This window comes from Fistularia commersonii, chromosome 22 (assembly GCF_037954325.1).
Source record: "Fistularia commersonii isolate RoL2024-O1a breed Wild chromosome 22, RoL_Fcom_v1.0, whole genome shotgun sequence".
In the NCBI taxonomy this organism is placed as follows: domain Eukaryota; kingdom Metazoa; phylum Chordata; class Actinopteri; order Syngnathiformes; family Fistulariidae; genus Fistularia; species Fistularia commersonii.
The window spans coordinates 11,156,582-11,444,939 of record NC_141305.1 but is presented as its reverse complement, the minus strand read 5'-3'; the positions used below and the strand labels follow the sequence as shown (position 1 = coordinate 11,444,939).

General features: G+C 41.8%; 10 protein-coding genes across 16 annotated transcripts; 3 read left to right on the top strand and 7 right to left on the bottom strand.

Annotated features, from left to right (window-relative positions):
- The first annotated feature begins 129,800 nt into the window (after nucleotides 1–129,800).
- znf703 (zinc finger protein 703) lies at nucleotides 129,801–132,707 on the top strand. The gene is made up of 2 exons (XM_086169636.1): nucleotides 129,801–130,391; nucleotides 130,826–132,707. The coding sequence occupies exons 1-2, from the start codon at nucleotides 130,131–130,133 to the stop codon at nucleotides 132,341–132,343; spliced, it is 1,779 nt and encodes a 592-aa protein (XP_086025762.1). The 5' UTR covers nucleotides 129,801–130,130; the 3' UTR covers nucleotides 132,344–132,707.
- Nucleotides 132,708–158,276: 25,569 nt separating this feature from the next.
- Nucleotides 158,277–174,708, top strand: erlin2 (ER lipid raft associated 2). 3 transcript variants are annotated; one of them, XM_086169108.1, is made up of 12 exons: nucleotides 158,277–158,352; nucleotides 159,540–159,647; nucleotides 160,221–160,302; nucleotides 161,094–161,140; nucleotides 162,141–162,202; nucleotides 162,363–162,488; nucleotides 164,327–164,400; nucleotides 166,311–166,369; nucleotides 168,982–169,073; nucleotides 169,165–169,254; nucleotides 171,873–171,952; nucleotides 172,775–174,708. In XM_086169108.1, the coding sequence occupies exons 2-12, from the start codon at nucleotides 159,541–159,543 to the stop codon at nucleotides 172,952–172,954; spliced, it is 999 nt and encodes a 332-aa protein (XP_086025234.1). In that variant the 5' UTR covers nucleotides 158,277–158,352; nucleotide 159,540; the 3' UTR covers nucleotides 172,955–174,708. The 3 variants fall into 3 exon arrangements, with proteins under 3 accessions (XP_086025234.1, XP_086025236.1, XP_086025235.1); XM_086169110.1 differs by lacking the exons at nucleotides 171,873–171,952; nucleotides 172,775–174,708 and adding an exon at nucleotides 169,949–171,852; XM_086169109.1 differs by lacking the exon at nucleotides 158,277–158,352 and having other exon boundaries at nucleotides 159,393–159,647.
- A 5,070-nt stretch (nucleotides 174,709–179,778) lies between these two features.
- On the top strand, nucleotides 179,779–184,315 carry ch25hl3 (cholesterol 25-hydroxylase like 3). Its single transcript, XM_086169111.1, has 2 exons — nucleotides 179,779–180,349; nucleotides 182,109–184,315. Exons 1-2 carry the CDS (start codon nucleotides 179,910–179,912, stop codon nucleotides 182,464–182,466), a joined length of 798 nt encoding a protein of 265 aa, XP_086025237.1. The 5' UTR covers nucleotides 179,779–179,909; the 3' UTR covers nucleotides 182,467–184,315.
- Nucleotides 184,316–186,126: 1,811 nt separating this feature from the next.
- On the bottom strand, nucleotides 186,127–189,982 carry bmp10 (bone morphogenetic protein 10). Its single transcript, XM_086169511.1, has 2 exons — nucleotides 189,321–189,982; nucleotides 186,127–188,965 (listed from the first exon to the last, which is right to left on the bottom strand). The coding sequence occupies exons 1-2, from the start codon at nucleotides 189,721–189,723 to the stop codon at nucleotides 187,902–187,904; spliced, it is 1,467 nt and encodes a 488-aa protein (XP_086025637.1). The 5' UTR covers nucleotides 189,724–189,982; the 3' UTR covers nucleotides 186,127–187,901.
- A 1,799-nt stretch (nucleotides 189,983–191,781) lies between these two features.
- Nucleotides 191,782–204,008, bottom strand: arhgap25 (Rho GTPase activating protein 25). Of its 2 annotated transcripts, none has more exons than XM_086169107.1 (11): nucleotides 203,862–204,008; nucleotides 200,609–200,808; nucleotides 199,295–199,382; nucleotides 198,789–198,902; nucleotides 197,973–198,177; nucleotides 196,964–197,096; nucleotides 196,802–196,875; nucleotides 196,334–196,455; nucleotides 195,266–195,408; nucleotides 194,169–194,638; nucleotides 191,782–193,720 (listed from the first exon to the last, which is right to left on the bottom strand). In XM_086169107.1, exons 1-11 carry the CDS (start codon nucleotides 203,923–203,925, stop codon nucleotides 193,519–193,521), a joined length of 1,815 nt encoding a protein of 604 aa, XP_086025233.1. In that variant the 5' UTR covers nucleotides 203,926–204,008; the 3' UTR covers nucleotides 191,782–193,518. The 2 variants fall into 2 exon arrangements, with proteins under 2 accessions (XP_086025233.1, XP_086025232.1); XM_086169106.1 differs by having other exon boundaries at nucleotides 200,609–200,829; nucleotides 203,862–203,996.
- A 3,265-nt stretch (nucleotides 204,009–207,273) lies between these two features.
- On the bottom strand, nucleotides 207,274–223,644 carry cds2 (CDP-diacylglycerol synthase (phosphatidate cytidylyltransferase) 2). The gene is made up of 13 exons (XM_086169814.1): nucleotides 223,424–223,644; nucleotides 217,565–217,707; nucleotides 216,337–216,433; nucleotides 215,271–215,368; nucleotides 214,336–214,475; nucleotides 213,415–213,473; nucleotides 212,752–212,834; nucleotides 211,494–211,581; nucleotides 209,889–209,957; nucleotides 209,249–209,401; nucleotides 208,771–208,890; nucleotides 208,520–208,623; nucleotides 207,274–207,524 (listed from the first exon to the last, which is right to left on the bottom strand). Exons 1-13 carry the CDS (start codon nucleotides 223,493–223,495, stop codon nucleotides 207,389–207,391), a joined length of 1,362 nt encoding a protein of 453 aa, XP_086025940.1. The 5' UTR covers nucleotides 223,496–223,644; the 3' UTR covers nucleotides 207,274–207,388.
- Nucleotides 223,645–229,288: 5,644 nt separating this feature from the next.
- Nucleotides 229,289–234,859, bottom strand: neff1 (neuronal intermediate filament family member 1). Its single transcript, XM_086169607.1, has 4 exons — nucleotides 233,988–234,859; nucleotides 232,406–232,723; nucleotides 232,072–232,196; nucleotides 229,289–231,117 (listed from the first exon to the last, which is right to left on the bottom strand). Exons 1-4 carry the CDS (start codon nucleotides 234,828–234,830, stop codon nucleotides 230,718–230,720), a joined length of 1,686 nt encoding a protein of 561 aa, XP_086025733.1. The 5' UTR covers nucleotides 234,831–234,859; the 3' UTR covers nucleotides 229,289–230,717.
- Nucleotides 234,860–244,249: 9,390 nt separating this feature from the next.
- Nucleotides 244,250–262,448, bottom strand: mxd1 (MAX dimerization protein 1). Of its 2 annotated transcripts, none has more exons than XM_086169104.1 (6): nucleotides 261,631–262,448; nucleotides 260,883–260,982; nucleotides 252,605–252,634; nucleotides 248,883–248,997; nucleotides 248,523–248,682; nucleotides 244,250–246,259 (listed from the first exon to the last, which is right to left on the bottom strand). In XM_086169104.1, the coding sequence occupies exons 1-6, from the start codon at nucleotides 261,695–261,697 to the stop codon at nucleotides 246,063–246,065; spliced, it is 669 nt and encodes a 222-aa protein (XP_086025230.1). In that variant the 5' UTR covers nucleotides 261,698–262,448; the 3' UTR covers nucleotides 244,250–246,062. The 2 variants fall into 2 exon arrangements, with proteins under 2 accessions (XP_086025230.1, XP_086025231.1); XM_086169105.1 differs by having other exon boundaries at nucleotides 244,250–246,256; nucleotides 261,631–261,833.
- A 757-nt stretch (nucleotides 262,449–263,205) lies between these two features.
- snrnp27 (small nuclear ribonucleoprotein 27 (U4/U6.U5)) lies at nucleotides 263,206–268,795 on the bottom strand. Its single transcript, XM_086169266.1, has 6 exons — nucleotides 268,586–268,795; nucleotides 267,416–267,548; nucleotides 267,073–267,185; nucleotides 266,895–266,974; nucleotides 263,986–264,050; nucleotides 263,206–263,654 (listed from the first exon to the last, which is right to left on the bottom strand). Exons 1-6 carry the CDS (start codon nucleotides 268,620–268,622, stop codon nucleotides 263,600–263,602), a joined length of 483 nt encoding a protein of 160 aa, XP_086025392.1. The 5' UTR covers nucleotides 268,623–268,795; the 3' UTR covers nucleotides 263,206–263,599.
- Nucleotides 268,796–269,071: 276 nt separating this feature from the next.
- add2 (adducin 2 (beta)) lies at nucleotides 269,072–284,632 on the bottom strand. Of its 3 annotated transcripts, none has more exons than XM_086169263.1 (15): nucleotides 284,220–284,632; nucleotides 280,529–280,726; nucleotides 279,791–279,932; nucleotides 278,504–278,655; nucleotides 278,312–278,392; nucleotides 277,166–277,315; nucleotides 276,781–276,924; nucleotides 276,447–276,545; nucleotides 275,895–276,071; nucleotides 275,341–275,589; nucleotides 274,425–274,541; nucleotides 274,269–274,355; nucleotides 274,048–274,174; nucleotides 273,009–273,092; nucleotides 269,072–271,097 (listed from the first exon to the last, which is right to left on the bottom strand). In XM_086169263.1, exons 2-15 carry the CDS (start codon nucleotides 280,676–280,678, stop codon nucleotides 270,835–270,837), a joined length of 2,022 nt encoding a protein of 673 aa, XP_086025389.1. In that variant the 5' UTR covers nucleotides 280,679–280,726; nucleotides 284,220–284,632; the 3' UTR covers nucleotides 269,072–270,834. The 3 variants fall into 3 exon arrangements, with proteins under 3 accessions (XP_086025389.1, XP_086025390.1, XP_086025391.1); XM_086169264.1 differs by having other exon boundaries at nucleotides 274,293–274,355; nucleotides 284,220–284,629; XM_086169265.1 differs by lacking the exon at nucleotides 273,009–273,092 and having other exon boundaries at nucleotides 284,220–284,629.
- Nucleotides 284,633–288,358: the final 3,726 nt, after the last annotated feature.

Sequence of the window (288,358 nt, the reverse complement as noted above, 5' to 3'; positions counted from 1 at the left end):
ACACCTGCGTGTCGCCTCTCACTGGGGGCAACTTCAGAGTAAAAAAAAGAGTGCATCCCCTCTCGATAGGCTTGGTTCCAGACCCCACGCTGTGCGTCAAGATGAGTCTGACTATATCTAGTTGGAATCTCTCAGCCCTGCGCGCCAGCTCGGGCTCCTTCCCTGCCAAAGAGGTTACAGGTCCATGTCCTAGGAGCCAGCTTCTGCAGCTGAGGCCAACGCACGGCTCACACTGCGCACGACCCCTTCGGCCCCTAGATAGTCGAATTTTGTTGAGCAAGACACTGAACCCCTGGCAATGCACCTTAGCTGCCTCACAGTTCATCTATTTCATCCATGATGAATTTGACGGTCGTCAAATTTCGCTCTATGTTTAACTGAATGTGACAGTAAAGTTATTTCTTCTTCTCTTACCTGCTTCCACTCGTAAAGCGTGGGCATCCGCTGCTGACACCGCCATGACCGCCAGCTAGCTTTACAGATCAGCTGGTATTAAGAGTAAGAATAGTGATTCACCGCTTTGAATCATTAAGCAAAAAAATAGTCGTACGGATAAAAGAAAAAAAAACAAATACTGCATAACTCTCTTGCAGTTTATTCTAGAAGGGAGCAAGTTAAGCTCATGGTTTATGTTCATTGCTTGTACAGATGCAATTGGCTTGTGGGAGGAGGGCTTTCTCATCATGCAGTGACAGGATTCACAAGAGTTCTTGGTCTGAAGTATGACACTATACACCCATGAATGGATACTTTATGAGCATTATATTGCTCTAAATATGACATACTGCTCTCTTACTTAAAGACTTTTGGATTGTAATGGCAGACCCCGGCTGTCACACGGAATACCTGAGCTGGAAAGTACTTTTTTTTTTTAATTCACTATCAGATCCTGCTCAATGTCTTTCATATCTGGCACAGCATTGTACGTGTGTGTATGTGTGTGATAGTCTGTCTATCAAGGCAGCGAAGCAGATATTTCAGGTTGTTGGTGATGTTTTGATTCTGTTGTGATCTCTGGCATGCTATGTTTTGGTGTAATGTGCAGTCAAGTGTTGGATCTCATCTGGTCAAGACACAACACAATGCGGTACATACAAACACACATACAAAGACACACAAACAAAGGCGCACACAGGCCACCTGAGGTAAGATGGCATCACAAATCTGCCAAGGACAACTGGGGTGATCGTTCTGGGTGGCAGCACGACAGTGCACGTGTGGTCCCTCACAATGTTACTGTGTTACTCACATTCATACATCCTTTTGCTCATATTTCCCTATTCATTCACTCCCATTTTATCCTCACGATTCTCCATCTCCTTGTCCTCCTCCTCCTCAGTCTGGCGTTAATGTGGTTGTGATGGAGGAGGGCTGTATGAGCAGGCTGACAGGGCTCATCTCTGGCCCATGATGCATGGCTTCCCTGGGCCTCCCTGCAGCCCCATTACACCCTGATTAATTGGCGCTGCTTAAGTCAATAACTCATCCGTTAGAAAACAAAAAGCTCCATCGGAGAGGACGAAAAGCGGGGGGGGAGAAGGAGGCGATGGAGGACGAAAAAGGAGCGAGCGATGGAGTGCGAGAAAGTAGAAGAGAAGCAGGGGTGATGACAGAAAGATAACGGTGGAAAGTAGTGTGGAAATGAAAACCGCAATTGGCAGTAAATGTTTGTTTCGACAGGAATCGATCGTGGATTGTAAAGGAAAAACGGCGCTTTGGAGAGGTGGATCTGAATGGAAGCGAGATCCAGATTATTCCTTAAAACTGGCCTCCGCACCAAAACAGTTTAGATACTTTAAGTTATTTACCTGTGCTTTTCTGTTTGGATGATAACCACCATTTTTCCAGAAGGAGTAATTGTAGTGGCACCAAACAGCAGCATCTGTCATCACGGCTGATCCGCAGTCCAGCTGAAATTTGTCTCAGGTTTCCTCTCAGATCATTAACAAGAAAATGCAGCTGATGGAAGCAGTTTCAGCTGAGATGAAGGTTGTAGCTTCTGTGGACAAATGATCATTTAAGCAATTTACAAGCTCATTACTGATGATGGGAGTTTCAAGTAGCCTCCATTTTAATGCATTGATATGGAATGGAAACTTTTATTTTTTTATTTTTTTCTCAGGAGATTCATTTGAAGTCTTTTTTGCTGAAAAGCTTTCTAACACCAAGAAAGAAGCTGCATCATTGCTCTGAATAATCGCAAGAGGAAATAGATGGATCTAGTTAGTTGAATTTAGTGAAAATCTGTCCAAATTGGCAAGGATTTGATGCAAATAGCAAGAGGATTACAAGAAATTAGCATAAACAACAGAAGCAAATTTAAAGTCTAAACCTCACAAACAGAAGTCAGTTCAAGATGTTGTTTATTGTCAACGAAAAACAAGTGTCCAGACCTAAATCTGTTATGTAACATAGAATGATGTCATAGTCGCTGTGACCTCACGTCTGTCCTGTTTTGATGGACGTGATATCATATGACTGCCTTGAGAGAATTTCCTTAAATCTCGCAAAAGCCCCGCACTCGGACAGAAGGACGACAAAGTTCAAAGGTCACCTTGCAAAACACATTTGAACAGTTCGGATATTTTATCTGATGCGATAAAATCATGATTTAAATGATATGCAAAGGGTCAACTGTCTGCTCGACGGTGACGCCATCATGTCCTAGAAAATCACCTCTCTGGTCACAATGTCCGCTTCAACCGGCGGCAGGAGGCATAAATCTGCAGCGCAGCGTGACTCAAGCACGACCGTTCTTGTGTCGAACGGAAAGTCATCAGTCTCTGCTGCCTAAAATTTCCCCAGCAGAATGAGAAACTAGTGTTCTGGGCTTTGATAGATGTTAAAGTGAAAGTTTTCAATAGAATGAAAGACCGTCATCCATAATGGTGGAAAACATGACCTTGATGACATCGTAAAACCCAAAGGAACCGCCTCAGGGCTCATAAACATTCCAAGTATTTCTGTATTAATGGTTTATTCTGTCCTGCGACCCATTCACATGTCTTCATATCCCTACAACTAGAAATTGTCTCCCTCTTTCCTCTCCAGCAGCAGACCATAGATCACAACCTTGGAAAGCAGATTACAGCTAATCACCACAGACACTTAGATCACTGCTCTGATCAAATAACAGCTCGACTATAATGTCAACACACACATACACAAACACACACAGACACACACACACATATCCTCTGGTGAGCGATGGATCTGAGAGAGCAGACCTCTGTTATCTTTGTTATGGTTTGCAAAACTGACATGTTTGACAGCATTGAATGTAAGTAGCAGTGTTATGACATGTCTGAGCGGCCATGAAAAAGGCCAAATACTGTCGGCCTAAGCCCAGACCACTCTCAACGCCAGCCAGATAAGAGTGAATAAACACAGTGAACTGTACTCCTCCACTGCCGGTGCACTGAAGAGGCTTTTGTTTGCGGCCGTTTTGGGATTTATAGGCTAGTTAAGACTGAGCGTTTCTTTTGTGTGAACCTGTGTGTGTTGCACACGAAAAAAAAAAGAGAAGCAATGACTGTCTGAGAGGTAAAAAGGAAGATTTAAGTTAGTTGATCATCTTTCAAGCTGCTCCCCGTGCACAATCATTACCATCTTTTAATCTTCACTCTACAGCAGATAACAGACTGCCTGGCTCCTTCCTGCTCTGCATTCAGATCTGCCTTATATCGAAAACACACACACACACACACACACACACACACACACACTAACATACACATAGTCAAAGCTGTCGCAGCACATATATGAGCCTCGCCTGGCCTCTGAGGAAACACGGCCCAGCTCCAGTCATAAATAATAATGGGATTGGCTACATGACATGCTGAGTGATGGGGCCCCTCTCAGAACTCATTTACATGGCTTTGTGTAGCAATCATCGGCCCCCTAATGTAGCGCTAAGCAAATGAGGCTTTTGGAATATTGTGCAATTTATCGTGAGTCAACTGGCACCAGGCGTGTGCTCTATAAATCACGTTCGAACACATGCCCTCAATGACAGCTAAATCAACACAGAGTAATTGCTTTGTAATGTGGAGGAAGTGAGCAGGCAGGCCGGACAAAGCCGAATGGTTAGTGGGGGGGCCATGTTGTGTTGCTAACCTTGCCGTGACTCTGGAAATGTAACACACAGATGTTTCAGGGGATTGAAAAACTCTATGGGAGAGTAAAAGGCCCGCCGACAGGTTCGACTCACCCCAACAGGAATAGGTTTCTGGGTGACCAGCAGAGGGAGCAACAGCTGATTGGACACATTGAACACAAACCCGGTCACCAATTCACCTCATCCGCCCCCCCGAATGAGTGCGAGTGCGCATTGTTAGAGTAAACTTTATGTGTCTGACAAGTGGTTGTGTTTTGGGGGGCAAAAAAATGCCAAACCCACAAGTCTGGATTAAAAATATGGTTTGAAAAGTTAGTAAAACACTGTCTGCCATCTGGTCAAGAGGACCATCTGATCGGATAAGAAATATCACGGGCTGACTGGAGAACAATCATTTTAAGTGTAAACTGAGCGAGGGACGGGTTAGAAAATCGCAACGGATAAAACGCAACTGCCCAACGTACAGGGTAAACCTGCATTTAGTGGTTTGTGTATCAGGCTTCAGCCAAAGAGCCTTTTCAACAAATGACAAAAACCAACAATGCTATCCTGTCTTCGAGAACCACAGATTTATGCTTTCATTTTGTGTCCCGATACGGCATTGCAGCTACTTTTGCGTCATTCTGTCCACCAATCCAGAAACTGAAATTTTCCAGACATCCTCCAACATCTGTAAAGGATTTTAAGTCAAAAAATAATAGTCGCCGATGTTCAAGATTATGCAAACTGCATTGCACTATAAAATGATTGATGTAATGGTGAATCATGTACATATTTTGTAGCGTACAAGCTTACGTTCATCACCACCGCATAGCCTGGAGCCTGCAAAATGATCAAATTGAGTCTCGGGGACCGTGAGAAAGACTGTAAAAGAAATGAATGAATGTCACTTCCAGGTCCCCGCAAAGATGGGAATATCTACTTTGAGTGTGTTTGTGCATATAGAGGAGGTTGTTTGAAGCTGTCAGGGGTGAAACAGCACTGTGGCGTATTTGTGACGGTCTGTTAGTGCATTTGTGCATTTTTGTGTGAGTGTGTGAGTGAGCAAACACAATCCTGTCCATCATTGTCCATTACCCTGACAGCAAGTGAGATTAATGATTGCAGGGTCAAACAGAGGCACACAAACCCAGCACATGGGCTTGCACACACACACACACACACTACAGTTCCCTTAAATGCATAGTCATCATAGCTCCTACGCTGAGATTTAACATCACAATGGAATTAATTATACAGATCGGAGTCATCGACCTCTGAGCTTGACTTCGGAGCTTGTTTAACATGATTCTCTTGAATTTTGACGGTCCGTCTTAAAAATTACATGATGTCTTTTCGTCCTTGGGCTCAAACAAACTCAAATTGAATTCGTCAATTCAAACAGAACACTTTATTTCCCCCAAAAGAATATATAGATAATATCACCAACTACTGACCAGCATTCCTTTTATTGGGTTCAGGGGGGATTTTTGTGGGGTGCACCGGATATAGATTTATTCACATAAAACAGGTATGAAGGATAACTGTTTGGTGTTCTGTCTGCAAGGGAGCCCAACATAATTGCCTTCAGACAGACAGTCGGTCAGTCAACAAGGCATGGATGTGCACGTAAAAAAACAATCACAGCAAACGTTGAGATACACAGACACACATGCACGATGAAGGCATTTTTTTCTCACCTCAAGTTTTCGGTTTTGAATCTTCAGTTCACACCAGACACATTAAACTGCAAGTTCTTCTGCAAACAAGGACTCGGTTTTTCCACCGAGGGTAGACCAACTCCTCCGCAGTCACTTGGGTTTGCTAACTTTCCATTGACCGCGATCCGACCTTCTGTCATCCATTGTTTATGCTATTTGCATGTATGTGTTTTTGAGAGTGTCTCTTTTTAGTCACGGCTCAAAAAAACAGGTGAACAATGATATATTGTGGTGTTTTGTTTTGAGCAGAACATAAGTGTGTTTGTATATAGATACCAGTTATTCATGTGAAGGATTCATTGACAAAAAATGAACAGTTCATCTATTAATAAATGTGTATCTACTACAACCAACTATTCTTTTGAACTTTATACAAAATTATGGAAACAGCTGGTGGCTTTTTTTGACCATCGTTGTTCAAAGAAGTCACTTTGAACAAAATGACTTAACATGTCTGTTACTAATGACGCAGGCCGCTCAGCTATCTTAATACCATTTGCATAATGAGCCGGAGCTGATAAGCCACTCATCAGAGCTAATGGAGTGCCTTTCATTAATTAAAACATCTCATTCCTGCTGCTGCCTTCATTACTCCACCAGATGGTTGTCATTACGCTGCTGTTTGTCAGTCAGAGACTTGACGTCAAATCATAAAGACTTAGTTAATATTACTAACAGAGCAGGGGAAGCAGTGCACGGGTGGATTAGTTTTGGGGCATCTTTTTGCCTTCAGTGAAGTTAGATAGACCTGTCAAGGGGTCAGACCCTGCGATTACTCTTTCCTGACACATTCATATGGAGAGAACATGAGCGATTATGATGCGTGATCGAGGCTTCTACAGAGGGCTATTTCCCTCATTAACATTTTTAATTCACCCATGACAATCCAACAAACATACATGTCTTGCTGCTTTACCACTCAAAACAAGGTAGAATGGTGGCCTGTGTATAATGTATCATTTGCCCCATAGAGTTGGATTAGACCCTAATGTCAGAGTGTCAAGGTACCAACGGTGGGTTCCCCTCCAGGATACACCTCATTTTTTCTGCGTCAGTCATCCATTTTGCTGTCATTTCTTAGTCCATTAATTCCCCCCTAACTAGGGAAGATATGCAATAATACAAGCTGAAGTGTATTTCAGTGAAACCTGGGTGCCGGAGCACGAGGCTCCACACACTGCAGCCTGCAGGATCTGAGACGTGACAATCAACGGCTTATTATGTGGTGGCAGCACAACATGTCTTAGCATGATGTGCCAAATCTACAGACGAAATGCCATTGTGTGCTGTTTTTTTTTTTCGTCCAGAAATTGCACGTATGTTAATGAACTCACTGACAGTTGCTTTTTTGAAATGAATTTCACCACTGGGAAATCCTGTTTGTTTTGAAGAGTCAACGGGGCTCGGGACCTGCCGCTTCAGACAAAACATGTTTTTTTTTTTTGAAAACTTATTATTTAATCTTATTAGTTATTAGTTAATCGCCGTGAGAAAAAGTGTTATAACACAAAGTACGACAAACGGCCCCCTTTTGAGGACATCTGAATGCTTTTAGAGGATCTATGATTAAATTCATTTGAAATGAACCGCATTGCAAACTGGATCTTATCGTTGGAGTCGTTTCATCAGTCCGATAAACTGCTGACTCGGGCTGAATGTCTTATTGCAGATGAATGGGAATTTCCACATTGCTAATGAAATTTGCATTAAGGACCACTGGCCGTAGCCTGCTAAAATAGCCGGTCAAATTAAATAACCAAAACCCGATACAACTCAATAACTCTGGGTTAGTCAATAGTTTGATAGCGATGAGTAGGAGGTATCACGGCCTGTTAAATGTAACCATTTTACCATATATGTTTCTAAAATTGAGCATTAATGTCAAAGCGAAGTGTTTATAATGAAATAAACCTTGGCCTTTTGGTTTTTTGTGCTGTTATATATGATTTTGATAAAAATGCTTTCTGTTTACAGTTGGCGGGAGAATTAATTCAACAAACTGAAATGCCTTTTGGCATTTCAATTACAGTCAATCTGACCGACCACATGGGTTTTTATAGCTAACACCACGTCCTACCTATGGCAAAGGAGCTATCCAGAAAATATTAAGCTGGCAAGTTGTTGAAAAGAAGCAGGTATTGTTTTGAATCTACAGCATCATCCACAATTCAAAACTACTACTGTAACTCACAGGTTTGACCTCCCGTTTCGCCCCAGCATGGACTGGAAAAACGACAGAAAAATATGTCGCCGCTTACGAGATTCTCTTGCTGAGACTTTTCCAAAATCATTCAATTCAAGGCTGTGTGACGTGCGTAAGGTTGTGCGTGAGGCAGCGGTTCGGGGCTGGGAAGGCGACTTGCATTAGGACAACATTATCTCCTCAGTGTCACCTGGTATTTTTGCCTCATTCTGTTCAATCTAACTTGTCCATTCCACTTAATTCTCCCTGCCCACGTATTCCTCTCAGCCAGGGCACAGCGGCTTGTCTCTTCCCATCGCCTATCCTCACAAGCGTTCACACACACACACACACACACACACACGCACACGCACACGCACACGTACACGCATACCACTTTCATGCCTTATACCACTGTAACTCTGCTCTGAGGAGGGGCACCAATTAGTCAGTGATGGGCCTCTGGTTGCTCTTGTTCCTTTCTCGTGCCTTTCTCTCTCTCTCTCTCTCTCTCTCTCTCTCGCTCTCGTTCCAAATGCCCGGCACTGCTGTCACAACTAATCGAGCTGCTACCACCTCCCACGGCTGCAGACAGGCCCTGTCACTGCCGCTCGGCAAAGGTCACAGCCTGGCAATTAAAGCAAACCACTGGGGGTGAGGAGGGTGAGGAGGGTGAGTGGGGAATGGGGACAGCAGCAGCAAGCACTGCACTAACCCCTCATCATGATAACCAACAGCATTAGCTCTTGTGTGCTGAGAGTCTGACATGTGCGCGTACACACTCACGCGCACATACGCAAACACGCACGCCCTGGACCTAAGTCAATATCCTCTTGAAGTCGTCGCGCATTCTTCGGGACGTAAGAAGTCGGGTGCGAAAGAGAGACAGACGTACCGCAATAGATGCATTTTTGTCATATACCGGTCGTGCGATGCGAACTTCCTTTTCGACATTAGCATGACCGAACGGGCCTCGTCTCAAACCTCTGTTTAACAGTCCACCCGCCTCTGTCCTTGTGCTACTCACCTCTCTGCCTGCTCTCTTGTGCATCTCCTCCTCTTCCCTTTCGCCCCCCCTCCTCCCCTCCTCAGCGCTCCTTCACTTGCAGCCAGACTAATCTGTGCCATCGGCCCCTCCTCTGCCATCCGTCAGAGTCCTCACATTGTTTTGACGTCTAGTTAATTCTGGCCCCGATGATTTATCAAACTCTTATTACGGCCTGCTGAAAGCCTCATTTATTGTCCTGATGTATGGTAATGATAGCCCTGCGCCACTGCCTGCCCTGAATCTTAACCAACACACTTTTGTCCTCTTGTCTTGTGTCTTCTCTTCTCTCCACATCCTTTTCTTTCTCTCTCTGTCTCTTTCTCTCATGGATGACACTTTCAAGGAAAAAATGATGATAGAATAATGATATAGAAACGCTTTAAGTACCTCAAAATTGATTCCGTGTCTCTTGATGTTGACCACGCAAGTCAAAGACTATTGGCAAAAAGCGTTCCGTGTTTTGCCTCACGTGTCACTCAAACTGGTGATCGATTAAGTTTGAGAGCTTGTGATCGAATCCCTCATCAAGGTGTTCATTCATGAAACCAGTTAGTGGCCCTCTGAGATCGGCTCAGTTGACATTATTTTTAATCTTTCCAAGACGATCGCATTGTTTGCAGAGTGTGCCCCTCTTGTGATTGGTGCCTGATAATTTTTAAATGGAAAAATGTGCAAAATATGGGGGACATTATAGAGAACAATGAGTTGCACTGGATTCTGAGTAATATTATCACACATCAGGCCATTTTATTGAGACACGGGGACACATGCTGTCAGTAGAATCAACAAATGTGAGGAGGACTGACTCTTTTTGTTAGTCGGACATGTTCTGGACCGAAAAAAAGGAAATGGGAAAACAGCGGGTTGGGGAGACATCTGGTAGTTGGTGATGCTTGTCAATCAGCCCACCGTTGCTGATGATTGCAGGTTTCCACTCATTATTTCATCAGCGTTCTTCATTCTGTTAAATGACGGCGTCTTTAAGCCTCTTACGGAACTGAATGCTCGTCACTCTCGAATCTTTATCGAAGAGGAGGGTATGTTGGGGTGGCTGAATCAGAATCAGAATCAAAACCAGCCTAATTCGAGTACGAGCCAAGGGACCCAAACCACACGAAATTCACCGCATTCATACTAAAGTATTCTCTTGATGTGAAATTCACATGTAGCCAACTTTTTTTAAAAGCAAGTGGAGAAATGACTCATCTACCCAGGATGTGATTTTCACCATGATGCCAATCCTTTATTAAAACTCTCTTGGATATATTAGCTTATGCTACAATTCAACTATTTCAAGTTTCTCCAAGTTTGTGGAGGCTCGCCATGAACACACACCTGGACACACCCGGAAACAGAGTGCAGCTACACACAAGTCTTTGTGACAAATAATGTGGAACCCTACTCCTATTCGGTGTCTCGAACAAACGTGTTGTTGTTTTTAACTGGCAGGAAGCAACAGTGCTCTTCCTGTGCCCAGCCTGCTAGAAATGAAAATAAAACCAAGGAATCCAAACAATACTGCATTGTATTCGGAGCAAAAACACATCACAATGCGGTTTGATGTTTGAGACGCTCTAAACATCTGTAACAAATCTGTGTTCACTTTATAAACCTACTTGGTTTCTTGTTGAGCGAACTCTCAGACGAGCAAGGCTCGGTTGTAAATTCATGAATCATGAATTTAAAGGCCAGTGTTTTAGACTGTGCAGTTGTGATCAGATTGATGTGAGGCTGTTTTTTTTCACTGCCACTCCTAAGAGACACAGTGGGATTACTTTTAAACAGTCTGAATGTTTGCAAACTTCCACTGGCACTGGGGGAATCAGTTCAGATAACCTTGGAAAACGTGTGCAAATGCAATTTTCAAATTCAGAGGGATATGACATCAAATCTTCTTTGATAAGCAAACTTCACTTGTGCAAAGTTGTGGGATTTCCAAAATGAGCCCATATGTGTCAAACGATGTGTGAAACAGCATGAGCTCAATTTGCAGAACCTCTGCTTTCTAAGAATCCACCTTAAAAATGCTGCTGTGCAACCCAGAGCGAGGAGTGAGTTGCATAAAAAGGAAAACCTCAGTGCAATGAGTGTAAACAGAGTATTTTTTTTGTATTTTTTTATTTTCCCTCCACAAGCTGAGAGGTGTGTATATGAGAGGTATGTAGGATGCCATCGTCTGCCCAGTCGTTTCCCCTCGATCCACACATAACATTGTGTACATGCTAATGATGTAATTTGTTTTGTGTAACATGCTTCTGTGGTGGCATCATATATTTTTATTCATCCTACTATTCAGCCATTGCAATGTGTTAATTCATGTATTTTGCATTTTGCCCTACATGTATTTTTTCTCTATGTCTCTAGTTCCCTAATTTTGATCCTTCTTGCCTTCTTTCTATCTTTGGCTATTGTTTCCAATTGTGAGCTCTTCAATCAATGCCCGCTTGACTGAGAAGTCGACCATCTCTTGTTCTATCTTATTCCACTAGTCCGTCTTGTTTTGAAATGAGAAGCTTGGATGCCGCGTGGGACAAAGCTGGTATGCAGCCAGACGCTAAATACCGCTGTTGCAGGCCTTCTCCGACTTGATATGGATGCTCAGTGTGAGCTGACACACACACACACACACACACACACACACGCACACACGCGCGCGCATACACATCGGACCCATGGCCATTGAAAAAGTCACTCTGCTACCCAGAGAATAGACATTTTACTCCTGTAGCAGATCATCAAATATCGCCGATCTAAAATTACCCCGGCGGCCTTGACATAAAAACAAAACGCTCCTGCTGAATAATTCAAACTGCAGCAAGATCTTAGGGGCATTAGGCATCGATGGAGTGCAATAAAAGCTGGTGAAAAATCAATGGAACGAGACTATACCTATTGTCCACCAAGTGAGATCCATTCCTAATGTGTCTGCAGTCATTTGAGTTGAAGGCTTGGTATTTGTTATACTCGTGGCTGATGTCTTCCTCTGTGGCTCCTCTGTTATGAGTTTATGTTTTGTGCGGATACAGAAACAGTCAAATTCCAAGTTACAAAAATGGCAACCTGCAGCATTGGCTTCGGTCAGGTAGTTGCGGTTCTGCCTTTTCAAAGCTACTATGGAAATGAAGTCAGTGACAGAAATACCCAGACTAGAGCTGGGTTAAACTGTGATTATGTGGATTTTTAAGAAGGAAACGGCACCTTACACAATGTAAAACATAACGATAATGAGTGAAGGACGAGTGGCATAAAAACAAGTGAAACAACAAGGAAGGCATATCACAAATGGGCATATACGACATCATTAAATAAGTGAAATTATCTTTAAGAATACGTTTTGGAAACAGACATTGATGTAACCATCGTTTGAGGCTATCTAAGTGTTATCAAATCACATTAGCATCATTACTTGCTGACACAAACATAGACATAGCTCAACCATCAGCCCCTTTATTAATGTAGTTTTGTCTGTTTCAAAATTCGTCATTCCATGAACGACCTCAGCTATTTCTTGCTCAATTCTTTTTCAGGTCCAGGTATGTTGGATTACTAACAGATGGTGACAGAGATTTTCTTTATTGGCTGCTGTATTTTAAGCGTATTTTCGCCCTTAGGGGTAAAGGAAGTGAGCAAAGCAGCAGATAAGATTCTGTAAAGTTCTCACTTTGCAGCTTAGTGAAATCTGATGGTGGCGGCACTGTTGCACACTGTTTGCTGTGAGGTGGAAGCACTCATAGCAAGAAGGTTGATTCCATCTGGGGGCTCTTCCCACAATTCCAATGCATATTGTAGGTTTTTTGGAGACCCTAAATTCCCCAAATGCGTGAATGATTGACTGTTATCAACTGGTGACCCAAGATGAACCCTGCCTCTTGTGCTGTGACAACTGGGATAGGCTCTGCCACCCTGAAACCCCGAAAATAAGCTGTAGACAATGAAAGAATAATTTCATTGTTCCCATAACACCAATGTTATTCACACGTTTGACTGTAGAATATACGCGCGTCAGTGCCGGCTATTTGTTTTTAATTTGTCGTGTATTCACCTCAAGTGACAAAAGTGTAAACACGTGACCATTTTTCTTTTTATGGTGGAAAAAGAAAATTCTTCCTAAATATCGCTTTGAGTCATGAGCACCTGCTGCTCAAAATGAACATGACGAAATACATCTGTGTAGCAGTCTGACTTTGTTACTTTATTCAGGCAATGACACCGCCGGGCTGCACAGGCTCCCGCGACGCACTGTATCTGTGAAGATGATATTGTCTGACATATTTGTGTCTCTCTCTGCTGCAATGTTTTGACCACGCTGTTTACACAATGGAAACATTTCCGAGCTCCGATCGACTGCATTTGTCAGATTACTTATCTCGACATCGGCGTTGGAACAAATTATGTCACTGCGATTATTGACAAAATGAGTAAGATCTGTCAAATTATTGCCCTTGCTATTGCCTCCCCTCAGGGGCTCCCATGTCCTCATCCCATTGTGCAGCACCCTGAAGACACCTGGGGCTTTTAAATACTTTATTGGGCTGTAACATTACCTTAATGTCTCGGTGCATCTCATTCAAATATAAGCTAATGAAGAGTGAAGGTGGGCCGGGATCTGCTGCCTGCGCAATGGGAAACACATGTGGCTACAGCAGGTGTGTATCTGGACGTGTGTGTCACTTGTGATCATACTTTTGCAGGTGTGTGTGCGTGTTTATGTGTGTAAGTCAGGGATCCTTGCTGATGTTAATGGCTCTTGACAAAATGGGGAGAGGGACCAACAGGGGAATTGAGATCATATCAGTAGACATGTAGACATGCTAGTGACTCACAATGGACACGTAACATGCAGGGGGACACTGCAGACGCACACACACACACACACACACACACACACACACACACACACACAGCTTCTTTTTTTCTCTCTCCCTCCCTTTTTGCTTTGCTCCAAAGCTCCAGAAGGATGTGTAGTGAGGTCAGGTTTTAGTGCCATTATCTGATGACTGTGCTCTGTGTGTGTGTGTGTGTGTGTGTGTGTGTGTGTGCGTGTGTGTGTGTGTGTGTGTGTGCGCAAGTGCACATATGTGTGTGTGGGTGTCTAGAGTGTGTAGTGGTCAGGCCACCTATCAGCTAAATGTCTGCCAGGACTCTCCATTAGGCCTTGGACTTGAGTGATGGCTGTGGTGCTTTCGAAGTGAAGGCGCCGCACGGATATATATCTCTTACACACACACACACACACACACACACACACACACACACACACACACACACTTGCACACTTGCACACTTGCAGATACACACAAATACACACGCACACACATACACTGGGTGTGCAGATGAATGATACTGGCTATGCTTCACATGTTACATTGCACGTCTGAGGACAGGCACGCACACACACACACACACACACACACACACACAGGCACGCACACACAGTCTCTGATATCTTCACTCACTCTTCACTAGCCCATCTGTACTTAGATGTGACTGCACTTTGCTGGTGACTTCATTAAAGAATATGTATCGTGCCATTAGATGGCTGGGGGTCACCTTTAGTGTCTCAGCCAACAGAACACGAAATTCACCTTCACACATTAAATCCAATCATCTTCCTCTCGTTCTCTTTGTCTATCTCCTCTCCCCCTATCCTCTCCTCCATCCATCAGCCTGTCCCTTAATGCTCCTTGACCTAATTAAGGAAGACACCTGATCTCTCACCTCTCAAATGATGTCACTTGCTGGCCGCTTTATCAACACCCTTCCTTTCTCTCCTTCTTTTTCATCTGCCGCCTGTGCTATTCTATCTTTTCTGCACCCTCTTTCTTACCCGCCGTCCATTCATCTCACACCCTGTAATCCTCTCTCTCACCTTGCCCCCCTCCCCCTCGACTCCACTTCTCATCTCTCCTCTCCTCAGCTCCTTATTGCTCTATCAATCTCCCTGACAGAAGATCAATATCAGCACCGCAGCTGATTTTCTTCCCTTCCTTCTCCGCCCTGATCCTCTCACTTTCCAGCCCATCTCAGCGTCTGCAGCAGGATCTGTAATTTTTAAGTGGGAGATGTGTCTCTGCTTTTGCTGCCTCACTAACTTGCCGCAGCTGAGCACCTCTATCACCATTTTACAGGTTTGAAAGGGTTGGAAATGAGCTCGGAGCTACAAATCATTGTGAACTTCACCTCTGACATAGTTCTACATATAATTCCTTTATAATCACCAGACAATGCATTCGAACTGCTTACATAATGAAATAAATCAAATTATACTTGGTGTTTTGTTGCCACTCCTTTATATCTTACATTCACAGCAAAATGCATTTTTGATGAATTTGAAAACATTCAATAGATAAGTTTAATTCCTTAAACAAATATTTCAACTCAGTTAGGGAAAACAAGTTTGATTGCCCCCCGACTCTGCGCCTGCACGTTGGGGTTCGACCCGTTGGACGAGAAGGTAGCCTGCCTCCGACTTCAGGTGAGGTGATGTGTTCTGACTGTTGTTTGTGGTTACGCACCTGACAACAGCTCAGTTTACCCACCCTTCTTGGTGGTGCTCCGGGTTTAAAGGGTACCGAACCACGTTAGATGGGCTGTTTGGTCCCTATATGATTGGTGTCAGAGCATGCCGGTTGTAAGTCGAACCCCTTTCCAGTGAGAGTCCAAGTCTCACTGGAGGGGCAGCCAGGGCTGCCCTTTGTCACCAATGCCGTTCATAACGTTTATGGACAGAATTTCTAGGCGCAGCCAGGGTGGCGAGGGGATCCAGTTTGGTGGCCACAGCATTGAGTCTTTGCTGATGATGTGGTTCTGTTGGCTACATCGGGCCATGATCTCCAGCTCTCACTAGAACGGTTGGCAGCCGAGTGTGAAGAGGCCGAGATGAGGATCTGAACCTCCGAATCCAAGACCATGATACGGGTGGCGTGCCCACTCCAGGTCCGGGAATGGGTTCTGCCCCAAGTGGAGGAGTTCAGCTATTTTAGGGTCTTGTTCATGAGCGAGGGAAGGATGAAGCGAGAGATCGACAGATGGATTGGTGCGGCGTCGGCAGCGATGTGGACTCTGTACCGGTCTGTCGTGGTGAACAGGGAGCTGAGCCAGAAAGCGAAGCTCTTAATTTACCGGTTGATCTGCATTCCCACCCTCACCTATGGTCACAAGCTGTGGGTAGTGATCAAAAGAACGAGATCGCAGATACAAGCGGCCGAAATGAGTTTCCTCTGCAGGGTGGTCGGACTATCCCTTAGAGATAGGGTGAGAAGTTCTGTCATCTGGGAGGAGCTCGGAGTAGAGCTGCTGCTCCTCTGCATGGAGATGAGTCAGATGAGGTGGCTTGGGCATCTGGTCAGGATGCCTCCTGGACGCGTCCTGGGGGAGGTATTCCAGTATATCCATCTGGGAGGAGACCGCAGGGAAGACCCAGGACATGCTGAAGAGACTATGTCTCCAGGCTGGCCTGGGAACGGCACAGGGTCCCCCCAGAGGAGCTGGACCATGTGGCGGGGGAGAGAAAGGTCTGGCCATCAATTGTCCAACTGCTGCCACCTCAACCCGATTTCAGATAAGCGGGGGAAGATGGATGGATGGATGGATCAAACTGTCTAAGGGGCAGGAACAGGAACACAGCGTTTCAAGAAACATTTCGGAATGCATTTGAATTATGTTTTTAGAGGCCGAGAGACATGCCTGTTTTCGTTAGCCTACAGGGTTAGCTGCAGCTGAACAATAAACATTAGGCCAATAGAGGAAATACAAAGGGGAAGTCATCAACTTTAGTTGCATTAAGAATGAATAATTTATGCACTTTTGTATAAAACACTTTTATAGTGAGGTATTCCTCCCAAGACTGGGTCAAACTGCAAATTGCAAACTGCATACTTTCGAAAAATAATTTTGACAAATTAGCCAAAGTCTTCAAAGGTCAGGGAGGAGTGTTGCTGAGCAAAGGTTTAGTAGCTGGAAATAGGATACCTAGGAGGCAGTGGGTTCGCCCCTTGCTGGCGATTAAAAATTATAATTTGCTTTACTTTTCAACCCTGAAAGGCTCATCTACTTCTTTTTTCAAAGTCTGTAGCTAACACCCAAGGAAAGGCATTCTCCCTTTACTGTTTTATCTACATCCCATCTGATGGAATTATGGCTTTCAATTTTTGAAACAGAACAATGGGGAGAAGAGATCGATATCATCTTCCCCTGGTTTGGCAGATAATCTGTCTAAGAATGCCTGCTGTCAAACAGGCTGACAGCTATTCCACCATAGTTCAAATGTTTCACCCAATTTAGAACTTGTCATCCGCAGGATAGTTATTAGATAGCTTGCTTCTCACATGGTTTGCTTTACTCAAACAAAGACTACATTTAGTGGTCTTTCACACAAAACAGTAAAAAAAAAAAAAAAAAAAAAAAAAATTCCCCTCCTTTGCAGTAAAGATCAGATATGTATCTTGAATGTGTCAGTAGGAAAGAGGCATTTGGAAGCAGATATATTAAGATCCATTTCAAAACTCACTCATGTGGAAATGAGTTTGACGTAAAGCAGACAGGTGCCAATGTGTTTTCCAAAGTGAAAATATGTGTGTGAAAATATGTAGATTTCACATTTTAATGACCTAAATGTGTGCTTTTCCCCTCCAGGGCTGCAGGAGGTCTTCCTTCCCCTCAGTGAAATGTGACCAAGATTTTGATGACCTCCAACTAGGGGCTTCATTTGCTAAAATTGCTGGCTATTTATTTAGCTCCCTGTTAGAATCCAATTGTTGTAGGTTATTTCGCCATGTGTAAATGCGGTTATCAGATGCAAAAATGCGGTCAAACTATGTAATACTGGGAAGTACGATCTGCGATACAATGCAGATTCAAAACACAAGAGGAGCACTGAATGCACCGTGGGTCACTGTGGCCACGGGAATCACGCGATCTTTTTGGGCTCGTCGGTGACCTCGTCGCTTGTGCCGTAGCATCTCGACCCTTCGAGACGAGCGGCGATGCGTGACGGCCATGCCAAGCCAGGAGTCCGTCAGGCCGCGCTGCCAGTCTTTCCAATTACACAGACATTAGCAGTCAGCGAGCGGCAGCTAATTTGACAAGCTGAGATGATGCCCATTCATATCCACCCTGCTTCACTGGCCCAGGGTAAATATTTCCCCAAGCTCAGTATAAATAGAAAGACAATATTTGAACAGCTGAGAGTGGAGACATAGCGAGTGAGTGAGGGAAGTTGGTGGACAGGAACTGAAGGAGAGATCTTAATCCTTCATGAATACAGGCAATACATATTCATAATGTGGCCGGTTCTTAAGGTGAAACTGGAGCCTTGCTGATAGGGACAGGAATTTTATCTGATCCAAGAGTCTTTTTGGACTGCAGGATGATTATTGTTGAAGTTAGATTGTTGTTGTTTGACTGTCAAAAGGTTTGGGATGTTAGCCTTGGTAAATAGTCAAATAAAGCAGAGTTGTAACAGAAAACGGTTCATCTTTGATTGTTATAGAACCGCAAACATCCTGGCGTCTTCAGCGAGCACCGAACACGGTCAACTTCTTTTGATCGTTATACCATGACATTTCCTGGTGTTAGATGAAATCATCCCAACCAGAAAAGGTTTCAGTGTTGTATTTTTCTGCAGCGTGAATTAACGGTTATAAGAAATGATAACCTTTCCATGTGATATGTTGAAGGATCTTATACCAGTGTTCCAAATAAAAGTGCCCCAGGCTCATGATGCCTTCAGTCCCCAGCATTGGGAGAAATTCTCATTTTGTCCAGTTTGCTGACTGATATTTACAGTATGTGACATCTTTGGTGATTCTCTGATGATTTTAAAGTTACTTTGTGCCAGCAGAATTAACTTGTTTTTATTTTGTCACTATTTTTTTTTTTTTGTATCAAAATTGACTATTTCCAATCCAAACTTTCATTTCTTAACTGAAATCTAACGTGTCTTGACTTTTTTGCATGCTATTGTTTAGTCGGTCCATTTCTTGCTGGCTCTGTTAGCTTTGTTTCAAGCCGAGAAAGAAGCTGACCAGTGACGACAATAGTCTTTAAAAATGACACTATGGAGAATGAAAAGTATCTGGTAATGTTGGTAGCTTATGAGTCCTACCAAGCACCTACGTCACAAGGCTGAGAAGTCTTAAACGCTGAAAAGCAGTGGAAAAGTCCAGGTTACAGAATTTCACAGACTGTGAAATTTAGCTTTTTACCAAAAAGGGCCTTTCTGTGAATTCTACAGATGCCACGCTATATATTGTGTCTTTTGATAATAGCTTTAGTATCAAACGTAACTAAACATTATTTACCAAATGTTAATCCAAGAGCGTGCCGAACCTGTTGCACTGCTGACATTAACTAGTTGCATGAAAACATCAAAAAAAGATGTTATTGGAAGTACAAATAATATGATAATATTAATCTTGTTGCTCTGCAATCCTGTATTTTTAGTAGGTTTTTGTGTGGAGTATTATTATAATTGCTTGTATTTTGAGCGAAAAATATGCTAAAACTGTGAACAAAAGCTAACATTAGCATTACATCACCGACTGTTGACACCGGTGGACTTTTCCCTAGCTCATGAAACTTTAAAGAAGTGCACAAGTGTACGCGCGTGTTACCATATTACGAGTGTATATATGGTACCTTTCCCCTTTCTCTGTTGAATCTCATGATCACAGGTGAATATACTAAATTTTTAAAAACACTGGCTGATTACATATTAAAAAGCCATCTGAATGACTGACTATGTTCCCCAAAAGCCTGTATCTCTCTGCACACTCAGCTCATAACATGAAATCTGGTAATAATTAATCAAAACCAACCTGGGCTAGCTTCAACTGAAATATACTGCTCAAAAAACATAAAGGGAACACTTGAACAACACAATGTAACTCCAAGTCAATCACACTTCTGTGAAATCATAGTGTCCACTCAGGAAGCAACACAGATTCATTTTGACTTGTTTTAAGGACATTACATCAAAGTTGGATCAGCCTGGAGTCTGTTTTTACACTTTAATTTTTTGAGTGTGATTCCTAATCAGACCTCCATGGGTTGATACAATTGATTTCCATTGATCATTTTTGTGTGATTTTGTTGTCAGCACATTCAACTGTGTAAAAAGCAAAGTATTTCATAAGAATATTTCATTCATTTAGATCTAGGATGTGTTTTTTAAGTGTTCCCTTTATTTTTTTGAGCAGTGTACTTTGGTTGCCCAAATCATACTCACCGGTAATAGTTGTGCTCCATATGCCCCCAGAATGAGATTACATAATAAACATAAAGGCGTATTTTATTGAAAAAAACATCTACTGCTCAAATGATTTCCAGGAAAGGGGGTTCGTTTGTAGAGTTTTGGCATTTAAGGATCATTATTTTCAGCCCGCTCATCGGGGTGTTTATTAAAACACAGCCACGTGGTGTCAAACTTCAGCGTGAAAAGTGTGGGTTTAAGGAGGTGAATGATCAGCTTCAGTTAATGGATGGCGTCCCACTCCTTTGACTGCCCTCACAATGGGAGCCAAGGCTCAGTATTGTGCCCCGCTGTGCTATTGTCCTGTCATATGGATGGATGAGGCTGGGAGCAGGAAGGGAGGCCGCTGCCAGCTCCATTATGTATTACATTCTGCTTTAGCATTCGCTCCCTCTGTGTTACACTCGGTGCCCTAACACTCCTCTATCGGCCTTTCACTGCCTCACCTGACACATAGATTGAGAGGCGCAGCGGCAGAATTTATTGTTTATCTCCGAGTCCCATTGATCCTGCCAATCACTTCATTTACTGCCTCGTCAATGCGGACGAATACCTCTTTCGCGGTGGGTCTAATTGACCCGCGTATGGCTGAGTTCACCTTTGGCTGAATGCAGACGCACACGCACTTAAATGCACTCGCACAAACGAACCGGAGACGCCATACACTCGCGATGGGCAGCCGTGAATCTCGGGGAAAGACAGGTGTCATCGGGAGCGAGACAGGGGTGAGGGAGAGAGCGACGCGCGGGAGACGAGATGTCAAGAAACTGTCAGGCGGCTGATGATTGCATGAAAACCACCGATCACTCAGTGACCCGCAAACACACACACACACACACACGCCCACACACACACATTCCACTGACCCAAACGCAGATTGCATAGATGGGTAGACTATTACTTAATATGAAAGAGGTGAAAATCCCTGTATTTTTGAGATTTCTGACATTTACTAACCATCGGTGTGACAGGATTAGAGCAAGGGTGATAATCGGACTTCACCGTTCTCGCATTTATAACAGATTTTTCTTCTGGATTATCTTTATGTAGCCATAAAAGTCTTGTTTGCTGGCATTAGGATAATCAGTACTGCTCACTTTGTCATTTAATTTGAATTTAGTACTTCTCTCATTTTAACCAAATCCTATTTCCTTTTCGCATGTATTACATTTTTTTTTCCCCCCGATTATCTGAGTGATCATCGTTCCGTTTCGATTCACAATTTGTGAGGAAATAAGCGCGTGGTGAAAGTTCCAGTCGTCAGCGTCTTCGGGGTTGCCTCTCGTCTGTCGACTTGGATAATCCACGTTGATACGAGGACAAAGAAGATGAACGGTTATTGTTTTCCATTACTTTTCTGACTGGACTGATTCAGATTCAATTGTTTCATCCAGCAACTAAATGTCTGGGAATGTATAACAACAATCTTTTGTGATTTTGCTGCTCCCAGTCATGTCTTAAATCTGAAAAGAAAGCAGATGGAAGTAGAGGGCCCACTCTCCTCGGGAAAAAAAAGAAAGTAGAGTCGAGTGGGTGAGAGAAAAAAAAAAGGAGAAAGGGAGAGAGGAGAGGAAGTGTGTGGGAGTGGAGGATGAAAGGAGTGGGATGGGGATAACAGAGACAATCGGTCGAGGATTGATGGTTTTTGTGAAGAGGCTGATTCACCTGGGAGCATTTTTTCTCCTCTGACATTATGCAAGCCGTGCCATGATGACTCAGCTGAACGTATGTTTGACTGTTTCTTGATAGGCTTATGTGAAGAAAACTACTATAAAACTGTTAAATATGTTCCTCTCGTTTCAAATGTTTGGCCCGTTTCAAACTCATAATTCATTCTCTCAGATTAATCGGAGTGGACGTTGTGTTGCTAACGTTTCAGCAGAAACAAAGAAGTTAGAAATCCAGGTTGTTTTTTTTTTAATAAAAAATACTACTCAGGGAGATGGAAGAGCTTTTTCATTTATAAATCAAACACACAAAACAGCTGGATACACATATTTCACAGACACAACTATTATTACAAATGATGTGCAGCAATAAAAAGCCCAAGATAATTAATGATGCCATTATTTCTTTAACATCAGAGAAGCTGTACTGTAGCCACAACTCCTTTGCAGCCACAAAACACTATAAAGATATATTTGAATGCATTTATTTCCATGACGTTACTATATTATATATTCGCAAGGCAACAACGTAGCATAATCAACATTGAATTACATCAACTTATGTTGTAATAGGCACGGCACAACATTTGCTTTACATGAACAAGCTCTAATAAATCTGCAATGCATACGTGTGCTTGCCAAGATCATTAGTTACACATTACTAGAAATCAAATATAATTTGAAAATACTACGGCATATTAGTGCTGTAATATCCAGTAACTCAGTATCCAAAGGCTAACGTTTTTTTCTACTTATATAAAATGTAGTGGGTGTTATTGTGTTGTCACGTACAGTTCCAGTTAATGTTTACTTTTGGAATCTTAGTTAACACGTTGTAAACATTGTGAAAGTCATTTAACGCTATATTATTTAACATATACTCCTTGGTAAAGTTAAAAACTCCACCGCAGATGAGGACTATACGAATTGAACATGATTAGCAAATGACAGCAACTGGATTGGACGGTAAGAACTCAAATGTCAGATGAGACTTGGGACCTCGCATTTGGCGTTTATCCCATTGGAAGGATGAAAAGTGAAATAAAATTAGAGTCCATCTGCGATCGCGATCACATGTTCTTGATTTGCGGCCTCTTATTTCTCATTACTGGCCTGCCTCCATCTTTCAAGTTCACTAACATTGATATGTAATTGGCATTCGCTGTGTGGCCAGAACATCTACATATAATTGAATAAAATAAAGGGAATATCGGGAAAATGAAGGTAATGGTAAACATCTGTTCGGCTTGCATGACAATCTGCAGAGTATTTTGTGCAAAAGGTCCAAAGTTCTTCAGTAGAGAACTTGGCCAGGCACGTCCAAATAATAAATCCTGGAGAGCAGACCTGAGAGATTATTTTCCTCTTTGTGCCTCTGTCTCTCTCACTTTTCTCATTCTGCACTCTGATTTTGTCTCTTCTGTGCTGCCAATAATCCTCCTCATCTCCTGCCAAGGTAATACCTCCAGGGTTAATAAATCAGAACTAACTCAAAAGTGGGGGCTCGGTTCTGCGTGACCCTGCGTGACCCCCGATTAATATCATTTTGTTCTTATCTGCAGTTCCCGCACCTGCAACACGGCACTGTCGAGCGGCCTCTTGAATGACAGGGTTGATTTCTTATGTCAATAATGAATTATTCCATCAATAAATGGGAAATGTGATTTTATTGAAATTCATGAAATCATTTCCTTGTGGTGCTGACAAGATGTTGCTTCACATATTCAAATGTGTCAGTCTAAAGGCGGCAATAAAAATTCATCAACCTGCCGGTCCACCTAAAGAGAACCGTAAATCTAGCTTTTATTACATCTTTTTATGCCAGTGCTTGAATACAAGCATGCTTCACTTTATTAAAATTCAACTCACAAAACCTGACGGTACATACATATACACCTCTTAAAAAAAAACTTTATCCGGAGTTTTTGTAACTGTTTTTTTGCATTGCATCTAGGATTAATAGGTTTTTCCGCACACAACAATTATGTTCTGATGATAAATCTGATAAATCCGGTGCTCGATGTTCTTGTCACAAGGGTGCATCAAACGGCACAGGAGTTTCATTATTGCGCTCAGATGACAAGCTCAGTTCACAAACAGTAAAAAAAAAACCCTAACAACATTGATTTAATGGGAGTGGGTTTCTTGGCAGTAAAGACTAACACATACTGCGTTTTCTGCCAGAGGAGATAAAAGGCTTGTTACTGGGAACTAAAGGGAAAATTAGGATGTCTCATCTGTCATCGGCATCAAACAATGATCTCTCTGGTCAAGCAGCGAGGGAAAGTCCACATATTCAGGCTATTGCGTCATCGGCAGCAATAGCCTCCATAGCCTCTTGAATTGCAATGTGTTGTTGATTTTCCATTGCTTTGCTGGTAATCACGCTGGGATGATATATACAATGCTGTGCAGTCAGTGGAGGCAGGGGAGGCCGGGCCTCACCTGTCATCATGGAAAGAAAAAATGCAAAATCAAAAATAAATGAAATGGTTATATTTATTCAGTGATTTGTTCTATAAAGCTATTTTCCACTTACCTTCACCATTTTTAGTTATGTTTTTTCAAAATCGCTGAAAAAACAATTCACATTTAACGGTCAAATATGAAGAAGAGACATGCGGGGACATGGCAACCAGCTGAGGCCACTATGGATTGCGCAATGAATTCTGCTAACTGTGCTGCCATGCTATGCACCGAGACCGTATTGCTGTCTCTGTGGATGTCACTTAAAAAAACACTTTTAATGTATGAACTGAATTTCCATAGTTTAGCTGATTTGTCTAATGTTTTTCATCAACAACTGTAACGTTTTTTTCGTAATCATAAAACGACTGTGAAGAGACATTAAGTGAGGCACGCAGTGACGGTGCCTCATGGCAGGGGACACCGCTGATCCCAGGGATCCTTCTTACTACTTGGCTACAGAATAATAGAATTAGCAATAGCAAGCTACAGTAAACAGTTCGCAACTCAAGTGCAGCCATCCAGCTATTTTTTGCTGATCTCATTGAGCTGTATGGCTCACAAACAGTGAAGGATGAATGTAAATTTACTGGTAAATCACCAGTCATGAACCTCACTGCAGAGGAGAGGAGAGAATTGTGCGGAGATGCACCGTATGTCAGGCGCCATCATCCAGCAGGGGGTTTGTTTGATACATTTCTGAGGTTTAGGTATTCCAGATCAGTACATGCTGAAAATAGATTTAATCGTGGTTGTTATTATGACTGCTGATACACATAATCAGAATTAATAATAATTTGTCATTAATCCCTTCAACGCATTTAACCCATCATGGATGAACCGTGAGCAGTAGGCTGCCATCTAGCAGCGCCAAGGGAGCTGTTTAAGGTTCGGTGTCTTGCTCAACAACACATCAACCCACTGGGAGGAGGCGGGAATTGAACCAGGAGCGTTCGGTTCCAAGGATGATCGCTCAACCCTTTGCGGCATGCCGCTCTGAAAGCGCATTTCCCCGTTGGGGAATCTGATTTTTTCTGTGGGAAAAGTAGCATCGGAACAGAATTCCCAACGTTTCACATAATTAACAATTTCACATTTCTTGTTGGCCCGGTTGGTGCGCATCTATGACCTGTGTCCTCTTAAGTGAATTTACATTGACTTCAAAATTGCCCAGGAGTTAAGCCATCATTAAGAAGTCGTAGCAGCACCGCTTTCCACAATCGGACTTGAAACATTCGACAGCTGCAGCTAGAATGTTTGTGACCTCCCGGTTCGGTGGTGTGGCATATTTGCTCGCTTCCATTTAGAAAATCTCCTCTTTGCGAGGATAAAGTCGGACCCTCTTCCCGGCCTCCCTGAAAACTAACTACGGTTGACCAAAGTGGCCTGGATCTCATCCACAAATGCTCCGCTACTTGTCGTCCTGCAGCGCTGCCCCATTTACTCTGTTCAACTCTTGACTTTTAAGTGAACAAATTAACCATAAGTGTTTTCGCCTGGGACGAATGGATTTGGGTAAATAGGTGAGGGGAAGTTTTTATTTTGCTCTAAGCATGTGTATGGGCTTCTCTGTACATCCAGTATCTGTCCATCCATTCTTCCAGAGTGGGACTGGAGTTTTATTTGAAGGACGGAGTGATTATTTTCTTGTAGATTATTCTTGAGGGAAGGTGAATTGTGACGGTGTGGTATCGCTATGCAGAGCTACATTAATCTTCGCTGACTCCCGTAGTATGGAAAATAAAAATTAGGCAAATTTAACTGGTGTTCTTCAGACAATTTAATTTCCAGTAGGGTTTCTACATTTTTAACCAATGTGGTTTGACATCACACTGTGATCTCCAAAATTTTGGTCGACTCTGCTCCAACTTTTTCTCACAAAAAGGAAAAAAGATATATATTATCTTTTTTTTATTTTTGGCATTTTCCCTTCCCTTTGTGATTGTTCCAAGTCACCTGAAAATGATTGGGAGAAAACTGCTGTGCTAAATTCATTCGGAATGGTCACATGTTGAGACGCATTGCTTCCTGTCAGCGTAGACTGAATGCTAAAATTACACTTTGCTCCGAATGTTTCTCCGATTTGCTGTGCAACATCACATCTTCTCGTGGAAAAGCTATCGTTTCACACTTTTTGCCGTGCCAGAGACTGTGCCAGCGTTGCTGAGCAGGATATTGGTACTGATGCTGTGCATGAATCACATCTGGGATGTATTTTTTTTCTCAGACAAATAAAAATGACGAGTGATTTAATAATAATAATAATAATAATACATGGGATTTTTATAGCGCTTTTCATGACACTCAAAGACGCTTCACAAGTGAAAAAAAAAAAAAAAAAAAAAAAAAAAAATTTACATAGACAATGTTGTGACTCAGATTTAGGGATGAAATACAAATCACGTCGAAGTTGACGGAGGCAGCATTAGTTTGGACGGAGTGGATCAACAGCCTGTTATCGGCTATCGCAGCAGGTGAGAAATCAAAGCAGGGATAGGAGGTCGTATCTGAGATTTAAAATAGAAACCATTTAACAACATGGTGCATCTTACCCGTGAGAGAAGCACTTAACCCAAGAGACAATGATCAAATCAACAGCTCTGTGCGAACAAATTGCTCTGCTTCAAATATCCTCCCAGTGGGATTTGACGCCGTGTCGGAGAAAGAAAAAAAACACGTGTGGATCATGTGGAATCGAGGGTTGAGCCACATGTCACACCCGGTCTCGTCAGAGAATAATATGGCTTATCACGAAGTAAAGTTTAACGATTCTAAAACGACTTACTCCGAAATCAGATCTATAATTAAAATGTTATCAAAATTGCAATCAGGTTGTCATTTTGCAGTGAAAGTGCAATCAAATTATATCTATGTTGGACGAGGTTGTAATCTGATTATGTAATCAATATCGCATGTAATCCATTACAGGTCATCCGGGGTCATCTGCACCTGTGGTTTTAGCTGGAAATGCCTCAAAGAGAAGCATCACCGGCTTGATTTTTATCTGATGAAGTGTTTTCATTTGGCCGCAATTTGTATGCTTCCCACGTTTTAGAAAGGACAGCGCTGGAAGTGAAACAGACCTCGGGATCTTCCAGACCGAGACTGATCACAATTCCAGCTCACCTTAGAGCGTGTCATATGTTTTATTTGTCAGTTTCAGCGGGTCTTTCATTCCTGCGCAGCCCACCCTGCGTTGAGGCCTGGCAGCCTGCAAAACCTCCATCATCCTGCCAAGCCCTGGTCCTGACTGAGGGCCCCCGCCGGCCTCTGCAATGGAAAGCAGATGGCTCATCCTCTGACGGCAGCCTGCTGCATTCAGCGGTCCAGGAGAGGAAACTTCTCATTCGCCGTCATCCATCATCGGGCTGGAAGGGCGGTGGTGTGGGTGGGATGGGGAGGCGAGCAATGCCTGACACCCGGCGCCTGGCCTCTTTCAAACGCCCTCGCAAGGCACATTCATAGCACACACACTCACACACACACACACACACACACAGACGGAGCTGTGAATGTATTGTGGCTGGGGTTCGTGTTACTTGCCTTTCATTAGTGTTATTATTCTTTTCTACAGCGGGTCAGTTGTGAAGGATCTTTTCTGGTCAGCCTTCTCTCCTGAGAGAAAGAGATGGTTACTGTTTCTTTCTGTATCGTTGATTGACTGTTACTGTTTCCGGTCCACTTCTGGTTTTGTCCGCGCTGCCCTCTCCACAGAGCATGCCAGGTCCTTTGGAATTAAAAATAAAGAGAAGAAGAGAGAGGAAAGAGAGAGACTGGGAACATGTGAGTAATGTACCTGACAGCTGAGGATCATTAATCATGCCAGACTCATAATGTAGGGGAGTGGAGGAGGAGGTGTTTGACATGCTAACACACACACACACACACATACACACACACACACACACACACACACACATTCCTTGTCACACATTCTGTGACCGGCCTCCCGCGTCTGGGTTCGTCACTTCAATTCAAACATCAAGATGAATTGAATAAAATTAGTGAAATAAAAAGAAAAGAGAGAAGAATAAGCACATGCAGACTCATGCTCACATGGATACTGGAAGCCCCTCATCCTCACGTCAGCTAACTGCTGACACTAATAAGGACTGTTGAGGTTTTGACTCCACGCGGCAGGCCGCCACTGCACAGCAGGGACAGTCATTCACAGCCTGTCAAGCCGTCTGCCGCCAGAGACACCGCCAAAGAACAGCAAAATGTGGAAGCGACAAAGGAGATGACGGCGACATAGTGACTTAAAATCTAAAGCATGCAGACACACACACACACACACACACACACACAAACATGTGCGCGCTCACACATACGTATGCGCACAAATCCTCGATTCCCGCCCTCCTCCATCCAGCTAGCCTGTCCACTTGTTAGTCAAGCGCACAGCTGCTCAGCCCAAACACTTCCCGAGCCCAGGCTCTTAAATCCCATCGGCTCAGATTCGGCAGATGTTTGGACATAAGCAAGAAAAAAAAAGAACAAAGTAATAACATTAGTCGTAGTCATTTTTTTGAATGATTGTTGTTATTTTGCTGACATCAGTTCCTGAGAAGCCACTAATTGCAATGAAATCCCTGAACTGGGTCTATATTTGTAGTGATTGTGTGGTAAGCATGTGTTTTTTACATGTAAGCATGTAAAAAAAGAATGATATGGTAGTGAAGTTGGTGAAATTCTCAGTGAAAACACGACAAAGGATTGAGTGGATCTTAATACAAACGTGTTCTCCCATTTGATTAAGTAGAAATGCATTGTGTGCACACTTCGCTCTTAAAAATGCATCGTATAAAGCAGGGGTCCAAAAACTTTTTCCTGCGAGGGCCAAACAACTTTTCCCTCCTCTGACGGGGGGCCGAGCCAGTTTGTAACAAAAAGTGTGACGATCGCAGAGGTGTCTAAACATTTATTCTTCTCCAGAAAGCCACACATAAACAAAAAATAACCCTTTCTGGGATTTTCATGACTCCTCGGGTCCCCGGGCCAGCTGCACAGTAATCACAGCGGTTATCCGCCGCACCTGGAGGCCACGTCGCACCAGAAGGGAATTCAGCTAATCAAGCCTGAGTATATAAGGCGGACCCAAGCTCTCTTATATCAAATTCACTGTGAAAACCAGAAAGCAAGCAGGCTATGAAACAAAACCGGTACCAACGCCTATCAAGTTAAAAACCCTGCATTCTGAATCTATTTTTCTCTTACCTAATCTTTTTGCAATTATTACGTGTTCTTTGACAGTGTGTCCAGGATTTTTTTTTTTGTTTTTGAGGGAGGGGTTTTAGATGAGGCACAGACTGCAGAAGAGTGGAATAGAATGGTATGTTCTATGCATGTACAAGTCATAAAAAAAAAAAAAAAAATCATAATGCATCTCTGGTATTGTTCAGGGGCCGGGCAAAATGTGGAGCCGGGCCGTATTCGGCCCCCGAGCCGTAGTTTGGGGGACCACTGCTATACTTGTCTACATGTATGGTGATTTTGATCACCACTAGAATAATGAAATGTTATTTATGACTCATCAAAACTGTATTATTCAATTATTTTCAAGTTGTTTGTGAAATATTTGACGCCACTCCTGCTCAAACAGGCACTATCTATGGCACGTGTATCTCCCATGGGAGCAGCAGTCTCGAGACCCTGTGGTGGTGCTCAGTGTGCGATGGATCTGTAAGTTATTTAAAATCAATAAAAAAAAAAAACCTTCATTGATTCCAATAAAAAAATTGTGAAAGTTTTTCAGGCTCAATGTGATTAAAAATCCCAGAGATTACGTGGAAAGTCCTGGAGTGCGTGGAGTCTGGAGTTCCGCCCGGATACCATTCAGGATCACTTCACACATGGTAAATTTTAATGGCAACACTCAATGACTCGTTCGTGTTTTGCGGTTGATGAGTGCAAAATTTATCTTCTCATACATACATAAAATATTTAATTGTCCACACCTGAGCCATTCTGAGGAGATCTTCAGCCGCAGACCTCGTTGTGTGAAACAGCTACTTACAAAAACCATCGTATCGGACAGGATACGATAGAACTTTATTGAGGGAAATTGTGATAAACATGTAGATTTACTCAGCGTGGCATCTGATCGACTGTAGGACTGTGAATGTGCGAAGATGAGAGCGCAACTTGCCCGCCTAAGACTCGACAGCTTTGTCTGTTTTTAGAGGTCTTGCAGATCCTCCTGCACGGAGGGAAAGAATAACCAGATGCTGTCGTGTGGAGTCTGCTTGGACACCACTGCAGCTCTTAACTATTACCATGTCGGCATATTGTCTTTTGAAATACGGTGTTGCCCATGTCAAGTACTCCTTAGTCTTTTTCAGTCATGCACGGATTGCAGTTTGAAGGTTAACGTTCAAATTCACAGCGTTCCTACGAAACCTATTTTTAACACAAGTCCAAAATACCTTGCCAATTAGACATAGAAAAGACGTATCCATGTCTCACCGTTTTTAAAATACTACACTATAGTGGGGGACCAACAGCTACAATATTGTATTTGTATTTCTATTGGATTATGTTTAAATGTGTTTTTAAATTGAAACAGAATCACTTAATTACAATATAACAATGTTTTGAGGAAAAGCTCAGCTTTGAATTTAGATTTCCTGGTTTGGTAGGTGCCGGGACTCATAGTCGACTGCACTTCACACAGACTCTTTTTAACAAAACAAACAGTTCAAAACTGCGTCTGGTTTGCGTGGTGGCGTTTAGCCAAAGATCACAGCTGGGTCTCCCAGACGTTTCCACAGTATAAAACATAAATATACACGAACCTGGCTAAAAAATACTCGCTAATGATCACTTTCATACATTGTCTATTTGCCTTTCAACTGCACTGAGAGAAAAACAAGATCAATCAGCCCAAGTTTTCTGTTTAAACAGCCATTTAGCCTCATTAAAAGATAAAACCCTGTTTATTTTCTCACGACCCAAACGTCATTTATTATCATAATCGCGCTGTTTGTTGTAACTACAAAAAAAACTGTCATCATTCATCAAGCAACCGATGACACGGAAGATCACAGAGATAATTTTGTATGGCTCGCCAATGCGGCCGTGTGTCATGGCGGCACGGCGGAACCGAAAAGGACGGGGGACTGATTTGTAGGCGATCCCGAAGTTAATCCGGCGGGCCACAAATAGGATTGTGCTGTAAACTGCACGCCGGATCGGAGATTTCTGTATACGTGAACACGCACGTTATATGTAGAACTGAATCGACCGTATTGTTTCGCGACCTCCCTCTGCTATCGCTCTGTCACATGCAAGACTCCTCTTTTGCGGAAATATCCTCACTTTTTGTCTGGCGGAGTTGCTAAATTCAGACAGAGGGTGCTCAGTGCGGTCTGGGCCTGAGCTGCAGCTGACTGCAGCGGAGGTCTATAAGAGGAGCGGCGTGAAAACAGAAATAACAGGGAAAGAGTGCCAGGCCGGAGAAGGCACACTCCCCTACTGGGTGGCAGAGATGATTTAACAGTAGACAGACCCGGCGTAGGATTATCTGTCTCCATTATGGTCTGCCTACAAATCATCTACATTTCCCCCTCTTCTCCTCTGCAGCCCACAAGCTCATAAAGCTAGCTTTTCCATGCTGCTTTTGGCCTGGAGAGCAAGAGAGACATCCAGCGGGGTAGTACTTGTGGGTGGTCGAAAGGAGGTGTAGGAACCGATACATCAAGACACACACACACAGAATATTATTCGGTTTCGACGAGGTCAACCGCAAAACTGCCATTTCTCCCAGAATGACACATTTGCGGCCTTTGCATACAGCTGAGTAAATGATGGCGAGGGAGAACATGCATCTGGATGTCTGCACTTCCCATGGGACCTTTCTTCTGCTGCGAGGATCAATCGGGTGCTTATGCTTGTTCCACACATTTCATTCAGCGTCTGTCATAAAACAACGTTTTCTGATGGGAAAATTGCGCCCGATGGTTTGGTTTTGAATGGGGTGAACTCCGTTTAAGTTCGAGAACCCCGGCGTTCAAATCCAACGGCCAAGTTAGTATCCTTAAGAGATAGTCGACGTGCCCCTTGCGCTCCTTTTGTAGGCAGAGTCTTCTGATCTCACTGTTCTTAAGGACCGCTTTCTCTAAATTTCAAGCACGTCTCTCGCCTCAAGGTACATCTGAGCGTCTCAACTGGCATTGAAGAGGATTATTGCCGCGGAGGCCGCCGGATCTCTCGTTTTAGGTGTAGTATTTGGGATTTTAAGGGTTCAATGCGAAGCGACTCGTTCGCCAGCGGTGCTGACAAAGTTTATATCGGTAACGTGCTCGGCCGCTGACGACTCGGGTCGATTTTTGTTTGTTTGTTGATTAGAGAGACACAGTTTATTTAAAATTCAAACATGACTGCTGAGATACAAAGGCATTGACTCAAATTCAGTAGGATGTCTGCGGACGCATTGAGCTGTGGGAGGTGACTCCCGCTTCCAAGACATTTTCTAAGATCACAACCCATGAAAAATATCTCTCATTCTTCTGTTGTCGCTATGGATTATCTGTCACTTCTTCTTTGCAAGTTTTATATTTCCGCTTTTCCGGCTGGCTTGCCAAAAACACTGGCGTAGAAGATGAAAAGAAATAATAGAGGGAGATGTAGCAAATGGAAAAGTGAGAGCAGGTAATAAAGTGACTCTGGACGTGCTTGCCGCAACTGTCTGACCTGAATTCTTAGTTTGATCCTGCTGTCAGGCAACATTTCAATTCCCTCCGGTGAAAAAAAAAAACCCCACATACCTGCCGCTTTTTATGATTTTCATTGCGATCTGCAAATGGAATCGACTCAATGGCCTCCGTTTACCGTCACCTCGAGACCTCGACCCGATGCCGGATTACACCGCTGGAGACAAGTGTGTCCGCTTTTTTTTCTCGCAATAAGCGTCGCTTAATTTAAAATCAAGCTGTTCACTTAAAAACCACATTCAGATTTTTCATTTGCGCGGTTTAATATGTTTTCAAGAATGTGGTTTATGTCTGATTTCTCTCCAGCCCTCCCAAGCATTGCATGGTCACCTACTTGGCAAAATTTTTGAAAAGTAAAACTAAGCTCAGGTTTGGGAAAACAAAACACGGGTATGATTTGCGTCACAAGATCACAATGTCTAGCTGCGTTGCTTTTCTCATTCCTTTTATTCAGGAAAAGGCGGTTTCTGGGGAATAAAGTCCTGAACTCTGTCCACTGCAGCTGAATTCCACATGACCACGGTAGTGCTTCCATTGTAATTGGAATAAGGAGACAGATGCCTGTTTTTAATGTATGGTCTATTTTAATTCACTCTCCATCTCTGCATGACACTGCAGTAATCTGGGCATGTGGAACAAGATAAACTACTAAGAAGTCCGTGAAGCTCAAGCACAGGGTGTGATCATTTAAGAGAGGAATTCGCTGAATCGTAGGATGCGTGAGGCAAATTAAAACACTGCGCATTGTTTATTTTGTCTTCTTGACATTCAATTGAATGTGTATTGGTGAGCTTGGAGATTGTTGTTATTGGGTATTGCAAGTAGTTTCATCCATCTATCCATCTTCTTCCACTTATCCTGCCACTCAGGGTCATTTTCCCAATTTTTTTCCAATTAACCTGCATATTTTTGGACCGTGGGAGGAAACCACGCAGACACGTGGAGAACATGCAAAGGTCCCCTTGTTGAATCAAACCAGGGTCCTCCCTGCTGTGAGGCCGAAGCGCTAACCACTGCGCCACCTGCAACTAGCTTCAATTTTTGTGAGGAAAGAAAAGAAAACAATAAAGGAATGCTATGCATCCTGCCTAAAATATCTCCCGGAAAAGTCTTCTGCCTTGAACTCCACACACTTTGCTTTATCGTCCACTTAACGTATAATAGGGCCATCACTTACAGGATGAACATCATGCTGCACTTATAGTTGCTTTATTAAGGAGTACTCTGAACTAGCCATCGTGAGCTTAAATTTATGGTAGAGATATTTACTGAGTTACCAAGTGAGTGAGACTGAGGCTAATTTTCTTACACACTTGTAATCGCAACCAGCGGAATCACTGGTGTTTGGAAATATGCATTGGATGGCTTTCAGAGCATGGTACTCCTAATCAAAGAAGCCATTTGAAGGGAAATTTACTTCATTTGGAAATAGATAGCTATCTCATACTATAAAGAATGATAAAAACATGAAATATTTTCAAGGGGTTTGAAAAAAGTTCAGCTACTTCAGTAATGTGTTAAAAGCAAAACAAACAACAACAACAACAACTGTGGACTGGCGTCAGCATGCAAAGTCCGGTTATGGGTTCATTTTTGAAGAAAAGATAGGGAGAAGAAGTCAAAATAAGTGGCCCATGTATTTAAAATGCACTCAAATCATTGTTCAGTTCATGCAATCATTGTTCGTTGTTCAATTTTGAAATATCAATTTCAAACAGGCCCTGAAAATGGACGTCTGATCAGAGAACAAGCGTTAGAGTTAGGGTTGTGTTTTCTTTCAGCCAAAGTTTGTAAACCAGGTTTTATGTTTCTATGTTTTTATGTTCTCACATGCCCTCTCTCTCTCTCTCTCTAACATGCATGTTGTGTGGGGTGTTTAGACACCCCAGTACAGTGACTGTGGTTGGGAAAATAAATTAGATTCTGAAAAGGTTTAATTTCATTTTGGTTGCAGTGCATTTTTAATGATGGTAGAACTTGAAGAGCCCAAATATTTTGGTGGTATATCGTATCAAGGGTCGGCACAGCAAGAAAATCCCTGCTTCGACTCTGACAGTTTGCATGTTATCCACTTGTCTGGGTTCTTGTTTAAACATACAGTAGGTTTATTGGAAACCCAAAAATGCTCAGACGTGTGAATGAAAGAGTGAATGGTGGCGTGTCCAGAGAATAACTGGCATGGATAATGAATGAATGAATGAATATTGCATTAGGTTTTTTCAAACCAATATGGTAGTAGCACACTCCTCTGGTATAATGTTGTTATGCCATTACCGTTTTGTTTATGTTGCGTCCTGCTTCACTATGTCACATACTACGGAAGATCAAGCTTCCATCCATCCCTTTTGATAACATCAGAATCAGACATTCCTGAGGTGCACTGGATGTCGATGTGCTGCCCATGATGAGCAGCGGTGTGGTCTGAAAGGTTTCTCGATAAAGTATTCCCACCTCATAATTTAAGAATGGGTACATGAACCGAGTGCCGTCACCCGTCAGGTCCAACTGATGATGCCTACAAGTTCTTTCCGTAATAAAGTGGAAAAAAAAGCATAACAAACCTAATATATGTGTTTCATTAGGTTTAGTGCTGAGGTATGTTATTTATGTGACAATGTGCCGCTTCACACAAACCCAGTTTGTGTGTTGTGCTCCCGGGTGTGTTGAACTCTGCTTTGCTTTAATTGGTCTTGGTGACTGCAGCCACTGTGGAGAATATATTGTTTATGCTCTGAGGACAATTTATTCTGCTGCTCTGCTCCTTCCTAATGAGACTGTGGTCTCAATCACCATTAAAAAAAAAAAAAGAAAAAAGAAATGTGCTGCTGAAATCAAAGTTGCAATGTCAGAAATGTCACCCTCAACACGTCAAACTGGGGCTCTGCAAGGAAGCCTTTACCACCTGTTTTTTTTTTTTTAACCGACAAAATAGTCATTTCTATTGATGTCTCTGTAGTCCATCTTTAGTGCGATATCAGCCTCACATTTTTTATTTTCGTTTGTGTTAGTGTCCTGACTGTCATCGGTTTGATCTGCAGTGTGGAGAATTCATATTTCTTTCTTCGTGTCAAAAGGAACATCTCCCTTCTTAATATGCAGTCACTCTGCCTGGATGCTGGATGATAAATCTTCTACATGCAGATTAGATCCCCTCCTATTTAGCTTTGGTCTCAGAGGCTGCTAACGTAACATCAGAAACATCAATTACAATTAAAAAAGCGTCATAAGCGGTGGCGAAGGTGTTCAACGGTCTACAGTTGGCAGAAAGAGACACAGAAACAATGATTAAGTTTTGTCTTGTTTGGGTCGGGTCGACTAGGACGGAAAAACGTGCGGCCCCCTCAGACACACACACACACACACACACACACACACACACACACACACACACACACACACTTGCTGAAACAGGCATTTTTGTATGGCTGTTGTTCCTGTGAGCAATTACAGCTCCTTATCTAACAGTGAGGATAATAAGGTTACACAGAGAGCAAATTCTATCATGTTGGCATAATGAGATTTGGGCCCGTGTCTCTCATCCTGGGGTCGAGGACAAGGATGGGGACAGGGACACACACCAATAGACACCAACATGCACGGTTTTCTTATCTAGCCCACCCTGCATCTTTCCCTGACATTCAGGGGAAATTGCATTTGGGCTCTGTGTGTGATGCAGTGCATGAATGACTGAGGCTCTCCCCCTCTTTCCCCCTCTTTCCCCCCTCTTCCTCTCTCCTACCATCCCACCATTCCCCCCCCATACCACTATCCCCCCCTTCATGTACTTCAACAACCCCACCACCTCTGCTGACAGCCTGCGTGATTTATGACTCCAATTCCCCTGTGCAGACACATAGAGGCAGGCCACACTCTGAACGATATGTATGTTTTTTAGTTTCCTCTATACTCCCCCCACCCCGAACCGCTAACCCTCCCTCCTCTGCTCAGTCTCTATCTATTTCTCCCTCTCCTTCACTCTCACACGCACATACACATCTCGGGTGTGGTGATTGATTACCCTAGCACGACTGTCTGGTGTATTTTTGATCCTTTTGAAATTTAATCTCTGTGAGTGGTACTGGGAATGTCTAGTCACACACAAGCAGACACACACACACACACACACACAAACTGACATGCAGGAGGTGCAGGAAAGTGAGTAAGTTTTGAAAAGGAAGAAGTGTGGGGGGCTTTTTGGCTCCATATTTCAAGTTGAATAGGCTCACAACTTCATCAAAAGTTTGAGGCTGAAAGGGAACAAAACAAGGGGCAGTTCTTTGCTCCCCGTACAATTACAAGGAAAGTTGTTTTCTGTGGCAGCACACACACACACACACACACACACACACACACACACACACACACACACACACAGACTGCTGACTGACATCCAAATGGCAGCAAGTGAACGCAATCCCAGAACAGACATGCATAACAGAACGTTTGGAGAAACGGTCTTTTCCTCCTCTGCCGTTGCTTCTGTGCTTTTGAGCAAGCCAACCCAACCCCGTGGCCGTGATGTATCGGACTTCATTCTTTCCGAGATTCAGTTTTTCCAAGACACTGGTAAACCACTGGACAATATTTTACCTACGCTATGCAGTTTCAGCAGGATAATTGGCAGCAATTATTGTCTCTATATTGAGCGACAGGGACAATGTTTCACTGCCAATGTGACAAATAACTGATGTGAGCAGCACATATGTAAATGTGCAATATGTCGATGAGTTGAACCATATTTATTCATACTGAAATGATAAACATCTGGTGATGTTACGCCACCCCCTCGTTCTCTTAAGGCTTACATTTCATTCCATAACAGTGAGGAAGATGAAGAAAGGGATGGCGGGACCCTTTCCCTCATAGGTGTTTGAGGCTGACAAATAAATATTTTGAGTCTGGTAAATGGATATGTGCCAAGTGTTATTGTGAGGCAAAAAAAACAAACAAACAAAAAAAAACATAGTATGCATGAATATGTGTGTTTAAAATGTTTTGCTATTGTTCTGATATACAGTTTGTCTGCTAATTCCCACAAATGCTGCTAATTGTTAACCACTTTTCAAGAACTTTTATTGTCACTCCAGCACACCTTACCTTATGCTGTATGAAATTTGTACCCAAGTCCGGTTCAGGCCATAAAAGAAAAATAAATAGAAGAGGAAAAAAAAAGAAAGAAAACCAGGAGCAAAATGTAAACAAATAAGAGTGAAAATTTAGTAAGGCTGAAGTTAGCCCTGTTGGCACTGGCTCTACCTGTGAACCAAAGAGGTAGTTTGTATTATAATTGCACCGATGATAGTGAAATACTGCACCTTGATTTTTTAAAGTGTCTGTAGTGCAGGCCAACAGAGAGAGAGAGTCTGTGTTGTGTGTGTGTGTGTGTGGGTGTGTGAGAGAGAGAGAGAGAGAGAGAGAATGTACATATAAGCGAGTGTAAGGAGCATGGTTCAAGTTCAGCAGTCTTACAGCTCCCAGGAAGAAGCTGTTTCTGAGCCTGATGGTTTTGCTCTGAATGCTCTTCAACCGCTTGCCTGACGGTAGCAGCCTGTTTGTGGATCTGTGGAATCCTTCATGATGCGTAGTGCTTTCCCCCTGCATTGCAATGTGTAGAGGTGGGAGGTGGTGGGAAGGGTGCTCCCCACTGTCCGCCATGCAGCCTTTAACACCTTCTGCAGACCCTTCCTGTCAGCAGAAGTGCTGCTGCCATGCTACACTGTGATGCAGTTGCAGAGGATGCTCTCCACCACACAGTGGTAGAAGCTCCTCAGGACCGGGCTCCCAAGTCCAGCTCTCCGCAGCTTTCTGAGGAAGTGGAGCTGCTGGTGGGCCTTCCTGACCAGCCAGGAAGTGTTGGTACTCCAGGTGAGGTCGTTGGATATGTGCACACCCTGCAGCTGGAGACCATTTCCAAGGTGACACTTTCAATGTGCATGGGAGGGGGAGGGCACGTGTCTCTTCTGAAATCCACCACCATCTCCTTGGTTTTCTTGGCATTGATGCAGAGGTTGTAGTCCCTGCACCACTCTACCAGGTGTTCCACCTCCCCTTTGCATCATTGTTTGCGATGCAGCCCACTACTGACGTGTCCAACGCAAACTTGACAATCCGACAGCTTGGGTGACTTGCTGAGCAGTCATACATCAGCTGAGTGAACAAGAAGGGGCTCAGCGAACAGCCAGGGGGTGAGCCAGTGCTGAGAGAGATGGAGGAGGAAACAGTAATTTGGATCCTGATGGTTTGTGGTCTGCTGGTCAGGAAGTCCAGTACCCAGTTCCCCAGGGTGGGACTCAGTCCTTGGGAGAATAGCCCTCTGCACCAGAGTCGGTGGAATGATGGTGTTGAAGGTGGAGGGGAAGTCCAGGATAGCAGAGGGATGTAGGAATTCCTTCTTTCCAAATGCTTAAGGGCTGTGAGGACCGCTGATGAGACGGTATCCTCAGTGAAACGTTTTTTCCAGTTGGCGAGGTCCACAGTGACGTCGTTGGAGTCCTTGACGTGGGTCACGACCAGCCTCTTGAAGCACTTCAACTATCAGGGTTAGAGCAACTGGTCGGTAGTCATTCGGTCATGTCACCGCGGATCACTTTGGGACCAGGAGATTGGTGGCCGTCTTTAGGCACGTGGGGACAGATGGCAGTGACAGTGAGGTGTTAAGAATGTCCGCCAGCTCCTCAGATAGCTGGTGTGTACAGTCCTTCAGTACCCGCCCTGGAATGTTGTCTAGGCCTGCAGCTTTGCAGGGGTTGATTCCCTGAAGAGTCTTCCCCATGTCTGGATCGTGATGTCAGGATCCTCAAAGCGGGTGTAGAACCTGTTGAGAGCATCTGGCAGCGAGGGGTCCCTCGGGCATTGTGCATTTCTGGTGTTGTAGTCTGTAACGCACTTGATGCCCTTCCACATGCGCTGGGGCGAATTTTCTGGGCGTATGTGACTTTGGCCTTTGCTATACCTGCAGTTTCTTCCTTGTCTCCCCGAGTGCTGATGCCTCCCTTGCCCTGAATGCAGCATCCTTAGCTTTCAGCAGAACTCTCCCCTGAGCATTTAGCCAGGGTTCGGATAACAGGTTAGTGTTCTGGTGGTGGTGGTAGTGACATCATCAGTGCATTCGGAGATGAAGCCGAGGACGGAGGAGGTGCATTTATCCAGGTCCACCTTCAATGTGTAGGATTTGCTATGTTCACACTTGAATTGTGCTTGTGGCTAACACTGACAGACCCCATGTTGGTTGTACTGGACTCTTCATTCGGATCTATCGGCATCTCGCAGTAAAGCTGCAACACCTAAAGCCACAATGTCGGTTAGCCAATTTGCTAACCGATTGCGAGGAGAGTGGTGGAGCAATCCGTGTACCAACAGCTACATGCTAACGCAGCAATCATTTGCGAGTGTCGCATTTGCCATGTTTAGGCTTGTATTGTACTTGCAGCTACGACTGATGGACATCGTGTTGGTCGTATAACGGAATCCTGCGGTAAAGTTGCAACACCTAAAGCCACAACATTTTTCAGGAAATCACACAGCACGCTGGCTTTCACAGCACCTCCGTGACTGCTGCCTTAAATAAAACACGGCCATAAATTATACCAAAATGCCATCCAAAAACTTTAAATAGATAGTTTCCCGACCCAAGAATTACAGCTGTCGGTCGTCAGACAGTAGGATCTCGAGGTGAATCTGGAAAAGGTATTCAACACCCAACAAGGTAGTTACACGAAAATGTTAAACCACATAAAAACACTTGTGACGAAGGGGTTCAGTTGAGACGGGCCAGCGTTGGGCTTTAAATGAAACGTGAACGCATTTCACCAAAGAAACGTATGCAACTTATACCTCCGTAGATGCAACATGGCAGATGTCGGCTCCCTTTGCGGACAGAAAGAGGTCATTTCAAGCCAGTAAAAACACAGCAGTTCCTAGTTTCAGGGTATTAAACAGGAATGAGCACAGTGATGAATATTATTTATTCAGTTTCTGTCTAGGCAGCTCTGTGTTCCTTTAAGTCCAAATTTAAACTTTGATGTGAAGCCAACTTTGGATTTTAATGTCAGCATATGATTCAAACTAGAATGTAACGCTTGTCCAATGTTTAGTCCAACTTGATTCTGATTTTGAATATAAGTCTGGTGCCAGCTGGGTGGGATGATGGGCTAGCACGCTCACAAATGTTCTTCACATAAGAAGCTTTATCTGTCTCCGTCCCATCGGTTTACAGAAACTATTTTAAAACTGCAATCCTAACACCTGGCGGCGACAGTGATTTAGAGATGTACAAAATGATCAGAATGGATTATGAAGATATTACCAGTATGGGTTTTATGTTTGTCTAGTTCCATGTTTTTTATTTAATGCATGCTACCAAAATTGCCAGGATCACATGTATATCAACAACACTTGGAACAGGTGTGAATCTAAGCAGGTGTTTGTACCAATCATTTCACATCATTAGAGTTTCTCAATAACCAGTGCTAATAAAAAAAAAAAATTCTTAGAACCAATTTTCATTCCAGTTATAACCAACAAAAAGCATGCCTTGCCCATATACTATAAAATAAAAATTCTGATCCTTCATCACAAAACTAGGTAAACAATTGAAAGACGTAAACTCTACAAATGTAATTTACTTTATTTTTCATATTGTACAACTTTGCAACTTAGAATTGACTGCTGCGTCTGCCCTTTCTTCACCTGTTGTCAGGCCTGTTCCAGTGAGACCCGGCTCCCCCTTGTGATGAAAAGAGAAATCCATTTCACATTTTACACTTTGAACAGAAACACTAAAGACATTTAGTGGTGTCGATAATTGATTTTAAAATTAAATTAAACTTGAACTTATTTGATAAGGGAGGAAAAAAACACAAATTGAATGGAAAACTGTGGTTTGAAGACTTTTCCTCCAACAATCTCAGTGTTTTCCTGTCAAATTCTGAATGTTCTAATGCTACGGTTTATTTGTTCATATGGTTTGACATTAACAGTTGATACTGATGAGGTTACATGGTGACAAGAATGACAAAAGCAGTCGTAAATATGAGAAACAACCTTTTTACAAGATAGACCACGTGAGGTGCAAGGATGATGCCGAAAATAATCACATTAAGAAACATTAAGGTTTGGGAACTTTGGATTTACTCGTTTTCCTTTGCTTTAATTTGGTCTTCCCTGAAGTCTCCACTTCACTGGACAAAAACAAACAAGGAAAATGAGAAAACAAAACAATGGAGACGAGCAGCGAATCCAGTGAAGATGACTGGGAGCTGAAGAATCGCATATTTTGCTTCAGTCTCTATTTTAATGTCGATGTTGATTCAGCACTTAAGAAATCTGTGGAAAAAAGACAAGCCTTAACAAACATATGAAGACGCACTGGAAATGGATCAAGAATCTGTTTCAATCTGATCACAACCCTGTCATCACACCTAAAAGGAGAGTGGGTGCTGATGAAGCATATTGTCATGACATTCAAAAGCCAGATGTTGGCTTTTTTGTCATACTTTCCCAAATGCCCCGCGCACCGGTGTCACTTTAGTGTGAATGTGCGTTGCCGATCGCATGCTTTCACCGGTGCGCGGGTGTGTTTATTTGTACCCTGGCTAATCGATCAAACCCAAGCTTTTAGACATAATGGGCCTGTATCAGTTTGTCTCTCAGCGGGGGCCCGGATGGAACCACAAAGAGCCAAACATGGATCAGATTCAAAGGGGGCCATTAAACACAAGCCTATCAATTCACTCCTGAGAAACTGCTTTCTCTCGTCCTCCGGGGAAAGATTTGCCGGAGGCCCTGAATCAATAACAGGTAAAGCCATTGATGGTTACGTGAGTCAGTGACAGAATGACTTTTGTTTAGTTGTTCATCACCATGTGTCTACTTTGTGTAGGTTTACCTACACAATGATAAATACAGACATACATAAGTGGAATAATCTGTGTCAATAAAGTTAAACCTACCAAATAGACTCATAGATTGTGACAACGAGCTTCCAAAAGATTGTTACTCGCTTTTCTTGTCCAAAATATTTGAATTCTTAGGCAATAATTAAAGCTGCTCAAACAATTTCTTTCAAAATTTGCATCAATTTAGTATTTCTATGTGCAAGTGCTTTCATCATATATGTCATCACCTGACTCAGCTCTACAATGCATTTGAACATTTTTTGGTCTCTCTTTTGAATACTGGTTAATCGGTCTAGAATTTGCGCCTCGGGCTTGTAGGGGAATGTGTATACATCATGGAGCCATCTGCTATTGTATGATAAACTGAAACCGTCAGCTTCCACTCACGTCCAGTCTGTACTCATTTGATATAACATTGCTGTTTCAGTACAGGTTATCTATACGAAACTGTTACCCTCAAACGATTGGGCATTGATATATGTTGCTTTCTTGTCTGGTCATAACACATGTCATCAGGGTGGTTGTGGTTCAGTTAGTAGAGAAGGCGTCCTTCCTCTTTGGAAGGTTGGCAGGTCAATCTCCTTCTGTCTGAATGCTGAAGTGTCCTTAGGCAGAAAATCAACCTCTAGTCGCTTCCAATGGCCGAGTTTGTGTCTTGCGTTGCAGCTCTACGGCTATCGGTTTATATGTGTATGCGTGTGTGTGTGAATGGCTGAGTGCAATCTATATATCATGAAAGCGCTATATGCTATATGTGACTCCACTCAGCATCATATCCAATTTTTTTCCACTGTTATTTAATCTCAAAAATAATTCTTAGCGTTTTCAGTCACTACATGTCGTGGTTGCTAATGTTAGCAAAAACAACTTGCTATCATCTTTCCACTCCAAGATAAGACAGTGACAGCAAAGCGTATCTTTTAAAGTAGCTTAAAATGCTGAGAGTCAGGCAAAACTGCATTTCAGCATCGTAAGTGTTTGCCGTATTTTGTACAACATGATCTGTTGTAAAAAATGTCGAGGTCGTGTCCTTACTAAGAATGAACCTTTCAAAGCCTTAACACGGTGAGACCTCCTGTAACGCGATGCATTTGGAAGATCCGAACAGGGCGTCGGTTATCACAGGTATTGTCACTTATCCTGAAGACACAATAGCGTTGTGATTACGGAGGACCAAGCTCCGAAAAAAAGCCAAACCACATAGGTGAACCAGGCAGTTTGTGTCTTTGCCCTCATTCGCTCAAATTGTTGAAGTTCCTTCAGTGAAGGGATATTGAAGTCTTTTGTGCCTGCGGTGACCGGGTCAGGCTGAACAAATGACCAGAACCATGTCCAGAGGTCTTATGGCCGCATGGCTAAAAAGACTCGATATGCAAGATTTTACACAGACTTACCTCTAATGATCCTGAATGATCAGTTAACCGCTGTGCACGTCCAGCCAGATCCATGTCCAGCTAGAATTTACAAGCGGAGGGAATGAGATCACTGGCTGCGTATGTGTGAACATGGCTGATCGTCACTTTCAGCGTTACATATCTCCAACCCTTAAATGACCCTGCGGTTTTCAAGATCAGATAGAAAGGGATGTTATTTAGTTGCGGTGTTTAGAAACAGATGATTGCTTTCTTTCCCCGACAATTACAACGACAAAACACACATGAGAATCCCCGTCGTTAAAAAGCGGGCCGGTGGACGGTCACTCATCACTGCGCATGAAGATTCATGACAAAATATTACACATTTCAGAGTTTAGGACTGCCGACCAAATTCAGAGGTGCGTTCCCGTACAATTCAAAACACTGACTTGGTGAACCGCAGTTGAAGTTGCATAGTTGCGTTTAAGTATCTGGGATGAGCAGACAGGCAGATTGAAACAGTGATAATTCAGAGAGAAACACACTGTCACACATAAGATAATCCATAAAGCGCCACAGATATGTGGATTATGTATAATCACAGTGTCACAGTGGGCTGGTTAACCTCAGCGAGGAACAGACATTCTTTCCCATGGTTCACATTGAGAGCACGCTTCCTGGGGGAGCGAGTAAGTATACATGTATTTATATATACGTGCATATGTGTGCGCCTGTGCGGTATGTGACCGCTTCCAAGATGGATGCAGCGAACTGGAAGCACTGCACACTCTCCTTCTGCTCCGCCATCATTGTTTAAAGGGATCACAATTGGGTCGGGCAATTGTGGCAATTGGTTATGCTCTCTTGTTTACCCTATGAGCCATCACATATTACGGTATAAATGTGTGCGTCTGTCTGAAAGCACCAAGCAAATGATAAATGATGTTTCTGATGTACCATTTCATAACTCCTGTCTTCTCTCAAGAGATGTGGTTTGAATTAAATAAAACGATATTCCGATCTAGAAAAACAAAGGCACAACCAAGTTAATAAACAACAACTTAGATTTAATAAGAAATGGGGACAGTGATGAGAATGACGGAAGCAACTGAAGGGAGAAAATGGCATAAGAAATACATGTTCATTGTAAAAAAAATGTTTAGAAAATTAAGAAGGAGACTTAAAGGAGCCAGTTTGCAATCTTAGCGGCAGTAAGTGCTGGTTGTTTAAGTGTGCAGTTAGCGGGTGGGGTTGCTGTCAGTGGGGTTATTAGTGTAGCAAATTTGTGTGGGGAGTTTTGTAACTGATTATCCATCTGTATGTGTATCATCACATTAGTAAATAAATTCCGATCTGAACGGTCACCATACCACACACACACACACACACACACACACACACACACACACACACACACACACACACACACACACACCGTCTCTACTGTGTTAAACAACCACACACTGACAGGGACCAGGCCACCACAGACAAATACATATCTGAAAAAAAGAAAAAAAAATCCCAAGGGAGTCCAGACAACAGGAATCCACATAAAATATTATTTGGAGAAACAGGGCTAGCAATTTATGGTGTTTTGTTTCCTTTGAAAAAGATGGCTGCTGCAAAATATTTCAATTGCAGAGACATTGTTATAGCAGTTGATGGCTTGTATGTACAGTATGTCAATGCACTTTGAGCAAAGCACTTTTATTCTGTCAACTTTTTCTCACCGAAAAAAATAATTCAATCTGATTAGATGCGTACGGAAGGGAATGCACACTTATAAATTTGGCTCCCAATTTAAAAACAAATAATGTCACAGGCTTAGATGAAGCCAAAATACAGTTCCAAAGCACACAACACAAATTGAAAAACTATCCAAAAAATAATGGCCCGTGGCAGGCACTATTCAAATCAGCCATCGTGATGATGTAAACACCCTTGTTTAAAGGTCAGCCCACTTAACACACACACACACACACACACAGACACACACACACACACACACACACATATTCACTCTCTTAAGTCCAATTGTGTCAGGATAATAGGTCAATATATGTCAGGTGAATGGACCCTCTGAGTGATTAGTGTGTGTTCAGTGCAGCTGTTCAGAAAACCCATGCTGATATGTCTTGAAACCAGCCAGCTGTTTCTTCGTTTGAAAACTGACAATTGTGGAGTGACTACTGTTTTAAGAAATCATTCCAATTTTTATGAAGATATGGTTATATTCCAGGCACCAAAGCAGGTGCAAATGGTGTTATAATTTGGTAATAAGTAATAAAATTGTAAATAGTAATAAAATTGACAATTAAAATGCTCTTTTTTTTAATGTTCATCACACTAAAGCACTGAAGTTTTAAAATGCACTTAAAAACATCTCTATACAATAATTTTGTGGAACACAAAATATCACAAAAGGCCAGCTTTGACTTCTAATATTTCTTGTGACGTTAAAAGAAATCACGGAATGGTGCTAATCTCAAATAACATAAACAACCTCACTATTTTCAGTTCGATCGTTGACAAAGTGGTATTGTCACTGAGAATGCATATTTTAGCATTATATAACAAATTTTTACAACAAAAAACTGTTTACTGGCCCACAATAAACAGTATTGTTCATCACCAAACAGGTTGAGGAAAACACCTCAACCAGTTTGGTACCAACAACAACAACAACAACAACAACAACAATCACATCAATAATAATAATCATGCATAATAAATAAATAAATTATATATATATATATATATATATATATACATATATAAACATCCTTGTAACACTGCAATTCAACGGAATTAAATGATACATCGAGTTTCAAATAGCTCCGATAATTCAGTGACACCTATAAGGACAACTGCTGGCATTGCAACTCTTTCTAGACTATGTGTCTGACATGCAGGATGAGCAAATCTCCCTATCATGGAATTGAACAGCCTGAATTCAAGGTGATTTAGATGACGACGGAGAGAAACAAAGTGACTTGTGCGTTTCGTTGGCTTCGACCGATGAGTCAACCCGCCTGCTCGGATTGTACTTCCAAAAGTACAAATGTCTAACTTATAAACACTGACATGCAAGGAAGTCTGGCTTAATGAATGTACTTGTGGAGCTTCTGACCCCTAAAAGGCATCTAACATTTATGAGAGTATATTGAGAGTCTGTGTGAGCATAAATCCAGCCGTAAAAACACAGTAGGTCCACTAACCGGTAGGCCACTGTGCGTGTGTGTAAATTCCTACACTGTCAATCTTTATGAATTCTGACCAAGCCCCCATAGTTTGGGCGCTGGTGTAGACGATGCCACAGAATCTAAATCACAGGCCTCCCCTCTGATCTTGCAGCTCCCCTCCCTTCGCGCCTCCTCTCCTCCTCCACCTCCTCACCCCAAGTCATCCATCTCCAGATATGGGCCAGTCAGTGGCAGCTCCATTGATAGGGTAATCCGGGCCTGATTAATGACCCAATAATCAGAGGGATCCTCAGATCAATCATGGGTGTGATCAATAACTCTCGGGTAAGGCGATCATTAGCCTGTTAGAGTGCATCCTCTGTTAAACCTATGGACCAAAACAAAGGAAGCCAAAGAAAGAAACTAAAGGGCGGAGATGAAGAGGAGGAGGAGAAGGAGGAGGAGGTAGGACATGTTTTGTGCCACGACTCACAGACGGGGAGTTCAGTCTCACACTCACAAGTGTGTGAATGTGCAAAGGCTCAACGGTGACGCGGTGACAGCGTAACTGCATGCCAGGTGGAAATCCATGCGACACTGCAGCTCTGATGCATCAGAGTCTGCTCTGAATAGAGCGCCCCGCTGTGCATAAACATGCACCCGGTGTGTTTTTTGTGCATTTGTGTAATTTGTGTGTGTGTGTGTTTGTGACAGGAGGGTGTGATGGTCTCTGATTTATGGGCTGTGGTTTCCAGTGCCAGATCTCTGTCTGCTCTAGCATGGAGGATGAATGGACCTCTGTCAGCCCAGCCAGGACCCCCACCCTCACTGCCATCCCCCATCCCCACACCCCTGACTCGCTCTCCCTCCCCTTTTTCTCTTACCCTCCCCCCTTCCTTTATAATTTTGCAATTAGTTTAAGACAATCTCAGAGCAACTGCTCTCCTGGGCTGGCAACGCAAGCCATACTGGTGACAAATGTGACATAAATTAGACACCAGAGCAATTAATCCCCTGTTGAATAACACTCAAATTTGTTTATAAATGTATAGTTATTGGCTTGCTTTGTGTCTATATATTGTTTGTCAAAGATATAGTTTCACAAGGCTTATATTTTTATCCGCTTTGTTTTCACACATTGACTAACATCATGAACTGTAAAATGAATTAAAATCTGAAGGCTTAAACTAAATATAGACAAAAATATTGAGCAAACTGGGAGTTTAGACGTTGATACAGATGCCTCCGGACATTTCGCCGATACGGAAACCTTCCCCGTATTTCATTTTACCGATCTTACTGGAAGTCGGACAGATATATGTGTTCTCTGTTTGTTTTTTCACATTCCCTGGTGATTTAAATTGTATCTGGAGAGACAAAAGGTAGATAAAAAGGACTACATGTAGATGTATTTTGCCGCTATGACACATTCATCCCAATGACGTCAATGAATACGTCAATTCCTGGAGGTAGGGCATGATTTTCTAACTAGCCGCGCTGTCCATCATATTTATGGCGGCGCTTGCGTAAAAAAAATACAGCAGTGATTGTAAAAATCGTATCCTCCTTTATGGCGGGAAGGATAACTCATACCGTGTAAGACACGAGTCACGACTTCCTCGTTTACTACAAGGGATTTATACTGTTTTAATCTTCCAGGAAGTTCAAATAAACTTTATAGCCGGCTGATTGATCGACTGGTCCTCATTCTGTCATGGGAATCGAACCAGGAACATCAGGTTCCACTGCTCAGTACCTGAGCTGCACCACCAATACCATCGCCTCCAGCATTGTCTGAGCCACTTCAATGTAATAGCCCTCCTACCTTGGTTCTTTAGGCCTCCGTTCTCCTGTTTTGAACATTGTTAACTTTGGCGGCAGTGATTTATCCACAGCAGCAACACTGAAACCGTTTTCAAATGTTGTTCCACTGCACAGCCGCTGCACAGTACTTTCTTCATGGACGCATGAGTCATCTGGTTTGTTGCTTCCACTAATGTTTGTTGCTGTCTTTGTGTTTTTTTGCTATTTTCTTCATTGTTGTGTCTATTCTCTTCCATGTGACTGTTTGCCTGTACCTTTTCAAAATTTTTGTGAAGAGGCGCTCAAAAGCTAGAAAACAGCAGGTGCGTCATATCGACAAGTGTGGTTGCAGTGTGGTTGTCGGGTGGCACGTTGGGTTTGCACTTTTGCCTCATGACAAGGCGGCCCCTGGTTTGATCCCGGCAAGGGACCTTTCTGCGTAGAGTTTGCATGTTCTCCCTCTTTTTGTGTCCACCCACAGTCCAAAAACATGCAAACGTAGGAAACCTGAAACAACCCAGACGTATGAAAGAGCGAGTGAATGGTTGAAGGTATCTATATGTTGGCTTGTGATGGGGTGGTGACCAGTCCAGAGTGAACCCCAACTCTCGCCCAATGACTGCTAGGATAGGTGTCTGCACCACCACAAGGATAAGCGGTACAGATTAAGAAGAAGACACAGAAATGTTCAGTTACATGGACAACCGCTCTAACGCCGTGAGCCACGCCGCACCTATGCATTGAAAAATGCATATGCATTGAAAAATAGGGGCAGAAGAAGAATGAATGCACTGAAGAGTGTATTCTAAGTGGCTGTAACATACTCCGCTATGGTGCACATGTGATATTGCAAGTTCGATGTTGTGTAAAAAAAAAAAAAAATCCCCTCCAGCCGTAGTGGGCCTGTGAGTCTGCTGACAGTGCTCTGCTAGCTATGCACTGTGATATATATTCATTTCCTCTCCAGACAGAAAATGGCTGCACAGAAATAGAAACAAACCACTGCTCCGTCATTTATCCGCATCAGCCAAAACAAAGACGAGTCACGTCCAGCTGCGGCGGGATGTTTTCAAAGCTTATTAGCAGAACCGAGCCGTGTCGGAGACAACAAAACAAGATTCATGTTACAATCATCTCGCACTTTATTTCACCTGCCAAACAAACTTCCATATGACTTCTTGATTTGAAATGCATCTCATAGATAGAATTTGAGTTCAATTTCTGTCTTTGTAGGAATGTCCTGTTGTTTCAGCTGGAATGTGATTTTGTGAAGAATGGATTATTGTTATGTTATGATTTTAAATTATTTCTATATAACCAAGAGGCCCCTGGTTCAATCCCCCTGTTCTGGCATGCAAAATGTGTGGGATGTGAAGAAACACAGATTTCTTCCCTGCATCATTTCAGGGATCCCGTGCAGTCTGGAAAAACCTGGAAAATGGTAATCCCGTTCAGAGAAAACAGATGGAAAATGATAGGAAAAAAGCTAGATGTCCTGCTAAATCTTGTGTTGCTCTGGAGAAATATTTAAATCATATTCTATTTCCTGCAGAAATGCTCCAGAAAACATCTGAAAATGCTTCTTTATTAATTGATATTTTGCACACAGGAGATCAGTCAGAGGAACATTTTATTTTTCAGTTTAAATATTTCCTCTCAGTATCTTATGTGTTTCATATATTCAGATTAAAGACTGGGGCAGTTGAAAATATAATGGAAACCAGTTCCTCAGAAAGGAACCTATTGGCTCTTTGGGTTTGATGTCTGTCAGCTGCATTAACTTCACTATTGTTGAACTTTCTTTTTCATTTTGTCTTTGGGAAATAGTGGCGAGCAGAGCATTGATAACAGATAACAGAGATATGCGCAGAAATCATTTGTTTGTGTCAAAATATATGATGAGTGTGTGTAACCAGATGGAATTTTGAATGCAAGCTATGCCTGTAGACGGTGTTTGTGTGTATGCGCTCTCTGATGTGCCAGCATGCCATGTGTATTCATTTTCATGTATTCAACGCTTATGAGGGCAAACAGATGGTGTGTTAACATGGTAAAATATGATCAGATGCTACAATATGAAGGCACGCTGCTGTTTACAACGCACACATTGCACCCGGGACAGCAGGCAGCTTTGGAGCAAGCTGACTTTTCTCAGTGCATCTGAGAGGAATTAAAATGCCTCTTTCATTACAGTTGTTAATATTCTGCCGTGGGTTAGTCTGTGTTTGCATTCTGAGATGTCACTCTGAAATTACAAAGGGACAACTTTGGCGAATTTATCCAAAATAGATAAATCTGGAAAATTTCCCAACCTGTAACTTTTATCCATAAAACGGTTCAGCAATCCATTAACACATAAACACTCTTGATGGAGGCTACATTTGAGTTGTAGGGTTTTATGGCTGATAAGTAGTGCTGTTTTTGAGGAATTTATTTTGATGATCTTTGTAAAGTAGTTTTGTTATGCCTATCATTTAAACATCCACATATCGTCAACATGAACTCTGTTATGTTGTTTTATATTTTCCATGTAAAAGACCAATGATGGACAAGAGGGTTGAAAATGTGCACAATCTTCATAACCTCTATACAGTTCAGTTGCATTCTTTGCAATGAAACTATGTTGAACTTTATCCTTCCCATCTAAATAAATTCTATTCTATTAAAGCATAGTGTCTCAACTTCAGGAGTATGTGCTAAAATTGTATTTTAGTACTTTGCATTCAACTTTGCGTTTAATGATACAATGTGCATCTAGCATTGAAAGTGCATCTTAAACCAATGTTATTGTATTTAGGACCATCAGGACCTAAATGGGTGTAGCCCCCCCTAGCTGTGAGGAGTGTTTGGGGGGGCTGCACGATGTGACACTGATTTATACTGTTAGTTCTGGTGCCAACTAGTGTTTCAGCGGTGTAGCTTAGACGGGATACAGGCGGCACCATGCATGATCGCCCATGCCATCTGTTTCGGCTCCTGCAGCCGAGGAGCCACGGATCACCAAACTAAATGCCCACCTATTTGTGAATGGTGGCTTCTTAAATAGCAGGGTTTATGCTGGATACGGTTTTAGTTTAAAAGTTTAAACAATCAAAATGGATATGTTAGTGTATGTTGAGGACATGCCGGGATGTATCGCTGGCTGACCCTAGACTGACATTACACCAACTGGTGTCATTTACTTTTGTTTCCCATAGCAACAACAAAAACATATGTCATTTCAAAGTAAAGAATAGGTTCAGGTGTGAGGAAGTCAAAGGATAGGACAATCAGGAATGAACGATGTTGAACTTTTTTTGGGAAAATGTATTTAAATGCTGTATTTTCTCAATATAATTGGCACGTTTGCAAAAATTTCGTCATATTATTTTTGTAGAACATGTTTATGTTTTGAGATACGATATGTTTTGTGAAATATGTTTGTAGAATGAAGTTTGTGAGAGAATATCCTTTTCTTGACATTGAAAAATCATCATTTCATTTGTTTATCTTTTTAAATGGATAAAATTATATGCACAGTATATGACCGAAAAATAAGATATTAGTAATTTACCAGTCCCATTCTGTGAAGTCAATTTATAACCACCATGTGCCCCCCAAAAAACTGACATATACACACACACACACACACAGACACACACACACACACACACACAGGCTTGTCTGACCCTGTGGCCCAGCTGTCCATGACGGACGATGACAGAGGTGCGACAAAAGAAGTCAGGATAAAGACTGATGAACAACAAACCACAAAGGGAGCATATCTGCCTGGAACACACACACACACACACACACTCTCAGTAACGACAGATGGCTGTGCCTACCTCTGCCTCCTCTGCATCCTCTGCTAGCCTACTAATGTTGCTACCATTATTTATTTCTCTCGGCAGTTGTTTTTTTTTTTTTAATTTAATGAAGAATGTTTTAGTTTTTTCATTATGAAAACTTTATAAATGTTTATGTACAGCCAATGGAAGCTAAAGTCATTTGTTGTTTTCATTACTGTCACATGTCGGGGATGCCATGAGAGGTACTTACGTCGACTGATATACTGTCGCAATCTATCAGTGTACCAGAGGGATGGAAGGATGAGGAGCCAGCAGGATATCCATCTATTTAAATGTCTGACTAAAGCAATTCAAGGGCTGAAAATTTACTGCATTATAACTGGATAGAAAACTAGAATACACAAACTTGTTTTTTGCTATACAACTTTCTTGTTCTCAGCTCTACACAAAATTGTTCCGGCATTGCAATTTTGTGTGAACTCCCCTGATTCAATTTTCTTTTAATTGCTTTTAGTGAGTGGTTTTGAAGAGGTATTGTAAAATTCAAACTATGCAAAATGTAAATATAATTTAAAATGTGAGAAATGCCTGGCGCAGTAGGCAAACCTCTTGTCCAAATGCCTGAATAGTTTGTGGAATTATACAGGCCATCATGTAGATGAGGTAGTTACCTTTACTGCTTGCTGCAGTGAGTTTTCTGGTCACATGAATGGATGATTAGAGAGTAGCGTGTATGTACAAGCTTTGGAGAGCAGTTTTACAATGTAATTAACATTTTTTTCATTAACACAGTTTAACTCATTGACCATTCAGCTCGCAGCCAGTTTTGAATTTGTTGAGGCTGGCCGTCCCATCCACAGATGTTTATTTACGATCATAACTCTCCAGTAACTAAAATCCTGCAATGACACTTATTCAATGTTTGTTTGTTCGTTTTCGATATCATACAGGCCCTCGTCCGGATTACTTGAGAACAAATAAAGAAATAAATACATGTAAGATTCCTTTCATTCCAGAGGCGTTCTGTCATGGAGGATAGCTCCCTTTCCAGGAGCCCATTTTCTCTCATCCCCAGGATGATGACACCCATTTGTCTGAAACGCTAATGAAAACACTGTTATTGTTCCCTTGCACGCCACTGAAAACATTTAGATACTTTTACCTGCAGGTCTTCTTTTGTATTGACAACGGGCTTTCAAAGGAATGCAGAGCGAGACTATGTGTTCTCTGGCTCTTTGTGTTTAATACTTATTGCAAAGACACAGTGGAACGCTGCTGCATTCCTGCATTCAAATGCAAGCTAAAGAATCCTTTTGAAAATCTATTGAGGAAAAATCCTCATGACATGGGCCAGAAGTGTGCTTGCTATACATATTTCACTCTAAAAAAAACAAGTGGGACAGAAATATGTATAAAACTAATCATTGCCTTTCAAAATGAAGTAGGTTTAAAAGTAACACGAATGTTTAAAAGTATTCATATTGCAACTCTGACTCTCTTGGGACCTGCCTCAAGAAGGGTTTATGAGAACAACAAATCACTCTTATGCAGTATTTTAAAAAAATAGGATGTATAAGGAGTAAAAAAACTCAAAAGTGCAGCAGGCTCATATGTTGACTCTGGGTAAATAGACATTAAAAGCATCTCCCTGTCTAAATGGAGATCATCAGCAAATATTTTGTGTCAAATTTTCTAATCTTGGATTATGTTAATATACCTATTAAGGTTTAAAATATGTATCGACCATGTTTTTACGGTTCGTTAGTGTTGTCTTTGTGATCTATTAGTCTGAAATTGACAATATACATCAGCTTTAACTTAACCTCGGTAAGCTTCCTTGTGTTGCTCATGGACTTGTGGACATAGTAACATTGTTTTTCTGCCTTGTTTTGTGCAGCCAGGTCAAGCAGCTTTTTGAATATCATCAATAAATGATTGGCTGTTTCATTCCTTAAATTATAAACTGTAGAAATTGATAATGTTAATGTTAGCTCTCCTGATATTTTGCACCCTTGGTATAAAAACATCTGCATGCAAAAGCAAGACATTTGTTCGCACTTCCAGGGCTGCAAGAGCAAGAATCTTACAGAAACATCAACAATGTTACGAAAGCAGGATTAAACAGTCATAGACAGCTCTTTGTAACTTTTAATGTAATTTAGTTCCTAATTTCATGCAATGGCCTTTTGCATTGTGCATGACATTGCATAGCATGACCACAAAAACTGAGGATAATTTTTACTCTCATAGTTTTGTACACCACAAAAGTTATAAAAAAAAGTGATAAAACCATAAAACACTGAGCAACTGAGTTTGTTTCCTTTCTTTTTTTTATTTTCTTTTTGATAAAAGACTGGATGTGAACTGGTGTTAGCCTCTCGCATTAGCATCATCTTAGGAGTGTCGCTAGAGAATTTACATTTTCAACTGAAAGATTTGCTCTTGGATACAAAATAAGGTAAACATGTTCAAATTGAGTTTCACAGTGACATAATAGATAAACAACAAAAAATAGTTTTAATGAAAACATGCATAGTAATCTATTACATCAACATCATGTCATGGGAGTATTTGCAACTTGAAGTAAAACTTGCCAAGCCATTTTGACAAAACATTGTAGAATTCAATGCAAATATTTGAAAAGTGGAATCGGAAACTGACAAATCCTTCCCTTCAGTTTCAAAAGCATGGCGGGTAATGTATTATAAAGAAAAATAAAGAAAAGTATCTATGACTGCTGAGTCGCTCCTGTAAATCTTGCTCTAACAGCAGGAGCCAAAAGGTATGACCCCCACATCCTGATTCACTGATGAACTCGGCGCCCCCTCACCTCACGTAACCCCATTTCAGCGGTGCACTGTAACTCACGAGGGCTGATGGGGCCAAAGACGAGCCGCACGGAGCTATAAAGCTGTTTGTACAGTCAAGATTCCTTTATGTTTCCTTGATGCCAGAGCGGCAATGGGGTCGGGTGTTTACAGTGATTTAAAACAGGAATACAGCGAAGCTACACAGGCTTGGCTGAGCTGCACAGGCCTCTATTGACGAATTCCACCCCAAAACTAGCCGGGCCTGGATTCTGTCAGCAAACACACTGACAGTGATCACACACACACACACACACACATACAGACACACACCTCTACCACGCAATCTGGAGCGATCTCACCCCATGTAGCATTTTACTGTGTAATCATCAAAGCACCATTAAATCAGAAGTGACTGCCAATAAAGGGAGGAAATTGCGGGCAGGGATTACGATGTTTGCATGATAAGGGGTGTGTGTGTGAGCTTGGGGAGGGCAGGGGGGGGATGTAATCGGGGGAGTGTCAGAAGATTTATGTAGCATTTACTGTGGAGCAAGTCGTAAAGTGTAATTATAGGGGGGTCTACACACTGCAGAGCCATGGCCCAGCAGGCAGACTGGCAGGAAGGCGAGGAGACAAGTGATCAAGGCCTATTCATCCACGCTGTCTGTCCGTTTGTCTCGGGCTCTTTATTTCTCTCGGTGTCTGTCTCTCCGCAGCTTCGCATCCATAAATCAGTCACAAGTCCAAGGTCTCGTGTCAAAACAGCCGGGCGGTGTGACTTCAAGTGCGGCATGGGGACCAATACGACGCGGGTGACGGCTGGCGGGCTGCTGAGAGACAGGGCCCAGGGCAGAGACACACACACACACACACAGAGCTCTGTCCATCTTCTATAAAGTGAAAACAAGTTTCTCAATCGTGACACTAAATAACAATGAATCATTTCAATATTATGAGTCAAAGATAACTTTCCCAAGTGGCTGTCTGCCTCGGATCTTACTGCTGAATGTTTTATGTCCAAATGAAGAATTGGAAATCCAACTTGTGACTTGTGGAATTTGACATTTGATTTGACCTTATGTGAGCTGGAAATGACTTCCTTGGGATCTTTGATATAGTTTGAATAATTTGTTGTGCTTGATGATCAGATGATTGCAGATAAATTAGATGAACAAGATTGTAAACAACAATCAGAGATGAAATTCAGCAGCCAGACAGCTTTGATAATTTGAAAATAAGGGTTATGTTTATCTTGAAATGGTGCACATGCTTGTGATGCCTGCATTTACCGAACAAATACATTTAAAAAACAAATTGAAGGTTTTCAAGACGCCTCTAAAACACGTCAAGTCATATGTGCATATATACAGACATATGATTTGGATATATACATGTGTGTTTATACACACACACACACACACACACACACACACACACACACACACACACACACAGAAATAAATAAATAAATCGGAAGAGATTAGCAGGAATAAAGAAATAAAGATAACAAAGACAATAAAAAAAAGATGATTAAATAGAAACGTGTAAAGGATAAAATCTTGACACCTTATCTAGACACACACTGGCACAAACCCTTTTTACAAGTGTGTATAACACAAATAATCCAGATAAGTTTTCTGCATTGTGTTTTTTTTTGCATTTATCTTTTGATTTAATTGAAATGTTCTCCTTTGATAAGCCACCTAGGAAGTTGTTTTGATGGACAACAGTTGGATAACTTTGGCCACAAAACGGCAGCCTGTTCGAGTATGAAGGTGGTTCACAATTAAGTCTGGTTCCACCATGAATGTTAAAGAACAGAAAACAACAAATTACGTTAGGACATTCTCCTTCACTGGAAGAGGAACATAAATACTCTTTTTACTTTTACTTCTCAACTCTTGGGCTATATTCATACTGATTTGATTTAAGTTCAAATCACCTGAATGATGCTAATTTTGCTTCATATGGAGGGGAAAACCCCAAACAGGGAAAAGTCGTATACATTACTGATGTTGCATCACTTTAGAAAGTCCGGTCTTGCTCAGGAATGTGGTTGTGAAGCAGCGCCTGCAAACAATGATGTGGGCATAAGCATTGGCACACTGTTTGCAATATTATAAGTGTGATCTCTCTGTTACCCCAGAAAAATGAAAAAATGAAAAAAAAAAAACATCACTCTTAACTTAAGGTTGCTAAATCGACACGGAATACAGATTACAGGTTATTGAACAGTTATTTGGGTTGATAGGCACTATGTGCTGAGGGTGTGTCGATATGGAAAGAACTTTGTTTTAATCCAGTGCCATGTTGATCACAAGGGTGAGATATGCCTTTGGGAATTTATTTTCATTTGTTTCATTTAAATGAGGAAACACGGTTAAGATTAATCACCTCTCACGGGAGAAGGTCCTCTCTAAGCTTTCTTTATGTCCACTTTGTGTTTGAATGTTTAGAGTTGGATTTTTTGCGATCAGTGTTAAATATTCTGCTGTCTCTTTCCACCGAGCCAGAAACATGGACTGTGCGAAAATACTTGATAACAGTTGTTGATCTTGGGATGGTGGTTTGGAGGTTTAAGTCATAAATACAGAAAAATGAAAGTGAAGATGCCATTTTTGGAACCCTTAACTCTATCTTAGCTATGGTGAAAAATGATTACTGGAGAAAGCTGCCATTTCAAATGTCATCGCATCCTATTTAAGTTCAAGAGTTGGGGGGCGGAGGGTCTGTGGCTGCAAAGGACACGTGGGTTTGTTTACTTGACATGTTGTGTTGCTTCTCAGGGGAATAAAGGATGAAAGGGAGCGACTGTGTGAGAGCCAAAGTAGGAGAACCGCAATTTGCAATTGGGAAAATCCCTTGAGGTCCAACAGATGTTTACTATTCGTCCTCCAGCCCTTCGCTAAAAGAAAGATCACTTGGACAATAAATCAGATCTTTATAAATAGATGGGACACACAAAATCTTTTGAACTGGGCCTAATTTGCCTGGTGGCTTTCTAAAAGGAGAGACCCCCTGAGTCAGTCATGTGGGTAAAGGGCCGAGGCACCAGATTTCAACAGTCATGGTGTGTGTAACTTTCCCTCCCTTCCTCCCCCTGCCTCTTTCTGAAAGGGGTTTTATGAGGCAGCGTCTCTAACAGATATAAAAGTTGACTAATGAAATAATTTAATCTGTTACATGTTCATTTTTTCTTGATGTGGACATTTAGTCATTAAACAAGAACATAACAGAAGCAGTCTGATTATCATGAACCTTATCACCGATGGATACCGAGGATATAGAATTGTTAAATTAGGTCAATACATGCAGGCATGTGAACGTTTTATTTGTTTGTTTATTTTATAATCATGATTTAATTTTCCAAACATTTGGATAATTTGTATTCCGATGCTTCAAATTTTTTTATAATACTTATCACTGAAAATAGACAGGAAAGTTGGTCCGTTTAAGTAATGAAATAATAAAACAGGAAGAGAAAAACATTTCATGCCACGTGACTCAAATGTGAACTGCAACATTAAATATTGTACAGCTAAACAAAAAAAAAAAAGTATAGATTTATTGCTTGTATTGCCATGGTTTACAAAGAAACATGAAAATCTGAAATCATGATTTTATCTTGTACTGTTCGGTGCTTTCGGTCACTCCATCCAAATAAAGCAGCCTCTGTGGCTTGCAAGAGCTGCTGTGGGTAAAGATTGTTTGCACATCTGATGAACAAAAATGACAAGTGCCAAATAGCCTCCAAAATAAATAATATTCAGATACAATACAACCACATTTTTTTTAAAAACATTCTTCCATAACACCATGCGTTGCACTTCTGTCTGCCTATTGAGAGATCCAAGTGAGGGCCATAGGGTCAGCGAGGGATCAGAGGGGTTATTCTGAGGTCAGCATCAGTTAAAGAAGCTGCCTAACACACCCCTCCATTCCCTCCTCCTTCCCACCTCCTCCCCCTGGCACATGAATCATTCCACTCCTCCCCCTGTCCTCCCCTCTCTGGGCCATCCCAGGCTGCTTTTCTGTGGTTGCTGTCATCAAACAAACACACACACACACACACACAGGCACACACACACTTAGCCCTACTGTTCAGTAATGTCACAGCTGTCAGGGAGCTCAGGGAGAGAGCTTTCAACACAAACATGCAGGTAGTGAGAGAGACAGAATTAACCTCTTGCTTGTCTTGTTATTTGTTGACTAAGCGACAACCCAGGCTCATCTACTCACCCCATCTCAAACTCATTTCCATACCATAACCCCTCCTATGTTATGATCTTAAACTCAATTTCCCCTGTAGCTGGAAGATTTACATTGCGGGGGTTTGTGGGTCACCCAAAATAACAAGTGCATTTAGTGTCACATACAGTTATACATAGAGCAGAACATAAGTGAAATTTGACCACTGCATTTAACCCATCATGGATGAAGTATGAGCAGAGGGCAGCTAGGGAACAGCACCAGGGGAGCGGTTCGGGATTCAGCGTCTTGCTCGACAACACTTCAACAGGCAAGGAGGAGCAGGGAATCAAACCAGGAATGTTTGGCTCGAAGGACGAGCGCTCTAACCCCCAATAAGGTGACATTCCTCAATAGGATTCTTTGTACAGTATTTTGTCTCCTGGCATACACACACACACACACACACACACACACACACACACACACACACACGCTGCTGGCATGTAGACAAAACAGCAATCTATTATCCTGTAAAGGGCCAAAGCTTCTCCAAACACAGCACTCATCTGCTGTCATCACTTTAAACTCTCACACCACAGTTCTCTCAGTATAGATAAATACACTAAACACACACGCACAAACAAATGCATGCACACACACAGACACACACAAACACACAAGAGAAAACGCAGCTGCATTTGGGTGGAAATCCATGTGATGTGAATATCTGAGATATGGTCTGCAAATGTGATATTAAGAATAAAACCGCATTTCTCACCATATCCATGTGTTTAATGTATACAAGCCTTTGAATAAATACATGTGAAATCATAACGCACAGCACAATGTATGAGGTAAGATATGTATTATGTATATAATTTTGAAAAGGAATTCTGTCTGTAAGTCAAGGGGTTATCGTTTTTTATTTCATAAATGCAGACATTAGAATCTATGGCACAAAGGCAATTCACTTTCATTGAATTTAGCGAACAGTTTCTTTCAATCTCTGAATTTCAGGGACATTTTTCTCACTTGTACATGGCGGTCCTAAGGTTGTGTTTCTTTTCAGGCACTTGTGAACAAGCCTGTTCAGTTCCAGTTGCTTCTCAGTTATATGTATAGGAGGTCAGTCGCATCGCTAAATCCTTGAATGCCATAATTTAAAGTATTGACCAAATGAGTGTGAGGGCTCAGATGATAAAATCTCAGCTGTGACAAACTGGCACTTAATAGCCGCATCCAGCGGCTGCAGACAAGCTAAATTGCCCAAATCAGACGTCGCTGTCACCTACGTCCAAGCTCCGCGGGATATACTGCCAGGGTTCCAGGAATCACTTTGATTTGCTGCACATTGGCTTCTGTTGTCTGATGTAGGGAATCTGGAATGGGGCGGATGAATGAAACCCCAGCCTCCCAGAGGCTGCGCTGCTGGACCCGCTGGACAGACAGGAGCTACAGAGCTGTTTGTGTAGGAAGAATGTGAGACGTGGCTGCAGAAAACCAGGGATTTCCAAAGGGTTATGGGCTTTAGTTCGGGGTGAAACAGTCAAATGAGACCAAAGAAAATGTATATCACCGGCTGTTTTTGTACAAATCAAATCATTATGAGATATCACAGTACTCTAGACATTCACTTAGTTATCTGTGACACATGTGACAACTCTTGATATTGCAGCAAATAAAAAGTCTCAGTGAGTAAATGTGATTTGCATAAATGCGTAAGATAAAATAAGTAATAATTTTGCTCCTTTCCTGAGGCAGAAAGTTTGACTCTAGCGCGGCACAAAAGAAGGTGCCAAATCTCTGCTTTCTTTTTCCGAATTAATTGACAAAACGTTTTTTCTCAGTGTTATTCAAAGATTTTGAGGAATCATAGCCTCCGGCAGTCAAGATTCAAAGGATGTGTGGAATTAGCGGTTTGTTCGAAGACCAGAACTGCTCAACCTCCAAACATGAGATTGGAAACATTCAAAAATGCCAGAAGTGCCAGAGACACATGGTGGCAGAATAATAAATGTACAAAATATTCCAATAGTGGTATCTAATAGAGAAGAAGCAGTGTTACCGTGGGACACGTTCTGATAGATTGTCTGTCAGGCGGGTAGTCTGTCTCTCAGAGTGATGCCATGAGACAAAGTCGTGACACCAACATGATGAATCCCTCATTCATTTAATTGCTGTTTTACAGTTCAGTGACAGCAGTCAGCTAAATAAGCGCCAACGTGCGCACACATACGCACCCACACACACACTTGCACACTGCATAAATTACCTTTCTGAAACAAAAAGAGGAATTCTACTTACAGTTTTAAGAAAGAATATAATCTCGTGGCCAGCTTTAGCAGTTCCTGTATGGGTTGAGATTATGTATGGAGGTTGCAGAATACAGGGAGGGACAAATTACGGAGGCCACGGTTCCATAATGGAAATTTACATCCAAAATCCATGGTTTTTTTTTAGGTTACAAAAAAAAAGCAAGTTTTAGGTTACACTCTGAGCACTTTTATGGGATATTGTTACTTTGCCGATAGTTATTATAGCCATGAAATGATGTATTCAAGGTCCATAGTAGGTTTTAGGTGCATTTTCATTTAACTAATTGTATCACATCTTTCAAACTACCCGAAACCTGCGATGCTGGTCGATTTCTTAAGTTTACCAATAGCATGGGTTTTTATTTATATATTTTGGAGCATAGGATAGAACTTTATTATCTCATGGGTTCTCTATGGCTCTGACAGCATAGCAGAGTACACACAGATGAAAGTTGAGCATTCATTATTAATACATAGGACAAGGTGTTACTGTCCCTTGTGATCCAAGGTGAAACATTTAGAAGCCCAGCTCTGGCGGGAGAGAAGATATCTACAACAAACAACAAGCAAGCTACCAGCAGGAGAACACCCTACCAAACAAACCGAGCTGACGACAGTCTGAAGCATATCATTGGGGTTTTCACGTGGGCGCCTTTTCTTGATTGGTGTTTCGATGAGTTAGGCCCAGGACACCTCAAGAAGGCTCGGCAGTAAAATCCAGTGTCCTGGAAACAACCCCCTCGATAATAAATAGCTAACCAACAAGCAAACAATCTTTCTTCGGCGACCTCCCCAGCTACCATGCTTCCTCCTTACCCACAACCATTCACTTGCTCATTCTGCTGCCAGAGACATGTTGCTGACTGCAACTTAGGCTCTGACCCTAAATGCTCAACTCAGTTAGATGAGCAACAACACTCTTTGTCACACACCCGCATCAGCCCACCCGAGCCTTCCAACCTCTGGTGCCATCTCAGCATACCTAGCCTTTTTACGCTCAGAAGCCTCTTCATCCGTGATGGGTTAATTGCAGAGAAAGAATTTCCCCATGGGGATTAATAAAGGATACATCATTATTATTATTACAAAATACACTATCCTCTCTACCCCAGACCACAGCAATATATTCGTCCGTAGCTAGGTGTTGACTATGTATGCTAGGACAACCAGCTGCTCAAATCATTCATCACCTTCCAGGCTCCACCTACACTATGCTACCCTGCATGGTGCCTAAATGGTCTAACCTTTTCTCTCTCGCATACAAATTTAATCTGCCAAGCTTCCCTATTACCAACTACAGAATTAACCTCTACCCGCTTTTCTTTCACTGTTGCAGCCAAACATTTCAATTCCTGGATATGATGTCAAGTGTATCACCCCTTGGAAAGACTAACCCTACACCCTGACAACATACCGTATGTCTCAGTGTGCCCACCCCAGAACACAATAGCCAGGCAGTGTTCTTGCCCAACCATTGATTTAGGTTCTGGGGAGACAGTAGCACATTATATGTAGCCCCTGATTCTATTGGCCTCGATGCTCCAAACTCTCTCCACTTCGTTGTTCTCCTTTCCAGATTCTCCCAATTCACCCGCTGTCCTTGCTGCTCCTGCGACACTCCTCTAGCATGACTTCCTGCCTCCTCTTGCCTATGTATTTCATCAACTATGAACTTCTTCTTTTCTGTAACTGATGTTGCAGAAAATATCTCTCTCCAGCTGCTGCCATGCTGTAGTGGACTCTGCCGTGGTAAAGGAGAGCTGATTATCAGCAAAGTAGGCTTTCATTCAATCAGCCAATGTGCCACAGACCTGAAGCAGTAGCCAGATCTCGGGGTACGTGGCACACGGGGTAGAGCAATTGTGCTTGGAACCGAACATTCCTGGTTTGAATCCCGCTTCCTCCTAGTATGCCAAAGTGTTTTTGAGCAAGACACTGAACCCCTAACTGATCTTCTGGTGCTGTTAGATGGCATACCAACTCCTCATGGTTCATCCATGACGGGTTAAATGAAGAGAACCAATTTTCTGCAAGGGATTAATAAAGTATAATGCATTTAAAAACATTACATGTACCGATAAGTCCCGCTTCTCATGCCTAGGTGACTGGATTTGGTGCCAAATCATGTCGTGTGTTCTAAGCACCCAGAGAAGCCCGGAATTTCAGCCTTTTGCACTTAAAATATCAATTAGCCTATTCTTTTTTAATGAAAAGTATATGCGTGTATGCAATGTAGGAGATGAAGGATGGCATCCTCCACATCTACATCTGCCCGGTATGCAAACTATAGATGGTCCTGGGTCTGAGGAGTTTGAGGAAGAGACACTCCAGTGTCTTTATCAGCAGTGTTGTGGGTGCCACCCATCTGTAATCATTCAGTTCACTGGGTCGGTTCTTTTTTGGAACCATAGTGATACATGTTTTGCATAGAATGGGAACGTTCCCTTCATTTTTCCAACTCAAACTTTATCCAGTTATGCCAAAGTGCAACATCTCACATTAAGGTCTGCAGTTTCAAAAACATATTTTAAGCTAGTTTGAAGTCTTTTGAATTTTTTTTGTCTTAAAGGAATTTTAGGGTATGAGAAAATCTTGTTTGTCACATGTAGAATATGTATGACATTACAGAGCATCCACGATCCATTATTATTGAATATCCCCGCAATGGATGTTGGGATATTCAAAGGCTTTGAGAACTTTGGCTTGTTCTTAAAAACACGCAGACAAGTCCGACACAGTGCTATGTTGGGGAGAAGCCCCATGCTTGTGCCCCCATCTTCTTCTGTGCTGTAATGGCACTTGACTGGGGAATAAGTCCAGCCATTGCATCCAAGTTACGCCCATCTGTGATACCCAAGGGGCCCAGTCAGCTTCTTTTTGTCTTAATGAAGGACCCACATTGGCTGGAGGGGTTGATGATGGCCCCTTGATGGACTCCACACAGGATCATGGAGATAATGATTTGGACAATGGAAGCCATCAAGGACCCATCCAGTACATCCAAGATTCAAAATTCAAGATTCAAAGCATTTATTGTCACATGTGCAGTGTGGAAACGTGTTTCCCTGCACAGTGAAAAAGTCCTACTTTGCTGTCCGCAGTGCATTTGGATATGTACTGATAGAAAGAGTGTAAACATTATTATATATGATTTTAGATAGGAGTATGAACAATGCAATAGAAAAGTTGCTGTGCAATAATATGTTTGAGTGCAGCTTGGTGTGCATTTTATGAAGTGCAGGTACAAGGATGAGTGTAATTTAAGTGGCAGTAGACTTTACATGTGCAAGGGGGAGAATGAGTGTCAGCTGTTTAAGTGTCTGGTGGCAGTCGGGTAGAACGAGTTCTATAATCGTGTTGCTTTACATTTCACACTCCCGTACTTCTGGCTGGGGGGTAGGAGTGTGAACAATCCATGTTGGGGGTGGGTGTGGTCCTTGGCGATGGAGGTAGCTCTTCTGTGGACTCTGCGGTGGTAGATGCTCTGAAGAGAAGGCAGTGGGGTTCTAGTGATCCTCTCTGCAGTCTTTACCACTCGCTGCAGGCGTCCTCAGTCCAGAGCAGTGGTGCTGCCGTACCACACAGTTATGAAACTGGTCAGGATGGTCTCAACATTGCAGCTGTAGAAGTTTCTGAGGATCTTGGGTGACATAAACCTCCTCAACCTCCTCAGGAAGTACAGCTGCTGTTGAGCCCTCCTGACCGTCTGCGTGGTGTTGAGGTCCTCGCTTATGTGGACATCCAGGTATTTGAAGCTGCTCACCCTCTCAACCTCGTGGAGAGGTCTTCTCTCCTTCCTCATGTCTATCATCTCCTTGGTCTTGTCCATGTTGAGGGTGAGGTTGTTGTCCTCACATCACTTCACCATACAGGCACCTCCAACCTGTGGGCCATTCTGTCTCCACTATCACTGCCGTGTCGTCTGCGAACTTCAGGAATGTCGTTGTCCTCATGGGAGGCAACACAGCCGTGGGTGAACAAGGTGTATCTTCTTCAAGACCTCCTGCCTGGCAGCCCCGATGGGGATGAGGACACATCCCTGAGGAGTGCTCGTGTTTGTTATAATGCTGGCTGAGGTCCCGTTACCTATCCTGACAGACTGGGGTCTACCAGTAAGGAGTCCAGATGCCAGTCACAGCGGGTGGGGTGCAGGCCAATGGTGGACATTTTTTGCTTGAGTTTGTGGGGTATGACCCCCACAGTATCCTGATGTAGGAGTCTTTGTTTTCTGTCTGAATGGCTCTGGGCCAAGCTAACCCACATAAAATCTGTACAGTACACCACCCTTTATTTTGTACGTTTACACATTTAATTTATTAAATACCATTGTTCAAAGGCCCTCCGGTGTCACAGCACCCATTTTTGAATCCTTGAACTTGGTGTAATCCTATTTGAATGAAATGGCAAAGGGATAATGGAATAACCTTTTTTTTTATTCAGCACTACTTTACTCTTATTTGCTTTAATCACAAGGTAAATAACAACCTGTTTATATTTCACGATAAACTGGGCCATTATGTTAAAAAGATGAACTTGTCTTGAGGATGATAAAGACCAGAAATTGTTACTGAAATAAACGCAATAACACAAGTGGAGTAATTTTATATTAGAATTCTTTTGCAACTAATACGGTCGCTTTCTCTTCTTTTCCTTTTGGCTTTTTCCTTCAGGGGTCGTCACAGCAAATCAACCTTCTCCATCTAACCCTATTTTCTGTATCCTCCTTTCTCACACCAACTAACGTCATATCTGTTGGGATCTTGGGCCAGGGGTCTATGTGCATTTCCCCTCACCTCTGTTCTTCACCGAGAGCCTGATTTGGATGTCAGCTGAGGGCAGTACACACCTGCGGCTCATCAGGCGGAGGATAAGAGAAGCCCGCTGCCAGCCCTTTGGTGCTAGATTATTGGTTGTTCCTTGTCCTTGTATTCTACGTCTTGCCTTTCCTTGCCAATTCCGGTGACTCCTGATGCCTCTCCTTGCCAGTTCCTGAGATTCCTGTGACGTGACCCCAGAAAGAACCCAGACCCAGCACAGCTCTTCATTCATCCCCCTTGTCAAATGAACCCCTTTAAGACACCTTACCTCCCGAGTGTCCTTGCGTTTGGGTCAGGCTAAGCCTACGAAAATAATGACAATATCCTCTCTCACTACATCCATAAATCTTCTCTTTGGTCTTCTTCGAGACCTTCCCCCTAGCAGCTCCAATTCCAGCATCCGTCTACCAATAAATTCACTATCCCTCCTCTGTACATGACCGAACCATCTCGTTCTGGCTTTTCTGGCCTTCTTTCCAAAACACCCAACATGTGCTGTCCCTCTGATGGACTCATTCCTGGTCTTATCCATCCTCGTCACTCTTAAAGTGAACCTGCTTGACACTGTTTCTTCAACTCTTTTCCACGCATCTGTCAATACATTTCTCTATCCCTAATCACCCAGACCTGCTGTAAATCCTTCCATCTCTATCTCTCTGTTTTGCCAACCTGTATCAAACATTCTCTCCTTCCTTTGTGTCCAACCGAGCATATAAGTCATCGTACGCCCTTTGTTTTGCCTTCGCTACCTCAATCTTTGCCTTACGCTATATGCCTTACGCTATATCTTCCTGTTCTCCTTTTTGTCCAACTTCTTTGTTAACCCCTCTCTCTGTATATACTCCAGCACTTCCTCATTCCACCACAAAGTCTCCTTATCTACTTTCCTTCAAGACAAGATCTTTCCTTCATACAAGATGTAGTCTACCTGGATGCTTATAAGTTACCCTATGTTGTATTTTCTGGAAAAAAAGTATTCACTACAGCCATTTCCATTCTTTTTGTGAAGTCTACCACCATCTGTTCCTGTGTTCCTATCCTGTATACCAAATCTGCCCATCACTTCTTCATCACCTCTATTGCATGCACCAACATGTCCACTGACGCCTGTACAAATTACCACTCTCTGGCGATATTCTGCATCACTTCATATAACTCATTCCAGAACTTCTCCTTCTCCTCTAACTCAAATCCCACCTCCAGGGTATTGCCACTAACAACATTGAGTATCATACCTTCAATTTCCAATTTCAGACTTAAATCTATCTGACAATCGTTTCACCTCCAGAACATTCCTAACATACTCTTCCTTCAGGATAACTCCTATTCCATTTATCTTCGTGTCACTACCATGATAGTACAACTTAAAATCTGCTCTTGAAGTTCTAGCCTTACTACCTTTCCACCTGGTCTCCTGGACACACGGTACATCCGCCCTCCTTCTCTGTATTCTGTCAACCATCTCTCTACTTTTTCCTGTCATCGTCCCAATATTCAAAGCCCCAAAGCCTTTCCTCTTCTCTCTACTTCCAAACACGCCTTCTTCCTCCCCTTGTTCGACCCACAGTAGCCAATTTTCCACCGGTAGCCTGTAGGTTATCGGCACGAATGGCGGTCGTTGTTAAACCGGGCCTTGATCGATCCGGTATGAGATTCTTAGGTTCGATTTGCATATTTGGTTTTGGCACAAGTTTTACGCCGGATGCCCTTCCTGACACACCTCTTTGGGACTGGCTCAGAGAGACTCTCCTCAGGCGGGCTCGGGGAGATACTGGCCTGTGCCTACCTGAGACTGCATTTAACTAATGCAGTTGCCTTCTGATTGCTTTCAATACAGTATCATCTGTTCCTATTGATCAGTTTTCGACAACCGACATCAAGATTGTAGATTTTGTCCTACTTTGTTCAATTCACAGGTTCATCCCATACCACAAGAGATAATCAATACTCATCCAATACATACGACTCATTCTTGCGAATGAGGGAATTAATTGAATGAATCTGATTGTTATAATTTGCAGAGACCCACAGAAGGCAAAAACGTCAAATGGAGACCAAATGCGATTCCGCTTTCCCTAATGTTCCGATGCTCGATAGACACGCACAAATTGTAAAAATTGTCCACAAGGTGCAGTGCAGTCATCACTACCTTCATTCCACATGAGGTGTCTGAGAGGAGGAAATGAGCGGAGCAGTAGGGGGAGGAAGAGGAGAGGAGACGAAGGCAGTATGTCATAGCAGTCATCAGTAACTGTCGCTGTTGCACTGCAGGCTTAATTAACAAGCTTGCTCGTTAGCATTGCTGCCCCCTTTCCCCTTTTCCACTTTTCTCTACTCGCTGGCTGCTCTGAATGGGAATGCCTGATTATTCCACGCTCCAGTCGCAGCCAATTACGGAGTCCAAATGGAACAACATTAATCAAATCTTTAGCAAGGTGGCAAACTCCGAGGTATCAGATTGCAGGGGGACGCAAAACTAATATGTCACTGTCAGCGTTGCTTGAGCAGGCATTTAGAAGCAGGCTTTAGGGAGATGGGTGAAATGGGCTATCGCTTGAGTGTAATACAGAGCCTGATCTGGAAACCATTAGCATGACATGGCGTCAGAAACCCAAAGCCTGTCCTCACCTCTTTCCCATTTCTACCCCCGTGCTTGACTCTCTTCTCTCTCCTCCACTGTTTCTTCTCTTTAGCAGTCAGACAAGTGAAAAGTGATGGGGGCGTGGATGAATAGAAAAAGTGATGGGCGGTAATGAGAGGTGAACAGTAGGAAACAGAAGGGGCGAAAGGGAGGACTGGCCAGTGCTTTTCTTTAAGCCTGACGGGGTGGAGAAAGCAAGAACAAGGGATACATTTTCTTCCCTCTGCGCCGATATGAGTCTTTTTGGACCTGGAGTCCAGAGCTAAACGGTACCATTCAAGCCCAGTGTTAGTCTGGCCTCCCAGACAGTGGCACTGATTTTGGAACTTAAGCGAAGCCCACACAGAGAAACATGACCCAGCAAATTCTATCTTGCCCCCTGAATAGCTTTCCAGAGCTTGGCCTGAACCATCAAGTCACAGTTGGAGCCAGCCAGAGGACATTGCTGCATAATGGCCTCATTAGGACAAATGATTAAAGTCCAACTGAAATGTGCTAAATGCCTATGTCACCGAAGTGGCCTTTAAATGGGCATAAATAAACAAGAGTTATGCTGACGGCTTGGGTGTGCACCCTGGCAGCATAATAAATTACAGGGTAATGATATTAAAAGCACAGAGTCGTTAAGATGCCGAGCGGAGACACCATAAATCCAAATGCAGGCTCCCACTGGCTGTCCCCACGCAGAGTAATTAAAGCAGATTTATGAGGCGCATTACATCAGTGCTAGATAGTTCATATATCGGCCTCCTTTATTGGACAGCCTGACAGGCACCAAAAAATATTGTTTCGAGTTCCACGGCCCTCGCAGCCGAGAGGCCTCTCCCGGTACTCCATCTTTTGTTGTGTCAGTCCTGCATGGTCGTGATGGATGGACCGATCCACTCCTCTTGCTCCCCTCGCTTCTCCGGCTCCCCCTTTCTTCCTCATGTGGAGACTTGTGACAGTACAAAATAGCTTTATTTTTATAGCTTTCACATCTTTTCTCATTTACTCTTCCTTGCAGAAGTAAAACAAAGAGTACAGGTGCTGTTGTGAGAAAATAGATTGATGGTTGGAGAGCTGGAATGAGAAGATCCACAACCTATATAAAACACTTCATGTGAAAAGGTAGTTCATATCCAAATCTGTGGTTAAATGTTGGAAATCTGTTCTTTCATTTAGTCCACAACTGCTGAGAAATACGTATATACTATTCAGGTTTTATTGATTTTCCTCTTTGCCATGACTTCAAAGCATTTGTTTCTCACAATATAATGAGAAATGTTGGGTGGTCAATTCAACATATTGACATGCCATTATGCCATCTGACCATCTTGGCCGGGGTGTATAAACCTCTTGCATTCCCATGAGTTTGATTTACTCCAGGACATTGAACAAGGACATTGCATTCAGTGCAGTGGAAAAGAAGAGTAAATAAAATCCTATGACCCTCCACAACTGCAGACAATGAAAAGTAAACAAAGGATTCCATTGGTAAAATTCATCTTTATGCCATAAAATCCACTGAAGTCATTAGAAAAAGGTCAGCAATTAAAATGGGACTGTATCCGATTGAATATTTGGACTGTCCACCCTGGCCATAAGATATCAGGGAATGCAACCTTCTGCAGCATGCACTCAGGGTGAAATGCCCAATTGCCGTTCCATTACCGTATTTTTTTCCAGGCTATAAGTCGCTCCGGAGTATAAGACGCACCAGCCAAAAAAGCATAATAAAGAAAAAAACATTTGTAAGTCGCACTGGACTATAAGGTATTCTGGGCGGGAAATTTATTTGATAAAATCCAAGACCAAGAACAGATGTTTCACCAAGAAAGGCAAATTACAGTGTACTGTCGTGTCCAACCATGACAATTTGATCAATAGTAATAACAACAGAAGAGAACAGGCGTCTGCTGTGTTAACTATAGCATAAACAACATAGCAAATCAAGTTTCCCAAACTCACTCCAAATCACAAACTCCATTGAATTTTTTATCCTCGATGTCACTTCTGAGCAACTTCTCCAACTCCGGAGGTAAAGTGTTGTGCTGTTTTTGGGACATGGTTGTCCATGTTCTGATAAAGCGGCGGTTGCGTAGCATGAAGCGGTAACACCAAGAAGGTCCTGCCGTAAAGTAATTTATATTCATCGCCTTGGCAACTACCTGGACGTGGAGACTTAGCTGAACCGTTGACAAGCCTCTCCCGGCAGCACGTTGTTCAAGCACCCATTTGTCAATTTGGCCATCTAGCTTTTAGCCTACGATTAGCTTTTTTGTTTTCTTCATTGCAGTTGGAGTATCCTCCGCTTTTTGCCAGTCCCTCACTAGTTTCCCACTCACTCCCGTTCTTTCTGCTGCTCGATTACCGTTTTCAGATGAATATTTCATTACTTGCGGCTTGAAATATGCAGAATATGATTTTCATTTTGGGGAATTTCCTTTTTGTGTTCAGTCTTTCTCAGTTGTCTTTATAAGTTAGTAAACAATAATCAAATGAGTAATCAATCCTCTTGAATTATACTTTTGAATATGGCCTAAAAATACCAACAAATGAGTTTAAACAGTAGAGCGTTATACCTGACAAATTGAATGTCACAGAGAAATGTAAACCCAACAATTTCATATGCAGGTTTTATTCTGTGTCTCGCACAAAGTAATTCAATATGTGAACCTCTTGATGTAACAAAACTTAGAGGAAATCACTACATGTAGATCACACCTTTCCACAAAACATCATTGTTGCACTACTCGCATGTAATGACAAGCTGTTTTTTGACATAAAGATTTTATCTCATAAAGGCCTGCCAAATGTAATGTTAAAATTTCTTGAAGAACCTAATGTTCCTACAAGGGAGATTGGAAGAAAGATAGGTCGTGTAAAATGACAGGCTATAGCTGAAAAAAAAGAAATTGCTTCAAATGCATTGTGTTCGGCAAGGTTATATTAAGAATTAATTTCTGCCTCACAGTCACTCTACTAAATTTCAGTTTCTGCACATTAAAAAAGTTGCTGCCGTTGCTTGACTGTGTGTCCTGAGCACTATTCAAAAGAAAATGGCACAAAAAAAATCCAGCAAAATCAAAAAGACACATCATCATTACAGAATTAGTAATTTGGGATGTTGTTTAGCGTTTTAAAGTGGTTCAGTCTCCATTAAAGGTCCCTATTACTACCTCAACGCCTCACAGCAGTGCCTTAAACCCTGTGGCAGAGTGTTCATATACCTTTTTGTTCCAAATGGTAAACATACTGTTTCACCAGATGTACTCATTCTCATAAAAATAAGCCAGCGCATATTCATTTACATACTTGTACATACCATAATGTTCCAGTAATTATGATCTACTGTATATCTCAAAAAAAAAAAAAACAACACTGCGCTCCTTAACTGCTGATGAACCTTAAACGCCCCCACAGGAAACACTCAGAGGGCCAGACAGCTTAATTGGTTTGGCTGCACGTAATTTTAATAGCTCCTGTAATTAGGTTGCTTATTATAAAGAATCTAGTCATAAATCATGTGAAACAGAGTACTATGTACATTTCCTGTGGTTTAAAAAATGTGTTTCGTGCTGGCAATAGCTACACGTAGGAAACTGGATTGTCCTGTTTTTCGAGACGAAGCTAACCAGAGAGGACAAACCACAGGGAGGATTAAAAAAAGAAAGTAAATAAATTATGTTGATTCTAATGATCTCTGACACTTTTATTACCATTATTAATTAGCGCTTTTCAAACAACAGCTTTAAATCAATAGAAAGGAGTTAAACAAATTCCAGCGGAGCATTAAGATCAATGTGAGAGAGTTTTCTTTATATTAATGTCAGTAAATCCCAGCTATCACCATGGGCTCAACAGGCTGGAAGATCACCGGGATTTCCAAATAGCAGGACATGAACCCGACTCACCATTTTGCTTCCCTTCTCTAAAAGTCATGAAAAAAATGTCTCCCTTTTTCCCTGCCTGTTGCTGGTGGAGCGTTTCTTTTCTTTTGAAAACAACATTCGGAAAATGAGGTCATTGTTCACACCTGTGTTCATGCATAATGTACCGTTAACCTTCTGTGTTTAAGTTAACCCTGAATAAAACCACACTGTCAAAAGTGCAAACATCCACATCCACATAAGCACACACACACACACACACACACACACACACACACACACACACACACATGCACACACCAGCTGTGTGTGCCCTTCTCCCCACAGGTGCCACCGCCAGCGCAACATCACCATCTTCCCACAACCGCCAAAGCCATTTTGGAAACTGTGCAACCCTCATTTCTGTCCTCCTAAATTAACTGCGGTTACAACTCCACAGGGAAAGAAGACGACAGTGTGGGTGTGTGACTGCCTGTGTGTGTTTCAAGCCAGAAGTGAAGAACGCTGGCTTTGTCCTTTAGAATAATGGACTAGGGCAATATTTTATAAAAACATCGCACAGCCCTCATTAATTCTAATATCTGGTGATGATTTCATTTGTCAAAGATTGCAGTGAGCGTGCATGCGCTCCCCTTTGGTCACTTATCACTTCAGTAGGAGCAGGAAGTGGAATGTGCAGAATGCATTCATTCAAGTAGAGAGATTTTTCCTCACATAGGTTTTCTGAAATAGCTTACAAACTAAGGCTTAAAATTCAGGAGAAGTCGCAATATCGATGTAAATAAGCACGGTATGTCACAGATCAAAAGTATTAGTCTTCCTGATGATATTCAAAATTGATATCAAATCAGTAAAACTGCAATCCCTCGAGGGGAGAAGTGAACAGAAGTATTGTTTATACTTTATATAACAGTTGGGAGTTTTTGATACACTGCTCATATATTCAGCTTTTGCCACTTACAAAGCATGTAGAGGTCTGTCAATTCTATCATAGGTTCTCTCCAGCTGTGAGTGAAGGAATCTAAAATAAAAATCCAAAAAATTGCATTGTATGATTTTTAAATAGTTAATTTGCTTTTCATTGGATGACACAGGTATTTTAACATATAACAACCAGGAAGAATGTTGGCTCTCACAGACCTATTAGTTCTTATTTAAGAAGCCCTCCTATTCTCCACTCATTTCCTGTATTAACTGCACCCTTTTGAACTGTTTACCTGTATAAACAACACCTGTCCACACACTCAATCAAACAAATTCCAACTTCTCCACAATGGCCAAGACCAGGAAGCTCTGTTAGGACATTAGGGATAAAGTTGTAGACCTGCACAAGGCTGGGATGGGCTACAGGACAATAGGCAAGCAGCTTGGTGAGAAGGCAACAGCTGTTGGCACAATTATTAGAAAATGGAATACGTTCAAGATGGCGGTCCATCTCCCTCGGTCTGGGGCTTCATGCAAGATCTCATCTCCCGGGGCATCAGTGATGGTGAGGAAGGTGAGGGATCAGCCCAGAACTATGTGGCTGGACCTGGTCAATGACCTGAAGAGAGCTGGGACCACAGTCTCAAAGAAAACCATTAGTAACACACTACGCCGTCATGGATTCAAATCCCGCATCGCACATAAGGTCGTCCTGCTCAAGCCACCACGTGTCCAGGCCCGTCTGAAGTTTGCCAATGACCATCTGGATGATCCAGAGGAGGAATGGAAGAAGGTCATGTGGTCTGATGAGACAAAAGCAGACCTTTTTGGTTGCACTCATCCTTCTTCTTCCTTCAGTTGAGGAAGAAGAAGGATGAGTGCAACCCCAAGAATACCATCTGGGAAGCATGGAGGTGGAAAGATCGTTCTTTGAGGATGCGTTTCTGCAAAAGGGACAGGACGACTGCACCGTACACTGAGGGGAGGATATATGTGGCCATGTGTTGCAAGATCTCAGCCGACAAAGTCCTTCCCTCAGGAAGAGCCTTGAGGATGGGTCGTGGCCGGGTCTTCCAACATGACAATGACCTGAAACACCCAGCCAGGGCAACTAAGGAGTGGCTCCGTAAGAAGCATCTCAAGGTCCTGGAGTGGCCGGACCTGAACCCAATAGAAAACTTTGGAGGGAGCTGAAAGTCCATATTGCCCAGCGACTGCCCTGAAACCTGAAGGATCTGGAGAATCTCTGTATGGAGGAGTGGGACAAAATCCCTGCTGCACTGTGTGCAAAACTGGTCAAGAACTACAGGAAACATCTGATCTCTGTAATTGCCAACAAAGGTTTCTGTACCAAATATGAAGTTCTGTTTTTCTGATGTTTCAAATACTTGTGTCATACAATAAAATGCAAATTAATAACTTAAAATTCATACAGTGTGATTTTCTTGTTCTTGTTCAATGTGATACTTGTTCTCCCCACTGTATTTACATTACCACTCATCTAACACTCAGTGTCATGGAGGTGCTGGCGGTTATTCCAGCTGTCATTGGGGAAGAGGCAGAGTTCAAAACATCAAACCATTTATTCTCTCAATGCAGCGTGCAAACTCCACACAGAATTTCCCCGTTGGAATCGAACCAGGGACTTTCCAGCAGTGAGGCGGAAGTGCCAACCAATGAGCGACTATCTCAAGTATTTTACACCTAATAAAAATAAGAGGCAAACAAATAATCGTAAAACGTTTAAAATTCTCGAATTCTTAAGGTGCATTGCTAATGGGTTGAACCATAAGAACAATAGGGCCGATTGAACTCTGTTGAAATTCGACATATTAATATTCGGAAATCTCCGTCCCTTAGACCTGTACCAATGAAATCGCTTTGAAAAAACTCTCACAGTCCAAAAACACTCAGAAGTGCATGAGAAAGTAAAGGTTTGTTTGTCTCTATACGTGGTCCTGTGATCGACTGCCGTCTGGTCCGGGGTGAACTCCACATTTGAACTCCAGCCCCCCAAAACCCTGAGGCAGGATATGAAACATGACACATCAGAAAACAAGCCAAGTAATGTAAAGGTTGCGAGAGAGGAGTCAGCTGCTTAAAGGCTAACATTTCTCCCCTCACAAACTACTATATGATGAGTTGATGTGTATATAAAGCAAGCCTGTTCCTCTTTGGCGCTGCTACATGGTTTTGTTTTGCTTACAGTAAAGAATCCTGTATATTATATAAGGGCTGTGGTACACTTTTAAGAAAGAGGTGGATGTGGGAGACGTGTGTTTGAAAAGCAGCGTGTCTCTGTATGTCTGAGCAGCCGGAGAATGAGAATAAAAGCAAACAACAGTGTGCAGCCAAGAGTAGCACAACTACTCCATCACCGTGATAGGCCTTGTCATCTCCCTCTCCTTCCCCTCTCCCCGACTCTTGCGCCCGCCGTCCCCCTCCCTTCCACTCCCAGAGGTATGGGCGGGGTGTAAAGTTCAACCCTGCCTAATTCATCACCCGCCCTCCCTCCACAGCCCTGCGCAGTTATTAGCCGAGCACAGTGACACAGCAAGCCTGCCCACACCCTAACCTCATTTATTGTCTTTTTACAGCAAGGAGGCTGCATCAATTAATTATAGGCTAAAGTGCTCCTTGTTCTTGGCATATATAAAGGACCAAGGGTTTGCTTTTGGTGTGGCTGAATAGATTTGGTTGGGGTTAGTAAAGTGGGATGGGAGAGCTATTGCATAATTCTCTTCCTCGCTTTGGACTTTAGAGCCTTTTGTTTTTGAAGATTCTCTTGCATTTGGGGATACTCTGTAAACATGGCCCTTTTTTCTGAAGCAGAAAAATTCAGCGATTAACGGAGGGGAAACTGGGCTTGCGTTATTTCTTGAAGATGTTTTACGTCTCATCCAAGCGGCGTCTTCAGCTCTGGAGGTGCCAGATACTTGACTCGAATAAACAAGCGTTTTCAAAGATATTTAGGAAGAAACCTTGGTCTTGCTTATTCTAGTGAGATCACAAACGCAACCCTATGTTTGTCCAGAGGTCAAACAGTCATTCAACCTTCTGACTCCAGAAGGCAGTGAAGAGTTTGGCTGCATAACGCTGTTGTTCTATTTAACGTTGTTGGTTAAAATCAAAATGTAATTAAAAATTCAAATGCACCTGGTTATCATTTAGCCAATGTTTCAGATTATGGATTAGATAGATGAACAGAAATATAGCGTGTACCGAATGTGTCATTCTAAAACTCGTTTTAGCTTTTGGTGTAAACAAGGTTGGGCGAGCTGTCTGCCGGAGTGATGCACGATTCGTAATAAACACTATGAAACCTGTCGGCGTTTGCCTTGGTCGTGCTTAAAGTTGGAAGACGGAAGAAGAACAAAACCTTTTGATAGTCCTCAGTCGCGATGCCAGATTTCAGACACACACCTGGTAATCGAGTTGACCTTCTTTGTTACAAGACTAGATTAGTTACGTGTATAGGCGACTCACAGGAACCCAACAAAAAGCGAATTTGTCCTCATGTAGATGTTTGGGGAGGCTAGATGGAGAAAATATACATGAAATGCTTAGAAGATCTGCTCAACTGGGGTATTGAGTATGTTACAAAGTTTTTAACCCTAAAAGGTTATAAGACTATATTGTATGGTAACATTGAAAGGCAGGTGACCAACGCACATTCTGTGTGTATCCTAACAGGTGCTTCAGGGCTCAGTGCCCTTGTAAGGGCACAGTCTGCAACAAACCACTCGGTTGTTTACTCTCTCAGTCAACCAGCTGCGCTGCACGTTTATAATACTCTCATAAGTACGCTACAGATGGATATGGGTCCCCTTGCTGCCGCTCCCTGGCTTATGATTAATGAGCAACACTTGGAGCCGCATGTGTTGCTGCCTCACAGCACTGACATGTATTTCTGGAGCCGACATTTTGTATTCTCTGTGAAAAATGAGCTCCTTGGTGTTGTTCATTACACACGTTCACCGCCAGAACTCTCCCATGCATATTCCGTACGCGAAGCCTTATGCAGGGCTAGAACCAAATGCGTGTGTGTTTCTGTGTCACGTTGCGTCTTGCTCAGTTATTGAATCTGCATTTCAGTGAGATGTATGCAGAAGAATGTAATTCGGGATGGTCTCAAAGGGAGACAACTCAATAGGGGAAAACCCGGTTGACACAGTAAGAACTATTTCACCCCTTTTGGAGATCATACTAGATGTTCATGCACTTTCCTGCAGGCACACTGATATGGCCTCACCGTCATTGAAGATTTTGCCATCATTTTGTCCCCAACAGAATGTATTCCGGATATCCGATAACCACGTTAGCTGCGTTCGGCTAGTTATTTTCAAACCCTGGCACAGTAGCACTCGCAAACATTTAACCAGCAAACTTCCCACTGATACACACAAAGCTGCTACTCATATACACCCACAACACGGTCACATAGTGCTGTGCGCTGAACATACTCCGAGCTACTCAGCACTCTCTCAAGGGCATGTTCCAATAAAGCGGCATTGGAAAATAGCCATCTGATAGATTGGACCTGGAGACGGCAGCACAGACGAATCCCCTAATGTGGCATAAATAAAGCTGGCGTGCTGCAATCGCTCTCTACAGACAATATAAATTATATTGTCAGACTGAGTCACTTCCCTACACCCCGTTCAGCTAACAAGAGTAACCTGCCAAAGCTCAGGGAGGGGCGGGGGGGAGCTACCAGTGGGAAGGGATAGGGGAATTAATGAAAGTGGCAGTCTAATGCAAACACATACAAACAGATGCATTCCCAACACAGTGAGCCACACACAGGTAGTGCCGCGCTTTTGATTTATCTCGCTCGTTCCCAACCCCAACCCTTCGCCGCCTTCTCCGGAGACGCTCAGTGAAGGTCGATGTGACAGCTCTGCAGAGGAACAGAGGTGATGCTGCTCAGCCATAGCTGCCGGAGGCATGCGGATTCTCAAGGGGGCTGGCGAACTCAGAGGTCTTTGAATAATGTTAAGCGTGATGTACTGTATTCCATCACTTCAGTGCTTCCCGCCGCTGCTTTGGAATGATTCAGAAACAAAAGGCAAGCCGCGGATTAGAGATTTTGTGTCAGCGTTACCCTCTGTGGGCTGCTCCTTGTCTGCCTCATCTCTTCACACGGTCTTTTACTAAAATTGTCCTTCCTGTCTCGTGTTCACCGTGCCGCTATTTTTCGCCGGCTATCTCGGACCACAGCTGCTTTGTCCCTTTCAAATGTCTGTCCTCACAACAAGGCTTTGTTGCCGCGAAAGAAATCGAGACTTGAAATATTATTCTGGGTATTCTGCCACTCCTTGTAAAATGTAGTGACTCCTCGTGAAATGTAGTAAAGATGCAGTGATATGCTGATGACAAGCCGCTACAGCTTCCAAGAAGTAGCATGTCCTCGATAACAGAGTAATAAACAGGGTTTTTTTTTTGTTTCCCTCTCAAATAGTCGGAGAGAAGTTGAGCCACATTTAAACCCGCAAAACACTTAGTTGACTTCAGACATTTTCCGCCCCAAAATGGGAATCATTTATAAGATGCTTAAATCAAACGGCATATTTTGCACGAGCATTTTCACACAAACACCTAATCCTGCAAGTGCTCCAACCATAGAAACAGCTTTGCCCTTTCTCTGTCAAACATTTCTAAAAAAGTGTTTCCCAAATGCGACAGGCAGAATGGATGGCCTCCATCATGCCTGGCTACAAACACATTCCGCTGGGATGAAGGGGCCGTAAATTATCCTGTGAGTGAGCGGCCCAGGCCACGGCAGAGCCAACAACCCCTCTTGTTTCAAATGGGGTCAGCCCATCCACAGCCTGCACCGCACTGAATCACACACCCCGTACACAAACACGCACGGACACCTGTGTGTATCTAAAGTATGGATGTGAGTTTGTGTAACCATAAAATGGCAGAGGCTCACTGAGTCAAACATCTGGGAAGAAGTCCTTGGGAGATGAAAGAACAAATTGAATTTACACAGACATGCAGAGTAATGAAAGGCAGTGTGGTTTCTCTGGGGATTTCTCAAGATGGGACAAAATGCCTTCTTTTAAAGCTGTGCAACAATAACTGCACAACAGGTTGCACAGAGACGTGTCTAATGTTGCTGGGGTGGAGGGTGTAACTGTAGAAACATCAGCAGAATGTCGGGTCAAATTCAGTTCACATAACACAAGTCTTGATGGCAGCTGGAAAGCCATCAAATGGGCCGGGACATTGGCCCTTGGCATGGTTAAATGCTAAAGTGTGTGCACGTAAATCATTACGTGCAAATATTGAAATGTCAGGCAACACTCTGTTCCCACAAGGTAAAGCTTGTTCTTCATGTGTGACTGTTCCCTCCCTCCCAGTCTCACCCCGCAGCAAAGATAGAAATCTAGCTCCTCCCGTTTGGCAGTCGACGTCCAAACTTTCAAAGCTGAAACCTTCCCACTTTCAACAGCTTCTTATCCTTCTTTCTTATTTGATTTCTTTGAGATTCCCGAGCAGGTTGTTGGTCAATAAACATGGCTACACTAAAAGGCATTTCATAGTTTAGACTAAATCCATACTTAGAAATCCGGCCCATTCTAGTTTGTAAACTATTTGCACATCCACGTGTGCTTCCCGATTCATCACAACATCGTCGCAAACTGCTTTTAAAGAGGAAAGCAAACTAATGGTGTCTGTCTGTGAATCTCAACATCCACTGGTAGTTGAAATACATAGGAATTAGTACATTGCTGTCTTCTCTGAAATGAAATTCTTCAAGTATATAATAATTTTGATCTTTAAATGGGAAAAAAATAGATTCTTCACTTCTAGATAAAAATACAAGGTAGAAATCATGATTGTAAAATCAAGTGGCAGCTTGTTGTAGACCTGGAGGGACAACAGTGCCTGGTACTGCATTATTAAAGAAAAAAGCAATCCTTTTTGTGTTATTTCCCACCACTGAAGGCTTTCTCACACATAAGAGGGTCAAAGTTTGGATCCGTGATGCTCTTATATCCAAGAAGAGCCTTTGTAATGTTCATTTGGACAGAATCCAAACCAATACTTGTCTTGCTTACACCTAACCAAACACTTGGGTTGTGTAAAGCGAACCAGTTGAGTGCTGTACGATAAATAGGAATTAATTTAAAATGTAGATGTGGAGGTAAAATAAGACGTAGAAGTATAGTTTTCTAGTCTGCTGCGAACCAGCTCAGGCAAATCAATCAGAAGGACAATGATTACTAGGCAACTTGAGCTCTGCAGTTACTTTTTGTATTTTGTTAGTTAGACTGAGAATCAGCCGTGACAGCAATTACCTTTGGTATCCATGACGACACACAACCGACTAACCTTACTTTTTCTCCCCATTCCTCCGAACCAAAATTTTATAGCATAAGGCTGCGGTGTTTAAGAAAAAAAATCTTTACCCTTAGAAGCCCTACTTCTTTTGAAGACAAACAATTCATAATCTATAAGCAAGATTGTATAGAGTTTCCCCCTTTTTATTCAGATCGCTTTCTCGATCATTAGGTTCCCCTACTCAAGCCACTGAAATACCAGTTTTCTTCCTTCTGTCATTTATTCCGGAAGAAACAAAACCAAACGTTTCAAAAATGTCTTATCACATAGTCGAATGTACACATAAAGAAACATTTTATTTTGTTTCATTCACACAAATTAAAAACAGAGCCAGAAAAGTGCAACATGTCATCTCTGACATTTAGATTACTTTACTGATATTTGAATGCAACGGTATTCAGGAAGTGGAATCATAAGAAACTTAAGTCATGGTTGTTTAAATGTGCATGTTGATTTATCACAATCATCTCATAATGTGTCATTTCTTCTGCCTTCTATAGCCTTCAATACGATCAGCTGATCGAGTCCATTTTAACAATTTAATCTTTAATTCCAATGACACCCCTGATGGATGGAAAGACGGCCCACCGTTTCCATACTTTTGGACTCTTCATCCTCCCTTTATCACCGCAACGGTGAACTTTTACCTGAACACAGACCCTGACAAAGTGACCCCCCCCCCCACACACACACCCCCGCCCACAATCGCTGCGGCCTTCACCCGGCCGCCTGCAGGCTCCCTGCCTGCGGTAGAACGGACCGCGGTGACAGGTCACATTATACCTGGGTGCTGACAGGGGGAGAGGGGTCAGCCGAGCTGTCAGGGCCGAGAGGAACGAGACGAGGTGACGGGAATGCAAGGAGGAGGCGTGAAGAGGAATGGGGCTCCTTTCATCAAGTCCTGTCTTGAGTGACAGACAGCACAGCTGTGACACTGATGGTACATACCAGCATACGTGGGCTTGAGTCCACACAGACAAGGCTGGAAAGAAAACCACAGGAATTTAGAGAAGGGGAGACCAAGCAGAACTGTTTACCCCTCATTTAAATTGCAGAATAGGCTTCACCACCTTGTAAAAATAACATAAATCTCGATTGATTACATTTCACGGCACGTGGAATCATAAAAGTGTTGATGCATAAATAAAGAGGGTCACGGCAAAAAAACATTATTTGCATGACTTTTACCAAATTGCATTAAATGGGCCTCATCTCGGGAAAATCCCAATCAGGAGATATCCTTAATTGTTACTGTTTTGGAGGAATATGATAAGATTGCTGAGCTATTAATTATAAAGCTGGACATTATAAGAAAAAAAAGGAAAAAAAAAAACAAAACTCAATCTTGTGCCATTTAAGGTGCTGGGCTTAAAAAAAAAAAAAAAAAAGGAAAAAAACAAAACAGAACGCAATCTTATGCCATTTAAGGTGCAGGGCTTAAAAAAAAAAAGGGAAAAAAAACAAAACAAAACTCAGTCTTATGCCATTTAAGCCCTGTGCCTTAGATGACATAGGATTGTGTACACAGTGAATCAAACAAAGCCCGCGTGAGTAATTTTAGAAAGACTCTCAGCATTTCTGCACGAGAAGCATGACTGGAGTTAAGAGTCTAAATGTGAGTGACCGTAGATTACCATTTTTAACACTTCAATATCTTATCCTCCATATTAGGCTCCATTTTCTTTACTCTGCGTGTAAACCCTGCCTAGCTTTTCATATTAATATACATAGAGAGCACAAGTGGAGGCCCAGGGGCTCCTGCTGCCCTCATAACCAACTCCCATAACTTTGTTTGTCAGATCGTTTGATTTACACAATTAGGAATGTTTTAATGTCAGAGTAGGAAATTTGCCAGATCACCTTCTTTATAAATCATTTTGAACTTGCTCACCTATTGTTATTTGGAGAGGAAGCAAAAACAGGGGAGCTTCCTGTCTTTAGGGGAATGGAGTTCGTGTAATCGGGCTGCCAGCCATGTGCTGCTGGTGGTCATCCTCAGATCCTTTTCCTGCCTTTGGGAAAACACAAAGTTCCCAACCAGAGAAGAGGGTCAGGTCAACCCTGTTATTCTAAAGAACCATTTGGGATTTAGTTTGAAGGTGCTGAAATAGGATCCAGACCTTTCTGAAAATATTTTTGAAACTGGTCATGTGAAGCTTGGATCATCCACTGGATGGAAGATGCTAAACTTCTGCCTGACCTCTACCCAACCTCTCACTGCGAACCATTTATTGAAAATGGAGGTGGGCCTCTCTGATCATCATAGCAGATTCAGCACTAGATTTACTGTCTCACGGCATAGAAATTGTCTCCGGGGAGTTTTCACATGATTTTTTTAGGCATTTTTCTCTTCGTGGAACCTTTTAATCATTACGTGAAAGGATGAACACTTTTTAAAAATTTTCCGTCAATTCGGTTCACTGGGACAGTCATTAATTCCAGTGGTGTGTTTGATTCCAGCTGCCCATGCTGGAAAAAAAAAAAGTTTCTTTTCACATTGCTGTGTGCGTGTGTGTGTGCTTGAGCATTTGGATAGAGTGTCCCTCTGCTGGCTGCGGTGTAAAGATTGGCCACCACAGTCATGTCTGTCCTGTCAGCACTAATGTCCCATTTACCCTGCACCCATTCATCAGCCTGTAAATGAAATAGCAGGTTTATTAGGCTGCGGTAAAACAATGCACCCTCCTACCAAGCTGGCACGAAGAAACAGCTGGTTCGTTGCCGAGGGGATTCTGCTCACAATGCGGGTACACTTCTGCGTCTCAACCAGCTAGTGTGCGCAAACCACGAATCGCAAACAAGACTCAGTTCAAGAAGAAGTCGATTTTGAGACTCTTTCATATCGTCCGGGACGATCCCTGATGTCAAGTCATTCCCCGCGAGGGTCATTGGGAGAGAAGTGGGGTTCGCCTGGTCGGCAGGCGATCACGGGGTCGCATATGGACAAAACGCCCTTTCCTTTACTGGTCTGGGCAATTTTGGGTCGCCAGCTGAAGTATTGTATTTTTTTTGGACTGTGGGAGGAAACCGGAGGATCCGGACAAAACTGGCCAAGGCCCCATGTTGGAATTGAACCAGGGACCTTCTCGCTGTGCGGGGGAAGTGATAACGCCTGCGCCATTGATATGTTTTGCAATTATTATTGCAGCCCAGGACATGAATTCACACAAAATATTGTTTTCAGCTATTGTGTGTGCATGAGTTTAGCAGTTGTACCACGAAAAGCTAAGTTACCTTCAAAGGATGAAATGATTTCACATTTAACTACTAATTTACTGTGTGTGTGACAAGAACTGGCATCCTCTATTATACTGATGTAATAACATTGCCACAGAGCTGATATAGAACTCCAGAGCAACATAACCTTACCTGTTTTTATTTACCCAACTCTTGCAACTCATGTATTTTTCTGCGCTTTATCTTTTTGTGCATATGTGCCTTTACACACAAAACCTATAGAATGACCTGAGCTGAGGGATCTCTTGTTTTCTTTTTTTTTTTTTGATAAAGCTCTTTTCAGCATGACACTGCTGTCTGCTTGTTATGGGACACGTGATATCAGAACAGTAAGCTTTGCAAATAAAGTTTTGTTCCTTGTTTGATCTGATGAAGATTTGCATGTGGTGACTGCTGGATGTCAATGGGGCAGAAAATCAAACCATTATTGCTGTTTTTTTTTTTTTTTTTCTTTCTGTTCACCGCCTTGCCCCAAGATAACCGATACCTGCAGTCATGTGTCAGCCAAGAAGGTGCTGATGGTGATTCTCAGTGATTAGTTGGTCTCTGCTGGAGATTCTCTGCGGTTTCTGAGCAGAACGCTCAGTGTCTGTGGGACCCACGTAGGACGGACAATAACAGTAACCGAATGATTTTGACAGCAGGCATCATGGCCGATGCAGGTCCCGCTGCCTTTTTCTCCTTGCAGCGGAGAATATCACCTCCACGGGGCTTAATCTCAGTGACAGCTTTTAATTTCATTCGTGCTCATTACAACCCCCAATACACACACACACACATTTGACATGTTCACAATGATGACAGGTCATTCAACATCCCCCTGCTCACATGATATTTGCAGTCTCATCTTGCTGGTCTCGTTGTGCCATTACTAATGACCACACACACATGTACACACATACTAAAGGGGATTGAAATTGCTGAGCTATTTGGGTCCATCAGTCCAATGTGCAGAGCAGTTTGTTGGCTCGCCAGGCAGGATTATATCAAACAGACAGGCCTCATCTATGGAGGTCTGGCCTCCTTCTTTCTCTCTCTCTCTCTCTCTCTCTTTCCCACAAACATACACACTTTGTCCAGAAGGTAATTACTAGCTGGGGGCTTTCCTTCATGCATAAGCTCACACTCTTGACTCTGCAAATATTGGTCGGGAGTCTGCACGGATTCAATAGCAACCATAAATGAGAAAAATTTTGCAGCCAAAGTGTTGTATTCAATTAAACGCACAGTCATTTTTGCACCCCCTAATGTATGTCCCCAGATAGAAAAAGCAGGAACATGATGTGTATAGTCAGGCAGGCACACACACACGCACACACACATACACAAACAAGAGTTTATAACACAGGCAGCCAAGGATTTTTTATGTAGTCGAGGTGAGGCATAAGTGTCAGTCATAGTAGATCATCCTTTCTTTGTCTATCTGCCTGTCCGCTCCCCTGTCTGTGTTTGCCTTTGTGTGTGTATGTGTGTGTGTGTGTGTGCGTGTGTGTGTGTGTACGGATGTGCGCGCAAACATGCACGCGTGCATGATGCCCTGCTTGGAGTCAGTCCAGGCCATCACTCACACTTTACCCAAGGACAGGGCGTTGGACAGATTTTATTAAAACTCTGTCAGAGTGTGTGTGTGTGTGTGTGTGTGCGTGTGCGTGTGTGTGCGTGTGTGTGTGTGCACACACGCGTGCACCCATCCATCCGCCTTGGGCTCAGAAGAGATATCATCTTTACTTTGACATGTTCTTTCATCTTGCGTGCTTTGACAGACATCATTTTGGTTGCCAGTCATTGTTTTTTTCAGTTCTCTCTGTAAGTCTGACTTAATCCATTTTATTCTGCGCTTCAGCACCTGAATTACTCTTAAATAACATTTCAGTCAGATCATCAACATGAACATTCTGATGCAACTGGGTATGAATTTGTATTTTTAAAACAATCAATCTTGTTTTCAACACGAATAGGAACTGCTTACAAAAATAACATCACATCACTGTCATAGCTTCGTTCCCAATGCTCATATCCTTAATTCAGAATTGGATGATATTTTGGAAATGTTATTTATCAAACACAATTATAAAATTCATAACTGAAAATGGCATTTCTAAAAAATAGTGACACTGAGAAACCGTGATTGATTGATTCATTAATTATCTATACTACCTGTCCTGCTGTCAGGCTTGTGGTTGCAGGAACCCTGAATAGAAAGAGGCTCACATGTTGATTCCACGTACACGTACGCAATACACATATCACACGTTTGGCCATTTTCGTGGCGCCATTGACCCTTCAGCATGTTTTTGAACGTTCGGAGGAACCCAGAGGATGTCCATGCAAACACCTTATGGTATATGGCCCCTGGTGGAATCGAGCCAGAGACCCTCTTGCCGTGAGGTTGAAGCAATAACCACTGCGGCACTGTTCCACCCCACCTGTCAATATTTTTTTTCAATATGAAAATCCATTTCAAATATCCTCCGGTTGCGAATTTGTTTAGAATCAGCCCCCGGTCCAGAATTTCTCACACGCGGACGTCATCGCCTCTTTTCTCTATCCCTAAATTAATCGTGACAGCGAAGAAAAAAAAACACTTGCCGTTCGGTTTGTGTGAATGCCATGTGGCTTGCCTTTGCTTTAAAAATTACTTTCTGGAAAGTTGCTCAGTCACGTGGGTTGTGTAAGGGAGATGTATAATATACTGACGTATCCAGCGTCCCCCGATTGTCACATCACATTGTGATTTCATTAAAATATTGCATTTGTGATACTTTACTGGGCTGTCTACAACCAGACGCGCTTTAAAGTTATTTTTTCTTACCCCGTTGAAGGCAACGTGGCACGTAATAAAACCATATCAAGCTGCCGTAAGAGGTGTCACAGATGTTCTGCCTCCACATACGAATTACTTCTTTTGCTACATGAAGGGTAGAAAAAGGCACGCGCACGGCAGGCGCGGTAATTAAAACACCGAGACAAGGCTTTCCCTGTACAATCGTCCGTCTCCCCGCCACGCCGTTCGCTCCCATCAACAGACCGTAAGTTTTTAATCATGTTGAAATGATTTATTTAAACGTCAGACAATGTGTCACCTCACTTCCTTTCATTTTTCACAATGTTTGTGTTCCTTGCTGGATGATAAATTTATCTTCAGACAACCTCAATATGACTAATTAACTATGAAATATCAGAACCAGATGTCGAGCTGAAGGAAGTTCTTAACAGGCAGCCAAGAGAACCCCCTCCCCTCGCTCTTTCCCTCAAAACACAGCAAGTTCTTCCAACCTGCTCCGGCCCACTGCCATCCTCCTGGTTACACACACACACACACACACACACACACACACCCACACACACCTTCCTTAGAAGTCTGAACCATCCTGTTGAGAACCAACACCTTGCACCAGGTCATAAATCTGGCAGTGTCAAGTTAACCTGCAAATGCCCTGTGTTTACCTCCTCCTCCTTTCCCCCTCTGTGTTACTCAGCAGCTCCGTCTAATTTATTCTGTCCCACACTCCTCTCCTGACTGACTGCTTCTGATGCTCCAAATACTCAAGTGTCACCGAATTATTGAGCAAATGCCCAGAGAAGTGTAAACAAGTTCCTTGCGAAAAAAAAAAAAAAAAGGGAAAGTCCTGATAATGCTTTTTAACTTATCCCCGTCTTTTTTTTTTTTTTTTTTTTTTTTATGTGCAGCTAATCGCACGCAAACACTTTTCCCTGATTTATGTCACTCTTTATTTGCACTTGATGTCAAAAATGTTTGGATCAGAAGACTTAAGTGGGATAGGAACTGCGTTCCTCCATATTGTGGCTTACACACCGATAATGTTTTGAGCTGGTGAAAAACCTTCTGTCCCTGCAGAAATGGCAAAGAAAAAGGAAAAAGGCCCCTCTAGGAACATTGCAGCACTGACACATTGACAGTTTGCCATGAGTGATGTCTGATCTGTACAAATTTCAGGACTAATAAATCTACCTGTCAGAGCTCAGGACTTGAAAGGGCCGCAGCCCTGCGGCACAGCTTTAACACAACTTGTGTTGATGAAATTCTGTAGGCTGGAGAATTATAGCTGTCAGAAAAACGCCCACATCAAACCTGAAGCCTTGGCGCTCCTTCTTTTTTTCCCCTCTGCTCTCTCAACACTCATATATTGCTCATTCACCTCCTCTCTCCTTCATTCCCTCCCTCCCTCCCTGCCGCCACCGCCTCTCCCTTCCAGACGTCTCTCTTTTCCTTCCTCCTGTTCTTTCACACCGCTTGGAAAATGAAACATAGCCGTCCTTTCATGGCCTGACGATCATCATTACATCATTTTGACACCCCGTAAACCCCCACCCGCCCGCCCCCAAACCCCAACCCCCGACCCCTTCTTTCTCACACACACTCTGGCTGCCAGTGCAAAAAGTTTGTTTACGGACAATAAGTCGTCAAGGGTGACGGGGGTGACTCCGGAGCTATCGCGCTCCCGGTGCTCGGCCGGCGTGAGGCCAAGTCAAGGGAGAGGCTTGGGTTTAAAAAATGTGGCGCTGTCACCGGAGTATCAGCGTCACCGGGCAGGGGTGAGGCGAAAAGCGGGAACAGAATTTCAGAAGAAGGGCTGTACGAGTGTGATTTAAATACCAAAAGGCCCGTAAATCTACTGCCCACCACTCCTCTCTTGCCACCTCCTCCCATTTCAACATCGTTCCAGCTCCTCTCACTCCTCTCTCGCTGGATTTATTCCTGTTTATCTTTGAAGCGGACTCCTCATCTCCTTTCAACCTCGGCCGCTGTATCCTGTGGGTGATAAATCATCTGCAAGTGTTTAGATACTTTGCCGCTGCCACTGATTTTCCTGTAAACATTTGGAGAGGGGTGGATCATATTTGCATTCTTCAAAGGGCCGTCGTCAGTGTTAAAAGTTCACCGGAGTCCCGAGGACAAATGGCAGCCGGGGCTTATTGATTTAAATGCCAAAAGGTGTCGGCTTTTCAATAAGGTCGGAACCCTCCCGGTGCCGTGTGATTATTCATCGACCGTTGATGAAGATGTTCTGCTTCGTCGGTGAGAAGATCCCATCGTGGCCGTGAGTCAGCGTAACCCGCCGCTCGCGGAAACGTTTTTTAAAATAGTCACACGGTGATAGATCACATGACCGAAGGTGCGCGTATTCACTCCCTTTGATCGCTCCACACATGAATCGCTCCGCCTCTCAGGGCACCTCTACAAATGGCGCGGTCTCGAACGTCAAACCGCGAACGCGCTTTGATCCGATATTTTTCATCGGTCGGATCGCATCAGATGGCGGCAACGGGAATATCTTTGTTCATTAGCCCCACGCTGACACAGCGGCAGTCATTTACACTACACTCGCAGCCACCGCAGCAGCCTGTCAATCCACCAGCTTGTCAATCACTCCGGATCTCTGTGGGAAGCTGCCAATGACTGACAGCCCGTGTGATCTCTCCCAAGGGCTGGCAGGAAGGCAACAAAAGGCCCGGCTACAGTAATTGGCAAGATAAAGACATCCCGCCAAAGCAGCACTGTCACTCACCGGGTCCGTGAGCAATGAATCAACATGAAACACGCCGCACCAGTCAGCCAAAGAGAAAGTATGCTTGTCGGCTAACTGCTAACCAATCAGAGGGCCACCCCGGGGTCACTTCCCCTGGCAGCTAGCTGAGAAGTGACCTGTTTAAACTAACACATCACAGCTCACTCCCCTGGAGTCACCTCTCTAACCTTCTCACCTTCACTCTCCCCTCCCCTTGTGTGCCCTGACCTCTGACTGACCTGCTGGCCCTTTCCTAAGGTCAGACCCCCCCCACCCCCCGCCCCACCCCCCTCCCGTCACCACCTCTCTGTCTGCTCAATTTTATTCCCATTCTTCACACACCTGGTTCCCATTTCTCACGTTTCACTTTCCATCAGATCTGCAAAAGGGACTCCATTGTTCCGCGGATGTCGAGCCGAGGCGAAGCTCCTAACGCAGGATAAGCGTTCAGCGTGAGAGGATCAGCAGCGGAGGGGCCGCTTCGGGACTCCAGAGCGAGTCCCGAGTCTTTACGCCCATGTCTTGCGAAAGTCCTAAGTCTTGGCGCGACTTCTTCCGAGACGAGTCGGGGCTCGTCCCACGTCGGTCAAGGCTCAGAAACTGTGCCCCGAGTGTATCGTTTACACATAATAATAACGTATCCTTTATCAATCCCCGTGGGGAAATTCATGCCCTGCAATGAGCCCATCGTGGATGAACCATGAGCGGGAGGCACAACGTCCACCGGCGCCAGGGGGGCGGCCAAAAAGCAAAAGGCTGATTTATCCACACCAAGGTGGGGCATCAAAATAACATAATTTTGGGTAACATGCTCCTTACAAGTACTTGATTGGGTTAATTGAGTTTAAAGTTAGTTTTGCCATTTTTGCATAGCGAGACTTCAAGCAACGCCACTAGGATGCCATTGAGATAGAGGGGAATAAATCCAAGTCAACTTTTAGGGTAGGACTAAGAGCTTATTGTGGTGTTTGAGGAGATCTGTGTCCGCTCCGAGGTCAGACAGGGTATCTGTCCTTTCACAGCTTGTGGTTCAGTGAACCTCCTAATGCCCTGCGTCTGACCTTCCTCTCTGTGCTCTCTCAATCACCCCTGTCTCCTCAGACACCTCTTCTCCTCCTTTTCTTCTTCTCCTTTGCTCGCAACAGGAGAGCAAACTGAGCGGGGGGCGTGGGCTTTTCCTTTGCTCTGAAAGCCTCAGTATGCCCTCCTGTGCCGCATGTAAAAGCCCCCCTCTCATACATACACAAATACATACATGGGGATCCCATGTCTGCCTGCCTGGTCCTTCACAGGGCGGCCATTAGTCATCAGGCGGATCAAAGAGCAACCGCAGGAAGTGAAAGGATCCCGACAAGGGGGGAGTCCATCTGGCTGGCAACCCATCGCTTATCCTCCTCTGTCAACCGGGCACACTCTACATCTGACCGCTGCTGCCGCCGCTCCGCGCTGGAGTCCGATGCGCTCTACATTTCTCATCGGGTGTTTTGTCTTTGACGAAGGATAACATGCCCGATTTGACCTCGGTTTGACAGACGTCTTATTATCACGGGGAAAACATTACAATAAATCATGAAATGTTTCTGTAAAAGGGGGGGCGGGGGTTGGAAAAAAAAAAAAAAAGGTTGTTGTTTTATGGGGTTACGTCTTTTGACCCAAAACCAGATACTTGGATCGCGTTCAAAACAAGACCGGTTAAATTCTAAACTACATATATCATCAAGAGAAAAAAAGCCAATGAGAAGTACGGCGTATGATTGGCGATCGCTAGGTTTGTGTTTCTTTTAATGTCACTAGATTCACTTCAGAATCAGGTGGACAGACACGAGGAGCATGTCTTTACACCTCTCAGGCTTGATGTCAATAAAGAGATTGACATTCTGCCCGAGGACATGTTTTAAAGTCGAGGCTGTTGCCTTGGCAGATTGAAAAAGAATCAATAAATCAATATGTCTAAAAGTATGTTTATTTAATGTACGTATGCATCAAGATGCATTTTCCACCGATGGATTTACGCTGACGACAGTGACAGTCAAGGCTGAAATTAGCTTTGGAGACCAAGCAAAGTACAAACCGAAGTTTTCTGTGACGAAATGGGATGCAGGGCCTATTGTTTGGCAAAAGGTTTCCACCGGAGTCACAGTAAATGATGCTCACATAAATAGGAAATCATGTATTTCACTAAAATGAAAATAACCAAAAGAATGAAAACAAAAGTTCCCAAATCGATCATAAATATGTAGGAATTCCTTTATGTGTTCTTTAACTCATCCGTTTAAGTTATGCAAGTAACATAAACCAAAGCGAAAAAACTTCACCGAACCTCATTTTTTGCATTTATCACCTTATAAATATAATATAACATTATGAGGTGAACTATAAATTCCTAAATCCTCGGCAGAACTATTTCACCGGTTTACCCCTGTGACAGATTACAAAGACTTCTTTTCCTGCCCGGTCATCTTAGCCAAGAAAGGAAACAAACAGACATAATCTCTTCAACAGTTATCCGTATTCAAACCGAAATATAAAATATCGGAATGTGCAATGTGGACGGCCGTACTTTCATCCCCGTGAGTCCGAGCTTATTTAGGTGCTCTGCGACTCTAAATAATACTCAACCTGCAGATGCAAATGTGATACGGCTCATTCACGCGACACTGAAAAATTGCCGAATGGTCTAAAATGTCAAACTACTCCCAAAGGCGAGATGAGAATCTGTTGCAATGATCATGTTGCAAGACCTTGTCAATCACTGTGAATATTTCAACAGGTGTTACACCGGGGAAGAGGTCAGAAGCAATGACAGGAGTGTTTGCACATGCCCCACTGGAAATATAACATGCCTGCAGCCGACAGTAGCAAATGACTAAACGCAGAGATCGAACCTTGTCAAAGCCCGAGTTTTGCTTATTGACTCGAATGCTAGCAGTGCTTGCGCGGACGCCGTGGCAACCGAGTCTAATGAATCTCGACATACGCACTGAATCGCCTGAGGTCATGTGATTAACTTTAAAGGGCACGGAGAGTGCAGAATGCGATGTCGCAAATATGAGTGCAAGGCAAAGGCGCAGTGTATTTGTAAATAACCACCTGAAATGTGTTATTATTTTAGGTAAAGTGTTTGATTGTGTTTTCCGAATTTGATATTTTATTTTGGTAAGAGGATTTTATTTTCTTACTTCCGCCGGAAAAACGGTTGTATTGCGATAGCGCTTACTAGAGAAAGCTACGGCATCCTCTATGTGAAGTTTTATTTTTCTGCTTTTGATATGAACCCTTAATAGGGCACAAGCTTTTACGGTGGTTGTCGTTTTTACGTTTTGTTTTTCACTGGTTGCAAATAAAACTTTAAAACTACACCAGCAGTCAAGATCAGTGCCGCCAAAAATTACGGGGATCATTACAGTATTCTTTAGCTATTGTCCTGTATTAAACACCGGGAGGTTTTTCTCACAGAATATTATGTGACTCGATTTGACAGATCTGCTGAAAAACCTCAGGTAATGTTGCTTTGTTTTTTTTTTTTCGCCTCAAATAACGTACAGATACACCCCGTGCGTGTATCTCGGAATGCCAAAATAATTCGATACTTCCATCCATCCATTATCTACCGCTTATCCACAAGTAGGGTCGCGGAGATGCTGGGACCTTTACTGGCTGTCAGCGGGCGACAGCTCGCAAGTACAGCCTTGACCAGTCGCCGGTTGATGGCAGGGCCACATATGGAGACAAACAAACAATTACACTCTCATTCACACACATGGGCAATTTTCCCAATTTTTTCCAAAAGTGCCGATTTTCATTTTGAATGCCACAAAGCGAAACCTTCCATAATGTAGGGATGTACGGATATTTTTCATTGCACAAGCTGATTGGTTGCACATTTATGGTAAAAGGCAAAGTCCGTACATACAAAGTCCGATGTTAGACAGTCTGAAGAAAGTTAAAATCAGTTACAATTACATTACTTTTCTATCTTTAAATGAGAAATAAAGCCAAATACCAGTCTGGTTGTGGCCACATTCGACCCGCTTTGCTTTTTTATCCGGCCCGCCAAGTATTTCCAATCAAAATTGAATTTAGAAACTTATTTTTTCCTTGTGTTTTATTTTTATGGATGATTACATTCAAAATAATGTCACTACATTTATATGATCATTCGTGATTTTGAAGTTGAAATAAAATGCCCCAAAATTCAAATATTTAAATTGCAATTTTCATTTTGTTCAATTCATATGATACCTAGTTAGCCGACGCATAAAAACTAATTATGAAAAGTGGCCCGCCAGCCAAAATAATTGCATATCCCTGTTGTAGATCAATGTGAAAATGTTTTTTGGACTCAGCAGATACCTTCATCCGTCTTTTCTTCCGGGTTTACTTCCGACCGAAGAAAAACCTCAAAAATACCTTTGCAGTCGCCATGTGACTTAAGCTGGTGATGATTCTCCTCAAGACTGATTTGTGGTATTCATGCCGATCAGGAATAGTCAAGCGACTGGTGGTGCCTGCATGAGAATTGATGCCTCTGTCCCTTCATGGTTATACTTTACATCTCCGAGCCCACCTTTACCCACCTGGGCCTGTCAGCAGGGTGACCCTTTCCCTTTGCTCCGTGACTGAACGCCTCTCCTGCCACAAAGGAGGCATCAATTACAGGCCCTGCCGTCCCGGTGTCACGGCTCTGTAATTAATGAGATCTCCCTGTGCTGCGCTATGGGGCCTGGCCTCTACGTGAACTCACCCGGGATTCTGAAACAAACATGCAGATGCCCTAAGTTGCACACACACACACATACACACACACAACAAACGTGTGTTCTGAGAATTAAACCTGTTCTCTTGATTCTGAAATACGCAGATGTGCTGAAAGATAGGATGACTGCATCACACATGCCTTAGACGCCACAGGCAGCACTTTGTGAAATATACACATGCCTCAGTCCATATGACTAACACGCACTTACATGCTCGCACACACACACACATACACACACACACATACAAAGAGCCCCCAAACCCCCACCCTTCCTTGCCTTTCCCTTCATTTGTCAATCAGCCAGACAAACAGAAGCACGAGGTCCCCCAGGTCACGGGGTCATGGGATCCTGCGATTCCCCTGCTACCCCATATCTCAACGCACACACACACACACACACTTTACTCGACAAATCTCGTAAAATCTGTCGACTCCAAAATCCCGTTGCTTATAAATCAAGCATTTTGCAATTTTGTTCCAAAGAAAATTAATAAATACTTGGAAATACTGGCAATTCAAGGCTCATTGTTCCTTCTTTTCTTACACCTATCTTTCTCCTTCTTTTCCTTCTTCTTTCCTTCCCCTCCTCTCAATGAACTACCGTGTCTGGCACTGACACTGAGCATGACCCTGCCCGTATTGTTGCACTGGGGCACAGGCACAAACACAGGGCAGAGACTGTCACCCTAGTGATTAAAGAGCGCATGTTTTCAGTCAGACGCCTCAAAGGGGAGTGATCCCTGAGAAGGAGGGGGCGAGAGGGAGGGAGCGACTCAGAGTCAAGCAGGGATATAAAGAACTTCTGACGTTTGTCATAGATAAAGAATAAAAAGCATATTATAAAGTCAAAAGGCAGCAAAGTGACATTTGAGGCATTTCCTGGCTTTCTCTTCACTCTTTGAATGACACCCTTGTGTCTCCTCCCTCTGAGTGCATGTGTGTGTGTGTGTGTGTGTGTGTGTGTGTGTGTGTGTGTTGGGTTGGCCTCATGTTGTAGCAAGTCCACCAGTTTCTTTAAGTGAGCAATAACGGTGCAGGTGATCCCAAGAATCTAATCTGTTTGCTGGAATCCTATTGGTAGTTTATCTCCTTAATTTGAAGTATCCATGTGTTGCCCCCAAAACATGAGCAATTCTTTTAATCAAGATTTTTCCAAATAGTCTCTAAGATGTGTCAAACTGGGGACGTCGCTTCCTGTTTCAGTGGGTTTGAAGGAAATCACACGCCACCGGCTTTTTCTCTCAAATCAACCGTCAGAAATGTCAATATTCTTCGATACAGGTATTCAATTAGTCATGTTTCTGCCGCGGAGATTAATTTATGTGTATAAAGAGCTGCAATGACCCAAATTCCCCAAACAACCTCCTCCTCCGGCTCGATGTCTTCAAGACGTTTCAGTTATTTCTGTAAAAGTAATGATGATTAATGTTCATGAGCTCCAATTCTAAAATAATCTGCTTCTATCGGTCGCAGTACAAAGGAAACTCAACAAAGTGACAAATGAGGCTCACCGTGAGAGATTTTTTTTTCCAGTGGTGTATTTCTGGAATGACACTGCATAAAACACTTTGGAAGTATAAATGCTGTATTCATGACTTGAGATCCTCACAGAACCAGTGGCCATCCACTTGATTCAAATATATATATTTTTTTTTTGCAATTAAGCAGTTCCTAAGAGATGTCGTTTGAAGTCCTTGGTAGAAGCTAAAACAAAAAACATTGATTTGTATTCCGTGTTCTTTTTGGGGGGAAAAAATTCAGGAACATTTTACATTTCCATTCATGTTTTCTTAAATGCCTCCTTTTAGCTCTTGATAGTAATAGAACCCAGTTTAATTTATCATCATTCTAAATTAGTGAACAGGTTAACTGGTTTTTAAAGTCCAATGAAAACTGCGTTCCTCCACATGATCTGTCTTAAGATGCAAGAGCCTGAGGGTTTCAAAAAAAGTTTTTTTTTTTCAAAAAAAAATATGTTCATCGGTTTTTGTGTCATTTGAGGAGCCACTAACCTAAAAAGACGGTGAATTAGTGAGAGAGGAGTGGAATGCAGCTTTTATTATGACACTTGAAATTGAACATGGCATGTTTAGACTGGGGAAGCTTCTTTTTGGTCTAAATATGGCATTTTGGAGATGTTAATGATGAAAAAAACAGTACATTGGCACTGTCATTAACGTTCCATAAACCCTCCTGTAGACCACCACGTGTGTGCAGGCTGGACCAACAAAATGCAGCTTTGTCCCCGGCAGCTCTGAGGAAAGCATAGCTTGTTGAGTTATGTCTGTGGCTCGGAAAAAGAAAGAGTCATAGATGTGACATTTTGACCATTAGACCTTGCTCCACAAAATATTATTTTTATTAATGTGAACAGGAATCGGTTTCTCCTACAACACTCATGAGGATTAAAACAAATAGGGCCATGAAAGCGCCAGGCAAGGAAAGACATAAATAAATAGCAGAGCTGCCTCTATATTTCATACAACAGTCACCTCCAAGAGCTGTGGGCCTCTGTGTTAGGTGTCCAAGCTAAACACTAAGAAGTTTGCTCAGTCATAAATTAACAGCTTGACAGTCAAAAGTGTTCAAACTAATTTGTCAAATCTCAGCTGCTTTTTTCCACCGTTTAAATTCATTACACCATTTTTTCCCCCCTTTCCACAGTCTTTCCAAAAATGCGTTCCCCAGTACCACAAAGTACTCTGAAAAGAAAGCCTTTGACTCAACATAATGTGAGCTCCAAACAAAATTTCCCTTCACCAAAATAGGCTTGAATTAACTCCCACCCAAGTACAATTTCTCTCCGCCGGTTCCCGACACGGGAATAGGCTCAGAAGAACCTCCAGGCATCCGCTCAAAATTCATGGCTCATCAGCTCAACATCTATTTTTGTTAATTCAGCAGTCACGGTTTGCTAAAGTGGGATAATTACTATTGACAAGTTTTTGCCAAACATGCCAACACACGTAAACACAGACGAAGCCTTTGGCTGAGAGCTTCAAACAAACGAATGTTACGTGGGCCAAACCGAGAGACGGGGGAACAAGAAGTACCACCGTAACTTTTTCTGACTGACAGAGGGTTCAACCGTAAGACATCATTCTTCAAGTAAACAGGCGAGGCATCTCGAACATGTACCGTTGTCAGGTTGTTCCCGGCAGCGACGCGTAAAAAAACTATACGTTGCCGCTCAAGCATGTTGATGAACCTGTATCAGCTGCACAAGGACAGCCGCATCTTAAAAAATGTTGAAATAGTCGGTCGTCAGAGTGTCGTCCTCATTCGTTGAGCTGTCAGTTTGGCTCGGGATATTTAGAGTATTGGTTTTATGGAGTTGGAGTCATTGGTTCAAGGGAATATTCCCTGAGTACAACTGAAAAAAAACTTTGGTATCGCATTGATCAAGATTTTTATTTTGCAGAGTAGTACATTTCATTGGTCAGCAGGCTTTGGGGGCGGAGCCTCTGGAAGTAATTTAATCTGATTGATGGCTCTTGTTTGCAGTCGTTTTTAGATGGAGTCAAAGAAACAAATGCACAACGGAGTGTATTGAACAAAGTTTAAAAAAAAGAGGTTTAATTTTCCAAATGACTGTGAAACTAGCTGAAAATAAGCCAGAAGAGACAACTTGTTTCATCCAAAAAAAAAAAACCAAAGTACACATCAGGCTCCTACCCATTTCAAGCCTGTATTTTTAAAAAACAAAAAACAAAAAAAGGTTGTGATTCCGGTCCGGTCTGGACGTCCTTGAACTGAGATCGACCCATGTTGATGCCTTGGCTTGGATAGCCCCCTGAAAACAGAGTTTAATGTTGTTAAAACGAAGCCCGAGCAGGGACGCTGGTTTGAAAGGGCTTTTGGGAATTTCAGTCAACGGCTTTGCGGGCATCACCGGTGCCATGACGTAAAAAAGATAAAGTACACTTTTAGATTGTATATGTTACTCTTGTGTGTCGCTTGAGTGCAAATTGCATATTTTACAGGTCTCCACACTCCTTTTTCAAACACTCACCACTTATGGCCCTCTCATGGCATATTAGACACATGCCTTCTCCCATCCTCAGAGTCACATACAGATCCATTTTCCTTCCCCAACCCCCTGTGTGTTTGTATGTGTGTGCATGTGTGTGGTCTGTGTAACTGTGAATCTACGTTTTTGCATATGTGTGTGTGTGTGTGTGTGTGCACCAAAAGAGACAGACAGGCACACGAGCATGAAATCCAACAAACCTCCTCTAATTCCCCCTGTAATTTATGGCTCTCAGATACATGTCATGCTTAGGCTAAACAAACGGTCCTTTGTCACTGACAGCAGCCTTTGATCAGGATGAATCGGATTCTCTGTCTTGCTGCTGCAGCAGATCTGCCCCGCACTGTTGCAGAGATTTCTACTTCCACACATGTACAGCCCCAATGGCGCTGAAAGGCTTCTACTCACACCTCAACACACACACACACACACTCACATGTCCTGTCTCAATTTAAAGCACTACTCTCCCCATCAGTTTACTCTGAACTTGTGACCTTGTGTAACACCTCCCGCCCCCCCAAGTTGCTCTGCACCATGACTTTACAGCAGGTCCCACTGGGTGAGTGACAGCCTCGGGGAGTTGTGGAGCTGCAGGAGGAGAGGGAGGAGGGCCAAAAGCTCCGGGGTCAAGCAATAGTGTGTGTTCACGCTACGTTTTTAGAGTCAAACAAACTGATGAAAGTCGGGGAGAAATTGCTTCGAATTGGAGTTAAGATTCATTCGTAGCAGTGCGGTGTGACATTTCTTTCACTTTTATACAGGAAAATATTACTTGCATTAGAAATGGCATCCCGCTGTTCTGCCGACTCACACTGACTGCATCATCGCTCGTATCTGCGGATAGGTGCTAGATGATGTATCTTCATAACAAGCTTGTCAACACACTATTAGATTGTAAAGGCGTATAGAGCCCTCCAAAAGCTATGTAATCCAGTGAAGAAATATTTTTTCAAAGCTTCTTCAACTCCTTTGTGACACTGAGAAACAACACAGAGAAATATCACCTCCATGTACATTAATGCTATAAATTACAGACTACATGAATGGTAACACTTATTTGTTGTTTGTTACAACACATTTATTATTCAGGAGGAGAATGATATGGTTTAGAATGTGTTCATATAGAGGCTGAAACATTTATGAGAACTATGGCGTTTTTATAGTGCGACACTGACAAAAAACCATCTTGTTTCGTCGCAGGGGTGAAACACAGGTCGACTGGGTTTGAAATAAATACATGAATTAGCAACACTTCACCGTTCTCTGACTTGTCATCAATAATAATAATTTATCCTTTATTAATCCCTCGTGGAGAAATTTGTTCTCTGGTTCATCATGGATGAACCATGAGCAGTAGGCATGCCAGGGGGAGCAGTTAGGGGTTCGTCGTGTCGCGCGACAACACTTCGACGAACTAGGGGGAGCCGGGAATTGAACCAAGAATGTTCGGTTTCACCCTTAACAAGGCTGGATAATGAAATCATTCGATCACAAGAGTTAATGTAACTGCTTTTCTAAATGAATGGATGAATCCATGTGTGTGTGTTCAGCACAGAAATTATACAAAATCACATTACAGTGTCTAATTTTCATGCAATTTGGATACTATATTGCTGCGGTGTGGATTATACTGAATATTGAATTTATTTATGGTGGGAAGTAGCACATTACAGACATATTATTATAATTCACACATCATGTAGATTTATAACTTAACATACGCTGCTATAAAAACGGAATTGTTATCCAATGTACTTGGAAATTAACTATATTATTGACAAATAACTTCCATGAAAACAAATCCTTGGCCATGTTAGACATGGTAAGCTTTTGGCAAAAGTTCACATTATGAACAGGGAAATAAAGTCTTGTATGCACAGGTTTAAAAAAAAAAAAAGAAATTGAATCTTACAAAGAGAAATAAAGCTCTTCAAGAGCACGGACACGATATCTGATTTATAAAATGAAACTGGAGAATAATCTGCAGCCACCGAGAGCTATCTACTTGTGACTGGATCACTGTGTAAACACACACACAGACACACACACACACACACACACACACACACATAAGAAACTCATAGTTGCACGCATTCCTAACGGTTGGTGGCCATGATGGAAGCCTCTCACCTCAGGATCCAGAGGAAAAGAGAAGGTTCAGGCTGGTGAGGTGGGATCCTATTTAAATTGTCAGATGAAGAGACATCAGTGTGTATGTGTGTGTGTGTGTGTGTGTGTGTGAGGAGCGGCGGTGTAGAGTGATTAAGCATGTCACCATTGGCCGGTGGGATTGACGGTAACGCCAACTGACCAGGGCACACAAGGGGGAGAAGACTGGGGGCACTTGTGTAACAGAGACACACAGGCAGGTACTGTTCTCCCGCTGAGCTCGAAACAAACCACTGTTGACATCCCTGTCACCAACACTCATTTCTAGCGCTCAACCAGATTAGACTCAACTGGCGGCGGTAGAGACAGAGGCATCAAATTAAGTGAAAGAGGCTGACGGAGAGCATGTTTGGTGCACTGGCTTTCTGCAGGCTGTTTTCTTCCTCTTTACCGAGCATGAAATGTTAGCATTTGGTCTGCATTCCAAAAGAAAGGGATCAAAGATTGAGTTTGGGTTAGATTCGGGGGGCGTTTGAAGAGCGCGCTCTCCAACGCGAGAAGTACGCATTCAAGAAAAAAAAAAAAAAAAAAAAAAGGCTCATCGTTTTCGAGGCTTATACATCGAGAACACGGCTGGTGAGGGGATTCAATCGTTCGGCGTCAACGTTAGCAGATATTTAGGGTGATGACATGGGCAGAATCCGCCGCTGTCTCCGCATGACACACACACTTGCGCGTATCGTGTTCCCCACCTACGTATACACATCGAGACATCTAACCCCTCCAGCGCATGCAAACAAACACACAAGCTCCCGCACCCACCTCCCCATGTACACTCTCACAGGCTTTTTGACTAAGAGAGGTTGTCAGGGAAATGGAGAGGAAATGACACAGGGCATATTTTCACAAATCTCCCCTATTGGCATACCCTGCTCAGGCACAGGGCTTGTCAGCAGCTTGTCTCTTTAGTTTAGCCATCAGACACAGTCAGAATGCCAAGCGCACCGGGACACGCTTGTCCTCGGAAGAAAGAGGGAAAAGTCAATGCGGGGAGACAGAGAGATGTTGAATGTGTTTGGAGAGGTTTTTAGAAAGAGACGTTGAAGAAGAGGTGAAGGAGGGGAAAGACAAAAAAAAAAAAAGAGAAAAGCGGAATGTCAGAACAAGTTAAATAAGTGAAGCAATTATAAAATTTCACAGCCATAGAAAGACTTTATATTTATTTCTACCCCTGCTGTTCTCACTGTTATTCCCCCAAACAAAAATGTCAAATGCCAGGCCATTATCCCTTTTACCAGCACTGTAACATAAACCGCGGGGCTCGGGGTGTCGTGCGTCACCGTGACTTTGGGAAAGTGACTTTGACGGGGCGGCAGCCGGCCAAGCCAGGCGGTCCTCGCGTCTACCTGCCTCGACCGGAGGCACTTCATTGGCCCTGATGGCTGCCTCCCAAACCCCCACTCTGCTGTTGCTACTGCCTCCCTTAATACACACACACACACACACACACACACACACACACTCCCCAGCTGTGCATGCCATCCTATTGCTTCAACACATAGTCTGCTGTTCTGCCATCCACCTCAGGGGTAACGCAACCTCCTGTCACGCAGCCCGAATTATCAGAGGTTCCCAGTAGCAAGTGTTGGGATTCATAATGTAATTGCTTATGTGTCCTTACACACTGTAAAAGCCCTCAAACTCAGATCCTCTCCAGACACCCAAAACATGTTTTTTTAACAGATTTAGCGTGGGCTATTAAAGTTTATCATTTGCCCCGACGGGTGCAATTACGCCATCATTAGTGGTGTTTTTTTTAAAAATAGCTTTCAATTCATATTAAAAAAAGCAGACCTTGCAGGCTTAAGGGCTGTCACAACTCTATCTCGAGGCACAGTGTCTTTAAGATGTATGACAAAGAAAGCACATTGTGTTCTACGTCGTCTTTGTCCCTGTTCTGATGTGACACTGTGTGTGTGTGTGTGTGTGTGCGTGCGTGTGTGTGTGTGTGAGGGGGGTGGTTATGGTCGGGGCATCAGGGCAGTGATGGGATTATAACGCTTTGATAGGCAAGCAGAAAACCAAAGAGCTCTGTGTTCATGGGTGCCATAGACCTCAGAGTTGCCACCTGGTATTTCTGTCATGTAATGAAAATCCCAGCATGAGGAACCACGACGAGCCTCGACTTCACATTTAAAACATAACCTCTCGGACAGAAGTCCAGACGGTAATTTACTACGATGCGCGACAAGCGCACATCCCGCTTTGCTCTCAGATTGCCGCATCCCCGCGATTCAGAAATATTGTTTACAGAGCATAGGCGGACAAAAGTAGCGGGTGACATTCGTGCGGGGCAAAGAGCCGAAAAGAGAACGGAGGTCGGTCCGCCGCTGTCGGGCTTTAAACCTCGTGGGAAAGACCTGAAGCTCCGGGCACCTTTCACCACTGCTCTGCCTGCAACAGGGACACCGCCAGGAGTGCAAACAAGGACACATATGTCCACAGCTGTGTCCCTTGTGTGTATGTGCGTTTGTTTACATCTTTTTTGATGGTCCCTGCTGGGTAACTTAAGATTATCCTGTCCTGAGGGAGCCGTAGCCCTCTGCTCACGGCTATTGCTTGTCACGGCCTCGGATCCGAAACAGCGCATATCTTATACACACACACACACACACGCGCGCGGGCAATCACAGCTGATCCACACATATATTCCACACCCAGAAAAGAGGGGAGGGGAGCGGGGGTGCAGTTAACATGCACTCCCTCGGCAAAGTGAGGTCACCCAGTTCTCTATTTCAAAGGAGACAGGGTCACAGTTGAGCCGGTTGAGGCCCTCTGGAAGCAACCAGTCATGTGTGATTTTCCAGTCCAGTGCACAATGATGAGCAGGTCTGGCCACGGCGAAGTCCCCGGGGTCTCGCCTGCAGAGAGACTGGCGGGCTTGGAGCTTGTCCACCCTCTGCTACAGCCTTGTTGTATCATTGAGAATGAGTACTCATCATTGCTTGCCAACCAGCGCTGCAGTCATCATTCTTCCGTGCTCTCTCGGCCTCTCCGGGGCCCCAGCTCTGGTAAATTATGCTTACCCACACCATTATTAGACTCATTATAGACCCATTTGAGTGGCTTTCAGCCTGTCAAAGGCGCTCAACTATGTCTTTGCCCTGACTTGATTTCCTCTGACAGGCTTTTCTTAAACTAAAAGGCTTGGGAGGGCAGTTGGAGGGATAGGAGATTTCAGAGAAAGAGAGGAAAATACATCTTGAAGGAGTCAAGCAAGATGTTTCAAGGCTAATGTAGAACATTCATTTACTTTTATGATGTGGCACATATTGCAGGTTTTGCTGTGGACGGCTATAAAATCATTTTCGCGTTTCAGTCAAAGGTATGCTGACATAAATGGTCGGAGGGGCAAGAAACCTGGCAGGTGGAGTTCATCTTGCAGGCTGTTGACACATTTTTAAACACAGTTGAGAAATTACCCTCATTTTTGGAAACCTAAGGCCGTTCACTTTTACTGTGCTTGGCAAAGCCGTTCAGCTCGCTCCGATTCCCAATTGCCTGTCGACCGCTGAGTCTGCCATCCATTCATTTTCCGAGTCGTGCTGCTCCTAGGCTGTTCTGCTCGATCCTTCATTCTGTCATTGTGGAGATGATCGGGAATTCCCGGGGCGAAACGGGAACCTTTCGGCTCGGAAGGGTCGACGTGCGTACCAGCTCCGCTCGATCGTAAACCTGGACCGAGACGAGATCTCTCAATCTGTGATGGCTCGTTCGGAAATGTGGCCCTGGGCTTTTGTTCCCGCTCAGCCTTGCCAAATATAATAATTATTTTTCATTTCTCCCGCTCAGTTTTGTAATTTTGTGATTTTTCAATGTCAGTCAGAGCCTTTTGAAGTCGTTTATTGAATTTCCTGCTGGACTCGGCTCTAAACTCCGTTGCGCATTTCACCTTAGCTTAGCTTCCAGTTCTGCGGTTTCCCATTTCTTCCTCTGACAGTCTTTTGCATGACGGTCCACCTCGAAAACCGCTCCAATTCACCTTTCAGCCTACAATCGACTTTTCAAAATAGTTATCCCCCAGTTATTTCAGCCGCTGGCTTTCTCATTATTTTCTCGGATATTTCCTTGGATTTCACCTCTGGACTCTGTCGAGAGTAGCTGCGGGTGATATCATTGTCATGTCACTGCTCATTTACATCACACGGATTGACAGGAGAACCCAGGCCAGCTATGCTTCTGATAATGGCTGATCTAATCCATACCACTGCTTACTTTCTCCCACTCAGCTCCTCTGTTCTTGGCATGGATGTTTTTAAACCCAAAAGCCTCCATCTCTCACCCCCTACATGTGTTTGCAATTCCCCTCCGGGGGGTTATGATTCAACAGCGGCATCATCTCAATTCGTCTCAAAGCATAAAGCATCGCAAGAGAAAGTGGGAGACAAGATGGCCCCCTCTGCCCCCACCCCCTTTTATAGGCAAGAGCCTGAGTGTGTTTGGCGGAGTTGGACGTGAGGCTTGCTCTTTGGGATGTGGGAGTTTAAGAAGAGAGTACCACGCTGGCCTAATCACATTATGGGTGCCATATTATGTGTCAAGCTGTCACTTTCAATTTGAGCCACCACATAGCAGCAGCGGGCCCTGGCTTTTATTCATATTTCTGTTTTGATTGGGGCTTGATAGTGACTAGGCTGCAGCTGGGTGTACACAGCAAGCAGGGGAGATGCCATTCCATCGCATTGAAAAGAGCTGATCATATGTTTACAATTAGCGTTGCTTGAGATGTGGACGTGTGTGTGTGTGTGTGTGTGTGTGTGTGTGTTTCTATGGGGGGGAGGGTATTCCCAATGACCTCTTCACACTGAATCACATGTCTAATCTTATTCTTGTCTCCTATTTGAACTGATGTCATGTGTCTCATCGTCCAATCTGTCACACTGGTTGACGTGGAGACCATGTCGAAAGGGAGGGAGGGGGGGTTTGGGGAAGAAAATTGGGGAAGAAAAGTCTGCTTAGTCGCTCAACTCCATGAGCGGGGTAAATAGAGGAGATACTCACTGACAGGAGGGAATGAGAGGGTTGGAGGGGTTACGGGTTGGGGGGGGAGGGTGTGAGTTTAGTCAAAGCCAATTGTACTCCAATTGAGTGGAATGACTCAGAGGAATTGGTCGTCCGATATTCTGTGTGAAAGCAACTGAAACATTTGAGCAATGGAGTAGAAATTCCCCTCCTCTATCTACTCCGGAGAGACTTTTTTTAAACAATTTTTTTCATTTTACAGCTATTCAGATTCAGGCTCTCTGAGCGATCACTGTCCTCCCTTTCTTTTTCTCCATTTACCTCCCTTTATTTATCTATCTCTTGCTCCATCTTTGTCCAACAGTTTTATCGGCCGGGTGATAAAGTACAGCGGCCTGTCAAAGCTGAGGGCTTCAAGCTGCTCCATCGGGCATGGCATGAGTAGCGGTTGACGGACAAAATGAAAATAAGCAGATGAGGAAGGGTTGAAATGAGGTTGAAGGTGAAGGGGAAAGTTGGATCTCTCGTCCAAATCATCTGTCTGATGCTAAGCGCCTCTCTCGAGCGGCAGGCTGAGTCGCTGCCAGTGAACGGCTTCAAACTTCAGACTCCCTACAACATAGAAACGTCTGCATATTTCCCTTTGGCTGACGTCGCCGTAGACGCCAACGAAGCCCCTTAATGGAATGGTAGCTCAAGGCCAGAGAATGGCAGAAACAAGCCAGCTAAAATGCAAGATCGAAACGGCAGACAATTAAACCAGACATTAACAGAATGTAAAAAATGTTAAAAGGTTAAAAACACTGGTTGCTAATCATTTAAATCAAACCTCGGAATCTCGAGGGGTGATTTAGACAAGGGTTGAAAGCAGAACGTGCAGGGTTACTAGGCTCCCGTTCACTTGCATTTAGATTTAAACCAACAACCTGAGCTGTTATTGCGTGAAACGCAACGTACCGCTGAAATCGGCCGATGGTTGGGAAAGCTACCTACCTGCACCATACATGTAATGCTGTGAAATAACCGAAAAGCTAAAGACTTACATGGATATGTAAATATCAGCGCTCCATCGAAGAGGAATACATCCATCTGTCAAAATTATTCATGCTTATTTCCGGTCTCACATCGACCAAATTACAAAAGGACAAATGGAGGAGCACAGGGACCCGATTACTCCGAACCAGTTAGTAGGCAGCCGTATAAGTGCAGGGAGGCTGTCATGCTCTGAGTGTTTCGTCTGACTAGATTTATAATGCCTCATTTACATTCCATCTTCTCACAGGGCTAATGGTCCATAAAACCAGTGTAGATAATATCCATAGATTACAGTGAAATAACAGGAAGCATAAATCAATCCCCAAAACTGGGGTGATCTGTTGTTCCAATCATGTGCACCATTAGTTTAAGAGAAAGGCCCCTGACACACTTGCGTTCACGCGACTACAATCTTTCTCTATAACTTTTCAGGCACAAAAGATGATTGCTGGTTTCATGTCTGCAACTTAGTGTTTATGTCTGCTATGGAATAAACCCCTGTTTTAGCCCGCAGCGGCGGTCAGCTGACCAGAAGAAACACCAGGTAGAAGTACCGTTTCATTTCTCACAGTTCGGTAACAAACGTGACGCCAGCAACAATTTGCCGTGAACGAGACCTTGAAGGAGTCACTCAAGATACCCCAGACTGAAAAAAAACCTGAATGAAGGTCTTGCAACATTTTAAGATAAGATAAGATAAGATAAGATAAGATAAGATAAGATAAGATAAGATAAGATAAGATAAGATAAGATAAGATAAGAACAACTTTATTAATCCCGAAGGAAATTATTGTGCCAGAGTTACAGAAAATATAACAGTAATAAATAATAAAAGAAAAGGCAGAATTAGAAATAAAATAAACTACAAACTATAAAGTGTCTCAGTGAAACTATAAAGTGTCTTAGTAACAAGTGAGGTAAGGAGTGCACAATTGTATGATAAAGGAAAAATTGTCGTGTACTGTTATGAAATGAAATATTGCACAGTTCTGAATATTGCACAGTGAAATGAAATATTGCACAGTTTTTGTTTTTTTAGCAGATTGTAGCAGATTGTAGTCGCGTGAACGCAAGTGTGTCAGGGGCCTTTCTCTTAAACTAATGGTGCACATGATTGGAACAACAGATCACCCCAGTTTTGGGGATAATGCAGAGGAAACATCCGCTTTGGAAATGTACTTAAAACCGTACTTAAAACTATTGTTTTTTCTTTTGTTGTTTTTTTTTCTTAAAGCCTGGTATCACAATCAGCCATGAGAGACTACTCCGTGAGGGATTACTTTTTGTTTCTGTAATACAGCGGTTCTATATTCTGCTGTGAGAAACCTTTGTCACGGTCCTGTGACCAGATAAGATCAGGGCCAACAGTACAACAATGTCAGAAACCAAAATTCATTAATTTAAATGTGTGACTACTAGAATCTTACATCTACGAGCAAACCAAATGAATTATTGCATCAATGAATGCACTGATCGACGAGAGCAATAAATAAAAATTTGGACGCTTCATTAAATTGTTATTTTTGATTAATTTAGTTCCAGCTCTTGAGTCATTTCTCACTCTTTTATTTCTAATATTTCTGTTTTTTTTTTTTTTTGTTTGTTTGTTTTCTATTATTTCCAAGCTGCCTCTTTCCCATGATATTGAAACGGTTCATTTAATTAACAAATAATAATAAGGGATTTGCAAACAAGCAGAAGAGTGCAAGAAACATGTCTTGAGAATAGCAGTGTGCATGTTCTCCTCCAGTCTGCACGGGTTTCCTCCGGGTTCTCCAGTTGACTTCCGAAGTCCAAACACATGAAGCAGGTTCATTGGAGACCCTAAATTGCCCAGATATGTGAATGAGAGAGTGAATGCTTTTGTGTCTTTACATACAGCCTTGTGACCACTCTAGGGTGTATATTTTCTCATCCTTGTTAAAACAAGAGATGAGATATTTGATAAACAGAGAAATGATTTGCAGTGAAAATCAGGACAGCATCCCATAGTTTATATAGGAAATTCACACTTACACATTATGATAGAACCATGCTGAACTAAGACGGCAAACCTCATATAATCACAAACACACACACAGTCGCAAGAAATAAGCCCTCGGACAAACACTCCGGTATCTAAGAGGAGCCTGAGAAAACAACACGCTGGCTGTTTTCTCAACATACTCAGCAATTCCCGGCACAAGCACGGGTTTAATATTTTATGGGGGAACTATGAGAGTTATGGACTCTAATAAATATGCACACATGAGCTTTCTTGTGCAGAATTATTGGCGCTGGCAGCCCACATGAATATGTCACGTTGAAGCAGACCGCCTGTTGACAAGCCCCGTGTGACCCTGTCAGAGCCCCCCCCCCCCCCCCCCCCCCCAACCCAACACCTCAACCCCAACATCCACACACACACACACACACACACACACACCGCTATTGGCTTTTCCCTCACTGATCTAGTTTAAAGAAACGTTACGCACATGTAAGCCCAAAACTTGTGGCATACATGTCGTCTCCCACGGCTCACGCTGACAATGCGTGCTTGATGTGTGTCATTCGCCTATGAGAGGAAGTTGCAGCCGTGAGAGACACAATAGGCGTAAGAAAGAAATTTGGGAGAGGGAGAGAGACATCAAAAGGCCAAGTGTTTTCCATACAAGAGGGCGAGCGGGGCTTTAGATCAGACAAGCTCCTCTGTAAACAATCTCCTCAGATCCTGCCAGCAGGAGGTTACCCTTCAGCTCGCTGCTTTGTCTATCACACCGCTTGCATGCACCGAGGGGGCACTGGAGTGGTGCACCTTGCCACTTCTCTCTCTCCTAATAGAGAAAAACCGGGCCGCCAGACCCCCGACCCGAATCACAAAAAAAGATGATTATCTCCCGCCGCCCCCTTGGCCGTTTCCACTTCTTCCTTTTTCCCGCCTCTCGCTCCCCTCTCTCTGTCTTCTCCCTCATGTGTCTCAAAGGTTCTTCTCGTAAAAGTTTTCCTCCTCCTCCTCCTCCTCCTCTACCGCTCCTCAAAGAAAGCTCTTTTATTACGAAAGGTTGATTAAATCTTGTCTTTGGCCGTGAAAACACACAGAAGAGAGGAAAAGTACAGCGCCGGGGCTAAAAGTATACCCGGTCCAAGCTATTCTCTTTTAGCACAATGCTGTTTCTGCTATGTGTGTGTGTGTGTGTGTAAGACGAAAGTAGTTGTAGACTGATTTTCCTCTTCTTTTTCTGCAGTCTTTTCAATGGGCTTCAGGAGCCAGCTTTACAAGCTCTTCCCCGCTCTCATCCTCCGCTGATCAAAGCCCTCTCACACAGATATATTTCCCCTCGCAGACAATGCCTCTTCTCAAGGTGCTGTCAGGTTCCCTTCTTTGCTTTAATTTCATCTCTTAAACTTTTTTTTTAATCCCCGTACCCCCTGCCTCCCTTCCCTCTCCTTCCTTTGTGAGGGCTGTCAGCCGTGACAGTTTGTTGCCAGGAGGGACTTGTGGGAAGAGAAGGTAGGTGCACTTTTACAAAGAGCCGCCGCCTGGCTGCACCTCACTCACACTGTCACTCAAAACAGCTCGACTAGCGCTCGCACACACGCTCGCACGTACATACAGGCAAGGTGACACACCCAGCTTTTATGCACCAACACCCGTAACAATGCTCGCGAATTTAGACTCAAACCCACACACCGAAACATGACAGACACCTTGACCTTGTGTTTGTTGTGTCACGGAAAGTATCAACGATGAAGTGTGCGTGTGTGTGTGTGTGTGAGGGGTGAGGAGCCAGTTGCACTGTCTGGGTGTCTCAGATCATAAGCCAGGAGGAAACTCTGAGCGACAGAGCTGTGATGGAGCGCTGGCAGAGCCGGTGCTGACAGGGCTTAGATGACAGACAGAGGCTGACAGTCGCTGACATCCCCCTGTCGCCTCGGGGAGACACGTGGCCCTGAGTGAAACCTGAGGAGTCCTCCAGGCAGCCATAACTACCAGCCAGCCCTCGCAAGCATAATCCCTCAAAGTTCACACAAAAACACCCGAGTGACAGAGGGGCAGGAGCAAAAAGGAAAGACAAGAGCGCTACGAGGAGAGAGTCTGCCTTGAGGGAAAGGATTGAGTTTGTGAAACATTAATTACACCTTTTCCCTCCCACCTGCCCCGCCACCCACCCGCCCGCCCCCACCTTTCTCCCTGCCAGTCTATTTTTGGTTTAGCAGGGCCAGGGCTCCTCAGAGCAGGTGAAGAGATTCACTTGTTCTTGTACAGGCAGTTGCAGGCAAGTGGAGGAATTATTCTGATGCCTGGCCCAAAGAAAAGTTGTGTCTGCCAGTGGGACATGAACAGATTATGCCTACAGCTCATACTTTGTGGAAACATCGGGTGCCTTGACAATAGCTGTGAAGGATGACTTTCTGATGGGAAAAAAAAGCCCCTTAACTCTTTCAAATCCATGTTTTTTATTGTTCAATAGTAAAGTTCGATTGTTCTTTTTTTGCAAAAGTTTGGATTTTTTTTTTTTTTTATTATCATCCATTAGGATATAGGCCTACCATTTACTTATTCCCATTGCTTAGGTCTTTGATTTTTTTTTTTTTTTGCGTGTTCTTTCTGTAAGTGTAAAGTCTGCTTATGCACCTGTCTGCCAATCAACAACAACAACAACAACAACAACAATAATAATAATAACAATAATAATACATGGGTTGAAAGCTACAATATCACTGATAAGTTGTGAGATGCAGACAAGGTTTCAATCGGTTACAATGGAGTGTAGACTGCAACAGATGCGGGGTTTCTTTGTTTTTTTTCCATTCACCGTGCAACTGCAAGATTACGCTGTGGTTTGTTCAGCTTTATAAGATGTTTTGTTTTCACGGCAAACTTGTTGTTTAGAGAACAAACATAACATTATATCATCTTCTTTGGTCATAAGCTACATCATGTATGACATATGTCATGTCAGTCCTTAATATAATTGACACTATCCATGTTGACAACCAAGAGCACCAGGTCCAAAACATCATCTTTCCCCCAGGTAAATATTCCTGGCATTTTCATTGGAGTTACTTGAATAAATCAGCATTCACCGGTGTTATGGGAAAATATGAATGTTTTAAGAATGCGGTGTTCACTCGAGAATATTTGCTGAGTCATGTTTTTTGGTTGAACTTTGTACTGCCTAGAGCATGTTGTAACGGTCAAACGTAGAACTTCCTGCAAAGGGGGTGTATTGAGTCGACATCGTGCCTTCTTTGATTTTTGCTGTGATTTCTTTCGCGCTTAAAACCCAACAAAGTTGCTTGTGGCCTCCGCTCATGAGTGCATTGCCTATTAAGGTGCGCTAAAATCGAGATTACGAAAGACCCTCTGTGTGTCATGGCTCGTTTCATTCTCTTACATGGATTTTTTTTCCCCATGACAACTAGCAGCATTGATACTGTATGTATTTCACCCCAAACACATGACAAACACGCTCAGCTGTTACAGAAGGAAATAATGTGGTGTCTGAATCGGAGATAAGAAGGCATTTGCATGAGGAATCTGTCTGGTTAAGACTTCAGTCTAGCATCTGACCGATTTGGATTTTTGCTTTTACAAAGATAGCATCTCCTAGTAATGGTCTGTAAATTTTAGAATATGCAGCGCATTTATAAAAAAGAAAGAAGAGAGGGTTACGATTTATCTGTAAGGGCAAAAATCCCATGCTCAGAGAAGTGTGTGATGAAGTGATGAATTCAGATCATCTTTGGATAACAAATGAATATCCAATAATTCTTCCAGAAAACCGCTCTTTAACATGCTTTAGTTCAAGCTTTGATATGGACTGAAAGAATGAGGAAATGAATGGATGCTTGAAAGAAAGGAACTTTATGCTTTGACAGGTCACTATCCGGTACTTTTACACGCAATACATTAGGAGAGATACTGCGATAGAGCTGTGGTGAAAAATTGTGGGAACATCTTTTACATTCCGGGGGAAAGACTTTTCTGCCTTTTTTTTGTGCTTTTGCACAAGATTAGAATAAAGTCAGCTGAACGTCATCCTTCAGAGACCAAAACAGAGTGGCTGTCCTCTAAATGGACATATCTTTTTAATGCATCGCGCATTGATTGATTGCATTTGTATTTGTCTGAATGCTGAAGGATTATCAAATTATGATGATATATGCTTCCTGTGAACCCAGGCCATGAGCAATTAATGCATGCCGGCACTCACGTGCCAATCAACTTGATCTTGTCTGACAAGTTAACGTAAAGATTGCTCTGGCTCCCGGCGACTGTTACGCTCAACCCGACACACTGACCTTAATAATGAAACTTCCATCATGTCACACTCATTCATAAACTTTGTCTTTCATTATGCGAGTGCTTTCTGGACAAATTGAAGTTGGTCAAGGTTGTTATCGTGAAGGTCTGCGCCGTGAAAGCTCGACTTCTGATTGGATGAGCGCACGCTATCTGGCGAAACTCAAACCAACTGGATATTTCTCATATTTAACTAATCCCTTAATTCAAATGTAACGGTGTCGATGGGGGTGTATTAATAAATGGACACCGATCTAAAAAGCATCCGAAAAGCACAGGCTGAGAAATTGAGAATTTATATTTGAGGAAAATAAAAACATTTGTCCTCACCTCAGATTCAGATTTCAATGTGAGACGCATTTTTTTTGTCCCAAAGGAAAAATTGAAAGAAACATTGAGTGGTGTAAACATACATTGTCAGTTCACAAACAGAAGTGTGCATTTATGCAAGAGACTATACATGTGTAGACACTGCATCCAGCGGCTTTGTCTAAAATGTGATTCAAACGGTTTACTTGCTTTTGAAAAAGAACCAAAAGTATCAGACATCAGCCTTAAAATTCATTCACGCTTTCATGCAAACACAGGAAAAACGGGTAAAGTTGTCAACCGATGTATTTAAATGTGTATATCACAGTGGAGTTGATCTTGAGATGTGATGACCTCCAGTTAACGGCGCGATGTCTTTTCTGAAGCCATTCCTCATTAGCGTGGCTAAATCGCTGGTCCAAATGTTTCTGGACTTCCTGGACCACTCTGACAGTCCTGCTGAAAAGGCCGCCTGCCGGGTGCTGTAAAATCATCACAAGGCTCCCTGTCAGCATCTCCGGGACGATGGCGTTTTCTTTGATGGGCGAAGGTGCCTCATCTCACACCTCCATTTAAAACTTCATAAGAAGGTGACACTGGTACTCCCAGGAATGAGGATATTAGCTTGTCAGTGGGGTGACAATTTTAGCACAATTGGGGCATTTGGCCAGGCGGGGTATATTAGGTGGGTCAAAGGTCACAGAGGCACCAGTCACATGCTATTAAGCTCATGCTTCAAGACGGAGATTTGAACCCACAAAGACTTTCTGTGGTTTCAAAGCAAAGTGTCCTCACTCCTGCTTTAGCATCACTATCCGAAACCAAACAATTTGGGAACTGACATGACATGCCTCGCCTGCGGATCGAAACGATTGTTTACAGTTTCAGTTTGGGTATTTCAAAGGCTTTGGCATGCACACAGACGGCGCTTTGTTGCAGAATGAGGAACTGCTTCAAAATGCTTCTAGAGTCTGCATCAAGGATCTTTCTAAACCTCCTGGAGGCAAAGAAATGCAGCTGCAACTTGTGTTGCCGTATTTCGGATTATTAATGCGCCACTGGGAGTCATGGGAAGGCTCATACGCCTGTGCATCTGTTTTGCCATCTTCAAAGTTTATTGTTAACCATCTCAGGTTTGAATCTGGAGCGAGATCCTGTAGAATTCAATGTATATTCCGCAGTAATAACACTTTCCCCTCCCATCTGAGTTTCTCCGGTGCCAAAAAGCGCGTTCCTTTGACTGACAGCTCCAATCATTCCACTGTGTTTGCTTGGCGAGTTCAAAATATGACTGACACTCAGCTCATTGGATAGAGGGGGTGTCAGCAAGGGAGGGAAAGTAGGCAAGAAATTAAACAGAAAACAAAATCCTCCCCCTGCGTGACAACTCCCCCAGCCTTCTGCCATCTTCAACCCCCCCCGCGCCTCAGCTTCTTTTCCATCATCTTTCCATTCCTGTCATTCCATTTTACACAAAATCCGTTTTGATAGCAAATCACCATGGACCAGCCAAATGACAGATAATCCTTCACAGTTTTATCACTAAAACCCCTCTTTTCTATTTTGTCTTGCAGCATGTACAGTACATACAGCTGCTGTGTTTGCCGATATGATCTGCCAGCCAACACGAGTTCTAGTGGATCAAATCCAAGAATGGAGGGAGCTCGCCTCCGCAGCCATATTTATATCAATTAAAATATCCCTTTGTTTTTTATTTAAAAAAACAATATGCAAAATCTTTGATATTCAACCCAGTCCGACCTCCCCGAATCTTTTAAATTGGCCCCGCGCGCATAGTGATCGAAAATAAAGGTTATGTTTAAGATTAAAAACGCTTCCATAATGTTTATGATATAATAATTACTGACAAACGGTGTTAAAATAAAAGCAATGGAGTTTTATACTGACCAGAAAATGGCAAACGAAATGTCAGCGATCCCATCTCAATGTCACCTATAATGCCATAAATAGGAAGAAAGATATTAATATAATATTAATAATAGTGATAAATCATAGCAATAATGTGTACTCTAACTTTAATTTACTACTGTGTCGGATTCAATTTCCGACACGAGCGTAAGTAGTTGAAGATTTTTCTAAACACTGTGAAAAGTAATAAAAGCCAGAGTTTCATGTGTGGTGAGGCAATTTGGGGTTCTCTCGAAAAACAAAACTCATGACCATACAATTTAAATCTAAATTGGACATGACAAACTTACTGTGGCCAATCAAATGCGGTGTGTTTGTTTAACATGAATCACCGTTCGCTATACAGCGGGTGCAGCAGTTGTCCAGACTGCGAGGCTCGCTGTGCCCCGTTTGCTTCTCACTGCCTCGGATCACATTCAACGTCCAAGAATTGAGTTTTCTGGACGGGACCACCGCTGTCAAAACTATGGATAGAATCTGTAATGTCTTCTGATTTCTGATTTTTGGGCAAACAATGACCAGCTTATAAAGTCTAATGACACATGGCAACACCAGTTATACATCTCTGAAAGAATGAGCTGTGAACGTGTATGATGATTAAAAAAAAAACAGCATATGAGAAACTCTCCATAGAACTTCGACTGTCTCCCTTTTACGGAAATCAGTATTTGCACAATTGCGGTTTTATTCCACTCACAGGAAAGCCCTCAGCGTGAAACCCCGACTCTAGAACGTGGACGCCGCGCTGTCGAGCTGATAGTGCTGCTTAGGATAGGTTAGGAAAGGATAGAACTTTATTGATCTCTTCGGAGGCTACCTAAGGGAAATTGTGTTTCTCATTAGGGAAGAGAAAACCCACAGGTCAAGCTTGCGTGGGCAATATTTTATGGGTCCGGCTGTAGAGACAACAAATGACCGTGGCATCAAACCGTGACACAGAGGGCTCCTAAATCATGCCGCGCTCACAGCGAACCCAAATGAATGTATGTCCAGGTGCGTTGCTGAAGGCTCTGATTTATCCCACCCGGCCTCCTCTCTAAAGGAGCTTGGGAATAATAACGCGGATCGAAAAGTTGTGTTTTACGCGACCTAAAGAGAAAACTGACCGTAAACAATCACAGCATTTCAAGTCATCTCCGACAATGAATCTGCTGAATTCCTTGTGCAGATTAATGTTTTGGTGAGTCTGGAAAGTAAGACTTTGGCGATGTTGAAACTCAAAGCCTCTGGGTTCTGAGAACTGAACATAGACGTCTTGTCCCACAGTTGAACTTGTGGTGTGAAATTTGCATACACGTATAATCTGGAATTTGTTAAAAACGGCGGGAAGAAATCGATGTGTTGTTATTGATATTTAAATTATGTGTTTTTTTCTTTCCAAATGATTTGTTTCAATGTCAACTTGACAAAAATGTCAAGCGTGATTACAAGGTATCTTAAATGAGCATGAGACAAATGTGAGCTTCAAAGTAAAATATTCCCTGACCCGTTTAAAGCTTGTGCTTAAATGAGTCACAACCAAAGAAGCTCCTGTGAAGACTGCCGAAACTCAAACAAGCACTGACAGATATGGCAGTATGTGAACTGCACCCATAATTTACCTGTTACAATTTAATTATCGCTATTAAAAATGAGGCAGATGTTCTTTGCCGTTTCTAAATAATAAGTTATCGCAAGCAACTGTGATTTATTGTTACCAGCTTAATGGAAAACAGCCCGACATGTTGGCCTGGCTGGCTCATCAAAGAGAGCGACGCCTCAGAGCGACGTCGAAGACAAATACAGGCAGAATTAACCAGATGATTTACTCCGGAAAGCTTTGCCTCCAATAATAGGCTGGCCTGAGGGATGACTCTGATCCGGCACAGAGAAAGAACCAGAATAGAGACAAAAGAGAGCCTCAATTTCTCTTCATTGTTTTGCACATTTACCCTTTGATTTTTAAAGTCGCCGTCTGATGAAGAGGTAAATCCTCCCGGCTTTTTATTCAACGCTCTTTACGACAGTGGGCGGGCGTGAAAAAGAAAAAAAAAAAATCCCATACACCTGCACGGGCCGTCGGGATCCGTCTTACTTGGGATGGCGCAGGCAGTTAATCTCATGAAGTACATCCACCTCTACAGTTTTTATAAAGATACAGACGATGTCCTGCAAAGCAGCGGAGATGTCAAGAAGCCGAAAACAATAAATGAGGACAAAGGGGAGGAGAGCGGAGGTTCAAACTGATCTGATGCGGCGGGCAGGAGCAGAGAGTTACAGAAGTGGGTGTTATTTTAAGTTTAAGGCTCCGTAACTAAAAATCAAGTTTTAATCTCGCACCGCTATATTAATTGACCATTCATCTTGTGTTTTATGTCCAATATCTGTCGTTTTAAGGGCAAATTTTCTGCAAAATCTCCTTCCTCGTCCCTTTAAAACAGCTCAGTGTACTTGCATAGGATCTTCCCCAATGCATACAAGTATGCACAGCTGCTATGCAGGTCCTTTAACTCGGAGGCAGATGGGTCTTTGCTGTGTGTTTTGTTCTATTACCCTTCCTTTTTCCTCCCCGACTGTTGGTCAATAATGAGTCAATCACTGGGGCGCAGCTCGCCTTCACCGCCATTGGCTGCTATAAGTGGCAGTCAATATCTAGACAAAGACCCTTGCTTCCGGCAACATCGCGTGGATGCGACGTCCGCCTCTCTGAAATTCCTAAATATGACCCGTTGGCTCAACATTAACGGGTACTTTTGCTTGATTTAAGCGGTGCCGTAAGAGAAAGTGCATGTGCGTGTGCCGTCAGCAAGTGTTTGTGCGAGAGAAAGATTGCGAGGGAGTGTTATGTTAGATGTGCAGGGAAACATGATTTATATTGTTGAACTTTGATGTTCTAAAAGGCTTTAGGATTTTACAGAGCAATAATTCTTCTTGGCCTCAGCTTAAATAAATGATGTGCCTGTGGCGCCTGTCTAGAGTAGTTTTTAATAGAGCAATGTTGGACACAGAAACAGAGGTGGGAGTGGGTTTCTGCATGAGGTTTGGAGACCGTGGCTACATTTCTATGGGTTTCACAAGATCTCATCTCAAAGGTGAGAGGTGATGAGCTCATAATGACTTGATTTCTAAATGCGAGCCAAAAAACACACACTTCATCCAAAGCAACAAGTCATTTTTCCTAAGCAAATACATCTTATTCTTTTGCAGTCTATTGATAGAGTGTTGATGTAGGTAAAGTGCCACAGTGTATGTATTATATAACAGCATTCTGAACAGCCCATTCTCATGAAAGGATTTCTACAAATTCATACGAAAATGAAAGAAGGAACATTTACACACGGAGCCTGTGGCGCTCCTGCAGTGTTTGGGATTTCCCAGCTTCAAAGAAAGTCATTGAAATAGTAGCCGAGATAAGCCTTGTCCTAATTTGGTTATTCTACCAGAACCTTAACCTCTGATACCCAGAATGCTGACAAGAAGGTTTTGCAATTCGGGGGCCGATCGACTCAGTAAGATGTGCAACTTTTGGAAAATTTATAAATACATCTTAAAACGTACAACGAAATCTGTGCCTTACCTTTGGTGTTACTTCAAATTGCCTGTTGTCTTTTTTTTGTTGGAGGGTAATGAAGCGGTCAGTAGGGACAAAAGGCAAACACAAATACATACAGAAACCACAAATACACAATGATATATAAATATGTTTGTTGTCAAGTGCTGCAAGGGGAACTGCGTTCATATTTGTTTCCGTCCTCGTTGCTTTCAGCTCTGTGTGAAGGGTCGGAGGTCATTTTCAGCTACAGATCAGGAGCCCTGCAGCCAGAAGAGACCTTCTGCTCAGGGACATTTCAGCACAGCATATGCCTGATGACCCTGGAGCCTGACCTTGGATTCTGCATTTGAAGGGCACTTTACAAAACACAAACAAAACACAGATTCCACCTGATTAATAGCCGCAAATGAGAAAACACATCATGAGAAACCTACCCAAAATAAGATTATAAACCCCATTAGAAGGCTTCCAGATGTTTTTTTGCGCATCTTGTAAGGATATATATTTTTCTCAGAATGGTTTGTATATTAAACATTGAGAATTTAATGCAAACTGTTCTTCAGGTGTATGCACGAGCACAAACTTTTACAGCTTAGAAATTGGACGAGGTCACCAAAAAGAACCACGCGCACCATATAAGGTCCTCCCGACGAGAATCAAGTCACATCAGATCATTTTTGGAGGAAAAAGGAATCTTGCAGGCAAAACCACAAATACAAGTAGGGCCATTTTCCCACATGCGTTGTAAAAATTCTTACAGACTGGAGTGTCACTTTCATGATTTCTATTTCCTGGCTGCCCAATTTGTAGACGGCATTGTAATTATTTTCTGGATTCATAATTGTATATCTAGTCCTGAGACAGGCTAATATATTGACAGGCAGTTCTCTCATTTGACTTTTCCCCCCGAAGAGGCAAGAGAGAGAAGAATTTCTCCCTGCAGGCCTCCTGAAATGAATCACCTTGTCTGGGCCACGGATTTGGTTTATTAGCGGCTCACACTAACACTTGAAATTTACAGCGGGGAGCCTGAAAAGACTTTGAATTTGGCAAACAAGTCTAGTCAGCAGACTCTCACCCCTCTGTGTCCCATTTTCTCATAGTTCTTTCTTGGACCAATGTTCTGTGTCCTGAACCCTCAGCATGCCATATATATATGAGATTGGTGGTCAGGGGTAAACTGAGGACTTGAGCTTAACAAGATTCAAAGAAATTGTGCTTTTCTTTTCAACGGACAGTTTTGCTCCTGTCTTTTTTTCTATATGTTCCAATGGAACAAAAAAATGTATAACCAGCCTTCTTTTCCAGGAGGTTCAAAAAATATTCAAAACCCTTCATATTACTGGATACCACTGTAACACCTGGAGCACCTTTAAGGTAGAAAATGGGACACCCAGAGCATATGCATTATCTAGTCATCTAGATTTCGTTCGTGGGGGCAATTTTTTTCCAACTTTTGAATGTTGACATGCATGAAAGTTGTAAAATTAACAAAAACGGGGAAGGAAAGTATGCATGATGTGTTGTATATACTGTAGCTGTTGCGGGCTTATAAACAAGACATTTAGAACCATTAACTTTTTTGCTGGTAACCAGATGAACGACAACTTGGACCAGCAGCCAGTCAATCATATGGTTGCACACTATGCTATTAAATTATTTATAATAACTATTACATGCTTTTGGACTGAACCCGAACGCTGTCTGACTGAGGCAAAATGCTAACCGATATGAAGGAAATTATAAATATAAAATGTTTGTTATTACCAGCCAAACAGTTATTTACATTCCTGCAATGTTTTTGAATACAGCATCTGTCAACGATCATCACAACCCACGTATCGAAAATATATGCAGACTTTCTGAGTATCTGTTCCGAATTTAACACGCTCGTTGAGCATGACGGCAAAGCGTTGCTCGCCAGGTACTTTCAGAATGGAGGTGTGAGGCTGCTGGAATTAAGATCTTGTCAAGTTTCCCTTCAGTTAGCACATTGACAGGTTCTGCCGGAAAGAGCGCTCCGTCATGGGCAAGAAACACCAATGACATGTTGACATTAATGAATGCCAACCTCTGGCGTTGGTTCAGTCAGGGAGTAGCCACAAGCTCTGAAACATAACGTTTAGCCCCCATAATTAGCAAACATTAGCACACTGCCCACTAGCGCGGCCAACTAGCATGGCTGTAGAACGATATCGGACTGAAATTCCGCTCCCAAATACCATGCCAAAGAAAGGAATGCTCGGTATCTCCCCTGACTGACAAACAGATTTCTGGATTGGGGAAGTAATCCTCAAGTAATCCTGCACCAGACTCACTTTTAAAATCCATGAGCTTCCAGCCTCTGGGAGAGCTGAGTGTTCTTGTTTTGTCCTTTCCGCCCTTCATTTTGACTGCCGACGGTGAGATAGTAGTTTTTAAACAACAGGTTTAAGAGAGACTTTTTGTGCCCGAGAGGCCCAACTGTCAACGACGGAGCTCTTAGGTTTGCCCCGGTGGAATCGGCCATCGCTGGGAGCCCTGTGTGTTAAAGGAGTTTCTCCATCTTCCTCTTCGCTGGCAGCTGGAGGTAGTCAGCCCCAACTCTTACATGGAGCTTTGAAATAGCAATCAATGCCTTTATACTGCAGGGAGGGCTCGTAAAAGTGTCGTTGGGAGGAATATATGATGCTGTATTTCACCGTCCCCTCCCTATTTTTAAACACTGAGTTATGGCTGTAGAAATGTGTACCCATTAAAGGTGATATGATGTATTTTCTGCCTTGTTCAGAAACTCATTAATCACCGTGGATGAAAAAGAAAACTGCACTTACTCTTTCACCCCTCCCTCTCCTCGCTCTCCACTCTTCCCTTCACCCATTACCCCAAACAGCCTCTCAGCCCCGCACCACCAACCCTGTTCTTGTATTCTGTCTTGAGTAATTTACGATACACCAGTAGTGCAACCTTCTGGCAGGAACTGCAAGAGCACCTCGCTCTTTCTCCAGGCAACTTAAAGACCTTTAACAAAAAAAAAAAAAAAAAAAAAAAGAAGAAACCCGGCCAAGTCATCTGCTGTTGTGTTCTATGTGACTGGCAATCACCAAGGAGAGCAGATATGCATTGTGCCTATGCTGTAGCACTCGAATGTGCCTATTTGATTTTTATTATTTATATGCCATGCTAAAATTAAATACCAAACCAAAACTGTTTTTTTTTATCTATTCCTTTTATCTTTTTATATTTTTTTTGTAAATGAAGTCAGAAAATTCCATAAGACTCACAAACAATTTATTGAATTTAACACTTGGGGTTCAGGGGTCATATCTGTTCATTTTAACTGACAAAAGCTTATTGTATGTTTATAGCTCCTTTGAGACAAAGTATTAAGACACGCTGACACATAATTTACCAAATAAGGAATTTGTGCACCATATTTCATCGAAGTGAAAACCCATAGGAATTAATGTGCATACATTATAGTGAGCTACCATGCATCATCATACTATGAATTTTTATTTATTTAGATGGACACAGAAGCTATCACAAAAATGAGTCTGCATTTAAAATCTAAAGGCAATTGCTCAGTAACTTGCTAAAACAACCCAAACATTTTCATTTTTTTTTCTTTTGGCCCTGCCTTTTGTAATGAATAAAATAAAATAAAATAAAATAAAATAAAATAGAAATTGCAGAAACTCAAAAAGACAGTTTCAATCTCTTTGGCTATCAGCCACAGCTTCATTACTTTATTACATATTTCAAATAGTCTTGGACTTCCCACACATTTTAGCATCCGATGTCATGAGAGTCTGTATTTCTTCAGCTTGCCTTGACCCTGAGTTGACCCCTGTTGCTTTTGCCCCTGTAGCTCCGCTTTCTACACTGTTTCCCCCGAACCTACTCTAATGCCCCTTGACCTTCTGGCCCTGCCGCTTAAATAGATTCTGGTCAAAGTATAGACCAATGAACAGCAGTCATTTTTGAGCAGCTAACTGACTCCAGGTCACATTTTTTGAGCTTGTAAATAAAATACTCAAAAAATGTTTCAAAGTAAATAGGAAGTAGGTGAAGACATGACACACACAATGGCTCCTTTGTGATAGCACCATTAAGTTGATGACACTAAGAAAAAGTCGGATGAATTTACTCTTTACCAAAGTCCGATAAGGTTTTTTTCCCATTTTGAGCAACATTATTATTTGACGTCACTCAGATCTTCGCAATTAAGCAACCTGAACTAGAACAGAGAAACCCACATGAAACCCCAAGTGGGAAACACTTTCAAGCATTATTGGTATCATTTGCCAGTCCCCCCTTTTTCCCCAGACTGCACAGATGTTCCCCCCCCAAAAAATTATATTAAATTACATGGGAAAACTTTAGAGCGGAACAATTTGTTTTATTTACTGCAGCTGAATTCATATACTGTCCGCACTTTGTTTGTGTTTGATTTGTGTGTGTGAGTGTAGTATTTTCTGTCTGGATCTGGAGATGTTATCGAACTCTCTTCTTCCCTTGAAACTGGCACCCTCTCAGGTTGAGCTGAAATAAATCAAATGAAGTTGTAATTATTAGTACTAGAACAGAGTTGTTTCTGCTGCTGTGTTTTGTAGAGGTAGTATGTGTATGTGTGTGTGTGTGTGTGTGTGCGCACACTTGTGCATGTGTTGATGTTTGTGTTTGTGTGTGCTGACACAGAAGTAATCTCCCCAGCTGCGGTAGTAGCTAAGGTCAGCAAGGAAAATATTTCATAAGTGTCAGCTTGGCTTGCAGCCCTTACTGCACAGTTGGGAATGAGAATACACGGTCGTATTACAAATGGCTGTATGTGACTTTGCCGGGCTCACACTGAGCACATTTGGGTGGGTGTGTGTGTGTGTGTGGGGGGGGGGGGGGGGGTGTTTGATATATGGCAGTGCCTCACTTTCATGTATTCATCTGAGCCAGTGAATTACTGCCGGGGACAAACACGATGCTTTGTCATTACAAGGACCCACTTCAGGAAAATATTTTGGCCTCTATGACTGGAATTTATTTTCCATTACTGCTTGATCTCTGTTATGGCAGGAGAATTAATGGACATAAATCCAAACTTTTCCTGAAAAAGCATAGGGTTGGACAATCTTCCTCATGTGTTATTTTTCATTTAGCCTAAAAATGGTTTGCTAGATTGCGGTTGTCAGAGTCTCTCCATGTAAAACACTCTTTTGCAGGTTTGCGAGCACACGCGGAGAGATTAATGGCATGGGTGGGCCGCCTCGGAAACTGTTTGTTTGATGTGTCAGATGTGAAAGGCGGTGATTTACTCACACATTGACAGGTTTTTAATTGAGCGATGCCATCGCTTGTCACGTTAAAGACTTGGCAGCTGACGTGACCCGGTCCCAGTGTGGGTTGTGGATGACTGACATGTACTGGTGAGACTCGCCCGTCCGCCCCACCCTTCACCGTCATCCCTGGGGTTTTTTGGCGGAAAACTCTGCGGCTTCAGCTCCCTCCAATAACTTCTGCAGTTTATCAGGTCGCAAATGCCAGAGTCATTCTCTCGGGAGGCGAATGGCTCCGACAACTGACATTTAGATCCACTCTTCTCGTTTGGAATCATACAGGGGTGGTTTGCATAAGAGGAAGTCAGAAAAATGAAATGATGAAACGTTGCCGCAGCTGTCAGGTCGGTAGCGGCAACAAAGGTTGGATGATGAAGACGCAGAGGTGGTCAGACTCTGAGAGGAGGAAGCGGCATTGACTTTAACAAGCATGAGGAATCGCAACCAAGGAATGTTTTGGGGAGGTTTTCTTTGCCGGGGCTGTTGTTCCCTCACCCTGACCCGTCACTGGCCCGGCTCGTGAATTCCTTGCTTGTGCTCCTACCAAAACGACCCCCCCTGTCGTCAGACCGATGGAATTAAACATCTTTTGATGTCATCTGAAATTTCACACAACAATGTGGGACAATCTGATTTGTGGCAGACGCTGTCTGGCAACACAGGCCGCTTTCCCCCTCGCCTCCTCCTCCTCCTCACTCCGTTCTCCAGATAACTTTGTGTGCAGAACAATGGCGGCTTTTGTTTCATAATGTGGAGAGAGGACTTGAGGTCTGCATGGATGTGGGTGGTGTGCAGCCTACGTGCTTGTCTGCGAATGCATTTCAGGTGTAGCAAGTGCGACAAGGCGTAACCCTTTGCGGTGTAGGTTTTGGAAATAAAAGTGCCATTCTGAGATCACAGGGGAAAACCTATTATCCCGGTGTGATTATAATGCAGACAGATAGGCGACAGGTAGGCAGAGTGGATAAGAGTGTTAGCTTGTGAGACGTGACAGGCTGACAAGAGAGACAATCTCCCTCCTAAACTGAAGAGATAAGGTTGTTAGCTGCAATGCTTGCTCTGAGACGCGCACATACGCACACACAGGCACCCACACAGACACAAAGACACACACACACACACACACACACACACATACAACGTAGACACTAAGATAGATGATACTCTATGAAAAACTACAAAGATGAATACCTTTAACGTCATGTATCATATGGCCTGTTTGTGTGCACAGGCTAAATTTTCACTTGTGATCTCATGCACGCTAAACTGTGAAAGGATTAGTGCATGTATGTCAAAGACAGAGGGACAGGCAACCACAGAAAGATAAACGAGGAAGTGTGAATGCATTAAGTACACTGTGTAGATATTGTTTGTGGACCTTTCAGCTCAAGGAAATCCTTGTTTCAACATTCTGTCTTGGCTGGAATGTTGCCTGCAAGGCTCTTTTTAAGTGTTTGGGTCTAAATGCCATGTCTGCTACACCCCATGAAACTGTCTTAATCCACTTTTTTCCCCTTTGGTTTTATTACTGCTGGAGAAAGCACTTGGGCTAGCAGAGCTCCAGCCGCAGGCCTCTATACCCATTCCATACACCCCATAAGTCAGTCACAGATAATTAAATAGGAGTTATTTACACTCGTTTTCCCTTTTCTGCCTCTCGAGCCCTTTTATCATTTCTCTCCCCTTCTCTTTGTACAGTGTAGCATGCAGCCAGAGCTTGTCGGAGTGTTGCTGACACCAGTGAAGGCCTGGAGATGCATAATGGTTTGAAACGCGGGGGGAAAAAAGAGACTATTATAAGCTCACGTCAATGTCAGCCCCTCATTAAAGAATCACACACATAATCTAATCCCCGTGTGCGCGCCACAAAATGTCTCAGCACTTCCAAACACGGAGCAAAGACAAACAGGCAGATGAAGATTTTCTTGAGCCCGGCTCAAAGAAGTCAGCCGTCTAATGTCAGTGTTGCAAATACAATCTAGGGGCAGGCAAACGGCAGCTTTTCAGCACGGGGATGAATTAGGCCCTACCACAGAGCTATGGCGCCCATTACAGGCCTCAGCAGCTCCATAAATCTCTGGATCACAGGGGCATGTGGGGTCCGGCCCTCCTCCCTCCTCCTCCGCCTCAGATCCAATCAGCCTCATCCCGGCCAAACACACCGACTCGCGCGGCGAGGGAAGGGCATGGTAATGCCCCGAGGGCCGGCAAAACCTGGACATGCTGAGAATCCTCTTTAACGGGAAAGCTGTCCCCTTTAAACTATCCACAACAGGAAACAGCCATCAGTCATCGACACGCCAAAACAGCTGTTAGCGGCCGACATCAAGGGAGCACATGAAAGGAGTTGCTCCCTGTTGTTTGAGCCCTCACTTGATTCATTCTCTCACTGCCTTTGTCTGGCTTTTCCCAGTCCCCTCCCCTTTGGTCTGCTTTAAAACGCCCCCCTTCCTTGCGCAACCCCACCCACGCTGCTGCGACTCACCCACTCATCCTTTTTTTTAACAAGTGGGCGAACGGGCCAGTCGGAAAACACACATGTCAACTACCGGTCCGCGTCATAAAAAAACTTGTTTGAAATCCTTTTTAATCTCTCTGCGTTACCTTTAACTCCCACGGTGAGAGCGATGGTTATGCATCACCTGTTTATGGGCCTTGGCCTGCAGCACTGACAGACATTTTTAAACAAACACGCCGACTGCACAGAAGATTGTATCACTCTTAAGCTGGCATGCACTTTTGCCTCACATATTCTTGGATCCCTGCAGGTTGCTGAAGCGTGAGTGGCAGTGTGTGGATGATGAGTGACGACTAAGCCTAATGATGACAGGTCAAACAGTGACGCCGTTGAGTGAGGCTAAAGTGACTTCGTACTCTCACGCTTCCTCTCCTCGTGGCTCTCGTGGATAAACGACGGCGGCCAGTGTGATAAGAGCCGTGCCTCGTACAGTACGTGAAAGGCGGGGTTATGAAATGTCAAACAAATTTAGCTATTCGACCGTGAAATACTTTTGAGTTTTGTTCGCCGATCGTTTATCGACCCATTACGCTGCTTTAAACGGCTCAGTTGTAGCGTCTCGGATTCTGAGTTGAGTAGCTCCAGCCAAGCAATCTGATTAGCTTGGAAGGCATTCCAACCTGGATGGAAATCCCCATGAGGAAGGCTCGTTGTTGTTGTTGTTGTTGTTTTTTTTAAACTAAATTACTGTACTTTCTCAGTACGAAGTTTGCCGATGTCGTTTTTGTGCCCTGCCTGGCTGTAACTGTTCTAGAGCCTACAGATGAACGACGTATGAACATCAGCTCCGCTAGATTTCTTTTGATTCTTTGTTTAGTGACGTTTGTTGTGACCTGAGACACATTAATAGGTGACACACAAAGCTACAGACACACCAGAGTGACTGTCGATCATTAGTGTCAGTCAGTGCCAGAGGCCCTAGTTTGTGTGGAATTTTCCACGTGTCGGCTCTAGCTGGCCCCTTTCAGGGGCTTTACCAGCTGATTGAGGATGCCGAACCCATGGCAGCCCTCTGTGAGAGAGAGCCATCTCGTGAGGGACACTTTTAGCTGTTTTAGGGGGAAAAAAAAATCAAGAGGGCTTTGTCAAATCGAATTTGTAAATTTCATTTGGTTTGATCAATCCTGTCAACAGCAGACCATTTGCAACTATTTATACCGCATTCTTCAACATAACCAGATGCATAACTAATCCCAGCGTGACAAAGCTTTGTTTACATCTGCTGGCTAAAGTCTTCTTTTTCTCCCATTTTGCAAAAAAGAATACATATTACAGCCACCTGCTGGTACACAGAGTTACATCCTATCATGCCGGAGCAGAACTGCTGCTTTAGGTCCCTGAGGCCCAGTCACAACTTGATAAGTCAGCACTGGATTTTACTGCCAGAATACCTTGGACCATGCTTCCACCATCGCTTGAAATGAACTCTACATCATCACGCACATTCTTCTTATTTATTATACACACAGTCTGTATTCTCTAAACTTCTTATGGTCTTTTGCATGTTTTGCACTGCATTGTATTTTTGCGTTTCTGATAGATAGATAGATAGATAGATAGATAGATAGATAGATAGATAGATAGATAGATAGATAGATAGATAGATAGATAGATAGAACAAATACAAAGATTGATCATGTCATTCATGTTCGCTGCAAGCTGCATGAACAAATTGAATCATGTGATTTTCCTTGATTGCAGCATATTAGATCACATTGTGCCGTTTGCCTCCTATAATCCAATGAAGCCATTAACATACCAGACATATCAATTTAGTTGGGCTGTTGGCATTTGACAGCTAAATAAAATGACATGACAAAGAACGAGCAAAAGCATGGCACACACATGAGTGTTTCTCTTTTTTTTTTGTTATTGTTTTTTTCTTTTTTTAAAAAAAAAAAAAAAAAAAAATTCCCCGCTGTCATGATTTCCCCGTCTGTATTAGCAGTCCTCCGGTGAGAGAGGGTGAGGCCGGGCGCTTGTCATCGGGCCGCCCCCCCCGGCCGATGATTGGACGGCGCGTCCCGCTCCTAAGCCCCGCCCCTCGCGTCCTTAGTATGTGGAAGAAGTAGGAAACTAGAAGCTGCTGCAGAAGGAGAGAAAGAGACGCGTACTGGAGGACCGCCGCTCTCTACCCTCTTTGGGATTTTCCTGTAAACTGACGACTACTCGTGGTATTTTCTTTCTTTCTTTCAGCGCTGGATCACGGAATATTTAGGAATTATTAGGTGATACTGGAAAAGCCGACGGAGGATGACATTTGGGCGATTTATTCCTTCCTAGACACCTTCCTAGACGCGCACTGCGCTCTTGTCCTTTTTGGATTACCGCACCCGTCTCCTGTCCAGTTTGTGACAATGAACCGCACCGGTAGATGAATTCCGATCCGTCCGTCTCTGCATCCCTCCGTCCCTCCTCCGCGCGTCCCGATCCAGATGAGAGATCTCCCCGGCGGAGCTGAACCGCTTTTACGCAGCCAGTCACCGGAGCGCAGCGACGCCAGTGGCGATTCACAGCGGACAGGAGCGGAGAGACGGTCCGCTTCCACGCTCACGTCGTGTTCCCCTCCCACGGATCCCTCACGACAGGCCAAAAGGCTTCCCATCCGGATAGTAAAGATGTTGACGGCGCACAGCGGCCACTTGCTGCACCCGGAGTATCTCCAACCGCTCCAGTCCGCACCGGTCAGCATTGAGGTACGTGGAAAAGTAACATTCTTCTTTATTCAAAAGCACTATCTTACGGATCGTGTGCCGCTATTTATCCACCGAATGTGAAGTAAAACTTTAGCAAGATATTTCAAAACGTTACTTTCCAAAAAAATTACTTTTGCGTGAAAGCCCCCCCCCTTTTTTTGCCAAAATATAGCTAGTAGGATCAAGTTACGTGTATTTTCGTATGTTATGTATGAAATAATCATTATTCATTATGACTGTATTTTCACTTTATTTTACGCGGGTTTCAAACTTTCTGATTGAATATACTTCTTCCACCATTAATTTAGATATAACAGTTATTTAGATATAATGATAACTTTTAAAAAGAGTTGAAATTCTGTAACGGTGATTCAACAAAATAGGAAGAGTATCACTTTGTTCATCTTTGTATTCATGTTCCTGTTCTCCTTTAGCTGGATGCCAAGAAAAGTCCTTTGGCTCTGCTGGCCCAGACCTGCTCTCAAATTGGCAAACCGGACCCTCCGTCCTCTTCCAAGCTCGCATCCCTCTCTTCGGGGAGTTTGGGAGACAAGGAATCCTCTGGCCGATCCTCCAAGCCCGGAGAGCAGCATCAGTCCCTGGAGGACAAGTCCAGTTTCAAGCCCTACTCCAAGTCATCGGGTGACTGTCGGAAGGAAGTTGTAGTGACAAAGGGGCCTTCAGACAAAGCTTTCAGAGTGCCAAATGGAAGCTCCGGTGGTGGCAGTGGCTCATGTCCACCCCTCCCTCCCCACTCCCAGTCGCCCAGCTCCAGCTCCCCCCCACTGCACACTCAGAGCCAGACCCACAGACAGAGCCACTCCCCCTCCGCGCAGCCACCTCTGCACTCCCAGGTCCCTCACATGGACAGCAAACCTGCAAGCTTGGAGCAGGTCAGCTCCGAGAACAACAACAACAACAACAACAGCGGCGCCGGTAAAAAAGACTCGGACGCGGCTAAGTCCGGGATGGACGGGGCGCAGTTGGCCAACTCCAGCCACATAAGGGCAAGCGCCAATTCGAGCAACGCCAGTTCCGCCAGCAGCCCGCGGCCCGAGAGCAAGGCCGATCTGCAGGCCTCCTCGCAGCCCAACCTGGTCTCCGGGCACATTGCCCCCGTCTCTCCTTTTAAACCGGGACATTCTGTCTTCCCCCTGCCTCCGGCTTCCATGGGCTATCACGGCTCTATCGTGGGTGCCTACGCGGGCTACCCGTCTCATTTTGTTCCTAGTTTGGATCCTACCAAATCCAGTTTGGGCTTAGGACTGCCGGGAAAGCACCCAAGTTCCAGCCCGCTCACCGGAGCCTCTCCTCCGTCCCTGATGCAGGGCTTATGTCGGGACCCTTACTGTCTGACCTACCCCAATGCACCCCACTTGGGAGGAAGTAACTGCTCCACCTGCGTCCATGACCCCTCCAGTCTCAAGTCTGGCTTTCCCCTGGTTTACCCGTCGCACCACCTCCACTCGCTGCACTCCAGCCCCCTGTCCTCCAGCACCACCCCCTCACTTTCCCACCCTCTCTACACCTACGGTTTCATGCTCCCCAACGAACCGCTGCCCCACGCCTGCAACTGGGTGTCCGTCGGAGGCCCGTGCGACAAACGTTTCGCCACGTCAGAGGAGCTGCTAGCCCACTTGCGTACTCACACGGCCCTGCCCGGGATGGTGGACAGTAAGCTGTTGTCCGCCTACCCTTCATCTGTGTCATCGACAGCCTCGTGCCACCTCCACCTGCCCCCGCCCAGCAGCCCGGGCGCCCTTCCCAGCTCCCTGTCCCTCCGAGGCTCCCCTGGCCTGGGTCTGGCCCGCTACCATCCATACAGCAAGTCTCACCTGCCCGGAGCCCCCGGGCTCCCCATGCCCTCCCTACCGTCCTCTTCAGCTTACTACTCCCCCTATGCCCTCTATAGTCAGAGACTGGGCTCGGCGTCAGCTCTCGGATATCAGTGATAGTAGCGATGGCTTTGACGCTCACGGACTGCAAGCACCGGCTTGGACTCTCCGGAGCGGCCCTGAAGATGGATTCCACAGAGCAGGGTCATCGACGGGGCAAGGCTTCATGCCCGCTGGCGTGCCTGCCAGGAATACCACCTGTTTGCCTCAGGATTGTGACCGGCGCTCCGAAGGCAAAAGGCTCTGTGATGGATTGTTTGCCGCACAGAACCGAGAGACTTGAGCTATTTAAGAAGCCAAGAAGCAGAGCTTGAAAAAGATGAAATTGTTATTTTCATCATTCATGATATTTTGTTTAGGTTTTCTCCAAATCTGTCTCCCAGATCTAATCTGTATTTATTTTTCTCTCAAGCGCTTGCTATTCAACTCTGGGGTGGGGTGGGGGGGGACTTTTTCTGTCGAATTAAATTGTTCTTTAGTATTCTACCTGAAAAAAAAGAAAAAAAACAAAAAGAATGATTTAAGTATAGTACCATTATGCCTATCATACACTCCAAAAATAAAAATGTTGCACCACGATGAAGATGGACTATGAGGTTTTTTTCCGGGGACCTGTTTTATATCTCCTCTTTCCTCTGCTGTTTTTATTCATCCTTGTTTTACTGCTTTGCCAGACTCTGGAGAATTGCATGTCGGCAAGAATGATCTTGAACAATGCCATTATTTTTATTTGTATATATGCAAAGATGTAATATTTTTTCAAGCTTCTGTGCGATCAGGTGTTGGGGGTCACACTTGCAAATGGTACAAAGAATAAGAAAAACGTGACGTGAAAAAAAAAAAAAAAAAAAACGTTAATGATGGCTGTGCTATCCAACCAACAGGGAAAGGTCTTATTTTGTTAAATAAATAATACATGATTGCATTTAACGTGTTTTTATCCTCATTGATATACAGTGCGCAAGCCGGTCTGTCCACTCCGCACCTATCTACTCCTCTCTATCATAACAGCAGTGAAGCGCGGTACCACATGTAATATTTCATGACTCATATCAGTTGACAGGGCTGTCCCGAGGAGGTTAGGCCGGGTCACGTCAGCCCTGTTAGCGAGTCTCTGTGGACTTCCACCTCTCATCCCTCCATCACCCGCATTGCTTTTGTTGTCGTGAGTGCAGCTTTTAATTGCTGATGCTTGTTTGCGAGGCCCGAAAACAGCTTCCTCAGCAGAGTTGATGGCGCTGTGGAGTGGCCGCTGGGTCACTGGGACTTCAATAATGACCTGAGGGAGGTGTCCACCCAGGATCTCCTCACGGTCTGACGGATAGGCCTGCAACACAAAGGCCAGCGCTGACAATGGGAGGCGGTTAATAGAGAAATATTCATCAAAGTCCTGACACCTCCCCTGAGGAGAGCGGGACTTCTTACAGGAGCCGCAAATATGCAGGCCTCCGTCCCGAAGCGGAGAGCGGTTTTCTTACTGCTTTTCGAGTGCGCTTTAAATGAAGTCGGCGATGCTGAATCAGAGCCGTGAGAATGTAATTGAAAAGGAAGGAGTCGGTCTATCTTGGGGCCGCGCCGCCACCATTAGAGCGCTTCGGTCCTGATAATGTGTCTGTGTCTCCACTCTATTTGGCTGACAGGGTGTCGGTGGTGCAGCGCAAAGAGGCTGTAGTCTCCGAGGCGGCTATTGACCCCGACTCCCAGACTCCTCTACTCTCGCGGTTCATTAGCACTCCAGACAGGGGAAAGGCAAGCACAGGTGTCACTTGACAGGACCATTAACAAAATGGATGACCCTCCCAAACCACATCCAGGCCCCGCCACACCAGCAAGGTCACGGTGCCCTGATCACCACTCTGGGCCGCTGCTCTCGGGGATGCTACACTTATTTTTCCTCCTCAGAAAGTGGAGGTATGTGGCACTCTGGAAAAGAGCCGCCTGTCTGCACGCTTACTTTCTCGTTGCCTCATCTGTTTTGTGGCGGAGTTTTAAAAGTAGTAGAGACAAAATAGGTCAAGGATATTTCGGTTTCATAGCTGCATTGTCCCGTAATGCAATATTACTTTGAGCTCGGCGTCGTGCCGTCACTGATACACTGGATTGTGTTGCCCCCTAAAGTTTCGTCGGTGAAGTACAGGCGAATTGTGTCAGATTATCTCAACTATCATTCAATAGTGCAAATACACTTGCACGATCAAATGCGATCTGTGACGTCGCTCCTGCCAGTGCGGTGCCTTTACACAGAAAATACATTTCAAATTTGATTTATTTAGTTTCAGTTGTAGTTGTAGTTGGCAGCTGCTGTGACACGCTAGAAAGACTTTCCAATATTTTACCCGCCCCATTCATAAATATGAGCGTCGTGGCCGATAAAATGGATGGAAAGTAATCATGTACTTTGACTTCCTTTTCATTCCATTTGAAACTTGCCATAAGGACTTGATATAAAACAACACGTTTTTGTATTCTACATTGATTTTCTTCCTTTTCAATGTGCTATGCACTTCATTTAAAACATGAGGAATATTACATGAATAAACTTTTATTATCTAATTTGGTGAATTACTATTACTATTACTATTGATTTGTTTCAGCGTTGATAGTGAGGCAACCCCTGCTTGTTTGTAATTAAACACAGTTCGACTTACGATAATGTATAGTGAGGAAGCGTTTGTTTTTCCACACTAAATGTATTAATGTAAGTCTTATATATAAGACTCTTTCTTCATTTCTTCAGACTGCGGTGGTTCTAAATTTCCTTGAGTAACGTATCAAGCCCTTTGTCCATCGCTGAAGACGAATCCAGCACCACCACCCACTACTGCCTCCACAATAAACGAGGCAGATTTTCAAGTCTTGACCAGAATTAAAGACTTATAGGGTTTTCAGAGTAGAATTGTGAGGGTAATTGTGCCGGACCACATTACACTGTACATGTTAACCTCATGAAGTGGCCGGTGGGTGTATATCTTCATTGTTGTCGAGCTTTTTATATAAAACTACAGACAGAGTTGGTTACATTGGCTCGAGTCTGAAGATCATTCACCGCAGAGGTCATGCAGAGGGGAGAACTTTCAATCTTGTTTGGGAGGTGGAATTAATTTCACTGCTGCCAGTTTACACTCGTTCATCAAATGCCTCACTATTCTCCCTATTCCCTCACTCATCAATCTCCCCCATCTATCTCCCCCACACACGCTCTTCTCACAGCTGAGTCAACACCCACACACTCCATTTATGTCGCCTGTGTGATGCTGTGTGCATGTGTAAGTATGTGTATTCAGTCTCAATGCTTTGTCCACATGTGAGGCTGAAAAGGTTCTCGGGATATAAAAATGTAATAGTTTGGGACATATTTTATCAACCGGGAGGGATATTCCACACAAGAGAATCACTTACCTCATAATATATGACTATTTAAAAATGGTGTTTAAATGTAGCAAATGACATTTCGTATAGTCAATAATTTCGTAATTTTTTTTATATTATAATATAAATATATATAATAAATGTTATAAAATTTCATCAACGAATTTCAAACCATACGTATGAACGTTCACATGTCGTAAAATAATATCAGGACTGAATTGTATTTCATTGCATTTGGAAGGTATTTTTGCACATTATGAGCAACTAAAATTAAACACACTGTTTTGAGGATGCATGCATGCACACTTGCACGCGTGCGCACCCGCGCACACACACACACACGCGGATTTGAATTATTTTACATTTTGGAAAATTAAGAGAAATTTAATATCATTTTCATCTGTGACCCTTTCATATGAGGCCAAAAGCCTGTTAGCTCAGCATTAAGACCGCACAAAAATGGGAGGGAAAAAAAACATTCATATTTGTTTAATCCTCACAAAAACCACAATATGTCACAAAAAATTATGTCAAGAAAGCAAATAAGTGAGTTTCCCAACATGTTGAGCAGTTTATATAGACCCCAGATTATACCTATTAATCATTGCCAGTCAGATAGTTTAAATAACACTACACTAACAAAAGAGAAGTTTATTCTAGTGTGCGATCACTTTACTTCACTTTACCTCTTTTAACTAAAAATAAGAGAATGTTTTCAGTTAACTTTTTATGAAATCATCAGAGATATACTTAGCAAAATTATACTTAAGTGTCCTTGGCATTTTCTGAAATAAATACAGAAAAGTCCAAATATAAATTACAAGAAAATTGATACCATTTTCGCGTATATCCCTTTCATGCGAAGCCACAGACTGCTAACTTTGCTCAGCATTAAGTCCACCAACGTAGGAAAACAGATAACCTGCCTGAAATGGAAGAAAGCATTCATTGTTGTTTAATCCTCATGAAAACTCCAAAATGTCATAAAATATCATATCAAGGCAACGAATTTCCCCTTGTGTGCTTTGTTCTTTGTCGAGCCCGAGCGGCGGGACAGAAGTCCGTCGCAGTCTTAGTAGCCTGGCAATGGTAACGGAATGATTCTAATCAGAGTGGTAGTTGAGGTTAACGGTGATGGAGGGGACTAATATTTTCCCTTGTGTGTGTCAGTGCTGAGACAGTGCAGAGAGCCACCGTGGGGTCCTGAGCCGCAGCTGACAGACCTGGTGATTAATGACGACAGGGTGTGGAGCTGCTCTTCAATTAGACGCCAGCTCTTCCTCGGCTCACCATCGCTGTCGACAGCTGGAGAGGAAGAGAGAGGCGAGGGTTTTTTTCCCCCTCTCTCTCTCTCTCTCTCTCTCTCTCTCTCTCTCTGTGTCTCTGAAACAAAACATTAACCTCAACTCCATGACTACCACCTCTGTGTTTAACATCAGGACGCAATACAGAGCGTTCAGCATCCAACAGTGACCGCAGTGTTAAAGCAACCCAGATGGCGTGAACACATCGCTCATCAGGGCCTGTCACACAATATCTGCCTTATTTCTCTCCATAATGCTCTGACTGACTCTTCTACATGCTTGTCTAAACTCCTTCCATATTTAAATCAGCTTGTTGTCATGTCGGTTGACAAAACAACATCGGCAAGTTGTTTAGTTGGTACGAGCCACTTCGCACTACATTTCCACCCTATATGTCTCCCGTCAGGCTGTTGAATATGTGTTACTATAACATATCTGTCCCGGCTATATCACTGGGCGTAATATAGCTGCGAAAGATATCCTGTAATAGCTATAGTAGCTAATTATAACTACAGGGAACCAGACGTCCATTTGACATCCATATATAGCAACGGGGTCGGTTTAAGGTCACGGTTGATGTAAGGCTCTATCAAAAATCATACTTTGCCAGAGAACATTTCCGCTCCATTCCCATTTGCAAACTGCAAGAATACATCTTTCCAACCGCGAGTCAAGACTGCTATTCAAAAGACACGATCATCACCCATGTAGTTATTATTGTCGCTATGACCTTATCAACAGTCAGCAAAGAAACAGAAGAGAAAAAATAGCTCACTTAAGGCCAGCATATGATCTGTCTTGAATACGGGCTGGTTATTTTTTGCGAACCAGATCTGGAAACATTGTTTTACCCCCATTTTTCTCCATACTTGGTTATAGTAACTGAACTGATTCATAGAGTTGAAAAGCCTGTAAGGTATGTGTATTGTTACAAGTACAACAATATTGAATTCACTGATCATTTTCAAACCGTCAAGTTGATTCGGTCTCAAGTTTAAATGCTAAAGTGCTGAGCCAAGATCAGCATTCAAGCACCTGTCACAAGTCTGCAACTTTGGCAATGTATTCCGGAAAAATGAAATGCCACTTCCAGGTAGCTTCTTTTGAGAGTTGTTAAAATCAAAAGTTAAGCCAGGCCAAGATTTCATTTTGATTCCAACACAACGGAAAAAAAAACAAAAAACAAATCTTTGAATGCATTTTTAAAATATGTGCTTTTCAACCACTTTTTTAACATCTAAAATTATTTTAGACAACACAACAAAATGTCCTCCTGTTTGAACCAATTTGGATTTAATCAATGATCCTGATATATCTGATCAGATCCTTAATCAGAATCTTCCATCTGGAGGCTTGGGAAAAAAAAAGAACCCTGTGTTGATTATTCAATGTTAGCAACCAATCGATGACTTGATTATTTTTGGCATATAAAGTGAAATTCATCTGAATTCAACAAGTCTATTAAGTCATGCTGATACATTCTTATATGATTAGGATTGAATGGCCTTCGTGTTTTCTGTAATATCTTGGGGAATTTACGAACAAACTAGCTCTCAATCCGCTCTAAAGGAGCCACGTGGCTTGTTCTTTTGCTGAGCAGAGAAAGCAATGGTCCGACGGATGTCTGTGTTTTATGATACTCATGTTTTGCATTGTTTTGATCTTTTTTCATCACAATGTTGTCTTTGTGTGCAAAGTTAATGACGTTTCAAAGCATGTTTCAGTTCCTCTCTCGCATACTGCCGGGAATAAGTCTGTCTGCACAGAATAAGAACTTCCTTCTGTCTGCTGCTCAGAGAGTGACAGGTCATCAACATTAAAATTGAATAACAGATCTTCATTCCTCGAGTCAACTCTGAATTTGCAAATTCCACACAGCTAGCCATTCATGTGACAACAGAAAAAAAAACAATTCTTTCTCTTCAAAAGTGAGTCAGATTCTCGATGTTTGTTACCTCAAATATGTGGCTGTCAGTGTGGAGAGAAGGAATTGTTGGGAACAAAAACCAGAGATAGACAAGACACGAATAGGTTGAAGTTATCCAGACTTTCTTTTGAGGACCCTCATGAAATGCTAAATCAAGTTACGCTGACCAAAGTCATCTCGAGAGGATGTCACAGCGTGTAACAAATGCAGAAATGATATTCCGATCCTTTTCTTCTATCTAACCGTGGTTTGACTTAAACTATGGAGAGAAGACTAACTACTCCAAACAACTTAAGCAGGCTATGCTGTACAGAAAGACGGCAAAAAAGGAAGTCAATATTTTGGATGTGTGTGGAAAAAACTTTGACACGAGCCAAATGGATCCTGGCCCTGTCTTTGACCATTCACTGTGATTCCCAATATGACAGACCAAAGTTTAACTAAACGACTACACTTACTGGTATCTGATGCTAAAAACATCAGGCCGCAGAGTTCCTACTCATTCGACAAAAGACAATCGCCATATCCCAGAAAATGACTGTGGTTTATTTATTGCATGCAGGCTAATTCCCATCCAGAGGTCAAGCCATCAGCCAAAATTTCTTTTTGTCAGGCCACCCGCTGTAAAGCATGGTATTTGGCTGCAGGACAAGACACCTTAAAAAAGAATATATCATCAATGCATTAGCAGGGTGGATGTTCCATCATCTCAGGGAGCTCCTGTCAGCTTGGACGTCACCACGTTGTCCATTTGCAAAACTGGTGTTCAAATTACAAAGCAAAATTAAAAATTTGGCTCTGAGGAGACCTTCTCAGCTCTAAGTGCAGCAAATTGGTTTTGGATGATGGACGATAAAAGTCATTACTAAGCCGAGGCTTAGATAGCGGGACGTAATAAACCTGAAGACGGCGTTCACGAGTAAATTTGGGCTAGAAACACGCTTAGCTGCCTTTCACGTCAGAGATAAGCATTTAATCACTTTGGGGATCTCACGGCTGTTCCATAGACAAATGAAAAGAATAAGTTAAGACTCCTTCTAAATGACTTTCACTTGAAACATCACGTGCTTCCACTGGTACAAGGCAGATAAGGAAGGTCTCCAAAGTGACCAGAACGAAATCGCAGTTCTGAATAACTGACTCCAGCCTGTAAACAGAGAGGAACAGACATTGCAGGATCTCTGAGCCTCTCAGTGCTCTCAGTCTCACATACAGAGCGCTTACTGATGAGCCACTGTCGGCCTCCGTTTTTTTGGATTTGAAGATGTTAATCTTTCATACGTGCTAAAAACACACCCGTGTTTGCATACCTGTCCATTTGATATCTGGAGCTTGGCGTCTGAGTCCTGTTTAATTCCTCTTGAACCCCCAGCACAAAGAATTCACAGAGGTAACACTGCATTTAGACACTATTCTATACTTAGATACTGTGTCCGTACATGAATTTATGATACTTTGAGTTGGTGCATTGTGGATTTAACTATTGAGGTCATATGCTTTTTATTAAATCTGACTGATGTCGTTTTCAGGAGAGTTATGCACTGCACTGCTCACTGGGCTTCCTTTTGAGGTTCATTATTTCAGCTGTGAAATCAAAATTAGTAAGCAAATCTAGTATTCTACTGCACACAGTATATCACAGGTAGTTGAAAGGTCAGTCTTTTTTGAGATGCTGATGTTTAGTTCTTATATCCAGAGTCATATTTGTACTATCATAATACATTTGTGAGTTAAATGAAAAAAAGAGGCAACCTAGCCGTCGCCACAAACATTAGTCATTATCTTTAAATTTCATGTTCAAAGCAGATGGTGGGACATAAGTACACACACTTTCCCTTATAATAATAATAATAATAATAATAATAATAATAATAATAATAATAATAATAATAACAATAATAACAATAATAATAATAATAACATCCTGCTTTCCCTTATAATACTTTTTACTTGAACTTGCCTTTGTTTTGGCTCATTAATGGTATTATAGTTTGCACTAAAATATAATTGTTCTTGTATTTGAATATGTCTCAATAAGAACAGGTTAAGGGGGACTTACTGGATGTGCAACGGATGAACAAATATAAAGTGCGCAACCCATGCAGACCATTTGCAAATCATTCTATCCAAGCCAGTTCTTCCAGTTTGGGCATATAAAGTTCAATTCAAGATGGATTTGAGTTGACATTTTAAGTTCAGTGATTTGTGACCAGAGAGCAGCACTAATCCAATATTGTGTCATAAAAGGACACAAACCCATAACCGTCTGGCGCTTATCTTTGGAGGTAGAGAACCTAACTGGCACTGATGTAGAGTCTGGGTCAAATGACTGTGACAGTCCACTACTGGGAGTGGTAGAAACATGACAACCAGGTCCACGCACCAATTTTTACTTATATTTTAATCAAGTATGTCCCCGTGGCTCGTCACCTGTACACACACTGTAAACCAGAATGGGGCTGTCTAATATTACCAATCAATATTTGCTACTTAATGATTCCTAAAACTGTAGATAATCTCAAAGTATATCCTCTTTTACAGTGGCAAGCAATTTGGCTTGGAAGGTTATTTATCCACATCCCTTTTCTCTATATTCAGTCCTCATTATTCACACAAAGACATGTGTACAATCTGCAAGAATGGTACAAAAGGAGTTCTTAGTCAAGAATGTTGTCAGCAAGCAATAAAAATTAGTAAGCAGTACCGTTATTGGCTGGCGTACAAGCTGGACTTTGTGTTTCCCTCAAGATAGCTGACTTGTTAAAGTCACCCCTTATTTGGATGAGCGGAACACAGAACTAAGGCCCAGCCATCATTCATGAAGACATGATGCATTTCCAATTTTGTTGAGAAAGTTTGGCTTAAAAAACAAAACGACGTCTGCAGTCATTAAGAGAAGTCAGTTGTAGGTCCATTTGGTTTGCTACTTCAGGGGAAAAATAAACTTTCTCCACCTGCCAAACCCAGGACCTTTCTGACCAAAAACAACGACAAAGCGACATATCCCACATGTTAAAGTTGTGCTTGGGTCAGATTAGTGTCAATATATTTTCAAGTGTTTTCTCATTCAAATACAATTGTGAAGTCTGAGGGTAAGCTGACTAAAAAGAAAATGTGAGTCCGAAATCACTGTTTCACAGAAGGCCAAAAAATTCAATTTTAGACTTTGTTAGTTTTTGCTGGTTATATCAGACTCTTGATCTGCACCTACCCTTTGCACACTAGGCCAAATAATTGGAAGCAGGTTTTAATCTAGTTAGAAGGGACCTCTGAGATAACTTCATTACCTTTATCAATGTTGTTGTATTAACGTAGGCTTAAGCAAATTCCAGCTTATATGAAGTGACAGTCATAGAACGTCCTTTTTTTCTTCACTTGTTGGCTAACCGTGAACACGGCCAGCCAAGCATACCTTCCGATGGAAGGTCACTGCTGAATTTTCAGCTCGCCCTGACCTTGGCAATCCTCGACTGCCATCGATATGGAAAGCTGTCCAGAGCTTGCTGCATTATTTATTTTTTATTTTTTTTCAAAAGTTCCAGTGGTGTGAGAGAGCACCATTAATAGACATACTCTCCATAACCGCTGGTGGAGGAATGAATGTTTCAATTACAGTCCAGCGCACTCCTAATAGCGAGTGCATGTCCAGCTGGATTCCATTTGTTGCCATGCTCGGAGATTGCGGCAAATATGTCACGGAGGTTCGGAAATGAACGTGCCTTGGCAGGAAATGAGGGGAAGTTCTGACAGTACTGATTCAGCCTCTGATTGACAACTTGAATTTTTCTTCCACTTTGAGACAGCCTGTGGTTATAATGCACTCACTTTAATCATTATGGTTCTTATGCCTGTTTTGCTTCTCCCCTGGACAGGGATCCAGACTCTGAGGCCGCTATTACAATGATTAGAATCATCTTGTCTGTTGCACAACAGGACGGGACGCACAATATTTATCAGCTGCTTATTTTTGTGCGGCTTCCCGTGAGCCACTTTGTAATAAGGGGAAGTAAATAAGAATCCCCTTTACACAAACATCCAAGCTGGGAATATTGCACCACTATCAAGCCTTGCTTGCTACAAAAAGAGGGCTCAGAGAAGGAATCGCAGAACAGACTGTTCCAGCTCTGAGCCAGTCGTGAAGAGATAGTCACATATCCAATACCACTGAAACGGGCACAGATGGAAGAATGTAACTGTCTTTTGAAATGAACATTGTTGAGTTTACAAATGGTGAGTGTTGTGGAAAGTTATTATACTTTTAAGCTGGATAGGTAACAGCTTAGATCTGGTTTTGTTTAAAGAAACAAAAAACAGAACGTGGTCATTGTTCTTCTTGCACGATTAGGGGAGGGGGAAAAGATGACCGTGGGTCATGGGTCGATTCTCAAAAAAATCCTGACCTGACCTGATCTATGCGTGCACCTTCTGGTAAAATTTGCCACAAACTATATAAATTGAATGAAAGCTATGAGGGTCAAGGTGCCGTGTCAGCAAACTATCTTTTATACATCACTCAGAATGCCAATGATGCATAATTCTATCCATCTTCTTTCGCTTATCCTGCACCAGGGTCACGGGGCGAACCTCAGGTCAATCGCACAGCCACATATATAGACAAACAACCATTCACTCATTCATTCATTTAGGGCAATTTTCCCACTTTTTTTTCCAATTAACATGCATGTTATTGTGGGCGGAAACCCACGCGGACACAGGGAGAACATGCAAACGCCACACAGAAAAAGTCCCTTTTTAATTTTTCAAGGTTGTTGCCTTTCAGACCGTAACCTCTTCGCAAGTAGTTGTGAAATACGAAAAAGGTCTTTTTTATGGATGCCCAACTTGGTGTTTCTGAGGTTAGGGAACCCATACCCCTATAGGTTACGTCCACTGTTCCCTCTAAGTCGCGAGTTTACGCAATTGCGCACTGCTCCAGCGTTCTCCGCGCACAGCAAATCTATGCTACGCACAAAATAAAATCCGAGCTGAAGTTTAAATAAAATAAATGTGTTTAATTTATTTACAGTATAACTTTGTTGTGCACGGAGAACGCTGGAGCAGTGCACGATTGCGCAAACGTGCAGCTTAGAAGGAGCAGTGGCTACATCCATAATTTATAATACTTCAAGTATATACAGGACCGTCTCGGAATATTAGAATATTGTGATAAAGTTCTTCTGTAATGCAATCAAAAAAAAACAAAAATTGCTTTTTCATGATATTCTAATATTTTGAGATAGGATTTTTGAGTTTTCTTAAGATGTAAGCCATAATCAGCAGTATCAAAATAATAAAAGGCTTGCAATATTTCAGTTGATTTGTAATGAATGCAGAATGTATGACTTTTTTTTTTGTAATTGCATTGTGGAAGATAAAGAACTTTATCACAATATTCTAATTTTCTGGTACAAGTTATAATATCAGAAAAAAGGTATATTTTATGTCAGAATCAAAATACCCAAAAATAGATAAATTATTAGTAACTGGCCTGAGATTGACTAAATTATACAAAAACCCATTATTTAAACTGCATAGGATATAAATGGCATAATTCCCAAATCATCATCACAATTAGTATGATGCATTAAAAGTGAGAGAAACTACATAAACTCATTTCAAATATAATAGGTCAGAAAATTTTTTGTACAACACATGAAAGAAAAATCAAAGTGTTTAGTTGTTGTTGCTATTGTTGTTTTATTGTTGTTTTGCTGTGTTTTTAAAACAGTGGTCAACATTTTGCAAGACGGTTGCTAGGCAACTAGTCTAGGCAACTGGAGATCGCTAGTTGCTCACGATGGTCCGATTAGCACCTCTGTTACCGCTCTACCGCCATCAGTGTGAATGAGTGAATGTAATACATTGAGACAGTTAGGTGATGAAAACATTATTGCAGACTAGATTTATTCACTCATTCGTTCTCTATACTGCGTATCCTGCAGTCAGGGTCGCAGGGGGACTGGCGACTATCCCAGCTGTCACTGGTTGAGAGGTGGGATCCAACCTGGACCGGTTGTCAGTCAATCACAGGGCCACGTATGGAGACACACAATCATTCACTCCCTCATTCACATGTCTGGGCAGTTCGGGGACTCCGATGAACCTACTGTATGTTTTTGGATTATCTTACTGTTGATCAAAAAAGAAAGGTCTCTACAGGTTTATTTTCTTTGCATTGCTAAGCTTAGTTCAGTTGACGCGACAAGAAAATGTATTCATCCACTCAAACACGGCTTTTCTTCAGATGAATTGGTTTGTTAATTGCCATTAATGTAGCTTGTCATCAGATCAACAAATATTTATACAAAACACATGTTACATCACGTTCACATTGCCACATGAATTTATTGTGCCGCATAATCCCATGTTCCTCACAACTGTTAGACATTAAAAAGCAGGGGCTTCTTGTCAGATGCCCCGTGGGCCTTTCATGAGTTCTCTGGGTTTAATTTAGCCGGACTGTGGCAGTGTGAGAGTGTGCACTCACATACGTAAGTTTATATTAGCTGAGGCCTTGCGGTTTGTGGAATGAGAGGGGAAAAAATAACTTTTTTTCCACAGGCACTGTGATTATTTCTACTATTTTAGTGAAACCTTTTAGACGCTACACGACCCCTCCTCTGTCCCCTGCACTGGCTTCTCCCCCTCATAGTAACTGAGTAACTTACCCACATTCTCTAACAGTATGATAGTGCTAAGGGCATTAAAAAAAAAAAAAAGTTGGGGTGGGTGAGCAGAGGATTGGGGGTAAAGCCAGGGACAGGGCGGGAAGGGAAACAGAGCTGATTATCCAAATACAGTCATTAAAGGGGAAATGTGTTTTTCAAGCTGTCAAGATGATTAATGGGCGAGAGCAAATCCTCACAAATGCTCTTGTTTAGTCTAACTGGCAGACACGATCCTGCCCATTGATTTATGGCAGGCCTGCTGTGTGGGACCATAGTGAGGTTAGGGTGTGTGTGTGTGTGTGTGTGTGTGTGTACATAAGGTTGTGCATTCATGCTGGATTGTGCAGCGGTCTATGCATGCATGTGTAAGTAAGCGCTCATGTTAAACTGTGGGTTTCTGAGCAAATGTGTGTGAGCTTACTCGCGCTGGTGCAGCAGAGCGGGTGGATGGAAGCGAGTTCCTCCACCGAAGCTGAAAGGGGATCGAGGAACAGAGGAGGGCAGTGACTAAATCATCTTCATCAGCTATGACAAATCAGCGACATAAACTAGCAAAGGTTTGCTGAGCCATTTTTTTTCCATTCTGTTATATGGTTCCATGATTGAACATCAACCTTGGGATCAATGTTACATCAAGAATAAATCCAATAGCTGTCCAATGGTGCTTAGGCTCTCATCTGTCACTTGCCAATATCCCTCGTCACAGATTGGAACAGAACGAGCAATATTTCTTCTCTCTTTTCCCAACTATAAGGGTTATTTATTAGACCCATGTCACAGATATTACTTCACAACACTTTCACATATTGTCGCTTTCTTGTCGACAAGATCGATGTCAATATATACTGAAAATGAACATATACTTCGGGAGACCCTTTGTATCCGTGACAATTTTTACCACAAATCCTGCTGCCGAGGAGACCGGAAACCAATCTGTTCACTCGTAAGGAAGACCTTAGGTGTCACCAAAGTAAAACGAACCCCCTTATTTTACAAATCTCCTATCTCCAGCATCAACTTGGGTGGAGACTTAATGACTGGTTTCACTTATAGCTAACAGATTTTGTTGGATCTGGTGTTAATATGGGTACAATTCACTGAAACTATTGGGTGCTGACTTACGCAGCTGTGTTGACTGTTGTCAAAATGTATGTCACAACCTAATACCAAGGCAGGTGTACCTCTGCAGGCAATAGCAGTAGTGAATCTACCGGTAATGTTTTAGTTTTCTTTTTTTTTTTTTTGCACCACTCCACTCTTAAAAACATCTTGCCAGCCAACACAGCCAGACTGACATAATGCAGGCTTAAAACAAATCAAGCCCCCCTCTGGTGATCCTAAAACTCAAATGAAATTGTAAGACCTACATTTTCTAATGTAATAGGATTGTTCTACTTTTGTCTACCCAAATGAAAATTGATCTGGGAGAATGTCCTCTACCGGTACTGACAATAATAAGACTAATCTATGGATTTCAAAACAGTTATTAGATGATTGCATAAAACAAGAACGTTAAGATCTTTGCATGGTGGACTTTGCATCAACATCTCCTCCTTCGGAGCGTAGAACTGTGAACAGCAGTTCATGCCATGTCTTTTTGCAGCTTATTGAGCTAGATTGTATCTTCGCTTAAAAAAACAAACAATGGCTCACAGAGTTAATATTTGTGGATTTAAGGGGATATATTCTTAAATGTATATATGAGTAAACACTAAAAAACACAAATAAATTTCAATTAAGTGGGACATGAACAGGGCAGCATTGCCACCAAATTATTATTTTCAAACCAAAAATACTTAGTTATTAACAGATTTTGCTTTGGGTTAAAAGTGTGATCCGATTTCTCCCCTCCATTCAGCACAAAATCCAGTATTCATGGTGACCGGGCAAACCCTGGAATGAAGATACTTCAATACTTTTACAATAATTACAACACAATGATTTTTCCTGGTATTTTTTCCATGATGACACCATATGATGTGATATTGAGAGACTGCGATCCATTTGTGATGTTTTTTCCGATCACATGACTAGTTCAGTACTTTGTTATAACTAGTTCCTAAAACATCTGTATCATGGCAAACAAAATCAGGTCAAAGAGCATTTTTGAGAGGGGTAGTTTTGGCCGACAGTGGGGTAAGTTTATCTTAGCATAATAACCAGAAACAAGGAAAAAGCAACAGCCTGACTCTGAAGAAAGGTCTGTCCATAGGTGGCAAATTAAACGGTCATATCTAGTTTATTTATCTCATCATATGCAAATAACAAAACAAGTTGTGGTTTTAAATTGTACCATTCAAAGGCCCTCACCCAGGAACGCTGAAGTCACGTTGTTACTGTCAGGTTTCCAGACTTGCTGCTGGCTATTTAGTTATTTTCTGCAATAAAATGGAATGACCATAATTTCATAGGTCCTGTTCCAGCATACCCACACAAGCACAAACACACAAATTAAAAAAAACTGTTCATATATGTTAAGTGCTTAGTGAGTATTATTTTTTGTTAAGCCTGAACCATGTTTATATAATGTTGTTTTGCATTGTTTTGCATTACCACTAAAGTGGTAAAAAGCCTAAGTAGCCAGTCTTTTGAGTAGGTTATGAGGATAGTCTGATGGTAATTCTGAAAAAAGAAAAGCAGATTAATTTCAAAGAATGGATTATTTTTCATTAAAATGCTGATTTGTTAACATTTGTCACATTTCAGAGACACGGAGGGCTAAAATGTATGTAAACATGACCTCCGACCTTGGAATCCATGAGTGTCTGCAGTTCACTGAACAACAGATGAACTTGTAGCTCTTACTTGGAAACTTTGCTGTTTTGTTTGATTCTTGTCTCTCTGATTGATTTGTTTCCAGCCACAGATCTTTTTTTTTTCTGAAAAGACTCTCCAGTCCCACCGTGACACAGCAAGGTTAAAAGTAAATGAACACTGTGCTGCATTTAACAGTTCAATATCCAGATATTTCCCCCGGGAATTGTCCTGGTGGAAGGCAGAACTGAATGAGACTTAAAATTGGACTTAAATTCATCGGGGAGAATGAAAAATGAATGTACATTAATGATATTGAAGCTTCATAGTGCTTTAAATAAGACTATTGCTTGGTGTACAGAATCCATGTTTCCTCACAAATTGGATTTCTGAAGAAGTTCCCATTCAGTTAGTAGTGACAACCCCAGATAAGTACATTAAGAATATAAGGCCGCACAAAAAAACAATATCAATGGATTGTGCTTCAATGGTAAAATTGTTGTTTGTCCGTATACATAAATTAAATGCCAGTCATTTGCGCTAGCAAGAGTCAGCGTGACTAATAGCAATCCTTTTGCTATTATTAACCATCGATTAAGCAGCTGATGCCTGTTTATTAGCCAGTCAAATAAAGTATGTCAGAACATTTCAAATTAGCTGGGGGGGCTGGTGTTAAAATGAAAATATCATGGAAACCCAAACAACTGCAGAGCAAGCGTGTTGCCTAACTACTGGCAACCTGCCATCGACAGATGGTGCTTCCGTGATGTAAACGTGATTTTGGTAGTTGGTCTGTAGCTGCCAGTTTCAGCTCGACAATCTGCTCCATTCTTAGTTCATCTTTTCCTCAGAAACTTGCCTCACAAGCCCAAACAATGCACAATAGAAGTTTGCCACTCTCTCTTTCAAGGGGTAGGGTTTCTCTGAATGGTGTATATATATATACATATATATGTATATATATACATGACTGCCTCACACAATTTGAATATTGTGATAAAATTCTTTATCTTCTGTAATCCAATTACAAAAACAAAAATTACTTTTCATGATAAGTTCATGATACAGGAATTCTAATATTTTGAGATACAATTTTTGAGTTTTCTTAAGATGTAAGCCATAATCAGCAATACTAAAATAATATAATAAAAATAATAATAAAAGGCTTGCAATATTTCAGTGGATTTGTAATGAATCCAGAATGTACGACATTTTTGTTTTTAGAATTGCATTACAGAAGATAAAGAACTTTACCACAATATTCTAATTTTGTGAGACAGTCCTGTACACACACACACATATATATATATATATATATATATATGTTTGTGTTAAATGCATCATTCTGGCAATCGATGAATTGATCTGCACTTAGGTGAACTTGCCACTTTTAGAGCTGTATCCTTTTTTCACATAAAGAATTGCTATACAAAGTCTCTAATAATGACAAAAAAGGTGATGAATGGCAAAAGGTGAAACTCAACTTACTTTGACTACCTCCTTTCCTTAATGTAGGATCAGTAGGATGAATATCTGTCGATTTTTTTTTCAGGTTGTATTTTCCGTACAGAATCATTTATTGTGTTTTTTTTTAAAAAGAGCTTTTGAATATCATGAAAATCTTTTTTTTATCCAATTATGCTTTGTCCGATGTGGTTTCGGACATTAAATGTATTTATGGCACTAGAATCAGGTAGCCCTCAACGCAGAGTGACCCTTTTTTAAATAATCTAAGTATGGTCTTACAGTACATCCAATAAACGATAAAAACTCATGAGAGCGAATGTTTGGTTTGCAAAATGGAGGAGGACACAATCTATCTTTTTCCATCACAGGGCTTCCCGGCAGAAGAAATACAGACAGTCTTTGTAGTTTTCTGCGTTTGACTCATACTTTGCTTTGTCACTTTTACGAGTTACCATCATTTTATAAATATCGTAAAAAAATGTGTGTTTGAATGAAATGTGGAATATGAATAAAATCCGAAGGACAGGATCTAAATAAAGTAAGATCTTCAAGGGAGTTTAAAACAAACTCTACAAATTTATTGTTAATATTTATTGACTCGTCCGTGATGACAGGTCCCAGTGCACTCCTTCCCACAGCGGAGCGGTCCAGCTCAGTACAGATGGATGACTAGCAGCTGTTGGCCTCACAACCTCCTCCCTCAGCACAACCATTAGGCCTATCTGTCTGCAATTTCCTCATTCCTCCTCAGTTCCCTCTGATGTCCTGTGCTTCGCTTTCCCACACCCCCTCGCTTCAGCACAACACCGCGCCGTGCATGCAGCACGGCTTCATTTGACCTGAGCCGCTTGCAACACCAACTGCCCATCCGCCCACGCAAACACACATACAGTAATCAAAAGCGCACACAAACGCACACACATCCGCTCAAAGATTTGATTATAAAGCAAAAGCAAGCAAACAAATGATTGATGACGAGGTGATACTTCTGTGAGGTAGAGGAAGTCGAGTGTAGCAGTGCAGGAAAAAGGAATTTTTGTTTCTTTTTGGTTACAGGAATAGAGGAAGGCAGTCAGAAAGATGGAGGAGGAACAGGTGACTTTCCCAACCAGGTGCTACCGGTGAGACAGAATTTCCAAATTTATTTCAAAATTCCGGGGTTAATCTCATCACAACGTGGCTTGCAATAGCTGCACTCTCGCACTATTTTGCGGTTTCACATCATCCGCCTTTGTTTGGTCTGACAACTCTGAAAAACTAATCCCAACTCTACCAACTTTTACTTTTTTAGCTGACTCAGAGATATGGTCATTAGATTGAGGAAATGGCTTTTTCTTGGAAAATGTTTTAAGGATATCAATCCTTTTCAGCAACAAACCGATGTAATAGTACATAATTAAGCCCCTACAGCGGTTCCCAACCCTAACCACATGAGCCTGATGTGAGCCTCCTCCCAGCCCCAGAGCACTCCGGCACACTCACTAAATAGCAGGGTGACCATCCCTGCAGCCGGTGCAGATGCACGCGATCCTGTGCAAGAACTGCGAGCGAATCCCTGAGTCCGGCCAATCGCAGTCAGGTGTTTCTCCGGCCTCGGGGTGCTACGGCTCAAGAGTCAATTTCTAAAATATGCACTTTGTCTATTTAGTCTCACAAAGTAAAGCGAGGCACATGTGTGTATCCATTCAAAACATGTGAATTAGAGAAACAACAGAAGTTAATTGTGTTTCTTTTAGTTTTCCTTTGCTTGCAGAGGAACACCGTGAATGCCATGCATTCAGGTTTTGCGACGAGCAGGTGAAAACGGCAGAGCTTTAAGACAAAGTACCTTCGTGTTTCTTTCAATAGTGGGTGGAAACCAGTGCAGAGATAAAAAGTTAGCTATTTTTCTCTGAGTAGGAAAACTGTAAAAGAATGATTATATTTCATCTTATCTTCGGGATGCAACAGCAGCGAGCCAACACCTTGTCTCTAGCAATAAAATATGATGATATAAAAGTGTTGTGTTGACATTTTGTTTTTGCCCTTAATATACTGGGATATGACCAAATGCTTGACCTACAAAAGGGTTTACTTTCCATCTGCTTTTGTTTTTTAGTTTATTCTAACTTTTGTTCAGGCATATATTCAGATCCTTAGTATAAGGATATAAGGATATAAGGATATAAGGATATAAGGATATAAGGATATAAGGATATAAGGATAGTATAAGGATAAGGATATTAATATAAGAGTTAAGATTTTGACTGTCATTGTATTTAGGAAAAACAAATGCAATTCTTGTTCAGTGTCGCTGATGGAACATTTTGTAATAGCTGTGGACATTTATACACAAAAAGTTCACTCGTCAGAAACCAGTTCGGTCAAGAGAGTAACCCAAACTGACCCCAGCGTGTGGGATCCAAATGGGTACTTTTGGGTTTGGGTACAAATATGCAGTTTTGAAGCTGGGGAGGAGTGTGGGAATCGGAAGAAATCCATGGCGCATCGCCCAGCTGTGAGCCCGTTCTCAGCACATGTATGTATTGTAACACTTAAAAAGGAGACGTCCGCAACAAGGCTTTCCTTCCAGATGTTGTCGCTTTATTCTCCACACACCTGTACTCGACGCTGTGCTCCACAGCACTCGCTCCTCACTGCTCGAAACTTCCTGCTCCTCACCCACATCGATCCCTTCCCCCCAATCACCGGATCGCATCCCCGGTGATCAGTGAATGGCTGGCGAGTGACAGGTCGATAGCCTATAGTTTTTATCCGTAAACTATATTCGCACACAACCACTGAATGTTGTCAGACTGTAGTTGCGTACATGGTTAGCTGGGTTTGGTCCAGCTTCAAGCTCGGCACCAGTTCCTTCACCCACCCGGCCTTTGTCGCTCTATGCATGAAGGAAATGTGTGTTCATATGTCAAAGAGCAATGATTGATGACCCACGCCCTTGCTTTCTTCAACTTCCTTCCTTTCCAGTCCACTTGTGTCACACACACCATCAAACGTCACCTAGATGGACGACGGCAGGCGGCTTTAACGGCGGCCGTCTTGCCTCACGGGGGAGAAACCAACCATAACTTCCTCTACTTACGCCCACACATTTACATTTAAGGAGAGGGTTTGCATGGAAGTGACCCCAGAACTGTTCAAACCTCTGACCTGGAGTGAACTCCAGATCACCAACGATCAGTCTTCTATTGCTGAAATATATTTAACTTCACACTTTTGTCATTAACCTTAAACACCTTTCTTCCACTTGTTTCTTTTCCTTCTCTTAAATGAGATGATTTAACAGCACCTTATATCAGGCGGAAGAATTTGACATATTTGAATGTACAAAGGATAAAGCGATAGGTACGATTTTTCATTTTTAAACAATACTGTATTACATGCAATTGTGATATATCACACTGTAGTTATTGTTCATCTCACAACTAGCCGGATAACTTTCTGCACACCATGAGCAGCAGTGTGTCCTCATGGCTTGTTTACAACATGTCAGGTTTGCAATATCAGCAAATTTCATTTTTTTTCCCCTCTGCGTTAATAATTCATTCAGATATCTGTTTGTCAGAATATGAAGCTTCACCCAGCATATCATTAGTTTAGCTTTGGTGCCTGCTCTTGTATAAAGATTATACCTGGGGATACATCAGATAACAGGATATGCATATGATGTATCCAAATACTGTTCCAAGTATTAGACCACATTTTTAAAATGATGGCATATTTGCTTTGTTCAAATATCATCAAATCTCAATTGTTCTGGACCACTTTCCAGATGAGTCAGTGATTTCCTGGAGTCTTGTTTGTTTTTATTTAACATTTTCTTTTGCCTTTAAATGAAGCCTCCCCACCCAGTGAGGCCAGTTTAACATTATGACCAAGACATGTTACAGTGTGATCTAATGTGTTATTCCTATTAATGAAAAGTGACGTAAAAATGTATTAAAATCTAAATTGTGGTCTAAATTCATTGGTTTATTTCCAAGAATACAACAATACAAAAATCCTTTGCTATTTTACTTTTCTGGCTCAATGTTTTGTTCCCTTCAAACACAAATAGAGAATGCTATTATGCAAAAGCTGTTTTACATATTCAGGTGTTGACATTTTCAAGATGTGTGCATTAAACTGCAGGGCAGATAGCGTAGCTGCAAACTACTGCTCCAAACCATGTAATTACACTGTCATGCGATACATATTGGCCCGAAAGGCTTTTTTCCATGGATATAACTGTTGGAATATCACAACCTCAATAAAAGCTTATTAAAAAAAATCTCGTGATTTAAACCAGTTGGTGCAAGTACATTTTGGAAGTCAAGAACGGCCTCAATATCAATTCATTTTAACCAGGAGTCAGACCAGGGCTAACCAGAAGTTACCGATCTTGGCCAACTCTTTAGTGGGCTTTGTTTAAAGGACGCAATCCAAAAAGCAAGGTGGAAGACTGACGGGACCCCCCTTCCCCTACACACACACACACACACACACACACACACACACACACACACACACACACACCACACAAGCTCACTTTCAGCTCTACTGAGGTAACATTATCACTTTTTTGTGACAACATTTAGATCACAATAGTCCTATCTTACTCGAGTGTGAATAAAATCACAGACCACATCTCACCCATTAGATAAATTCTTTTCCAAAACAGAACCCACTTCGATTTTTTGCGAAAAACGTGAGCACGTGCGTCCGGGATTGACACACCACGGTGTGCTGTAAGTGTGACAGAAGAGAAACACAAACAAAGAAAAGCAGATAGGGAGTGGTACCAACAAAGAAAGGGAGACGAGTGAAGGATCAGTGGAAGAATAGCGGAGAGACAGAAAGCAAGCTATTCCTGCATGTGTGTTGGTTCCCAGCCCTGTCAGGGCCCTGTCAGCCTGTGATTTATGGCACTGAGACCGGGAGCAGTCTTCGCTGCCAGCTCCGTATTGTTACAACTGACAGCTAATGAGGCCGGACGGGCTTTCAAGCACAGCACTTAACAGAGGCCTCCATCTTCACGAGTCACAGGTCTTTTCTCTCCTCTCTCTCTCATTCTCATTTATTTCTTCTTCCATGGTGGCAGCGACGGCGGCGGTGACGGCGGCAGTGTGGCGAACCGCCGCTGCATTTCGGGGTGGTTCGGAGCGAAAATAAGACAGGCCAACAGAGATGTATGGGCAAAACTGTGTTCACTCTTCCTCCTGCATGCTATTATACCACAGACAGGCAGGTTTTATAAATGAGGAAGGGAAAGAGTGAAGAGTATAAAAGGGAAAATGTGCTTTCTTCTAAAAAACCCCCCAAAAATTCCAGTCTTTCAAGAGTTATGTGCTTGTCCTTTCAGTTATTTGAGTGTGTTTAGGTTCTGCAGTTCCTTGGCCGCGGTGTATTTTACCTTCAACACCCCTGGCCAGGGCTGCTTGGACCTTTTTCTTTAATCACTACCAGAGTCTCTGGCAAGGCTGCCCCCCCTCCGCCCCCCTCCGCCCCCCCTTCGCTGCCTCCCTCGGCCCCTGGTTTCTTGTCATTCGTGATTAATGGCACTAGGGCCCCGACGCGGCTTACGCTGCCAGTTCCAGCGATGTTCCCTTGATACTTAATGGACTCTGACAAACTTCTTTTCCCTTGCTCTGTTGTTCCCTTTCTTCCCCCACCCTGTTTAAAATGCACGGCACAGAGCTGCCACTGCAGCACCTAGGGGTTAGTTCTGCTCCTCTGTACGTTTCTCAAGAGGCTACATCTAAAAATAAAGCAACACGGCCATTTTAGAGTTACAGCCCTTGAGGCTGTAGGTGACTGAAGATTTATCCTCGCCGACTCCAGTCGTCACCGATTGGTCATTTTTAATATTCTTTCATCAACTTTAACTGACGCCTGACAACCCTGTCCGTCCATCGGATCCCCATGTCGTCCCTGTCAGTCACATAGTAGTGAAATCCTGCAAAAGTGCGACATTGTGAAATCACAGCAAACCTTAAAAGTATGGCCTATACTAGAATTTCAAATATATAATAGGCCACTAGCCAATGTGAGCTGGTCTCTGTCGTCATCTGCTGCTCAAAACGGGGAAGTGAAGCCTCTCAGATTAAGGGTGAAACGTGCTAAAGTGAAGAAATTCAAGTCCAGTTGCCTCGACAGGAAGATTTAGACAAGAATTCACTGTGACTTGGATGACTGAGAACCCTAAATACTAAAACGTCTGATATGTTATTACCACCTCGCAGTCCCTTTGGCGTAATTGTTAATTGAAAATTAAAGCATTGAAAACATCTGTATTTCAGAAGTGGAATATCTGCATGTTCAATAAAATGCTCCCCACCACAAAGTCCAAACTTTTGACCTGGAGGCTTCATGTTCTCAAGTCATGTTTTTATCTGATGTATGTTGAACCAAGATAAGAACAAAGAATATCTGTACATGCTGAATTTCACTAATTCCCAAGAGTAGCAATCTGCCTTAAAACCCTAGGATTTGTATGTTAAATGTACTATTTGATTATATTATATGATGTCTAATATTGTATTAATTTTTATATGATGTATTAACTTGCATGTCAATTTACCTTTATTTGTCCAGATGTTCAATATAAATGATACTAATTAATTTAATAAAAACATGCTTTAAAATGTATTTTAAAGTATTTGACCATGCTTAGAGGAAATCCATAGGCCAGGAGAAGGAATATTTCAAGAACCAAAGTGACACACACTTAAAAAGATCAGGAAACATAGACGTTCGCAGGAAGAAAGGAAGAGAGGGTTTCTTCCAGAGCGCTATGAAATATGCCCGAGGCCTCCTGGAGGAGAAAAACCTGGCAGCCCTCGGATCACACGGCAGAAAGAGAAGAACTTCAAATGCCGGGTCAGTGACATCAACCGGTTCACACACAAGGCCCTCCAGAGCCCACCTTGCCAGGTTGAAATCTTTCCTCCAAAATGATGTGAGGTCAATCGCTTGGTAGAACATGCCGAAGTACGCATGAGCTGCCTCGGGATCCCTGGAGATCGCCTGGAGGTTACGGGGAGCGATCTAAAAAGTCGATCCATCCCAAAAGGCTGAAGAAGAGCAGTAACCATCTTTATCCCGTAGAGGAAAGGCTTCCACTATAGACATTCTTCTAGGTTTTGGCAAAAAAGCATGACCAACTGCTTCCTGGCAAACAAACACGGTGATGCAAACTGCCAGAAGGCAGAAGTCCCACAATTTCCTGGGAATGCAGAGTGCTCAGCTATGATGTGGGAGATAATCCAGACAGCTTTGTGAACCAAAATCAGATCTCCATGTCGTCTGGCTTGACACTGCAAATGCATATGGGTCCGTTCCCTGCTGGTTAATTGCTTTTGTGCTCAAATTCTACCACGCCGTATCCTCCATACATGAGCAGCAAAGTACTTCAACACCTGTCATATCTGCTGCACAACCCAAGAAACCTTGAACATTTCTCATCAACTGGCAAGGGAACAGTGACGGGACATTCTGTCTCCCAAACCACCTCTTCACACCAGCATTCAAAAGCATCTTGACTGGCTACAGACAGGGTTTAAGGTGTCAAGTCCCGAGACTGCGAGTGTTACAAAGATTTATTGATGACATCATTACCCTCCCTCAGGGAGCTGCATTTCCTGTCAGACTTCTGAAAAAGTTTGAGGAGCTGCTATAACAGGCCTGGCTGGAACCAAAAAGGTCACAGTCTCTCAGTCTAGAAGGGATTCAGGAATTCAAAACAATTCACAGACACTGATATACATGCAATTTGAAAGAATGTCATAAAAAAAATACTATTTTATGTTTGGTCAGCCTGTGCACACAGGATGCAATAAACGATGTATTATGCTACTATGGTATAATATAGGAACAGAAACAACTTTTATTTAAGTGAGGTTTCAACCAAAGTGTAAAATGAAACAGATCTCAAGAGTGTGTTTTCTTTCTGGCATTCATTCTTCTTCCACAATACTGAACAAATGCAAAATGGCTACTGAATATATATGCACTTGGTACTGTCCAAATAATAAACCAAATTTCTAATTTCACAGCCAAACAATGATAAAAATGAAACACATTTGTGAAAGTGGCATGGTTTGCTTTTAAAATAATGCAGAAAATGCAATCACTATAATCAATATCTTGGCAATTTTATGTGTATATTTGGATAAAATAAGTATCTATCCTACCTGGAAAAAGCCCAGGGTGTTTTCTGTGATTTGAAATAGGAAGACGCACACTTTTTTCGATTTTAGTCCTTATAAACGCAATGATTAAACACATGAAAGTGAGACGTAAAAAATATGCTTCATATTATTATCATTGTTATTATTATCATCACAATACACTAAGGGCCAAACAAATTATTTTCTCCTCTTCTTTTTTCTTATCTGTCTTTCTTTTTTTTCCTTCGTTTATTTTTTCTTCACTTTTTCAACAAAAGCGTTTCCATGTAGTTGTCTGCAGTACCTCAGATCTCCACTAGAGGACGCTACTGCACCGGCGTGGATTGTGATCAGCAACAATATTAAGACGAAGAAGTACGCAACTACCTGTTTATAGTCTGCCTGGGTGACATTTTGGACACAAATGCAGGTAAAGACCACCGAGTCTCAAGACCACCCTTGAGTATATTTTGGGAAAAAACTACTTTCTGATAAATGGAATCTTACAAAGTATGAAAGTAGCATGATTAAATGGAGACGAGCCGTGCTGAGATTGTTTTGCTAACTTGTAGCGCTAGCATCGTTTAATGTGTCGGGCTAGGTGCTGCACTCCCATCGTGTCTGCCAAAGAGGATGATGTTTATTTTGCGAAGCATTTACTGCAACTCGCTGTCAAAATCCTTTTATAAGCTGGCGACTGCAGAAACTCACGGTCATCCAGTCATCACACCTAACCTCTGAGCGCCCATATGGAATTTCACTCATATAGTTTGACATTGAAAGTTGTGCCTCTGGTAAATTTAAATGATGCATTTTCTGGCTGTCAATCTGCAGTTTTGATCTGCAACAAGAGCTGCCTTTTAATATTGCTTAATTTAACGTCCCAGCCCTGAACTTTCAATGGAAATGCTTCAGCCTAATAAAGGTTATTTTCCCAAATGATGATTTGCATTGGTTTGTTTTATGGCTGAACTGCTGGAGGATGCTATTAAGTGTGAGAAAATCACAGTTTTGCCTACAAGCAACATGGAATTTTTAATTCCTATTTCTGGCAAATGTAGAATCAAAAACAATTGCTGACCCGATCACATTCAAAGTAGAAAACTTATCTTCAGCTTACTCTTTAGAGCTTGACCGCCTCGGCCCTGGCAGATCCTTAGTCATGAGAGCTGAGGAATGGCTTGGCAGTTTTATTTGTTTACCACTTTTGCTGCATTTTACAGTCATTTGCTCGGTATTAAAATATGATACCAATGTGAAAACTCAGCTTACATCTCAAAATTATACGTAATTGCAAATTAATACATTTTATATTTTGAAGTTATTGTCAAATGCACTTTATGACTACCAAGGCTGCATCATTTAGATGACTCCGTTTTCGAACTTAAGCCTCAATCCTCCTTAAGTGTGACAAGGTCATTGAATCCCAGCTGACGCTCCGCTAAGCCTCCAGGGAGATAAACAGCGAGCCAGTAGCAAATGTGCTACTACACTACCTCACAAACAGGCCTGACACTTTATCAGACACTTGTATCTGGGACCGTGTTTGATCATGTGATCGCGATAGTTAAGATACAGCCTCACAACAATCTGCTTTTTCTTCATTTTGCTTGGCAGGATGGCACAGTGGGGTGCCATATTCTCTGTTATCGTGGCTCTTGGAGGAGCAGCGCTTCTAGCTTCTGTGCACAAGATCGATGAAGGACACACTGGAGTTTACTACAGGTGACACTATGGTGCATTTTCTTCTTCTTGCCTGAGATATTATTGTTAAATAGAACTGTTTGGCTATGAAACCGACCCGTCTGCTTAACACATATTAATATCATGCGGTTTAAGCATAATACATGCACCTCTTAATCCCTTGGTTTTATCTTTGTTGATAAATCCACTTTGGCTTTTTGCCTCCTCACCACCTCGGTGCGAGTTGTTTGAACTCACTTGTGAACAAGCCTGACCTTCTGACAGGTTGTTAGTTAATGACAGTGGTTTCATTTGGCCGCAAATTCATTTGACTCCTCAAATGTGGTGTTCTTAGTCCCGCGTTCTGATGATGAATCGAATTTGTGAATGCTTCTTTGTAGGTAAAAGCTACGATGGAGAGTATAATAGAACAATGTTTGTCATACACAATGGTCCCATAAAAAAACAATGTAGTCTCTTATGAAGGTGCCACTTCATAAGGTGCCACTCTCTCACTACGTGCCACTTATACATCCATAATAACTAATAATATACTAATAACTAATGCTAATATAACAATCTTGTGTTCATGGAGTTTGTGTCTGGATTTAACAGGGGAGGGGCTCTCCTGTCCGCCACAAGTGGAGCTGGTTTCCATCTCATGCTTCCATTTATCACATCCTTCAAGTCAGTCCAGGTGGGTGAAATATGGCTCATCAATAAACATTCGTTCTTCATTTAATATTAATTTATGAACTAAAGAAATTAAACAGTGTTCTCGTAGTTTTTTTCATGTATTCATATTCTTGAATGTTGTCTCAGATTGTCATTTCATTTGTGGTGTAACATACAGTTGTAAAAGTTGACTTTTTTCCCCTCTTTGAAGCACCACAGTGAAACATCCGGTTTATAATGTTTCAGCAAAGCAAAATTCAGAAACTTGCTGTGTTTTTGGATCACAATTCAATTGGTCCAGTATTTCTGTATATGCTTAACGTTGAGGGTCCATGTTGTCGTACTGATTTTTTTTTTTTTTTTGCTTATTCACACTGGCTGTTAGTAAAATCTACTTTCCAAAGGTTAAATTAAAAGGCATTGAAATATCATTGTGGTTGGCGCTTTTTTAAAAGTCCAAATCCATGTTCTAGTCTACTCTTATGCTCTACTATCGTTGGATGAAAGTTAAATCTCGGCAGTCAAAGATTGTGCAACCCGAAGCTGGGAAATAAAGGCAGAAAATTAAATCTAGATAAAATACCTTGGACTGTGAGCTGGCTATCTTCCAGGAATGGGCAGCTCAAAATGACTCGAGGTATGTTTGTTGAGGTTATCCAGTAATGATCTGCTCTGTCAGCAGAATACATTTAGCTCTTTTGACAGAAGATTATATGACTTGTCTCTGTGCATAGGGATTCAAATTCATTCATTCATTCATTGCGTGTCCTGAGACGCTGAATGTCCACATCCTTTTTTTTTTTTACCTTATAGACGACGCTGCAGACAGATGAGGTTAAGAATGTACCCTGTGGCACGAGGTAGGTTGTCTGTTTTCATAAATCTTGTCAATCCAAAACACTTGCTGCTTTATAAAGATCCTATGAATAGGTAACTCCAAAGTGCTAAAGTCTTTGCTGAAATGGCTCACATGTGACTTGCAAAATACCAGTATTTTGCTAAGCCCACCCTAAAAATGATTAGAAGTAGACCAACTCAGTAGGGGTAACATTGAAATACCTTGGCCTTATATCCCCTTGATTCAGACAAAGTTGTCAACACAAATATTTTATTCATTAACTTTAATCGACAGGTTACATCCATTTTCAATATGCTTCTGTCAATATTAGTATGACTATAAATGAGTAGTGTTAAATATAAGGTGCAGTGTCTGATAAATCAAGCAAGAAACAAATGCACTAAAGAGCACAGGAGAGTTTGTAAGAACATTATAAGATAAAAATTACTGCATGTTCACAGGAGAAGTGAAAGCAATGAGAAAACACAAGGCTCTCATAAGGTAATACTGAAACTACAAGAATGCACTTTTAAAGAGCAAGACAGTTAAGCAGCGGGAGCAACTCCAACACTGGGCAATTTTCTGTGCTGGAAATAGAGACATCACAAGTTTGAATCGATTAGTTTCATTATGCAGCCTGAAAAATTAGATAAAGAAAGGGTTGTATTGATGCAGTTTGAAAGTACATCATATTGTAGGCATGACATTTTTACCCCTCGAGATCTCTCTGTTTTTTATCATGTTTCAATATTAATATATCACAGTCCTTCAAGTCATGGAAAGTAGTAATGAGAGAAATTCAATTTTGGATTGTTAACCGTTCAACGTTGTACATTGTTAAGGATAAAATGCTCGTTTACTTATGGGATGAAAAAATAATACTTGTTATAGAGGAGACCGTTGTAGGCACAAGAAAATATCATTCTCATGTGAAAGTGATGTCACACATTTTTTTCCCAAAGATATTTAATTTCCCATAACATGCATCATCCTCTTCATTTCATCTAAAACTTGTCTTTCAGTGGAGGAGTGATGATTTACTTTGACCGCATAGAAGTAGTGAACTACCTCATTCCTTCAGCAGGTAATGTAAACATGACCCCTACAGCTTAAGGCTATTCATATGATAATGTCTTGGATTTAGTTCAGCCCCTTTTCATTTGCATCTGTATTTAGCAGCCATAAGTGTGTGCGCGCGTTCTCTACATTTTGGTGCATCTGACCTGACTGTCTCCCCTCTGTAGTCTATGACATTGTGAGGAATTTCACCGCAGACTACGACAAAGCTTTGATATTCAACAAGGTTCATCACGAGCTCAATCAGTTCTGCAGTGTTCACTCACTGCAGGAGGTCTACATCGGCTTGTTCGGTATGAGACACCTACGTCCTTGGTCAATTGCTTCATGCTTAATAGTTTATTTTTTTATTAACATAATGTAGGCATCTTATAAAACACACTTATTTATGGCTTGCCATATTTGTTTGTCAAACTGCCATCACTCATTCCAAAAAATTTTGCCCCGACAGACATGCAGGTACTTAACTATTTTCTTTGCTTGGGAGTGAAAAAAAATGATCTACTTATCTTATACCAACAACATTTTGAGCATGTAAATACAGGATTAATAATGTGTCCCATTTGCACTATTATAGGGCCAAAATCTGTCATTTCCCCCTTTGAACTAGAAGTGCCGCTCTACCGTCCTCAAGGCCCACTTTCTATGCAACACTAAGCTCACCCGTGATATCTTCATCAGTTTGAGAAAGATATCATAATGTTTATTCATCCATTCAATGATTATGCTACTAATCCTGTACTCAGGGATTGTTGGGCTGGAGCCAGTCTTAGCTGACACTGGGTAAAAGGTGGACTATACCCAGGACCAGCCACCTGTCAATTGCATGGTCACTTTTTGATTATAATGTACATTTTTTTACAGTCCACTGTTTTCTGGACTCTAAAGTGTAGTTTGATATGAAATCAAACATCCCTGCTGGTCATTACCACTCTATCTGAAGAGAACTGACACTTTCATTATTCATCAGATAATAAGAAATGGGATACATCATACATACTATCTTTCTGATTCTTTTAAATGTACTAAATGGTTAAATCTAATATCATAAGATTAAATGTAAATCTGAAAATCTGCGATTCGATTCAGTGAAATGTTATTGCCACATTCAGAAACACATTATGGATTAGGGCAAACAATTGCATTGATATTGTAACTCAATGTATCTTCACTTGTGTCCCTGCACCCAGTTAGCATCAGCTATTTTCTGATGGTAGAATTATATAGAATGTGCCTTCAAATTCATACTGAAACCTGAGCTAAACTCCTGAATAGGGAAGGAATCATCAGCCATGGCTAGTTTTGTCAAGAGGGTATGGGGCAACACCATGCTCACCACCTACACCAAGATGCACATACTGTATTTCCGAACTATTTAGCGCACCTGAATATAAGCCGCACCGGCTAAAAATAACTGCATAACTATATCCATGCATGTATAGGCCACACTTTTCTCTAAGCTGCAGGTTTCAACATTGTTTTCTACTTTTAATTTGAATACATATCGGTACTGCAAAGGTACTGCAAAGGCTTTTTTCCGGACACTGCCGGACACTGCCTGTAACACAGCGGATGAAAAAGATAAATAATAAATAACACAAGGAAAAGTCCATCCATTTTCTATCCCTGCTTTGTCCTACTCCAGCTGACGGCTATCTTGCTCTTCCTCCTGCATACTAAAATTATTACAGTTGTCTTCTTCAGTGTCGGAATTGAACAGCGTCAGAATTTCACTGTAATTTCATTGGTCCAGTGTGATGAAGCTAAATGTTTTGGTACCCCAAAATGTTTGGTTAGCCCCCAAAAATCCACAAATTAGCGGCATCATTGTTTAAACTGCAGTGTTCAAAACATGCGAAAAAAGTAGCAGCTTATAGTCTGGAAATTACAGTATTATAAAGCACTAAAGTCAACAAGTAAATTGAACCTGAATAAAATCTGCAAAGTATCTGGTGATAAACATTACATGAGAAACAATTATCTGGTGTAAGTCTCAGTGTTGAGATGTTTTGGAACAAAAATAGGTTATAAACCAATAAACCTGAACATGAAAATTGTATGTAAAACAGCATCTGAAAATCCATGTTTGAAAAAAATGTCTAATCCTCATTAATAATCTTCACCCCCCCAGACCAAATTGATGAAAACCTGAAGCTCACGTTACAGGAGGATCTCACCAACATGGCCCCTGGTCTCATCATTCAGGTAGACAAAAAACAGACCGCTGTCTCTGCTATGATACGGGGATCTCCCAAACTCCTCTCCATGTTTAAGCAACTTGATGCTAAACATTTATTGTTATCAATGTATTGTGTATCTCACATACAAAGTCTATTTTTACAACATTTTTTTTTCCCACTTCACAAAACAACAGTCGTTTTCAAATGTTCACATTAACAATTCACATAATAAATGCTCATAATGACATGATAATTTAGTTTAATAATGTGGGAATATTATGATGCTAGTAGATTTTATCTCAAAATTCACTGTTAGGCCTAAATAAATAATAGGAGCCAGTCAGCAAATGCTTTGTCAGTGAATAAACTTAAACAGATTCTCAAGTCTCAAAGGTTGATGTCAGAGATAGAACAGCTGTTTCAGACACTTCACAAAGTGTTCAGTTGGTTTTTCTATAAGCATCACAGCAGCACTTTTTTTTAGGAAAGATGGATGAGGAAGGATGGGACAGTGTATCAGGAGTCTTGTAAACTATACAGCTGGACTGGCCTTAAAATCCTTGAAGGCATTTCATCTTTATGCAAGAGGCTTCCTCAGTTCTTTAACCACCACGATCTAAATGACTAAGGATCCAGACAGAACAAGATGAGGAAACATTTACCGTCAACATGTCTCATTTTTGGGCGTTACATGCTCCCATTGGCTCTAATTTTTTGGCCTTTTGCATCCTGCCAATCACAGGGAGAGCTGAAATAACACTGGCCATTGTTCACAAAAAGGAACCTCAACTTACAAGAATTATGAACATTATTTCAACATTGTGTGATAATAGTTTGCTTCATGGTCTTAAAAATACTGTTTTTATAGATTTTGAAAAACTTATGACAAACACATGCAGTCATTTTTATTCATCTTACAAAAATTAGTTCACATTGCACTGTGTTCTGGGAAACTAAGTCAAATGGTTGCTGTAGTCTTTGCCCCATGTGACACTTCATTGGCTCACTGTCATCCGTTAAGCCTTTTGATATTGGAGTGGGACATTTACATCCCTGCAAAGGAATATACTGCATTAACAGTCCAGTTCCTCTGGAGAGAAAATTGTTGACACTGTGTTTAGTTTTGGCCTTTGTTTATAACCAATAGTTCCTGCTAGTCCCTTTATCAGCTGAAATCAAGTGATTCAAAGGCATCAGGAGTAGTGTTGAAAACATTAACAGGGTCCTTGGGAAGTTGTGTTCGCCCTCAGATGTTCTCCCATTCATCTCCCCCTTTTGATTCACTCGAAAAGCGGTAAAGACTTACATCAGTGTTTTTATCGCCTTTCAACAGGAAATTGCAACCGAAAGCGGTGATGCACAATATTGTTTATGTACACCCACTGTTCAAGGTTTAAAGAAAATCTAGACAAATATAACAAATCACATTTGCTGTTGCCTCCTTATCTTTTCTTTCTTATTCTCATATTCTAAAGCCTAGTTTTCAACTAGCATCATCATGCGAGATTTGACAGCTCATATATTAGTGACTGACTTGTATGTAGCTCAGTGTTAGAGCGCATGCTTTGCATGTGAGAGACCCTGGGTTCAATTCCTGGCATCTCCACTCTAAGTTGCTTTGGTGTCTGCCAAGTTATTGTAATAAGATGACACCAGAATGTGAAAATGTTATAAGCTTTCTTAAGAAATTTGGAGTTTTCACGTTAAAAGCAATCATTTATAGAAGAGTAAGACAATTGCAACATATTTTTTGGCCAGCAAGTGTTAATAGTAATGATTCCCTCAAGGAAATCTGACTCCCCCAAAAGGTTTTTCTTGGAATTACTAACTCACCAGGGTAACCAGATAACGTACCAGAGAACTCTTTAAAAACAACATTTTTAAAGCTTTGATAATCATTATTATTTTTTAATTGTCAATGTCACTAACCAACAGGCGGTGCGTGTGACCAAACCCAACATTCCTGAAAGTATTCGCAGGAACTATGAGCTCATGTAAGTTTGAATAATTGTGACATGATTTGCAAATCCTTCTGATCTTTATCATTATTATTATCATTATTATTATTATTATTATTATATACACTGTATATTTATACTGTATGCGTATATACTGTACATACGGTACCTTCTTTGTTTACAGCGAATCAACCTCCTCCATTGAACCCTATTCTCTGTATCCTCTTCTCTCTCACCGGCTAATTTTATGTACTCTTTCACTTCATCCATAAATCTTTTCATGTCTTCCTGTCAACCTCCTGCCTGGCAGTTCCAGCCCCAGCATCCCTCTATGAATATATATTCACTATCCGTCCTCTGTACATGACCAGGCAATCTCCGTCTGGGTGACCTTCTCTCCAAAACATTGATCAAGTACCGTCCCTCTGTTAAACTCATTCCTCACCCTATCTGTCCTCGTCACTCCTGAAGAGAACCTTAACGTCTTCATCTCCACTACCTCAATCTCTGCTTCATATCTTCTCTTCAATGCCACTGTCTCCAAACCATACAGCATTGCTGGTCTCATCACTGTCTGGTACACCTTTCCATTCATTCTGGCTAATATTCTTCTATCGCATCGTACCTCTGATACTTTTTTTTTACCTGATCCAACTTTTTTCTTCAGCTGTTTTCTACACTCTCCATTGCTCTATTACCAAAAAGGACTTGCTTCAGGTCATCCAGTTACAGGTGACAATGATCTACAGGGGAAGGTTTGATGCCAGGAAATATTATTTCCTGATTCAGCAAAAATGAGGTAATGTTAAGTGTTAATCAAGACAGGAAAATAAATTCACGGTGAGGAGGGCACAAGCCAATGTTCACCTTGTACTGATCTAGATAAGTACTGGACATCAAGCCTGTGCCAAATCAAATATTGAAGCAAATTTGTTACTTCCCTGTTGGATCAGCTGAAGCCCCAGTCAACAACGACTGCCATTGCTGCGGATAACTGATAAGAATAAGAATAAGAGCAACTCTATTTATCCCAAAGGAAATTGTTGTGCCAGAGTTTCAAGTAGACATAACAATAATAAATAATAGTAGGTAATTGTATAAACAGTAAAAAAAAGGGGGGGAGAATAAGAAATACAAATAAAACTATAAAGTGTCAAAGTCAAGTCTATAAAGTGTTTTAAGGTCTTAAGTGCAAAGATTTGAAGATTCCCTGGAGCTGAAGGAAGAGGAATAACCGGATTGCTGTGGGTTAAAGGAGAGGACAAAGGCCGTAGACCAGGGATGGGCGTTTATTTTGGCTGCCAGGCCACATTTCTGATTTTATTTTTATGCTTGGGCCAACTAAGTATCATGTAAATTGAACAAAATGAAAATCACAATTTAAATATTAAATTTTTTGGCAATTTATTTCAACTTTAAAATCATTAATGATCATGTAAATGTACGGACACTATTTTGTATGTAATCATCTATACAAAATTAAACAAAAGGAAAAAAAAAGTTTCTAAATTCAATATTGATCAAAAATACTTATTAAAATATTCAAAGAAAGTAGTTTGGCGGGCTGTATAAAAAAGTAAAATGGGCCAGATGTGGCCCGCGGGCCGTAAATGCCCAGGTCTGCTCTAGACAGTTGATCGTACGTACTTCAAATCCTCCCCCTTCTTTATTGTCACACCCTGAGTCTCTCGTTCCTCTTGGTTTCCTCTCATTCACACGCATTTATTCTGTCTTTCTACAACTAACCTTCAATCCTCTTCTTTCCAGTAAATACTTCCACCTCTCAAAATTTTCCTCTACCTGTTTTCTGCTCTCACTACAGATCACATTGTCATCTGCAAACATCACGATCCATGGAGTAAATATTGTTTTTACCGATAGTCACTGAGTTTCCATCAAATACAACTAAGATTCATAATTATATAGCAAGATTGTGTACATTAGATACAGAAACAGTGCAAATTTTATAGTCATCACAAACACAGCGTAACATGTTTGGGAATAATTGTTTTCCCCATGCACTAGTTTATTCACAAGGAAAAGTATTTGGTTCATATTATATGAAATATCTTTCATGCAAGGGTCACTTCCTGACCTATTATGTTTTGTTCATCTTGGATAAGCGTGGATTTTTGCCCAAACAATCCAAATAGCACCAACTTCACATACATCTGTAGTTTCACTTGGGGTCACAGGACTCTCCATTGTCCATTATGCTCATCCTCAATACAGTCCTTTGACTCAATTGCTTTCTTTTTTTCCTCTTTTTTTCCTTTCCAGTTTCTCTGAGCTTCAGGAAATCTCATGGATTTTGAGCAGATTACCGTACTTGAGATCACATTAACTGCTCTTTTCCTGTGTGATTTTGGATTCAGTATAAATTCTTGGTTGGTTTTCTTTAACTGACAGCTGGGCTATAACTTCAGTGTTTTCTAGAGCACAGTCATGTACACTACAAATTAACATTTAGCATTTAGAAATTTTTAGATTCGTCGATGTGGTAGTCTAAGCAACTCCCATGAGACAATATTTGTGTGTTGGTCTCTGTTACAGTCTACCTCGGAAAAAGTTTTTGCAACTGACTTTTGTGAAGATAAAACTGAAACAAAATTTTGCCATTCCTTATTTGCCAAATTTTGTCTCCACAGGGAGAGCGAGAAGACAAAGTTGCTGATCTCACAACAGACACAGAAGGTTGTGGAGAAAGAAGCAGAGACAGAAAGGATCAAGGCTGTGATTGGTAAGGACGGAAACAAGTGAACAAAAAATAGCAGGTAATGGATACGTGCAAAAAATGAAATTCCACCGACTATCACTTAATTTGCTTATAGAGGCGGAGAAAGTAGCCCAGGTGGCAGAGATCAAGTTTGGGCAGAAAATCATGGAGAAGGAAACAGAAAAGAAGATCTCTGAAATTGAAGGTTTGTTTCAAATACAGGGTCGACCTGTCATTCAGAAACACACTGCATGTTTGTATATATTGGGATGTCCACGGTAGTTTTAATGGTATCCAGTTCTCAACCCTATGCATCTGTAACAGTGTACACTCTTTTAGAAAGGTTTTCAGCAATATTTAGCTTGTGGGAATTCTTTTGGCCATTGCCATGCAGACAGTTTCAGAATTAGCCCCTTTAACTTGCCCACGGACCCAACGTATCACATCATTAGAATCATAATCAGCATCAGTGTTAGTGTTCAGTAGGTTTACACTGTTAAGAATTTATCTGTGGCATGAAATGCATGTCATGAAGCAACAGACAAAGTACTAGGATTAAGGTGTTTTACATTTTAGAAAAAAGGATGGATAGATGTATGGATTTGAATCATAATACTTGCAAGTAATTGTATAAAGTACACTACTGCGTTGTGCACTATTCTACTTTAGCCTCACACGGCATACCATTTGTGACGCGGTGAGTGGAGCGAGAATTAATTAATAATAAGTAACGATTTTCAATGACGATTATTAGTTATCAATCAAAGTTCTTGGTCTATCATTAACTCAATAATCATACCGATCTTGTGTGTGTGTGTGTGTGTGTGTGTGTGTGTGTGTGTGTGTGTGTGTGTGTGTGTGTGTGTGTGTGTGTGTGTGTGTGTGTGTGTGTGTTGAAGGACTACAAAAATGGCGGCAGCCTCAGAAAACTACAAATTGGTTGCAATATGACTACAATATGGTATGCTGATATACATTTGTATATGAAGACAGACAAGTTTTAACTTGAACTTACCTGACTTTTTCAAATCTGGACTTTGGGATACAGTTTATGGCCCCCAACCTCCCAGCATTACAGGTATTTTTGACTTCTCTATCAGTTGCAGTATGCATTTACTTTAGTTTCGACATTAGTTTAACTATCAAGAATTTTCCCAACTATCTTTAGCCTTTTATTCCGTTGGCATATACATCTAACTGAGCAGCTGGCTATGTGGGCTCTCAGGTTCAAAGAAGATGAGAACTGGACTTTTGTCTAATCGGAAAGGTATTTCTGACTATTCGAATTGTATTGTTTCACAGAACGCTGACCTCCTCAGTCTAAGACAACAGAATGCCCAAAGGACCCTGTAGGATGACAGAGTTGCAGAACACATGAGCTGGAATACAGACCAGCTTAAAGTAATGGTTAAGGATAATTTAACAAACAACCCTATGGAAGTTACTGGAACAACTTTTCTCACCAGGGGAATAATTTATCTGCTTAATTGCAGTCTGATCTTGTTTCCCAGATGGCTTGCAACATGCGCAACCGAAAAAAGATGTTTATCATGTAAATAGAAAGGGAAACTATTTTGGTTGTTTCTTTTTTTTTTTTACGGGGCTTCTTCGGTCAGTGTAGAAATCCCCATTTCCTCTAAGAAGTGTTTTAAGTTTTGTTTCTGAAGCAGCAATTCTCTTGTAATTTCAGCGCTGACCACGAGCTCTCAGCAGCGTTAAGAGTTCGCTCATATTGACAATAATTGCTATCTGTGTCAATGTGTGTCACAGCACACTCTTGCAACCCACACGTACAGAAAGAATATGGGCTGGTGGAGAGATTTAACAAGACACTGAAAGAACCTTTTGCTCCACTCATTTATCTCAGTGAAGATGAGCAGGATCCTCCTGCCAGCAGAGGTTCTGTTGTTGATCTCTAAATCCATTCCATTTGCTGGTTAATCACCTTCTTTTCTTTTTTCGTTGAAAGGATCGTTTTCTGCCCGCGATTGTGTCTCGGTTTACTGAAATGAAACAGTTAAACAACATAAGCAGCTATCAGATATGGTTGAACTGGTTTATCATGGGTTTTCCAGTAACAGTGTTTTTCTCCTTTTTTTGGACAGGAGAGGCTTTTTGTAATTGTTGAAAACACGACACTACATCTGAAAAATCTAAAGGAAATTGGCTTTGTTTTATGTTTTTTAGGAAAAAAAAAAATCGAGATTCCTTGTCAATGCTTTTGATATTTTACCCAACGTAAATTTGATTCTTAGTTGATCATATGATTTTATTTCCTGTAGTTTGGACTGTAGAAACTAGAGTGCATGATTTAGCTTACTTGTGTTGCTCAGGCAGAGTGGTTTACCACATTGTTCAATCAAGCTCATTGTGATTCCTTTTGAGGGTTGACTCCTTTTCCTTGGAGGAGGACAAAAGGAATTGCTCATTATTTTGCATGTATCATTTCCTGTGTACTATAAAGGAGGTGTTTTCAAGCACAGAAACAAAAGGGAATGTGTTTTTCTAACACGGCTTATATAGTGCTCGCAGACTCATTGACGGCACATACACATCAGTAAAGTATTATCTTATCATATCCTATATACACATGCACACATCCTTTCTTGCTATAACAAGTTAAAATAATTAATCTCCGACTGATGTTATTGCTATGAGACACACTTTCAAAATGCCAACCAGCAGCTAGTTGATATACAACAGAAATCTCCCAGCTGTGTAACAGCACATGTTTACAGATCTCTCTGTTTGCGGCAACTTACAGTTCGGTGATTGTTAATATAGTGAAGCCAACACCACCAAAATTGTTTGTCTTATTCCTAGATAATGCGTTCCTGGCCCGCCAGAAAGCGAAGGCAGATGCAGAGTTCTACACAGCACTGAGAATGGCCGAGTCCAATAAAGTAAGAGAGGAGACGGCACGTGTTGTCCGATCATTAGCTTTCCTTAAGATGCTTACATTCTACCAAAGAGGTTCTCAGGTTGTGGCTCCTCAGCTGACTCTGGAAAAGGACAGTATTGAATACATACTATATCTTGAGACATTTCAGTTGATGTACTCTACATACAAGAATTTAAAGATGCGCTATCACATCCACCGTCACTAATCTCCTGATAAGTATAGGGAGCATTTTGTTGCCAATGCATTTGTCTGACATTTCTATATTTTTTAACATTTTGTTAGCAACCTCAGATGAATTCTATTTGTTTTTGGCCTCTCTTCTGCAACATATTTTAGTTTCTCTCAAATCCGCTTCTCATGATATATCACCATGCACCGAAAACTGCTTATGTGAAAGGAAGCCTTTGAATCCATTTATTTTTTAAAATACAATAACACAGTATTTTTATTATTTAAACTATATATTTGATCAGTAGATACTTATTTCCTTGAAGAAATGCATGTGAAAGGTATCCGCATCAAAAAAACAAAAATAAACAGAACTAGTTCTCCGTAATGAGCATTGCTTGCTGGAGGACCTCAAGGCCTCTCTTGCAGCCATATCATGCACCAAAATATGACATCAACAAGTCATGAACGGTTCAAATGGCTATGAATTAGGCCTTAGATGGCATCCAAGTGAACTGATTTTATTTATTTTTCCTTAGGATTAGTCCTCACACACATTTGCACACTCCATCCCTGCTAAAACTTTCTGATGAAGCCTCTTTGAGGGTTCTGACACTCCTTGTTTATTTTGAATGTATTAACCCCACCTCTTCAGCTGAAGCTGACACCAGAGTACCTGCAGCTCATGAAGTACAAGGCAATCGCAGCCAACAGCAAGATTTACTTCGGGAACGACATACCCCAGATGTTTGTGGACTCCGGCTCTGCGAGCAGTTCCATCAAGGCCTCTGTAGCCATGGACGTCATTGGCGACCAGATCCTGGACCTGGATTAACAAGGAAGGTAGTGGGACACACAGGACCACCGACAGGTGGGGGACTAGTTTAAAGGATGTGTGACCCACAGGCTGCTTCAGTGGTCGGCGGCTCCTGAGAAGGGATCTGAGGCACTCTGCTATGTAGAGCTCATTCAACACAAGCTTACAAATCACTTTGACAATTTTGTAAAATGACACATCCTCAACTGTAGGACTCAGACTCTTCTTTGCTCAATCCCCAGTGAGAATCATCGATGAATAAAACCTAGAGTAGTGGTGTTGGTGTGTGAACAGCACATATCTTTTTAATCTTAGTGACAAATTGTTTGCATCACCTCTGTTGAGTCACAGCAAGTGTACAAATTCTTTTACTGCTTGTGTTCTCATCCCAGAGCTGTGGTGAAGATTAATGACGTTGCAAACGGATTCTTTGAGCAGTGTTCAGAGTTTGTGACATGACCATACACGAAGGTGTTGCAATTTCATGGGGTTTGACTTCAATCGTCAGTTACCAGCAGCGATTAGAAGTGCGGTCTGATCTTGCTGGAGGCAAAGATTTGCTGAGCAGCCATTGTATACAATTTGGCAACTTTCTCAATGATTCTTGTGTGGTTTGAATCAGACCTTTGGCTGTCCAGCTGCATTTAATGTTTTTCTTCAGTTAACCCTTTCCTTATCTTAAAGAGGTTTCCCCCTCCGATACAAAATGCTTCTTAAGCTCTACCTAATTGACCCCCACAAGCTTTGATGTGGACTTGTTATTATTTTTGTTTCACACCATTTATGAGAATTAAGCTGGCCAAGCCAACACCTTAACACTGTAAGCTACCACTGAACCACAGGCGCACAGAATCTGAACATGCTTGGACATGGTATCATATCTAGAGGGGATGTTGCTTTCATAAGCATTTGCGAGAAAAGCACTTCAGATGTTGAGGTTGTTAAAGAATCCCTTCATCCACATATGGACTATTGCCAGAACTGTTGGATAATTTCCCTACTATGTTGTTCAAGTGTCATCTCTTGAATTCTAGAACTGGACTCACTACTGATTAAAGCAACAATGTTATCACTAAGATCCGATCATCGTGTAATATGCTGCCGGCCGCAATGAAATTTTCTTGCAAAAACAATGAGGGTTTTAGCGTTATCCACATACTGTTTGTATCAAGATCAATGACGGATCTCCCCGCTGATGGTCATTTCAGCTGTTCCTCCTTCTGTTTTGTATTGAAACATCTCTTTAAATATTCTGTGGTGCAGAGAAAACACCAGTGTTTCAATTAAAAAAAAAAAAAAATCCCCATGAGTAAATCTCAAAATAAGATGTGTGTAATTCCAGGACTCCTGTAGCTCCGGCTCTAAATCCCAAAGCCGGCTCTGCCTCCAAGAACTCTGAACTTCTTGAATCCCGAGAAGAAATATCACTGTGGATCAAATAAGCCTGATGAATGTACTGACTGTCGGACAAAATACCATCACTTCAGCTATTTATTTTTGTACATTTATTCTTTGCATGGGGACCTATTAATGTTGATTGAATGTGTGGAGCCGTATGACATCGCACACGTTTCGTTGTGTTTTTCCACTCTGTTGAAAATGTATAGAAAGTCCGTTTAGAGACCGTATTGGTGCAACCGTGGCGGTTTTCAAAACAGCAAAGCAGAAAAAATTATGTTTGACACAACTGTTGTATAATTTAAATGTGTATATCTGGAAGGAACATTACTGAGACTCACAGGACAATAAAGTGAATTGCCTTTGAGCAACATCTTGCACTGGATGTTTTCTTTTTCCAAAAGAAGATGTCAACTCTGTCCTTAATACTCTTTATTGCCTAGACAGGCATGTTGATATTCCTGAGTTTGTGGTTTCATGCCTTAACAATGTTTTTGGCAGCTGCAGGACAATTTACCTGTAGATCATGAGTAACTTCTGGTGTTTTTTTTTCCTCAAAGAACTTTCTCTTGAACTCGCCCATTTATTGTGTGAACATGTTGGAATAGAAGGCTACTTGAAAAAAATTCAGTGGCGTCACCGGACACAAGTTATCTAACATCCGTGTAACCCAACACAATTTCACCTCAGACACAGGCCTGCTGCACAAAAAGCATGTATATCAGATGTCGTTGGCACTGAATGTCAGTAATATTTCATTTGTCCTTCCATCAGAATGAAAAATTTGTTTCATGTTAAATTAGCACAGATTTCTAATGCAGTGATTTAATTTGTCAGTTCGCATTTAAAGATTCAAGATTTTTAATTGTCATTGAACAGGGAGATGCACCATGGTGGTGTCTGCAAAGTTAATGATGGTGTTGTTTGTGGGGTGAATGGCAAGACGGTCGTGTGTGAGGAAGGTGAAGGGGACCGGGCTGAGTACGCAGCCCTGCAGCATACCCTGTAGGCAACCTGTAAACCGTCCAGCCCAGCAGGGATAGCATCCTTAATGTGTTTGAGGAGGATTATTTCTGTTTGATGGCTGATCTTTTCGGCACAGGCATAATGATTAAGGACTTGAGGCAGAAAGGGACCTTGGACAGTCTCAGGGACAGATTGAGAATATCCAGTTGCTCCATGACTTCGAGATCCGGCCTGACACCCTGTCTGATACTGCGGTCCTGTTGGTGTTTCTCTTATTTAGGTTAGAACTCACTCGTTGCTGCTTCAAGATGAGAGGCTTGTGCCGCACTTCTGGCCGAGGAAGATGCGAGTTGAAACGAGCGAGGAAGCTGTTCAGGGTGGGGTCGTGGCTGACCTGCTGGGCACTGCTTTTGTAGTCATCAATGGCCCCGATGCGTCTCCACTCGTGTGGGTCGTCGTTACTGAAATGGTAATGCATTGTCTGTACCTGTTTTTTGCTGTACTGGATTAGTGCATCCACGACAGAAATCAAAAGGAGATATGAAAAAAACATAAACATAAAAAAAAACACAGAAATAGACATTGAAAGCCGGGAACCTCGTCATTTGACAGTAAAGTACTACATTATTCTATGAGATGTCTGCTTGATAAAGACGTCCAGTTGAAAATGATGATCTAACCTGCTTTTATTACAAATGTGGGCAGTATAGTGGTAAAGCACTTCTTCCTCCCAGCAAGAAGGTCTCGGATTCGAATTTGAAAAGGGGGGCTTTCTGTCTGGAGGTTGCATGTTCTCCCCCTGGTTTGTTTGGAACTCCTCCAGGTTCTCCGGTTTCCTCCCGCAGTCCAAAAGAGTAGGTGAACTGGAGACCCTAAATTGCCCAAATGTATGAATGAGAGAATGAATGGTTGTACGTCTGTATATGTGACCCCGACATTGGCTGATGACCAGTCCAGGGTGAACCCCGCCTGTCGCCCAATGATGGCTGGGATCGGCTCCAGCAGTCCGACAACGATGAATGAGGGGATGAACGTCAGATGGTACATTCTACTGTCTACATTAATACATATTTACACCAGGGGTGGGCAAACTGACTGCCGCATTGACTTAAAATTTGATAGACGGGCCGGGTCAGCACAAGATTTAAAAGATTTTTAAAAGATTTTACATTTTAAAAAAAACAACACACATTTGTTAACAGTACATATCAGACACTGACATTTGCTTTGAAAATAAAACCAGTTTGGTTTTGAAGGCTCTGACGTTAGCTTACATTTCATTCACAAACTGTTTTTTCCCTTGAAGCTTCACATGTATCTCATTCATGTGTGTCAGTATGTCCGCAGTAAAGGCTAAATCACAAAGCCAATCTGTGTCATTCAGCTCTGAAAAATTTCTCAAGTAGCTCTAAAAATGAAATAATCTCTAGTTTGAGCTCCCACATTCATTGATCCAATCATTCAATCATTCACATCAAGTATGACTTCTGTATCAATCTTTGGCGGGCCAGATTAAAAAGACCAACGGGCCGGATGTGGCCCGCAGGCCGTAGTTTGCCCACCCCTGATTTACACGCTTCAGGTTTTATGCTGTTAAATCTGTCATTCTTTCCCCTCAGTACGGGTAGACTGTATCTGTGTGCACATTATACTTCACAGTTTATGTTTATTGTGCACTTTACATTTACTGTACACTTTATCATTATTATTTTGTTTATTTCATGTCACCCTGGGAAAGTGAGAAATGTCTTAATAATTGTAATAATTTATCTGTATATATGTTCATAACTGTGCAATATTTCATTTCATAACAGCTACATGTACAATATTTTTTCATACTCTTTGTGCACTCCTTATCTTTCACTTGGTACTTAAGGCCTTAAGACACTTTATAGTCTTCACTTGTTACTTAAGACACTTAACAGTTTATTTGTATTTTTTATTCTCCCTTTTTTTTTCTTACTGTTTATACAATTTTCTTCTATCATTTATTATTGTTGTGTTTTTCTTGTAACTCTGGCACAACAATTTACCTTGGGATAAATAAAGTTGTTCTTATTCTTATCTTCTGGATCCCTCTGCATGCCTGGTACATGTGGAGAACAAGTAAGCTAATGTCGAGTTTGATCGTGGGATACGCATCATGTTATAAAACGCAAAACTTAGCTTTGGGAATTTTTCCCGAAACAGAACCCCGACTTGCAAGTGAAAACCTGTTTCTCCAGCTCAACGAGTATTTGGCGTGAAGTCCCAAAAGAGCCGGTGTAGGGCAGGCGCTGAGATGCATGTAGTTCCTGAATGCCCTCTCCTCGGTGGAAAGATGTGCCTATGGTGGTAACGAAAAGAGGACAGTTCCCTTTTTGAGTCAAAAAGAATCATTTTTGAAGTTCTGCATTTTACCCCTGCAAGTACTGGTAAATAGCAGGGAAATCCCTGAAATAAAACCTAAACTAAGAGAAATGAGACCCATGTCTTGGTGCCTGATACCTCTGGGTTCCTTCTGAGTGGAGTTCACATATCGAAGGTTTCAGGATTGATATGAAGGCAAAGGGGTAATTAAAACATCATTAAACAGGTCACATTGTGTCAAGTCATTTCATTCTCTGGGTTCCTGGAATCAGCGGATAATCTCATGCGTCAATAACGTCCGGTCTCCCCGGAAGGGATCAGGAACTGCAAGATCAGGGAGAACGGTCAGGAGGCTGTTTTACCTGTTACGTCTGAAAATGTCAGTTGTTCTCAAGCTGACCTTCAAAATTCTGAGAACCCAGACCGAAACAAAATAAATACAAAAGTAAATGTGTTACTGTAATTGTCGTTTTTTTTTTTTTTCTGCAGTGCTTTTCGTAAATGTTTTGGAATTTGAGTCATAGAAGTGAGAAACGTTTACGTTTTTGGAAGGAAAAACGCAAAGACGACTCTTTCCAGTTTTCATTCATTAAGACTCGCTTCATCATTCTTTCTTTGAAATGATCCATTAGTAAACTTTAAAAGTGTTCCAACAACAGTAAGAGCTGTTAAATCCCAGATCCTGATTTAACTGCATTTCTTTTGCAATGTTTCATGTTTACCTCATTTTCCTCAGCTTTGACATATTGTTGTTGTATTAGACGAGACTTTCCATGACCCCGATTTAAAAACAAATCAGCTTTCTTAAAGGTGATTTTCTTTGTGAATCGATGTTTGAATTTGAATTTGAGAAAGAATGGATAAAATGTACATTTTTGAGGACATTGGGACTGGATAACTGTTTCTGCTTAGCAAACTCATCATGAACTTACAGAGTGTCAGGGTTTACACCTGATCCCCATTGTAATTGGCACCAGCTGCAGCAGATGCCGCTAATAAGATCCCTATAAAGGGCAGCGGCACGCCCTGCCTGGCGGCAGGGGATTGTGGTCCTCACAGACGACTGTGAAGCCCTGCCATGACCCGGACCCCCATTCCTTGCCAGCACCGGACCCCAGGTGTGACCTCTGTTCCCTTCCCTTGTCACGGCCGGGCCCAGTCGGCCGGTGACCTCTGTCCCCTCCCGCAACCAGTCCAGTCCGCAACTCGTCCCGTCTGTAACCCGTACTGGTGAGGCCCAGCCTCTGCAGTTCTGTCTGCAGCCCGTCTCGTCTGCATCCCGTACTGTCCAGTCTGCAACCCGCACTGTCCCGTCTGCAACCGTCTTGGTGAGCCTCTGCATCCCGTCCAGTCTGCAACTCGTCCCGTTCAGTCTGCAACTCGTCCCGTTCAGTCTGCAACTCGTCCCGTTCAGTCTGCAACTCGTCCCGTTCAGTCTGCAACCCAGCCCCAGTCTGCAACCCAGCCCCAGTCTGCAACCCAGCCCCAGTCTGCAACCCAGCCCCAGTCTGCAACCCAGCCCCAGTCTGCAACCCAGCCCCAGTCTGCTACCCAGCCCCAGTCCGCCCCAGCACTTCGTGACAAAGAGCCTCTGGTAGGGATAGTCGGGGCCAAAACAAACAATTTAATAATTTAGTGAGCGTATTATACAGTGAAATAAACCGTTTATTATCCTACTCAAAGGCAAGGATTATTTTCTGTATTTGAAATAAATAAACAAGCGGGGGGGAAGGGGGGCTCAAAAGTTTTGGTGCACCAGGGTGAATTGGCATGCTGGGCAAGTCGTGGGATCAGGATCTGACAAGTCATTTTAAAGAAGGAAAACAGTTACGTAATTAAATCCAGCATTTTCTTAGGATTCTCGGGTACACTAACCCCCTGCTTAGCCGAACTTTTTTTTGTTTGTTTAGTTTAGTTTGCCTTTAAACCCTGTGAGGAAACGTTTTCCTTTCACTTGAATTGCCATACCGTCCTAATCCTCTCCATCATCTGAGAAATCCCCTTTTGTCGGAGGAGGCTGTCAGATAACTGGATGCTGACTTTTTCGGGGGCGGAGCTCAGCGTCCGTATTTTTTAATATAACATAAAGAAGTCATGCTCCTCCTCCGTCTCGGTTAATAGTGAAATAACTCATCGTAAGAACCCAGTTCTGGAAGCGCCCCGAAAGAGTGTCGCACTTCTAAATGCCATCCCAGAGCAGCCGGTGCCAAAGTTGTCGCTCGGATGATGCGTTTAAATCTGAGGAAGCGGACAGAAAGTGATGAACGTCTCCTTCTTGCGTGAAGATCCTCCGCCGCTCCTGCAGAGCCTGTGGGAACCGAGCCGGGATGTGCTACAGGAGGCTCTGCTCTTCCCTTACCTCCCGGCGTCCTTGGCTTTCCTGGCGCACGTCCTGTTCAGCGCGCCGTTCCTGGCGCTGGACTCGCTGGCCCGCGTCTCCCCGCGTATCCGCTCCTGGAGGATGAGCGCCGGCTCGGGGCCTCCGCCGTCGCTCCGCCGCTGGGGGGACTGTTTTTGGAGGATCCTCCTCAGATACTTGACCGCCGTGCTGCCCGCTTCCACGCTGCTGCAGGGCCTGCGGGGGCCGTCGTCGCCGCCGCCGCGGCTGGCCCCCGGCGTGTGGCAGCTCTTCGTGGAAGTCTTCGCCTGTTTTCTTGTATTTGACGCACTGTTTTTCGTCTGGCACTTCTTCATGCACAGGTAAGTTTTTTTTGTTTTGTGTGTGTGTTCTGAAGAGGGGGACTTTATTTTTCAACTCAGGACTTCTGAGTTTTTCATAAGAATTCTAAATCTGCAAGTGATTTACTACTTCATGCAAAAAATAATATAAAAAAAATCAAAAAATGTGTATATATATAATATACACTGCTCAAAAAAATAAAGGGAACACTTAAAAAACACATCCTAGATCTAAATGAATGAAATATTCTTATGAAATACTTTGCTCTTTACACAGTTGAATGTGCTGACAACAAAATCACACAAAAATGATCAATGGAAATCAATTGTATCAACCCATGGAGGTCTGATTAGGAATCACACTCAAAGTTAAAGTGTAAAAACAAACTCCAGGCTGATCCAACTTTGATGTAATGTCCTTAAAACAAGTCAAAATGAATCTGTTGCTTCCTGAGTGGACACTATGATTTCACAGAAGTGTGATTGACTTGGAGTTACATTGTGTTGTTCAAGTGTTCCCTTTATTTTTTTGAGCAGTATATATTAAATGTATATGTATATCAATGTAACCCGACTAAAGACCACTAGGAGCACTACACTGGTTGAGTTATCCAATATAATGAAAGAAGAAAGTAAGCTTATGTGCAGAAATAAATCAGTGTTAGTGTAATCAGTTATAATTCAGGTAAAATTGTGCACTCATATGTTGGTTTCCAATTAAAAAAAAACAATGGAGATAACAAGGATGGAGAACCTAACAAGAACAAAATAAGTAACCGGTCAGCTGCGGCTGCGACACCCCTGCAAGGAATCTACACCCCAAACATAAGCAAGCAACCTTTGTGGGCATTTACTCCACACAAAATGTAGTCAGATTTCATCATTATTGTTACTATTATTCATTACACAGCAAGCAGGAGTCACAGTATAAACAAAACTAAATGCAGAAATAAGAATACAGAGAAATTAACCCAATAATGAAGTGGAGGTAGTTTCACAATATTGTTAGCACCTGATGGCCCACAGATAAATACATATTAACATCTCTAAGTTTAGGGTTTTAAATGTTATAACCTCAAAATAATGGTGGGAAAAACACAGTGGTCCTTGACTTTGTGTCTTGACTTTGTCGTTCGGCGCAAGGAAATGGTTAGTAACCTCTAAAGTTCAGGAAATGTGTTATAAAGTGCTGTTTTCCCTCTGCATCATGTTTAACTGAAGTTGAGTCACTCAAATCAAAGAAGCTTTTATGTGGTTTCCCGCCACATAGAATATATCTGAATTGTAAATGGCAGCTTTTTTACTCATATAAAACATGAATGTCACAAAATATTTTTTTTAAGTGATCCACAAGTGTAATGACTGGTAAGCGGACTGTTTCCATTGTCACCTTGTAAAGCTTAATGGGTTTTCCCACCTGTGTCACTTTCAAAATCCCCTGCGGTATCACTTGCTCGGATGATTTCATAGAAGGTAAACGAAACCAAAAAAAGGGGCGTGGAGATAATAGGGACTTTAGCACGGGCATTTGCGTGGTGCCATGAGCTATCATTCATTTTATCATTAATTTCCCTTCCAAACAGATGAATGCATGTACAGTCCCCGCTCTGTTCATAGTGCGCTGCGATTCATATGTTGAGTCACAAATGGAAAGCCTGCAAATATTTTTGATGAATCATCCTGAATGCCCTTGGGTCACACTGGGAGAGCCAATTGCATAATTGTTATACTTTAGATGCGTTATAGCTTTTCCTCAGTCGGAATTTCTTTTTCTCCTCAGGTTTCCATGGCTTTACCGCAACATCCACAGCATGCATCATAAACACAAAGTTCCAATCGCCTTAGCGGCGCAGGACGCCAGCGCCTTGGAGCTGCTCTCCCTGTTGCTCCTCGCTCAGGTCAGCGCCTTGGTGGTGGGATGTCACCCGATGAGTGAAATCGTCTTCCATCTCCTCAACTCCTGGCTGGCGGTGGAAGATCACTGCGGCTATGACCTGCCCCTGGCCCTGAACAGGCTGTTACCCTTCTTCGGGGGAGCCCCCTACCACCAAGCCCACCATGCGCTCCACACTCGCAATTATGCCCCTTATTTCATCCACTGGGACCTCCTCTTTGGTACATACTTTTTCCAAGAGTGACTGCTATGTGCTGCATTTTGTTTGCAATCAGGGCCCATTGAAGATGAATGTCAGAGGCACGTGCGCGTGAAAATTTTGGTCAGCAGACCGGACTACAATTTCTCACAGCAATATGTCACTTTGAATCTTAAAGCAGCAATGTTAGCACAATTTCCATGAGCTTGACTACATGTTGTTACTAAGGTCCCCACTCGAAAATGGATAATGTGAAACCTCAGGATGTGCAGCTTATATTTTTTTAGAAGGTTTGTTCTTTCAGTGTTTTATGATCGTGCAGATGACAGCTAGAGGATGTCGGTGTTTAGATAAATGTCTTCTGCAAACATAAATAATGAGCCGGTGCGGTGCAGGGAGGCGGAGCGCTCGTCCTCTTGAGCCAAATAGTCCTGGTTCAATTTTTGCCTCAGAGTGTGTCGAAGTGTTGTTGAGCAAGACGCTGAACGTTACAGCTCCCTTGCCGCTGCTAGACGGCATGCCAGCTGCTCATGGTTCATCCATGATGGGTTAAATGCAGAGGATGAGTTTACCGAAAAAGATTACTAAGTATAGTTAGAAATGCAAATAACTGTTGCTATGTGCCTAACTGTAAAGCTAAACTGTATTATGTGTATTGCTTTTGTACAGCTCTGAATCAGATGCTGGGGTTTTAATAAGTGGTAAATATGAAACATGAGTTCATGGTGTGATTGTGATTGATGTACAGCCTGTGAGTATATCTACTGAAAATAAGAAAATCATATATTAAGAGTGGGCGGCACGGTGGCGCAGTGGATAGCACTTCAGCCTCACAGCATGAAGGACAATTCTGACAAAGGGGACCTTTCTGTGTGGAGTTTGCATGTTCTCCCTGTGTCTGCGTGGGCTTCTTCCCACAGTCCAAAAACATGCAGGTAAATTGGGAAAAATTGAATGAGTGAGTGAGTGAATGGTTGTTTGTCTGTCTATGTGGCTCTGCGATAGGTTCCCGCTACCCGGGGTGCAGGGTAAGCGAAAGAAGATAGATTGATATTTAAAGTGTACATTCCTTCATAAGATTGTGTATTATACTTTCATGATTGTAATATAAAATTTATTCAGTTTTCCGCTTGGCTTTTAATCACTCATTCACTATTATTTATACCATTTACCGCAGGCGCACTGGAGCCTATCCAGGCAGTCTGGGCGAGAGGCAGCGTTCACACCGGACCGCTTGCCATTCAATCACAGGGCCAAATATAGAGACAAGCAACCATTCACTCTCTCATTCACACATCTGGGCAATTTACGGTTCCAATGAACCTCCTGCATGTTTTTGGACTTTGGAAGGAAACCCGCACAAGCAGACTCCCCACAGAAATGTCTCCTATTAGAACCAGGGATCCTCTGGCTGTGAGCGCCTGGCTTTTTATCATCAATAATTATGTTTTTATAAGCCTTCTTAGACTAAAAAGCTGATCAAAGTAGCAGGAAGTGTATCCAGGCGAAAACAAACTGATTCCCGTCGGCAAGGAAATGTCTTGTAAAATGTAACACATTACTGGGACTGTCTAGTGAAAACTGCCTCCTCCAAAGCTCTCATCTGGCGACGCTCCCAATTCTAACACTGAATGTGAAAACAGCAAGTCGACACATGGTTAAGATAATTCGTGTGTGGTGAACGCGGGTAAAAAGGTGAATATTTACACAGGGTTCGGCAAGCCCCTCCTGATTTCTGCTCGCTGCAAAACGTTGCTGCAGGACAACGCTGGGAAATCAAAACCACATGTGTCTTGATGGGAAACTTCTCCATCCCCGCTTTTGTGCTGTTTGTCTTCTTCAAGTAGAGGCACCGTGTCATGATATCCCAATAAAGTCATAAATAACAGCTACCCTTGTGATTTGGTTGGCTGCAAGAGATCTATAGTAGCCTCTCACTAAGAGCTCAATGTGCAGCGAGAGGCACTTTTTTCAAAGTGAAATCTGCATGACATTTCAGAGTTAAATGTCCTGTGACATGATTTGTTAAGTTACGGATATTTTACTGGAAGATTGCAATAAACATGACCATTTTTTCCTCAGAAAGGCGCAAGAAATAATCCAGCACAGTTTACATGGAGGGTTTTATGTGAAAAACCATGCAATAATAATTAGGCCTCAATATGTTTTTACTTGCCCATGTTAAGTTCTGCTGAGACATCATTCTGAGAGTAGCGCACTGACACACTCCTTGCATAACCAAGTGAGTGACACTGAACATCTGTTCTTCATCAAAGACTGGACATTTTGGTATTTCGCAACACGGCAGTCTAACACAAAATTTTTCAAAGTTGTTTATAGGTGCCTACTTTCTGCAGATGATTACGTTGTTTTGATGAAACAAAAAGTGAACAAAGACTACTGGGTGGTTGCCTTACCAAGAGATGGAATGATAAATGGGATCCACACCGGAAACAGTCATTACAGACCCAACGTCAGAGCCAGGGCGAGACGTGAAGCTTCCCAAGACACACACCAAAATACACGTTTACACTGAGATTCATGTCAAGGTCCAGCAGCCGACATCATGATGTCACTCGGACTATTACTGTGTTATGAACCTCGCCTGCACATCGGGAGCTGTGCAGTTTGTTTACATGTCCAGGGATGTGCACAAACATTAATCACGTAGCCTCGATCTTCAGAAAACTGAGGGCGCTGGAAAACCCAGAGAAGAAAAGGTACACAGCAGGATTTCCTAGCGTCACAGAAAAGACCTGCCACTTCATCATTTTCCCTAAAACTCCGTCAGTGATAAAGGCCAGATTCTACTTTTCCTCCAAAGTCTGTAAATATTCAATTAGTGAGCTTTTTATAGCCTACAGAGGTTCTTGGCCTCTGTTCTGTTACCATTTTTAGAAAATATGTGCATCTCACAACAGAGGGCTATGGAAGCGAAAGATATTTGTTTTCTGAAGTACCCCAGCTCTCTGGACAAAGAAATGCATAAGTCACTTTTCAAACTATTTTGGCCAACTGGCATCATTTTAGAGGGTTTAAAACACAAGTGGCGTTAGGGCACAACCTAATAATGATAAATCAGCATGTGAGTACAACATACTGTGGCACTTTGGCAAAACACACAGGTCAATCGGTTCAAATAAACACATTAAATCAATAAAAAGCAATGGGATTATTATTGAATATCACACAAATTTTTCTCGCTCCTTGACGTCTAAATGTATCATTGAAGTCTCCCCTAATTATCAGAATTCCATATGATGAACAAAACCCTCTTCTTAAAGATCAAGCCACTGCTCAGAAGATGCCTGGGTTAGTTGAGTGTTCAAAAGTTCAGCTGTCACCACTTAGGCTCAACATATCCCATCAATGTACGGAGAACCCCCTATTTTTTATATTCAGCATACAAAGTGTTATGAACTCTGACGTGAACTGTAGCTTAGCGCAATTATAGTCTGACTCCTTGAAGAAACAAACATATGTCCCGTACAGCTTCTGATGAAATTCACCATAACAAAGAAAATTCCCACACAATACCACATGCTTGAAGAGCTTGTAAAATAACTTAATTCACATGCAATTTACCTCCCAGATTGCTGCGATTTCACTGACACCCAGATTTCTTACATGCGTTTACTTTTGTTTCCATCTTTTATTTTTATTCCGTTCCAATAGCACCGTAACGTAAAGGAACAAAGCAAACAATTTTCAGAGCAAAAATCGGACTGAGATGCTTTATTTACATGGACAGTGTGCGTCGGTTAATGGAAAGAACAAGGATTCCTGAAATTCCGATAGCAGAGAGTCACCATTCCACAGATCTCTGTATTTTATATTCACATTTTCTCTTCATGCACAGGTTCTCCATCACAGCTGCATCTGCTAGCTGTCAGTGTAAGCAGCAGGCCACCCATTTTCTTCATTAGCAGGCCGTCCAATCACTTTCCCATGGTTCTTTGTTTGTGTCATGTGTGAACTATGGCCTACAAGCTGATACTATAGGACCAAAGATCTGAATGTCAGCCATGCCTTGTATCATTGTTACAAAAGTTTCTTGACAGGCCAAGATGCCATCGTGAGTATTTGTCGTCGGGGGGACGGATCCTGTGCATTTTACGGTGAACAAAACGATGGCCGAGTTGTCTTTCAGCTCAAAATATGTACTGTAAAGTCTTTGTGTGAGAAAATCTAAAGTCATGATGGGTAACCCGCTCAGCTCAGAAAAACAGCAATGCCACAATTAACTAAGCTCTTTATTCCGGCTTCTTTATTGACATGTGTTTCGCCATTTCAGAAACAGCTTCAATTTTTCTTCCCGGTCACATTGGATTCTGAGCTGCATTGTCACGGATACCAGACCTGCTCTTCGTTATGTAATGTAGAAAATTTACATTTATAGTGAATCTGTTTTGTAAAAATCAATAAATTAGAATAAATAGTTTGACACAAGCAGCAGAGGTATCAAAAAGGCTTGCAACAAAAGAAAATAAGTATGTCTTTAGGGAATCCATCAAGGAAATAGAACAAGGTAACCCCTTTCCGACTCTTGTTTTTGGTCCACATTTTTGCCATTTTTAAGAGTAATGGAAAACTCGAAGAAAAAGCTGGAGATATGTAAGAAGCACACGGCTCCGGGTCAGTTAGTTGTATTTTTTGTTTTTGCGATGCCTCAGAATGTGGACAACCCCTGCCCTCACGTCCTTTCCCACTCCGCCACCCCACCTCCTAAAAAGCCGCCTGGAATGGCGTCCAGTTCCCGAAGTCTAAATGGTGCCATACATGTTTTTTGGCCTCCGACACCTTGCTATCGCAGCAGCGCTGGGGGAGTAGAATAGAGGCATGTGAAGTGGGAAACTGTGTTGGGAAAGATAACCCAGGCAAGGGGACAGTACAGTGCCAATGTATCAGGGGGCTCCGGGAGGTGGGCCTGGAGAGTTCATCTCTTGTCAGTGGACCTCGGGGAGGTCATTTGACTGTAGCCGTGCACATGAAGTGCTGATTAGTGTTTGCATCATGGGTGGGGGGCAGATAAGTGGGGAGGAAGACAGATGTGAAGTGTGTGTGTGGATGGGTGTGTGTGTGTGTGGGGGGGGGGGGGGGTCCGGGGGGGAGGGGGTGTCAGCGGCCCACCAGTTCCCACAGCTGCATTCACTATCATTCCCTCGATTCGGTCATATCGGCAGGATGAAAGACTGCAGATCATCTTCACCGTGGCATCTAATATACACAGGTTTATACCGTAAAATGAAGAAAAATATTTCTGTCTCATAGTTCAGGGCTACTTTGTTCTCATTGGTTGCTTTTGAATCTACGTAGATACGTGTCTTGCACTTCCAGTCTCAGTGAATATTCCAGAGTTTCCAATTAAATATTCATTTACTCGAAGAGAGTCTGAGCTCACCTTCTTTTCCAGCTTATTGTTAGTTATGTGTATTTCCCTTCTTGTAAGACTTCAGAGTTAAGTCGCCCCGGAGCGTCGACTATCTGCACCCGCACTCGGCCACCACCATTCCCTCAAACTTGTACTTGTAGGTGACCACACCTGTGTCATCCAGGTAGAGCAGGGAGATGGGATCCAGTTTGGTGGGCACGCAACACGCTCGTGCAGCTTTCTGGGGGCTGTTAATGTTCATCAGTGTCTGGACAATGGCATGCTTGGTTGGCGTAACGTGTTTTGTCAAAGGGAAGGAACAAATGCCAGAGCACTCGAATGCATCGTAACCGGCGGGTGCCAGGATCCAACTGTCCCATCCAATATCCTTGAACTCAACGTACAGAGATTGCTTCTTGCAGTGGTTACCCCTGGCGTTGCGACGAATGCGGGACGCCGTGTCATAAATCAGATTGGAACGCATCTGAATGAGGTCGTCTTCAACCTCTTCGTCTTCCTCCATCTCGTTCCTCCCGAGCTCACCCCACAGCCCATTCAGGTCCATTTCCAAGTCGTTCTCGGAAACGACGTTGAAGTTTTCGTGGTCGATCATTTCATTCAGCTCGCGTTTGTCGTCACGGTGATCGTTACTTTGGTCATCGGAAAAAACGATCAGCAGGGGTTTGTGTCTCTCTTCCACGCCGGTGTCGATCTTCATGTCCCCTTCGGGTTGATTCCCGTTCTGCCTGGTCACGTATGGGATACTATCTTCATAAGCCATGCTGGCAATGTGCACCTCCAACCGATGTGTGGCGCTGCGCTCGGATTTCCTCCAGTGTTGAACACAAGCGGTGAGATCGAAAGCTTCCCAGCCATCGTCGGTGCCGTAAACGTGACGTGAAGCCAATTCCACCAGCTGTACGTCCTCCTCCCCGAATCCGTCTCCTCTGTTCACGTTCTCGTCGGTCGCGTTGTCGCCGTTCCTTGTGTAAGATTGCACTTCGTAGATCGTGACCTTGCGGTCGACGCCGGTGTACAGGTGTCGGTCGGTCTGGACAAGCGTGTAGAGGCGGAGCTCGGCCGCCGTGACGCGTTCGTGATGGGGGACTGACACGTTGAAGAGGAGGGGGTGCCGCCTTACTCCTCCAGCACCTACGACACTGGGAGACAAATCTGGGGATTGGAAATAAAGAAAATCTTAATTACTCTACATCAAAAACCAGATAGTTGGATTTTCATTACAGCATAGAGCCTTTCTTCATTATAAACGCAGTAAATCCAAAAATGCATTTTATCTAAAAATGATGGCAATTTTTTTTTTTTGATTTACACATGTTAAGAGTTGCTGCAACAAACCAGTAGGAAAGGTTTTGATTCAACATTCACACAGGTACATTTTATTATTTTTTCATCCATCTCATCCTATTTCAAGTTATTATTGCAGACAGAGTTCTTCCAAAAATAAATACACTTAAGGGGAAAACAAATGTGTTTATAAATGTGCACCATGAGGATGAATGAGCTGTACCTTCATTTCTGAAGCTGCGGATGATATTTGCAGTGGGCATTGCAGTGCGGTCGCTGGCAAAACGGTTGTAGATCTCCATCATGTACTCGGGTGGATCTTCTCTCGCGCTTCCAGGGGGCAAAGGCGGGGGTCCCAGGCCAGATAGGTTGAAAGTCCTCAGAAATTGCTCCTTCATGCTTTCAAGCATACTCTGCATATTGCTGTCCTGTTCAAGCATCGACACATCCACCACCCCTCCATGCCCTCCTCCCAGCCCTGGAGTGGGTTGGTGTCTCTGGTTGGTGTTCAAAATAGGGTTGCCTTGTCCACAGAGAGGCCCCTGCGGTAAAAGGATGGACAAAAGCAAGAGCAAAGTCCTGGAGCTCTGAATTGTTCGCAGTTGAGAAACCCAATCGCACGCCATGGGAAAAGCAATCTGCAGTGCTGGAGTGGTAGGAGTCCCTTGCAGGAGTCAGAAGTGTTGTTGACCCCAGCTCTGAACAGGGGGGATGCCTCTCCAGTGGGGGTTTATTCCTGATTCTGCCCTCCAAATCAAACAGCGTCTCAATCTCATGCGCACCTTTTGATGTTCTTTGCGCCTGTTCTGTGGCAATGGTGACGGGGTGGCAAAAGTTTGACTCTGTCCTTCAGAGTCATCTCTGTCCTGTCCTCCTATGTCGCTGCTCGCTGCTCGCTCTCTTCCCTGCTGGCTGCGTCTCTTCTGTGTTATATGGCCGGGCTCTTCGTCACTGAGTGCGTATAGTGCTTTCGCTGATGTGTGTGTTTGTGTATGTGTGTGTGTGTGTGTGTGTGCGTGCGTTCCTTCAACTTTGTGTGAAGCACATGAGCATTGTTATCTCTCCCTTAATTAGGATCTTGTAAACACTGTCCTGTAGCCTTTTCCTTGTGGAAGTACTATTTTGTTTGGTTTATTTGGTTTGTACATTGTGGTGTTCTGGAAGCCGCTGTTTAAGCCCCATTGACCATTTCTTTTTTGACAAAATACACTGGTCTGTTGGTCGCGCTGAATGTAAGAGGATATGTAAATTGAAATGTAATGAGCTGTGAGCCCAGAGGATAACAGATACTGTACTGACTCCTCAAGCAGATTTTAAGGAGCAGCAGCAAATGCCCTGTCTGTACTTCCTCCATTGCTATGTGGACACATGTAAAAGTAGTCACCAGGATGGAGTAGGGCTTATTAAGATTTCAAGAATGGAAAAAGATGCTACTTTCACAAGGATGTGTTAGGGACAGTCAGAACTTATTTTCCTTCAACAAGTGACTCACTGGCAAAGGCCTCCGCCATCGAAGAGGATATAAGTAATGTATAGGGTGACAGCATCGTGGTGTCAAGAAGTTGCCCTGCTCACTACCTGAACTCTCACGCTACTCCACAGCTTTCTTTCATTCCAGAGCTTCTTTACGTGACCCACAGATACACTCCTGATTGCGGTGTGCGCCCTAGACGGGAAAGAATGAGCTTTTGCCGTGTCTGCCGCTCATCTGCCGGGCTCGCAGTTGACAAATGTGCTGTTATCTGTTCACCGTGCAACTGCTTCTGCAACAGATCATCACATCTTCCTGATGGCTCGAGAAGGCCTGATAGCGGCGACGTACATTGTCACAATCAGCCCCGTCCACATGCTCTCCATTATGGGTCTCGGAAAAACATTTCTCGTCTGTTTTTTTTGATTGAAACAAACTCCATCGATATAAATCACCTCATCGAATCAAATCAATTAATGAGGATTTTTTTCCCCTGAGAATTCAGTTTACTGTTGATTAGCTTTACACAAGCATGACGCTGTTTCACGGCAACCACTTCATCAGTTAGGCTGAGTACGGCGCTGAGGGACCCCACCCACTTTCAGTCCAAAAAACCATTAGACTTCCAGGAAGATACTTCCTTGTTGTGTGTACCTTCAGCAAACCCACCAGAGACTTCTCAATCAAGACAATCAGAGACTGAAGCAGATTCACAAAGGTTCTTATACGGTACTGGATCGAGGAAATGAAATGGCCAAAGTGCGGCGTGCTAAGAGAAACAAAAAAAGTCAGCAAACAGAGTTTGACCACTCAAACTTTGACATTTTGTTTTTAATCACTGGAGCTTGATCCTAACAGGAGAGTACCAGTTTCACAAGCCAATACCAGGCCTTTGGAGATATTTTATATGTTTGTACAAGTCTGTCGGCCAAAATGCAGTGCTATTAAAACTTGACACATTATAGTTATGAGGTTCATTAACCCAATCTCATTACATCCAAATCCAATCCACAATCCATTCAGCGAAATTACATTCCATTAAGTTTTGCTGATTGTTTTGTTTTGTATTGCATTTAACTACTGTGAGATTATTGTGAGGATTTGATCACATATATTTTATATATTTATATGTTATTATGATATAGATGTTTTATACATTAGTGAATGTGTAGTTGGATAAATATCTGGCTCCTCAACTACAAGTGACTCCAACTCCAATGTCGCCGATAGTTTATTAGGCTGGAAAAACGGATGATATGGAATGAAGCTTTTATTAAATTAACCTCTCAAATCAGAATTCTAGGATACAACCTTGAGTGATAGAGTGTTGCTTCTTTCACATTGAAATGTTGTGACAGGAATCAGCCATGAAGCAAAAAAAAGTGAAATAAATAATTGAAGCATCATCTTTTAAATATCAATATATAACCATTTTCATGACAGGATGTTCACAGAACTGGCCGCAACACTGTATCATATCCTGAATTTCTGATGTACCAGTTAAAGTTAAAGTCTTCTTCAAAAGTACCTCATGAAGAAGACAAAAATTGGACCTAGTTTTCCCTACCAGGACACAGGTCTGCAGGTTTGGGGGCGGGACTCGGTGCGAGCGACACCCTTGGAGCTCAGCCGGGTACAGCCTGAACAGACAACTTGGGTCTCTCTTTCCCTGGGGTCACCACCCACAGGAAGGACCAAGGGGTTTCGGGTGGTGGCCAGAGCGGGGCACCTTGGCCGTCCGGTCCAGAAGCTGGCTCTTGGGACATGGAATGTCACCTCTCTAGCAGGGAAGGAGCCCAAGCCGGTGCACAAAGACGAGAGATTCCGACTAGATATAGTCAGAATCACCTCAACGCACAGCGTGGGGTCTGGAACCAGGCCTCTCGACAGGGGCCGGACTCCTTTTTTTACTCTGGAGTTGCCCCCGAGTGGAGGAGTTCAAGTATCTCGGGGTCTTGTTCACGAGTGAGGGAAGGATGGAGCGGGAGATTGATAGGCGGATCGGTGCAGCATCTGCAGCGATGTGGACTTTGTACCAGTCCGTCCTGGTGAAGAGGGAGCTGAGCCAGAAGGCGAGGCTCTCAATTTACCGGCCAATCTACATTCCCACCCTCACCTATGATCACCTGAGTTTCCTCCACAGGGTGGAAACTCCGCAGGGTCCTGGAAGCCTCCCAGAATAGGTATGCTGGGCATGCCCATCTGGGAGGAGACCTGGGGAAGATCCAGGACACGCTGGAGAGACTATGTCTCCAGGCTGGCCCGGGAATGCCTTGGGATGCCCCAAGAGGAGCTGGACCATGTGGCAGGGGAGTGGGAGGTCTCACTGTTCTGGCTGCTGCCCACCCAACTCTGGATAAGCGGGGGAAGGTGGATGGATGGACAGTTAAAGTTTGCTCTCTCGTTTCTATTTTTGTCGTAGGCATTCAAGGGTGTATCCCCTTTTTTTTCCCTTCAACTCAGAATTTGACTTTCCAAAAGGTAACTTGACAATCATTTAGTCTATCAGATAATCACAGTCAGATCTGCGCTGCTGTTTTTTTGCGTGTATTTTTTGTGTGTAACACGAAATGTTTAACCAAAGATTATACATTAATATTGTGTGTATTGCTCACTATTGCTCAGGATTTTCCAGCCATCCTCCGGGTCAGTGTTCATTTCTCCTTAATCGAAGTGGAAATTTATATTTTGCATGTTGCAAAATGGCCGCTACATTTTTTTTTTCAATTGAAAAAGTTTCCTGTTTACTATCTTCAGCAGTATAACCAAGGGTCTCATGTTAACAAAATATATCAAACGTCTACATGAAACTTCAAGTTGTCCATCATTAGAGGCACAAACTTTAGATAGCTCTTCATCACTGATGTCATATGGAAAACTCAGTCGCTCCACTGGGGGACAGCAGTACTTTCCATTTTAAGGTCAATGTAACTACTGAGCTTGTATGCTCTTAGGTGGGAGCCTGTAATTCCTTTCTGAGAAACTGCTGAATGTCCCTTTTCAGTTCTTCATTACATCTCTGGGCCTCGTCTCGGCTGCGCTCTGCGTTTTTCAGGCAAATCTCCAGGGCGGCTGCACGGCGACGCTCAGCTTCCAGGGCAGACTGAAGTTCGGCCACTGTCGCCTTCAGCTCCTTGTTCTCCTGCTGCAGGCTGCCGAAACACAGGAAGTTAAACCAAGCAACGCCTTTATCCTAGTCCTATGCTGTTACAGGTAAAATGATTGTGTTTTCTGGAGTTTCCAAAATTTATATCTGGATGATTGAATGAAATAAATGAGCACAAAACGTTTAAAAGGGACATCAATAATCTTGGGCCATAATAGGGATAAGCTGTCCAATATCTGTGCGTTACCTGTATCATATAATTAAAATTTTTAGAATGTGTCCCCGCTATTCCCCCCACCATCTTTCCACCAGGTGCTGCAGTAAATGGCTGCGGACTTTATGAAACCTTTACATGAGAACTTTTATTTGCAAACCCATTTTGGAGATGATTTACAAAAGGGAAACGGCTATCGCTTTTAGGGGCCTCTTAGGGGAATTCTACCTGTCTCTTGGGTGATGGATGAATGTGAAGCGGTGACATTGTGGCTCCTCACCTGTCGACGAACTGCTTGTCGTCTTTCTTGTTTCCAAGCTTGCTGTTGTACGACTGAGACTTCCCAATGTGTTTTGGGGTCTCGGGACTCTTTGGCGAGAGTGTGGCCTGTGGAGGCTTGGTGTCACCGGCGAGCCTTTGGGATTCCTCAGAGGAAGAACTCCTGCTGTCCCTCATCTTTTTTCCTAATAAAGATGTTGCACTGCTGAGGTCCAGGATCTTGAAGATGTCCTCTGACAGAGTGGAGCTTTTGTCTTCCGCGCTCTCCTGGATGTTGTTCCACTGGCTAAGGGCCTCGGCTTTTGCAGCCATACCAACAGTGGGGCAGCTGAAGACTGGCAGGGTCTGGGTGCGTTTGCGGGGACTTACAAGCTTGTTGTCTGTAGAGAATGAGGTATCCGGTACGCTACACTTTGCAGTGTGTGGACCTGGACTGTCATTGTCCTCTTCTGGAGATTCAGACTCAGCCATCTACAAGAACATATCGTAGCGTTTTAGTCACCCACCATCTGTTGAATGAGCAATAGCCGTTGTGGGTCACGGCCACGCCACACAAGCCTGCAATACAACAAACTGTTCCCCCTCAATTCCAGGTAAAAAAAAAAAAAAAAAAAAAATCAGAATTCATTGCGCCCAAAACTACACCCACAAAATTCCCAGCAACCCCAAATCACACAGAAAACCAGCGTCAACTTAAACCCCAACATTCATGACTTGCTACAAAAGGACTAGAAGTTCATTTTGTTTCGTTCATATACAATACTCTGGTTTTAATGTCCGACAGAGACATTGAAACAAATATGCAGTGAAGCAGCTGAACTCGGGACTTTATAATAACTGTTTCAGTCATTGCAATGTAAACACCAAAGCGCCACAGAACCACTTCAAATGTGTATACAGCTTCACCGGACAAAGTTCATGAACGCATCGTTGCAGCTCAGCACAATGCTTGTGCAACATTATTAGTTCTTTGGGATAGAGGCAGGCTAGAAGAAAAATGTTGCTAACTTTACTTGATACCAAGCTGAACAAGGATAAATATGATCTTGGACATTTGAGGATTATCATAAGCTATCCTTTAGCCATCAACAATGGTACCTCAGCAGACTCCCAGCCCACAAAGCTCCGAGGGGTGTCAGCCTTATTGGAAGGAGGGGAAGGGTGGACATCCTTGGCGAGAGGAAACAGTATCTCATGCTGTCTGATCATCACTGTAGTCAGCTTTTGGATTAGAGGAGTCGCTGCAAAGAAAAACAAACTGAGATCCCAAAATACTTTCAACTATGCAAGATCAGATCGCCTCATCTTTTCATTCTCATTTCTCTTCAGGGTTTGCAGCCACTGTGAGGGCATTACTAGTTACTTTGGGCAATTATGAAGCCCCATGTGTCACAGGAACAGTGTGTCATTATACATTTTACGGCTTCTTTCATGCTATTGATCCCCAAAATAAGGTCCAACACGCTTGCAGCTTTTACATCAGAGTTTTGCGACACATTCACTGTTGCACGTAATTCAGTTCCCACATAGGGAGCAACAGTTTTCTCAGCCCCCTTGAAAAAGATTTAAAGAAGCATATCCTTTATTGTATTAAGTAAATGTAATTTCACATTGGGTTTCTCATCAAACCAGTACGTGCGGGAAACAATGAAGATGAGTACGTCTCCCGTGTGAGCGACAGAAATTGAAGCGCCGTACGTCAAGCGAGCCCCAAACGGGAAGTTATGCTGCATTGAGCTGAGCTGTGTTTCCACTTGGGATGTAAATGACTGCGGTAGGATGTTCGACGTCAGATACGTCATGAAATGGAAAAAAAATAGAATACCCGTATTGTGATAAAAGGTCTGAGGTTCGAATGGAAAATGGGAAAATGATTGTGTCACAGGCAACAGGTTGCATACTGACCGGGGGGAGCGTGCGAGTGTTTGTGAGTGTTTTTGGACACTGCCACGGTAACTGGTTCATGGTTTTATCACCGCGTAAAGAGCAGAATACTCAGAAATACCCAGAAACTGTGCCTATAAGACGTATTAGCTCACAGCAAGAGGCTTTTTACCTCCGCCCTCTGTAATTCTTTATTCTAAACGAACTTCAGTTGTGGGTGAAGAAGGGCTGCGATCTATTAGACTTCCGGGGATGAGCTGGCGGAAAAGGTGGTCTTCTCACCCTTCATCACAGAGAACGGATCTTCCATCTGAGGCTTGAGCAGGTTGATCCCCATCACCATCGCCAAATTCTCAACATTCATCTTGTTGACGTTGGCATTCAGCTGCACCTCAAACAAGAACCTGCAAGAGAAAAGAAAACGTTGAAAAAGGCAGTTGCTTTTAACCCTCGTGCGATCTTAACATTGTGTTTACTCCCCTTGTCCTACGGGTCAAAAATGACCCATAAGACAATCTTTGTACCCTAGTGGTGTACAGCCCACATGGAAACATAAACAAAAAAGAAGTAGCACTTTTTCTAATTATGGGGTCTCTTTAGGAAAAGTCATAAAATTTCAAGTTGGAAAAAAATAGGTTGAGGTGTTTTTTCTACAGCTAAACATGGTAGTGAGTCACTTTTGACCCGTAAGACAACACAAGGGTTAAAAGACGTTGAGTGTCATTTCAGTCTCAGAAAGTTTCTTCTCACCTGCAGATATAACTGAGGAGGTTGTAGTTGACTCTGGGGAGGAGGGCGATCTGTTTCTCCAGCTGTACTCTACCCTGGCAGGACATAGGATTCAGTACAGTGAAGGGCACGCAGAGGAAAACAATTCAAAAATTTTATTATGAATCAGTGTGAAAACAAAACCTCTTTGGTGTTGAGATCCGGCACATTGACGCATTCCAGGAAGTCGTGGTACTGAGACCAGGGCACTACCGGCTCTGGGAGCTCCCGGAGGTACAGCTTGAGAAGTGATGCCACTGTGTGGACATCGGTGTCTCTGCAAGATCAAGTGGCACTTTTACCGTCACTGACGATTAAACTTTCTAAACATCATGACAGAAGTCATTTCCATTTTCATCAGCAATGCTTTCCACATGCAATTCAGATTTATATTCTTATCTATTCATACTATGTTACGCTGCTGTGACAAAAGAATTTCCCATATGGAGATCAATAAAGGTTTATCTTACTATCAGATTTATGTAGAGTTGTGTGTGTGTGTGTGTGTGTCCACACACCCTTACAGGAATGCAACTTTGTTTTTTCCAGTTGAATCTACGTTCTTGCTTATTCTAGTAAGGCTTCTGAGCATGAAACAAAAGGAAGGTTGAACGGGCCAGCAGGGTGCTCCACATAAGCTGTTGATTTTGGGTACATTTGCATCATGTCCTTTTACGTTGCTGAACAGGATGTGGTATCGTCTGCAGTTCTCAGCAGTCAAAACTCTATCAGCCCCTTACATCTCTACTTTTTTTCTTTTCTTTCCTTATGTCGCTCTGACTTGCAGAGGCTACAAATCTGTGGCGCTATCTAGTTACTTTGGTGTGTATTTCAATAACCGCTTAAATCTGTTTTGTCTAATCTGATGATGTAAGAGAAAACGCACATTGTTTTATTTTACTAAACCTCTACTTTTATGATTGATTTTCATTCTTTTCTTTGCTTTTTTTCTTCAGTTTTAATCATTATCCTTATTAATTACAGTGAATATTGCTGTTACTTATTTTCAACACATGCTGCTACTCATCTCATCCAATGTGTAAAATTGGCATCACACATTTTTACCATTATGGCTCAATTACAACCATGTATGGTTGAATATTCTGAAAAAGGAACGTATTTGCGTGTGTGTATGTGTGTGTGTGTGTGATACCTGGGAAAGGAAGGTCTCTCTCCTGCATCAAACGCATCTCTGAAATGTTTGACAGCATTGTCTTGGCCAGGTAGGCGAAAGATGCCCTCTTCGTTCAGCCCGTGCTCACGGATATATTCCACACACTTCTGCACCAGGATCGGCACCATGTGAGGCCCGGAACGCTGCTCATTCGTCACCGTGTCCATGAGACTTTTTCCGAATACTGCAGAAACACAGAGGAAACAAATTGGAGGAAAAAAAAAAACTTTTGACAGAATCGAGCTTTATCAATCTTGAGTGGGTGAACAAGTTGAAAGCAACCAACTCTCGGACATTGTCACATTTTTACTCTTTTGATTTGTTGAGGTCAGTGGAACATGTGATATTCCCTGAAACCACCCAGGATAATGTCGTGCCATGTGTTATACCGTCTCGACAGACTGATACATATTGTGCCTCAACAATAAAACAACATATTGTCGGGTCATGAACTCTGGATCTGCCTTAAGTTGAGCCAAATCCATCTCAGTCTCTTGGACTGTCTTTTGAATAAAGTGACAAAAAGTGAGGAATGTCTGAAGTATCACTTCATCAGTTGTTGATAAAAAGTGTTTCACCCACTGCTACAATCTGACCTCATTTCTCTGCTGATGATTCTCAGTTATGTGTATCAAACCCAGATTACCTCATAGTTTCTGCCCTGACCTTCTCCTTAACACTAAATGAATGGACGTGATATTTAGACCTTTCTTGATTTCCTCTTGAAATAGATTGAGGGTCGGATCGGTCGTAAAAAATTCAAGAGTCATTTCACAAAAATGTATTCTACTGAACCTCCGCTTGTGGGAACGCCGATGACCTTGCGCAGAGTGCGCACCCACTCCTCCATGTCACTCTGGGAGGCGGCCATGAAGACAATGGAGCAGCGTTCCCGATCTCCACGTGCATCTGCGGAATCACGATATTGTCATTACATCAACGGGCCAGACACATCTCATGATTACATGTGAAGCGAAAGCGTGTGATGGCTGTTTTCCACAGTTTCAAATTGCGCGATTCATTCCCCAAGCCACCACATGAAGGGGAAATGTGACACTATGTGTATAACTTCATTGGAAGGCACGAGAACACAGGAAATGATTCTGAAGAAGAGAAAAGAGACACACAACAATTAAATGAGTGGGCAGAAAAATAATCAAGTGCGGGGTTGAAAAAGTTTTGGATCCCCAACGTTTTCCAGTTGTGTAATATTGGAAGACACTCCAGAATGAGAATGAAATAAACAGCTGAAGCAGCTGGAGGTAAAACTGGTGAAGGAGTCAAGAGTCACCGAGCCTTACGTGGAACGATCTCGAAGAGGTACTTTCCAGGGTCATCTGAGCTCGGAGGGACTTCATTGACTTTACTGAACTGCAGATGGATGAATCCCTGAAGACCAAAAAAAAACCAACAAAACAGGGGACGTAAACGCAAACACACACTCACATTTCAGTGATTTTATCCCCTCAAGTGAAGAGCCTAAAATAACAGTAATGTTTCCTTTAAATTACAAAGAAATTCGCCCCCGATCTGTAATAGTTCAGATCAAGCAGCAACCCATATCTTACATAAATATAATCACGATCATTTTGAGTATTTTTATAAGGTCAGTCAACAAATGCTTTAATATCTGTTGTTTTTTTTGTTTTTTTTCTTGTAATTAAAAATTAACAATTTAGTTTAATGGGGATTTTGTTTTATTGTTTTATCCTGATGACTCTTTGATGAAAAGCGGCATGCCACTTATAGACAGCCGCCCCGGCCCTGACCTCGATTCTTCAACAACACTTTTAAAGATAGAGAAATGGACACTGGTGTATTTTTCACATCCCTGTTTTCTCAGTTTTCTTTCGTTTATCCTCAGGGTTAAATGTTTGAATGATTGAGAAAGCAGGGGTGAGATGTCATCTTGACATCCTGTCTCACTGTCGCCTATTTCTTAACAGGATGTTGATTCATTGGAAAGGTGCCTTGAGCTATAAAGTGTTATGTTTGATGAGCCGCAAAAATTGAAATTGCTCATGAGTTGAGGTCAGATCAACTGGATTTTACTCGGACCAATCACAGGCCATATTAGTCGGATCTCAGTTTAGTCAAAAATGTCAATCGAGGTCATCACTGGTCAGATATAAGCTGGAATGAGGATGAACATGATGTGCCGTCTGGGATGCGTCAACAATGCGGGAAAACAGCTCTTACGATAACAAATAGAAAAAAAAAGAAAAATACTTGTGCGACAAGTATGGGGAAAATGAAAGATTCTCGGACGGCTGATCCGTGTCACAGATGTGAGCCTGAAAGCATCGCTCGTTCACTTTGGTAGACAGGAAGTGAAGCATATTGGCCACACAGCTGTATGAGGTGTTGACTGAGAACGATATCTGTAAAACATTTTCTTTACCTTATTCCAAAGTCATTCACGAATATTAGATTACTAAATGCTGAATTGGTTCTTCACTGTCACCGAGGGGTTGATAACTCATGTTACGCAGACAGTAGTACTATAAAATGTATACTTCATGTGTACTATTTAGCTCTAAAGTTGAATCACATGACTTGCACACCTTTTTTTCGCCTGTAATCACGATCATAATCGAATAAAACCCGAGTCTGACCTGGATGGTGGTCTCCTTGTCATCCTTGTGGTAGGTCAGGGTGCTTCCCCTCAGTACAAAGTAGCGGTGCTGCCAGTTCTTGACCAAAGTCCTCTGGTGCTGCTTCTTCAGCCAGCCCGCCTTCAGCGGCCTCTCCATGGACTTGGAGCTGCGAAGCGAGCCCGAGCCCCCCTCACCAGATACCACGCTCCTGGATCGCACTGCCAAACACCAGAAGACAGCTGTTGGTGAAATTGTGAAGAAGTCACAACCGTCGCTGCAGCAAAACATCAGCAGCAGAGCACTTCCTCTTCCTAAATTGAAGATACAGCGGAGTTACTGAAACTACTCGATTTGTGAGCAGAACGCGCTGCCCGTTTCTTTTTTTTGCCCAGTACATCTCTTATTATGTAGAACCGATACAGAAGACACCCAGACTGGAAACCACACGAAACGAAATTCTGTTCATCGCGTGAACTGATTTTACATTTAAAAAGCCCCTCACTCACCTATTTCTCTGATCAGCCCGACTAAAAAAAAATGTTTCCACTACTTGCTTTCACCTCATCATGTTTGATCGCACCTTCAGATAGGTCATGTGAATAATTGTTAAAATAAATATCAAAAGTAAACAAATAAAACCATTTTTTAGTTATTTTGCACTTTTCGATTGCTAATTCAATTTTTACCGTCTCTGTTTATGAATTCATGTTTGATATTTTCCTTCCCAATTGATCATAAGATGCTAATTCTTTAAGCCAATGGTCCCCAAACTATGGCCCGGGGGCCGAATACGGCCCGCCTCCACATTTTGCCCGGCCCCTGAACAAAACCAGAGATACATTATGATTTTTTTTTTTCATTCGTGCCACTTAATCATGACTTGTATATGCATAGAACGAAACATTCTATTCCACCTTTCGGCAGTCTGTGCCTTATCTGAATCCCCTTCCTCAAAAAAAAAAATCCTAAACACATCCCTGTCAAATATCACGGAATAATGACGAAAAGATTAGTTAAGAGGAAAATAGTTGCAGAATGCAGGGTATTTAACCTGCAGAGGAAAAACAATTATTTTTTTGTTAAATTCAAAGAAAAGGCTGTTTGTCTCGTCTGTCAAGAGATGAGACAAAGACATTATTCATTAATAATGTTGTTGTTTATTTTCTGATTTTTTTTCTCCTGTCAAGATCCCAGAAAGGGTTAATGTTTGGTTATGTGCGCCTTTCTGGAAAATAATAAATGTTTACTTGTAGATGTCTCTGCGATCGTCACACTTTTTTTTACAAACCGGCCCGGCCCCCCGTCAGAGAAGGGAAATTTGGCCCTCACAGAAAAAAAGTTTGGGGACCCCTGCTTTAAACAATCAGTATTGTTGAGTTTTCTTGATTTTTCACCCGTCAAAACAAGTGTATAATAACCAAACGGTCAATTATATACGCATTCTCGCTCCCTGCTTGATTCGATATTGGTTTTACACAGGTGTTTTCTGTGTCACCACTAACAGAATCCAACAGGCTGAAGGATGCAGAGAGGCTGAGGAGGACAGAGCGACCGGCAGGGTGGTGGCACAGCAGAGATAACACAACTAAGATTGACGCCAGTAACTCGGTTCTTCTTACATTTGCAGTGTCTTCTTAGGAGGAAGGGCCTCGCTGGGGTAAACAGGAAGCTACTATATCATTGCAAGAGGGCCGGGCAACACTTTGAAGGTCCCCCACCTAGGAGATTCATCTCCTTTGGTCTCATTTTTGAAATGCATCACCCTCCCCCTGGTGAGCAGTGTGCACGTTGGCCCACACACGGCGTGAAGCCACATTGGGCCCTCTGACGACCGAGTCAAGAAGAGCCGAGAGACAGACGGACGTGTCGCGGATCCGCCCTGGGACCATGAAAAAGATGATGTAGATATTTTTAATCTAGTCGGTATCAAACGCAATGTAAAACCACCGCTATAGATACTTTTATATGTTTTATCCTGATCTGAGGGTAATATGTGGCTATAAGAATGGCTTTACTTGAGTACATTTATTAGTTATAGGTAATGATACTTATAACACATTTGCATAGGGAGTCTGAGGGTTGAAAAGGCCATCTTGATGAATATTACCGAGCTTCTCTAAAACAGCAGTGACACTGGCACTTGCAAATTTTTAATCTTCCTTTTTTGGTCATATTGCAGTTACACGCAGTAACTGTTTTCCCCAAACCTCCAGCAATCCTTTTGTGTGTAAACAGGCCATACTTAAGAAAGAAATAGACCTTGCTGCTGATTCTTTTTTCACATTAAACTGTAGAATAATACCCTCTAGTAGCCAGTTTTATTTATTAACAAATTCACATACAGTATCCATGGGATCAATGTCTAACATTTTGACATCTAGCAAAGAAAAGATCTGGACTGGCCAAGACTCCTGTCTGTTCTTATTCTGGGACATGAGAGGGCAGCAGCAAGTGACTATATATAAGTGATCATATTAATATACATAGCTATATCATTATCAATATTAATATTGATGTCAACCAAGTAGGTTACTCTTGATAAATCATCTTTTTCAATTGTTCATTTAGGTCATTTCTTTTTGAGTATAAGTTTAATCATCTGATTCTCAGTTTTTCATTTTATGTTGATTTGCCCATGGTATTTTTACTTTTTCCTTTATTTTCAGTCACATGTATAAGTAAAAATATGAAAGGTTAAAATGTATTGATGTCATCAATGTCAACAATTCGGGCTATTTCTGCAAGCAAGTTAAAGCAGCCACTTAAAATACCAGAAATACTTATTGATCCCAGGGAGACATTGTGCATATCGATCTTTTGAAACAATCATAGCTGATGATTTCTGAAATGTACAGGGCATACCTCAGAACACACAAAAGCATTTGTATCTGGCAAGAGATTTGAAACAAAAAAACGTTCTATGTATAACTCTTGTTCTGTTTCCTGGCAGCCGGCAACTGGCAACCCAAAACTCCAGACCGATCGCCACGTGTCATTCACCACAAGCTCTCAAGATTAAGATTCAGCAATTAAATATTCAATTTAATCAAATCAAGACGTTAAGCTGACTTGTGTGATCAGAGCAACATTTATCATTCAAACCCTATAAATCCTGTTATGTATTATGCAAAACCAACAATTACATATCATGAAATAGCAAAGGGAGGACATCAAAATGTTCTTGAATTAAAAAGTCCCTCCAGCCAATCTATAGAATAAGATGTGAAGTGTTAAGTCTCTGCTGTCAGTGAACGCAGCAGGACCCCCTTACCTATTCGAGCCGTCTCAGCTTTGAACGTGCTGAAGTCCCAGGTGCGCGGTAGTTTCAGAGACATTATCCTTGACTTATAACATAGGTCAAACTTTAATTTCAGACATACCCTACAGGACGGCACTCGGGCACATTTGCATATGCACACATACACAATGCTACTCACATACACACACACACACACACAGACACACACACACAAACACTGTAGATATTGCGGATAAGACTTCCCTCTTCCTGTGTGCTCATCGCTCGTTCTTTTTTTTTCGCACCCAATCTAACACGTCCTCTCACGTCGCCTTCACTTCCATGTTCAAACTTGTTCTGGTAGTTTTCTGTGTTCTACTTGCACACTGACTCAGTTTTGTGGCGCATACATGAGTTTTGAATGATCAATGATGCTCACATCATGCCGCAGGTAATGGTTTTTTACTCTTGATATGAGCAGGCCTCTTCTCAAGCAGCAAAAACTTACTCATATACTGTATGAGTCTTTCACCATATCGTTACACTTAAAATAAATTACGTTAGGAGTTGACCTGCTGAGCATTTCTATTTCAGAATAGGGAAGAAGCACAGGGGGAAGAAAGACAGATCAACAAACCACGCGATCTCTTTTGTCATCTCTTTATTTCTCTGAACCAAGGCAAAGCACTTTGAGCATCAAATAATACACTGTTTCTCTAGACAAATGTTCAGCTCAACACAAAACATTGCACAGCTCAAGAATATACTCCAGATAATCTATAATTACAAAATAAAATATACAATACTGTAAATGGGACAGGTTTTTGTGGCATATCTCCAATACATTCCTGCAGAGGTCCTGGCTGGCCAGGATTTATGACATGAGTGGCACCTTGATTCAAAACAGAAAGGAGGAATGTCCATGAGACATGCAATCATGTATCAGATATCCGTTTTTCATTTCATCAAGGTGTCAATTTCCTTCTCAGCAGCCTATTTTTTCAGGAATATATCAAATATCAGGTGAAAGGGGCTAAAAAAAAATAGCTGCACACCACAGGGTATTTTGGCTCCCTCTAGCGGCCAGTCGTTAAACGTGTGGCTGGGTGGCAGTGCAGAGCTGCAAGGGTTAAAAGTCACCAGCGAGGACTGTAGTAAAAAAAAAAAAGCAAAATATGTCTAATAGACTTCCTGTCTATTAACAGGAAGACAATGCAGGTATCAACATTTCTCCACTTGACAGCTACTGGGGGAAACACCCAACAGGAGACAGAAAAACAATCTCAGTATTCTATGTATATCACTTAAAATATTCCTCCACTGAAAAACTCGTATTTCTAAATATCTTCTTAAATGTACAATATACTAACTTTGAGGTTTTGTTTCGCTTGTGGTAAATAAATACTTTATGGATCAAGTTACAAGTAAGATCTATTGGATGTCACGCAATAAGAGTGGAATCAATAAATATGCTGTATATGGGTGTTACATTCAACATTGAAAAATAAAGTTTTAAAAACTCTAAAAATACATTGAAATTTTGGGCTCTTCCTTCAAAACAAGGGCCTTTTCTGAATGGTGATGTAATGAGGGAATTATATTTTTATGAATGTTTAACCAAATAATATTTTCTCCCTGATAGCAATGATCACATCCCTGCACATGCTCAACCCGCTGTCTCAGGGTCCGGCCTCATCCCTACTTTATAGAGACTTCATCTGGCTTTCATTAATGCTGCAAAGGATTTATCTATATCTTGCTGACATGCAGCTTACTAATAAATGATCTCAAATATGATAAAGGACTGAATGAACAAGGTAGAATCTGATTACACTTCGAGGGTATTTTACATTTTTACCACAAATCCGATGACCCATTGACATTCTGTGATTCCATCAGAACACGAGGAGTTAAACAGCGGAGCGAAACTAAGGTTGACCTTTCTTAAGAGAAACTAACCAAGACATTTTCCGGTTATTTGCTCTACAAAAGATTTAAAACTGTGGGCGTACAACAAGAATGGAAATTTACATTTATCTGTCAAAGGCAATAATATGATAAATCATGGGAAATTAAGTACGCAGTGATGTCAAAGTCCATGTCCTAAGTACGCGTCAAGCCTCACGCAGCTTTTCAAGTATAATCAGGGTACCTACAAATGTCAACAATGGGAGCCTTAACTATATTTGGACTGAATAAAATATTATGTTTCTCTATCAATCAGTTTGTCCATAAAATGTTAAGAGATAGTTCAAGATAAAATCCTGAAATGTTGACAATCCAAAGATGCTGAGGGTCTGATGGAAAGGTCAAGAAACCAGAAATTATAGTTTATAATATGGAAATTAAGAAATTTGAGCTTCTTGAAATGACTTGAACCAATTAACTCATAGAGATCAATTTAAAAAATAAAATACACCCAAAGCGAATCAAGTATCACCTTTTATATTTCATCACCAAACATAAGACATTAGCCAGCGGCAGAATGTTCACAGTAGTGGAAACATTGAACACCGGCTGCCGCCCGCAGGGACTGATTGTTACAGTAAACTCGGGATTCTTACACAGGATGCAAGAGATCGCGGGCAGCGTTTCACTCAAAAAAGGTCAAAGTTTAACTATGATAGTCACACATTCTCGTTTTTTAGCACTAAAGCTCTGTTCATGTGCCGACTTGTTGACTGACACAAAACAGCCTGTGACTATTCATAGATTAAATATCAATAAGGAACGGATCTATTCAGTAACAAATACGTGAACCTGACTGCACACTGACTGTGCTTCACAATTTCCCCAGAATTAAAGAGGGGCCGGTATCTGCTCACTGACCTTTACAGATCCACAATAAATCCTGTTGCTCTCTACCATTAATTCTATTTCACTGAGATGAATTCTGGAGTTTTATGATAAATGATCCTATCAGACTCTTCCGGGTTCTACAGTCTTAGAATTGTTTTACTGTGTGACCACACACTAAGACATGACTGGCGGTGAAAAGACAAAAAAAGACAAACAAATGAATTACTATGGCGGATGGCAAAAATGAAAAAGATCTGTCTGAGTAAAAGACACGACATTAAGATACATTACAACATACCAAATATAAAAACCATCTTTGTATAAATAGAAACAACCACAACAAAGAAAATTAAAAGGTGGCTGTGTAACAGTACAGTGAGGAACAGGGCTTAGAGCAGTGCATTAAAACCCAAAAGAGTAAGATTGTACAGTAAAATATCAACACACATTGCTAGTTATATAGAGGATATCCTGTATAAGGTAGAAATGTACAACTGCCAAACAGTGTGAACCAACTCAAGATGTATAAAACTGAAAATAGTTAACAGTAATTCACTAACTAAATGTTGAAACACTGCTGCAATGACGGCCTTGCAAATAGGCAGGACCGAAATAAAACGGAATGACTTGTGTTCTTTATTATGTGTTTCTTTTTTCTTTGATGCCTTTTCATGAACAGAACAGCGAGTGTCCCGGAGCTCACAGCCCCCGGGTGTTTCCCCCCTGCCTGCGGCCCCCTTTAGTGGTGTCGGCTGGCGACCCTACGCGGCAGCCTCCTCCAGTGCTGGGAGCAGGCCCCTCTCCGTCAGGTGGGCCTTCAGAGAGTTGAAGATGAAGAGCTGCTGATCTGCTCTGAGAGCCAGCAGCTGCTGGATCACCTTGCTAGGATTGGGGCCCCTTAGAAAAAGACACGTAAATATTCAGACATGTCCCTCCAGACCAGCAAATAAAAGTAGGTGTGGGAAGACTGGGTAGTACAGTTCTGACAGATGCATTGGTCTACATCGATGCTATCTAGAAATGTAATACTTGGGATAAAATAAAGTTGCGACAAACTTAGAGACGATATGACTGAGGATATTAAAGCTGGCTGTTGGGATTAATTTATAAATCCAAGTTAGATGATGTCCCTTGAACATTTGTCTTAAGGAGACAGCCAATGGGCTCTGAGACCAGGGAGATGTTATCTGGTGGGTGAAAATTAACATACATGATATTGCTTGTGACCTGGCCTGTTTATACAGTATCAACTACAATGTAAGTGGGGCATGGCTACATCCAGCAAGACAGCATTTCATTCTGGGGGTCCCACCTCCTTGCTTGTTCTCCATATGGACTATGTTCAACTTAAGACCCTCTTAAATATAGGTTATTTCTGCTGATACCTTGTTCCCATTCCTTCATTGTCAGATCTCTCTTGTAATGATGTCATTTTATATACAACTAAATCATGATTTTTTGGGCTTTACTTTTGGATACAGGGAAGCAGACAAATCTCAAATATCAATTTATAGTCTCTGGCCATACACATAAACTAACTATAAATGTATAACCTTCTCCAAGTAATCTCTTTTTTTTCCCCCAAACTGAAAGATTTAGGTCTGAAATTAAAAAGAAAGGCTTGAGCAATTAGCAAATCAGAATTTCAAAGCAGCTGAACTGCACAGTTCCAGCACAAGCAGTGGAATAGATAGAAGACCAACAACATTTTGTCATCAAACCGACATGTTTCTTTGGACTGAAATGTTAAGATGGCGATGTAACTCAATTTCAAAATTTTTTTTTTTTTTTTTGTCGTTTGTCTGAGATCAAGGACTCTCTGTGGCAAATGGGATAGGGCGTAATAAAACCTTGTCTTAAGTCATCTCATCTAATTCACATCTTATGTTTACCTGATGAAGCTGGCAATGTAGACATTGACAAATGTGGCCATGAGGTACTGGCAGTCAAATCTATCCATAATGCCACCATGACCAGGGATAGTATTAGCAAAGTCCTGCAAGAGAAATTAACATGAAACATACTTGGACTTTACTGCAAGTACAACACAAAAAATACTATGCGTGCTGTATTGTGTATAAATGAGCATCGACAAAATGTAAAAATATCATGACCAATGATCAGGTCTAACAGAGTGTTGTACCTTGATCTTGAAAGCTCTCTTAAAGCCACTGGCAAAGAAGCCACCGAAGGGGCCGACAATAGAAGCGAATGTGGACAGGGCGATGCTGTGGATCTGGAAGGGATAGAGGCGTACCGTGGTCTGGAGACACAGGATGGAGACAAGTTATACTGAATGCCTGGACATTTTTTCTTTGTAGAAATATTACAAAAAAAATGATTTTGAATCTTCACAACATTATTTGTTTACTAGCTATGGTTCTTCTTCAAATACTAACCTTAAGTTACAATTTATATCAAACCCTATCAAAATTAACCCTTTCAAATTAGGGTTAATTAGATTGGATTTAGTGTTTAGTTCACTGTTTGAAAATGACAAACACATGAATGAGCGAGTAAGAGAACTTCCTCCTGGCTTGAGGATTTTTTTCTGATGACAGTTCACCATTATTGATGGACTAGGACTATAGCTGAGACCTGACATTTTCCAACTCCCTTACCCATCCAGTGACAGACTCCAGAATGCTGGGCAGGGTGTATTCCTGCAGCTGGAACAGCTCCGAAGGCTCGCAGTCCACCTGAAAACTGTTGGAGTCATTGTTGAACTCCACCGGACACACAAAATACCGGTAGCCGGCCATCACATAGGACAGCTGAGGGAAAGAGGGAGAGGCAGTCATTTTCTGTCACTTTAAGTGTTTTCATGTCTGTTCATTATTGTTTTGAGCAGACATGTATTGTTTATTTTTTGCTAAACTTTATTAGACAGCTATAACCAATAAGATAATGTTTCTTCTAAGCCAGTTTTTTTAGTCAACTCAGGGGATGGAGAGATACACTTTATTTTTAATGTTTATCCCATGGATTAACTGTTCAAATAGCTGTTGATGTCAGTGACCTTTAGAGGAAATAAAGAATGATTGCAAGAATGAGAATGTAGCTTTGTGCTGAGCTCATTCGAAACCGACTAATCACAAAGATGCAGGAGGGAAACAAAATATGTATGCCTAATCTAAAAAACAATAGTATGTGAATGAACCTTCAAAAAAAAAAAAAATCAATGTTGGTTCTTTCTTTTCATAAACATATGGTATAATGACTGAGGAGCCTGCAGGCACATGTAAACAATATTAATCTCACCATGATGCCAAAAACAATGGTGGAGAAGAAACCCCCGATAAATCCTTCCCATGTCTTCTTAGGTGAGAGCTGCCAGGTCAGAGCAAAGGTTCATCAAATCATTTAGATCGATCATCAGCAAGGATTCCATGGACAATGAGGCCCAGAAATATTCAGACAGTGACACAAGTTTTGTTATCGTAGCTGTTTATGAAATCATATTCAGGATAGAATTATATAATCAATATGGGCTTAAAGTGAAGACTCCCTGCTGTAAACTAGAATATTCACCTCCAAATTGTAGCAAGGGTTTAGGAATTACAGCTCTTTAATACGTAGCTGCCTCTTTTTCAAGGGACCAAAAGTAACTGGACAATTGACTCAGAAAGCTGCAAAAAAAATAACAAGGCTGCATGGGCTCTTCCCTCAGTAACCTGTCATCAATGAAGCAGTTTAAAGGTGTGGAGTTGATTCCAGGTGTGACGTTTGCATTTGGAAGCTGTTGCTGTGAACACACAACATACGGTCAAAGGAGCTCTCAATGGAGGTGAAACAGACCATCCTGAGATTGGAAAAAAGAAGAAATCCATCAGAGGGATAGCAGAAATGTTAGGATTGGCCAAATAAACAGTTTGGTACATTCTGAGAAAAAAAAAAAAAAAAGGGTGCACTGGTGAGCTTGGGAACTCAAAAAGGCCTGGACGTCCACGGAAGACAATGGTGGATGATCGCAGAATCCTTTCCATGTTGAAGAAAAATCCCTTCACAACATCCACTCAAGTGAAGAACACTCTCAAGGAAGTAGGTGTATCAGTATCTAAGTCTACCATAAAGAGAAGACTTCATTAGAGTAAATACAAAGTATTCACCACAAGCTTCAAACCATTAATCAGCCTCAAAAAATAGAAAGACCAGAATTGGCTTTGCCAAAAAACACCTGAAGAAGCCAGCCCAGTTCTGGAGCAGCATTCTTTGGACAGATGAGACTAAGAACAACCTGTACCAGAATGATGGGAAGAAGAAAGTTTGGAGAAGAATGCAGCAAAGTTGATTGGATGCCGCTTCACAGTACAGATGGACAATGATCCAAAACGTACTGCAAAAGCAACCCAGGGGTTTTTTTTTTAGAGCAAAGAAGTGGAATGTTCTGCAATGGCCCAGTCAATCACCAGATCTCAACCCAATCGAGCATGCATTTCACTTGTTCAAGACAAAACATAAGGCAGAAAGACCCACAGACAAGCAACAACTGACGACAGCTGCAGTAAAGGGCTGGCAAAGCATCACAAAGGAGGAAACCCAGCGTTTGGTGATGTTCATGGGTTCCAGACTTCAGGCAGTCATTGCCTGCAAGGGATTCTCGCATTTGTATAAAAATAGCTACAATTCCTACATGTTTAATCATATAATTTTGTTCAACCCCTTGAATTAAACCTTAAAGTCTGCACTTCAATTCCATTTTAGTTTTTTCATTTCAAATCCAATGTGATGGAATGCAGAGCCCAAATCATGAAGATTGTGTCACAGTCCAAATATTTCCGGATTTAACTGGTATACATGGCTTCGTCTCAAACATAAAGCTGATTTAAAAAATGGACGACAGTTGAAGTTTTTACTGTTACTGACCTTAATGAGTGGGGTGCGGCCGAAGAAGAAACCAAACATGTAGGCCATGATGTCATTACAGATCACACAGGAAATGGGCACAATGAACCTGTTCAGACAAGAAGCACCATCAAACAAAAAACTGTCTTCTATAAAGATCCCTTTTTAGTTACAGTTGTGTAAAATAAAAATTGAGGACCAGGTCTGGGCCAGAGGTGACCCTCAGCTTTTTACACCTACATAGTCTTCTCAAAAATACTTTGTTCAGTTGTTCGATGATGCAACAGAGACGTTCTGCTTTCGTTGCAGTAGCGTTTATTCCTACACGTAAGAAGTAAACAAGCTTATTCCAGACCAGACCGACTTTTTACTTGTACATCCTTTCATACCATAAAGCCCTTCCATGTATGCTAAGTTATGTCGACCCAACATCTCATGCACCTTGGGTTTTTAGCTCCCTTGCCTTTCAGGTTAACCCGCCTTATCATTTTTCAAGGACATCTCTTGAAATAATGGAAAAAACTAATCTTCCTTTTCTGGCTATTTTTAATATTTCTTTATCCCCTATCACACCCCTGACCTTACTGTTACCTCAGGGTTTTTATTCTATTTTTCTTAATGACACTCATATGTACCCATCTTTTAATGCCTCCTGTTTACTCCAGAAGAGCACTTTTGCATATTAAAAAATAAGGTTGTTTTATTTTAGTTTTATTTTTTATTTTATTATACTTAATTAATCTCTTGTGGGAAATTCCTCTCTGCATTTAATCCATAATGGATGGACAATGAGCAGCAGGCAGCCATCTAGTGGCGCCAGGGGAACGCTTAGGGGTTCAGTGTCTTGCTCAACAACAATTTGACTGGCTGGGAGGAGGTGGAAATTGAACCAGAAATTTTCTCTCTAAGAAGCGTGCTTTCACATGCATTGGTTTTTTATTTTACGTCGCCATTGTTCATATAGTGGCACGCTCCTCAAAGTCTGAGGGGTATACGGCTGCCAACAGCTCCAAGCCTCCTTGTGCTCATATATCTTAAAGTGACTGCGGGCAGACTACTAGGTGCTCACCATCACCTCATTATTTCTGCAGCATTTCTTCTACATTACCAAGTCAGAATTTTGTGTGAAAGGGTCAGCAAGACAATGCTAGAATTGACTACGATAGGTTTAAAAAAAAGACATACTGTAATTTCAAAATAACGACACCTCACATAGTGAGTATGCTTGATGAAGAAGGAAGCTGAGCAGTAGAAAATTAAGCGAGTTGGGTGGACTTACCAGATCATCCCTTCAAATAAGTTGTGAATGATGAGGTGAGACTGAGTCACTACAATCAGCAGAGTCACATGGGTCCAACCAAACTGGGGAATCAGGACAGAGGATGTGTATTTACACACAGGACTGTGTAGATTCACTATCAAGTTACCCCTATTGACTGTGACCAGACACAGGACAGAAACATTCACTGAGGGTCACATTGTAATCACCCACGTGTAACAAGGCCAATCTTTTAACACATAAACAGAAGCTGTCCTCCTATTTAAACTAGATACTATTTACACTAGATACTTAACCCTTTTCTTGAAAATAAGTCATTAGTCAGTTAAAGGACATGTCTCATCTTTAGGCCCAGGACATGGCAAACAGACAAAAAATAACTTAGCCAAAGTATTTCTAAGGAAAAAAAATATTGAAAAAATTTAAGATTTTGCTTTCATTCAGTAGCCCATCCAAAACAAGGAAAAACATGTATGAGTCATATCAACCTAAAAGCATAAAACTTCACAAACATACTTAAATGAGAACCAATACAGTAAAAACGAGTTATACATCAAGTATGTGGTCTCATGCATTCCAACTGAGGTTGAACAATGAAAACCTAGCAGGTCAACTGAAATAGGAATCTCTTACTTTCTTCCTAAGAAAGGTGCCATATCTTACCATGTAAAACTGCAGGCGGTAGTGCTTCTTCACCAAACTCAGCACAAACATGCAGAAACCTGCAACAGCAGGGTAATTGATGCACAAAATAAACAGATTAATTGAGCCAGAATCCTAGTCATCATTGTTCAAACTCTGACTAAATTTAGCTGACCTATTTAAAGCTAACCTATGCTGAAAATCTCTTTAGAATGTACAATCCAGTGAATAGTCTAAGAATAAATGACCTGTTTTTTTTAAAGGAGAATGTAGACAAAGAGTATATTTGTAATATAATAATAATGTAATGACAATCCATTTGATCTGTTATAAATTTGAGCTACTAATCTGAAACATTTTCATGATCAAAGAGGGACTGTATATTTGGAGTATGGCATTATCAACTCCAAAGCCTATATGAATGGTTGCTGCATGTGAGGAAGCCAAACAGTTCAGTTTTACCAAGTAGACAAACATTTAGACATTAAGTGATCTTACTTTCTAACCCCCTGCATTCCGACCCTAACTATCTGAATTACAAACATCAAACGTGCAGTACAGGAAACACACTCTTGAGTTAAAGAATGCTTCAAGTAATGTCAATTCAATTTACCTTGGTAGTTACCAGACAGTCTATTGTAGTGAATTTCTGTCTTTATTTGTGTATCTGTAGTTTAAAAGGGTATATTCTCTCTGACATAAACCATGTTTTTTTTATAAATGTTGAGTCCGCGAAGCCTTCTTTTACCAAGGCCTCTGCTTAGGAGCATAAAATTGCTCATTCGGTCGAATGCACTCACAGCTTAGTATTACCAAAGAATTACTAAATGAACAATACTGTCATGGGCTGTGACCTGGTAACCTTTCATTACACTCAACATTGGCGAAAGTGATTGACATCGAAAGTGGGCTGTAACTGCTCAGTGAAGCTTATGTTAGTACCTGTGAGGTAGAGGGCAAAGGAGATAAAGCGGTGGTATTTGCTGAGAATGCGAAGTGGCTCTTCTCTCTGCACCAGTGTGAAGAAGTAATCAGTGACTGTCTCCCCATAGAAAAAATAGTTCACACATAGGAGGAAGTACCTGCAGGGGTGAAGGAAGTATGAGAAAACATTGCATAGATTCCACTCAGACACATTAAGTATACTGGCTGACAACCACTAACTCTGTATCTGATAGATGTTTTGAATGCCTTGCAGGGATTCACAGGGGAGTATGTTTTAGTCAATTTTCTAAATCAAATAGCTAAACTGCAAGACTAAATACATTAAAACTGTCACCGTGCTTTCCACTTTTCAACAGGATTGCAGGCTCAAAGCATAGCAAATCTATTTCAGACTAGATTCTACAGCACAGGGGGATTAAAAAAATAGCAAACCACTAATGATTCAAGCTACAATTTTGGCATTAGGTTTTTTTGATTGGCTGAATAATCTACGAACAACATAACCAACAAACCTCAGGACATCTGCAAAAAACAAATATGATAAAAGTCAGACTGCTGCAGTGTTCATTACCTCTCTTCAAGGCAAGAAAATAAAGTCCAGTTGCTACGATGAAGATTTTGACAAAAATATTTGTCCCGCCTCTCTCTAACATGAAACTGACAATTGCTGGCTGTTCAGTTAAAAAAAAACAATGAAAAATGTACATTTGGTTTGAAATGACTGTTAAAGACATTCAAAAATATCCAGAGTTAAAAATCTCACAAACATGAAATTATTACTAAAGGGATCAACAAAACACTGGTTTTAAAGTACTCAAGTATGAAAGATGTATCAGCAGACACATTTTACTTCTGAGTCTGTGTGTGCACGTGTGTGCAAATGCATATGCGTGTGCCTGCATGCTTGTGTGTGCATTTGACTCCCCCCTCACCAGCTCAATGTTCTGAACCAGGGCAGATGGTATGAATGGTAAACACTGTAGCCAATGGTGATGATTTCCTGGAAGCATTTGATCTGAACGCAAAGAACCTGCACAGAGAGATAAAATCACTTAGAATAAAACTGACTGAGTATCAAAACTGGGAATATATTTTCATGTGAATGAGAACGTGTGAGTGTGTGAAGAGGCTGAGGAGATATCTAATAGGTCACTCTTTCAGTCCTATTTTCAGATTACGTCCCAGTTGACAGCAGCTGAAATACTGTATGCTTTAAGTGAGAGAATAGAGCTGAAAGGGTATTGACACTATAGAGATTATCAAGTCCCTACTATCATCTTCAGCGATCTTTGATCCAGATGCTAATTTTGTCTTTTAGTTTAAAGCAAGCAAGTGGCAAACATAGCAAGAAATTATTTTATACAAACATTAACACCAGCTCCAGATAATTTAAAAAATACCTCTCATGAATCCCAGAATTTTATTGACAGCATTTATTGTCTCTCCTGCTGTAGGATACTTAGCAGGGCTTAGTGAATATTTCATCCATTGAACTTCATAGACTTGGGGCCACTATGATGACTGGAATAGTTTACATTTGCAAATAAACAAACGAGGGATACTTAAAAATGTGTTTCTATTGCTGTGAAAAATGACCACATTTTAAACCTTCATACCCACTTTAAATTCAAGTCTGACATCCTAACCCTGACCCTGTGTACTGTGTATCCCAAACACCAATTACAGAACACTAAAAAAGTGACTCAAATCACATGTGAAAAAGTGGTCTGGGAAAAATGCTGAATGTTTTACTCTTTCTTCAGTGTTGACATCAAACTACAGTATTCAGGCATGGTCATATTAAAAATCACAATTTTTCCTACAAAGAAATTACTGGTCAGTATTCAAAATTTTCACATATTATTTTTCAAGTGAATCCTTCCAATTGAAAAGAACTGCAATGCCAAAACTCCAAAGTTTATTTCCGATCATTTGAAACACAAAATGTTCCAAATTGTAAAGTTCGGCTCGGCACCATCTGCGTTTAGTTATACTTACGATCATCATGAGCACCATGGGGCCAAGGTAGATGATGAAGAAAAAGAAGGAGATCATGGCAAGCGTGAGGATGCCTCGAACCCACCAGTTCTTCCATCTGAAGGAAAAACATACAATGGTACATCCTATTAAGCTCTATGAACTTTCTGACAGAAGCTCTAGTTTAATCTTCTATTGTAAGTCGCTTTGGATAAAAGCGTTTGCCAAATGCAATGTAATGTAATGTAATGTAATCTTATATTGATGGCTTTTGGAATGCGTGTGAATAGTTAAAAGTATGACAACGTTGCAATTCTATCCCCCACAGACAAACCCAAGTGTGACGCTAATACTCTTCCTACGCCAGAAACAAACCGTTCACTGATTCATGTCTGCCTCCTGTTCAGAGAGAAAATTTTTTGATCATGATTTCGATCCCCTCCCAAGATGGCGCTGGAGGACAGCAGCCTGTCCCAGATGCTCCTATTATTTTTACCTATCTCTTTTCACTTTCTGCACTTATTTTTTGATTTATCTTAAATGACCTGTCTGAACCATTTCCCCTTCACATACTGTCTGGAGCAATAATATATATTACATATTTATAATTGGAGGGGATAACTACTTCAAGACCATGTCACAGTGTCGCTGAATAGGATAACAGGCCAATGATTGTTTCTGTACACAGATTTATCAGCACCTGCCAAATTTCAAAATAGCCACTGCTGCTGGTCTCTAATACAGGATAAACATATGAAAAAATACATGTTTATATAAAAATGATTTGCTCACTATTTTTATAATTAATCAATTGGTTTGGAAGCGACAGTGCATATCCAATTAAAATTCTAAATTCTATATTACCAAGCCAAAAACCCTGTGTACAACCTGGAATGACCTGTTAACGTGGCATCTGGGGTCAGACTTTGTGACAATGATTAAATTAAAAACTTTTATAAGACCATCTTCACTTCTGACTTAATTTCCTTAATTTCTGGACACTGAAACAGGTATCTGATATAAGTCAGTATCTTGAGACCAAGTTGTACCAATTGCCATAATCACGAAGTAGCATTCTAACACTGTATTTAAATTCATGATGTGGGGTACAGCCTTTGAAACACTGATAAATATTTTTTTTCCTCTATTTTTTATAAAAATTAAATTAACACATCTCAGCTATTGAGAAATTCTGCTGATATGACACACAATCCGTTTTGCAGTTTTTAATTTAAATACAATTTTTAACCTTGAGGAAAGTCCAGACAGAGCTTTGTTTAAAACTTCTGGGGTGTCATCAGGAGGAACCGGCACCTCTGGCACTCCCGAGTCCACCCTGACATCACTGTTGGGTGCAGCATCTCTTTCCCCCTTCAGCTCGCTGTCTGATCCCTGACAAACAAAAAACACAGACAAGATATTCAACATTGCGATTGAGTATTTTTCCCAACATATTTATAGAGACCTTATACATAGGGTTAGATGGAGAAAGTTTATTTGCTGTGGCGACCCCTGAAGGGCAAAGCCGAAAGGAAAAGAAGAATTTATAGAGACCTTATAGTAGGGATGATCTCTTAAGAAATTATGTCAGCTGCCTTATATATGATCTATCCTGAAGATTCAGACAAGACTCTTTGCTATCTTGAAAAATATTTGTCATTTGTGGCATTGCGTTCACAGTAGTCAAATGTAATCGTCCATATTACGCTGCCTGAGTGAGTTGTATGAATTATATTTAAGCCTCCGTGCAACTTTTTCCAATCAGTTTAGGATCATTAACAAGCAAATGCTTTGCGTGAGCTTCAAAATCTGAATTTTCAAATCAATATTTACTATATTTAACTAATTTGTTCACTATAACAATAGTTACTACTGAACGTCAGCCATCCATCCATCCATCTATCTTCTTCTGCTTTTCCTACACTCAGGGTCCTGGGGGATGCTGAAGCCTATCCCAGCTGTCATCAGACGAGAGGCAGGGTACACCCTAGACTGGTCGCCAGTCAATCGCAGGGCCACACACTATATATAGACAAACAACCATCCACTCACTCCTTCAGGGCCGTATTTCCATTTAAACTGCATCAGGAAATCACGCAGACACGGGGAGAGCATGCAAACACCACACAGGAAGGCCACCTTCTCGAACCAGGGTCTGTCATGCGGTGAGGCTGAAGCACTAACCACTGCGCCGCCCTGAACAGCAACCATTTCATCTTAAATATGTTAGGGCACTGTATCATGATCAACCTCATCCATGCTGATATCGCAGAATCGTCTGTTCACTAATGGAGCCAATACAACACCATGAACCCAGTCTCTTTTAAAAGTAGAACTAACAAAAAGTAGCGGTCATCAGATAGTGGTAGTTACATATTCCTCACAAAAAGCCCTCCTCACTTTAGTTTCTCATCTCTCGCCCTGCTAACCTCTCAGATATTGAAGGCCAAATTGGCCTCAGTGTGCTCACCTCACAGCCCAGGCAGCAGATGGCTGGTTTGCTGTTCCGTGGGAGGCCAACTCACTCTCACACTATGATTTTCAATGAATAAAAGCCTATCTGAAAAAAACAATTAAAGCAGCTGAAAAGTTATTATTCCCTCAAATTTGAAGATTAGGTCATGAGTAGGGCATTGCTGATATGTCTGCTAATGTTATTGGCTGATATAGGAATTAAATGAGGATTTGTTTAATTTTGATTTCTTGTGTAACCATACAAACTGTTACACTAAATCAGAGTTCATGCTTGCTTGAGAACAACAATATGAGATCTTTTTATTATGGATAAAAACACGCCCTACTCTAAAGTAAGCATATTTGTAAACCTGCCAGGAGATCTACATTTTCATTTTGAATGTTAAACTGAAAGCATTTCAGTCATCTTATTACCATGATGGAAATATCAATGATCATTTCTTTCAGTGAACTTCAGATCAGATAGACACCGGAAAGTATCATCATCTTTGTGAAGGCATTTTATAATATAATTCAAACAATCCTAGTTCTACAGAACAGTGTTTACAACCTTTTTTAAGCCAAGAAACATTTCTTTCATTGAATAAATCCTGCAGCACACCACCAGCTGAAAATGTGAAAAAAAAGTTTATATTAACAATATAAATGTTATATTGTTGATATAAGCTTTTTTTTAACATTGAAGAATAACGGTTTACTGTAACATCTTAAAGAGTAATCAAATACAAATAAAAAAGTATGTTATAGTCTTTCATATCTATACTCACTTCTGTAGTACAGAAGACCAACATTGGAATTATTATGTATTGATTTTTTCTGAGTAGCATGCAGATAAAACAAACTCATTTATTTTAAAGGAGACCCTCATAAAAACATCTGTACAGTGAACAATATTTCACTCACAAAAACACATGGCCTGGTTTCTATGGAGACAATATCCCTCTTTTGGGATGTTTGAGTTAAAAATAGACCCTCAAGTCAACTAAACACTCCCCCAATCCTCACCTTCTCCCTGGCAGGTCACAGTTCATCTGTCTGATTATGTCCAATACTTTGAAAACAGACCTATAAAAGGATTAACAGCTTTCTATAAAGCAAGCTACTAAGATGTCAGAGCATTCAACCAAGACAATGGTTGAATGGAGCATGAATCCCTAAAAAACAACTTCAGAAAGGAAATTAGATTATGATTTGTTTTTCACACTGTTCAAAAAAATGTTTGAGACACGTGAATTGAGATACACAAATCACATGCACCCATGTCATCACCACTTCATTCTCCAATGTGATTTTCTTTAGAGCAACAGAATAAAGCTTATTCTGATCAAAAGGTCATAGCATTAATAGAACAAATTTAATAAAGATTACTGTTGGTGTATTTTACAGCATTGGTTCATCCTATCTGGAATCAATTAAGCCCTCCAAGAAAGTTTCCCAGCCAAACCTTTTGTCTCTGCTATTTGTACAGAATAGAATATGTAGAATATGTTATCCGAGGAGTATGTCTAAATAACTGATTGTTAGTACTGTATGAAGAAACATCTTGAAATAAATATTTGCGAATGTATTGGTGTTCACAAACTGTCATTTCAAGTCATGATTTTTGGCATTTGTATAGAGTATAAAAACAACTGCTATTGAAATGGATCTGATCTGTCTTTACTCATGTTACAACAATGAAGTCCATTTGTCCTGAGACACCACCCCATCTTCAACTTTATCATTATCATCCCCACTGTAATCCAATATGCATCTGTGTGTTAGATATGCATTAGACTTCCCTTCACTAAATTGATTGGCAGTTTTCTAGTTTGCACAGGTTTGAGTAAATAATTCCACTATTAAGATACTGTAATAGCTTAAGGTGTGTTATGTATCCCATTTTGCAATCCTTGTTGGTTCCAGTCCGCACGCATCCTGCCTATTTTTGTTTAGTTATTTTATTCTTGTCATTGCTTCTGTCACTCTATTTTTCACCCTTATTGTTCCGTTTCATTGTCCATTCTTATCTCTGATGTTGCTGTTGCTGTCCTCCCTGCTGTCTATTTATTCGTGGATGTCTTTGCTATCTTCTGTCTTCTAACTGTCTCTCTATTTATATTTATATTTCTTTTTGACATTATAACCGTTAAGCTGCTGTGACAAAAGAATTTCCGCTATGGGGATTTGTAAAGTTTATCTTGTCTTATCTTATCTTTTCTTTTCTTCTCTTTATAGGGATACATAAGTGGTGGAGACAAGATTTCAGCTGTGCTGTATATAAATCTGGAGATAACGAACCGTTTGTGTCAGAATACAAAGGAAATCTTCATATGACTATTTTCCCTCCCTGTCATTAACATGCGTTGGCAAATGTTCACAGAAAAGTGTTGTTACTCATTGAGGTAACAAACTCAAAGAAGTATGAATAGCATGTTCAAAGTTGAAAAATAGAAATGTTCTTGCTGAGATCATATTTATTAAAACTGTATTTTTTTAATGGAAAGGGGCACTGCCTTTATGCATACATAATACTCCCCTCACAGTGATGTGACCTGTTATTGCAGTTCTGGATACAGGAGTAACTGCATCTTTTCCTTTAGAATCAAAGAAAACAAATCCAAAATCAGCCAAACACTCAAAGCTAAACTGTAAATGTCAACGGCAAACAAAACATCTAATATGAACTCGTGATTGCTAATAGAACCATGCAAGGTCTCAGCTTTGCTCTGGCAGGCCCATCCTTATAATGTCCAACAAGTACAACAACAGTGAAATTTTTGTATGCCCAATGAAACCGAATCTTGCGAAAAGCCGAAATGAACCAATCTGAGAGGTATTTGAGCTCTTTTTTGAGGGAGCGAGGAAGTGGAACCTCCCATTTTTGGAATGCAATAATAAATGCAATAGCACAAGATTAGATTTTGGGGCAATATGATGAGCTAACAACTTCATCTTATTGAGGAAAGCCCTTAATGTTCCAAAAGGACAAAACCTCATCGCATATTGCAAACTTTATAAAGGCATCACTGCAGAAGGGGAGAGGGGGGGTGTTTGACAGGACTGCATGCAGACACTGATCAAACTAGAGAATGTGTTGTGAATCACGACTGTTGCTCGGACTGCTGGCAGAAAAACATTAGGTCAAAATCACATCAGACTTATTCATTACATGGTAAACAGCCCCTGAACTCCTTTTTTTAGTGTTTTGAAAAGGGTCCGTGACACTACATATTAGTGTATTGTTTGTCACAAGACTGAATGACGAACTGCATGAAGCTGACATTGCAGTACTAAAATAGTAGTAGAAATAACTATTTTCCCATTGTTTCCCACTAGTTTAGAATTGCAGTATTTTCTGTATTCATTAACCCATTTTAGTTTTTGAAGTTTGTTCATTATAAGAACTTTAACACAAAGAGTTTTGCAAAGGGTGCACCATCAGTAATCCTCAAGAGACTGCTGTACCCAAATAAGGTAGCCCTTCTCAACTTTTCATGCAAGAATGGAGGAGCACACAGTTCACTCAGATTCCCTGGGATTAGCGCAGATAGCCTAGTTGATAATACTGTTTGTGTTTACACAGGATATGGAATCTATTAATATGGCTGTTGTTAAGACATTTCCAGGCAGATGGAACTGCATTGTTTGACGGTCAGGGAACAGGGGGACTATTTCTAGATCAGTAAAAACCAGGAAACGGCATGAGGATGCTGGTAATGACTTTCACAGTACATATGGATCACTGCCTCCTCTTCAACCTAGCATTTAACACTCAAAAAACACATAAAATGCAACGGACAGTAAAGTCTTCTCTTGGTGTAATCTTGGTTGCAAATTTAACAAGACCTGCCTAACCATTTTACAATTAGCTTTTTTTTAGCCATTCTCGAATTTCCTGTGAACACGTCCTTCACGGTTATCTCGGAGCCCCACATCCACCCACCAGGCCGCTTCTCCAGTTCTCCAGCCGACCGGATGCTACTTTTGACAACCATCTTGAAGGCGCTGTGAACGTAAACTATGACGTGTTGGCGGTTTAAAAACAACAAGCTGTCATTGATAGAGACTTCGTGTGCAAAAAACTGTGAGCTTCGGTTAAACGCAGTTAACTCTTTGAAGCAAATGCGTCACTTCTTACAGGATTCATTCGTCATTCACTGTCAACGGGGAGTCTCTCGCTGTATTTACAACCCGGTGTTTTGATGAGCGTTTACCGTCACACATTCACCTCTACAACACTAAATGATGTTGTTGAAGTACCAGCTCGTGTATTAAAGTAATGCTTCTAATATGACACACTGGGAGCCGATGTTTACTGTCACTCTGAAAGATCGTTTGTAAACATTTGCATTATAGAGTCTTCAAGAATAAATCCCACACCAGAAGACCGTGACAAGCCTCGATCGATTATATCATCAAAATCAAACTGAACAGCTCCTGGCAAACGTTTGCACGCCAGAGCTGTTACACGGTGAAAGAGGCAACGAAAGCCGCTGAAAACTTAAAAATGTCATGTTTGAAATATATTCGATGCGACTTCCCTCGAACAAACCAGTCAGCGGGTACGATTAAATGAGGACTACCAGAAGCTAGCAAGCAGGCTAACTGGCGTTAGCATCACATCCAGATGGCAGGGCGAACGTTAACAAACCTTGTCATCTGACGGTTGTTCTTGTAACGTTTGCTCGGTGTCTCCGGGTCCACGGTGCCTCAGCTCTGTCATCTTAGCGAACCGCAGCCAAACGACAATAGCGAAGGTCCTGTGGCTCCGAGACAAAAACTCGTGTTATGTATGAAAAGGTCCCCCGCCGAGCTAGCTTCTGGCAACAGGATGTTTTTTTTTTTCTTTTTTTACGGGGCTTCACTTTTCACCCAAAGCCGATCTGCGTAAAGCTAGCACCACTTACGGTATAATAGTAATATCCGGTTTTCAAAATAAAAGCAAAAACTTCAGATTGTGTGACGTTATACTTATTCAAAATAAAGGTATTTTATTTACCCATGTTTGTCTGCTATTTGGTTGTGATCTGGTGTTTTTGTTATAAAAACTCAAATACATTTTTTCGATTTTTTTTTTTTATCGAAATCCGGAATGGAAATATAAAGGTGTTTATCTTGCTGCAAATAGGATGATTATCATGTTGTTTCCCTACTTTCCCTTTAATTCTGAAAATAAATATGTTACATGACCGCGGGGGATCTCAGTCATCCAGGTCATGGTGAATTCTTGGCGAAATCTTGTCTTGGCAATTGGACTTGAATTTCTTCACTCGAAGACGTTTCACTCCTCATCCAAGAGAAAATTAAATGCATAAATTTTCCTCTTTACAGTTAGTCTGTATAAAAGTTGGCTCGTCATCATTCAATCCTCAGTCAGAATACAATGAAAGTACTGAGGAGACCTTAAACTGTTTTTGTATTGACAGCTCCAATCCAGGCTTACACTACTGTATGTCTTTCTTCCTGATGTTAAAATATGTGTAATACACAGATTTTACAGCAAGTGGCAGCAAAAGCTCACTATAATTGTATTTGTGTGTGTGTGTGTGCGTGCGTGTGTGTGTGTGTGTGTGTGTGTGTGTGTGTGTGTGTGTGTGTGTGTGTGTGTGTGTGTGTGTGAAAGAGAGAGAGAGAGAGAGAGAGAGATGTACACATTGTTGCTTTCTGTGGCATCTCACTTCCATTTTGAGGACATGGAGCAGTTACTTCATAGCAAGGGTGTAAAGCCTTTTCTGACATTTTTCAGAAATTTGAATTTGGACCATGCGTGTGGTGTGAGAGTTTGTGTGCGTAAACTCTCTGGGCTGAGAGCAGCCAGCGGTCATAAATACTTAATGACCTCCCACTGTTGCAGCAGCAATAAAAGCTGCAGCCCAAATACAGCATGATGTGACATCCTGCAGGTGTTTAAAAGCCTGTGTCAGTCTGTGATGAGCGTTGTTCACAGAGCAAACTAACAAGCCAATCATCATTCAGTACCATGACAAATAATTGCAAACTGTTGTATGACATTACATAACCTCACTCAAACACAAACATAATTTCCACCACAGTGTACCGATCCACATGCCCTGAAGTGACTTATGTAACTTTCTTTGCCCAGTAACACAAGTATGACTCATCACATTTGACAGAATCAAAAGGAAAGAGATTAGAATTAAATTATTCTAATATTCTAAACCGTAAATTATTTTAAACTGGATCGGTTCATATATATGATTTTCTTGGTTTCATTCCACAATCCATTTTACTATCAATAAATATGTCAATATAAACTCAAAGGGCTCACAAATGTAAATACCTTTACTACCGATTTATCAGATTTTAAGTTAAATATATCTCTTGTTTTCCTTCATGTGTTTAAAATCCATTTTACCATTTAGATAAACCTATAGGCTGTGTTTGCTTGTGTGTGTGTGTGTGTGTGTGTGTGTGTGTGTGTGTGTGTGTGTGAGTGTGTAACCAGCTTTGCTGAATCAACCTCATGCACATGATCAGTTTGATATATAACTCAACTCGATGTCGTCCAATTTTTCTCTATTGGTTATTATTCACATCTACACTCGAATGCCTGTTATTTGGTATTTATCTTCAAAGTAAATCCCGTGGACCCAAAACATGCCTGCATGCAATCTCCATTTCACAATCATTGTCATGAGTTCTTGGTTTTCAATGGTCACTTTGGAGGCTTAAAATTGCTGTGTTTAATTGACAATAAATTTGATATTCGGTTTGAAGAAGATCAGCAGATGTTTAGGGGAGATTTTTTGCAAATTTTGGGGGTCATCCCAATAATTCACAAAATGAATACTGGACTTTATTCACTTTGAAAACTTTCCCTAAACTTTTATATTACCACCACAATACAGACAGAATTTCAAAAACATTGACTTTCTCTGAAAATATTTGGAATAAAGAAAAACAGAAGTAGTTTTATCGAAATGTCACTCATGATTTTAGATATAATTATTTCAAAAATTAAATATGCAGAACAAACTTGTTTTTTCTTCCATATCATTTACGGAACAAATCATACTGAAATACTTGTGAAGGGTTAATTACAGGGATGGTAATTTTATTAAAAAGTTGATACATCAGCAACCCATTATGTTGGCAGCTGACACTCACGAGTGTAACAATGGTCATTTTGTAATACTGGCATCATTGCCACGATGCATTTGATTTTATAAATCTGACATTAAAAATCAAAACTGCTGTTTGGAAAACTAAATACCGGGGAATGAGACCACGATCCTCCCCTCCCACACACTTTGTCGCCCACTCAAAGATTATGACTGCAGCAGTTTTTGTGTTAAGCGGGGAGCCCTTCACTGTGCTGCAGTGTGATGCCTGGGACATTTCGCAGCAGCTCCACCAAGCAGACTGAATACTATCAGTTACCCGCTGCCATCTTGTGCATCAAACCACCCATCAGTTTGCTCTTTCTACTCCGGGTTGTGTGAGTTCAACGGTTGAAATTTTGACTGGGTCTCTTCAGCAGCTCCCCCAGAACTGCAGGATGCTGGGATATCTGCAATGCAGAAGTCTATATATAGCAATGGAGTTACACAGAGAATGGGAGAGAGAAAGAGAGACAGACAGACAGACAGACAGACATGAAGACATGAGGAGACAGAGGGATAGAGGGGTGATGAGGGGGTGAAAGATGAAATGAGCAGTTGTTGATGTTAGTGACAGCACAAATGCTCTATTTTAAGTTGTCCTATTAAAAAAGAAAAGTAAATATCAACTTTGTGAAAGAGAAATGGTGTGAGCCTTTCACTTTACAAAGAAACTCCCAGAGATCCCCTGTATTGACTCCTCGTGCTCTAAGCACCCTGGTCACTAAAGTCTGTCAGTAGTTCCGTGCTTAAGTCACACAAGAGAGGAAAGATTAGGCTTGTGGGCTTAAAGCTATAAGAAAATGGAAAGGTAGTTCTTAAATGCTGATGTTGACTGTTTATTGCTTTATGTGGAAGGGTCTCAGGGGAGCAGCCGAGGAAGAGAGCACTTAAATTACATATGCACCTCCACAACCACAACAAATCTGCTGACTGCAGAGCTCCGTGCACGGCCGGGCTACATCAAGGACGATCTTACGGCCCAGCCAGTCACGGGCATCGTGCCTGCAGAGCTGTGGCATTGATCAGACCTCTAAGTTTGCGATAAATCCGCCCACTGACATGATGCCTATCTGTCTCCCGACACTTAGGCTTGTGCCGAGTCATAACTCTGGGAGAGAAGCTGCAGGGTTTATCATTTAGCTGGAGCTGGAACCGCTGAAGTTTAAATACATTAAAAAAAAGAGAGATGATATTATGAAATTGTGATGTTTGCTTAGTGTAATCCATCGTGTTGAGGTGGTAGAATTTATTTTAATGTAATACACAATGGTATTTAATCGAGATCTTGAAATAAAACCCTTACCCTTTTTCACCTTAAGCATGTGGTCCGGAGACATGTCATTTCATTTCTTTTTGTCACAGATAACTCACAGATAGTGTGATTAAGAACACGGACCCAGGACCAGTGTTTTCAATATGCAAGGCTTGATGGGAATCAAACTGCTGTTTTTATTTCCATTCAGGAATCATTAATTGCGCTGAAATTCTGCGTATAGTGGTAGCATTCAAACATCAAAACTCACAATGGCAAAAGAGCTTCTTCTCACAGTCTTAAGAAGCAGTTTGCAGAGAGTGCAAGTGATCTTGATATAAAACACCAGAGAGACCATTTTTCATCTCTGCCTGTTATGCTATTTATCCATCATGATTGTTTTAGTAAGACTTGCTGAAGTGAAAAACTATTTTCCTTCCCCCACACCAGACCCCCCAACTGTCTGCAAGATAAATGTTATCCTTTCAATTGGATTAGAGAGTGGCAGACATCTCTGAGATCCTTATCGCTGAAATTCAGCAACTCACTCCAAAAGTTCTGGGTGGATAAATAGCCTGCGGGCAAGAGGCCGAATGTGCTTTTATTTCAATTTTAACTTCTTTAACTTTTTAACTGATGATTTCCCCTCATGACGCCGAACCACACGTTCTGCAGGCTGCAGGTTGTGAGATGTGACGCATCGCTGACTGTACAAGATGCAAAAGTGCACTTAATTAAGTACAACAAATAGAGACTGTGAGAATCAACAACTTGCTCTCTTATCTGATCTCCAATATTTTACTGATGAAACCATTAGAAGTTGCTTGCTCTCATCGATCACCAGAAGCAGCAGCAGAAAGGAAAGTCTGCTCGTACGTTTTTCTTTGTTGAATCACAGTGGGTTTTCTTCCTGCTCAGATGTGGTTTCCCCACATATTTCTTCATAAATCTGTCCCCTTATCTGGTCATTTTATTTTTTCGTCAGTCCTTTTTCCAACAGAACACACACACACACACACCTGCATCACAAAGACATCAGGTTGTGATTACGTTTTTGCTGTTGGCTTGTGTTTGCAGCTCCATCCATCTCAGCAGCCCCATCCTTCACCTCCGAGTGCAGGCGGGCAAGGCCGAGATAAAGTGATTCTCATGCCTGGCACCGATTATTCCCCTTGGCTTTTGGACCAAGACAAACCGACCACAGTCCCGCAGTAGGCAGGCAGGAAGCAGCACACTTCTGCGTGGCCCAAGTGAAGAAGGACACATATTCAATACAGAGTTTCAAATCACCATTTTGCATTTAGTTTGTCAAAGTAAGACCTGTTTGGCTATTCTGGACTTCCCCTCCTGCGTGGTAATTCATAGATACTGAGGTTGTTATGACTTGGGGGGGAGGGGGACCCATGTTCAGGGAAAGACTGCTTTCATTACAGCTTTTTGGAAATGTGATAGCTGTTCGTTGCAGTGGTTTTATATCACAATAGACCTGTCACTCATACAACTGCTAAATAACATCCTGCTCCGTTACTTCTATTACTCAAAGCATAGTGTTTAAAAAAAAAAAAGCTTTGCCAGGTGAGTTAACATCACCATATTGCAGGAGTACATTGATAAGAAAATGTCTTAAAGCTTCAGTATGCAACTAGCATGTACCATGTCTTTTCGTGGTCCACCGAAAACGCAAAATAGATTACAAAGGAAAATGTGCAATGAGACGGACAAAAAAAGAGCCGTCGGAGATGGAAGTATTTGGTACTCGTGGAAAATTGGAACTAGGCAACATTTGGCCCCATATTTTCCTAAACTACATATTTGGCTTGTCAATCAGACACTTCCGAGTCTTACCTGTAACTAAAATTCAGAGGGGCATTTGATTGTAAGGATGCGGAGACATAGGACCGTTTTAGAAATCTTAATATCATCTGTTGTTGATGTAAAAGCAAACATGTTATTGGCCATTTTAATAATGTATCTATGTATTTGAAATGACTGGTTGCTGCCACAAAACTCAAATTTTCAACAGAACCCTATAAAAGGACACCCTCCTGTTTGATTTTCCCTTCAGTGCCTTCCACATATTCTCTTTGTACATTCATTTCAGTGTTTCTATGACCAGAAGAATGAAACACAATCCCAAATGTTTGGTTAATAAATGTCTTTATTTGGCTTTGAGAGAGATGTCACTGCATGAGACGGCAGAACATACAGTCACAGTTGTTTAGCTGGAAAATGTCAGCACTCCGCAGTCTCCCCGGAAATAAGTATTATGCAGGTGAGAACGTGAAAACATCACATTTTCTTTACTTTCAGTCATGGTTAAGGCAAGTTTCTAATTGAACACACAACAAGCAAGAATGAATTCCATCCATAGATGTTCAAGCGCCTACAATCAGGCCATGCATTCATGCCCCAGTGTTGAATTCATTTGTCAAGAAAAACAAGAAGAACAAATTAACTAGGGGATCGGAAGGATGAACGGTGATAGTAAAAAGGGGGTTATGGTGAAAATAGCCCTTTTATATGATGCCGTACCACGGAGCCTTGACCCCAGCAGCAGCTCCTGACCCGTCTGCCACTTGCAGTCTGAATGGAGGGCCGTCAGTGTCACCGTCAGCTGCCCTCCACTCAGCCACGCTCCCCTTCACCGTGTCTGCCCCAGCTAAATTAAACAGAACCACCATGTCTGACCAAATCATAAGGGGAGACAAAAAGAAAAAAAGAAGGCGTGAAGATAGGTCGGGAGGCTGATTGACAAATGAATCAGACAAAGGGAGGAACGTATTCCCAAAAAGTATAACATAGCAGCAATTTACATTCCAGATTTTCATTCCAAAAGATGCTCTTTCCTCTCGGACACCCACAGAAAACACCCACCCAACACCTTTGTTATACATATTTCAGGGCTCCAAGTAGCCATTATTGCCATGGTGCTGCAGTGACAAAAAGAGAGCTTAAGTTGTTTGTGTTTAATGATTTTGTTTCATTTGGTGGACGGGTGAGAATGGAGAAAGAGGGGAGTGAGAGGCGTTCACTTGCTGTGGGAGAAAACGGCAAATAGAAGCATTTACTCTGAGCCGGTAGTGCTATGATAAGGTCTACAGTTCTTCCCCAACTTTTAAATGTAAAAATCAAATAGCACCGTAAAAGTTGGACCGTCGTGCTCCAGATCTGTGCGTTAAATTCTCAAGTCTGTGCTAACAGGTTTGTAACTTTCAAGGTTTTGATTGCTATTTTCTTGTAAATATTGATCATTAATGGCACATTTGTTGTTGCTCGTATCAGGAAAAGTTTGTGAAACCTCTGTGCGGCTTCATGCTAACTTGCTGCTGACAGATGATCATGAGGGTGTGATGCGGAGGGTATTGATGGGTCCCTGCTCTAAAAGCCCCGTCTCTGTCATCCAACAAATCAGCTGTCAGTTATGGAGCAAAGAAACAGAAGGTGCGAGATGTCATCGATGCACGTGAGACGGGGATTTTGTGACAAGGACCAGATCCATATGTGAGACTGATGTAATGGATTTTTATGAAGATAATGATGATGAAGATAATGAAGGCAACCTAAGCAGTTTAGCTCTTGCTGGTCTTCTCAGTAGAGGTCTCTTTCTTCTTCTCCTCCTTGTCTTCCTTCTCCTTTGGCTTCTTCTCCTCCTCTTCCTCCTCCTCCTCTTCATCTCTCTCCTCCTCTTCATCTCCCTCACCCTCATCCTGCTCATCCTGCTCATCTCCCTCATCTCCCTCCTCTCCCTCATCTCCCTCTTCTCCCTCCTCCTCGTTCTCCTCTCCCTCCTCATCCACCTCCTTCTCGTCTTCAGCCTCCTCCTCTTCCTCCTCGCCCTCCGGCTTGGACTTCCTGTAGGCCCCCAGGGTGTAGGTGCGGGCAGACATGTAGGAGAAGCCGGGGTATCCAGACTGCACCATGGCGCCTCCAACAGAGCTGAGGCGACACTCCTCACCTTCCAGCAGCTTCCTGGAAAGACATGCGACAAGGGTCCGTGATGATGTAACCTTTTAGTCTGATTCTATTACATGCATTATATCATTATAATCATTATTATTATTATTATTATTCTCATTATTTTATTACTATTATTCTCATTATTATTCTCATTATTATTATTATTATTCTCATTATGATAATGATGATGATTATTATTATTATTATATTATCACTATTATTATTATTATCACTATTATTATTATTATTATTATTATTATTATTACTACTATTATCATTATTATTATTGTGGTGTGTATCTGCTAAGAGATGGCACAGGAATACTTTCAAAGGGATTTTTGGTGTCGGAACAGTATCACAATGAGGTTTCATGCTATTTTTACTTTGGTTGAAAATAGCATGAAATGTGCAAATAGTGCAATAGTTGGTTGAAATCAAATCAGCCCTGTAACTATTTGTAGTTGCCTGATAATTTTAAGATGATAAGTGATCACACAAGGATAATGTACAAGTTGCTTTGTAATATTGCAATTAATTTCCATACAACCCCCCAAATCTCTGACGTGCACTTCAGCTACTTCATTACATTGAGAGACTGACTGACTTTTTATGGTCTAAACAAGTTGTAAACATTGTGCTGAAGTGGGAAATGATCCAGATGGCACTCATTCACCCTGTTGATATGAAAAAAGATCACAGGAAAAATGCTGTAAAACGAAACAGATACCACAATTTCACTTTGAAGGTTTCCCACAAATTAAAGTAAATATGAAGCTGATTCCATTTTCGTCTTGAAACACTCAGATGACATTTAAATCCCGACTTGGAAGTAACGCTCGATAGTGTTGCCTGCTTATGTGTTTTGCTTCGTTGCTCTTATTTTAATTTTGAAAAGGTTCTGCAGGCCCAGTTATCTCATAATTTATAAATAATATATATATCACACAAGTTTGAGAGACAGCAAACCTGTAGGCGGCAATCTCGATGTCCAGGGCCATCTTGACGTTCAGCAGGTCCTGGTATTCACGCAGATGGCGGGACATTTCTCCTTTGGTGGATCGCAGGGCTGCCTCCAGCTGCTGAATGGTGTCCTACAATCACACACACACACCACGCGCAAACAGCACAGTACAAATGTTTATGTAACAGAGCGGGTTTTCGGGTTCACTGTCTCTACTTTCACTTATTCAGTGTGCAATTTTAGAATGTGAGTAAATCTAAGCCCCTCAGTTTTGGAGGGTCAATGTTGATATTCTTTGAGACGCCCGGAAAGCAAACCCGAATCTGAACGGCTCCCTACCTGCATCTCTCCAATTTCATTATTATGGCGATCCTCCATCTCGGCAATCTGCCTCTCCAGGGCTTCATTGTGGCCCCTGAGGGCCTCGATCTCCAGGGTGCGAGCCTGCACCTGCCGGCGGTACTCGCTCAGCTCCTCCTTAGAGTGTCTGATGGCGTCCTGGTTGCGGGCGGCGGCCTCGGTCACGGTGGCAAACTTGGAGCGGTACCACTCCTCAGCCTGGGCTTGGTTCCTGCAGGACAGGTTCTCATACTGAGAGCGGATGTCCTTCAGGGCGGAGGCCAGGTCCAGTTTGCTCATGTCCATTTCCACGGACACCTGCATTTAAGAGATGCAATGACTTTATGATATTGGCCTTAAAAATGTGAAAATGACTGAAAACGTTAGACACCTTTACAATGACAGACTGAACTTCCTGTTCATCACTGATGGAGAAATACATTTGAACAATATCTTTACTAATTACTACATTAAAAGACTTAACTGGTTCCAAGTGCCACTGCATGTACGTATGAAGTGCGAGCAAGTGAAGTGCTGTGAGATTGATGAATGGGCTGCTGACTCAGGCTACTGCGGGAAAAGCTGTGCTGTCAATCGCTTACATGGCGGTAATAATTCCTGCAGGGAAATGCATAAACCCTGGAGAAATCTACCCGGCAACCACCCTTCCTCTGATTGAACGCAGCCCGCTCAATGTATTGATTACTCCTCAGAGGTGCAATAAATGCTGCCTTCGGTCAAATCGAAGGAATGTCTTTAATTCCTGTCCTTGTCTTTGGTTGGATATGTAAAGTAAGGAGCACAAAGTGTAAAATCGTGGTTTTCAGGTGAAATATCTCTGATGCACACCTGTTAGGTCCAAACACAACTTTGTTATATTCTTCGGTGACATGTTTAATGCTACAAAAAGCATTTGCATGAAAACTGCCTCTGCACCTCAGACTGCTGCCCCCTGAGAGCCACACCCCAAGATTATGCGCTACTACCCCACAACACCCCCCCCCACCCCAACCCACCCACACACACACACACCTCATCTCCTCATCCTGTAATTCCAAACATTGCTGTGTCATCCCTTGGCTGGGATGCCTGGCTTATAACAGTCTCCTTGTGAATTTAACATTTAAGACTTAATAAGATCTGCTAGTGCACAGGTGTGTGTGTGTGTGTGTGTGTGTGTGTGTGTGTGTGTGTGTGTGTGTGTGTGTGTGTGTGTGTGTGTGTGTGTTTTCTCCGTATGGATTTCAATCGTTCTTAAAGTTTGCGCGTGGCGTGACTAAGCGTGTAGGACCCCACGGTGACGAGTTACCTTCGTGGTAAAAGGGGGAGGGAGGGGGCGGAACTGCAGTGCCATCAATTATCAAGTGCGCAGTGTTTAGTTTGAGGAAACTGCGCAAAACTGCGTCTGGCGGGATGTCGACGTTCTTCCGACGCAATTGACGCACGACTTTGTAACGACCGCGCAACTGATCACCGGACGCATTTCGTAGATTTGAGCAAGTGATCGGATTTCTATATCATACAAGTTTGTGCGAAGGTTACGGGAAAGTCAAGCGTGTGCGTGTTTGTGTTGTGCGCGCACCTGCGTGGCCTGCAGGGAAGCCTGCAGCTCCTGCAGCTCCTCCTCGTGAACTTTCCTGAGGAACGCGATCTCGTCCAGCAGCGCCTCCACCTTCTTCTCCAGCTCCAGACGCGCCAGGGTGGCGTCGTCCACGTCCTTCCGGTAGCCCTTCAGGGTGTTCTCCGCCTCTTCACGCAGCCTGCTCTCCTCCTCCAGCTTCTCACGCACACGCTCCAGGGTCTCGTTCATCTGCACGCAGTCCAGATGCACCTGGCTTTTCTCGTGCGTGAGTTCCTCCACGCGGGCCCGCAACTCACGGATCTCCTGCTCGTACAGCTCATGCAGGCGGGACGGCTCGTTGTTGCGCTGGCGCAGCAGCGTCACCTCGGCCTCCAGCACTTTGTTCTGCTGCTCCAAGTTGTGGACCTTCTCGATGAAGGACACGAAGCGGTCGTTGAGTCCCTGCAGCTGCTCCTTCTCGTTGGTGCGGATGATCTTCAGCTCGTTGGTGACCGCGGTGGACTGGCTCAGGTCCACCGAGTCCTGCATGGCGGAGAAGGCGCGACCGGGAGCCGCGCTCCTGCGGTAGGAGGCGGAGGAGACCACGGCCGGGGAGCCGTAGGTGCGGTGGCTGCTGCGGTAGCCTGCGGTGCGGGACGGGCTGCCGCCCAGACCCACCCGACCGGGGCGAGGAGCATCTCCGAAGATCTTCCGATACGAGCTGCTGCCGTAGATCGCACTGGAGTAACTCATGTTTGCCTGCCGGTGTCTGGTCTGGGTGTTGAAGTGTGTGTGTGTGCGTGAGAAGTTCCGGAGTGAGTGAGGGTGAGTGGAGTGTGTGTGAGAGAGAGAGTGGGTGATCATGCGAGTGATGCCGGACCGGGACAGGTGGCTTTTATAGAGCCGCTTCTGGCGCATCATTTGACGCAGAGACGGCAGGAGATGGGAGGGAGGAAGGGGGGGTGAACCTGCAAGCTTGTGCAGAAAAAGCCACCTCCCTGTGGGGAGCCCACTCATGCAGCCCCTCGGCCGTGGAACACACGACAATACGTCAATAAAACAAAACAAAACCGGTGGGTGGGCTCGGGATTTAACATTTCACAAATAAACATTTCAGATTCACTCTAAAGTTATTCATTGAACTTTCACTTATGTGAAAGTAATGAACGAATGATATCGAATAATCGGATAAATGTCCACGGAACACGCCACCCCCACGAGACTTCCCACCCACCCCCACCCACCCACCACTCCCCAGTGTCACTGCAGGGTTTTTTTTTTTTCTTTTTTTCTTTGCTGTCCCAGCAGAATGTGTCGGGGATCGATGTGCGGCCACATCTGTGCGCGTCTTTTGGTGCCGCAGTCAAAGCCCAGCCGCACTAGAATAGAAAAAAAGAAGAAAAAAAAAAAAGAAAAACAGTCCACCGCAATATCGGCACTCAGGATGAGTTTGCCTCATTCCCCCCAGTCTCCCCCTCTCTCTCACACACACACACACACACACACAGACACGAACGCACACACACACACTTTTTTGCGCGTTGAAACCATCTGTTTTTGCCCATATTTCAAATTGCTTGGAGAGGAGTCATTTTTTAATGCATCACTGATCACAGGATATTAACTTAAATCACTTGTAAAGTTTAAATCTGTTTATTATCCACTAATCACTTCAAATTATCACTTTCTTTTTTTTTTTATACAAATTACAGCGCGTCCTTCTCGACCTGCGTGGGTTTGGTAGCGCGGCGCAGAGCTGTCGCTGGCCTTGGTCCTGATCCGGAGAGCGAGACCACACCCCTCCACGGCGGAAAAAAAAAACACGCTCAGCGAGACAGACTGCAGGATCACTCCCACCTCCTGACACGCCACGCACAGCGGCTGTCTGGAGGCCGTCCAAAGGGGGAAGATGAAGTGAAGTCATCGTAAATCCCACCCGAGAGCCTGTTTCCACGACACCGGAGCAAGATCATTACAATAAAAGTTGCATCCATTAAACAGCACGCCAGCCAAGCGGACACGGGTGGTCACTTTCGTGTTTATTTGCGTGTTTTGATCGGTTATAAGTCATCCGTGACAGTAATCGGTGTGTTTGATAGTGTTACACGAGTGTACTTTGCATTTCAGACCCGAGGAGTTTTTGGGAGCACGACTGAATGCAGTGGCAATAAAATGACTCCTCTCGCCGCAATGACCAGCTTAGAGAAAAATAAGAAAAAAGGTTGTTTCAGATTTTTAAATGTTTTTGCTTCTTTTTTTTTTCATTTAAAAAAATATCAAGTTATTTGTGTGACTAAGATCATTCGGATCACACGAAAACTTCAATACCTGTTCGATAGATAGATAGATAGATAGATAGATAGATAGATAGATAGATAGATAGATAGATAGATAGATAGATAGATAGATAGATAGATAGTCACTTTTCTGAATACACAGTATATCCACTAGGGGACAATAAAGCACCATCACTTCTTTCCTATTCTTTTGGGGCTGAATTGAAGTTTAAACAAAAAAAAAATGCTTTAAATCACAGGCTCAAACCCAAAAAGCCTCGACAAGCTACCTCTGTCGTGCAAACATTGTGTTTGGTCATGTCATCTTCACACCTCACACAAACCGTGGTGCCAGGATGAGGTGCAGGACATCGGTGACTCAGCAGAAAGCTCGTATTCTTAGGATTCAGCGCTTCGCTCACATTTTCTGCCCCCAGTTGTGTGAGATTGTTTGAACGGGAAGATGCCACCTTTGTCGACTTCACATTGAAGCTGATAGCATCAAACCAGGCTGTTGGGTGATATATGGTGCTGAGTCTTCCGCAGGCCACCGAAGGATTCACAATATCTCTTGCACGAAACGTTAGGTGATGGTTTGCAGCTGCATTGTTTCTAAATTCATACGACACACTAATACATAAGACATACCCCAAAACATCTTTCAAGAAATGAGAGTATTTTTTGGACTTAGATTGTTTAGGTTTTCCCTCATTCGATCAGAAGTGTGTTAGAGCCCAAGTCAGCAAGAGGGAGCTGTTGCTCTTCCATAAGAGACAGAAAGCAGTCTTGATATCTTGCAAATGGTGGAACAAGGTTGCTGGGAAAATGACATCTAAAACATACATGTCAAAAAAATTAAAAATTACAGCTAAAGACAGCATGTGCACTCTGGGCACCAGAGGGTGTTAACCAGCTGATGCTGAAGAAGTCACTTCATCAAAAGGGAGATGTAGAAATCCACAAAGATGGTAATTTTAAGTAAAAGAGAGAGAAATAAAGAAACTATAGTTTTAAGTCCAGAGTCCAAGGCTGGACAATTTTGGACCAAGAGCTAACAAACATACATGTGAAAGATTTGAAACTGGACGTTCTGCAGTTCGATGTTCAAGTTCGGTCACTCCAAAGTCATGTGCTTTCCTATTAATTTAATTCTTATTGCTAAAGAGCATTTATTTTCTACCAAATAAGTCAAGCCAAGCTTTACAAATTTATAGTTAATAGCGTGAAATCCTGTCAGTACTGAAAGTTGCATTATAAAGGTTTATCTGTCAAACTCACTTAGTGAAATTGAGGGTGAAAGAGTGTAACTGACAGTCTGGAGGAAGGTTTTTAAGCCCTCATCCTTCACTGTACCATGTAAGCTGTGTTATTTGAGCTGAAATCTAGTTACAACGCTGCTTACAGTCATTTTTTAAAGTGAGGATCCTGTGATATTTGAATCTGTTACTGTGGTGCGTCTGTAAAAGCAGGCCACCATGTTATTGCTGAGGAGCTTGATTCATTCAACCTCCTTGGTGCTCTAAGCGTCTAAGCGCCCTCCTCATGCCGTCCCGACCAGCCACACCGTGGTTTCACCTAATAGCCACTTTAAACACTACTTTTGTTGTTTACATATCAATGTCAATGAATATTATATGTGTCTAATTACATGTTCATCACTACTACCAGCGCCACAGTGGAATCAATCAGTATGAATGTATGTATGTATGTGTGCATGTACGTATGCATGTATGCATGTATGTATGTATGTATGTATGTATGTTTGTACGTATACATGTATGTATGTATGTATATATGTGCATATGTATTTATGCATGTGTGTATGTATGTGTGTAGGCATGCATGTAGTGTGTATGTATGTAGCATGTATGTATGTATGTATGTATGTATGTATGTATGTATGTATTACTCTGAGGTTTTTAAGAGGTAGCACTTTCTATATATATATTAGTGTCTTCTGACTCCCACATCTCCGTGGAGGCTCTGCCACAAAAACACTCTCCAGCAGCATTTTTATATCAGCTTCCCCTCTGCGCTTTGATATGCCAGGTGTTGCTCTCAAGCACTCCAAGAGGGGTTTTCTGTGAGGATCCACAGTATGTGTCACGTACAGGCTGCTCAGCTCCCCTCCTTTTGTTCTTTCTTGGATGCACTGTTTTCATCTGATGTGCAATCTTCACTCCATCCCCCAGAGACGACCCTTCCTCAAATGGTGACCATCTCCCCCATCTGTTTTGCAGAAGCCAGCTACATCCCTTGTTTGAAGCAGTTCAAGCTGAGGGAAGATGAACATGGTTCTGCTTTGGCGTTATGATCAGTCGGTGGGAGGGCCGTATGATCTGGTGGGGGGGTGCCCAGGCAGTAAATTCCACATAGCCAAATAAATTGTTTTCAATCCAAAAGAATAGTGCCTTTCATTTTCTCTTCATTGATGTTTTAAGACAAATGACGGATGAGTCAGTGTAGCTGGTCGCATCATTGAGCAGCATGAAACTGGGCTGGATGGCCCCCGCATCCACCTGGTGGCCTGGCGGAACCAGAAGATTCTGCGACCAGTTGTATGAGTACAACTGCAAAAAGGACTGCTTGCTTTTTCTCCCTGTATGGAATACATTGTAGAATTAGTCAAATCCAAATCTGATAATAATAAAAAAATATATAATAAAAATGGTGATAATAATAATGTCACCTTTAGTCTCTCAGTAAATAATACTAATAAAAATGGGCTCAATTGTGCCAGCTTTGGATTAGCGACAGGTACGAGACTGCTGTTTGTGTACATTTTGACACACTCATGCACAGCAGCAGTAATATTTCTTATTTGTGATTATATGTTTTTTTTTTACTTAAGAGTGTACAGAATTTTTTCAGCTTGGGTTTTAGCGTGATTGCATTTAAATGATTACTGTCCTCACTGATCATCACCATGTGCTACTGAGGGCAGGGATGCAGTGCAAGCCAGTCATTATTTGCTCTCCACCGGTGACTTGGTGCCATTAAGTGATTGAATGTCTGTGTACTGACTCAATTGTTCCCAAGGGTTCTCTGTTGTTCTGTTTCCATGGCACTCATCATTTGTATCCTGTATCCACTATGTGCTTGCACCTAAATGCACTGTTGCCTGCGAGAGTCACGAATGTGCGTGAGTGTGTGGTGGCAGGATTGGTGAGGGAAGTTAAAAGAGGCGAAGGTCACAGTAAAGTGGGCTGGGATAAGCTGCGTGGATTTGACTAATCTGACAGAGGACAGCATGAAGAGGTAGGTCAGTAGGCCTGTGACCCTGGCACATACCTGCAAATGTACACCTTTCTTACACAACCTTGTCAATACCTTATATTTACACACACCAGCTGGTAGGTTATGTCAATACACTCAGCTGGACCGTGTCAGAGACGACTTGCAGTTCAGCAAACACACTTATTGAGCCATATTATATATTGTAAAATGACCCCTGCTGATGCCATAATCAGGAATCGGGACAAACGAGGCACTTCACCGGGCGGTACTGCGACCTCTTGACCTCCACACTGTGTTGCCAATTGGAGCAATGCAGACACACACAGCTCTGTTTTATACACATGCAGTGACCAACATTGTGGAGAACACCTCCTTTGTTTTGTAATATCAATAGAAATTGTTGATATTATAACAGTAGTTTAAACTCCTGGAACTTAAATATAAATATATGTATGTATATCTATCTATCTACACATATATATATATATATACTCACACATATATATCTTTATCTTTTCCTTTCGGCTTTTCCCTTCGGGATCGCCACAGCGGATCAACCTTCTCCATCCAACCCTGTACTCTGTATCCTCCACTTTCACGCCAACTTACTTCATATCCTCTCTCACTATGTTCATCCTCATCTCCTTCTTCGACCCACAGCAAGACCAATTTCCACTGGTACCCTGTAGGTTATCAAAACCAAAAGTCGTCGTTGTTAACAAAGGCCTCGACCGATCCAGTATGAGATTCTTAGGTCTGATTCGTATATTAGGTTTTGGCACACGTTTTACCCCCAGATGCCGTTCCTGACGCAACCCTCTGCATTTATCCACGCTTGGGAGGGGCTCAGAGAGACACTGGCCTGTGCCCCCCTGAGGCTGCAGGTGGGCAGCCTCGTACATATACATATAGATATATATATATATATATATATATATATATGTGTGTGTGTGTGTGTGTGTGTGTGAAAAATGGCGACACTGATGGTTATAATTCAGTGTAGGGCTACTACAGCCAGGAGCTTCCAGCATCACTGGAAAAAACCAGGCCAGCTTTGTCCTTTGTCAGCACTTCTAAAGCTCACTTGCCAACAAGTTATAGAGGAGAGCGGGGCCATTTGTTTTTCATTTGTTGCCACGGAGTGTGTTTGTGTGTGTGTGTGTGTGTGTGTGTGTGTGTGTGTGTGTGTGTGTGGTGTGTGTGTGTGTTGTGATGTTGAGGGTAAGAGTACAGAATAACCCCTCATATATTTACCAGAGATCATAATAATAAGACAACAGCGCACATGAAGGTGAAGTATTTGATGTAATTTAAACAATTGATGATATTTTTAATCAAAACATACTGACCAATCATAATCATAAAACCAAGGCGAGCACAGATTTAACTGTCTCTGTGGGACATTTCATAAAATATATTTAGCCAGTGGTCTTCCAAGACATGGAATGCAACTGACAGAGTCCTAAATACTGGATTTAGTCCACTAAACTCCCCTAAAGTAGAACTATTTATTCACTAAAACAAAAATAAAACTGACCATTTGGAAGTCCATTGAGATCCACTGAGAAGAACTAAAACCTGGCAGATGCTTCGTCAATGAAAGAGCAATGTGTCAATTTTCTGAATATAGAAGACTGATCTGTTTATTTCAAGACAAATCCAATGTGCACTTGCACATTGGCTTGACTGATGCACTTACGGAGTACATTTCAAGATTTCTACAATTCAGCCGTTGCAGCTGAAGACCATCAAACTAACAATGATTGAGAAGATAGCAGTGAAGATGTGATCCTTTCCCTTTAACTGTCACCAGCGTCAGATGGGATGCAAGATGCTTTTCAAGTTGCCCTTCCCCCACTCTTCTTCTTCTGTGCATGTGTGTTGGTTATTGAGCAGCAGTCAGATGGCAGTGATGATACAAACCTGGGATTTGGTGAGCAGATTACTGGCAAACACTGCAAAATGGCTGGTGAGGATCAGGCTGTCACTCATGCTAGCTACTCATGCTTTCTCTCAATGGTTGTGCAAAATAAATCCTTCATTCCTGCTTGTTCAACGTCTCCATGAAGAGTATTCGAAGAGGTGCAAAGGGTCTAGGGTTCCAGGGTCAAAGCCTCAACTTGAAGAGAATTCCAAAATTTCTTCCCCTGGACAAAGCATTAATTGTATATTTCACTATGGATTTTTGTGGTGAAAATTGGTAGAAGTACTTTCACTGTCTACGGTCAGATTTTAACATGTTTCATGAATTTCCCTTGTTTCAGTATCAATTGATAACAAATTTATTGAAGGCATTACCTACATTGTGAACTTCAGGGAAAGAAAAGCCTTCATAGTAGACTGAAAAACAAAAAACCAAAAAGAACTTTCTTTTTCTGAACTATATATTCCCAGTTGACATCTGCTATACAGTAAGGCCTTTAAGAGCAAGATAGAACAATGCACCTATCGTTTCTTTAACCAGAAATAAAGACAATGGCACCCTGGTAGTGTAGGTAAACAAGGGTTTCAAACATTTTATTCCTTTAATATCACTGGCAAATATAAATTGCTGCCCCACAATTCATTTTCAAAGGGTTTTCCACATTTGAAGTGTTTCTTTAGAAGATAGCGTCCAAATTCTCAGATTCTTAAAAAGTAAGTGCACAAGTCGTCCACCCATTAGTTTGTTTTATTCCACAGACATGTGACCCTTCTTATGAGAAAGGCAGCAGGCGACGACAATGTTCATGGAGCTATGCAGGGTGTCTGTGTTTTTGTGTGTGTGTATTTACTGTGTAATGCATGAAAGCACCACGCCTGAGATGTCACAATGGATAGCAATGACCTTTGTGATATAGCATCACACACTCATACATAGGTTCTGTCAGGTCTTATGTTTGTGTCCGTTTAAGGCATTATCAGCCACTTTTAATGCAGAGATAAAATGTGCAAAAAGAAAATTACAAATATGAAGATGAGATCCCCTGATGCTGAAACCTGTAGCTTAAACAACTGGTTGTTCTTTGAGAGATTCCACACTTGCTTCTTAAGGCAGATGCTGAAAGCACCAGGGTCTTTGCAGAGGGAGGGAGCATTTGTTGCATGTGGTTGTTGACACACACGCTGGCTAACCCTACATACCCACCTCGCCTGCACCACGGCTGCCAATAATGCAGCGAGTGGAGGAGGGAGTGAGGCTCACACATGCGCATGTGCAAGCATGCAGCTCGGCGGAAGACAGACATCAGGCCATGGATGGAGACAAGGAGGAAATGAAGAGACACTGTCAGTCAACTCATGTCTTTGTGTTATGGTAATTTTTTGCATTTTTTTTGAATAGACAAATGAACATAAAACCAGAACAAAACAATCTGATGGCTAATGTTTTTTTTCTTTGCTCCCCCTACCCCCTCAAAATAAAAATCCTTGAAGACAATTAATGAAATACCATTAAGGTAGATCTAGATAATACAGATGCAGTAGAACACACCAAATTCTGCTCTCATTAAGATAAAACAACTAGTCAGGAGAGATTAAGAACGAAGATCCTTAAGTTATATGAAGAAAGGCTTATTGCTGTGATGAAATGCTCAAATCCAAATAAAAGTCCCAATTTGAAACATTTAAGTATTGTGTTGTGTGTTAGTAACAAAAGTTTTCTGGAATACAACGAATCGTTGCGTGAACTAGATGTTGTGTATATTATAACTATTTTGAAGAAACAGCATTTTAGTATTGGAGTTAAAATGGGCAGGGGAGCCAATTTGTAAGTGGATTAAAAGAGATTATCATGTTTATTGTCTGATTTAATCAAAATGGCAAATTTCACATCAAGTGCATCACATATCCAAAACCAAATTTACTACTGGTACTTAAGCTATATTGAAATATATTGTTCACTTAAACCTTACATTGAAGACATAGTGGATATATAACATATTAAAAGCTATCACTCAAATTTATGAATTTTGAAATACTACTTGAATGTACCAAGTCACTTTGCATCATTGATGTTAGTTTTATAAATTGGACTATTGTGTGTTTTAGAGGCTGTTCCTCATGCCCTTTCCATTAATAAGTGCTCAAAATGTTAGGAAAGGCGGCTGTATTTTACTGCATCGGGTTTTATCTAGCTGTCCGCAGAAACATACACAAGCGCACACACACGCGCGCACACACACACACACGCGCGCACACACACACACACACGCACGCACTTTAACGAACAGCATTTCAGTGAACACACCTGCCCACACACACACCTGCTCCTCCCTACATTTCCCCTGCAAGTCCCCTTAATAGCGTGGCTACACAGTTCCTCTCAATTTAATTTGACCAAAAAAAGCAGCATTCAATTAAATAAAATGAATATAATCTACATTTCTAATTTTTTTTTCCTTTTTTGATATTTTTTGGTTTACCATCGTCATGCTTAAACTGAGATTCACAAATGGTGGAAGCAAGAGGAGGAGGTTCCTTTGGTGCCATGTTGCTAGGCTGCAGGATTGAGGGCATCTACATTCAAAATTAGCTGCGAACTTCTCCCTGCTAGTTACTCCACGTCCGAAATCATGAACTCATTGGAGATATTGTTTGAGGTGGCAGGTCAATACATTTGTGGGGAAACTGCTGCCCTCATCCTGGCCCCCCTACTTCTCTCACATTTATTCTTTTTATTTCACACTTGAAAAAAAAAACGAATTTTTTTTTGTCTTACTTTGCCCTGTTACAGAGGGCGGATGGCATCAAAAACAGCTAAAAATGATCAACCACAAGGAAAAGTAAATGTTTTTCTTTTTTCTTTTTGGGAGCACCGTGCCAAATTCTGAGCAGACACAAAGCCTCGAGGCACAAGAGACATTTCTAGATATACTATGGATTGACTAGGGTGTGCAAACAAACTACACATGAGAAACTCTTAATAAACCTCACAAGAAGATCAAAGGCTATGACTAATTAAATATATATTCATATTCATCTATATAATTAGTATATCTAATAAATACTTTTCTGATAGACATAGAGATCTTTCTGTTAACTATTTACATTAAAATGTGAAAATTTCTTCAGAAACAATAAATAGCTATGAAGGCAAGGCAAACGAGAGAAACTCCACGGTTTTAACATTTTGGTGTTGTTGCCATGTGGCCACGAAACAATTCTCTGCACAGAGAAACTAAAAGCCAGATGTTCTTTTTCAGGGCGACTCCGTGCGTCTCGTTCTGAGCTCTCCATTCATAAATAAATGGCAGGGACATCCACTCAAAAAAGAAAAATAATGCTCTCAGTCTCACCTGCCTGTCCTCCCTACTTAGTGGAATGTGCTCCAGTGTCTCAACTGTTCTCAGTAGATAGACTCATCCCTTCCAGGGAATAACCTGGTGAACAGGGCAGTGAAGTAGTATATGTTTACGTACCAGCACCTGCCCAAATATACCAGCATTCGGCCTGGTGGCTGGTGTTCTGTGTTCCCAAACCTGCGAGTGACCCCAGGCTCAGACATGACAGACACACAAGTGATAAAAGAATGCTGTAAAAAGACCACAGTGGCAGAAAACATCAAACCCCACCCTCCCGTGTTCCCGGGCCCCTTCACAATCTCATGCTGCACTATTTTTTTTTTTGTTTGTTTTGTTTTTGCGCTTTTTTTTGGTCATTTTTTTCATGTTACTTTTTCTTTGAATGGCAGGTGAACACATAAAATTACAAGGTGGTAAAGAATCTGCCCGCCAATGCCTGGTACTATGGATCATATTGCTGTCTGCTCCCCAACATTTTGTCACACAAAAGTCTAGTTCAATGTCCACACACTCAGATGTGCTGCACAGTAATGGTGGGACAATGAATATTTTTTTTTCAGAAGCTCGCTGGATGACTGGTAACATTGCTCCAGGAGCAATACAAGGGTGGGGTTGGGGGCATTATGTTCTAAAGAGTGCTTGGAAAAGATGACACAGTTTTGTTTACAAAAGAAACTTTAAGTGCAAAATCCTCTGCACAGATGGCTGACTATATAGCAGGGCACAGCGAAACAAGCCCTGCTGCACTGTCATCCACTTATGAGAACTCAATGTCTCACTGGACAGCGATGAGCAATAGAAATGTGTATGTGTGTGTTTGTGTGTTTGTGTGCATGTGTGTGTGTGTGTGTGTGTGTGTGAGTTCATGTTTCTTAGTGTAGGTGAAATCTCATAAGTGCTTCCCATGACTCCTGAGGTGTAGAAAACGAGGCAGTGGGACATTGTGTAGTAACATTCTCTGGCTGAAAGTTGTGTTTGTAATGGACGGAGGGACGAGTGGTGTTGGACTGTCTCTAAACCCCTGCTCGTTTGATTGGTGCAGAGCTGAGAGGGGGACACCCCAAGGACCAAACAGTAAAGATGGGCTGGATACAGATGGTTGTCTTGGAGATGTTGCAGACAGAATGGAAGTCACTATTGGGGCAGGAACTCCACAGAGGCCCAGCTGGACAGACGGCCTTCAACTGTGGGGTTCCCGTTTAGGAGGAGGTTAAGGACAGAGGGGGTCGGTCCAGATGGACACAACACAACCTTGGGACGGGACTACAGAAGGTGGGAGTTGGGTCAGTAACCAGTGCTGTTTATAGGCTGCAGCCCAGCTGCTTGGCCTTCTCCTGAGGGTCCTGCAGGCGCAGCAGGCTGGCACTGGAGTAACCCTCATCGCTGCAGCTGCTACGCAGACTTCCCCGTTCATCCCCTGAGTCGCTCACACTGCTGGTGCTCCACTCCAGGTCTCCCAGCAGGTAGTCCGTTCCCTCCACATCCACGTCCAGATCTTCTGTTGGTCCATGGAGGAAATGATACAGTCATTAGAATGAGAGTAATTGGAGGATGTGTTTACATAAACTGCAAGAGGGCTGTGTAAATATATGATCAGATAATGGTTTTGCTCATTTGTGATATTGTCATGACAAACTTTGTTTACAATCAAGTTACGAACACATTTTTAGTAGTCCTGTCCAACAGCAAAAACTAAGCATGATTTCTGACATCATTAAAATCAGAAATGTTTGAAAGGTCATGATAAATCTATGCTTTAAATATACTTCACTGTTAATATGTGTCTTATGTCTCATGTCAGGACGGGTGATGTCTACACATGAACCTCCTTGCTTCTACAGCACTTCAATGGAAGATACTCTTTAATATAATTATGTTGCCAATATTATAATATTGGCAACATGATTATCGAAAAAATTCAAAATGTATTTAAGCATATAGCCCTCCCTAGACAACGGTAATAATATCTTAACGCAATAAGTTATATAGTGCAAATGGTATCATGACAACGTTCACCTGAATTCAACTGTTGACTTCATTCTATAAATGACATAAATACAATGAAATAGTGGTTTCAGATCATCGAGTGATATCTGACTCGAGACTCACGCCCACATTTTATCTGTGGTGCGCTTTGAGGGATTTTGGCTAATGATCGAAAACACCAAGCCTCAAGCCAAGTTGGCAACAAACTGGCTGCACGCTGGAACGTGCGACTGCTTGATGTACTCATAGACTGATTAGAGAGTGTAGATGGACAGAGACTTATTCTAGAAAATGTCTACAAACAGACTTGAGCACACCTCCATTATTTCTGTTACTGCTTCTCTGACAATGATCATTGTCATTATAAATTAATCAGAAAATAAGCAATCAATACATGTGACCAACCCTTTTTTTCACAGTAGTGCTTGTGTTCTATAGTCAGTTTGTTTCTGCTGCAGGTAAAAACAGGAATATCCTCCAATAAAAGTGATGTAAACAAGGGAACTCATATATAAAGTGAATAGTCAAATGATTGCTCTGCACACACAACTAGTTATGTTACACAAATTTACATTTGGCGTTTATCAACTGATGCTGTGACAAAACATTAATTGCTTTTTTGTGTGCAGAAATTACATTTTGTTGCATCATTACAACCTCTTTGCTTGGAGCTTTTGCAATATGGCAAACACTTTCAATGCAATTTAGTTTGAAGTTATTTAATCAAGTGGTCTTGTGCTGACAAAGGCCTCTGTGAGTATGAAAAACAACAACTTAAATTTTCATCTTAGGTCAACGGATAACTACTAATATAAGAATATTTTAAAATAGAAAAGGGAAATAACTACAACTTCAAATGAGTCAAGGCCACCACCTTGAGGAGAGTTATCAATTCCTACTGATGCGAGGACAGTTCTTCATCAACTTGAAGCTTTGGCTGATACAGATGTTGTGGACAGTTGTAATTTTGAAGTTTTTGTCAAGCTGCAGTTACAAGCTGGCACTCTAGTTGATGGACTAAATGCCACTGTGTCGTGCTTCCTCATGGCAGATTAACACAGTGGTTGTTTGGGCGTTGAGAGCTTGAAAAACAGTAAAATATCACACAAGCTCAGATCAAGGGAATAATTGGCGTGGAAATGTTTAGAGGAAATTTTAAACCATTAGGTGCAAAGATCTTCCTTTATGCATGCATATACTCGATGTTACCACAATGTATAACCATCTGGTGAAGTTCATATTAAGCTGAAGGCTATAGTGCAAAGCTTTAAGCATTAGGCATTACCTGATAGAAATAAGCAAACAGGTTAGAAAGAGGAACTAGGTCAAACTAGTGTACAATAGCCCTTCCATAAATCCCCCTGGGTAAGGCAACAGCTCAGCTTTATTTTTGATTTGTTTAGATATGGAGGATGTCACTCTATGTGGTAATACTGACATATTTGGTACCCTGGTTGCAAATGAAGTTAAATATTCAACATTGAAAATCAATATTGTCAAATATGGGTTGTGTTCTATCACATAAAGTTAAAGCTTTTGGATTTTAGTGTCATGCATTAGGGTAAAAGACTGACAACACTTTGCCAGATATAATGTGGTTTTGGTTTGGTTTGGTTTGTATCTGTTCTCATAACACTGTTCTATCACTTTCATAATTTCATATAAATCATATAAAAATTGTGTCACTCAAATTATTCAGGTTATAACAGAAATGCTTATGGTTTTGGTTCTTGGTCTGCAAAGTGTTAAATAAATCGAAAGGATGGACAGCAGACCTTGATCAGAGTCCGATTTTTCTGAGGACACAGTGGAGCCGGTGCTGTCCATTCGGGTTCTCTCCACCCCTAACTGCTCGAGGCGCCTCCTCAGGTGTCTCTGCTCCCGTTGTAGCTGCTCTAAGGTGTGCTGAGCCCTTCTGTCGCTCTCCTCCAACCTCTGAAAAAAAAACAAAAAAAAGGACACTGTTATAGTAAATAATGTTCAAAAGCTCCAGACATATCTCCGCTTTATCAGAACAGCCAAACCTCTATACTGCAACTCAAATACCACAAATACCAGGGCACTTGAGCCAACATGGCTGCCAACAAATTACCTACTTCACACTGACAAGTTCCACAGGCAAAGCACATGTGTACCTTGATGTGATCTTTGGCCTTCATCAGAAGGCTGAGGGTAGTGTGCCTGTTAGCATCTGGTCCCAAAGGAACGAGGGATTTCAAGCGCTCTAAACACAGTCGTAGATGCGCCCGCCTGAAAGAGTAGACAAGAAACAGAAACGGTCAGATAGGAATGTTGTTCAGCAAAGGCACTTAAACTGAACAGCTTAAAAAGCATTTCTTTAAAAACCAGTTCCACAAACTTAACTTTTCATCATTGTACTCCCTTGCATCATACCGCCTGCATCAGTGAATTGCATCAGTTGCCATTACAAGTGAACTTGTCCGGCTATGTTCAAAAGAAGACCGTAAGATAATGTAGACATGAGTAGAAATGAGAACACTGAAAGCCACTGCCAAACAGTCAAGGAACTAAACAAGGCTAGAGCTATATTTGTGTGCGGTTTTCCCCACAAATGATGCATGAGCTATGTCATGATTCACTGAGACACATCGTGAGGGGACATCCAACACCCATGTGGCTTAAGTTCTAAACTGTTTGATTGTTTAAATATTTGACAAGGGTAGTGAAATGCCATTTTCCTGAATGTTGAAATATTGTTTTTTTTATTAATTCCATTAGACTTGGGTCTTACTGAGTTAAATACATATCATATCAAATGATGCTGTATGACTTCATAGAATTTTAACAAGGTGTAATATGGACTCATTTTAAGTCCTGCTTTGAGACACTTGTGTGAATATTCAGAATTTGTTTTGATTTTCAGGGTTTTTTTTGAAAACGAGACTTGCACAGTAAGCAATATCCTTTATTCAAGAGGCCAAATTTTTACATTTTATTTTACTTATTTTAAACCCTCACCTGTATAAATAAAAAGGCAATTAATGCAAGTGAAATCTCACCCTGGAATGATTGCTGGCTAGTCAAAACCATTGAGATCTTTGTAGATCAAATCTTAAATTTCTAATCATGTATTTTTTTTAGAGAACCTCAATTCAGTGCATCTTAAAATATTTTCTATTATAGTGTGGTATGGTATGTTCAACTCTGAACTCATAGTAATGCTGTCTGTCTGATAATGTCTTCATTCCCTTCACATTCACAGCTCTCATTTCCTCCTGCATGGCTCTCAGCTGCTCAGAGCTGCCAGCCTTGGCAGTTACTGAGGTTTGGTGGGTGTTTGCGACCACTTGACCCCGCTGTTACGCAACACACACCTCCATCTCCAGCCTCAGTGGAGTGTGTACGTGTCTGTGTGTTTGTGTGAGCTGAGTGAGTGGGTGTGCGTATGTACGTCACACTCTTCCTGAGTATGGAAATGGTTTTTCTACAGCAGAGGGCTGGACGAGCTTGACGTTTATTGTCTACTGCTGCTGATTCTGGCATGATCGTCACTGCCGGAGCCCTTTATTCAAACTGGAGGGGACGTAAGGGATTCGACAATGACGACCAAAATATTCCTAACCCTTGGCCTTTAAAAAAAATAAGAAAAAAAATACACTTAAGAGAGGCCTATGATTGCACATACAAATCAGCCCGTTGAAACAAAGTGCCTGTTCCTCAGCTGACTAAGTCCAAAGGGCATCCAGATTGCCATTACATAACATGGAAACACTCTCAGCTGTCTTGTTCTGATATAACAAGGGTTCAGCAAGACTAGCTGGTGTTGGTTAAACAACAGCAAGGAACAGTACAGGTCACCTGGTGTCTGATGAAAAGACAACAATATGGGCATGGCTTCAACACACGCCAGCAGGTTCTTCAGGTTAGTGGCCTCAGTGCGGTGTGTCAATAGGTGAGCTATAGGTCTGTGTGATGATTCAGCTTAAGACTGGAACCTTCTTTCCAGGCGGTAATTTCAAAGGATATCTGCTGAAACATACATGACTAAAATAAATAATTTTCAGCCTTAACTTGCTGAGTAGCACAGTTATAGTTGCTAAATTCAACCAAAAATGGTTTCTTTTTCAGATGTCTCACCGAAAAACTACAACTAGGTCAGTGTGGCACACTCCACTTGACCAGCAGCAGTAAACTGATCACCCTGCTGTCTTCACTCCTGCCCTTTGACATCTCACAGAATCCAATCTTGACCAGCAGACAGGAGCACATTAAAGAGAGGTGTAGCCATGGCTGTCGTGTTACATGGACATAAACATGCACGCACGTATATGCATGCTTGCTTGACAATTTGCTAGGATACGGAAATGTTTCATGAGGATTTGGGCTGTGCTCCTTTGGCATTATCTGCAATAAGTCAGTTCATGTTGGTTTTCAGCTATCCTACCAATGCATTAAGAAACTGACTGGTGATGAATGTTCTATCCAACGTGTGACTACCATGACTCCAACCGCCGCACTTTTATTAAATTCAGCATGAGGTGTCCCAAGCACAGCCCAGGGTGCCATATATTATTCAGGCTGTCCGCTGAGCTGCTACTTTGGATCAACTAGCAGGGGAAGGGAGGAAGCAGCACTGGCAGGTCTCCCACCCTTTTTCACAGATAATTTTCTAGGACTTTTCCAAGACATTTTCAGCCTCAGTCTAGCTGATATGACACATTATGTTCCTTTCTATTGAAATACGGAGTCCGGACTTGATATGCACATGGATTTGGGCATTCCATAGAGCGCATTTAATTAAATATACTCAAGCTTCAGAATAAAAATGGTTGAAATGAAAAAAATATATATTTTGTTTGTAGAAAAAACTGTACTATTAGAAATACACTCTGTAAACAAACACTGATACAATCCAAGACATCTCTTACTCAGATGGCAAGGATATGTTGTTAAATTTTGGTTTCCTTGGACACAATTTTTTTTTCAGACATACTGACATATTTTCTCTTTTTTTTCTTTTCCATATTTTCCCATATTTTTTCAGGCTACAAGATGTCAGGGACAGCAAGCCATTGGACAACAAGGCTTTTGGGGCTGGCATCTGTCATATTTATGCAGTATTCACACACACACACACACACACACACACACACACAAAAAACAAATATCCTTTGGATATCACGGTCTGACATTAATTTAGTCTTTCTATTTGCTATATGACAAAATAATGAGAAATTGAATATTTTAGGTACTTTTATTACTTTAACAGTAGTGTTGAGGAAACCTTGCACTGATGAGAGAGTGACTCCATGTTAGACTTGCATTCAATTGATTGCATTGCACACAATAAAGACATTGTTCAATCATGGAACTCCACTAATGAATACTAGACTATTAGCAGGAATATAAGTTGATATATCTATATCAATGTAACGCCCCATGAAATAGTAAAAGAAATTGTTAAAAACTTGAAATGGGCTTGGTGTATTTTAAATGATTCAGAAGGACAAGTTAGCATTGACTTCAGACTTGATAGATATCCTTAGGGTCTGAAAATCACGCAAGGGGAAAAAATGGAGAAAAAAAACAAAAAACAAAACAAACAAACGAACTAAACAAAAACAAGGACTACCATTACCAGAATATTCAGACATGTGTACAAGACTTGAATTAAAAAACTGACATTTCCATTTTAAGGAGCACTGTAATGATATTGGTAATTTATGATTGCAAATCTCTGGCCCTTTGATGACATTATGATCATGTCTGTGCACATACACATACAAAATGTGTCACACAAGAGTGTGTCATAAAAAAGACATTGTAAGTATGATTACGCTTCACTTTGATGGGACTTCATGATGACACGTCAGCTCACCAACACTTGATTACGTACCTGTTCTTTTCCATTTCATTGTGTGTAGACCTGTGGAGATAGAAACAACAACGCATGAGCCATAACACGTAATAACAGTGCAAGTGAATGACCCACCCACACACACACACACACACACACACCCTTTATGTGCAATCACTGCAGCCCAAGGTGTAACTGCGGGGGAGTGAGAAGGATGGAGCGAGAAAAGGCTGTGTGGGAGTTTATAAGCAGTTACAACAGCTGACAACATGAGATTCCATGAAACTGGACAAAAAAAATGGTTATTTCTGATGCCTGCAGGTTGTTCTAGAGAGGAAACTTGGGCTTTTTAAGGAACACATTCACACATAGATATGATGAGGCCTGAGGTAAACATAGTAACAGTAACCAGAAACAGCAGGCAGGACTGCAGCCCCCCTGTAGAGCCTTTATACAGCATTTTAAGAAAATTGAAAAACTATAAGAATCTCAGCCAGTTCTACCCACATTCATTAGGAAAAAATGGCACTGTACTCATTACCAGCTGTTTATATGTGTTGTGTTTTCATCAAACTTTTAATTCATATTTCATTCAATGGAAGAGCTCTTGATGAATTTACATAAAAATTGATGAACAAAACTACAACTAAAAAATGTATAGACACACACAACATCAATAACCCTTCCAGTTTGATGTATTTTTTAAAACAATTGATCAAGAAATCTTGGAAGAAAGCAGATTTTTTGTATGCAGCCTTCACCTGGGCCAAGTATTACAAGGGCAAAGTCAAACTCTGGGAGCAGAAGTCTCACAAAAGACGCTTTGAAAATACAGTCAGAGTAAAGCTAAAGATTAAAACTAAGCTAGGGAATTACAGAGACGCTTGCTGACCATTTATGAAAGCATGTTTGTATTTTATTGATCCCTGACACGTTTCATTTGTTAAAATGTCCGAATGACATTTTCCATGACGATGAATAAAAAATTTCAGTGAGTGCTGTGTTTTGGTTGTGAAACAGGGGACTTGGCATATTTAAAATTCTGTCAAGCTAAAAGAGGATTGTTGCTGAAAGTTAGTTATTCGGTGTTTAAGCTTCAAGTGATGGGCTTCTATATGTCGAGCTCCAAGACAGCCAGACATCAGAAAGTCTATGTCAACAAAAGCACTATCTTAGACCCTGATAATTGCAATCCAAGCCTGTCAGTTCCAACAGCTAAACTGTTTTGATACCATTTTTAATATTACTTCTATTCTGAGTTCCATCAGTACTTATCATCCCATACAATTTACCTGACCTATGCAAGAACAACAAACGAAGTATTTTGGATTGACTTTTTTTCTTCAGTATTTCAACCAAACACCTTTTTTGTCTTTTTTCTTTTAAAGAGGGGCTTATGTCAAAAGAGGGTTAATAGGTGGTTATGGGGGGTGTTAGTTGGGAAGAAGATCTCTGCATTCCTAAACTCTGCAGTACCTTGGCCTGACCTCCTCATCCCTCAACTCAACTTCCCAGAATAGCCTCTGCTCTTTCATCTCTGCTTGGCCTGACACTGAAATCATGCCTTAGGCAACTATAAAACTAACACACGCACACACGCACGCACACGCGCACACACACGCGCACACACACGCGCACACACACACACACACACACACACACACACACACACACACACACACACACACACACACACACACACACAAACTCCCTTAATTTATTCCCTGTGTTTATCAGAAAGAAAATAAGAGGTCGTCCCACTATGTTTCAAGTTCCCTTCTCCTAATATCCAAGGGGCTTTGGTGTGGAACTAGGTAGCTCTTGTGTGACACACAGCCCCTGCCATGAGTGTAGTGCCTGTATGTGTGTGAGTAGCAGTGGGGGTATCATCTTTGGGTGCTCTCTGTATCACCTGGCATCCTCAAGCCAGCACTACATTCCAGTGCAGGACAGACAGCCACTGGTGACATAACCGTGTCAGCAGAATGATCCCAAAAATTTGGCCAGGGTTTTAGGCCTTCTGACGATACCACCTCCTACATAAGTTCAAACCCTTTTCTCCTCTGACAATGCACAAAGTACCACTGATATCAAATTATGATACTGGGTTAAAATGACATTAAAATAGTATGACATTATTTATTCAATTTTTCCATATTTTTCCACATTTATTCCATTTTTCAGACAGAAATAATCTCTGTGACTACTATAATCATTTTACCAGACCAACAACCTCACTTGTCAGACAGAAAGAAAATACACAGTTCTTCAACTAGCCACATTCACAACTATGACATGACTTCAAGAGCCAAAGTCTGCAACCATTCTTAGACATATGAAAACAACTCAATAGACAACCTTCATATTTCAGGGACTGACTCAATATATTTAGTTTACCCAAACTGGGGTATTAAGCCTTTCTGATGGAAAGAAGAAGCTGACAACGATTTACAGCCAGCCCTCTTCTTTTCTGTTTGTGACCAGTGGAGTCATCTGGCTTAACACACCCAATTGCCAGCCAAACTTGCCAGTCGAATTTTGAGGAATTGATCAGTCATTAGCTATAAAACAGACAGACAGGGGATTGAGGAAGTCAGTCTTGTGATGTGATGAAATGGTTTGGGGTAAATACATTGACAAAAAAAAGAAAGAAAAACAAGTAATTTCCAAATTATAGAAATTGAGCATGACTTTTGGAAGTTTGCTAATTTCAAGAGATGTGATACTGACTTGTATGATTTTTCAATCACAATCCACAACATTTCACAATATGGAAAAATAGGAATATCACAATACATGAAATTTTCTTTTTTGAGATTTCTGGGTATTTTCAGACCAGTTTTTCCATTTCTCTATCTTAAGTGGTCTCTTCTTCACATAATTGTTTTTCTTTGCAGTTGATAAAATAATTAATATCGTAGTTCAATCTTTCATCAGAATGACAAAAAAGTGATCATATAAACCTCCATGACTCCCCCTAAAGTTAACCGTCAGTTTTCTAATGATAATCTTACAACATGTCACTTTATTATTTGTAAGTGCAAATTAATGGTCATGCCTTAGTTGCAGAAAATGCCAGGATGGAGCAACACTTCATACCGTTAAATCAAAATGAAAATCCAATACACAAATCTGCTACTGACCCATAATTTCAATTTTCAGAGCAGTGAATGTGGGAGGACTCCATTTGCCTGCTCAACAGGAATGTATCATTTCCATAGGGCACTGCAGTTGCACAGGGTATGTATATGTGTAAGATGGGGGAGGAAACTCTCTGTCATGGAGGAGCTGGTGCTCTACGACCAGGAACAGTAAGACTACGAGATCATGTGAGAGTAACAAGAAACCAGATCTTTAGCAAACCAAAGAAAAAAAAACATGACTTAATTTTAAGACATCTCTGCTTCATTGGATAGGTAAAGTAGGGGGATATTGTTTAACTTGAAGGCAACACATTATAAACAAGGTAGCAAAATGGAGACCACAACTTTTAGATTTTTAAGTACATTTTCTGAAAACACGGGACCAAAGTAATTTATCACCAGTCAACTCTGCAGTGGTGGAATACAGTGGGAAGGACACATTGAGGTGGAGGAGGTTAGTGAAGAGAGGAAACACAAAGAGGGGAAAGGGAGAGTGAGATGATGGGGGGATGGGAGAGTCACTACTACTGACACAAATGCACTATACACACTCCCTTCCCCCACTACTCACACATCCACATCATGGAGCAACAACAAGCACTGGAGGGGCTTTTACATACTAGGCAAAATGACTTCAGAGATATGCTCTGTGGTGAATTATCAAAGTCTTAATGGTAACAAAAATCCACTTATACCTGAGCTTTGGGACACTTGCAGACAAATTCAGTCACACTGCTGTTCTGCCTTTACATGATGAAATCTAATCCAATGGTCGAGGTTGTGCAGAAAGCTTTATAGCAATAGGTCTGACACCACTGCACTTAAAAAATAATGAGATAACTGATTAAGTGTTGCAGGTTCATAAACATAACCTTGCACTTCAACTAGCTGGTCATGGAAACCAGTATATAAAGGCTGATGAGCTAAAAACAAGTAGCTGATTTAAATAGAATAAACTACACTTCATCCTGAATGTCAAAAAGCTTGAGGCCCAGAAAGCAGTTGTTCACATCTAAGGTCATTTAGTGCATGGAAAGAATGTAGTTGCGGTTGAACTCTTCTTCTCAGCCAACAAGAATCTGTCACCAAAACAATGACAAGCCATGCAAACAAATATTTGCCTCACACATACTGGTAGGTGTTTGACAGAACCACGTATTCTTTAAAAGTATGCACGATCACCACAAATAAAAAAGATCACAATCTAAGTTAAAGTAGGAAACTACTGAAAATGCTGACATCAAAATTGAATTTGCTTGGTGAATGTCATGAGACAAGCTACATGGGCTGTATTTAAATGAAAGGTATAGTTTGACATTGATGTATTGGAGTCTATACTAGAGATTTAAAATGAGGAATATCTCTAAAATTTCTAATATATGAATTTATAACGAATGAACCAATCCATGTGACACCGATTTTTAATTACATCTCAGCAATTTGACACAAAAAATACAATATTTGAAAGAGATGATGTTTGACATATAACTATATCTTGCAAAACCCTTGATCTATGTTTAGAGAATATAGGTAATGTTATTTTAACTTGTGTGGTGTACATTTTTAAACATAACATAATTCAGAGTTTTGTGCAACAAGTAAGCTTTATCAATAATAAAAGAGAATCTCTGTTGTAGGGACAGTTTAAAATTAACCATGAATACACGCTTCCATAGTGGACAACTTGTGGAACAATTATAACATGAATTTGTGAAAAGCTACTATGAAAATGGCTGCCAAAACAGGTCCTCAATGCCATTGGCATAATTGGAGTTTAATGAAATATTGAAAATACAGGGTGTGATCTTTATGCTCATGAAAAGGCTTCTGTCCCACATAAGGAAACAGGAAAATAAAAAATATAGGAAAACCTTCAAATCATTGATAATGTAATCATCTTATCATTACATTTTATTTGGAACTTTTCATTAGTTCTGCACCTTGGTATGATCCTGCGTTACAGAATTCTGCACATAATACATTTCCCAGGATGATCATACTGTGTCATACTGTATGTCACACAGCTGCCAATCTGGTTATAGCAGAACTACATGCTGTCTAATTTCTGCTTTATTTTCACTGAGTCTCTATTCACATTCTTACCTGTGAAATCATGACAGCAAAAAACTAAATATCACAACCTCATGGCCTACCCAAGTATTCCCCTCAACTGCGATGTCAGAAAGGAACTAAAAGACATCACAGCCTTGTTGCCTGCCACTAACAGTAATTATCCTGGGTCGAAATTATCTTATGACTTAATGTTATTAAACTATTAGCTCATTCAGTTTGACCTGCCTTTCTTTTTCAGTCACTGAGAATAACATTGGTGATGCAGGCACAGTGCAGGCAGTGCAGTAGCCAAGGCCTGTGTGAGAACTGCAAGATTGACAGCTTGCAGCCCTGCTGGACATTGACGTGTTTATATCTCGATGCCTATCAAGAGTTTCATCTCCATCCACATATACTGCAAGACAACTCTCTTAGGCTTGAATAAAAGTGATTCATATACATATTGAAGGAACAGTCACAATGACTTTCAGTGGTCCTTAATGACCAGAGAACAAGCTTGCATGTGCCAGTTCGTACCTGTTCATTCTATTCAAATCAGACAAGTTTTGCTGTTCTCACATGTTCTGCCACAAATGGGGACAGAAATTCTCATTTGACCAGCTCAAACAGAAACACAATATTCAAATATAAAATCACATAATACATGCTCATTGTGTGTGTGTGTGTGTGTGTGTGTGTGTGCGCGCACGCGCGTGTACGCATGTGTGTGCATGTACAATGCTTCTATCGATCAGAGGTGTAGATCGTACCAGGAGGGCTCATGAGGTGAAGTGTTTTCAAATATCTGAGAGTAGTTGTTTTGTAATTTTAGAACATGCATTAAAGTTGGATCAACAGGGGTTATCAGAGGTAAAGAGGCCAAAAAACTATTTATACTTCACCTCACATACATATGAACGTAATTGATGCCCCATATGCAATGACAAGCACTTCGTTATTCAAATTAAAGGGTAGCAGTTAACACCCAGTGAAAGCAATATGCAAATCTGGTACTTCCCCCATCCACTGTGATTTTTATCTGTGACAAGCCTATCCACTATGCTAATGTCCCAACACTGGTGGAACACTTATTTTCTCTTACTTAGGTTTTGGCTTTACTTTCTAGAGATTCAATAGTTGCATAGTAGACAATTAATTGTTTTCTATTAAAACATATAAGGGGTCATAAAAAGATTGGCATATTGATTAAATTATGTTATACTGAAACTAGCCAATACAGGATATTACTAAACCTATAATAAAATTTAGGATTGAGGAAATTCTGTTATTAATGAATTGGCAGATATTTGAGAAGCATTTGAAAGTCCAATCGATTTAAACCTCAAAGAACATTAACATGCCATGATGTGATTTGAACATTTGAGGTTTGGAAGACACTGGATTTTGGTCAGTCATAAACACACGTTAATAACAAAGCACCGCATCAAGGTTAGCTATCATCAGTATCTAAATCAAATGGGTACATTAGAAGTCAAAACCACATTACCTGTATTAAAATATAATTAAATATCTGTGTAATATTGGTTTTCAATTGACTGCCAACTTCGAAGGAACACACAATAAAAACATCAGCTCATTTACATTCACATACTGATCAGAGAGTTTTTCCATCTTAACCAAGAAAACAAATGATAACAATAGATCTATGAAAGACAGTAGAATCCATTGGCCAATATATGGTAAGTTTCCAACACTATGGTTAGTATATTTACTTTTGCTTTCCTACACACATCTATGAATAGGTGGAGAATCACCACTATACTTTCACAAAAAAAGATTACAAATTTTTTATCAATAGGAGAATGCAGTAGATAGCTGTTAGAAGTAAAGAAGCTACACCCTACATTATGGACAGGAGTTCATATTCAAAACATGGACTTATGTGATACCATATCAGGATACATCACACACTATTACTACATCCATTTGTGGAGTCCCTCACTTGACCTGAGATTATACTTCTGACACCATCTATTGAAGGTAACACGAGTCACTTGTACCTGTTCTGGAGGCTGATTCCACTCCTGCAAACTGACCGCAATGCCAAAGACCAGGCTCATTAGTATGGCACTCATATTCAAATGTGCCGATGGTGTTCTGTCTCACTGTATGTGCGTTAAATACTGCACAGGATCATGATCTTGAAATCTAACCAATGACATACTGAACTTTAAAATGTAGGTGTAACACAAAACTGTCCCAAAAGGACTGATTCATAGACTTCCGCTCGCAGATTGTGATTTTACACTGTGTGAGTGTGTGCGCCTGAGTATGTGTGTGCAGACTTGAGTTCAGGTGACTAGAGCTTTCATGACACCTTCCTCTATTAAATGTCTTCTGCAGTCACCTTGACAGACCCTGTTTGCCTGACCAAGTGGACATCCACATTCAGCCAGAGTGCTGTTTGCTGCTGTCAGTCTGCATGGGGGACTGGCTTCATCAAACACTTGGAAGTCAAACCATAACATTTGACAAACGCACATGCAAGTGCAGGCACGCATGCATACGTTCTAGGGTATGCTAAGGCATTTGTGTAGAGGTGAGATCAGATTAGCCACAGAGCACATGAGGAAATAGGACTTGTTTCCTCTGTGTGCCTCATAGAGGTGATCATATTTTTACACCATGATTGGGATTTGATAAAAGGCTGTGTTCAGTGTAAGTATAGTTGTACATCACAGATGAACACTTAATCCAAAGAGCTACATTTCCTTCCAGACAAATGGCAAGGGGAGCCTCAGTTGGAACAGCGACACGTGACAACAACTAAACATGATTCTGATATTAATCCGTGTGGTGTATGGATGCGTCCAGTTTTTAGACAACACTAATGCTTGCTGTTAATGGAATTATTTTTTTCATATTGACCTGTTTTTCTGACAACCAATACTTAATATTTACAAAAGATGTAATTAGTTATTACGAATATTTAATTATTATTTTTAATTCAAAACAAAGGCAACTAACATGATAAAGATATTCTGACCACAATTAAGGGGATTTTCAAGTGAAATGGGAGCATGATATGCTGTATATGCTGCAAAACTGAAACATAATCAAAATAATTGCTTTCTGGCCTTAATGGGCTAAGTAGCCTTTACCTGCTACTTGTGTTTTTCTTGCTTTTGCTTTTTCTTTTCAAGCTTTCCCTCTCTCGACTGCTGATGAAGGGTGGCATGGAGGCATAACCATGTTCAGCTTCTGCAAGCAAATAAACAACAGAGTGGTCACATGTCCAGATATCTGGCAATGCAAAACACAGCCACAGGGACAATGAGGTAAACCAAGAATAAGAGGAGTAAAAAATAAGCCACAGTTGATCTCTATTCTTTTGGCATTCAGTAGCCAAGACTAGCAAGCATTTTACGAGTGGCTTTCAGTCAGCGTCTTAATACAGTATTTTCTGCCCATCAGCCTGGACAATGATGTCATCTTGAACTGGAGTAAACCCCACAAGCAAACCACAACAGCAGGAAAGGAGGGGCCTCCATGAAAACAATGTCTCCCTGCACATCTGACTGCATCTAGCAAATATGCATATTCCCTTAATTAGCAGAAATTTTATGGACATAAACAGAAGAAAGTGGTAGATAATTTAATATAAATATAAATTGATCATCATCTACTTAGAGCAGACGATGCACGCTTGTAAATTGGGGTTGGGGGCATAACGTGTATGTCCCAATTACTTTATGAATAAAATACAGAAAGGACAGCAATATGATTCAATACTGCAGGAAAATGACAGGAGTGTGCATTAGTTTTATAGGGGATTCTAACACTGCAGATCATCAGGTAAAAAAATAACTGTAGGGGGGTGGGGGGAACAACAACATAATTATACTTTACCTCGTTCCCTGCGATCAAGGTACTCGGCTGCTTCGATCAACATCTGCACCATTCCGATAGCCGCCATTTTTATAACACTAACACTGATAATAAAACAATCCGATGAGGGATTCCGTGGCTGCTTCGGGTCCTGCCACTGGCTAGCCTGGTGACACTCAGGTGGCTCGCTGCTTGACGGGGGTTGTTTGAAAATAGGGAGGGTAACGTTGACGTTTGTCACTTCTATGATGTAACAAATGGGCTATTAAAAAGTAGAAGTATTTCAGTACTCTTCCAATTTGCGCGACTGAGCGAAATGTTTTCTTCCTTGTTTGCTAAAATCGTTCAGGTAACGATAAGAAATGGTACAGGTGGCTAGTTCAACCAAACACTGAATTGCTAAGACTGTTTGCTCTCATAAGCAAAGTATAATCTTGTTGTAGTCAGTTCCTCAGCATAAAAAATATAATCTGTCAAACAAAGAAGATGAAAGGTCGCTTGTCACAAAAATAAACAAAATGGCTTGTTTGGCAAAAGGAAAATGTCCAAATTTAAAGACGAAAGTTGCCTCAAGTCGGTTGTGAATTGTAAAGACTAAGCCAATAAAAAACGAATGTTGACCGCCTGACTCAGTTATCAGACTTGCGTGGAGTCAAATGAATAGATTTTAAAAAAGCGAAATGGATGTAATAAAAGTTCGCCCGTCGATGTCATCCAACCTTTTCGGTTCGGAGCAGTCTACTTTGTCGCTGGCCAAGCGTGAAACGTCTAAGTTGAAATCGCAGAAAGCGACTGACATCGACCAGCCAACACTGAATGTTCTCAAACTGCTTCCAAAATACTGGCTTGTTGATCTGGACGACAGCTCACTACTGTACACTCCCACAAAGCTTCTGTGTGCTGAGATATGATTGGCTACTGGACATGAATACCTCATACTCTTAATGGCCATTCAAGACGTCAATCATCAGGAGGGGCACGTAGAAAACAACTGACATACCTGTTCAGCCATTTTGGTTCGAACGCGCATTGAAATCAGTATATCGCCGAGAGCCTTAATGGATGGGTTCCTTGATATGCATTCATCCATTACGATTGGATTCGTTCTGAAATACCTGGGCGCCATTGGTTGCTGAGACCCCGAACAAAATTAACAACGCCCGCTTCTGACATGAGAACACGCCCCTTTGCCATGCTGCTTCGCGGTGGATGGCAGTGATTGGCTCCTGTGATATTGTTTCTTATTTTATAATCAAGGATTGGTTACAGTCACATGCTGTCTTACCATTCGCCCGTCACTCCTCCTATAATGAAGCATATACGTGCGCAGGCGTATTGCCATCTATTAGGCAGACCGCTTTAAAATTGAGCCTTTTGTAAATTGCAATAATCCCGTCGCTCGATAAGACAACGAAGGAAATCGTGAATCCATTGGAAATAATTGTTTTAGAATTATGAACGACTTGGGAAAAAATAAAAAATAAAACCTGTCATGAAACTAATGACATCGACCTAGAAAAAAAACACTATAAAACGGCAATACCTGAAACAGGTAAGTTAGTATTTTGTGCAAACACTCTTTACAAATGTTAATCATGATCCCCAGTTTAGTCAGTCAACATGCATATTATTTTTATACATCAAGAGGTTTCAGCACAGATGCAGATACTATGAGATCAAGACAGAAAAAACAGGGTTACATACTTAGGATTGCAAACACTTTTGAAAGGTTTTATTTAAAAACAAACAAACCAAAAAATAATCTAAGATAACAGAAACACAAATATTGTGGAGGATCAGGTCTCCAATCAATATTTAGCTCTGATGGACTGCAGTTGCATTTATTTACACTTATGCCTCCAATTGTGAAAAAATGTATATACAAAAATGTATTATTATGCAAACAAGGTAAGAAATAACATTAAGTAACACAAGCCTATTAGTAGTTGTGGATGGAAACAAAGGTAACTTTTACAAGTTGGAGATTCTTTCAAGCAATGAAGTCCAGAGGTCTGTTGAATCCACCTTTTCTGTTCATGTACTGCCTAAAAAAATATATAAAAAAGAAAAACATTACATCACTGTTACCCTCGCAACACTTGAACATTACGTCATTATGCACCAATGGGATGGCCAGAATTCTAGCTTACTAACACCTGCAGATGGGATTGGCTAAAATAACGTTTGTCATCCCTCTTAGTGTGGAGGAAGTGAAAAGTTTACGTTCGAACACAAGAATACAAACAACATCGACTGAGGCACAACTAACATCTTTCACCCTCATTGACTAAGGTATAAAATATGTTGTTGAGATATTCAATATCAGTTGCTACATGGATCATTGTAATACTGTTGTTGTGTTGTAGCTTGGCATACCTGTATTTTCTCTTCATTGTCACATTTACAGCATACGCATTGACAGAGCCATCTGTTTTCTTCCCCTGTTTGTGGGAGAAAAATATTGGTCTTTCATTTCTTTTCCATGTAGTAGTTAAACTCACTGACTTGATGTTGAAAGAAAATAATAGAAGACATGTCCTCCCCATGTTTAAGGAAAAGCCTGAGGTATCTTAACCTTTGCAAATCTGCAAATAAATAACGACAAAACACTTACTATACTTCAAGCATTTCAAAATGACTTACTATCATCCAGGGACAGCATGAAATAAGATGTATATCCACACCTTCTTATGTGATTTATACTCTTTAGTTTTCTTTAAAATGGTAGCCTAATGAATTGATACCCAATCTATGTTACGTATTCTTTGAAAAAAATGTTCCAACAATCCAAATTTCTTATGCACATGTTACAACTCATATACTGACCATGTTATAAAATTGTGTGAAATTATGACAAATTGATAAAGATGGGGTACTCATTGTCAGCAGGCCTTATCTTAACAGCAGTCATTCTTACAAAATATAAACTACTAAATCACAGACATGGATAATGCCAGTATTTTTAGACTGGGGCTGAGTTCCCATCGTTAATCATACACGTATCATAAAACAATGTAGTTGTCATGCTATGAACTGGCTTGGATTATTTCTCCAAACACAATTACCTCACGTAAGGGGTTTAATTAAAAAAGGGGTTGCCTGTCAAACATTAAAAAGATATCTTGCTTTTAAGCAAGGCACATGATTGGAATAAGAGAAATGTGACATCAGAAAGACTAGAAGAACAATTTTGTTTTGTGTATCTTGAGGCAGGGACCAAAGTTAGCCAGCTTTTGTCCAAAAAGAGGAACATAGCAGTAAATAGCATAATGATTTGAATATGAAAATCAAGGTAACCTATCATTCTATAGTCAAGCTGAAACAAAGAACCAGTAGCACAGCAGGCAGGTGCATTGCCTGTGAAGGCAGTTGTGCAAAGCAATATTCAGGCAACACAACCTGTGCTGGGTCAAAGGTTTGTGACTCAAAAACAAAACTACATGTAACACTTTTCTCAGTAATTAGCATTTTAACATAAGCACTTACACAATATCAAGTTGGATGGAAGGATTAAACCATTTGATCAGATCATCAAACTATGTTGTGTTTTGATTGTAACTGACAAAACTAAAATTTGTAGAATAGGTCAGTTATTAAGCCAACCTGATACCTACATGTTGAAGAGAAGCATCGTTTCAAACCAGCCACCCAAAACTTAGTATGACTATGTCATTAAAAAAAAAAAAAAAAAATCAAACTGATAAGTAGGCCTATCCCATCATAACTGAAATCAGTCTGAGCATGTTGGTTGCAAAACAAATAACTTTTAAAGGACAAAATTAGATATATATTAATGACATGAGGAGTGACTTAGCAGCTGTTTCGTGGTTGTCAGGTACAGAGTTGGAAGTAGCTCTAATTTGAATCCATTTTGGCCCAAATAATCTGATCAGTCAAGTTAAGTCCATCAAGTGGAGCTAAACAATCTCGCATGCACACAGGCACACATGCACGTGCACACACGAATAGTGGATAGCCTTTGAAACCCTTTGAAAAGTACATCTTTAGAGTAGGTGTGTCTTGAATACCATGAAGATGCACCATTGCAGGGGGTGTTATAAGCTATTTTGTGAAGTTTTCCAAGAAGCTGTAATTTGATAATAGGCCCCTCAGACATTGGAGGTGATCGGCACACAAGAAGAAGCAGTGAGGTTATGATGTCATTTTGTGATGTAACTTCACACTTGTTACCTAAAAGCTAACAAAATGTACAAAACAAGGACTCAGTAGAGGATGGTCTGGACACACAGTTGCTATAGAGAGATGACTGTAGCTGGACTGGGATTCACACACAAATCTAATTAACTTCCAATGAGCTAGCCTCAGAATAGGGTGTATTGTGAGTGTAAGAAGCTGAAAACAAGTCAACAACACAAGGGTACACAACTGATGATGGGGCCCAAGTTACATCCACTGGTTGTCCGCTGATCACCAATGATTTTTCAAACTCCTCAGCAAATTTATCGTATTTGATGCGACACATGTTCCAGGAGCAGGAGAAATAGGGCAATCGAATTTTGTGATAATTGGATAAAAAAAAGGAAAGAAAGGTGAAAAGATTAATCTGCAAAGCTCAAAATACTTTCACACTTCTGACGCATCCCCCCCCCCCACGCTCATTAAATAAATTCTCAATTAGTTTGGGTGATGTATGGGCCAGTCACAACATGGTTATCTTGGGTAAGGAAGGTTTGAAACAGCAAACAGTGACTGATGAGTGGAAAATTTAAATGGGGTGTTGGGTATTTCTGAACACACAATGATTGCTGCCCTCACACTGGACTGTGAATTTCAATGTTTCTTTGTGAAGCATAGCTTCATGGCTATGTAGCTAGGATGGGATTAGGGCGTTCTTTATATTTTGCAAGCCTCACTGCAACGTACCACCTTCTGTTACTCTGAATGGCTGTTCCATTGAATGTTCCAGGTACGATTTGTCACATGTTCCTTTACTCTGACTGTTTGAAGGTCTTGCCAATAGTGTCTACAACAGTGCTTGGTCTATAGCTGTTCAAGAACCCTAAACAAGTACTGGACTTATCAAGGGAGATTAAACCATTTCACCTCAGTGTTGCCAAGCTTTCAGAATACAAGAATTGTAATTTATGTTTATGTTTTTGGTGTTTTTTTGGATCATTCTTGTATGCTGTGACAAATTAAACAATTGCTGTAGAAATCACTTAACAGATTGTTATAAAATGTAAAATTCCTGTTGTATTCATCAGAGTACTTATATCCTTTTTGGAAACAAACTGCTCCTCCTTGTGGCTGCACATCCCACTCACTTTGGTGGTGTCAAAAGATCCAAATCCCATTAGTTTCATCATCTCAATTTCCTCTTCAGTTTTGCCTTGCATGTCCTCAGCTGTGAAAAAAAAAAATTCTGATATTATAATCAGAAATGTCAAAGCAATTGTCCTCCTTGAATTGTATGGCTACTGAGTGGGACAATATTCCTTGTACCTGAGATCTGAATGGGCTTTGTTGGCTTTTCTTTAGCGTCTTTCCGTTCGTCTTCACGTCTGTCTTTTTGTCTCAGAGGAGACAAGGAAGAGGAGCGATGACGTCTTGGAGACCTGCAGAGGGCAGACAAAAATGGATGCACAATAGGACATACAACAAAAAGCTGACGCATTAGGAATATTTTTCATGGACACATTTTTTAATCCATTAATCAGTTAATTTCTTCGAATAATTGCCATTATATGAATTTCTTAATGTGGGACCAGCGGTGCTGGTATATTGTATTTAATATTCAAACTGTTTAATCTTTACCTGCTGATTAAGTGTTGAGAAGAAGCCTCACCTTGACCGCCTCCTATGGGGAGACCTGGACCGACTTCTCCTCCTGTCTCTGTCCCGATCTCGAGACCGAGATCGTTCCCTCTCCCTTCGGCGTCGTTCACGTTCCCGTGAAGCTGAGCGAGAACGTCTTCTCTCTGTAGGGATGATAGGAAAGCAAGTTATCAGATTCATTTGATTTCAGTATCCAATAGCGCAAAATGATTTAATTGAAATGTGGTCCATCAAAAAAAAATTCAAACAATAAAATAACCAGGTCTTGGATTGAACTACAAACTCCAGAATAAAGAATTGTCAATTCCTTCTGCATCAATATTTGATATCTGATCAAGTCAATATGAGATTGCGAAGATGGATGCATGAAATGACACTCAAGCAATTGTGATTGGTTAATTACTGCATCAATGGACAGCAAAGCATTATGATTAACATTAACATTAACGTTAGTCAAGTCACAACTCATAACAGTAAAATGTCTACATGTAGAGCTGGTCTAGATCACACTATAACTTTAGGTATTGATGGTGAGCGCAAATTTACAGGAACTGATCAATTTCATCGCGCTGACGCCAATGTCTGGTGATACAATGTCTACACTAAGACTAACCTAGATTTACCAGGATACTCACATACACAAATGTTTTAAAAATAATCGTTGATCAACAACAATACATTTTTTAACGAATTACGCATTGTTGGCCAGATTTTAGACACCTATATTGTTGAGCAAATTTATGGTAATGCGTGGGAAGTGTGTTAAATTTGTGTCTGTCCGAGAGGTTACGAAGCTTTGGGGCAGTTTGGCAAACAATGAGCTCGGTCGCAAAAGTATACGTTTATATGTTTTGCATATCTGACGAGTCAACAAAAACTGTAAAGTCCATTAAAATGTGCAAAGGCAATCACCATGGGATTTCAGTTACGTTGTCCTGTTGCAAGTTAACGTCGCACTGTAACGTTAGCTAATAGTAGCGACAGTATTATGAAGAATTGTCATGTGCCGGATCAGTATAAATGTCAGTAAAAACGTTCAAACTAAAATAATTGGGGTCATTCCGAAGTAACTTATATGAAAGTAGAAATCTTTTAAGTCTGCACTCACATAAAACAGATAATTTGAAGTTACGCGGTTAAGGAACCAATTTAGCTAACATCGCAACACTCTTGCGCTTACCTCGTCTTGGAGGAGTTCGACTACGGCTTCGGCCCATTTTGCTACACAAAGGAGTCAAGTGGGTGTCTTAACAGAAGATAAAAAATGAAAATTCTTTAAAAACTAAAGCCTGTTGTCGAGAACTAAACGGTTGTTCGTTATTTCAACGAGGTTCATCCAAAATATAAGGCTGCCGGACACTTGCTCGTATGTTGTCTGTAATAAATGAACTTCCGGTAAGTTTGAAATACACAGCACCTCCTATCGGCCTGGATGACGGCCTGATCGGACGGCAAAGAGATATCAAGCCAACATATCCAGTTCGAATTTCAAGAAGGGAAAAATAAAACAGCAGAAGAAAGATGGTTTAATCGTAATGACTGAAAATCAACAAATAAAACTTGCAGGAATCCTGAAACCTCTGCATAGTAATGCAGTATTTTCTCTCTGCAAGACAGGATGATCCATTTGATTATCTAGTACGAACAGACACTTATAACCTAGGAGTTGCTTTTAAATCAAACTTGGACTTTAATGACAGATACATGATAATCTTGCAACATTCACTTATATTTTGCTAATGAACTAAATCAAAACCATGAGCAAATATCACACACCAGCATTTTGGTGAAAGCTACTATTTAAGTCAGGAAACAAATACAACAGTTGGGAGGTATTTTGCACACATACATTAAAAAGAAAAAGAGTAAAGTGGAATGTTTAGTACCCCAAGTATCTGTTACTGGACCTCAAACTGCATGGACAAACTGATTTATATGTTTACATCCCTTTATGTATTAGTGGCAATCATCGCAATCTGTGTTTTTTTGCAAGACCTTTATTTTCCAGCTTTTCCCAGTTCATCCCTGTTGTAATAACATCTATAAGCTGATACTTTCACACATGACTGCCATTCAGAAGAGCAAAATCAGTATCTATCAGTATATTCTACATGTAATGCACCCGTGCTCACAAAATATACCTGCACCATCTATCTGATAATAACTCAATTATGCCTAAGATGATGAACAAATGCAATGTACTAGAATATTCACATGTCAAGTGCTTATACAGGCTTCAAGGGTGCAAAAATAAAATTACATGGATTCTTGCAGTCGTGGAAGATATTCAAGCAGAGATTACATACAGGCCATCCGGATATGGAAAAGTATCATTAAGTTAAGTCATAATTTGATTGAAAGGCAGGTGAACCAAAGAAAGAACACAGATGGTGTATGTGTTTGACACTGGGTGATAAGATGTAGTGTGTTAAAATATTGGCTTGTATCCGACCTGGGTCAAATAGTAGGTGAAAGTGATGGTCATTACTTTTTTTAACCCGCTTAAGATGAGTCATAACTAGGGCTGTCAAAGTTTACTCTTAATGTTGTTGTAATTCAATTAAGAAAATCACAGGTTTCAATTTTAATATCACATTTTAAAGGCTAATTATTTAAATGGTAGCTGTGTGTTTTCTTTTTAAGTCACACTGCGGTGATGGATTTAAAAAAAACAGCAAAATACACACCACAGGAATTTTAAATCGTATGTTAAAACGTCAGATTTTGTGTTGACCAATAAAAAGTAATATGTCTCTCGTGTAAAATAGATACTCTATCAGTGAAGTGCTATGAGCACAAGCTTCTACCTGCACGCCAAACACAGGGGTTCAGTTCACTAGGCTAAAGAGCAGCAGCTTCACTAAATCTCACTTGTAGACCAAAAGAATCACCACAGGTCTTAGGATTAAAAACTTAATAGAAAAACACCCTGCTACAATGGAGAAATGGGTGAGAACTGACTGCAGCTGATCACCGTCATAGACGTTCTGTTAGCAGGTTCTGATCTATCATCAGATTATCTAATCTTTTGTATTTCGTGATCATTTGATTCACCATTAAGACACTATGGTGTACAATGAATTACACTGTGAATACAGAGTTAAAAATAAAACAACAAATTAACACTAAAACACAGAATAAAGGAATTCCAAATATGTGACAAAAATGAAGATTAAAGAGTGAAAGAGTTGAATAGTGATTTATAAGCTAAGTCATTTGACAGCCCTAGTCGCCACATAGATCAAATCTCTGAGTGCCAGTGTTACAGGAGGGTGTTTGAAAATTCAGTTTGTTCACAGTCTGTTGATGTGATTTTGACGGACAGTGTATGAAGAGACCTTATGTAGTTGACTCCACCCATTTGCTACTTCATCCTATACGCAAAATTTCACAGTAATATTTCACCAAGGCCTGCTCTGTATGATCTCCTCATGTCTCTACTTTCTCTTTCTGCTTCCTGCTCTTTTTCAGGAAGGACGGTGGCTTGAACTTCTTTTTCTTTTTGGATGGGGACTTAGAGGGCGATCCCTCTGGGGTGCCACCCTGCGGTTTGACCTGTGGAGCAGCAGGCGGGGAGGTGTCATTGGTTGAAAGCGCTTTCATTCCTTTCTCCAGTTCCTCTGTCGTCTGCTTCTCCTCCTCACTTCCATTCTGTATGACTGGAGAGTCGGTCTGGTCAGTTTTCGCTTCTCCTGGTCCAGGATTGGGACATGAGGCATGAGGAAAAAATTGCACAAGTTTAGCATCCAAACAGAATCTGAGGAGCTGCAGGAGCTGCTACAATAGAAAGCCAACCATGTTTCTGCAGATAAGCATGCACGCTTAATGGGAATTGGGTTGTTATATGGTTTCTGTACTTACTAGTGAGACAAGACCAAGGCACCAGAGGCATGCCCTTTGAATCAGTATAGATCAACAGACAGACAGACAGACAGACAGACAGGCAGACAGACAGAGACAGACAGACAGACAGACAGGTACAGGAGATACGATAGATACGGGATGAATGGAGTCTCTTTACAAAAAGTTACAATGTGCCTGATGACACTGAAGCACTGACAGTCTTTACAAGACATTTTGACTTGATGCTCAGACAAGTGCAGTCAGACTAGTAAGAGCATTCTATAGAACAGTGTTTCCCAGTCACTGTGATGTGGCACATTAGTGTGTCGTGGAAAAATGCCCATTTTCACCTGATTGGTCCAAAAATGATCTATTCAACGCAAATAATGTGTCTTTGTACATCTATCTATGTGGGCAGCATGCAGTGACAGGCAGAACAATTAAATGCGCTTTCACTCAATGCCAACAGCCAGTGAATTAACTTGTGTATATTTGGTTGTGTGTCATGTGATATTCCGAATGTAAAATACGTGCCATGGCCTCAAAAAAGGTTGGGAAACACTGCTATTAAATATTAAGGGAACCCTATGTTCCCTCTGAAGAGCCACAATGTCTTTCAAAACACAAAGTTAATTGAAAATAGCTGAAATCTCTGACCCTTGGTTGGTGCCCACTGTTACATTATATTATGTAATCAATGGGGACATCTGATGACACTTCCCCAGATACTTCCTTCAATTTGGAATATATCCTAGATTCAAATGTACACAAGATGAATTGGAGTTCCATGAGGCACTGGCTATTACATACCACTTGGACTAAGTGTAATAATAAATCATCGTCGATCATTTGTTTCATATGTATAATAATTTTCACAGTTTGCATGAAAAACTTTAAGCAAAACATGAAACTGTCACTCATGTTTAAAAGCATAGAAACTTGACGCTTTATGTTTTTTGCTTACCACATAACATCCTCTGTTATGTAGTTTTGTCTCTGAATATTGAAAATACATTAATTGTTCTCAACAAAGGTATATTCTCTAAAACAGAATGTTTTCATGCGTATACTCTCTAGCTATGACCAGGCTGGTCAGGAATCTAGGAATTTCACTGTACAGGGAAACACATTTCTACACTGTGCATGTGACAATAAATGCCATGAATCCTGAATCTTGAATGTATTTTGTGATTCAACAGGTAAACATATTTCATGTCTTTAAGAATCTTGACTGTGCTGGCTGGATTATACCATAAGAGACCTTTACCTTGTGTCATATACACATCTTGTCCTTGATTCACCTGCTGATTGTTTTTACATATTGTAAACTTCATTACTTTCTGCACACATTGAATGAAGTCATAAGAAACTGGGCTCTTGGAATTTACTATGTATGAAAATAAAACCGCAGTTCTCTGTTAATACAAAGGTCATATGGATAGATTAAAACCAAAAAGAAGCCTCAAAATGTAAACACACTTGGAAATATTCCAAGGGTTTCAGCATCTTGTCCTTTTAGACCCTATGACGTGTCAAAATGTCTTGTGACTATGGGTTTAAAACTGAAAGGATGACAGATGTCAGATATAATGAGGAGCAAAATGTTGCGAGGGAGCTTTTCAAGCCAATGGGGGTGGTGGTGGTGGGGGGGGGGGGGGGACTGGAAGTTACACACAGGTGCATCGAACATAAGGAGCAGGCTGCTGCTTTAAGAGGTATTGTACATGGCAAGCAGATAGTCAGTGCACTGCTAGCCTCACCTGAGATAGGGGGTTGACCATGTGGAGGGCCCTTTGTGGGTGAAGTAGCGGGAGAAGACTCACTCTCGTTTGCTACCTCATCCTCTACTTACACAAACACAATATTGGACAGTGAGGGGAGCTATTTTCACAAGCTTTGGTTGTGCAGTGAACATCCATAATGAGCGGTGAGTACATGTAAAAACATTTATCGTTCATAACAAATAATGAGAACTCTGTGGAAAAGGTTTACAAATCAGTGCCATTTTTTTACATTTTGTGCAATAAATAAAAAGTAGGTAAATAAAAATCAGGACAACATGAAGGAGGGATGAATGACAACAGATTTCACAGCTTCTCAGATGGTGGAAGCAAAGGTTAAAAAGATGTTCATGAGAAATGTTCTTTGCAGTTCCTTTGGGATGATTAGAAGAAAGTTTGCATTGTATGAAAAGACAGAGAGTGGCAACATATCAAACAGGCCTTTCTACACTATATAGCCAAAAGTATGTGGGCAGCTACTGTATAACCAAGTATTTCAATCAGTTCCTTTGCCTCCCCAACAGCACAAAGTCTGGAGCATTAAGATGCAATTATAGATAATTCTAAATAACCATTGAACTGAATTAAAGCCTTGATGTGGGCTACAGTTGCTTCAGTGAGGTTTGAAAAATGTTTGCATGTCTTTGCTGAGACATTTGACCACAGGCTTATCAACCACATGAGGGATAAATTGAAAAAGTAACTGTCAAGGTACGTGTCTGATGGGAGCATAAAGGACAACTCTACTTACCAGACAGGAATGCTTGAATTGTATCACCAAATGCCAGTACTTTGTCGGACTGAATTTGCCTGAATTAATGCAACTATCTGGTGGGAAACCTCCCCTGAAAAGGCTCTAGAATGAATTGACTGACAATAACTTATCATAGGATGGTAATCCACATGCTTTTGGCCATATAGAGCAAGATGAAAATGATATTACTGCTCAAAGGACATATTAAGTTTGAGATGTAATTGCACGATAAGAAATCTCGAGAAAGAGCTGATTGAACTTTACCATTGGTCCCACTATCCTGTTTCTTCTGCACTTCCATGCGATACTCTTCTAGCTCCTGGTCTGTGAGCTGGTTAAAGGGGTTGGGAGTTTCTGGTTCTGGTGGGACTTTGGGTGGGCTGACTGGAGACTAATGAACAAACAGAAACACCAATTTCAGGCTTTGACTATGCTTTGGAAAACACCAATTCTTGTAATATGGACAAAAAAAAACTGAATTTTACAGGAGGACTGTCATCAGTTATTACGCTGGCAAGGACTTGAGATTGTGGTCCTGCCGTCTTCATGTCCTGGCGATTCTGCTGTCGGATCTGAGGAGGAAAATGTCCTGTGTGACTTATGTGAGTGACAAAGCAGTGTAGGTTAGCCGGCAAATTTACCTTGTTTCTGGTTTCGATAACCTCACGGGGGTTGGTGAAAAGAGGCACAAACTGATTTGGGTTTTCTATCTTGATGGATGTGCTGCCAGCTTGTGTCAACTCCTCTGTCTTCAACCACTAAGAGAGAAGAGCAAAAACAGCTGAATGGTGACTTCAGTGACTGGTAATCTTGAGAAGTCCGATCAAGCAGAGGTGTTCGGTGACTGTACTATACACTATCTGTGTATGTTCTTTTCCCTCTGTTTTTTTTTTTTTTTACTTGTGAAGCGTCTTTGAGTGTCATGAAAAGCGCTATAAAAATCCCATGTATTATTATTATTATTATTACAAAAGACAATCATGTTAAGCCAGACAAGTTTTGAATGTAAAGGTTTTCTCCATAAACATATAGTTTGCCACTAGAGGGCAGGCTCTGTGGTACTGGGTCCCTCACTGAGACGGTTTTTCCCTGCAATGCAGAGGAGGATAGAGAGCAAGGAGGGAGGGCCTGGAGGGGAGGCCAAGAGCCAAGCTCCTCCTTCTGAAATATAGGCTCAGAGCTTCATACTGTATTGCCCCCCCAAAAAATCTCACCTTTATTAGATGTACTAAACCTTCAAGTATCTGTAATTAAAATTGAAAACAAGAGTAAAAAAATAAATCAATTGTATATTTACTGGGAGAATCAAGAGATGGAGGAAGTGAATGAAATGCACTCCAGATCTTGTTTCCTCTGCCCTCAGTCTTATATCCTGACCGGCAAAGTTTATAATCTTCAGTTTTCTATGCTTAATAGTTTACTAAAGATTTGTGTCTGATTGACAATAATTCAGTTCTCTAATCTGCACATCTTTGTACTGTAGTTTAAATGAGTGCAGGGCAATAGTAGACACTGATAAGGATTGGGATAACTGTAGCTCGTGCCCTTGAACCTCACAGTGGTACGCTGGTGTCCTGGGCTGACTTGCTCCTGGTTGACTTTCTGGTAGGTATTGGGAGTGTTGAGCCATCGAGTTCTCTCTTGCTGCTGGCGTTGGGTGAAGGGGTGCTGCCTCAACGCCAACTGAACTCCATCATCGTCAAACTGATGAAAGGCTGTGACAGTCGCAGGCACCTCCACATCCCTACGAGTCCGTGATCGCTCCAGCAGTACGGGGAAACGGTAAGCATAGCCAGTGCGATAACCCTGGAAAACACCAGAGGGTGACATTCTTGGTGGTTTCTGTCCACTGAAAGTTGCTGCTAGATGTTGCATTATAAATCCATACTGCCAAGAGAGTATGAATGATTTTCAGGTAACTCTTGGTAAACATTCATTCCACACCATTCCACAAAGCTAAAGCTGAACCAAAGCCACTTGCAATCCCAGACAGATCGTTCATTGTTTTAGCCTCACTGAATTATAAGAAATAAAATTGTAAAAATATTATTTAAAAATTTGACTTTTTTTTCCATGAACATATCTTTTGCTTTGGCGGGGATGTTACCTACCAAATTGTCAAGAGTTCTCATGAGCGCTTCAAATTCATGCTCCCCGACACGACTCTTGTGCAGGGGCCCAAAGGTGGAACCAGCCCAGCCAACAGTGCCCGCTGGGGTTGGTTTATGGGTGGTCCGATCAAGGAGAATCAAGTTCTGTTCACCGCCGGAACAGCACAATGCTGACACCTGATAAAACAATGATTTAGTAAGAAAATAAAACTTCTAGTTTCCATCAGATTTTTAGACTTTGTGTATGTATACATGCATATCTATACATATATACAAACACAGACACACACATATGTATATATGTTGGGCTGGATAACTGCAGTGTGTTTTTAGCACTGCAGTGCTGAGCTGGTGGATGAATTGCAGTAGAAGGAGCAGTAAAATAGAAAGGTAGTCATGAAGGTGCAAAAATGATTACATCTCATCACAAAGCGCGCATGACTGCACGTACACACGCACACGCACACGCACACGCACACACACACACACACTCCATGCAAGGCCTTGCACTTTCAGTGAGTTAGCTGTTAGTCAGAATAATGTGTGCGTTACCTGGATCTGGCAGGCAGCCTGGATGTGATAGATGGTGTAGAAGGCCTCCTCCACAGACTCCCCCAGAGCCACAAATCCGTGATTTCTTAACACCAGCACCTAAATGTCATTAAGATCCACCAGATTAAAGACTGTTGGACTCAAATGAACTTGTGTTTCTTGCCAGTACTGTCATTCTCAGTAATTGATCCAGTGTGCAGTAACATAACCTCAGCATTACTTTTTATTCAGTCTGAAACAATGTATGGGGTGCAAGCACAGCAACTGCTTACTTACAGGGCGTTATGAGTCATTTATTTTACACTGACTCTGGCATCCGTTGCAGTTTTCTCACCTTACAAGTGGGTCCGAGGCTCTTCTGAAGCTCCACTCTGTCCTCCTCCTCCTCTAAGACTCCATTAAAGTCAAAATAAGCCAGATCACCGACCAGCAGAGCCTCGTGGGACAGTGGAAGGAGGCCGCTTTTCATTGCTGAAACCTGGAAACAGTATGCTTTAAGTTGTGCTAGTGGATATAATGAATGAGTCTCAAAATCACAATGGGAAATAATCTCAGAGTATCAACCCACCAATTACTAATTCTTACATTATAATATAAAATGTGTGTTAAGCATGTGAATTTTTCCCAAACCCCTTTCGCACAAACTGACAAGGAGTACTATTATGATATCTGCAAAACAAGACATGACAGAGCTAAAACCAACCGCTATGCTGACTCACCGCAGCCGTGGCTGGTGTGTGAAGGTGAAGCAAACAGCGGACATCTGGCCGGGCTGAGTAGATGGCTGAGTGCAGGCCAAACTTCTCTTTGTCCACACCAAGGTTAGTACTGCCCTTCTCCACTATCTCTCCTAGTATATTCACCTTTACCTATAGACCAGAGGGGCCAAGAATTACTGTTTTGTTAAACATACTTATGAACATTTTGTTTTTTCTGGATAATATGTTGTATCCAATTTGTGTAGGATAAAATCCATTGATTATAGCATTGATATTGAGATTTATAAAGAGAAAAAAAAGTGTCATATGTGGTGAACATGGCTAAACATCCCATTTACTATTTTGAATCAGCCCTGAGTCTGAGGGGTGTCTTTTGTTAAAACAATTCATCTCCATATCTCTGCACACCCCTTTTGAGCTCTTCTTAGCACCTTGCTTGCCTTAGAATTTGTAACTAGTGGACAGAGTTCACCTGGCTAGAGATGCAGTTCAACTTGAAATGTCATACAATATGGAATTATTATACAATATCAATGTTATTCCACTTGTAAATCAAAATTAATGCTGGCTAGTGTAAGGATGATGCAGTGGATCGAAGTCTGTGGTTCCCATTTAATGGCTACCAGAAGACTGTCTGCAATCACTGCTGTGCAGGTATATAATTGAATAATAAAAACAAAGCATTAGTACTATGGAACACCCAAACATGAAGACACACATGATGAAACCATTCATAGTAATGTTGTGAACAGATAATTTAACTTAATTATTCATCAGCTGAGATGATAATTTGAGAAACATGGCTTTGGAAGTGGCCAAACTGAGGAAGATAATGAGCATTTTGGGCGGTCTCATCATTTTGGTTTATGTTAGCATACAAATATTTGTCTGTTGGCAATGTACTACTGTAAAAGCAGCTGAGAATAGAAACAACTAATTGGGACAAATCAATATGCAGTTCAGTGCTTCCTAGCAGGAAGCCCCCGCCTTAGGCCTGCCCCAGTGATTACTGGGTGGTGAGTGAGGCTTTGTCAAAGAACTTATTTAAATTGGGTGTCAATGACAATGTTCCGGTTGGAGTGTTAACCTGATAAAACAGTCAGTCAGGGCAATTACGTGTGTATCTACTGCTTTAGATCTACTCACCAGGCTGGATCCAGTCACCTCACTGTAGGTCAGGCCACTCGGTACCACCAGGAAATGCTCCTGCTCTTTGCTTACGCGTAACTGTTAACAAGGAAGAGAGACATCCATTAAAAAAGGCTGATTACACTAAAGCGACATAATATATCAGTACAATGTTATAAGCTGTCTCCTAAATTTAAGAAGAAACCCCACAGTGAGACAGGTCTGGCTGATCTGGGCCCAGCCGTAGAGGTCGAACAGGCGGTGGACACTGGCCAACTTGCAGCGCATTAGCCGCTCCCCCTTCACCATACTGCCAGACTCCCAGCCCTGAAGATCATTGATGGGTGTCACCATCATCATGTCTGTGTAGTTGAATAAGCAGAGAAATAATGATGCAGAAAAGAAGATGAGGGACTGCAGGCAACAGTATTAGAGACGAGTGTCTGAGGCAGACTTTGTTAACGGAGAGTGGGGTCAGTGTATTTCGTATGCGGTTAGAATATTTTATCTAAAGGCATGGTTCATGAAAAAAATTCTATGAATTAAAATTTATGAACTGTCCCGACACATTACTTGTGCCTGATTAGGAAATAAATACAACATGTTGAGTTTTATTATTTCGAACATGGGCTTTGGTGTCCCCCTATGTGTAATTACACAGCACATCAACATAAAAATCTAAGACAAAATAATTAATGAAGGAAACTAATAACATGAATGGAACAGCCAACTCCTCCCATACCGCGCAGCCTGTGGACAGATCAATTCACCATTAATCAAACTACATTTAATTCTCTGCTTCCTCCATTGTTGCTGTCTAAGCTCATGAAGTACATTGATTCTTTTGTCAGACATAACACCTTCTTTATTAACATTCAGTACAGACTGGATGTGAATGATGTGTCATATATTTGTACATTGGGCTTTATCTGTTTGGCTGAAAAGTACACTGAACTAACTCCAGCTGTATGGATGAAATCCAGTCATATCAGTCATTAGTTACTAGTTTTTGGTAGCTATTTTTTTGGTATATTAGACAGTGAAGTGCAAAAATTATAATTTACGATAAAATTTTTGAAACCTCCGTTGTTAACACTTCAAAGCTCCACTTCATGATATTAGGAATAGCTGCATGACGACAAAAAACTGATTTAACAAAACTTACAGCAAGATAATGATCTTATGCCAAGAAGATAGATTTACAAGTATATATATGTTCTAAAATATATAACTGGAGGATGTTTAAGAACAGAAAACCAAGGATAAAATCAAGGCACATCAAATATCATAATCTAAAGTAAAAGCAAATTATCAAGGATAATCACAGAATAATAAAAAAGACAAGGAGACACCACTGCACAGATGCTACTCTGTTGAGAATGGAGGCATTGTTATTTCTACGACTGCTAAATTTGAGTCGGAAACAAATAGAAGCTCAGGAAACAGGCATGCAGTATAACAAAGGATGCTCCTGTTTTTACTGTATTGCGCACTTACTGGAAGGGGAGACTGGTAGGGCGGCAGGAGACCCATGTGAGGCCATGAAGTCAGCCAGCTGTCTCAGTGCCCAGATGTTTGATGAGCTACCACCCTTCTTCATCTGTTCCTGGATCAGCACATCCAGCTCCTCCCTAAATGACTGCATACATTGTAAAATACATTAGTCTTTGGACAGCAAAAGAGTGATATGACCTTCAAATCAAAAACACAATAAGCATGAAAATGTATCAGAGAAGGAAGCTGACAATTCATGGGAAGTGAAAACAGCTGGATAACATTCCCTAAGCAAATTCCTGTCCAAATCTGCTTCTCATAGCAACTGGTCTTGAGTTTCTTCCTTAAGCAAAAGAAGGCAAAAGCAATTGACAGCACCGGAAACCAGCAGCAACCTGCTGGAGAACTTGTTAGAATGTGTTAATTTATCTATGTGCAATCGAGAGATTTATAGTTTCATGTACATATATTTTGGAGCATTATGCACAGTAACATATCTACATAATAGTGATGACAGTAATCTAACATTCAAGGGCTTGTCTTTTGTACATGAGCCCTGTCTTCATCAAATAGACTAATGTAATGTCCAATATTACCTGCAGCTCCGGCTTTCGAGCGGTATTTAAAAATAGACCTTTTGTCGTCATAGATTTAAATTAAACAAGAACATCTGGGGATAAGGGGGGAAAAAAAAACAAGAGAAAGCAGGACAATAACAACAAAGAGATTCAGCCATCTCACCGGACTCTGGAGGAGACTGGAGATCCGTTTCTTCTGCTGGGGCTCAGAGCCAGGTGTGGAATGCTGAGGAGACTCGAGGCATTCAGGAACCCCATCACTGGGGCTGCGCTGCACCGGGGTGCCCTTCGGGGTGGGGGGGGACTTGCTCATCTTTTACACTTGTTGTGGTGGCTTACAACCAGGCGTTGGAGAGGAGAGCTGTGTGTGATATGATAGACACTGTTTGAGTTAGAGTATTTGTATGTTAATGAAACAGTCCTGTCAAGAGGAGAGAGACATCAGCACGGGGAGACATGCATAACATGAAATGCAAATCATGAAGCTGGTTCTTTTAAGCACAAAGAACAATGTAAAAGATCTGTTGCTGGGTATAGGTATAAACATGCAGCACATTGGGTATGAACACGCAGCACATTGTGCAGACAGGGTTATTTTTTAATGGCCAAAGAGCAGCAGGAGAAACCTAGCCACACTTTAAGGAGACTGTTTTCTTCAGGGCAGTTGCTGATGGAAATTGCGACGTATAGAAAATGCAGCATTGGCAATAACAGCTTACATGTAGGCTGTGTTTGCCCACTTGAAAGGAAGTAAGCAAGCAATGTGACTCGCTAATTGAAGAAAGAGTTGAGAGTTACCGTAATGATCTTCAGAAAAGAGCAGGCCACTCCCTGAGTGAAACACACACAGTCTCTGTTTCTGTCTGTCTCCTGCTCTCCATCTCTCTCTCTCTCTCTCTCTCTCTCTCTCTCTCTCTCTATCTATCTATCTATCTATCTATCTATATATATATATATATATCTATATCTATATCTATATCCATATCTATATCTATATCTATATCTATATCTATATCTATATCTATGAATATATATAGATAGACATATGTATCAGTGCTGTGGGGAACAGATAAAGTATCAAACAAACCACACCCTCCCTCATGTACTACATCTTAGTCACTAAGGCACATATATTTGCAGGATGGTTACATCACCATAACAAAGCCATGTAACCTTAGGGGGATGTAAATCATGTGATGCAGGATCCACACTAATTACACAGGAAGAGGTTACATCAGATCCATGTGCACTAAATCTCACTGCATTAAGGACTTGAACTCCATGGACGACTTAACACTTAATGGAGTTTCAAATATGCTGTTAAGCCTGATTGTGTTAGGCAGTGAAATCCTGCACATTGACCCATCTCTGGTCACATTGTCATTAGATTTATTTGTTTTGAAAAACTTTGCATTTCCTCTTAATTTCACAGTTAAGATATGGTTTCAAGCAAACCATAGTTGGAGATTCATATTTTATATTACAAAACACAAATGTTCTAAAAACAGACAGGCAGCAGTAAGAGTATCCCTAGCTGAATTAATCATGTTAAATATGTCGGTCTGCCCTTCTCTTTTTCACAATTAAGGACAGTTGGCAGCGTGTTTGACTCTCTGTCAGTTGAGGGGCCCAGGTGTTGACAGGGAGCAGACAGAAAGTCTGAGCCTCTGGGTTGGGGGGTGGGGGTGGGGGTGGGGGTCCCTTAATAACCGATGGGAGACATAGAGACTTGGATCCTTTGTCAAACAGTTATTTGACATGAATCATTTTACACAATCCTCTCTAAAATTTAAATTAAATAGTAGTACAGTACTATTTATATAATATATTCTAATAGTACTCATATCCATTGCTACTGTCACCGTATTTATATTGTTGTTTGGTTCTGGTTGTGTATTTTTCACCCTCACTGTTCCTTTATGTTGTTCGTTGTTATCCCTGATGTTTTTACTGTTGTTGTTGTTGTTGCTATTTTTTGTCTCTCTATTTATATTTATATTCATATTTATCTCACTTTTTTATTTTTTTGACATTAAAACTGTTTCGCTGCTATAACAAAGGAACTTCCCCTATGGGGATCAATACATTTTTTCTTATCTTATTTTATCTTACTAATTAGTAGGACACTGTTTCCATGGAATCCTTCAGAGACATGGATCCAACAGCTTGAAATTGTTTGTAGACACGGAAATAATATTTATTACAATACAACCACGCTGACATGAACATTATCTTCTCATATATTTCCATGCATGCTCGGGCTGCTGTTTACTCTCCTACTGAAGGATTTTAAAGAGGTCTGTCTTAACTGGCAATTATCCAAGTAGTTTCAGATTGATTTGGAAAGCTCCACTTTCATTAGACTTATACTGGATTACTAGATTCTTTCATATTTTCAAAATATTACAATACTGTACACGACACACATAAACACCCAACAGGGACACACATACACATCACGACATGCCTGCTCCAAGACAAATATATAACTCTTACTCATCGGGATGTGTACTAAATCTTAAAATGTGAAATCTAAATGTTTATTTTCTGCAAACAACTAACTAATTTATTCCCTGAGCTTGTTTTACAATGTTTTCTATAGAAAAAATGATTTGAGTCTTTCATATCTTGTGTCATAATGCCAAAAACAGATACACAAAGTAAAAACAGAATACATTTGAGTAGGGGAAATAAGAAACCCAATACTGTAGAATAATGATGGTGGTCAGAAGGACAACTTTGTCTCCGGGATAGTAAAGTAATTTACACTGAACATCCGATAGACAGTGTCCTGCAGGTGTGCCACACGAAAAAAAATCCATCGATGATCGATGAGTCGCGGGGGGGCATAAAAAACCTGATTCATACCTCTGCACAGCGTTGAATGGGAAATGTGGCCTGCACATCAATGAGTTGTTTTAAACAGCACAAAATCTTGAAAAATGAACCTGGACTGAACAAATAATAATGGAATTTAAGTTTGACTGACACATAGTAGAAAAGGCTTGCAGTTCTAAAATAATGCTCTAGAGTATCTTACTTGAGGCGGAATAAAAACAAATGAGGGGTTTGAATCCAAAAGCACGAGCAATATGGAAATATAAAAAATGATCTATAATTCAACTTATATTCAAGAATGTAGGTGATAATTGTTAAAACAAAAACAGGCCAGCAGACGTTTGTGTGTTCCCTCTCCACACACCCGAACAGCAATTGATGTTAGTTACGTGAGCGCAGCGCACACGATTTCACCGTTTACGTGGGGACTACAGTGCAATTTTATAAATATATTTCTTTCCTTCACCCGATGTATGCCGTATCCCCTAATGGCTGCCTAGCAACACCTGCACACGCCGCAGCATCAGTACCAGCGGAGCCTTGGATGCGCTAATGGCCACCCGTAAAATGCACAGGCCGACAGCGGCGACACGGCGCGGCGCCTCCATCCCGTAGCCGGGAATAAAGATTAAAAGTCACGAAAAGCTATCAAAATGGTTTCGTCTGATATTTATATTTTGACAAAGGCAAACACACGAAATAGCCAAGAAAAGAAAAAGCCACAGACTGCGGGATAATGAGCGAGATTTGAATTTGAGGCTGCGGGGCTAAAGCTGCGGGAAGGCACTGCCATCACAGATGTCCACGACACGCGTGATCAGCGCGAATCTGCTCGACACGGTTGTATTGTGCGACGCGGTGCGAATGACTTAAGAAGACGTGCGAACACGATGCATGATGTCAATGGATGCCGTCGGCGAAGAAATGCGCACGCAAGGCTCATGCACGCCTCGGGGAATGAGTCTGCACAACGCCCAGTCCGACACAGCCCCCACACCCCAACACCACGGGCTAACCTCGGCGCATCCTCGGGCTCGTCCTCCTCCGTGTGGCGGTGCAAAGCCGTCCGCGGACCGGGCGGAGGCGGTGAACGGCAGCAGTCAGGTCGGAGTCGCACCTCCGGCTTTTGTGTCTTGAGTAATTCGGGCCCTCGGCAGATCCCAAGTCAACGGACCCTGCTGTTTTCCAGTGCGAGTGCGCCTTCGACCAGCCCACTGCCACGCCTGTCCGGTCCCCCCCTAAACACACACACACACTCACACACACTCACACACACACACACACACTCACACACACACACACTGAGTCCCCCCAACCCTCGCACAGCCTCAGCCAAGCACTTAGAAAACAGCCGTGGTAAATGGAGGGTGCAGACCGCGGCTTGAAAAAGGCATCTATTGACTTTCACTTCCAAGTCCAGCTTACAGACACATCTGCAGCCAGGGACAGGCGCCACCTTCTGTCTCAGGAAATAGTTCAGTCTCGAATGAAGTTAATGTTGGTATACACCAAACTACATGCTGTTGTTGTGACATACAATTGAGAGTAAAAGGTCTTCCAATGGGTCATTCAGTATACATATATTGTACAGGCCAGATGTTGACCTCGGATGGACCTTTATGACTAACCTGAGGTTGTTTACGGTGGAACAGTAGATAGAAAGACAGAGCTTGCAAATGTGGTGTTGCATGCAGGATTCTCCTGAACATGATGTTGGAGAGAGAGCCCAGATATTCCAGATACTAGTGGCTGTGGTGTCTCTTCAAGATTCAGATACATGATGGAGTAGCTCTTGGTCATTCACAGATATAAAACATATTGACGTGTGATTACTGGTTCCTAATTGAAATAAAAATAAAGGTTCAGTCCGCAGCTTGAGTCTCAACAATCTTGCTCGCTTAGGAATAGTCTAAACATCGAGAGAATGAACCTTTGTCAATGCAACAAATAAAAAAATATGACAAAATATGTTAAATGAAATTTCAACTTAACTGGCATCTTTCTTTTTCATTTTCCATGTGAGAATCTATCCTTGTTTCCTTTTGTGAGTGATTACTCCTTCCATATACTTTCTTCATTTCTTTTTCAAAAAGGCAAATTATATTTTAAATGGAAAATAAATACACACTGGAAAACTGGACTATTCTGTTATCTGTAATACTCACTGGTGGAGCATATTTTCAGAAGATGGTGGGATGGAGTCCGTAGTGTCAATTTCACACAACAGTATGCTGTTTCCTCATTTCTAACAGTTGTTATTGAGACAAAGTAGAATGTTTTCTAGTGTTTTTAAAGAACGTGAAATATCCACTAATCTTCCTGAACTTATAGTTTCTGACTACATTTATATAGACATTTTTGCAGAATTCAAACTCAAAGGTCATTTTTTACAGCAGTTCAAATGATCTGTTGGCAACCGTATCGGTGATATCTATTTTATTCAAAAAAACTAAATTTTGAATGGTCCTGATCACTACCAATCAAAGGAATGCCATATCTCACGTAGGGAGATGAATGAGTGTGTGTCCGGTCATTCATCAAACAATCTACATAGTCTGACAAGCAAGCAAGTAAGCAACTGCTCTCATAAAGCAGTTTGGGGCCGCTGGAGAATATAGTGTCTGGAATAATGTCTCCCAATTTATGCAATAATAAGCCTCAAGATATGTTTAAATATAAAGCTGAGCTGGTCTGGACAGTGAACATTTTTAATTTGCTTTCAATGAATAAACACATTCATGACAAACAGAAAATAAAAGGTCAGAGATTGAAAACTATGGCAAAGTTTGCACCTTTGCATAGGTGTCTGAGTGTTATCATAATGAATAGAATAACATTTTATGTGCCGGTATATCATTCTTGCATCCTTTTTCAAGTGGGTGGCAAGATTCCTAACTCACTCTGGCTGTACTTGAAGGTTTAACACAATAAAGGACCAACAATTAAGTCAAATTGTGAGTCTATATATTTCGAAACTGTTTAACAAGTTTATATTCTAGTATGTAAAATGCTGAAATTAAGGCATAAAATGGCTAGGAGGGAAAAAAAACAAAGGCCATGCCAAAATAAGATTCACCACACTTATGTGGCCATGTTTCTGTTAAATCCTTCATATGTGCTAGCAACATATGATAATCCTGACACACAATGTAGCAATCTGAGAGGGGGTGATGTGATGTTTTTAGTTTGGGTTGATATGGATATCGATTGGATATCGAATTTAAAAGCATTTTTATGTTGGGAAATCACTTCTTCTTCTCCATCTAACCCTATTCTCTGTAACCTCTTTTTATACAGAGTTAGGTTTTTCAGATTCCTGGGGAATCTGGGGCACACATCTTCAATGACCTCTTCTGGTCTGCCAACACAACAGCAGTAGTGAAGAAGCCCCAGCAGTGACTCCATTTCCTGAGGGTACTCAAGAGGAAAAACAACCGAACGAGAAGCTACTTGTGACCTTCTACTGGGCAGCCATCGAGAGCATCCTGACATACTGTTTGACAGTGTGGTATGCAAGATGTGCAAGAGTGATAGACACAGCCCAAAACAAAGCTTCATAGATCAAAAAAGACAATGCCCACACCAGGAACCAACTTTTTGAACTGCTGACCTTTTGCTGGTGCTACAGAGCACACAAATGCCATATGAACACCCAGGGCAGCTTCTTCCCAAAACCCATCACCACACTCAACCACAACAAGCAGAACCCTACATAACTCACCACACTACAAACCTCTCATACCTCTCTCCACTCATCCTTCAAATACTACTACCTGCAGCACATATTTACATTTATCTTCTTCTTCATCTTTTGGCTTTTCCCTTCAGGGGTCGCCACAGCAAATCAACCATCTCCATCTAACCCTATTCTCTGTATCCTCCTATCTCACACCAACTACGTTCATATACTCTCTCACAACGTCCATTAATCTTCTCTTTGGTCTTCCTCGAGACCTCCTGCTTGGCAGCTACAATTCCAACATCCGTCTACCAATATATTTACGATCACTCCTCTGTACATGACTGAACCACCTCAGTCTGGCTTCTCTGATCTTCTTTCCAAAACATAGAACATATACTGTTCCTCTGATAGACTCATTCCTGATCCGATCCATCATGGTCACTCCAAAAGAGAACCTTAGCATCACCTGGGCCAGTTACAAATCCTTTCCATCTCTATCTCTGTTTCACCAACCTGTAAAGATAATTCTCTCCCTTCTTACTGTCTTGAGTATACAAGTTATCGAACGCCCTTTGTTTTGCCTTTGCTACCTCTATCTTTACCATATGCTGTATCTTCCTGTACTCCTGTCTGTTCTCTCCAGTCACCTCAGTGTTTCATTTCTTCTTTTCTAACCGCTCTCTCTGTATATGCTCCTGCACTTCCTCATTCCACCACAAAGTCTCCTTATCTGCTTTCCTTCAAGACAAGGTCTTTCCTTCATACAAGATGTAGTCTACCTGGGTGCTCCTACCTCCACTTTTATAAATTATCCTATGTTCTTGTCTTTTCTGGAAAAAATGTATTCACTACAGCCATTACCATCCTTTTTGCAAAGTCTACTACTCTCCTACATGTCTCCCTGATAACATTAGCTGTAGACCATAAATCACTCCTCCCTTTTCAGCTTCCACAACTTTGCCCTCTTGATCTTCCTTGTCACCAGTCATTCTACAAACTACCATCCTATGCTGTCTGGCTAAACTCTCACCTACAACTACTTTTCAGTCACTGATCTCTTTCAGGTTACCTTGTCCATACAAGATATGGTCTACCCGCGTCCTCCTGCCTGCGTTCTTATAAGTTACCCTATGTTCCTATCTTTTCTGGAAAAAAGTGTTCACTACAGCAAATTTTCATCCTTTTTGCAAGGTCTACCACCATCTGTCCCTCTGCATTCCTATCCTGTATACCAAATCTGACCATCACTTCTTCATCACCTCTATTGCTTGCAATCAACATGCCCATTGACGTCTGCACCAATTACCAGTCACCACTGGGCTTATTCTGCATCACTTCATCTTACTCATTCCAGAACTTCTCCTCCCCAAGCTCACATCCCACCTGCATGGCATTGCCACTAACAACATTGAGTATCACACCTTCAATTTCCAATTTCAGACTCGTAAGTCTATCTAACATTCTTTTCACCTG

What these genes read in the sequence shown, in the direction of transcription:
- znf703 (XM_086169636.1), top strand. Translation starts at nt 130,131, where the DNA reads ATGAGAGATCTCCCCGGCGGAGCTGAACCGCTTTTACGCAGCCAGTCA. An exon ending in CCGCACCGGTCAGCATTGAG is followed by an intron (nt 130,392 to 130,825) that starts GTACGTGGAAAA and finishes GTTCTCCTTTAG; the next exon opens with CTGGATGCCAAGAAAAGTCC.
- erlin2 (XM_086169108.1), top strand. Translation starts at nt 159,541, where the DNA reads ATGGCACAGTGGGGTGCCATATTCTCTGTTATCGTGGCTCTTGGAGGA. An exon ending in CACACTGGAGTTTACTACAG is followed by an intron (nt 159,648 to 160,220) that starts GTGACACTATGG and finishes TGGATTTAACAG; the next exon opens with GGGAGGGGCTCTCCTGTCCG. An exon ending in CGCAGGAACTATGAGCTCAT is followed by an intron (nt 166,370 to 168,981) that starts GTAAGTTTGAAT and finishes TTGTCTCCACAG; the next exon opens with GGAGAGCGAGAAGACAAAGT.
- ch25hl3 (XM_086169111.1), top strand. Translation starts at nt 179,910, where the DNA reads ATGAACGTCTCCTTCTTGCGTGAAGATCCTCCGCCGCTCCTGCAGAGC. An exon ending in TGGCACTTCTTCATGCACAG is followed by an intron (nt 180,350 to 182,108) that starts GTAAGTTTTTTT and finishes TTTTCTCCTCAG; the next exon opens with GTTTCCATGGCTTTACCGCA.
- bmp10 (XM_086169511.1), bottom strand. Translation starts at nt 189,723, where the DNA reads ATGGCGTGCGATTGGGTTTCTCAACTGCGAACAATTCAGAGCTCCAGG. An exon ending in CCGCAGCTTCAGAAATGAAG is followed by an intron (nt 188,966 to 189,320) that starts GTACAGCTCATT and finishes TCCAATCCCCAG; the next exon opens with ATTTGTCTCCCAGTGTCGTA.
- arhgap25 (XM_086169106.1), bottom strand. Translation starts at nt 203,925, where the DNA reads ATGTCTCTGAAACTACCGCGCACCTGGGACTTCAGCACGTTCAAAGCT. An exon ending in AGCTGAGACGGCTCGAATAG is followed by an intron (nt 200,830 to 203,861) that starts GTAAGGGGGTCC and finishes TTTCACCAACAG; the next exon opens with CTGTCTTCTGGTGTTTGGCA. An exon ending in GACAAGCAGTTCGTCGACAG is followed by an intron (nt 193,721 to 194,168) that starts GTGAGGAGCCAC and finishes GTGTTTCGGCAG; the next exon opens with CCTGCAGCAGGAGAACAAGG.
- cds2 (XM_086169814.1), bottom strand. Translation starts at nt 223,495, where the DNA reads ATGACAGAGCTGAGGCACCGTGGACCCGGAGACACCGAGCAAACGTTA. An exon ending in AGAGAGCTTTCAAGATCAAG is followed by an intron (nt 208,624 to 208,770) that starts GTACAACACTCT and finishes TTTCTCTTGCAG; the next exon opens with GACTTTGCTAATACTATCCC. An exon ending in TACATTGCCAGCTTCATCAG is followed by an intron (nt 207,525 to 208,519) that starts GTAAACATAAGA and finishes TCTTTTTCTAAG; the next exon opens with GGGCCCCAATCCTAGCAAGG.
- neff1 (XM_086169607.1), bottom strand. Translation starts at nt 234,830, where the DNA reads ATGATCACCCACTCTCTCTCTCACACACACTCCACTCACCCTCACTCA. An exon ending in CTTCCCTGCAGGCCACGCAG is followed by an intron (nt 232,724 to 233,987) that starts GTGCGCGCACAA and finishes TCTTAAATGCAG; the next exon opens with GTGTCCGTGGAAATGGACAT. An exon ending in ATCGAGATTGCCGCCTACAG is followed by an intron (nt 231,118 to 232,071) that starts GTTTGCTGTCTC and finishes ATGTCTTTCCAG; the next exon opens with GAAGCTGCTGGAAGGTGAGG.
- mxd1 (XM_086169104.1), bottom strand. Translation starts at nt 261,697, where the DNA reads ATGGCGGCTATCGGAATGGTGCAGATGTTGATCGAAGCAGCCGAGTAC. An exon ending in AGGCCAAAGATCACATCAAG is followed by an intron (nt 248,683 to 248,882) that starts GTACACATGTGC and finishes TTTTTTTTTCAG; the next exon opens with AGGTTGGAGGAGAGCGACAG. An exon ending in AAAATCGGACTCTGATCAAG is followed by an intron (nt 246,260 to 248,522) that starts GTCTGCTGTCCA and finishes ATGGACCAACAG; the next exon opens with AAGATCTGGACGTGGATGTG.
- snrnp27 (XM_086169266.1), bottom strand. Translation starts at nt 268,622, where the DNA reads ATGGGCCGAAGCCGTAGTCGAACTCCTCCAAGACGAG. An exon ending in CCCCATAGGAGGCGGTCAAG is followed by an intron (nt 267,186 to 267,415) that starts GTGAGGCTTCTT and finishes TGCCCTCTGCAG; the next exon opens with GTCTCCAAGACGTCATCGCT. An exon ending in GATCTTTTGACACCACCAAA is followed by an intron (nt 264,051 to 266,894) that starts GTGAGTGGGATG and finishes TCCCACAAACAG; the next exon opens with GGGAAGAAAACAGATGGCTC.
- add2 (XM_086169263.1), bottom strand. Translation starts at nt 280,678, where the DNA reads ATGAGCAAGTCCCCCCCCACCCCGAAGGGCACCCCGGTGCAGCGCAGC. An exon ending in TCAGCCAGACCTGTCTCACT is followed by an intron (nt 278,393 to 278,503) that starts GTGGGGTTTCTT and finishes CCTTGTTAACAG; the next exon opens with TTACGCGTAAGCAAAGAGCA. An exon ending in GCCTCGGACCCACTTGTAAG is followed by an intron (nt 276,546 to 276,780) that starts GTGAGAAAACTG and finishes AATGACATTTAG; the next exon opens with GTGCTGGTGTTAAGAAATCA.